Genomic DNA, 236,631 nt, shown 5'->3' on the forward strand with positions numbered 1-236,631 from the left:
ATAGGATTTATAATCATCTAGAAAAGATTAAATTGATTAGGGATAGTCAGCACGGTTTTGTGAAGGGAAGGTCGTGCCTCACAAACCTTATTGAGTTCTTTGAGAAGGTGACCAAACAGCTAGATGAGAGTAAACCGGTTGATGTGGTGTATATGGATTTCAGCAAGGCGTTCAATAAGATTCCCCACAATAGGCTATTGTACAAAATGCGGAGGAATGGGATTGTGGGAGATATAGCAGTTTGGATTGGAAATTGGCTTGCTGAAAGAAGACAGAGGGTGGTAGTTGATGGGAAATGTTCATCCTGGAGACCAGTTACTGGTGGTGTACCGCAAGGGTCGGTGTTGGGTCCGCTGCTGTTTGTTATTTTTATAAATGAACTGGATGAGGGCGTAGAAGGATGGCTTAGTAAATTTGCAGACGACACTAAGGTCAGTGGAGTTGTGGATAGTGACGAAGGATGCTGTAGGTTGCAGCAAGACATAGATAAGCTGCAGAGCTGTGCTGAGAGGCGGCAAATGGAGTTTAATGCAGACAAGTGTGAGGTGATGCACTTTGGTAGGAGTAACCGGAAGGCAAAGTACAGCGCTAATGGTAAGATTCTTGGTAGTGTAGATGAGCAGAGAGATCTTGGTGTCCATGTATACAGATCCTTGAAAGTTGCCACCCAGGTTGACAGGGTTGTTAAGAAGGCATACAGTGTTTTAGCTTTTATTAATAGAGGGATCGAGTTCCAGAACCAAGAGGTTGTGGTGAAGTTATACAAAACTCTGGTGCGGCCGCACTTGGAGTATTGTGTACAGTTCTGGTCACAGCATTATAAGAAGGATGTGGAAGCTTTGGAAAGGGTGCAGAGGAGATTTACTAGGATGTTGCCTGGTATGGAGGGAAGGTCTTACGAGGAAAGGCTGAGGGACTTGAGGCTGTTTTCATTAAAGAGAAGAAGGTTGAGAGGTGACTTAATTGAAACATATAAAATAATCAGAGGGTTAGATAGGGTGGATAGGGAGAGCCTTTTTCCTAGGATGGTGATGGCAAGCACAAGGGGGCATAGCTTTAAATTGAGGGGTGAAAGATATAGGACAGATGTCAGAGGTAGTTTCTTTACTCAGAGAGTAGTAAGGGAATGGAACGCTTTGCCTGCAACGGTAGTAATATTTGCCAACTTTAGGTACATTTAAGTCATCATTGGACAAGCATATGGATGTACATGGAATAGTGTAGGTTAGATGGGCTTCAGGTTGGTATGACAGTTGGCACAACATCGAGGGCCAAAGGGCCTGTTCTGTGCTGTAATGTTCCATGTTCTAGTTACTTTTCCATTTTTCTTTCTATTTTTACCTATTTGCAGCAGTTTTTCTTCACCCCCACCAACTTCTTAAAATAGTCTACTTTGCCTGCAGAATGAAGGCAAGATGAGTCATGGCCGGAGTCCAGGCGGGAATAGAATGCAGGTTCTGAATTAGAGTGGCAGCACAGCTCACAGGCCGAGTCCCAGAGCAGAAGCAGGGTGTGTGCACGGAGTCCCAGATCGACAGCAGTGTGTATGGTCTGAGTCCCAGAGCAACAGCAGTGTGAGTGTGGGCGGAGTCCCAGAGCAGAAGCAGGGTGACTGTGGGCGGAGTCCCGGAGCAGAAGCAGGGTGACTGCAGATGGATTCACTAGTTGATTCCCAGAGCAGGAGGAGAGCAAGTCCTGGGCAGAGGCCAGCACATAGAGGCAGTGCAGCCTCATGTTCTGAAGCCCGGCAAGCACAAACTCATGTTGGAGAAGGACTATAACTTGTGTACTTTATCAACACTTTTATTCTCATTCTGAACTTTTAACTCCAGTATTCCCTTTTGAAACTATTTTTAATTTTTTTTTACTATTTTAATTCTGTGACAACACTTAAAGTATCTGTACCTAGGTATCCTGTATCTATGATGGTGCCTGTACCTATAGAGCGGTGACATTATAAACTTTTCACTGCACTCACTCGAATGGGTGTGACAGTAAAGGCTATTCATTCATTAATTCATTCATTAGGTTTTTCAATCAGGACCAGTTGTGTGGGTTAGGAGTCATCAATTCTCTGAGTCCTGGACAGATGAACAGCTTATGTGTCAACAACACAGTGGCATAAAGCTTGTGATAATATTGATTATCACTTTGCAAAGAAGTAACAAAGACTTGGCAAATGCCTTACTATTCTCATCATTTGCCTATAAGCTGATGCTTTTAACTAGCCACTGGAGGCTGAGTATGCTAACTGCCCTGCGTTTGACATAAGGAACTGGAAAGAAGAGGAAGAGGGAAGGTCAGAAGGACTTGGAAAGACGAAAAGAATAGTTCATGGAAACCTGTGGACTTTTGCTAATGAACTGTGTTCCCCTTTTTTTTACATCCATAAAATCCACATGTATTTGTTTGTTCATATCTGTCTGCATTTTTGTATGGGAATTTAAACAAGAGTGGAATTTAAGTTAGAAATTTGTAAGTTGATCATTCATATTTCATTTTCCTGTGGTTAACGCTGATTTATTTGTCAAAAATGATAGTTTCTTCATAAGCATAGAAATTTGGGTCAGTATTTTCTATTAACCTAAGTTCATCAGGCAGGGAAAGTGGTGACTTTTCAAATTTTGTAGAAATCTTTACTCTTTGTGTTGACCCTTGCTATAGTTGGGATTGAGAATCAGCATGCATTTCCCCAGTAGGTTGTGACCATATCAGAGCAGTTGGTGAGTGAATGCAGATCTTTGATGAACTGAGATTTGAGACAATAATATATGTACAAAAATTTTTTATGTGAATCTGTCTCAGCTGTGTAACAGTAGATACTATTCTACCACCTCATTTTTGTTTCAATTTGGAGTATTGCTGACAGTTTTGGCTTGTGCATAGTGCATTTAAACATAAAAGATGAGCAATTAAATAAATAGAACAGTTGGTGTGCAATTTCCAAACTAACTAGCCAAGGAAATGGTTTCCTTTGTTCAAATGAAATTGTCAACATTGTCTACAAGGATTTGATTACAACCAGTGCACAGAATCATTTTTTCCCTAGTGATAGCTACTAGCCATTGATTATGGTGGAACACAAAAGCGGTTCCAGTAAATTATTTTACAAGTGCAGAGACAAATTGATTTTTAGAGAATTGTCAAGTTTTATTCAATGTAAAATCTACATTCTCTTGATTAGTAAGTTGGGACAAGTCTTTCTAATAGATCTTGTATTCCAAAATTACGCTGCTGTGTTTCCAAATGCAACCAAAGTTCTTTTGAAACACAATTACATCCCATGAGAGAATATTTTCAATGTAAATGGGAACCACAAATTGACAACTCAGTTTTGTCATCTTCCCATGTTTGTTTATGTGGTTTTCAAACAATCTGCTGTAATCTCCAATTAACTGAACCCTCAACTAGACCATTTGCCTTGTGTAACTCCAAGTGTCTTTTTAATGTAGCCTTTGAAAATCCATGTTAGAAATTTATTCAGATGGAGAAATAAGTTCATCTATTTATCACTGATAAGATCAAGCCAGGTTTGGCAGGAATTTTGAGTCTATTGATAAAAGAATGCATCTAGGATTGAATTTTCTGAAAACTATTTCAGTTATAGTTGCATTCTTGAGCATGAATAGGCAATATGTAAAGAGTTTCACATTTCAATGTGAGAGAATCATTGCCAGTTGAGAATCGGGGATGGGGTTCAGAGGGGGCGCGGGACGCGAGGAGAAGAATTTTGAACGACCAGATCTATAAATGGACTAAAAAAACTCCAATATATTTTGGACAGGAGAGGAGTTAAAAAGCATGAAATTGTGCATCATTGAGAAATTACTGGTGTGATTTTCTGGTCTAAATGAGGAAATCATGAGATTCACTAACTGAGCCCATTTGTTCCAGATGGTGAGGAGACAAACGTACAACTTTTATCGGGACTATTAGGCGAAAGGACCCAAACTTATTTTTCTTCCTTGAGATTTGAGTGGACAGAAGGAGCCAGTGTTTTGCTTGGCTCTATCAAAGTGCTGTGCCCACTGTTGGCTTGCACTTCTCACCATTCAAGAGCCACTTTTAACCTTCCCCCTCAGTAATGGCCTAATGCCTTAATCAGGGTGACCAAGTTCCACAAGAGTGCTAATGTTCATCAGGGCTCAATTTAGCATCTACAACTTGCTCATTGCTTTCAAATGAAACCCAGATTACTTGGTCTTCCCTACACCAAGTTTCGCTGTGCATTAAAGCTATTCTACTATGTTGTTCACAGGTTGAAAATTCACCAATAATGGCACTGGAAACACAGTGCAGAGGTGAAGGCCTAATAGTATTATTGGTAGGCTATTAATCCAGACACCAGCTAATATTCCTGGGATCTGGGTTCAAATGGTCCCATAGCAGTTGTTTGGCTCTCAATTTCCCCCTAGGTAATTATGGATGGCAACTATTGCTGATAAATGCTGATTTAGCCAGTAATGCCCACAGGTATATACACACATGCACTTCTACATATAGGTGTCTATGATTCCGCCAGACCCCAGGAATCAAAGTAAATCTGTGTTATTGTTAGAAGTGGCACCAGAAAAATTCTCCCCTGAAGTTTTATTTATCACAACCTAAAGTTGTAACTGGAAAAATTCCAGCAATCCTGTACTCCAGTGGGGGCAAAAGTTTAAGATGAATGTAAGTTAATGTACAGCAACATAGCATAGGTTATCAGGCTCATGCTGTGGCATGGCTCCTTGCTGAACACATTGGATTATTACATTTATCCATGTAAATAATTATGATAGATGTAGAGATTGTAAAGAGGTCAGGCAGGTGGATCTCATGGAATACAAGTTTCCTGATTGGGCCAGAATAACAAATCCAATCAGGGATCCCTGGCTGACAGATATAAACAGGAGTGTCAGATGTTCTGTTCACTCTGAGAGCTAGCTCAGTGTCAAGGACTCTCCATGTATAAATAAAGCGTGGCTTGGTGATGGGATATCGGCCTCTGTGGAATTATTTCTGTGGCAATGACAGTAAAGCATACTCCTGAAGAAATTCACTTACAATAATCATCCTTGAACCGGGGTAGGCTTTTCTGGCATCAGTCCGTTGTTTGTGATGTTTGACTCATTCAATCCTGCTGACATAGCTTAGACCCAGTATATGGAAGGAATGTATTACTTTTTCCCAGGCAAATGACGTTAGGGCAGATGAAAAGCAGCAAGTAAGTCTCCTGATAGCTTATGGGCCCATAGCTCTGTTGGTTATTTAGAGTCTTATTTTTCCCTAATGCACCAGATAGTAAAACCTTTCAAGAGGTGACAGATTTAGTTTGGGAATATTATGACTCTAAGCCTTCTCTAGTTGCCAGTTGAGATGCTATTGGTTTTTCCCAGCAATTTGAAAACCAGGGGAATCCAAACCAGGGCTTTTGACAGGGTTAACATGACCTGCTGAGGCAAGTGACTTTTGTTTAAACCTTAATGAGATACTGAGAGACTGTTTGTAGGATTAACGATGTAGCTATGCAAAAGAGCCTACTAACTAAAGGCCGACTGGACTTCAAACAGGCACTACAGCTGGCTTTGTTATTGGAGAATGCCACAAGTGGAACATTGGAGTTACAGGGTATTCTAACGGGAGTGAACACACTCTGCAGACCGACTGAGCTTGGGAAACAGCTCAGGGCAGCTGAACAGCTGAAGGCAGCTGCATAGCTTCACTCAAGATACATGCTGAGGAGATGGAGTTCTAGGTGAGCCCACAACAAAACCCCAAAACAAAGCCAAACCGTGGCCGAACAGTTAAAATTTTCTTTAGAACTCAGGCAGGCAAGTCATTGTTGATGTTGCTGATATATGGAACTGAGGCAGCAAAAGACTGCCACTAGTCATAAATTAAGTAAGACAACTCATAGGCTGGTAAACAGGAGATTAATTACCCTGGAAAATCTACCTGCATCTGGTTTGGAACAGTTAAATTGCTTAGCAATATCCAATTCAGAACCAATCAAAATAAACATCTGATTAAATGATCACCCAGTTCTCATGAAGGTTGATTCTGATGCAGCCATTTAAGCAATTGCAGTGTCAGTCTTTTTGAAAAAAACTGACCCTAGATTTCAAACCTTACGTTTGTGCAAAACCTCAGCTGGACTGAGAACCTATAGTGGGGAACCTTTACAGATTGAGTGTACAGCTTCGGGGTTCTAGTCACTTATGAGAAGCAGCTGGTTCAGTTACCTGTGATTGTAATAAAAGGCTGAGGCCCAAGCTTGATGGGACGGCATTTGTTGAGAAATATTCATCTAAATTGGCTTGACTTTATTCAGTTAGAAAACGGTTGCCTGAGTGAAGTCCTAATTAAATACCCAGAGGTTTTTCAGGAAGGTCCTGGGACCCTCAAAGGGATTCCCGGGATTCTCCACAAGCATGACTTGGTGGCAGGATACCGGCCTCGGTGGAGTTATTTTAGGAAGCACATGTTAAACTTGAAACGGTTCAGAAAAGATTTACAAGGATGTTACTAGAACCAGAGGGTTTGAGTTATAGGGAGAGATGAATAGGCTGGGATTATTTTCCCTTAAGTGTTGGAGGCTGAGGGGTAACTTTATAGAGGTTTGTAAAATCATTGGGGGCATAGATAAAGTGAATAGCCAAGGTCCTTTTCCCAAGGTAGGGGAGTCTGAAACTAGAGGGTGTAGGTTTAATGTGAGAGGGGAAACATTTAATAAAAGGACCTGAAAGGTAACTTCTTCATGCAAAGAGTGCTGCATGCATGGAATGTATTGCCAGAAGAAGTGACGGAGGCAGGTACAATTGCAACATCTAAAAGGCTTCTGGATGGTACATGAATAGGAAGGATTAAGGGGGATATGCGCCAAATGCTGGCAAATGGGACTAGGTCAGATTGGAATGTCTGGCTGACGTGGACGGGTTGGATCAAAGGGTCTGTTTCCATGCTGTATAACTCTATAATTTACAACCCATCTGTAAGGCAATATGATACAACCCGAGCACATTGAATAAATAAGAGGCTGAAAGGTTTTTGACCATCTAAATCATGCAGTGATTCTGGATTGCAGCAGAGAATAGACCTTGATTTTATTTCATTTTTTCATGTACGTTCCTGTTATATATGACTTAAATTTTCCTTTCAGTTTTGCAGTCAACCATGGAGTAGTCTGAGCAGAGTTTGAGGTTAATCTGGGACACATAACTGACTGTCGGCTTCAGGCACACATGTTGGGTCTCCTGCAGAAGATCCATGCATAACATTTGAAGTTGTACGAATCCCACATCTGAGCTGAGAGAGCTCATGCTCCTGTTAAACTTAGATTTTCATTATGGGCTATTTATATCCTGCCAGATTTTAAAATGGAATGGTAATTATTTTGACTAAAATAAATTTTGTACCTCTTTCTTAGTCTTAATCTCTGAGAACTTTAGCCATTCCAAATGTTTACTCTGCCATTGCAATTATAAACTCTCACGCTTACAAAGACCATCTTGCTATCATTGTACAACTGGCTGAATGCAGATCAGTGGCATTGTCAACTTTTTTACCACACTGACCCTCTTGATGTTGCTTTTCAGTGTTTCAACATTTCCCTGAAAGTTTTTCTGTACAAATTCTTGGAAATTCATCCAGGTCTCTTATGTGGTTCGTGGTCCAAAATATTTGGTATAGTATTTTTCCAGTACCAAATCTTGTTGTGAATCTATAAATACAACAAAATGACCTCATGTTGTTGAGGGGATCATATTGAAATAACACGCTTCATAAAATTACTCTCTTCTGTTTCCTTCATCCTTTTACATTTGAACATACTGTTCTAGTTATAAAAATATTCCTAAGCCATCAGAGAAAATTGCACACAAATACTTGTATATTGATCTAGCTCCCTCAGAGAGAAAAGAACCTCTGACATCCCTGTTTATATCTGTCAGCTAGGCCACCCTGATTGGGGTTGTTAATCTGGCCCAGTCAGGGAGCTCATATTCTATGATGTCCACTTGACTGACTTCACTACAATTACTATATCCCTCCCTATCGGAGTCTGAAGACATAGGTTGGTTTTTCCTTTGTAGCTCCTCCTGGGGCATTTTAGCGTTAGGTCAGCTTCCTCCAACTCTGCCTTTGATACGGGCAGTGTGTAATGCACAGTAGCTTGCCTTTTGCACCTGGAGCTTCTCAGAAAGACTTCATTTCCCTATTCAGGCAGAAAAAGCATCGAGGTAGTAACTTCCACCGTATCTATCTCAGGTTCTGGAGTGTCTTCAACATTTGTAGAGGGAGAAACCATGGGCTCCGGAAGAGCCAGAAGGGCTCTCAAGGAGCTGGGCACATATTTCCCCAGCACCGTTTGTGTGTTTTTCAGCTATCATGTGGTCCACCTTCTTGTTTAGGACTATTGCTTCTACCCAAACTTTACACATCACTGGACCTCACGTCAACCATGCATCTTACCCATGCAGGGCCATTCCTACGGTTCCTGCAGGAAACTGCATCCCCTGTCTCTCTCGTTTAGTACAGTCTTGTGTCTGACACTATCATTCCTGACACCACTTTACCATATCCCCCAGGTCTGAGCATATCCGATCGAACCTGGTATGAAGTCTCTTCATTAGCAACTATGCTGGAACTATCCTGCAGTTGTATGAGGGGTGGTCATTTTATCAAATAGGAAATGGGACAATTTAGTATCTAGTGAAGCTGTAAATTGTTTCTTTAAGCCTGCCTTCCATGTTTGGACTGCTCTTTTTTTTATCATTGGATGTTGGGTGTTATGGAGCTGTCCTTACATATCAAATACTTCAGGAAATATGCAAATTCCTGGCTGGTAAGTAATGGATTGTTATCAGTGAGCAACACTTCCAGGACTCTGTGTATTGCAAATATATGTGCAGTTTTTCCATCGTCACTCCGCATTTGACGACTGAATTCCATTCACTTCCAGCCACTTTGAATGAGCATGCACAAGGACTAAAAACATTGAGCCCATGAAAGGACTGGCATAGTTGACATTAAACCAAGTACAGGGTTTACTTTGCTATTCCCACAGATGTGAGAGCGCTGCTGGTGATAATTTTTGTTCTAATTGGTAATCTGGGCATTGCTCCAGCAACACAGCTATGTCTGGTCCATTTCAGGCCACCAGGCATAACTTCTCATCAACATCTTCATTTTGGAAACCACTGAATGACCCTGGTGGAGTTCAGCCATTATCTGGTGGCAGCCTTTGCTCAGGACAATTGCTCTTGCTGTCCGGGTCCAAAAAGGTTTCAACTCTCGTTGTGATGGTCCTTTGGTTTCTCTCATCTCCAATAGCTGTTTCGGTTTTGCCAGGCCCAGGTCTTTCTGCATCCAAAGTCTGTTTCAATGCGCTCACATTTGCTACTTGCCTTACCAGACAATGATCCAACTTGTAATTATACACACTACTAGAACCCACTGCTGAAATTTGCCTGAAGCTATGGGCAGCCCTGCCTTGTCCTCTTTAAGCAGACCTAGCAGGGGCTTGTGGTCCCCATTATTATTACAAATCTGCCTCCATAAAGGTTTTGGTGGAAGTTCCTAGCTCCAAGTATGACCACTGAATTTTCCTTCTCTCTCTGGACACATTTATGCTCTGCATTCACCAAAATCCTGGACGCATATGCTACTAGGTGTTCCTCTCCATTAGTCCACCTAACAGCTAATAATACCCCATTGCCAGAAGGGAAGGCGTCACTTGTCAATACCAGATCTTGCCTGGAGCCATAGTGTGCCATCACCTTAGATGATAATAGCTGTTTCTTCACGTCCTTGAAAGTGATTGCCTGGATTTGCAACCATTTTCAAGGCTGACTTGTTTTTGAGAATTGATGTAAGAGTGTCAAAATGAAGCTCAGGATATGTATGAACTTCCCACAATGACCAAAGGAAAGACCTCAACTCTGGTTGGGACAGAAGAGCCAGGGCACCTTTGATCACCCTCACTTTAGCTTCCCATGGCTGTAACTCAGTCTTGTCAACACTGTCATCGGTGTATGTCAATTGAGGTGCCTGGAACACATTTTTTTTTCCTTCTAATGCATACACCTGCCTTGTAGAAGCATCTAAGGACTGTGTCCACATTTTCTAAGTGCTCCTTCTTGGTCTTCCCTGTTATTAGCACATCTAGATAGATGGTGACCTGGGGTATACAGTGTAAAATGTTCTCCATCTGCTGAAAGACTGCATAGGTGGACGAGACCCGAAATAGCAGCCTTGTGTATTGGTAAAAACCCTTATGGGTATTAATTATTGCATATCTGGGAATCCATTTCCGTTCAGACAACCTTTTTCAAAATTTTGACCTTGTCGAGGTGAAAATTTCGCAACCGACTTCACCCCATCAAGCTTGGGCTCAAGCCTTTCAGTACAATCAATGGTAACTGAACCTGCTGCTTCTCTTAAGAGGCCAGAATTGAAGTTATATCCTTAATCTGTAAATATTTCCCGGTATCAGTTTCCACTCCAGCTGAAGTCTTGAGCAAAATTAAGGTTTTGGAATCCAGAGTGAATTTTGTTAAAGACTGGTTCTGCAAACAGTGACATGGCCACGCTAGTATCAATGTTTGTTCGAACTGGCTGATCATTTAACCAGACATTTATTTTGATTGGCTCTGATTTAGATGTTGCTGAGCGATTTAACTGTTCCAAGCCAGATGGAGGTGGGCTTTCCAGGATGCCCACTCTGCTGGAAACTGGTCTGTGAGTTCACTTATTCAATTTGGGTTGAAAGGCGCTCTTTTGCTGTTTGGAGTTCACGTACTAGCAACAACTACAATGGTTTGTCTGCCTGGATCCTGAAGAAAGTTTTAACTGTTTGGCTGAAGCTTGGCAGTGTTTTATGGTTTTGCTGTGGGTTGACCTGGAGACCCTCTGTTCAGGATATGTCCTGAGTGTGGTTATGCAAGTGCCTTCACTCAGGTGGTGCTCCCCAATCTCAGTTAGATTTGTGAGGGTGTTCACTTCCATTGGAATACACTGAAACTCAATGCTCCACTTGCTGCATTTTCCAACAATAAAACCAATTTTAGTGCCTGTTTGAAGTCCAGTTGGGCTTCAGCGAGTTGACACTTTTATATGGTTACATCATTAATACCACACACCAAACAAACAGTTCTCAGAATCGCATTAAGAGTTAAACAAAAATCACAGGCCTCTGCTCGTCATCTTAACCTAGTCAAAAATCCTGATATGGATTCCCCGACTTTTGAGTTGCCAAGTAAAACCAATAGCATCTCAGAATTAGAGGAGGCTTGGAGTCATAATATTCCTTAACTAAATCTGTCAACTCTTGGCAGGTTTTAGTATCTGTTGCTTCAGGGAAAGTTAGGCTCCTCATAACTAAAAACATTGCATGTCCACTAGCTGCCAGGAGGATTACTCATTGATTTTCATCTAACCCAATGTCAGTTGTCTGGGAAAAAAAAATCACTCATTCTTTCCACGTATGGAGCCCAGTCTTCAATAGCAGGATAGAAGAAGTCAAACTTCCCAAATAATGGCATGATGCCAGAAATACCTGCCTAACTCAAAAATGACTGTTGGGAGCAAATTTCTTTAGGACCATGTTTTTCTCATGTTGCTATTAAAATAATTCCACAGAAGCTGGTATCCCATCACCAAGTTACCCTTTGTTTACACATAGCATGTCCTTGACACTGAGCCAGCTCTGAGAGTGATCAGGGTACCTGACACTCCTGCTCTTATCTATCAGCCAGGGCTCCCTGACTGAAACAGATTAACAGCCCTAACGAGATTAACAACCTACACCTGGCTGGCCTTGATAGGATACTATACTTCCTATAGAAGGACAACCAGATTTATACACTTTCTAAAAGTGGCCTCACCAATGTCCTGTACATCCACAATATGACATCCCAACTCCTCTACTCAATGTTCTGACCAATGAAGGTAGGCATAACAAATGCCATTTTCACAACCTTGTCTACCTGCAACTCCATTTTCAAGGAGCTATGCGCCTCTACCCCAGTTCTTTTTTTTTGTCAATATTCCCCAGGGTCCTACCATTAACTGTATAAGTCCTGTTCTGGTTTGCCTTACCAAAATGTAACACCTCATATTTATCCAAATTAAACTCCATCTGCCACTCCTTTGCCCATTGGCCCAGATGATCAAGTTCGTGTTGCGATAATCTTCTTCACTACCTACTACATCGATTTTGGTGTTATCTGGAAACCTGCTAACCATAAGTCCTTATATTCACATTAAGAGTTAAACAAAAATCACTTGCCTCTGCTCATCATCTTAACCTAATCAAAAATCCTGATCTGGATTCCCTGGCTTTTGAATTGCCAAGTAAAATCGATAGCATCTCAGAATTAGAGGAATTAATAAGGCAAGGCTAGGTCACAAGGAGGGTGAAAATAAGTGATAATCTATTTGACTGAGCCTCTTGCCGCTTATCAGCCAGCATCTCATCTTGCTTGTACAACACATGATTGGAAAATGGTGCTTTTTGCTCTCAACCATTTATATAAATAACATAAAGCAGGGACCCAGCACTGTGCCTTGTAGCATAAGGATCCAGCCCAAAATGCAACCTTCAAACACCAACCTCTGTCTCCTTCAAACTAATTTTGCTTCCAATTAGCTAGTTCCCCCTGGATACCATGTGACCTAACCTTGCTAACCAATCTACAATGCAGATTGCTGTCAAACACTTTTGAAGTCCATTTGGACGAATTCTACCGCTCAGCCTTCATCAATCTTCTTTGTCATCTCTTCAAAAAACTCAATCAAGTTAGTGTGACATAATTTCCCATTCACAAAGCCATGTTGACTATCCCTAATCAGACCTTGCCTTTCCTAATGCATGTAAATCCAGTCCCTGGGAATCCCCTCCAACAACTTTCCCCCCACTAACATGAGGCTCACCAGTCTACAGTAGCCTGGCTTTTCCTTACAGCCTTTCTTAAACAATGGTACCACATGAGCAAACTTCCACTCTTCCAACACCTCACCTGTGGCTGTCTCTGGTATAAATATTACTAATATAAATTATTGGTGATTCACATATTATTACAAATTATTGAAAACAATTAGATCGGTTTGCTTTGATCTAACAATTCTGTTTCTGAATTTGCAGTTGACTTTAATCCAGATTAACTAATATTCTGAGGAAGTTAGAGAATTTTACACTGCAGCACCTGCCACATAAAGATTGCAAACTTCCAAAATTAGTTTCCGTAAAATAAAAACATAATGCAAACCATTATTTTCTAATTAAAAACTTGGGGAAAAGTGCTAAGTCATCAGTTTTCTAGTTAAGCAATGTTATGATCATTGATTAAATTCCTGAGAAAGAAACATTTTATCCAGTCAAGTGTAACTCATTTCAACATGACTCCTGATCTTTCTGATGGTAGTTTAATGAAATGAAATGTTAACTCAATGGCTTACTCCACAGATGCTGCTTATCTTCAGCTTCCAGCAGTGCTATTTCAGATTTACAATAATTTAATACTTTTGTGTCACCCAGATCTCCAAATGGGAGCAGGGAGCAGAGAATGGGCAGAATCTTCCCGGTCCCTGAACAACTTGGGATTTAGCAAGAAGTTTGAGAAAATCAGGTGAAGCGTCCAACAAAGGCCTTCTGGACATTGAGAGCAAAAAGTACCATTTTCCAATCATGTGTTTTACAAGCAAGATGAGATGCTGTCTGGTAAGCAGCAAGAGGCCCAGTCAAATGGATTTTCACTCATTTTCACCCTCATTATTACCTAACCTTGCCTCATTAATATACAGTTTCCCATTCTGCCATCCACTGCATGGAAAGTAAAAGCAATGAATTCTTAATCTGAAAGTCGGAATTGTTACCTGGTAATTCCAGCTTTCCACTCACTCCTCTGGACCACCATCTTGGACATCTAACACTAACATCTCAGGGTACACTCACTGAACAGCCACCACATGTGCCCCAGGCACTGGCATCTGACACATACCAGCCTCAATGTACTCTCACGGCACATCTGACACATACCAGCCTCAGTGTACTCTCATGGCACATCTCTGATCCACTTACAGTCCAGTTCTGCACTTTATCGGGAAATTTGGAGCACACTGGACAATACCATTGTAACATGGATGCAGGGGCATTTTGGATGCGGGGTTGGACACCCAGCTCAAGGATGGGACCAGACTGTATTTCATGGCATCTTTCTCACACTCTTAGTGCTCACTCACTTTGCATTTGCATCAAGACTCACAGCATCCATTCTCGCCTTACCATTTTGTGTTTTGCCCACTTGGCCCAAACTAGCAAGCTCAGAAAACTTCTTTCTGGCCTTGTCTTTTATTGCTGACATGATGCCAGGCAGCTTATCATGTCATCAGCAATCATCAGTCAGTGAGGTTGGCATATTGTTGTACAGCACTTTGATACATCAGTCTCAAGTATACACTATAAACCTACAGTATATGTGCAAGCACACGACATGATCTCCAACCAAATGATCATATCACAGAGAGTGTGATGAATAGTCCACAATCAAGTCAAAGGTCCTTGATCAATTGTCAAGGGCAGCATTATCAGTCTAGGGCAGCATTCCATCTAATTTTCTTCCTGGTTCTGTAGGCCTCCAAGACCTGTGCATGCCAATGGTCAGTGTGCCAATACCAATGGCCATGCACAGAACCTTGGAATGGCTGCATGTATGCAGTTTATGGGGAGCTTTGATCTGGGTCTTGAGCAAGGCCAGTTGGAAGCTGAAGGTTGTTATGGTCAAATTCCTCTCTGGGCGAGAAGGAGCTGAATGCCAGGCACCCCACAACCCATCTCGGCTCTTTCTGCCCTATTGTGGGCAGTTTCTTCCTGGAATAAGATACAATAAGGGATGGAATGAAATGAGCTGCCGCAACTTTTAGCACTTTTAGGTGGAGGAAAGGTGGTAAGGTTTTGTAACTGAGTCAGAAGAATGTACAGAAGCCAGGCAGAGCTATTATGAATGGGATGAGTGCTGTATATGAAAGTGAGACTGGCAGCATATGAGCCTCGGTGGGAAGTGGGTGCAGTAGCAGAGATAGAGCAAGTGTGAGGTAGCAAAGAGTGGATGTTGGTATTTACCCTGACAGTGCAGAGACCTTTTGCAGAAGGCCATGGCCTTCTTGCAGCATTCCCGTGGATGGTTGAGACTTCGCTGGCTCAGGTGGCAACCTTGGATCAGGTGGCAGTGTGCCATGCTGAGGAGCCCCCTATTGATCCTGAAGGAGAAGTACAGCCTTCCAGTGCATTATTACATTCTCCACAACCTTGTGAATTTGTGGCCACAGGATGGGATTCAGGGGTCGGTACCACTCTGGTAACTGCAAAACTAGCCCCCTTTCAATTTTGGTTTCTTTGCCTCTGGCATCTGTATCCCCTGGCTGCTCTCTGCTGATCTGCCTTTCAAATAACGACTCTAGTCCCTCAATCATCCTGCCACCTTGCCAAGGAGTGACAGACTTCCCTGTGTTTGGGGTTGTGAGGCATTGTATTTCGGCACTACATGTAGACTACACATAATGTTGCTATTGTGAGTACAGAACATTTGGTCAGGTTGGCCAGTAGCTTTAAGGTGGGACTTCTGCCCAAGTGAGAAGATATAGACCAGTCTCCAACCAACGTCTGTCGGAGATCCCTGATCAGTGGGTGTGTGTATCCCAACTACATTTCTACTGGTGAGGCAGAGAACTCCTCAATTGGAAAATCTCTGCCAGGATTTGTATGAATTACAGGGAATCTTGGTTTTCCCATGTACCTGTTACCCATTTTTCTTTCAGATGAGAATGGTCATGGATCTGAGAGATGCTTTTGAAAAAGCGCTATGGTGGTTCAGTGGTTAGCACTGCAGCCTCACAGCACCAGGGACTGGGTTCGATTCCAGCCTCGGGCAACTGCCTGTGTGGAGTTTGCACATTCTCCCCGTGTCTGCGTGGGTTTCCTCTGGGTGCTCCGGTTTCCTCGCACAGTCCCAAGATGAGCAGGCTAGGTGGATTGGCCATGCTAAATTGCCTGTAGTGTTCAGGGGTTGTGTGGGTTATAGGGGGATGGGTTTGGGTGGGATGTTCCAAAGGGCAGTGTGGAGTTGTTGGGCCGAAGGGCCTGTTTCCACACTGTAGAGAATCTAATCTTAAGAATGCCTTGGGGAGCAATGTTCCCTCTGAGCTGCATGTGCAAGCAGCCACTGCAAGGTTCTGTGCATGACAATTTCCATCAGCATGTTGATCACAGTATTGACTTCCAGTTCCCAAAGTTGCTGCTCCGCACGGATCTTGGAGGCCCACACAGCTGGCAAAAATCTGGGTAAACACTACTGGTTAATCACTGTAATCCATCTTTAAACAGTCCACATTAGTGTCACTGTGCACCAGTACAGGAACATGGCAACGTTTATGAAGTTGATGCTTTACAAATGGACTATTTTGTCATAGATGCTGTTGAGTTTCTTAAGCATTGTTAAAGCTACATTCATCCAGTGAATTGGAGAGCATTCCATCACACTCCTGATATTTGCTTTAACAATAGTGGACAGTCTTTGTGGAATCGAGCAGTGAGTAATTTCCCATTGTGGAAAAGAGAAGTTAGAGAGGGTGACTGAAAATATGACAGAAGTTGGATGTGTTGAATTTTTCCCCTGAATAAATTATAGAATGAACAAAGCCATAGTTTTTATTCCAAGCTCCATTCCTTAGTCATCAACACCATTACTGTCTCTGTGAATCCAGCAACCTATTAACAATCTTGCTATTATATTGGACCCAAGTTGAGATTCCAAATATATAATTACATCAACAGTCAGATTGTCAATTTCCACCTCTGCAACATGGCCAAATCAATCCTGTCTCAGCATGTCTGCTGCTAACATCCCCTTCATACTCTCATTATCACTAGGCATTTTAATTAGTTCGTGGAATGTGGGTTTCAAAATCTAGGCCAGCGTTTATTGCCCATCTCTAATTAGTTTTGAGAAGATAATGGTGAGATAGTTCCATGGACCAGTAAAGTCCACGGGGGATCAGTATAACCATAATGCTGTTAGGAAGTGAGTTCCAAGATTTTGACACAGAGACAGTGAAAGAACAGCAATTTTGCTCCAAGACAGGGCAGTGAGTGATTTGGAGGGGAATGTGCAAGTGGTGACTCTTCCATATATCAGCTGCCGCTATCCTTTTAAGTTGTAGATATTGTGGATTTAGAAGGTACTGCATAAGGTACCTTGATAAGTTGCAGACGTGTATTATTAAATTGGCACACACTGCTGCCACTCCGCATTGATGGCAAAAGCTATGAATGTTGAAGATAATGGATAAGATTTCAATACAAGCAGCTTCCCTAGCAGGTAACTTTGACGACAAGTTGATGGATTCAATAAGTGCTCCAAAATGACCAGTGCATTTTTCAAAATCAAATAATGTAATTTGGAATGAGGCTTGATTGCAGCAATAATGCTCAATAATGCTGATAGCATTCAAACGCCATCACAGCCCGTTCAATTCATGAGAGGGACCGTTGGCATTGTAAGGTGTCCCATCTTGTACAATTTATGGAGCAGGTGTAGGCATTAAAAATAGCTTCCAAAATGCTATGACATAAACAAAAGTAAACAAATCGTACCATGTATTTTCAAAATTTCTCCCAAGAGCTTCTCTTATTCCTTCTATTTCAGTTGGTATGTTACCCTTCCTTCTCATCACACACAAGTGCCTCTGTGCCAGCACTGCCAGAATTAACAGCTTGGGAAAAAACACGGGATGCTTTGCAAAAGGAGAAGGGTTAGAGGAGGGGAAGTGGTGATGAAGCCATAGGTAACAATGAAAATACAACAGCATTTGAAGAAAAAAGTGCAATGAAATTAAATTTAGAAGTGAATCATGAAATACAAATGCTAGCAACTCACGCTGGTAGATTCCCCAATGGCAGTATGGGTCAACCTACAGCATATGGACTGCAGCGGTTGAAGAAGGCAGCTCACCACTATGGATGGGCAATAAATGTTGGACAGGCAGCAACACCTGCATCCCACAAATGAGTAAAAAAGAAGCTCACTTACTCAGACGCCTTCAATAGCTCCTTCCAAGTTGATGACCTACATATCCAGAAGGACCTTAGGACAGCAAGTACATGAAACACTACCACCATCCACCAATGTTCCCTTTGAGCTATGCACCCTCCAGAATTGAAACTATATTATATCAAAACATATTATAATATTTATAATAGCTAATATAACTGATATTAAAAATGCTGTAATAATCACTGTGGATATTTGTATAATTAAAACATCATGGCACTGCAGCTGGCACTTAGGAAAATTCTCTGAGACTTTGTCATCCCTTACTTAAGGAGTTTCTTCTTTGATAGCTTGTAGACTGAGGAATGGCTTATAGCCCTTCGGAGCATTTAATTCAGCTTCATTCTTTGAACGTTGATTTAGAACATAGAACATAGAACAATACAGCGCAGAACAGGCCCTTCGGCCCTCGATGTTGCGCCGACCTGTGAACTCATCTAAGCCTCTGTCCCTACACTATCCCATCATCATCCATATGCTTATCCAAGGACCGTTTAAATGCCCCTAATGTGGCTGAGTTAACTACATTGGCAGGCAGGGCGTTCCATGCCCTTATCACTCTCTGAGTAAAGTACCTGCCTCTGGCATCTGTCTTAAATTTATCACCCCTCAATTTGTAGCTATGCCCCCTCAAACAAGCTGACGTCATCATCCTACGAAAAAGATTCTCACTGTCCACCCAACCACTTTAAAGGCTAGTCAATGTTTACCATTAGTGTGGTTTGACTGCTGTGCAATTTCATTGCAGGGTCATTGATTTCAATAGGACATTACTAGATTGACAAACAATGGCTGAATGAGCAGTTTGAAATGTGATTCATCACAAATGAGTGCAAACAAACACCTGACTACAGAATTATATCAACATTTTTCTGGTTTCTCCTGGATGGAGTTGAACTTTGTAAGACTTGGTAGAGCTGCACTTATCCAGTTCAGTGAAGAATATTCCATCCCGCTCCTAATTTGAAACTTGTAGATGGTGGACAGACTTGCGGGAGTCAGGATAACAAAGAGTGGAGCTGGATGAACACAGCAGGCCAAGCAGCATCTTAGGAGCACAAAAGCTGACGTTTCAGAGTTAGGAGTTGATTTACTCACCGTAGAATTCCTATCCTCTGACCTGCTCTAGCTGCTGGTCTCACTCACCTATCACACCTGTGCTTGCTGACTTACAACAGCTTCTCATCAAGCAAGGTTTTGATTTTTAAAATCTTTGTTTTCCAAATCTCTCCATAGTCCCACATCTCTCTGTACCCGCAATCGCCTCCTGCCCTACAGCCGTCCGAGATCTCTATGTTCCTCTATTTTTAGCCTGTTGAACAGCACAGATTTCACATCCTTTAGATTTAATGGGTGCACTTTAGTTGCCGAAAGAGCCATGGAATTCCCTCCCAAACCACCCTATCTCCCAATGTTTCTCTTCTTCCTTAACTCACTTTACTTCTTTAAGACAATCCTATCATCCTAACATTTTGTCTATGCATTTGGTTGTCTTATTTTATGTCTCCATATGTAGCTCAGTTTCATATTTTGTTTTGTAATGCTCCTGTGAAGCACCTCGGCACATTTTATCCTCTTTAAAGGTGCGATGCAAATATATTTTTTTGTAAAAACTGTAATTTTCTCAGAAAGACGATGGATTGGGATTACAAGACTAAAAGGAAGGAAAAGATATTTAAGACAGAATGCAAGAGTTGAGGGAATAAGCGATTGAGGCTGTAGTGAAGAAGGAGGTAGCGGAATGGAAGCTGTCTGCCAGCTGTAATGTTCAGGAAGATTGCAGAGCAGTCTGTGATAAGACAGAGGACGGAACCATTGGTACATGTGCAGGACTTTGTGGGTGATAATATCTGAGCCATAGAGCTCTGAAGAATTTGAAGTTTATCTTGGTGGAACTGCTCATTAGAATGTGGGAAAAGTAGAATCTTTAGGTGACAAATTAGCAAATGAGGTCATGGAGAGTTACCAGTGAGATAAACAGTGAAATAGAGAGAGAGTGTCTCTTCTGTTAGCCAGCTTTCTTACTTTGAGTTGTTATTGCACCAGAAAACCAAAAAAGCATGTATAAAGAAAATATGCCAAGGACGAACTTAAATCTTACAAATTTATGAACACTTTGGGGATTGTGTGCTGTTATATGTAAGTTTTACTCCAAAGTAAAGAAATTAGCTCACAGCTAACATTTTTTTGTGAATTTCAATGAAAGAGAAAATAAATCATGAGCTGACATCATTCAAAGTTCAGTGCTTTCAAATTTATATATGTAGCATGTTGCTTTTTGCTAATCCATCTCGTCCTAAACCTACGTGCTAATATTGTCCAGTCCATTCACCATTTCAAACATTTTGAATAAATCTCCCTAATATGCTTTTTGAGAGGAAAATACCTAGTTCTCTAAGAGTATTGTGGTAATTAAGGGCTTTCTTGCTAGACATCACCCAAGCATCCCACCTTGGGGCTAATCCAGGGTCTCAATATTATTCATAACAAGATCTAGTGGCACAATGGGTAACATCCTCCTGCTGAGCCAAAGCTTCGAGTTCAAGTCCCATACCAGGATGTGTCTTCACAATGAGACCAAGAATATTGACAATAAGACTGCAAATTGTTCCAATATAGTTTCATAGAGACATAGAGTAATATCGCACGGAAACAGAACTTTCAGTGCAAACTGGTCCATGCTGATCATGGTGCCCACTCAGCAATCCAATTGGCCACATTTAGTCCATATCCCTCTAAATGCTTCCCATCTATGCACCTATCCAAATGTTTTTTAAATGTTGATATTGTACCTGTCCCAACCACTTTCTGTGGCAGTCCATTGCATATACGTACCACTCCCTGCATGAAGAAGTTGTCCTTCTTAAATCTTCTCCCTCTCACCCTAAATCTATGCCGCCCGGTTTGCAATTCCCCATTTCTGAGAAAAAGACTATTTGCATTCATCCTATCCATGCCCCTCAGGATTTTATACTCCTCAATAATGTCACTCCTTCATTCTCCAACATTCCAAGGAATAAAGTCCTATCCTGGCCAACCTCTCCCAAGAACTCACACCTACTCGACCTGGCAACACCCTCATAAGTCTTCTTTGCACACTTTCCAATTTAACTATGTCTTTCCTATAACAGGGTGGCCAAAACTGTATACAATACTCCAAGCGCAGCCTCACCAACAACTTATGCGCTTCTAACATAACGTCACATCTCCTTCACTCAATGCCTCATCCGATGAAGACCAACATGCTAAATGACTTCATCATCACCTGTGACACCACTTTCAATGAACTATGTACTTGTACTGAGATAGTAGGAACTGCAGATGCTGTAGAATCTGAGATAACAAGGTGTAGAGTCAGATGAATACAGCAGGCCAAGCAGCAATACAGGAGCAGGAAAGCTTGATGTTTCAGGTCCCTCTTTTCCACAACACTCCTCAGGACCTTACCATTTATTTGATAGGTCCTACCTTGGTTTGACTTTCCAAAGTGCAACACCTCACACTTATCTGTATTGAATTGCATTTGCCAATCCTCAGCCCACTTCCCCATCTAATCAAGATCTCTCTGTAATTTTTGATAATCTTCTTCGGGATCAATAATACCTCCTGATTTTTTATCATCTACAAACTTTCTAATCATGCCGTGTACACTCACATCCAGATCAATTATGTAAATAACAAATAACAAAGGTCCCAAGCACCAGTGCCAGAGTCGCACCATTAGTCACAGGCCTCTAGTCTGAGAAACAAGCATCACCCTTTGCTTCCTACATCAAGCCAATTTTGAATCCAATTAGCCGGCTTTCCCTGGATCCTATGTGACCTAACTTTCATGATTAACCTGCCATGGAGACAACATGCACCATCCTACTCTCATCCATCCTTTTGGTTACCTCTTCAAAAAACTCTAAAAGATTTGGCAGAGATAATGGGAACTGCAGGTGCTGGAGAATCCAAAATAACAAAGTGTGTAGCTGGATGAACACAGCAGGCCACGCAGCATCTCAGGAGCAAGATTTCCCACGCACAAATCCACGCTGACTATCCCTAATCAGACCGTGACTATCCAAATGTTGGTTGACCCTGTCCCTCAGTATATCCTCTCCAATATGCCCACCCACCATGGACATCAGGCTCACTGGCCTGTAGTTCTCTGACTTGTCTTTGCTACATTTCTTAAATAATGGAACAACATTAGCCACCTTTGAGTCTTCCGTAACTTCATCAGTGGCAAAAGATGAAGCAAAAACCTCTGCAAGGGCCTCTGCAATTTCTTCCCTAGTGTCCCAGAATGTCCAAGGATGGACTTGATCAGGCCCAGGGGATACATCCACCTTACTGCACTTTAAGGCTGTAAACATCTTCTCTCTAGTAATGTATATGCAAACTAAAACATCCCCACTTGTTTCCCTTATTTCCTTAGCATCCATGATTCTCTCCTCAGTAAATACTGAGGAGAAGTATTCATTAAAAAACTCCCCCACCTCCTGTGGCTCCACACATAGAGAGGCATGCTACTGTCTCCCTAGTCACCCTTTTACTCTTAATATAGCCATAAAATCTCTTGGAATGATCTTTAACCTTATCTGCCAGATCCATCGCAGACCCTCTTTTTGCTGTTCTGATTCCCCTGTGAATTGTGCTCCTACACTTTTTAAAGTCATCTCAGGTTTCACTGGAAGCTGATTGCTTAAAGCCAATGTAAGTCTTCTTATGTTTCCTGATCAGAGCCTCAATGTCCCTCGTCAGCCAGGGATCCCTAAACCTGCCAGTTTTTTCCTTCTCCCTAATAGGGACATACTGTCCCTGGGTTCTTGAAATCACACTTTTAAAAGCCTCCCATTTGCCAGTCATTCCTTTTCCTTCAAACAGACTCACCCAATCGACCTGTGCTAGATCCTGCCTAATGGCCCCAAAATTGGCCCTGCTCCAGTTTAGCACCTGAACCTGTGGACCTGTCCTATCTTTTTCCATAACTATGTTAAAACTAAAGAGAGTTAGGGTCGCTGGACCCAAAGTGGTCCCTGGCTGACACTTCAGTCACTTGCCTAACCTTATTTCCTAAGAGGAGATACAATGTTGCACCCTCTCAAGTAAGGCCTTCTGCATATTGATTTAGGAAATTTTCTTGGATACATTTGACAAATTCCATCCCATCCAGGCCTTTTACGTTCTGGGTGACCCAGTCAATACAGGGGAAATTAAAATCTCCAACCAATACCACCTATTATTCCTACCGGTATCTGCGGTCTCTCTACACATCTGCTCCTCCAGTACCCGCTGGCTATTTGGGCAGGTCTATAATACAGTCCCAACAGATTGGCCATCCCCTTCTTGATTATATGCCAGTGATAACAATAGGAAAATATCTGTAGTAGCTGGAACCATGTGGTAACTGCATTGCTACAGCCTCCTGATGTTAAAAGGCTCTGTGGGCAGCCTCTTGTCATAAGTTGTACTGCAAGGCAAAGAATTGTCCTCACCTCACGAGACTCCCAAAAGAACATGTCAATCACATTCAGAGTTTGTGGGAATACTGTAAAGGAATTTTGGAGATATTGTACTGAGCTACTGCATTTTTCTCTGAGTGTAAATGCAATATCAAAGGAAGGGTAGAGGATTTGGTTGCCTATCTGCGCAAAGGCTACGACAGGCAGGCTTCTCTCCACTAAGGGAGAAGAAGGCAGAGAGGAAGCATTTAGGTTGCCTTTGGTTGGGGCAGGCAGTCCATAAGTGCCTATTCTGACTCTTCAGCCTGTACCGTCTCAACCTGGGCAGCACTAGCCTGGTCTGTATGGTTGAGAGACCACAGCAATGGAGTGGTAGATTGATAGTGGGGGCAGCAAGAATGCTATCCACTTGCTCCATAGTACCATTGCCAACCAGCAGTGTAACAAAGAGACTGGAATGTCAATACCAAAAATTCCTGCTGTTATGGACCAGACCAGACCCTATCAAAATATTTTAAGAACATAGCCTAGATCCTAACATTTTCTTATTATAAAGTAGATGTGAAGTGTATGTTCCAGATGCGATTCGACTGGTCACACTACACAAAATTACACAATTTATTTAAACACTATAGTTAAACTACAAATGAGAGAAAGAGGAATTTAGAATATCTTAATTATTAGAAAACTTAATCAAATAGTAGATACAGTACCTATTACTAATTAACTGTTTGAATATAGTAACATCCAATAAATGCACCCTTGGCAAAAAGGCAAACTTACAAAAACAAACACATTCTTACATGCAGTTCTCCAATCCAAGAGAAAATAACATCAAGAGAGATTTCAGAAAAAGTAGCAGCTAGGAATTATTTACTTTCAACCATTCTGAGACCCCAAACACCTTCTGACTACTACAGCTAAAATAACTAGAAAGCCTGGTCTGGACGAACTGGCCATTCCCCTTCCATTGTTCCAACTGTTTAAACAAAAACCTAAATGTCTCCTAAATTGTTGACTTTGGCCATCTGCAGTAGCAAGCTCTTCAACTCTGTCTTTATAAGCTCTCTTAAAAAAAAACCCAGGACAAAATAACCTTTTTAAAGTGACTGGAAAAGCTTAGGTCTGATAACATCTGAGGAGAAAAAGCAGATGTAACATTTCAGATCCAGTGACCCTTCCTCAGAACGGTAGCTGCAGTTCTCTTGTTTTTGTCCATAGTGTCAGTAATTGTGTTCCTCTGTGCTTGTGTAAAGTATCTACCATAACGAAGTAGCTTCTAGTTTGTGTTGAGTGTACAGGTTCTTTCAAGTTCAAAAGTGATCTTGTATGGTTTAGTCTAACCACCTTTCTGAGTTGACTAAACAATATGCAATATGAATATGACTTATATTTCTACAGAGGTTGTTAGAAACTCTTCTTTCCTACAAGCTCTGTCTTTATTCTTACCAAAACCCAATGACTCAATCATAGTTAATAAAGTGTGAAGCTGGATGAACACAGCAGGCCAAGCAGCATCTCAGGAGCACAAAAGCTGACGTTTCGGGCCTGGACCCTTCATCAGACCTCTGATGAAGGGTCTAGGCCCGAAACATCAGCTTTTGTGCTCCTGAGATGCTGCTTGGCCTGCTGTGTTCATCCAGCTTCACACTTTGTAATCTTGGATTCTCCAGCATCTGCAGTTCCCATGATTACTGACTCAATTGTAGTAGCTGGTCTATTCAATCAAGCATTGACTGCTTCAGACACTTTCAGACTGTTAGCTGTTTGTGAAAGTAATGGGAACTGGAGGTGAGGCTGACATGATTGGAAAGTTTATGATACTGTAAGAATTAGTCTCTATGCAGAACTGCTTCCAACTTAATAACATCGCTTTGCCGACAAACCACTCCTCTTCAAATCCAGGATCTGTCGGACTACCCCACAGATTTCACCCTTTTGTATGATATCTTGTCAAAAGTCTAAATAAATTGTTTTCAGAGTTACCTTCTATCACCAACCCAGTAACTGTCACAACAAACATTAACTTGCAATGACATGACTTTGATTTCCAAGAGCTGTAGTGGTGCTTACTCTGAAAAACCTAATGCATTTTCACTCATACAGTCATAGAGCCATTGAGATGTACAGCATGGAAACAACCCCTTTAGTCCAATTCATTCATGCCGACCAGATATCCTAATTAATCTTGTCCCATTTGCTAGCACTTGGCCCATATCCCTCTCAATGCTTCCTAAGCATATACCCATCCACATGTCTTTTAAATGTAATTGCTATAGCCTCCACCACTTCCTCTGACAGCTCATTCCATGCACACATCACCTACTGTGTAAAAAAGTTGCTTCTTAGGTCCATTTTACATATTTCCTCTCTCACCTTAAATCTATGCCCTCTAGTTTTAGGCTCTCCAACCTTGTCTATTTACCCTATCGGTGCCCGTCATGATTTTATAAAGCTCGAGAAGGTAAACTCTCAGCCTCTGAGGTTCCAGGGAAAAATAGCCCAGCCATTCAGCTTCTCCCCATAGCTCAAACTTTCCAACCCTGGCAACAACCTTGTAAATCCTTTCTGAACTCTTTCAAGTTTCACAACTTCCTTCCCATAGCAGGGAGACCAGAATTGAATGCAGGATTCCAAAAGTGGCCTAAACAATGTCCTGTGCAGCTGCTACATGACCTCCCAACTCCTGTATTCAATGTACTGACCAATAAAGGCAAGCATATCAAATCGAGATAGTAAGAACTGCTGATGCTGGAGTCTGAGATTTCTGAAGAAGAGTCCCCACCTGAAACATCAGCTTTCCTGCTCCTCTGATGCTTCCTGGCCTGCTGTGTTCCTCCAGCTCTACACTGTGTTATCTTAAGTATACCAAATGCCTTCTTCACTATCCTAAATACCTGTGACTCCACTTTCAAGGAACTATGAACCTGCACTCCAAGGTCTGTTTGTTCAGCAACACTCACATTAAAGAATCATTGCTTCTCTAATAAGAAACAAGAAGACGCTATGCATTTAGAACATATCAATCCGCTATAAATTTAAACTCTCTGCAATTTTTGAAAAAATATCCCATTTGCAAAAGTTAATCCTTATCAGAAATAGTTGGCAGCAGCAAACAGAGGAGACAAGTCAATAATTCCATCATAAGAAGGAAGACAAATCTCCTCTGGAATTTTCCACTGGACTGCATACAGCTTTTCATCTTAATCTAGTTTTATTCTCAGTAATTCCTTTTGAAAGGTGTTTATGTATTTTGTTCTTGCAAGACTGTCAATGCCTCTAGGAACTACAGAAAGTTCAAATAGTTCAACTACAAATAGGTGGCATGGTGGTTCTGGGGCTTGCAGTGCTGTGTCACAGTGCTAGGGGCCCAGGTTTGATCCCACACTTTGGTGACTGTCTGTGTGGATTTTGCACATTTTCTTTGTGTCTATGTAAGTTTCCTCCGGGTTTCCTCCCATAGTCCAAAGATATGCAGGTTAGATGGATAGGCTGTGCTAAATTGCCCAAAGTGTCCAGGGACGTGTAAGTTAGGTGGATTAGTCATGGGAAGTGCAGGCTTACAGAGATAGGGAAAGGTTTTGGGTCTGGGCGGGAAGCTGTTCAGAGAGGTAGTGTGGACTTGTTGGGCTGATTGGCCTGTCTTCACGCTGTGAGGATCCTATGAAATAATTAAGGAAATCAATGGTAAGGGAGAGTGTGGATTGAAGTTTTAAATTTCTCATCAACATATTCAAACTAGTAAAAATGAGACAAAGAAGGAAAAATAGAAAATGCTAGAGGAGCGCAGGAAGCATTGCAGTTTCTGAGGAGAGAACAACAGTTAGCATTTTGTATCAATGACCTTCCACAATATTAGAAACAATTAGAGATTTATCAGGTTTTAAACAGATACAGAGGTCAGGGTAATAAGATGGGGAACAGAACAAATTATTTCCAGGATGTGCTGTCTTTATTTCAGATTTTCATCATACATTGATTGTTTTGTTTTTGAAATGAATGAAAGGTTTGCTTGTGAATAGGATGTTTCTGGGAACATCTCTGAGCTTAAAAGATTCAACAGGCTTCATGTTTGCACCTGAGTTAATATTTCTGTGTTATGTTTGCAGGATTTTCTTTTGGTTTTGCAGAGTTAACTCAAAATTTTCAATTTCTACTAAAATTTGCTTATTCATATAAAAAAAACATGCAGAGCTACCTGTTGCCATGGATGACCTCATTACATTCAGAATCATTGCAATAGAAATAGAAATTCGCAGCATGGAGCAGCGCATTGTGCCTTCACCAGCTGACAAATAGGCATCTATTTAAGTTCTACTGCTGCATCCTTATAGTTTCTGGTACTTCAAGTGCATTACCAAGTGCTTGCTAAAGTTTTGAGGAGTTTCTGCCTCCATCACCCATTTGGGCAATGTTTTCCAAATCCTCTCCAGTTTCTCAGTGAAACAAATCTATTTAAATTTCCATTAAACTTCCCACTTCCTACCTTACATGCTTGCCTATTGGCTATGGAGCTCTCATCCAAGGGAAATAGAGGCTTCCTATCTACTCTGCCTGGACTCCATCATCTGATATACTTCAATTAATTCTCTTTTCACTCTCTTGTCTTCTTTCCAAAGAAAACAATACAAACTTGTTTAACTTGCCACCTCTGTCATGTTTCCTCTTAACCTTCACTGCCCAGCTCTTCCCTTCTGCACATTCATCACCCAGCTGCTCGAGCATTGTTGCGAAGAAGGCTGCAAATGGTACAATGTCTACAAGACCAAATCATAGGTTAGGAATCCTACAGCAAGTAACTTACTTCCTGACACCCCAAAGCCTGTTCGTCATCTTCAAGGCACAAGGCAGGAGTGTGATGGAATATTTCCCACTTGCCTGCATGAGTGCCCCTCCAACAACAGTCACAAAGCAAGAAACCTTCCAGGGCAAAGCAGATCACTTAATTGGCATCAATTCCACAAACACTGATCCCCTTCACACTGCATCAGCAATGTGTACCATCTTCAAGGTGCACTGCAACAATTCACCAAGTCTCCTCAGCCAGCACCTTCTAAGTTCATGACTATCATAACCAGGAAGGACAAGGACAGCAGATACATGGGGACACCTCTGCCTTCAGATTTCCCTCCAAGCCACTCACCATCCTGACTTAGAAATATGTCGCTGTTCCTTCAGTGTGACTGGGTCAAAATCTTGGAACTCCATTTTTAATGGCATTGTGGGTGTATCTACACCAAATGGTTTACACTGGTTCAAGAAAGCACCTCACCACCAGCTTCTCAAGGGCAACCATGGATTGGCAATACATGCTGGTGATGCCATTCCCCAAGAATTAATATAAAAATGCACAGTTATTCTAACTTGAACCAGAACAAAGCCTACAAGTTTGAGATTTTCACATGAACACATAGTACGGTGTCATCATGTCTGGCCTAGGGCATATGACATTCTAATAAGCAATGGTCAAGCCCTGAGAAGAAAAATATGACATATCCAAACTGCACATCATCAACCATGTAGGATGATAACTCGGATAATGATGAAATCATTTCAGATAACACCTGTGATAAATAATACATATTCATCCATGCTGTCAGATAGAACACTGCAGAGTGAAGCAGTGATAGTTATATAATTAAATCTCATCAAGTCATATATCCACCAAGGCATTATCTCTATATATTGGGACAATGTATATATGTATGCATCCTGACACATGGTATTGGAAAATGCTTCCCATTCTTTAATGGGAAAAGGGGTGATGCTGTGTTTCAGCATAGATTTCAGACCAGATAGACGCTGTAATGTTAAAACGGTTATATAGCATCAGGGCTGACAATGAGTTCTGATATAGTATATGCCTCACCTCAGTCTCTATCAGTGTTGTCAATCAGCTATGTGTATGCAATACACAGTGACACGGAACCCCGACAAAGTGTGTGGATCTGAGTCATTGCAGCCTTGTAATTCAGTAGTGTTGCGAATAAACTTTAGAATGACTGGCTCAACAAGAATGTGTGCTAAATGTTATGAGGGTAACATGTATTAAATCACAAAATGCACCAAGTTGGGCAAGCGGCTCTTAGGACTGGGCTGCCAGCGAAACTTATCAGCAGCCTGGGCAGCACCCTACCAGCCAGATGACCTGGCCTGTACATGGCCTCGTTGGCCAACCACAGCTCATTCAATAGCTGCATGGCTGCACAGCTCCTCAGGTTAAAGTTTGAAAGGATGGAAGGCCTTATTAAAAAGCATCAGTGAACTAAAGGGTTTTTAAATGGAATCCGGGAATTATTGGTTTAGCTTTCTATTCTGCAATTATTTAACTGTTGCATTAGTGTCTACATCTTTCTGGTTTTGTAAATTCCCAACCTTCTCAGTCAGCCTCTTTATCTCATCTTGAACCTTAGCTAGGTCTGTTCACAGCTTCGGCTCTCGTACTGCTTTTCTGCCCAATCTCCCAACATTCTGAAGAAGGGTCCCGACCCGAAATGTCACGCTTTCCTGCTCCTCTGATGCTGCTTGGCCTACTGTGTTCATCCTTCTAACATATAACCTATTTCTACAGCTTTCTGCACTTTCTCAATGTGCCCATTTCCCATATCATCTTTTTCCCATGTACCCCAGGGACTCCCTATGTGTTGCTGTTCCCAGACCAGTCTTATCAGTATACTCTCATACTTCAGCCATTTCCCAGCCACAAACTGTTGGAGAAATCCTCTCCAGTCAGAGTTCCCTGGACTCACCATTCCCTGCTATCACAAATTGTCTGAGTGCCGTCCACTGTTCTTTTTGTCTTCCTCACAACCAAATTTCCACCTCCTCCTTCCCGACACCCACTTAATCCTGGCCCTAACGTGGGGCAGCTGCCCTCTTAATTTCAGGCTCAGGCAGGGGTTTGGAAAATTCAGTGGTTACCCAGTCTGACGTCGGAGTAACTAAAAGTCACTTCTTGTTGAAGAAAGAGAGCATTCAAGCCACCATGTAAGATTTTTGATAAAATGATCCCAAAATAATACCACTACCCTGTTTCTCTAAATGTTGGAATTACATTCTAATCCATTTGGAATTTCCAGAATGCCAAAACAATTCCTGCGGAGCAACTGAAAACAGTCAAGTGGAAATTCGACAAGAAGTGAACAAGTATCAAACCATATTAACACGATTGATGACAGCACTGAAAATATATCAGCTGAGTGCATTAGCTGGTAGGCAGTGATGCACAGGAGTGTCAACCAGTTGAAGCATCAGCACAGATATCTACGAAAGGATAAACAATAATAGAAGAAACATAGACAACACCAGCATATTGATCACACGCATTGTGAGGGTTTTCTCCTTCATTTAATGCAACGTGAAGCAGTTCCACAATCAGACTGATTCAAATTCCAAAGAAAATTATCTTCAAGAATGCAGGTCTCTGTATATTGCAAAAATGCCTTCTTAGTGCTGTTACTTTCCAAAGTTTGTGCTGAGTTCACGCCTGCAGCATAAATTCAGGACCATGCTTGCTATTTTCACTGCCTCATCTGAAACATTACATCATTTTGTCAGCACCTATTCTCTTTTTCATTGGATGCTGAGTCATAAAATCATTAATTCATCTGTCAATTGAAACTGGTATAAAAAAGGTATTATAGTAATGTCAATGCCTATCAGACCAGAAATGAAACAACTAAGTAACATAAAATATTTGCCACAAAAAAATTGTATTTCAGAGGATGCCATTCCTCATTTTGATCTTTAAGTACTGCAGAAGGTAATCAGGGGGGACACATTTGAAGTAATTGCTGAAAGACTGAGAGAGGAGCTGAGGGAAATTGTTTTTACACAATGAGATGCTATAATCTTCGATGTGGGGATTAAAACAGTGGTTCACAGATTCTACAGTAACTTTCAAAGCAAAGCTGAATAAATACCTAAACTCCACTAAATTACAGGCCTGTAAGGAAAGAGCAAGAGAATGTGACTAAGTGAATAGATCTATCAAAAAACTAATACAGGTACAAAGGGTGGAATGTCCTCTCTGTGTTTCACAATTCTCTGATACAAATGAACCAATTTCAGATTGTCAAACAGATCTTCTCCAGTGTTCTCCCTCCAACTAGATCCCTCCCTCTGGCTTTATAACCTCTTTGATCGTTCCATTGAAAACTGCTGATGTGATATCAGCTGGCTTAAATCTCCCTCTAACCTGTATCTCTCTGTACTTGCTACATTCTGCGCTATCATGTCCAACTGCTGGTAAGGCCAGTGCTGTTTTTCTTTGCCAAGTTGATCCTGCAGACACGAACTGTCAATTCTCCAACACTTCCTCCACAATGGCACCACGCATCACCCAGCTGACTTTGACAGGACTGTCACTGACCACATTTCCTCTGGGGATCTCCCTCCATTGGTTCAAACCTCAAGGTTTCCCAACTCTAATCAGACAATTTCGGTGGCTCAGTGGTTACACTGCTGCCTCACAGCACCACAGACTCAGGTTGGATTCCACCCTCGGGCAATTGTCTGCGTAGAGTTTGCACATTCTCCTCGTGTCTGTCTGGGTTTCCTCCAGGTCCTCTGGTTTCCTCCCACTGTCCAAAGACGTGCAGGTTAGGTGGATTGGCCATGAAAAATTGCCCATAGTGTTCAGGGATGTGTAGATTAGGGGGATGGGTCTGGGTAAGATGCTCTGAGGGTAGGTGTGAACATATTGGGCCGAAGGGCCTGTTTCCAGACTGTAGGGATTCTATGAATTTCTACCTCCTTCTGAGGATGCATATATGACACTGTCCTCTTAAGCCTATGGTTCAGCCTGTTCTTTCCATTCTGAACAATTCCTTCCTACATTGATTCTATATTTTCTTCCATGTCAAATCTTTTACCACTGACATTTCCCAATTCTCAGTCCCAATACCCTCTGCTTCACCATGGACACCCAAATTCTCTACATCTCCATCTCCTGCCATAGCATCTTGAGGGTTATCCTCATCTTCCTTGAACAGAGGCATAATCAGGTTCCACCCTCTCAATAAACTTGTTTCCATATTGAACAGCCCCCGCTTTAAATCCATTCACTTTGTCCAAATAAAATCTGTAGCTACAGATACCCACATGGGTACTAGCTGTGTCTGCCATTATGTGCAATGTGCAGAACATTCTTTGGTTTAGTCATACTGCAGTCATCTCCCTCGTTTCCTTTTCCAGCACATTGATGACTTTACTGGTGCCATTTCTGCTTTTGATCTGAAAAGGAAAGTGTCATTGACATTGTTACCAATCCCTACCCCAATTGCACTTTCACTCTTCTCTTCCCTACTTTAGTTTCTATGTTTCCATTTCTGGGGATAGACTGTCCACAATATTCACTATCGAGCCATTGATTCTTTCAACTAATGACTATACTTCCTCACGATCTGCTTCATATGAATATTCCATGCCACTTACCCAGTTTCAGCAACTTCCTTTTGTTTAAGTGTTTCTTCTAGGCCTTCCTTTTCACTCAGAAGAGGATACTCGCTCTCACCCTGGTTAACTGACCCTGTACCATGTCCATCAATTTCTCTCACTTTAGCTCTCACTCCTTCCCCATCTTCCCAGAACCATAATAGGATTCCTCTTCCCTTCACTTTCCAGTTCACCAGTCTTCATATCCAACAGATCACCTTGCACTATTTCTGCAAAATTCGGACCAGCCCCATCACTAAACACAGCTCACTTTCTGCTTCCTTTCCAGCATTCTCAAAGCACCATTTGTTCTGCAGAATCCTGGACTAGTCTTCAATCATCTCTCACCTTCTAATGGCACCTTTCTAAGCCAGCATAGAAGATACAATACCTGCCCTTTTACCTCCTTTCCCCTTACCATTCAAGACCGTAAATACCAGTTACTAGTGGTGTACCACAAGGGTCGGTATTGGGTCCACGGCTGTTTGTCATTTTTGTAAATGAACTGGATGAGGGCGTAGAAGGATGGGTTAGTAAATTTGCAGACGACACTAAGGTCGGTGGAGTTGTGGACAGTGGCGAAGGATGCTGTAGGTTGCAGGGAGACATAGATAAGCTGCAGAGCTGGGCTGAGAGGTGGCAAATGGAGTTTAATGCAGACAAGTGTGAGGTGATGCACTTTGGTAGGAGTAACCGGAAGGCAAAGTACAGCGCTAATGGTAAGATTCTTGGTAGTGTAGATGAGCAGAGAGATCTTGGTGTCCATGTACACAGATCCTTGAAAGTTGCCACCCAGGTTGACAGGGCTGTTAAGAAGGTATACAGTGTTTTAGCTCTTATTAATAGAGGGATCGAGTTCCGGAACCAAGAGGTTATGGTGAAGCTGTACAAAACTCTGGTGCGGCCGCACTTGGAGTATTGTGTACAGTTCTGGTCACAGCATTATAAGAAGGGTGTGGAAGCTTTGGAAAGGGTGCAGAGGAGATATACTAGGATGTTGCCTGGTATGGAGGGAAGGTCTTACGAGGAAAGGCTGAGGGACTTGAGGCTGTTTTCATTAAAGAGAAGAAGGTTGAGAGGTGACTTAATTGAAACATATAAAATAATCAGAGGGTTAGGTAGGGTGGATAGGGAGACCCTTTTTCCTAGGATGGTGACGGTGAGCACAAGGGGGCATAGCTTTAAATTGAGGGCTGAAAGATATAGGACAGATGTCAGAAGTGGTTTCTTTACTCAGAGAGTAGTAAGGGAATGGAACGCTTTGCCTGCAACTGTAGTAGATTCGCCAACTTTAGGTACATTTAAGTCGTCATTGGATAAGCAATGGACGTACATGGAATAGTGTAGGTTAGATGGGCTTGAGATCGGTATGACAGGTCGGCACAACATCGAGGGCCGAAGGGCCTGTTCTGTGCTGTAACGTTCTATGTTCTATGTTCTATGTTCTATGTTCTATGTACTCCTTCCAGATAATATGTGCGTACTTGCTTCAGTCTAATATCTTACACTCACTCCTCATATTGTGATCCCTTCTATACTGGAGATGTCAAATGTAGCTTGGGCCACTGTTTGGTGAAACATCACCATTCAGGCTGCAAACAAGTGTCTGAGCTTCCAGTGATTTGTTATTTTAAATCCCCACCTTGCTCTAGGGTTAGCCTCACTGTCCTTGAACACCAACAGTATTCCATTAAATCGCAACCTTAGCTTCAGGTGAAATGCTTCAGTATTTTATTTAGGCACTCTACAGCCTTCTGGACACTTTTAAACTGTAAACTCTGACAACTTTACATTCTTTCACTTTGGAAATTTATGTTTTACTCTCACTTTCTATTTTTTTTTTGAATAGCAGCTATTTATACCTGCTTTATTCATGTTCTTCTGCCATTACCACTCTTGTTTGATTCTGCATTACTAACTCTTTTGGTATTTTAGGTCTCCTGTCTTCCATCAAATCACAGGCTGTCCTTTTGTTCTCTTTCCAGACTTCTGCCTTTACTTGCCTAAAACCTGTTATGTTTCTGAATATTCACATTTGCGATACAAGTTAATCAACCTGAAGCGTGATCTGTTTCTTTCTTCAAAGATACAGTATGACTTAGTGATTATATCTAGCATTTTCTTTTAATTTAGGAACACAGGAACCAGAGCATTCAATTCAGCCTGTCAAGCCTGCATTGAATTCAATATGGCCACAGCTAACTCTTTTTACCGCACTGTCCTCCTATGTCTTTATACCAGTGGTATTTCAAAATCTGTCGATCTTGTTTAAACATTTTCAATGACAGCAGGAACTGCAGATGCTGGAGCATCTGTGATAACAAGGTGTAGAGCTGGATGAACACAGCAGGCCAAGCAACATCAGAGGAGCAGGAAAGCAGATGTTTTGGGCCTCGACTCTTCTTCAGAAATTTTTCTTTCTGAAGAAGGGTCTAGGCCCGAAACATCAGCTTTCCTGTTCCTATTATGTTGCTTGGCCTGTGCGTTCATTCAGCTCTACACCTTGTTATCTTAAACATTTTCAATGACTGAGTTTCCACAGCTCTCTGGGACGGATAATTCCAAAGGTTCACACCTTCTGATTAAATCAAGTTCTCCTCAGCTCAAAGCTGCTCATTTTGAAATCAGAACCCTCATTCTAAATCTTATCTAATGCTAGTTTGTTAGATTATAAGGAATAAAACTTGAACGTTTGAAATTCTTGACTTTAATAAAATAGGCTTTTAAACATGAAAAAACAAATATGTATGTAGCTACCATTTTTAGGAAAAAATACCAGTGGACCTCTGAATTAGGTTTATTCTCTACTAACTGTGGCTTTGCATAGGGACCTGGATTAAAACTACTCATAGAAATTTTACCAGAGGTCAATTCAGTTGTGTGTTCCAGAATTATTAATGTTTGTGTTCATTGGTTTTCTTTTGATTACAATCTTTCCTCCCTTGTTCTATAATTGCAATGTGAAGATGAATAAATGGGATGGCGGGGTGGTAAGATGCATGATCGTGGTGAAGTCCTGATGGTTGGGATATAGCTCGGATGGGATAAATTAGTTATGTCATAGTTCAAAAATAAATTATGACGATGCATGTAATGCAAAATACCCATACTTTCTTTAATGCGGTGTCCTCTTAAATCCAAAATAGGCTCGGCAGTATTCTGAAAGTTGGCTAATTGAGTTCCTGTTTATGACACTATCACATTCCAAGAAATGTCCATGTGACCTGAGAAAACATAGTGTAAATACAAAACCTAATTGTAGTGGGGTCGGATCAATCTATGCTTTCTGTTTGGCAGTTCTAAATACCCTGAGAACTTGTGTGAATGAAAAACATGCAAGATTCCCTCAAAATGGAACAATTTTCTATTTGGAGCTGATTGGAACCAGGTTCTGAGAAGACAGCCAATATTGTGTTTCTGTGCATTATATGTCTGGAAAGGGCAGAGAGCTGAAGACAGGCAGCTGAAGGGATTATGGATTGGAAGTGACCCAGTGCTGTTATTTCAATGTTGTTGGAGCCCACCAGAATATTTACAGAGCTATAGGAAGGGGGTCTCTGGGGATTTTGGTACTAGGCATTGAAATAACTAGCAAGAGGAGGGGTCTCCACAAATATCCTCCTTTCTCAATGATAGAGGATCCAGCATATCAGTCCAACAGACAAAGCCAAGCGTTGAGTGGATGATTCATCTCAGCCTGCTGCTGAGGCTCCCAGCTTCAAAGATGACAATCTTCAACAATTCCATTTCACTCCACACGGTATCAAGAAATGGTTGAAGACACCCAGTAATGGAATAGCTATGGGTCTTGGCAGCATTACAGCAATAGTATTGAAGACATATGCTCAGAAATTAATGCACCCCTAATCAAGCTGCTCCAATAAAGCAACAACACTGGCGTTGAGCTAGAAAATTGCTTTGGTTGACAAATAGAAGGATAAATCCAACTGGCTGCATCAATGTACTCTTGAACATGAGCAAAGTGATGAAAGAGATCACTGACAGTGACATTAAGAACTAAGAGCAGGAGAAGACAATCCAGCCCCTTGCCCTGCTCTGCCATTCAATATGATCATGGCTGATCTCATCTCGGCCTCAACTCTACATTCCTGCCTGCTGTCCATAATCCTCTAATATGTTATTAATCAAAAATCCGCCTATCTCCTCTTCAGATTTACTCAATGTCCCAACATCCATCACACTCTCAGGTAGTGAATTCCACAGATTCATTATTAAATGGTATTTGCCCAGATATGACCTGTTCACTGACATTTCATGTTCACCCAGGCCAATCAGCACCTGACCTTTTTGCACTGCATTCCACAAGTGAAGAGAGATTGAATGCCATTGATATCAAGATAGCATTGAGTTTGATTAGATTAGATTAGATTAGATTCCCTACAGTGTGGAAACAGGCCCTTTGGCCCAACAAGCCCACACAGCCCCTTGGAGCATTCTACCCAGATCCATCCCCCATAACCCACACACCCCTGAACACTATGCGCAATTTAGCATGGCCAATCCACCTAACCTGCACATCTTTGGACTGTGGGAGGAAACCGGAGCACCTGGAGGAAACCCACGCAGACACGGGGAGAACTTGCAAACTCCACACACAGTCGCCCAAGGCTGGAATCGAACCCAGGTCCCTGGTGCTGTGAGGCTGCAGTGCTAACCACTGAGCCACCGTGCCGCCCCTTTGGCTTCAAGAAACGCCAGCAAAAACTGGAGTCAATGGAAATCAAGAGGAAAATACTGTTCTGAGGAAGGGTCACTGGATCCAAAACATTAACTCTGATTTCTCCTCACAGATGCTGCCAGACCTGCTGAGCTTTCCCAGAAATTTCTGTTTCTATGTGCATGTAATCAAATGAAGATTGTTGTGATTGTTGGAGTGTAAAGACCACATACTAATGCAATGCAAATGTTCTAAAAAAAGGATAAGAAATGGCTTTATACCAAAGAAAATGTGGAAGTAAAAGGTTGCAGCTTTATAAAAAGGTGCTAGTAAGTGTGTGTCTTTGTGTGTGTGTGTATGTGTGTGTGTGTGTGTGTGTGTGTGTGCGTGCGTGCGTGTGTTTATAAGTATACATGTTCAAAGAATGTAAATTGACTGTTTTTTTCAGTAGACCAATCCTGTGTCAGCAAAATGGTAAGTTGTAATTAGGGACAAATCTCCTTATGCTTAAGGATGAAACAAGAACAGAGAACAATACAGCACAGGACCATCAAGACTGCATCAACACTTGATGCTTTTCCAAACTAAAAACCTTTTGCCTCTCCATGGTTCTTACCCGTCTATTCCCTGACTATTCAAATATCTGTCAAGATGTCATTTCAACATTGCTATTGTATCTGCCTCCACCCCTTCCTCTAGCACCATAGGCACTTGCCACCCTGTGTGTAAAAAACGTACCTCTCACATTTTCTTTAACGTTTTGCCCTTTTTCATTAAGCTTACGACCGCTAGTGATTGATATTTCTAACCTTGGAAAAAGACTCCAACTATCCATTATATTCTCTCATTATTTCGTAAACTTCTATCAGATCGACTCATCCTTCAGCGTTGAAGTGAAACTTGACTTCAATAAGAGTGAGTTAGAAACAGCAGGCAGGCAGTGGATGCTTTATGCATAGGAGTAAGACACAGGGAAAAATTGATGACTGCAGTGTGAGTTATGTATAAGCACACTGGTCGTTGCCGTGGCATGGTGGAATTTATATATGCAGAGATTAAATTTGATCCAATTAACACTTAACACAGGCAGTGTAGTCTAATAGTGGAATTTCAACCTATGTTTTGATTGGAAGAAGCAGACAAGCTGTGCTGAAAGGCAGTGAATTTCTTGACTATGTTTCTGATAATTTTCTGCAACAGTACAGTTTTATGAAGCTGCAAACCCTGTTGTGCTTGAGAACACAACACATTGATTTGCATAAGAAGCATCACTAAAAACAAGTTAAATGTTCTTAGCATTACTCAATGGCGTTGCTAACAAAGCCACAAAAATTTTGAGAATTTTTCAGATGAATTTACTCCTACATCTTTATCCCCAGTTTTCTTCATATCTCATGCCATGAGCGTTGCATTAAGCTTATAAGTTGCATCAGAAGCCTTCTTTTCTGTATGTATCTACCTATGTGATGGGGCTATTGTTGCATACTTGGTACGACACGAACATCCCAAATTCTGTTGAGTTCCTATAGTTCAGCATCTTTTATTAACTTGTCTTCTGGTTTGTTCATAGCTACTAAGACTTCCTGATCAAAAGTGCTCTGCTCCTGGTAATAGTCCTGAATTGTCTTTTTTTTAATTAAATTACATCTTCTATCTTCCCTTCTACGTTTTTCTTGACAGCTACTGTTTGACCCCCGCCTCCTATTAGTAGGATTCCATTCAATGATTTAGGGTCTTCTTTGGGGGGGCATGTTTGCTCTCAGACCAATTCTTGAGCTTAGACAGCATTTTCTTGTCTTCCATCTTTGTACTTCATGTTTCCAATTTATGGCACCTCGCCCCCCCCCTCAGTCCATAGAGGTTTTGTATTTTACCGTGGTCTTCACTGCTCCACTTCTAATTGTCTAATTTCTACATTGACTATCCTCTTTTGGTAAAACAAAACTGACTTTAATACACACTTATGGCCAATGGTCCCATATTGACCATCAAAACTAATCTGTCAATCATTGGATAAATTGTCAATTGTAGCAATTTGATCCACATTGCTGCAAAACATTTTGATGTGCCTCCTTTGCAATTTGCACGTTTGTAATCCATTTCAAACAACCTAGAATAGTGTACACAAATAGACCGATTCCTATTCTTCACATAATTCTGTTTTCATCTCTACCAGTAACTTTTCCCAGGCCTCTGCACTCTTTAAGCTCTCTTCTTTAATAATAAACCATAACTCCCAGCTTGAAACTGGTTCTGGTAGCCTTACCTTATATTTTAATGCTCACCAAATCCTTTCTGAGTCTTCAGGTTTATTAAATGACTTGCTGCGTGCGTGCTGTGCATTGAAATGTTGTGGAAAATTAGAGTTAATTACTGCTCCTTTCAAGGTGTGGGCTGATTACTTATTCCTGATGGAACTTTTGTTGATACAGACTATATTCTCCTACCATCTGAAACACATTCGTAGTATGGGAGTGCTAAGCGCAGTGCAGACTGCTAGTGCAGTCATGCTAGTGCAGATAGTAATTCACAGATTGGCTGATCTGTCAATCTTTTATGACATGTTTTGTTTATGGCATATTTCCATTTTCAGCTTCTATTCCAAGAAGAGTTTTCTCTACTGCTATATTATCAACTGTTGTATTCTTATTCACATACATATCTCTAAGTTCATCATTAGCAAATTCACAGTCAACCCCTCTCCCATCCCTCGTTGTCAGGGAGAAAATGTATCATCTGCCCAAGTTTGGTCCTATTAAATGCATAGTAATGTCTTCTAATATTCCTTCAAAATCGCTTGTCTATTACTTTTGCCTTCTGTGAGTTTGTTGTACGCTCCATTCCTTATTTCTGCATCCTTTATTAAACATTTTAACCTTTTGAAGGGTGAACAAATTGCCTGCCAAATTTTGACATAATTGACTTATTTTAAATTTCTCACCTTTAATCATTGAATCTTGATGTCAGTAACAATTCTTTGATTTTTTAAAGAGGGCAGCTTATGTTCCATTAATGGGATAAAGTAGTATCCCAAATGCGTAAATTACAAATTGACAGATTTTCAAGTACAATAGCTATATCATTTTCTATATTCAGTTTTAAGTGTGAAAAGATTATTTGATATGAAGGATATTGTGCTGGATACTACACTTGCACGAGTAAAATACTTGATTCAGGCTATTTTGTAAGTAATAGCTACTGTCTTCAAATATTATTGCTTGTTATCATCCGCAAATCAAATTTTCTAGAACTCCCAAATTCCTGAACTAGGTTCTGCTCCTTATTACTCAGAGAGTGAAGATAGCATTTTAGCCAATCGATTCCACATATTGTATATGAGCATCTACTGTCCAATATAACACAATTAAATGATTCTGCCATCACACATTCATCACTGGGCTGCAATCTCTTGTGTCAAAAACAATGACCTCACTTTGACCTACATCTCTATTTTCTTCCACTGAATCTTCTATTTGGTGTTTTATTTGCATATTCTATTATACTATTTGCTACAGGTTATGGTATAATACTTTGAATCAGACCAAAAACACCGAATGCCTGCACCCTGGGCATTTCTGGCATTAATTTTCTTCTTGTAAATCCCAAATTCTCTTCTTTTCGCAAAATTAAAGAATGTATCATTCTTTATTTCATTTAGATACTACTTTCCTTTCATACTACAAACTGTATGCAAATGGTCTCTCCAAATTGTTAACATTGTGTCCTGCATTTTCTATTCTATCAAATCATTGCGCTACAAACATTGCTAGAAAGCAATGCTTTTCTCAGAACCTTTCTCAGTACTTCTGACATTTATTCTGGCTGTGTGTTTATCCACAAATTCACCTGCAGTCAGAACTAGAAGTCTAACAATATTTGATATTTTGACACAGTCTAAGTTAAATGCTGGCACGGATTGGGAAATTTCCAAATACGACTTCTGCAATCTTGCAAACAATCTACAAAATTTCATTATGCACTCTTACCTGGTATATTCTCAGTTTTACTAAATTTGTTAAAACCTAGCCATGCCTCTTAAACAGTCAATGAACTATCTTTTGTTCAATTTTATCCATAAATGTTAACAATCTACTCATCAGTTTTTCAACTATCAAGATCCAATTCTGAGAAACAATTTTGCTTCTTATCCTGCTTCTGTGCAGTAACAACAGTGCCAATGCCATACTTTGAGACGTCTTTGGTAAAGAAGTGATCCAGGTCCACATTGCGACATCATTCTTCAGGTGATTGTACAATTATGCAACCTCAAACTTTCCCTTTTGACTCAGCCCATCATCTATTACCAACGTTATGCACCAGGACATGATTATTTTTAAACTGAGCCTAAGTCCACATTTACAGCTTTATTTCAGTTAACCACACTCTGTAAGATCCACACACTAAAGTAGTCCGTAGCTCCCTATTTTTAGATACTTTCCAATCAACTTATTCAGGGATATTACTACCTAACTCTCGAACAGGTGGGACTTGAACCTACGTCTCCTGGGTCAGAGATAGGGACCTTACCACAGTGTCAAAGCATCTAGTTCCCATTTTTATATAACCACTTCACACCCTTTAACGTTTAGTTAACAGTGTACATCCACCAGTTCCATAATTCCCTTAGCCCTTGGGCATTCCATCAGATTACATTAAGTGGTAACAATCTACACCAGGTCTTGCTGCAAACGGACAAAGACAGTTTCAGTGTCTGAGGCGTCACAAATGGTATTGAGCATTGTGTAATCAGCAGGAAACTTCCTTACTGTCAACATTATGGAGGGAAAGTCATTGATATAATTTCTAAAGGTGTTTGGGCTGAAGGTAATGCAATTAGCAAATTCTACTGTAACGTCCAGGGTGTGAAGTTTTTGTTTTCAATTACCACAATTATCTTTTGCTGTGCTAGGTATGACTTCAGCCAGTAGACAGTTTTCCCCTGATTTCCATTGACTTCAATTTTGTGAAGACTTTTTGGTTCCTTACTTGGGCAAACCCTGCCTCAGTGTCAGGGGAGTTAGTCTCATCTCACCAACACAGCTCTTTCATCCATGCTTAGACCAAAGATATTGTTAAGCTTCACTGAGGTGCCACATTGGAAACCATCTCCTGATATTCCGAGTGTCATCACAGAAGTTAAAGTCTTTAAAAATAATATGCAAAATCCATAGCCTACCTGATTTTCACACACAAGTTGACAGAAACACAGACTAAATTTCTTTACTTGACAAAAATCATTATTTACTGCAGGTAATTGATTCTAGCTACAGATAAAAATTAAATAAGGTAACCCTTAAAAATTAATACTCTAAAATCCTTATAAATCCCTCCTTCCCACAGGCAAACATGGAGGTGCCAGTGTTGGACTGGGGTGGACAAGGTGAGAAATCACACGATCCAGGTCATTGTCCAACAGGTTTATTTGAAAACACAAGCTTTCAGAACCTCACTTAAAGAAGGAAAAAGGCTCCAAAAGCTTGTGTTTTCAAATAAACCTGCTAGTGTTGTGTGATTTCTGACCTTGTTGACAGGCAAATAAATAACCACAAATAGGAAAAAAGAACAGCAAGAGCACAGAGCAAGTGGATAAACAAGTCTCCAGTCTCCAGTTCTCAACCTCCGGATAGAACGCATCATCCTCCGACACTTCCGCCATCTACAATCCGACCCCACCACCCAAGACATTTTTCCATCCCCACCCCTGTCTGCTTTCCGGAGAGACCACTCTCTCCGTGACTCCCTTGTTCGCTCCACACTGCCCTCCAACCCCACCACACCCGGCACCTTCCCCTGCAACCGCAGGAAATGCTACACTTGCCCACACACCTCCTCCCTCACCCCTATTCCAGGCCCCAAGATGACATTCCACATTAAGCAGAGGTTCACCTGCACATCTGCCAATGTGGTATACTGCATCCACTGTACCCGGTGTGGCTTCCTCTACATTGGGGAAACCAAGCGGAGGCTTGGGGACCGCTTTGCAGAACACCTCCGCTCAGTCCGCAACAAACAACTGCACCTCCCAGTCGCAAACCATTTCCACTCCCCCTCCCATTCTTTAGATGACATGTCCATCATGGGCCTCCTGCAGTGCCACAATGATGCCACCCGAAGGTTGCAGGAACAGCAACTCATATTCCGCATGGGAACCCTGCAGCCTAATGGTATCAATGTGGACTTCACCAGTTTCAAAATCTCCCCTTCCCCCACCGCATCCCTAAACCAGCCCAGTTCGTCCCCTCCCCCCACTGCACCACACAACCAGCCCAGCTCTTCCCCTCCACCCACTGCATCCCAAAACCAGTCCAACCTGTTTCTGCCTCCCTAACCTGTTCTTCCTCCCACCCCCATCTACCTACTAACCTCATCCCACCTCCTTGACCTGTCCATCTTCCCTGGACTGACCTATCCCCTCCCTACCTCCCCACCTATACTCTCTCCACCTATCTTCTTTTCTCTCCATCTTCGGTCCGCCTCCCCCTCTCTCCCTATTTATTCCAGAACCCTCACCCCACCCCCCTCTCTGATGAAGGGTCTAGGCCCGAAATGTCAGCTTTTGTGCTCCTGAGATGCTGCTTGGCCTGCTGTGTTCATCCAGCCTCACATTTTATTATCTTCGATTCTCCAGCATCTGCAGTTCCCATTATCTCCAGTTCTTGTTCACAAAATCTAGTGTAATGGAATGTGCAAATAATGTTGCTTTGACATCAGTGGAGCAGGGCAAAAGAAGCGAGAGACCCAACAGGTAATAGAGAAAGACTTAGACAGGATTCTCGTAAGCTGTGTTCAGTTACATGCAAATAAGTATGTACTGAGAAGTCAGAGATTCTTACTCAAGGATAAAGATGAATTTCGGATGCTCAGGCTCAAGAGTGATATTCCAGTGGAAAGGAAGCATCCTCAAAGGTTTTATACGAGCATCCAACACTGAGAGAACACAAAAATACTTACCAAATCATAGCAGCAGTACATCAAGCCATAGTGAATGGGTATTAAAGCATGTGGGTACAACTAAAAGTAAGGACTACAAAATATAAAATTGATGTAACGAGAGACAAGACAACATTGGCAAGCAAAATGGGCCAATGTGTCAAGGGATGGCAGATGGATTTTAATTTAGATAAATGTGAGGTGATACATTTTGGTAATGCAAATAAGGACAGGATTTATCCAGTTAATAGTAGGGCCCGAGGGAGTGCTGCTGAACAGAGACATCTAGGGGTACAGGTGCATGGTTCCTCGAAAGCAGAGTCGTAGGTAAACAGGGTGGTGAAGGTGGCATTTGGTACACTTGCCTTCATTATTCATAGTCATAAGGTAGCCTGCCAGCTTTCAGAAACATTAATCAATTTTTGTATATTTTCTTTTATTACCATCATTTCCAAACATTCGCCTCCTCTTTTAGTGTACTCACTAAGAGTTCAGGTCACCACTTCAATAATGCACTTTAGATAATATGAAGTATGATGGTGGTTAAGAGTGATGGAATGGGCAATGGAGAGCTGTCTAGATGAGGGGGCGGTAAAGAATGTTGTTTGACAAAGACAGGCATCTGCAGTGCTTGGGAGTACAATGTCTACTCACCAGAACAGATGTAACAGAGATGGAGAAACTGGGGAAAACAGGATGGGTTTTTTGCAGGATAGAGGGTGGGAGGAGGTGTAGTCTAGGTAGCTATGGGAATCTGCGGCTTTGTAGTAAATGTCAGTTCGTGAGCTATTGCCAGAAATGGAAACAGAGATCAAGAAAGGGGAGGGAGGTGTCCAAGATAGACCAAGTGAACGTGTGGGCAGGGTGGAAGCTGTTAGCGAAGTCGATGGACTGCTCCAGTACAGCCTGGGTGCAGGATGCAGCACCCATGTGTACAGGAGTTGGGATGTCATGGTATGGTTGTACAGGACATTGGTTAGGCCACTTTTAGAATACTGCCTTCAGTTCAGGTCTCCCTGCTACAGGAAAAATGTTCTTAAACTTGAAAGAGCTCAGAAAAGAATGACAAAGATGTCACTGGGCTCAGAGTGTTTGAGTTGTTGGGAGATGCTGAACAGGTAGGGGCTTTTTTTTTTCATCCTAAAAAGTGTGATGGGTTCATAGGTAACCTCATTCAGGTTTATAAAAAGATGGGGAGCATTGATAGGGTGAATAGCCAAGGTCTTTTTCCCAGCGAGTTTTGAGAAGATTTGTAGCTCAGGTTGAGGTTCTGGATGTGAGTTTGCTCGCTGAGCTGGAAGGTTAGTTTTCAGACGTTTCATCACCATTCTAGGTAACATCATCAGTGAGCCTCCGATGAAGCTTTTTCCCAGGTTAGGGAGTCCAAAATTAGAAGGCATAAGTTTAAGAAGAGAGGGGAAAGATTTAAAGAGACCTAAGGAGTAACTTTTTCAGACAGAGGGTGGTGTGTGCATGCAACGAGCTTCCACAGGAAACGGTGCAGATGGGACATTACAACATTTAAAAGGCATCTCGCTAAGTACTTAAAAAGGAGGGATATAGGCCCCAAATGCTGGCAAATGGGACTAGTTCAGATGAGGATAGCTGGTTGGATTGAAGCTGCTGTTTAACTCTATGAATTAAATCAAATCTTAAAATGTTTCACAAATAGATAGCTAGGAAAAATTTTGACCCTCATACGGATGCAAAGAGGAACCTTCATACAAAGCTAAACCATTAATGTGCACTTTGTATTAGTCTTTATAAAAGAATCATTATCTGAACAGAACTCTAAATGAGTACAATGAGAGAGGAGGGGGATGTTATAGAAATGATTAGAATAAATAAAATATACAAAAATGATTTGCATTTCTGAAGTTGACAAGGTTACCTTTTTGAATGCAACGCACCTTATAATCGCTGAAAAAAACAAAGGATAGAAATAAAATGCCTCCAGCTTTATAATCCCCTTGCCTCACACTGCACGGTTCTACCTGCTCTCCATGATCCACAAGCCAACTACCACTGCCGACCCATCATCTCCATATGCTCTTGTCCCACTGCACTCATTTCTTCCTACCTTGGCTCCATTCACTCCACGTGGTCCAGTACTCATCCCACACCACGCCCTCCACCTCTCTGGTAACCTCCAGTTCCCTGGCCCGCAGCATTTCATCGTTACTATGGGTGCGCCATCCCCCTACATATCCATACAACACAAGGACAGCCTACAGGCCCTCAGCTTTTTATTCTTATTCGCCAACAGACCCACACAGATTGACCTCTCCATTTCCTTCTGGCAACAGCTTATGCACTGACATTTACCACAAACCCACAGATTCCGAGAGCTACCCAGATTACGCTACCTCCCACCGTGTATCCTGCAAAAACTCCATCCCATTTTCCCAAATTCCTCCATTTCTGCCACATCTGCTCTGACAAGATGTTCCACTCCCAAGCATCCCAGCTGTCTGCCTTTTTCAAACAACACTCTTTACTAGCCTCTGTTATCCAGACAGCCTTCTCCACAGCCCTTAATCACTAGTCACCCCAAACTTGCCATCCCACCAGCCTCGATATCCAGCGTATCATCCTGAAACACTTCCGCCAAGTCTAATTAGACCCCACCTCCTGGAACATCATTTTTTCCTCACCCCCCTCTGCCTTCTGCAAAGTAGCTAAGTTAGGGAACTTAATTATAAAGGGGGGGAGGAGGCAACTCAACATAAAAGCATGGGAAACAACACAGTAGGAGGCATATGACCTACTGTGAATGTTCATCAATGGTCACTAATACTCTGGCTTCAGTGGGGACAGGTTGTATATCACAATGGTTAATATAACGAAGCTGCAGCTTGGGGCTTAAAGGGTAAAGATTCAAATGGAACAGTTACACAGAAATGTGCAGGAGCTCAAACCTAATGCAATTGACATGGAATGCAAGGTACAAAGTAACATGAAATTTTGGAAGGGCAAGGTGTGGTGTTGACAGACCACATTTATGGCTTACTCTGTGAAGTGCTACCGTGTTGCCTTGCATCCTCAGCTGAGTCACAAATGTCCAATGGAAAAGAAAAACGGCTACCATCATCCCAGAAAGGGCAGAGAGAAAAGGCAAAGAAACTGCCTCTTTTTCTGTCTTAGGGCACAGTCTCTACTTACACTTGTATGCAACACTGTCTTACTTAGAACACTTTTGCAGGATGGAAGGTACTGGTAGACAAACTCTTGGTCATCTACCAAACCCAAAAACTCCTACTATATTTATGCAACACAGTTTGTGCTGCATTTCTTGATTTAAGGTCCACTATGTCAAAGGTTGATGTACGAGCATCCCAGTGACCCTCCTTGTTAGAGTCCTTTTTCTTCTGCATTGAGTTCTGTGGTAAACGGGAATTTGTGTGTGATGTTACAACCGACTGGTCAAATCACTAAGAAGTTGTTTTACATCTGACGTTGCCCACACGGGGTCGTGAGAACTGGGACCAATGGATTCAGCCTTAGCAGGTGATATCATCACTGTGGCCATTGCAGAGAGCAGCAGAGACTGAGTCACTGAATTTATATTTAAAGTTGACCCATGTAGACTTAACACCTGCAAGGAATTCAACAGTTAGCGGTTAGCCAGGAAAGAGAAGTTCAGGCCATAATTAGATCAGCCAGGATATTAATGAATTTTGGAGCAGGCTCAATGAACTGAATAGCCAAATTCCGTTTACATTTCATCAGGTAATTAAAAATTAGCTCCAAAGTTAGATTTTCAACAGGCATGTCTCATGAGCATAGCACTCATATGTACCCTCTGCCCATTTTAAAACAACAATTTAAATGAAACCAGTCTCAACTATACACCTATACATACTTGAAAACACAACGGAAAGTATTGGGAAATTAAAAATAAAAAGTAGATACATACATTGGTGTAAGAATATACACCTTAACATTTATGAGAAAAAGTGAAACTATCAAAAGAAAAGGGTTGGGTACATCAAATAATATGCAGAAACAAGGTGGAGGGATTAACTTTACTGTTAGAGAGCAAACTTAGTGACAACACAGTGGAAGTCTGAATTATAATTAATTTTACAATTATTTTATTATTTCAAAGAAGCTTGTAATATCCGTTTGATGAAAATTGACATGCAAAATAAAATTTTGCTGTCCATACTCAAAATCTCTATGTAACATTATGACTGATTTAACACAAGTCGTTGCAGAATATAAAAATTCTCCCAGTTTGCGCTTTTTTATTGTTGAGATACAAATCCATGATACACTTTTAACAAGGAAAAAATTAACTTCCCAAATTCTAATACCAGAACAAATTAAATGAGGATGTACAGAATTTAACTTTTCCTTTAGTCAGTGGTTCTGTATGAAACATAAGCCCTCATTTATTAGTATGTACTCTTTTACATATTGAAAAAAATGATTGTAAAACCAATTTAGCTAACATTTGCTTCAACACATATAGTAGTCCACACTTAGTAACACTACTAAGATACAGTTTCCTTCTGTTACAATATAGAATCCTTACAACCCATATTTCAACAGATAAAAAAATTATAACCTGCTGCCACCAAAAATTAAGCAGAACATTGTGAATATTTTTCAAGTAGGTTCTAAAAACAGGATTACTGAGAGGAACGGGCATATCAAACAAGACAGGAATAAAGCTAAACCGTAACACACATTAGACACTAAAGCAGCAGTTCCCAGTTCATCATGTAACATTGCTTTTTTTGATCAGAAAACAAGTAACATGCATCATAAATGCGTGTAACTCAAGACAGCCATTATCTATTTACTTAGGGTGGATTTGTTTATTCCTGTGCCAGCTGGAATGACAGTCGACCATTGGTATGGGCTATCTTTTAGGCTTGTCGGACTCATCAATAGCTGCTATCAGTTTCTGTCGCGCTTTTTTATTTATATGGGAGCCCAAACAAACATTCACGAGGTTGGTTAGCTGCTTGGTTGAATATTCCTGCACAAAGAAAACAGGTCAGCTTTTAGAATGGAAAAAAAGTCACTCAACTTTGCAAAACAAATTTGTGTAAAGTGAAAAGATAACATGCTTACAGAGAGTTCAGTTGGTTGATGCTTAAAATATTAACAGAATTAATTTATAGGACATGAAACTATCCATGTTTAACATCTAAAACTTTGCAGCTGCAAAAATATTTTTGCAGTCGTTCATGAAAATCTTCAGCCATTTTCCCTTCTTACCCTGTGTTCTTTAATCCATCTTTCCATGTCATTTTCAGTCAAATAATAGGCCTTAATGTAGGTTTCAACAAATTCTTTATCCGGAATTGGTCTGATGTCTGTCAGCTTCTCCAACTTCATTAAAAACTGTTGAAAGTCCAGCTGCATCAAGGCACGTCCCTCATTACTACATTTTTTTGCATTTGCGTAACTATAGTGGAAAGGGAATGAAGAAAATGACACCTCTGTAAATATACCTAGTCAAAGAAATTATGAAAATGATGAATAAAGTTTAATTATGTTTTGCAGCAAAATTGAAATTTTGCTCACACCTCTGCCATCATTAGAAAGGGTTATTTGAAAATATCCTCTAGTGCCAAGTAGAGATAATCTTCTAGTCCAATTTTAAAATTTAATTGGCATGTCAAACGAGAATGGTGTACAATTCTTCGAATAAAAACCTCAACTTCATGGACGTGCACTGCGAAATGTGGATGAATTGTTCAGCACTATTACAGACATACATTTTAATAGGAACTTAAGTGCAAATCACCTTCAAAGAATTTGTCCTGAAACACTTTCCCTGGTAAGTGACAGTTTGGTCTTACACAAACAAGTGATCAGAGAGGACTTATTTGACAGAAATAACTACTCTTGAATATTCAAAACTGCCTGTTCCTGCAATGACAGACAGACATGGCAATATCCTTAGCTACTGTGCATTAATATATTGTAACTTATGACTTGTAAATACATCAAACAGGATTTTTTTTCCCTCAACGTGAGTTGGCCAATGAGATAATGCAACATTTTCAATAAATAGATTCATCTCTTCAGAGGTAACTACACAGTGTTACCAAATCACTTCATTTCGATGTACAAACATGTGGATGCAAAGGCAAAATACAGCAAGTGAGAGGAACAAAGGTCGATAACTACATTGAAGGCATTTGAAGAAGCAGAGGTACAGGGATTGAACTTCATCCACCAAAATAAATAATTTAATGAAAGCTGTCCACAACCTGTTCCATTCACTGATCACCACCTCAAGTATCCTTTTTGTAGCTCTTGAAACCCCAACGCTACCTTACCAATGAGTGTTAGTTGTTTCTGTTGTAATAACGAACAAGATGAAATTTCCTCCAAGCAACTTTAAATTACTAACAGTTTCAATGAACTTCCTATAAATATGTTACGATTATAAACGCCTTGTATATCAGATTTCCGTGTCTTTGGAACTCAAGTTAATCATAAACTGCCTTGCAGCTTGAGATACAGAACATAGAACAGTATAGTACAGGCCCTTCGGCCTACGATGTTGTGCCAAACTTTTACCCTAATCCTAATGTCTATCCACCCCTACCTTATATTATTATCCATATGACTATCTAATAGCCACTTAAATGCTCCTAATGAGGGCAACTCCACTACCCTCTCCGACAATGCATTACACACCCCTACCACTCTGAGTAAAGAACTTATCTCTGATGTCTCCCCCATATCTACCTCCACTCATTTTAAAACCATGTCCCCTCGTAATAGCTACCCTCACCCTAGGAAAAAAGTCTTTGGCTATCTGCTCTGTTTATACCTCTGATCATTTTGTACACCTCTAACAAGTCACGTCTCATCCTTCACTGTTCTAAAGAGAAAAGCCCTAGATCTCTCAACCTTTCCTCGTAAGACCTTCCCTCCATTCCAGGCAACATCCTGGTAAATCTCCTCCACCTCTTTTGCAACACCTCCACATCTTTCCTGTAATGAGGCGACCAGAACTGGACACAATACTCCAGACGTGGCCAAACCAGGCTTTTGTACAGCTGGAGCATAACTTCATTGCTCTTGAACTCGATCCCTCTATTAAATGAAAGCTAACACACCATATGCCTTCTTAGCAACTCTATCCACCTGGGTGGCCGCTTTCAGGGAACTGTGAACATGAACCCCAAGATCTCTCTTCTCTTCCACACAGCCAAAAATCTTTGTTAACCCTATATTCTGCTTTCAAGTTTGTCCTTCAACAATAAACCACCTCTCACTTTTCAAGGTTAAACTCCATCTGCCACTTCTCAGCCCAGCTCTGCATCCTATCAATGTCCCTTTGTAACCCAGAGCAGCCCCTTGCACTGCCCACAACACAACAAACCTTCGTATTGTCCATGAACTTGCTAATCCACCCTTTCACTCCTTCATTCAAATCATTTACAAAATCCACAAATATAAGACGATCTTTTCATTTCCATGGAACCAGAACTGGGCCCCAATTGTGTAAGTCAGTTACTAACAAATCAATTAGAATTTTTTTATGCTCTAAATTTCTTCATTAAAATATTGCTGTAACTCTTAACAACTTCCGACGTGAAAAATCGTTAATTCAAAATATACTCCCAATTGCTTATCAAGTCAACCCAGGCCTTTCGTTCAACATTGGCAGTCTTGCCTGAGTCAGAGGTTACATTCAAGTCACATTCCAAGACTTGAACATGTGATCTTAAGTGATATTTCAGAGGAAGTTGCCACAACGATGTGTTCCTAAACAGAGTTTCTGACTACTTTCTCAAATCAACGTCAAGATTCCCCATCATTTTGTGAACAACAGTAATTCCTCTTGAACCATGAACAGCTTCATATGAAGTAACTTCATAACAAAAAGCACTTCAAAAGTACTTATTAGCTGTCTTGGATCCCCATGTTATACAAGATTCAAGTTTTTTTTCTGAAATTAGAGGCATACCTATGCTGTTATTTCACATTTTTTGTCATTGAGTCCAATACTGTTCAAACTTGATTTACTCAGAGGAGTCTCTCTTCTCGTAAATCTAGTTTGGATTCAAACCAGTGTCCCAAAGTTGAATGAATAGTGTTAAACCACTGAACAATGTATAAATTCAAATCTGAACTGGGGTTGGTTGGTGAGATTTGAATATAGCTTACTAACAGAGTGTATGTAATTGTATGTAACTATGTAAATATCAGCCAAATCAGCTGAACATGTAATTGGGGTTATCCAACCTTACACTGCTAGCAGGAAACACCAGCAGTAGTTGGAAATTCACACAGGACAAATTGTCCGATTTTTCTTTTTGTTTGAGAAATGACAGTGTGTGGATGTAACAATTTCTGATTTCTGCTAGTTTTGGTAGTATCAACTCAAAATGACCCTTAAAAATAACGTGCTGAAACTGATCCCAACATTATAATTACTTAATGAACGTAATCCACAAAAAAACCTTCTGTAAGTACTATAAAGTGCAAGTGAACATGCATTGACAAAATTGGAAGTTGAAAGACTTAAACCCATGAGCTCTGAATTCTGCAGAGGTTCCTGTCACCCACTGTAACCGTGGCATAACTTGTCTAGACATTGTCGGTATCATGCCATTTCTAAATACGGAATTTCAAAGATGTACTAATTAAGGGCAACTTACCCTTCAACAATGGTTCTGTTAGCCAGCCGAATACAATGCTCCCAGAGGACATTAGAAACCTGCAGTGGTATACGCACTCGTTTGGAAACATCAGATAACTTCTTATTGAACTGTTCAAACTCCTGCAGGGACAGATACCAATCATAAACATAAACATAGCCTAGTCTAAAGTATATACGCACTATTAACTTATATATTGTCCCATTTTTATTGTAGCAAAATATCCCAGGGCACTTGGAAGAGGTCCTTAGAGGAGCCAGGGTGTGGAAACTATAAAAAGAGACAGGAGAAAAAAACTTGGCAATTAAATAGGTTTTAAACCATGTCATTCAGGAAGATAGCACAAGTGAACAGGTGGAGATTTGCGCTCCTTAAGTAGTAATTGAACATATGGTTACCATTGGTGAGGCAAAGTGTACAAGCTTGGAGGAATGGAGAATTCAAAGTGGATTAGAGGGAAGGGGTAGAGGGAAGGGGTAGAGGGAAGGGGTAGAGGGAAGGGGTAGAGGGAAGGGGTAGAGGGAAGGGGTAGAGGGAAGGGGTAGAGGGAAGGGGTAGAGGGAAGGGGTAGAGGGAAGGGGTAGAGGGAAGGGGTAGAGGGAAGGGGTAGAGGGAAGGGGTAGAGGGAAGGGGTAGAGGGAAGGGGTAGAGGGAAGGGGTAGAGGGAAGGGGTAGAGGGAAGGGGTAGAGGGAAGGGGTAGAGGGAAGGGGTAGAGGGAAGGGGTAGAGGGAAGGGGTAGAGGGAAGGGGTAGAGGGAAGGGGTAGAGGGAAGGGGTAGAGGGAAGGGGTAGAGGGAAGGGGTAGAGGGAAGGGGTAGAGGGAAGGGGTAGAGGGAAGGGGTAGAGGGAAGGGGTAGAGGGAAGGGGTAGAGGGAAGGGGTAGAGGGAAGGGGTAGAGGGAAGGGGTAGAGGGAAGGGGTAGAGGGAAGGGGTAGAGGGAAGGGGTAGAGGGAAGGGGTAGAGGGAAGGGGTAGAGGGAAGGGGTAGAGGGAAGGGGTAGAGGGAAGGGGTAGAGGGAAGGGGTAGAGGGAAGGGGTAGAGGGAAGGGGTAGAGGGAAGGGGTAGAGGGAAGGGGTAGAGGGAAGGGGTAGAGGGAAGGGGTAGAGGGAAGGGGTAGAGGGAAGGGGTAGAGGGAAGGGGTAGAGGGAAGGGGTAGAGGGAAGGGGTAGAGGGAAGGGGTAGAGGGAAGGGGTAGAGGGAAGGGGTAGAGGGAAGGGGTAGAGGGAAGGGGTAGAGGGAAGGGGTAGAGGGAAGGGGTAGAGGGAAGGGGTAGAGGGAAGGGGTAGAGGGAAGGGGTAGAGGGAAGGGGTAGAGGGAAGGGGTAGAGGGAAGGGGTAGAGGGAAGGGGTAGAGGGAAGGGGTAGAGGGAAGGGGTAGAGGGAAGGGGTAGAGGGAAGGGGTAGAGGGAAGGGGTAGAGGGAAGGGGTAGAGGGAAGGGGTAGAGGGAAGGGGTAGAGGGAAGGGGTAGAGGGAAGGGGTAGAGGGAAGGGGTAGAGGGAAGGGGTAGAGGGAAGGGGTAGAGGGAAGGGGTAGAGGGAAGGGGTAGAGGGAAGGGGTAGAGGGAAGGGGTAGAGGGAAGGGGTAGAGGGAAGGGGTAGAGGGAAGGGGTAGAGGGAAGGGGTAGAGGGAAGGGGTAGAGGGAAGGGGTAGAGGGAAGGGGTAGAGGGAAGGGGTAGAGGGAAGGGGTAGAGGGAAGGGGTAGAGGGAAGGGGTAGAGGGAAGGGGTAGAGGGAAGGGGTAGAGGGAAGGGGTAGAGGGAAGGGGTAGAGGGAAGGGGTAGAGGGAAGGGGTAGAGGGAAGGGGTAGAGGGAAGGGGTAGAGGGAAGGGGTAGAGGGAAGGGGTAGAGGGAAGGGGTAGAGGGAAGGGGTAGAGGGAAGGGGTAGAGGGAAGGGGTAGAGGGAAGGGGTAGAGGGAAGGGGTAGAGGGAAGGGGTAGAGGGAAGGGGTAGAGGGAAGGGGTAGAGGGAAGGGGTAGAGGGAAGGGGTAGAGGGAAGGGGTAGAGGGAAGGGGTAGAGGGAAGGGGTAGAGGGAAGGGGTAGAGGGAAGGGGTAGAGGGAAGGGGTAGAGGGAAGGGGTAGAGGGAAGGGGTAGAGGGAAGGGGTAGAGGGAAGGGGTAGAGGGAAGGGGTAGAGGGAAGGGGTAGAGGGAAGGGGTAGAGGGAAGGGGTAGAGGGAAGGGGTAGAGGGAAGGGGTAGAGGGAAGGGGTAGAGGGAAGGGGTAGAGGGAAGGGGTAGAGGGAAGGGGTAGAGGGAAGGGGTAGAGGGAAGGGGTAGAGGGAAGGGGTAGAGGGAAGGGGTAGAGGGAAGGGGTAGAGGGAAGGGGTAGAGGGAAGGGGTAGAGGGAAGGGGTAGAGGGAAGGGGTAGAGGGAAGGGGTAGAGGGAAGGGGTAGAGGGAAGGGGTAGAGGGAAGGGGTAGAGGGAAGGGGTAGAGGGAAGGGGTAGAGGGAAGGGGTAGAGGGAAGGGGTAGAGGGAAGGGGTAGAGGGAAGGGGTAGAGGGAAGGGGTAGAGGGAAGGGGTAGAGGGAAGGGGTAGAGGGAAGGGGTAGAGGGAAGGGGTAGAGGGAAGGGGTAGAGGGAAGGGGTAGAGGGAAGGGGTAGAGGGAAGGGGTAGAGGGAAGGGGTAGAGGGAAGGGGTAGAGGGAAGGGGTAGAGGGAAGGGGTAGAGGGAAGGGGTAGAGGGAAGGGGTAGAGGGAAGGGGTAGAGGGAAGGGGTAGAGGGAAGGGGTAGAGGGAAGGGGTAGAGGGAAGGGGTAGAGGGAAGGGGTAGAGGGAAGGGGTAGAGGGAAGGGGTAGAGGGAAGGGGTAGAGGGAAGGGGTAGAGGGAAGGGGTAGAGGGAAGGGGTAGAGGGAAGGGGTAGAGGGAAGGGGTAGAGGGAAGGGGTAGAGGGAAGGGGTAGAGGGAAGGGGTAGAGGGAAGGGGTAGAGGGAAGGGGTAGAGGGAAGGGGTAGAGGGAAGGGGTAGAGGGAAGGGGTAGAGGGAAGGGGTAGAGGGAAGGGGTAGAGGGAAGGGGTAGAGGGAAGGGGTAGAGGGAAGGGGTAGAGGGAAGGGGTAGAGGGAAGGGGTAGAGGGAAGGGGTAGAGGGAAGGGGTAGAGGGAAGGGGTAGAGGGAAGGGGTAGAGGGAAGGGGTAGAGGGAAGGGGTAGAGGGAAGGGGTAGAGGGAAGGGGTAGAGGGAAGGGGTAGAGGGAAGGGGTAGAGGGAAGGGGTAGAGGGAAGGGGTAGAGGGAAGGGGTAGAGGGAAGGGGTAGAGGGAAGGGGTAGAGGGAAGGGGTAGAGGGAAGGGGTAGAGGGAAGGGGTAGAGGGAAGGGGTAGAGGGAAGGGGTAGAGGGAAGGGGTAGAGGGAAGGGGTAGAGGGAAGGGGTAGAGGGAAGGGGTAGAGGGAAGGGGTAGAGGGAAGGGGTAGAGGGAAGGGGTAGAGGGAAGGGGTAGAGGGAAGGGGTAGAGGGAAGGGGTAGAGGGAAGGGGTAGAGGGAAGGGGTAGAGGGAAGGGGTAGAGGGAAGGGGTAGAGGGAAGGGGTAGAGGGAAGGGGTAGAGGGAAGGGGTAGAGGGAAGGGTTAGAGGGAAGGGTTAGAGGGAAGGGTTAGAGGGAAGGGTTAGAGGGAAGGGGTAGAGGGAAGGGGTAGAGGGAAGGGGTAGAGGGAAGGGGTAGAGGGAAGGGGTAGAGGGAAGGGGTAGAGGGAAGGGGTAGAGGGAAGGGGTAGAGGGAAGGGGTAGAGGGAAGGGGTAAACAGCCACAGTGTTTACAGACGCGGACCACCTTGAAGGGCACAAGATTAAGATTTTGTAATTTGTCATTTTGAGAGAACAGGAAACAATGTAGCAATAAAAATTTCAGTTGCAGAAGAATACAGCAACAGATGCAGTCTTTCCATTAGAAAGGAAATAGATTTGCAGCTCATCTTGGGGTTGAGAAGGAAATTACAATTGTGATCAACCTATAACAAAAGCTATGGATTTGTGACGGGAGTTTTCAAATGTTAATCTGGTGGCAATGCTGGCTGATTCAAGAATGGATAGAAACAGTGGAAAGTGCTGAAATAGAAAGAGTCAATGAATGTAGACTCTGGTGTCATCTGCGCGGAACATATGTAAACTGACCCCCATGTCAGTGGATCATTTCACCAGGATCAATGCAGAGATGAAGAGTGCAAAGGATGAAACTTTGCAAGTCTTACACAGGAAGTGCAAGGATGGAAAAGTTGGTAGAGATGTCATAAGTAGAAAGATGAAAGCAGAACGCAGTGCAAGGAGAGGCATGGAGTCAGATGATGGTAAAACACAAAATATTAGTTGATTCTGTAAAACACAAAGTTTGCAGAATGGTCAAGAGTCAATCATGTGTTTCAGTTTACATTTAAAACTAATATTTATAATCTCAGTTAGGGCCATTTGGGGACTTTCGGGTGTTGAATATTTGATTAAAGTATTTCAACTAAGAAGTTGTGGATGTCGGAAGCAGAAGCACGTCATGCAATGAGCCTACAAGTAGTGACACAGGTGCCTGTGTTTATTTCACCAAGAGGACGACTAAGTTATTAAGTACTTGCCTTTGAATGGAGTACTTTCCTGAATTAAGTACTTGCCTACGAAAGCACTCAGCGAGTACTTTCAAAGCCGAGTTAGACAGATCTTCGATTGACGTAGAAGTGAAGGGTTATGGGAGCAGGCAGGGAAATGCAGTTAAGTTTAGTCATGAGGTAACCTATGAGCAGACTCAAAGGCCAAATGGCCTCCTCTTACTCCTATTTCTCATGCTATGATTTCAAAGGCTCAGCTAGGTCCCCGAGCTGGTCTCTTGGCCATTGAAGTGCTTTCCCCCTATCTTAAATGGCATCAGTCCTTTAGGATTAAGCAGAGGCTTCACAATTCTAAAACAATGGAGCTTTAAAATTAGACAGATCTGGTGTATAAAGGTATTGGTCTAACTTCCAGAAGAAGTTCCAAATGAGATACAGTCAGATTTCTGTAATTTGTTTACAATAATTAATTTCTATCGATCTTCTTTTTGTCAACTTAAGCCAGAAGTTGCTTATTTAGTTAATTCAGAAGTTTTGAATTTGTTACAGTCGTTACTGTGAAATTTATCTGGAAGTTTAAACTTACGGATAATTACCTGTCAGCCTGAATTCTGTGATAAAGTCTCCAACTTTCAGTTAGAGTGAAAGACTTCCAGGAGCTCTAACTCATTTGCCTGAACAGTTACACAGGAAACATCAGAGGGGCCAAAACCTGCTCCAACCCCAGGTAACTATAAAACCGATAACCACTGTTCTCACCACAACTCACTACTCATCGACCAGACTCTTATGCCCAATTTGACCTGTCCTAATTTAACATACCCCTTCACTTAACCTTCCAACTCCCACCAATACAATCTGCCCTTCATCCAGTTACATGCCTCAGACCCCTCAACACTAACAGAATAGTTGTCAATTTTATTACCACAAAGCACTGCCATCTCTCCATAGCTTTCCAATGAAGTTCTAGAACATTTAAATGCTTAATTTACAGGAATAGGGCAGTTAACTGCGTAAAAGGAGGTGTGGTTTGGCTTCTTTCAATGCTCTTACAGCATTAGGAGTCAGCTGGATTGAAATTAAGCCTCTAGCTGTAAAAATTAGGGCCAAAAACACAGGGTGCGGATGTCGGGAATTAGGTGCAGGGGCAGCAAACTGAAAATGATTACTGCAGTTGGAAGATTCAAGCTAGAGTGGAGTTAATGCAATCAAATCACTACACTACAGTAAATATTCTACTTCAGAATAATTGGAAACCAGCATATGCTGCAAAAATATTGCATTCGGCTTAAAACACACATGAAAAAGTATTCCACGTAGGCATTACAAGATTAAAGACGTGAACAGAAAATTCACCCTACAATAAATCTTTGGGAAATGGAATAAATGTAAGTTGAAGAAAAATAATAAATTATGTAATCAACAGCATAAATAAATTGAAAAAAACTATGGAAATTGAGATGAATAATTATGCAATGTAACATATTCCAATTCACAGTCAGCAGTAAGTCAGAAATCACACATCATCAGGTTATAGTCCAACAGGTTTATTTGAAAACATAAGCTTTCAAACTCTCAGTCCTCCTTCAGGTGATAGTGACAGACGTACTATCAAGAACAGAATTTGTAAATAAAATATCAAAGGTTCACATGAGTTTGTACTAAGCAAAACTAAGATGTTGTTAAATCTTTAATCAGCTAGAAGATTTTAGTTGGTTAATATGTGTGTGTGTATATATATATATATATTATATATATATATATATCCCTTAATTCCTTTCAAGTCACAGTTCTGACAGAACTAACTATTTTATCAGTGTTAAAAAAAGTGACACTTTAGGACAGACAATGCGTATTAGATGTGAGGCCTTGTTTAGAATCTGTTGGTGTTTTGGTTTGCAGTCAGGCTGGTTTATTTCCAAAGTAGGTATTTGTAAAATGTCACATTGACTGACTGTGTATAAATGGAGTGCTTTTTGAACAAAATAAAATGTAACTGCAAATATATATTCACTCCATAGATTTGTGCGCGCACACGCGCACTCCCTTCCCGCCCGTCGCTTGTGCGCTCTGCCTCTTCCCCACTCCCCCCGACACACATGTAACTATGGGATGAATTTATATTTGCAGATACACTTTGTTTTGTTCAAAAAGCACATAACTTTATAGACAATCAATATGGTGTTTTATAAATTCCTACTTTAGAAATAAACCAGTCTGACTCCAAACCAAAACATCAGATTCTAAACGGGGTCTCACACCTAACACACATTGTCTGACCTAAAGTGTCACCTCTTTTTTTACACTGGTAAAACAGTGAGTTCTCTCAGAACTGTGACTTGAAAGGAATTCAGGGATTTATATATACAGATTAATCAACTAAAACCTTCTGGCTGATTAAAGATTTAACAGAATTCTGCGTCTGACACTACCACTCTCACTCACACCTGAAGGAGGACTGAGGCTCTGAAAGCTTGTGTTTTCAAATAAACCTGTTGGACTATAACCTGATGTTGCGACATTCCTGACTTTGTCCACCCTAGTGCAACACTGACACCATCACATTGCAGTCAGTAGTAAATTAGACTTGCTGGGTACCTTATGCAAAAAAGGCAAGAGGTTACTGAGCTAATTATAATATTTTTAAAAACCTCTTGTGATGCTTGATTTGAATTCACTTGTAGTGTTATTTATTTAATTAACATACAGTTGAAATTAATTCATGAGATATAGCTACCTATAATTAATAAATATGGTATAAATTATTATTTGAGATCAAAGCGAGCAAATACCATGCCTCATTAATCAGCAGCTCAAAATTATTCAACTGTACTGCATATACTAGAAAGGCAAAACAGGCGTTCAAGAAAGATTCCTGTATTACTGCATAATAATTTAAATGCTTGTCTGATTAATGTATTGTAATACTTTGCCATTGCAATAATCTTCATGCTTTCAGTTACCTTAAGAAGAGTATCGATATACACATTGTGTTGTGACATAATTTCTTTGATATCCCATTTAACATTAGCCATAAGATGCAGCATCTGTTCGTAATCAATAGCTTTGGCAGCCACAATCCAGTAAATTGGTTTGCGCAGCTCACTTGCAGTTGATACAGTCTATTTGATGTCAGAGCAGAAGGGAAGAAAAAGGGTTAAACACAACAAGCCAATAACTGGATGTGATTTTATTTCAGAAATAGGCACTTTAAAATGAGCAAAATTCTTGCTATCACAACTGATCATGATATTACACTGGAAAACTTGAATCCTGACCTGTGAATAAAACTGCTGCAAAAAAGGCTTCTTGGCTGAAGGCATCATGGCATCAAGATGTGGCTGCAGACATTCAAATTGATCAGCTAGAAATACCCTGAAAAAAGATACAAGGTCATTTAATCATTAAGCACTTGTTGCAGCTTTGAGAAGGTATCCTGTCAATTATCATCTGGAATATCACAGGAAACTAAGGAAGAGGCCCTTCTATCTGAGAATTCTGAAGAGGTGCATCTATGAAATACAACTTCAAACTATGAATTCACCTTCAAATTTATTGTCAAAGCAAATCATTCATTCTATCCCATCCAAGAGAGGGATAGATTTCACATTGATGGTCAGGAGATTTGATAAGAATGGATAACAAGGGGCAAATAATCTGGCCAAGTAACAATGTATGATGCTTTGGTTACAGTCCTCCATCTCCACATTTGAAGCACTGATTTTAAACATAAGTTTTATAACATATTTCTTTAGTTTACTGCTTTCATCAATTCTCAATCATATTTCTAACAACTGCTATTCAAGATTTTTTTTACACAGTCAAAGTCCAAGAGATTGATATCTTGTCAAAGATAATTCTGAATGTAAAAATAAAGGGTTGGGAAGGATTCAAGTCACTGACTAAATGAAAATGACTGACTAATATCTCAGCTAATATGCTTACATAGTTTTTACATTTTATCCATTAGACTACCAGCAAGTCTTATGAACTTGCAACAATTTCCATGCAGAAATAGCTATAGATTTTATTGTTATGTGCACTCAAGAACATAAGTACATGTGTACAGTGAAAAAAAGTGTACAAATGTCATCGTTCCTGGCACCATCTTAAGCACAAAGGTACCTAGGTATAAAATCTCAGGTACAAAGTAGAAATATAAAGAAACAAGGTTAAAAGGTCAAACATTACAGTCCTCCTTAGTATTAAGTTGAAAAAAAAAGTTTAAAAAATTCAACAGTCTTTCTTAAGTGCTAAGCCATGCTGAGCTTGCACTCACTACAAGGGCTCGATCTCCTTTGCTTTGGTCTGCACTCCAGGGGACCTCAGGCTGCCTGCTCTCACCGCTGCCAGAAATGTCCGGGGTCCTCCCTCACTGCTGTGTTGGGTTCACTCTTACTGCATTTAAGTCTTGACCTCCAACCTGTTAAAGTACCAGCCCAGGCGTCCAGCTCCTGCCATGCTCCAGGCTGCAACAAGCCTCAATGCCATGGGCCGTCAACGTCCTGGCTTTAGGCCCCCAGCTGCTGCCACACTCTGGACCTGACGAAGCCACAATGCCATCAGCATCATCACAGCCAAGCTATCTCCGGGAGTTAAATAAGTAGCAAAAGAAACAAACTAAAGAAAACACTTTTAAAAAAAAAGCAAGTTGTCATTGGCGGAATGGACGAGCCTACTCCACCACCACCATCTAAGTCTTAACTACTAGAGATACCTGCACAGAAGATGGATTCTAAACAATGAAAAGGAGAAATTAACTAACCACCAACAGCTAAGTGATGACATTAATTGGAAGGATTAAGCAAGAGATTCCAGAAAGTAGGATTTCCTTAATCATTTAATGTAAATGTTTAGCCATCAGACGTTCATTACTGCTTTAATAGCTAACTTTTAGTTTAGATTTGTGTTTCATTTGGTGCTTATTTACAAAATGTCAGAATACGTAATTGCTATTTCTCATGACTCACTTTAAAAATGAAACCAAAGCACAAGTAGAAATTATCCTGAAAGCATCTTTCTTAATAGATACACTTCTGTCACAAATTCTTGGTGGATCACAGTCAAAGTGTTTTTTGCCTGACTGTTTATAAAAGAGGCACACTGAAGTACATCAGCAATGAGCAAGAAAGGAACTAAATTACCTGGTTCATGAGGGGAAAGTCACAGGTAGGCTTGATAATGGGCCAATTGACCTGACTGTGGTAAATACTCTATGAATCTGCGACAAGTATATACTGTTCCATGGTAAATAGCTTGTGTATTTCAAGCTTCCCTTACAAAGAAAACAAATAAGTGCTTTCAACCCTCCATCAAAATTTGCTGTGCAACTTACAAAGATTCTGTGGCGACAACCCTTTCTGCAAGGCCGTATAGTGTTTCAGCGGAATTTAAAACAACGAGGTGGCTCAGATGTGGGCTCGGAACCTTTTCCTTCCTCTCTTCTGTTGCTGGCAATGGACCAGTAGTTTCAGGTGGTGCCTCCTGCAAAGAGATCAAGTTGCATAATGATAAATACAACACTATATTCATAGAACATAGAAAAGTACAGCACAGTACAGGTCCTTTGGCCCACGATGTTGTGCCGTGGAATAATCCTAATCCAAAACTAAAATAACCTAACCTACATTCCCCTCAATTCACTGCTGTCCATGTGCATGTCCAGCAGTTGCTTAAATGTCACTAATGACTTCGCTTCTGCAACTATCACTGGTAAACTATTCCATGTGCTCACAACTCTCTGGGTGAAGAACGTCCCTCTGACGTCTCCTCTATACCTTCCTCCTAACACCTTAAAACTATGACCCCTCATGGCAGTCGATCCTGCCTTGGGGAAAAGTCTCTGGCTATTGACTCTATCCATGCCTCTCATTACCCTGTACACCTCAAATCAGGTCACCTCTCTTCCTCCTCTCCAGAGAGAAAATCCAAGCTCAGTCAACCTCTCCTCATAAGACAAGCTCTCCAGTCCAGGCAGCATCCTGGTAAATCTCCTTTGCACCCTCTCCAAAGCCTCCACATCATTCCTATAATAGGGCGACCAGAACTCGAAACAATATTCCAAGTGTGGTCTCACCAGGGTTTGGCAGAGCTGCAGCATAACCTCGCAGCTCTTAAACTCGATCCCCCTGTTATTGAAAGCCAAAACACCATATGTGTTCTTAACAACCTTATCCACCTGGGTGGCAACTTTGAGGGAGCCATGCACTTGAACACCAAGATCCCGCTGTTCCTCCACGCTGCCGAGAATCCTGCCTTTAATCCTATAGTCAGCATTTAAGTTCGACCTTCCAAAATGCATCACTTCGCATTTATCCAGGTTGAACTCCATCTGCCAATCCTCAGCCCAGCTCTGCATTCTGTCAATGTCAAATTCATCTAGTGGTTTGTTGCATGAAAAAAAAAAGTAACATTCAGACCTCTGGGTAAGCATATAAATTGATAATGGAAAAACGGAGGGATATTTGGGATGACTAACAGTAATAGGCAGGGAGACTAAAGACAATGAGCAGAACAATTTTTGCGTGGTTTTAAAATGGTGCTAACAAGGTACAGTGCTTTCCACGATTTTCAAAATCTCAAAAGTGTAGTAAATGAGTAGAACAAGAACAAGCTGTACTTTCTTGATGATGCTTTAGAGAGAAAAGCCAGTGATCTGTGATGATTCACTTGATGCAATGATGCAACATCATGGAAGAATTTGAAGGCGAGGGTGAGAATGATTTACAACACTAGACAGCAGCCAACAACAATTCAACTATAGGATAGGCGTTCGGTTTGTGGGAAAAGTCAGTCTACAAAATTCTTGACTAGCTGAGGTTTGTTAGGAGTGGAAGATATGAGAATAACCTCGAATTCATTGTGAAAGCAGCCAGAGTGTGTTATGTGTTGTTGCTGCACATCATGTGTTGAGGTTTTTTGGCACATTTAGAAAGTTCCCCACAAAACCCAAAGGTATCCAGGATAACATTTATTCAAACAAGGGTCAGACAGATGTGCGGTCATGGGCAACTGTGCAGTAACACAAGCTGGATGAGGACAGCCTAACCCAATGCTAGGTATCTTACATTGTTACAAATGCTGAGAGGAGGAAGGTGTGTTCACACGTGCCAGACAGATAATATGTGAGAGAAATTACAAACAACAGTTTGAGTAATCTGTGGTACATTTCACTAATTTAAGGTACATGTCAACGACTCACCCTTCTCCCATAATTTGCATAATTTATTTGCACTGGTTATTTAGTTTAGAGCAAGATATTCCCTAAACCGTTTAGCCCATCGAGTCTGCTCCACCATTCAATGAGATCATGACTGATTTGATAAACCTCACTAGCACTTCTGCCTTTACCATGTGATCTTCAATTCACTAATTAAAAATCTTATAGTCTTGAATATCACTAACAACACATACTGCCCTACATGGTAAAGAACTGCAGATTCACTGTGCACTAAGGGAAGAAATTCTTCCTCACCTCTGTTTTAAGTGAATGATCACTTATTGGGATTATGCTTAGTGGCACTAGAATTCTTTACAAGGGGAAAGGGCTTCTGAGCATCTATCCTATCAAGCTCTCAAGAATCTTATGTTTTATTAAGATCATCTCTCAGTCTTCTCAACTCAAATGAGTACATTCCAACTACTCAACCTCCCCTCCTAAGAAAATCCTTTCCCACTCAGGATCAAACTAGTGAACTTTCACTGGGCTGCCTCCAATGCTGGCATACTTTCCCTTGGATAAGGGGGCCAAAACTGATCATAATATTCTAGGTTTGAACTGTACAATGTCTTGCATGGTTCAAGCAAGACTTCCCTATTTGTATACTCAATTTCCTTCTAAATAAAGGGCTACAACACATTTGTCTTCCTTATTAGCTGATGAACTTGGATGCTGGCTTTTTGTGATTTATGCACAAGTACCAACAAAAGGCAGGAAGACCAAGGCAACGCTGGGAAGAACAATCCCTGAGTTGTGGCTTTCCGCAGCCTTTCTCTATTTAAATAATATTCAGTACTCCTTCCTTCCTGCCAAAGTGCAGACCCTCAAATTTTCCACAGAACGTTCATGTGTCAACTTTGTCTACCTACATGTCCGGTCTATATCCATTTGATGACTCTATCATCGTCGTCACAATGAGACCTCATTTATTTGTCATCTGCAAACTTAGCAAAAGCTAGTCAATTTAAATCTGTACATTCTCTTCTCCAGTGGGAACCGTTTCTCCCTGTTCACTTTGACCAAAGTCCATTTATTTTCAATTCCACTATCAAATCTCAGCCTTAGTTCTACTTATTTCTTGTAATTGAAATTCCTCAGCCTTGGAGGAATTCTCATGAATCTTTTCTCCACTCTCTCCAATGTCTTCACATCTTTCCTAAAGTGCAGTGGATGGAACTGATGCAATACTCTAGGTGAGGCTCAAATAACCAGTTTATTTCAACAAAGCAACTAACAAAAAATTGCTGCAGTAAAACTAAAACTACATGACTAAAGCTCCTACCATCCCATTTCTTATATAGACTTTATTCCATTTTCCAGCTACTTGGTCTCTGCTGCATCCGTTTGAATGATACAGCTTTCCATTCTACCAATTCTAATGCATTTTCCTTTTCTGTCTACATAGGACGGGATCACACATTGGTGGGCATGGTCCTGGGCCATATCTGCTCCATTTCATAACTGCATCTGTCATGGCCTGGTCTCAAAGGATTTCCTCTTCCATCTAATAATATGACTTTTCCAAAGTACACAATCTAACTTTTCATTTAGTTCAGGTGACATTGGGACAGATGGGGTTTTAAGGAGCAACTTAAGGGGGGGAAAAAAAGGTTTTGAAACAGAATACCAGAGTTTAGGGCCAAAACAGTAGTAATCAATGGTGAAGCAATTAGGAACGCCAGAAGTCAGAATTGGAGGAACTGGGTATCTCAGAGGGTTGTGTGACTGCAGGTTGTTACGGAGATAGGGAGGGGCAAGGCCACTAAGGGATTCTCATCCTTGGCAAGATTTTTAGATTGGCACATTGCTTACCAGGAACCAATGTACATCAACATGAGATGGGTCAAGAGAACTAGGGGAGAATTATGACATAGGAAGAAATTAAGATTGTGTGAAGGGTAAGGGTAATAAAGAAATGGAAGAGGGTATCAGAAAGTGAACTCAGGCTGAATCAGACAATATTACCAGGAGGGTACAAATAGGCAGTTTAACTGATGCATCAGTGTGTTTTTGGAAGTTCATCTCACACTCAAATATGATAAGAAAGTTATGAGCAGTCTTATTTAGCCTGATAATTGCTAGGACAGGGATGGGGGTGGTGTCTGGGAAAGGGAATTTGTGCTGTCAACCAAACAGAATAGCTTCAGTCTTCCGACTGTACGTTGAAGGATTCCAGTTTGCATGATATAGGAGCGGCGACAATTAGGTAGATGTTCCAGTTGCTCAGCAAATCTATTTAAGATAATGATGGCCAGAGTCCTGAAGTCAAAAAGGGTGGCTGTTCATTTTTGGGCCTTTTCTGTTGTTATATTGGACAGCCCAAGTGAAAATCTATTCAAAGTTTAATAGCATGATTTCTAGACATCTAAAATGATGATGTAAGGGGGAAAATCAATCATTGCTGAAGTGACCGTCCATAGCCAAGGTAACCAGAAACTTTGACAGGCCATTTAATTATGAAGTTATTGTGGAACAAATTTCTGTAATTCCTTTAATGCACATCACTTAAGCGTATTCAGAGAAGGCACTATGCATTGCATTTGCTTCTCATACTTAGTGTTTTCTTCCATGAGAATAATAGTTGATTTTGTAATTATGCTCATCATTTAAAATCCCCTCCTGATCTCTCAATTTAAAATAACATGGAGGGGGTATTTCCTGTCTACCAATATTTATTATCAAATTATGAGGCCATAATTTTCAAAGCAGAGACACATTAATTAACCAAGAAGGTGACCACAGTGAAGAACTTAAATTTAAGAATTTAAGAATAAAGAATTTGATTAAAAATAAATAAGTCAGATGCTGTTATTTCCTACTGCATGCTTGCAACGTCTCACAAAAAGGTGTGAAGATATTTTTGAATGTTTCAATTCCAAATCAAGCAGAAGTCAATGTACATAATCTTCAAATACAAACTGTGCTGTAAAGCTGTACTGCCAAAGTAGGAAATCTGAAACAGTGAATGCAATACAAAATGGTGCTAACCTGAATACGAATTTGAATTTGAATACATAAACTAGCTCCTGAAACGATGAACAAAAAACAGATTTGATCCCAATGGAAAATAAGTCTCCAGACAGTTGATTAGCAATATCATGTGTGAAAGCGGAGTTGATTAAGCACAAATCTTCACTCATTCCAGAATAATGCACGTAGCCTTTGCTTGTTAACACCTATGCTTAAGAGTACACTGTTCTCTACTGAAGGCTCATCAACAATATTGGACTTAAAATGATGAACACTTAGATAATGTGTAATAAAAACCAAAAGAAGGGTCACTTGGAACCAATACATTAAGTCTGATTTCCCTCCACAGATGCTGCCAGAGCTTTTCCAGCAATTTCTGTTTGTGATACTAAGATAATGTGGCCTTTACACTAAGAATTATCCCATGTTTGGTAGTGGTCCAGCAAGAATATAAATACCTTCTTTAAAAGAAAGAACAAAGTCAAATGTTATTATTTCCTACTGCGGGCTAGAAATATCTTGCAAATGATATGCAGAATTGTCCAAATCTCTGCATTCTGACCAACCAGAAAATTATGTTTGTAATTTTTAAATACAAATCAGACTGTACATCTGTAAAAATGTCCTATTGTTTCATTTTTGTTGTTCAACTAGTGACAGTGATTTAATGGTGAACAAATGCCACCTGTCAGCTACATCGATTGAGTGTCTAAACAAATGGTAAAACACTTCAACAGCAGCCCTTTCTTTGACAGTTATGTTCATTTACTGGTGCAAACCTGTCAAACACAATTTATGAACAATTTAAGGAGGATGTTCACTAGGCATATCCCAGAATATTAAAAAGTGAATAGGAAATAAATTTACAGGGCTACAAAGATAGAGCTGGGAATAATGTTGAATTGATTGCACTACAGTCAATGAGTTGAAAGGCCTCCTGCGTGTCATAATGACAAGTTATTTAAATTAAATCTGCTGTAAATTGTACGGATACAAAGACATGGTACTTACAATGCATATACACACACACACACACACACACACACACACACACAAATATGGACACACAGATACATTTGTGCCTTACAAGTGTTACCAAATGAAATTTGACACTGAACCACATATGAAATTCAACACAGGTGATGGAAACTTCACCCGCTGGCTGCCAATCTGACAACAGCTCTCTTACAAATAGTCCACATTATGTGCCTTTCAGGGTTAACTTTGAGAGTGAGGATCGAAGTCTTTGCAGGTAATTCATCGGGTGCAATTGGATAGATAAAGTTCTTTTGTGAATGACATTTGACACAGATATACAGCAGTTAGAGCTGAGGCAGAGCCAAGGAGAATGAAGTGAAAACATAAAATGCTGAAGTACTCAGCCGGTCTGGTAGCATCTGCGGAGAAAGGGAGAATCGGAATGTTTAGATCTGGCTTGTCACAGATTCTTTCAGATCTGCAAAATATGCCTCACATTTTATGCTATAATTTCAGATTTCCATCACCTGTAGTATCTTGGTTTGTCAGAAATATAATGAACTGAAGCAAAATATTCTACTGAATATCCAGGTATTAACCTATGAAAAAATTACAGCGCTATTTATTAACAATTTGAAAGGGATGTAAGGAGATGACCAGGATCTTGTTTGAAAACCACAGAACATTGCATACATTAATATCACTTACTATAGTTTGGATAGAAGTTATGTATTTTCACAGGCTAAGCAGTTGCTTAAGTTTTCTTTTCTGTAAATATTACTGAATTTAAACATTTTAATAAAATCTACAGTACAAAAATCAACATTTTTATCAAAGTAGAATTTAACGACTAAGTTTTCATTCAGTGAGACAGAGCACTTGTGCATCTGCAATGTATACCTAAGCATTGTGGATTAAGAAGGGGGAAATTGAAGATGTTATACTGATTTGCAATTACTACTGAAGCTTTCCTTGTCCCTCACATCATTCTCTACATAATAAAGAGTTTATTGTGACAAAGATGCCATACTTTCTAGTTCAATGCAACAACTACCTCAATGTAATGTACTTGCATGTTCTATTTTTAAAGCAACACAAGGAAGTAACTACGTAGATGCTTAGACAATTCATAAAGATCAGTAATTTTAGGACATATTAATCCATTCCAGTGTTCAGATGATCTGGTTCTTATTGGTGTATAAGAGAATGCCTGGTCCAGATTTCAGGAGTGTCGTCAACAGAGCTATAAATACCAAACAAAAATAAGGAGGATTGTGCACCATCAGAAAGCAATTTTCTATGACTTAATACTATTTTTGCATTGGCTTTGACATTTAATGGCCCAAAGCTGACAAATCACTTTTCTTGACTAACGTGAATAATCAACATCACTCAAGTTAGAAACATTGTGGTTTTCATGTTTACAGAGCATCCCCAACTGCTTTACAATCAGTGATTTACTTCCGTAGCTTAATAACTATTATCTCAGCGCATGTAATTTTGATTGAAATTTTCAAACAATGTCCCACGTGGAACAGTTAATCTATCTTAATGATGTCATTTGAGGGACTACTGTTACCGAGTACATTATGTGAACTGCCTGTTTGTCTTTGAATGTCTCCGAATCTTTAAGATCCATCCAACCAAACAGGTAGACAGATTTTTGTTTTAATACCTACTTTGAAATTTTGCTGGCAGCTTGGAAGTACACTATGTAAAAGATCCAAACTGGTTTGTTCAATTTCTGGCTTGAGCAAACCACCTTACTAGTGAACCAGGATAATAAAATGTGAGGCTGGATGAACACAGCAGGCCAAGCAGCATCCCAGGAGCACAAACGCTGACGTTTCGGGCCTAGACCCTTCATCAGAGAGGGGGATGGGGAGAGGGAACTGGAATAAATAGGGAGAGAGGGGGAGGCGGACCGAAGATGGAGAGTAAAGAAGATAGGTGGAGAAGGTGTAGGTGGGGAGGTAGGGAGGGGATAGGTCAGTCCAGGGAAGACGGACAGGTCAAGGAGGTGGGATGAGGTTAGTAGGTAGCTGGGGGTGCGGCTTGGGGTGGGAGGAAGGGATGGGTGAGAGGAAGAACCGGTTAGGGAGGCAGAGACAGGTTGGACTGGTTTTGGGATGCAGTGGGTGGGGGGGGAAGAGCTGGGCTGGTTGTGTGGTGCAGTGGGGGGAGGGGATGAACTGGGCTGGTTTAGGGATGCAGTGGGGGAAGGGGAGATTTTGAAACTGGTGAAGTCCACATTGATACCATTGGGCTGCAGGGTTCCCAAGCGGAATATGAGTTGCTGTTCCTGCAACCTTCGGGTGGCATCATTGTGGCACTGCAGGAGGCCCATGATGGACATGTCATCAAGAGAATGGGAGGGGGAGTGGAAATGGTTTGCGACTGGGAGGTGCAGTTGTTTATTGCGAACCGAGCGGAGGTGTTCTGCAAAGCGGTCCCCAAGCCTCCGCTTGGTTTCCCCAATGTAGAGGGAGCTACACCGGGCACAATGGATGCAGTATACCACATTGGCAGATGTGCAGGTGAACATCTGCTTAATATGGCAAGTCATCTTGGGGCCTGGGATAGGGGTGAGGGAGGAGTTGTGGGGGCAAGTGTAGCACTTCCTGCGGTTGCAGGGGAAGGTGCCGGGTGTGGTGGGGTTGGAGGGCAGTGTGGAGCGAAGAAGGGAGTCATGGACAGAGTGCTCTCTCCAGAAAGCAGACAAGGGTGGGGATGGAAAAATGTCTTGGGTGGTGGGGTCGGATTGTAGATGGTGGAAGTGTCAGAGGATGATGCGTTGTTTAAGTTAATTTTGTTTTACACTGTCACACTCAAGAAATTGCACACTGTATAGTCAGATCAATTCTGCAATCTGCCAAATATTGACCCAATTTAGCATATAGTTAGTTCTTGATTAACAAGGTAGCTTAATTTTGCAGAAATGAGGGAGAACATTAGGAAACTTAAAAAGTGTAATGTGAAGAATTACAAACAAAGACAGTGTTTGGAACTGTGGGATGGGAGGCAGGGTATCATCTGTGAGATTCCTGCCAGCCGTAGTGTGAAATGCTTCATGTGGAATTCAAGAGACAAAAACAGGATTTTTTGTTCTCTGAATTGTTAACTCAGGACGTAGAAACTGCGTGACAAAACAAAATCATCTTGTTCACTTTATACTATTTGAAGAGTCAGATGTGTTTTCCCACCTTACTCTGATCTTACCGCTGTTAATGTTACAGGCTTGAGATGATGAGCATCTCTCAGTATTTAGCCTTTTAAGCTCCTTAGGATACCTGTATACTTCAGTGAGATCACCTCACATTCTTGTAAATTCCAGTTTGCTCAAAAAAAAACCCCTTTTATACCAGGGGTCATCCTAGTGAACCTTCTACCCAAGATCTGGCTGCAAAGGGAAAAGACCAGAGGGTGCATGAGTGATCCAAACACTAACGAAAAAGTAGAATGAAGTAAATAAAGAAAACCTTCCTCATGCTGATGATTTGTAGAATACATAGGTCACACACAAAACAGAGTGAAAACACTGCCATCTTACAACATTTTACCTTGTGTTATAAGCTAAATTGCTAGTTTTTAAAAATTGAATTACAGCTGTTAGCAGAAGATCCATTTTCATCAAGTCATTGCGCTTCAATATTTAGGGTATCAACTGACCATCCATCCCAGGGTGTGGACACAGCATTAAATTCAGAACTATGAAACTAGATTTATTTTGAGACTGTGGAATCTTTTGCTTGTTTGTTGTCTGGATATTCAAGAATCCTGGCTTTCCAGGGCAAGAAGGGAGCAGCAAGGCTTGTTTCTCCTTTTTCTGTTAATGTCCTTTGACATCCTCATTCACTATGCATGGATTAATCTGCTCCACATTTCTAGAATTTCATCTCTGTTTTACTATCTTTATATCAGAGAAGGTAAGTAGTTGCATTAACCAAAGAACTAAAACCGCCTGGCAGAATTGTCTGCTCATGTCTTGCTCCATTCCTGCTGTTTCATATTTCACTCGCTCTGTTAAGCAGAACACCGAACTTCATAACACAAAAGCCAAATACTGTAAATATCAGAAATACAAGGAGTCTTGGGAATTGAATAATTAAAACAGAAAATGCTGGAAATGCTCAATGGGTTATGCAATTCCTGTGGAGACAGAAACAACTTTAACATTTCAGGTTAATGGTTTTATACCAAAAGGTGGGTTCACAGACCTCAAAAATGAAGTTCATTTTTCCAAAGATGCTGCCTGACTTGATCACTTTCAGTTTTAAGTAGCGAAGTCTTCAAGCCTAACTTATCATTCTACTGATTATCGTCAATCCCTTACAGTTCAACTCATTTATCCTTTTTTTTGGTTTCTTTTAATTAATGCCCTTATCTAATAAAAACTATAGAAAATTTTGGTGATCAGAAGTCCAGAATATCGTTACTGTCTGAGAAAACAATTCCTGATTGCATACCCAAACAATCTACATTTACGATAATGACCAATTTTACAAGATAACCAGGATCCAATTAACTAGAACTATATTTCAAGTACATTCTGTACACCTACATTAACTTTTAGCAATAATGTTTATTTACATTAATACTGAAATAACTTTGTTCCTTCAAGAGGTTGGAGTCTCACGTCTTTAAAGAAGAATTCTCATTCATCTTTGTTGGATACAGAGTTTGTGACTTCACAATCCCCCACATAGATCTTTCTATGCTACACTGTTGCGCGCCTTTTTAATTTGTCTAGTTTCCCCTGTAATGTTTTCTCCCTTTCAGAAATTACTGTGTCAACAAACTTATTGTGTGATATGGATGTATTATGCAAAGTCATTTGGAAGTTGAGTTTTAAAACAGTCAGAAGGGTTTTGGTTAGGTCTGAGAGTATTTTCTTTGAAGATCAGAAAATTATTTGAAGTAGTGACCTAAACACACCTTTTCTGAGAAGGTATGAGACATCACATTGAACACAAGAATTGTGAGCATAAGCAGCTACGCTATCAATTTTCGACAGAATTCACTCCTGAAAATACTTTGCACCTCTATCCAAGTCTCATGAAGGTCTCTGATTAGACTCCAGTGAAACAAAATTTACTACATTAAACGTGCAACACAAATTCATGTTGTTGACAAAGGCAGGGGCTTGCAACTCTATGTCCTTGAGACATACTATCAATCAAAAATAATCAAAGGTGTACCTTCAAAATGCCACATTTACTTCTAAATAGCAATTTGCACATTCCAATTTTGGTACTACCACTGGTATAATGTAAATTTCCAAAATGATTTACCTTTCCTTCTTTATATAAAAAAAATCTCTTTGGCCTGGTCATGCAGACACAGTGGCAAATGCAATAGCAGTGTTCATGTTTGTCTGCCTTTGTGGTCTGTCACATCATGCACATTTGCAGTGCTGAATGTGGACAGCAGCATTTGAAGAAGTAGGGGAGGTAAATGAGATGTGTCAGCAGGACAACAGCAATAAGGTTTGTCAGTATGTCTAAGTTCAGGTCAGGAGGAACCAGTGCTCATCACTGCCTGGTATCCAGCCCCTTGATCTACAAGTAAGTGGGAAAAAAATCATGCCAGGCATGAGTTCGTATAAGAATTATCATCAATGCAGGACGTAGACTACAATCTTTCTTAATACACAAATTGGCACTTTCAGTAATTCAAATGTTTAAACCAACATAAGTGACTCACTGCCATCATGAGGTTCACGTTATTTCATCATTTTATCTGCCTTACACAAGGTAGACGGGATTTTGGGATTTTTCTTTGTCTAGTATTATTTGAAGAGGGAAAGGATGATTGAGCCTGATCCTAATACTGGATGTGCAGAACCAAAAACACGATGTTTTAAAAACAGGTGAATGGCTAAACAAAACACAAGAATGAAGTAAACTCAGACTGCACCAGACTTAATGTTCACCAAAATGGAGATAAACGGAAAGAAGGGCACTCAGAGAGGTGAAAACAACAAAGAAATGAGAAAAATAAAACTTAAACTAGAAAAGTTAAAAGCAAGACAGGCACTCAGGAAGGGTAAATTTAAATTTAATAATTGAACTAAAACTTGTGAAAACTGTCTGTTGATTAAGGAGGTTAAAGATTAGCTTGAAGTTTAGAAAGCAGAAGCAACATAGAAAGCACAGGGGATTTTAAGGACAAGTATTAGGTGGAGACTCACTGGGCAGTGAAAAGCACTAGATATGACTAGCCCCTGAAAAAAAACTGATTGCAAGTGAGGAAAGCAACAAATCAGATTTCAGAAAAGTTTGCCATATAAGCAGAGAATATGGCTTGGAGTATTCATGTGATTGCAACCATAGAATTCAAGAACCACTGTGATTAATTAGTTCAGGGCAAGTGGATATCTATGCATGTTGGAAAGAATGTTTATTAGTGGATGAAATCTTCACTCGAAGTAGTACATGAAAGAGGGATGATTAAAAAGGACAGCAAAGGGCATAACAGTGGAACACCATAAAGGTGTAAATGATTTTTAAAAAATATTTAAAGTTTACTTGTACAAGATAGAGTGTAGAAAGTAACATTCTCTGCCATCGCAACAGGATTTAGGCAATTAAGTGAAGTTCTGAAAAATAAATTATCACGTCAACAAGTAATTGCAGTGTTACCTTCACAAACAATAGAAATACTAAGAAGAGTAGGGACTTGCACAGGAGATCATTGTCTCACCAGAATCAAACCAGAAGAACCAAAAGCCTGGATCACATTTAGACAGCAAATGAAAATAATTTATATGAAATAGGTGGGATATCTTTAAAGAAGGCAACAAAAAGAACAGTTTTCAAGTGAAGAGAGATTGCAGAAAAGAAGACAGTCAACAAATTAGTACCAACAGATATCCAGAGAAACGTATGTGAAGAGGAGATCACAAACAGGCATTACGGAGCTGAAGGAAGAGATTTCAAAGATAAATATACATAATGCTAGAACTATTAGAAGCCCCATTTAGTGCAGATGGAGAGAAATGGAGTTCACAGCAGTTACATTTAATTGTATGATTTTGTCCACCCTAGTGTTATACTCTCTAATGCTGGGTGGCATAGCAGGGTTAAATCTAGACTCCCATCTCTGTCACTACTCCAAGTGAAAATGCCTAACAACTGTGAAAATGGACAACAGACAGTTTGCTCTTAGCCTGCAGTTGGAACAGCTCAAATAAATGATTATGCAACTACCAATTGCTGGGAGTAACTTTTTCTTCCTGAATACCATCACTTCCTATATTATCAGGTCTGGTATTAATGTCTAGCAAGTCTGGAACAGCTTTATAATTAGCGATCATTTATCAAGCATTCAGTCTTGGCTTTTTGGGTCCCACAGCAACCTACATCACTGAAGATTTTTCGGCTTCAATCATGTTAAACCAAAGAGTACAATGAACCTGTCTTTTCCATCCAAAATTAACATTACAGCAGATAATTATTGTAGGAATTCAGCCATCTGGCTTACATTTTTGGCTGCACTATGTTTCCTTATTTCAACTGTCACTACGGTTGGCAAGTTCTTACACTGCACCTTGTGCATCATAAATACTGTGGACAAACATGCACAAGCAGGTGGACAGCAAATCATTGGAAGGAGTTGATTCAGTATAGGAAAATACTGCAAATCAGAAACAAAAACAGAAGTTGCGTGAAAAGCTCAGTAGGTCTGGCAGCATCTGTGGAGAGAAATTAGAGTTAACGTTTCAGGTCTGGTGAAAGGGCATTGGGCCTGAAACATGAACTCCAATTTCTCTTCATGGATGCTGCCAGACCTACTGAGCTTTTCCAGCTACCTCTGTTTTGTTTCTGATTTATCGCATCTGCAGTCCTCTTGGTTTTATTTAAAATATTGTGGATGTTGGAGATCTAAACCTAAAAGAGAACATAATGACTGAAATTTAGGGTTTTAATTCCAAAATAAGGGTTTCATACATGTTCAATATATCTTCAGGCTTTTCTGCCCATATAAAATTTAAAGCAGATGGAAACGGTTTGAGTAAGCAAGCCTCGGTAACATTTCTTCTAAACTAAAACTGCTTATAATTTGCACTAAATGTTGAATGCAAAGTCAGAAATTGCTGGTGAACCTCAGCAGATCTGGCATCATATGTGGGAAGAAAGCAGAGTTAGCGTTTCGAGTCCAGTGACTCATCAGAACTAATAGCAGCATGGGAAAACTGGTATTTATGCTGACGGGGAACTTGGCTGGATGGGGTGGTGGAAGGGAAAGGTGAGTTGACAGTTGTGGATGGAGCCCAGAGAATGATGAAAGAATGATAAGGAGATTATGGATGGCAAGCTAAGAGAAAAGAGAAGGTGAGTTAGTGATAATGAGATTGAGGGTAGCAGAGAGTGGGTAGCGTGTACTGAAAGCAAACTATAATGTGATAATAGCCCCGAGTGTGAGGCTGGTTAGAAAAAACCCCATGAATGGAATCAGGCTCCAAAGTTTTTGAACTCAATGTGGAGTCCCAGAGGCTGTAGGAGCCCCAAGTAGAAAATCAAATGTTGTCTTTTGAGTTTACGCTGAGGCTTCATGAAACATGGCAGCAGGCCTGTGACAGAAATGTTGGTGTGGCAACATAGTGGTGTGTTGAAATCGAAGGTAATTGGAAGCACACTGTCATTTTTGCAGACAGAATGCAGGTGTTCTGCAAAGTGGTCATCCAGTCTGTGTTTCACCTCCCCAATATAGAGGAGACCACATTGTGAACAGATTGAGTGAACAGCAGGTAAATTGTACTTTCACCTGGAAGGTGTGGCTGGTATATTGGACGGTGAGGAGGGAGGAAGTAAATGGGCAAGTGTTATGCCCTTCTGCAATTGCATGGGAAGGTGCCACGGGGGTGTGTGCGTAAGAGGGGGATGGAGGGGGGAGGGTGGCGATGGTTGGGAGTGGAGGATAAGTGGACCAGGGCATTCCAGAGGGAATGGCCCCTGCACAATGCTGAGAAAAGAGGGAGGGGAATATGTGTCTGATATTGAAATTCCTTTGGATGCGGAGGCTGGTAGTGTAAGTGAGGGCCAGCAGACCCTTTCACTGTTGTAGGAGGAAAAGGTGAGGGCAGAAAGGTGGAAGATGAGCCAGACAAGGACAAAAGACCTGTCAACAACAGTAATGAGGAATTCTTGTTTGAGGAAAAGGTGGACATTTCTGAAGTCACCCTACCAAAGGGGGCATCATCAGAACAGATGTGATGGAGGCAAAGGATGTGGGAGAATTTGTTTGTTTCTCTAAGTTAATATTGAATGCAGGAATGGGGTACGGGAATACAGCATTCTATTGCTGCCAGCTGTGCTTCACGTCGTTGAAAGCTTGCCTGAGTCAGAAGATTATGGTTCTCAGTGTGTTTGAGCATGCAAACAGGGCCTTTGGACCAATTCGATGTTGCCAACCAGATAACCTAAACTGAACCAGTCCCATGCACCTTCAGCCCATATCCCTCTAAACCTTTCCTATCCATGTACCCACCCAGATGCCTTTTAAATGTTGTAACTGTACTCATTTCTACTAATTTGGATGGCAGCTTGTTCCATACACACACCACCCTCTGTGAAAAAGTTGCCTCTCAGGTCTCTTTTAAATCTTTCCTCTCTCACCTTAAACCTATGCTCTCTAGTTTTGGACTCCCTCATCCAGACAAAAATACCTGGACTAGTCACCTTATCTATGCCCCTCATGACTTCATAAGCCTCTACAAGATCACCCCTCAGCTTCTGATCTTCTAGGGAAAGAAGTTGCAGCTTATCCAGCCTCTTCGTATAACTTAAGCCATCCAGTCTCGGTAACATTCTTCTAAATCTTCTTTGTACCCTTTCCAGCTTAATAACATTCTTCTGAGAGCAGGGTGACCAAAACTGTATGCAGTATCCAAATGTGGCCAACACATGCGTTGTACAGCTGTAAGATGATGTCCTAACTCCTGTTCTCCATGCTCTGACCAATGACAACGTGCAGTGCTATTTCAGAAATTTGAGCACCATGTCTAAATTGACACCAGCACATGACTAAAGGTGTGTTGCACTATCTGAGCTACAAGTATTCTGAGGAAATAGTAACGGGCATCCCATCTATACTCTTACATAGGAAGACCTGGGTAATTAAGAAGGCATTTAGCACACTTGCCTTCATTACTCAGGCAATCAAAGATAGGTGTTGAATGCCACATTGACATTGTACATGACATCAGTCAGGCCACTTTTAGAATACCATGTACAGTTCTGGTCATCCAGATATGTTATTAAATTGGAGACACGGATCAGAAAAGTTTCACCAGAATGTTGCCAGGACTGGAAGGTTTAAGTTTTGAAAAGAGGCTAGGACATTTTTCATGAGCGTGTAGGAGGTTGAGGGGTGACCTTAAAGAGGTTTATAAATTCATGAAAGGCACAGATAAGGTGAATAGCAAAGGTCTTTTCCCTACACTGGGGAGTGCAAAACTTGGGGGCATTTTTTAAGGTGACAGGAAAAAGATTTAAAAGGGACCTGATAGGCAACTTTTTCATGCAGAAGGTGGTTTAAATGTGGAATTAACTGCCAAAAGGAAGAGATAGTTGCAGATACAGTTACAATATTGAAAAAACATTTGTACAGGTGCACAAATAGAAAAGGTTTAGAATGGTATGGACTAAACAGAAGCAAGTGGGACTAGTTGAGTTTTTGGAAACTTGGTCTGAATGGATGAGTCGGACTGAAGGATCTGTTTTCATGCCGTATGACTCGATGTCACTACAGTAGATCATCTATTACTCATTTAAAGAAAAGCAAGGGAGTTCCTGATAGATTGACAGGTTATCAGGGGTCAGCTGGCAGCACATTACCAAAGTCACAACGTTTCAGGTTTCAAGTTCCATTCCAGTGACTGCAAAGAAAAATCATGACTGACACTCCAATGCAGTACTGAAGGGGTGCTGTACAGACTGAGGTGCTGTCTTTCAGACAAAACATTAAACACAGACCCCACCTGTCAGCTCTCGTGGACACAAATGATCCCTTGGCATTATACTGAAGAAAAGCAGAGAGCTCTTATTCCCTCAATCATCACAGAAACAGATTACCTGGGCATTATGTGCGTGTGTTTGTGGATGCTTGTTGTGAGCAAACTGACTGTCATATTTCCTACATTACAATACTGACTATAGTTGAAAATAATTTATTGGCTGTACAAGTGTTATATAAAGCAAGTCTTTCTTTTTCACTTTTAAGTCATTAGTGTCGCCTTAAAGTGTACAAATTGGCTGTGTTTCCAACATTTCAACAGTGCCCTTGCAAATACTTAATTGGCTACGTTTTGTTACATTCTGAGGTCACAATGAGTGCTACATAAATGAAACCCTCTCTTACTCTCATCACATCGCATGAGGGCTTTCTAATGATGGCAGGTATTCTGCTCAGCAAAGATCGTATTTCTTCAAATATTCCTTCTCAGTAGCATTTTTAAATGGGAGGATTTGCACTTCTGGCCTATTGCAAATATAGCCCATGTGCTACTTTTCTACTAATTTAATGTTTAAACAGAGCTTATTCTAGGTAAATACCAGTTGAGAACATTTATTCTCAACATCATTCTTTTTATGTCAGTCTGCCTAGTTATAACAGAGGTGCCAAAAAACTTTCCCCAAGATAAATGACCTTCCACAGCAGGGGCGCTATCAAATTCAGGTACATTTTGGAGCTTTGTTTTAGCAACTATTTCAACTAAAACAAGACTTCAGAGAATAATTTCCTTACCAGATCAATAAGACTCTCTTGTATTCTATTCAATGTGGTTCTTAATCTGCTGCTAATGAGTCCCAGTCCTGTGGATTCATACTGCAAGAAAGTAAAGCCTTGAATGTAGACTATATAAGACACTTCACCTGTGAATGAATTCACTTACACCATCCTCAAAATCTAAAGGGCCTTGCCCAAATAAAGAACAAGTTTGTCAGACTCCACCAAAGTATTCAAAATCCAAATGGAAAAAAGTCAAAACGTTACCAACGCATAAATGTTTCTTTGTACTCTTCTGCTGTTTGATTTTAGAAAATATTCGTAATTGACATAAGAAATTAAAAATGCTTTCCATGATCAGGAAAGGGCCGAATGGCCTACTCCAGCACCTATTGTCTATTGATTTAATGAAACTACCATTTTCAAACAGCTGAATGATTATCACTTTCTCATAAGAAAACGTGTACATTCCTGACTTGAGATTTTTGCACTGGAATTGGGGGCTTGAACCTAACAAGTATCTTCTCACTCTTAGTAACTGAACAACTGATAATAACATATTAACCCTCTATCTGCAGTTTGCCAGCTCGATTCTCTACTTAGCTCCCACTTGTCCCTTCACTCCTTGACACTCCTGCCCAAGACCTCTGTTGTTCTCCTCACTGATGCTTGTACTACACAGCCCACCATTTTTTCCCAATTGTCCTTGTATACACAGCCTTTGACATACTGGACTGCACTATCCCCCACTGGCTGACAGTTTTCAACCATCATCAAATGGGAGGAACTCTATCTGCTTCATTGCATTCATATCTAAATGAAACCAAAGCAGCACCTGCAATAAATTCTTTTCCAACTTCCATAACATCACCTCTGGTTTCATAGCTACCTCCTTCACCTCAATATTATCTGAAAACATAGCTTCAATTTCCACAATATTTAGCTCTATCTCACCACCTCTCACGTAACTAAGTATTATCTCTATCTCACCACCTCTCACGTAACTAAGTATTATCTCTATCTCACCACCTCTCACGTAACTAAGTATTATCTCTATCTCACCACCTCTCACGTAACTAAGTATTATCTCTAAAATTGTCAGATCACTTGTCTGAGATTCAGTGATCAACAGAAGCTTTCTCTTGAATGCATGAGAAGACTAAAGCCATTCATTATCTTTGATACCCACTGCAAACTCCATTGCCTAGCCACTGGCTCATCCCTCTCTTAACAACAATCTAAAACTGAACCAGACAACACTGGCATCATGTTTGTCCAAAATGAGCTACCAAGTACTTATGTGTATCATCATTCGGTTGGCCAATTTCTTATTTCATACTATTACCTGATGTTGTCCTACCTCAAACTCATTTGCTGCTTAAAATCTTAATTTGTGCTTTTGTCTTTTTTTTAAAACCTTAAGTCTATTCCAACACACCAATCAGGCTACTCACATACTAGCTTCCTTTAATTTGAGATGTCATTCAAAACTCTGCCAACTCTGTTCTAACTTGCATCAAGTCTGTCCAGCCAACACCCTACGGCTTGCTGACCTGTTATTGGTTCTCTGTTATGCAATGTTTCAATTTTAAAATTCTCATCCCGGATTACAAATCTGCCTTCAGCCAAGGCCCTCATTATTGTTTATGTTCTTGCCCAACTGTACAACACTCAGACTTTTCCATTCATACAAATTTAGCCTCTTGAACATTCCATATTAACTGCTCCATCCCTTGTGGCTATATTTTAAGCTGTCAAGACCCTAAGTTCTGGAATTCCCTCCCTAAACCTCTCCAACCTTGTGCTGTTTTTCCTTCATTGAAGTCTTTTAAAGCTTCTTTCTTCAACCAACTATTGCTTGATTATTCCCACAGCTCCTTATGTAGCTCAGCAAGAGACCTGGCTTTGTAATAAAAACTGAAAATACTCGAAATACTGAACAGGCCAGGCAAGCATCCGTGGAGGGCAAATGGAGTTGATACTTCACGTCATGGCTTTTCATGGGATTCATGATTGTAAACTGAAGGGTCAACTCCTTCTCACCCCACAGATACTGAGTATTTCCAGGTTAATTTCAGATTTTAAATTACATTTAATTTCGGATATCCAGCATCCATAGTACTTTCCTGCTTCTTCAGATTGCTCCCATGATGTGCCTTTGGATCTGCTAATACACCAAATGCATTATATGAAACCACATAGATGTTTGTTAGAATACTGATATCTGTGAGCGAACTTAAGAATTACTATAGACTTCAGAACTTACCATGTCCTCTCGTCCAAAAAACGTATATACAGCATACAAGTAATAGTCAAATAGTTGTGACATACAGTGGATAACATCAAAAGCAATTGGCTTCAGAATATTCATCATTTGCATGTATTTTCCTAGAAACAAAATGAAAGGAAATTACAAACAAAAATAATTGGGTATAAAGAAACGAACAATTTTTCAGAATTACTTCTCTCTTTTATTCAGTAACACTGACTTAATAGCAAAAAAAACTCATGAGAAACACAGATTTCCAAGAATAATTCCATGCATACTGTATTACAACCACACGAGTAGAGAGGAAAAATGGGCTTGCTCCTTACTGAACAGAGAACACCAAGTGGAGATATGGTAGAGGTATTTAAAATCACAAAAGATTTGAAGTGTTGGTGGTGGAGAGGTGGGCCAGGATCCAGAGGGCACAGAATTAAGGTCCTTCACAAAAGCAAAGATAACAGAGTTATAGAGTCATATAGCACAGAAACAGACCCTTCAGTCCAACCAGTCCATGCCAAACATAATCCCAAACTAAACTAGTCTTAAACCTGTCTGCTCCAGGCCCATATCCCTCCAAATCATTCCGGTTCGTGTATCCAACCAATTGCCTTTTAAACATTGTAATTGTACTCACATCTATCACTTCCTCAGGAAATTCGACTGACACAAGAACCACCCTCTGTATATTCTCCAAGAGTTCCCGACCTTCCTCTTCTGTTATGTGAATTGTTTTTAAAACATCAAAGTTCATTTCTCTACGTTCTCTAGACTCCATTTCTTTCTCCACAGTAAAAACTGACAAAATATTCATTTAGTATATCTCCCATCTCCTGGGGTTCAACACAAAGATGACCTCCTTGATCTTTAAGAGACCCTACCCACTGTCTCGTTACCTTCTTTGGGACCTGATCTAATGGGATTTGTAGAATCTCTTTGGATCATTCTTAGCATTGGCAGACAAGGTTCTCATACCCCCTCATTCCTTCCTGCTTTCTCTCTTAAGAATACGCCTACACTCTATATTGATTAAGAGATTCAACTAAATCAAGTTGTTGATATCCAAAATAAATGTTGTTTTCTTGACCAGAGCCTCAATATCTTTATGCATCCACTGTTCTTTACTCTTACCCGCCTTGCCCTTCTAAAAAGGAACAAAATGCCCCTGAACACACACACTCTTGAATGCCTCCCACTTGTGATGTCCTTTTACCTGTGAAAAAAATCTACTCTACTCAACTTTTGTTCAAGATTCCTGACTCATTCCATTAAAATTTGCCTTACTCCAATTAAAAACTAACTTTTACGGAAGACTTATCCATTTCCATAATCATATTGAAACTAATAAAATTATGATCACTACATCCAAAGTGTTCCCTTATTACTTAGTCACCTGCCCTTCCTTACTGCAAAAAAAGAGTCTAGTTTTGCTCCTCTTCTAGCATGAGCATCCATATTTTGAAAGAGAAAATTTTCTTGAGCACACTTGACAAATTCTTCACCATCCAAACCTTTAACACTATGCTTGTCCCAGTCAATGTTTGGAAAATGAATTATTACAATCTTATTATGCATACATATATCTGAGATCTCCCTACATATTTGTTTCTCAATTTCTCTTTTACTGGTGTGGGGTCTATAGTATAATCCCATCAAAGTGATTATTCGTTTCTTAATTATAATTTTTGTCCAAATATTTTCACTGGATGGTTTTTTTTTTTAAGAAATATCTTCCCTAGTTACAGCAGTAATGTATTCCTTAATCAAAAACGCCACCCCCTTTCTTGCCTCGTCTATCCTTCCTACGGCATCTGAAACCTAGAACACTGAGCTGCCAGTCTTGTCTACCTCTCAGCCAAGTTTCTGTAATAGCTATGACGTCGCAATCCCATGTCCTTAAAATGTGCCCGAGTTCATTAGCCTTACTTGCAATAAGTGCAATTTAGTTCTTCAGAGTTACTACACAGTTTGACTCTGTCTTTCTTTTTAATTGACATGCTCTCCTCACATTCAGAACCTATGTCATCAATCCTTCCATTTACATTGCTACTTAGAATTTGTCCTCTGTCAGTATAGAGTCTCCCTTAATCGAATGAGCTAATTTCCCTGCAAAGATATTGGTCCCTTTCCAGTTTAATTTAGGTCCAACCTTTTTGAACAGGTCTTTTCTATCCTAAAAGTCATTCTAATTGCCCAAAAGCATGAATCCCTGAACAATACACCAGCTCTTCAGCCATTGATTTATCTCCTTTAACCTTTTATTCCTTCCTTTGAGTTTGGCATTGGGAGTAAACCAGAAATGACTACTTTAAAGTTTTTTTTTTAAATCTTCTGCCTAACTTTTTAAATTCCATCTGTACTGCTTCATTCTTTTCCCTAAACGTGTCCTCCCTACAATGAGGCAAAACAAATGTTTATTTTCCAGTCTTCCATTTCAAAAGACAATGAATTAATACTGCGGTGGTCAACTTGTTAAGCATCACCTGAAGAGGCTCAGGTTTCAGGAGTCCCAGTCTGGCTTGGCAGTCTCTGCTACATTTGCTGTAGAAGACAGCAGTGGGCTGGCAAAGTCTATGATTCACTGTCCTCTGTACTGTCAAGACCCTCTTTGCAATCAGATAAGATTTTCGTCAGAGTGAATTAGTGCAGATGCTGGAATCTGTACTGAAACCAACAAAGGTTGGAGATCATAGTGGGTCAGGCAGCATCCTTGGTCAGAGAGCAAGCTAACATGTCAGGTCTAGATGATTCTTCAAAAGAGGATTTTTCTTCCTGCTCACCTCTTCTAATGCCCTGCCAAACATTCAGCCTTCCGAGGTTACTGCTGTAAGTGACTATTTCCCAGTTTCAGCATCAATTTACACTGACAAGTGTCCATGAAGCAACGGTATGGATACTCAATAAGTTATGATCCAGCGATAAGCTCACTGTGCAGAAGGGAAGGAGGATGAAAGGAGACTTGACAAAGATTATCAAAATTGTGTACTTTATGGACAATGCAGAAAGGGAGAAACAGTTTTCAGTTGTATACGTGGAGAGGTGACAGCACATGCATAAATGAACTGGTAAATTAAGCAAAAGTGACAGCAGAAAAATCTTTCACAACAACCCATATTCTTGGGGAGGCTCAGTGGTTAGCACTGCTGCCAGGGTCCTGGGTTCGATTCCACCCTCAGACAACTGCCTGTGAGAAGTTTGCACGTTTTCCCTGTGTCTGCATGCGTTTCTCTGGGTGCTCCACTTTCCTCCCCTAGCCCAAAGATGTGCAGATTAGGTGGATTGGCCATAGTAAGTTGCCCTTAGTGTTCAGGGATGGGTGGATTAGGTGGATTATGGGGGCATGGGTCTGGGTGGGATGCTCGGACGATCAATGTGAACTCATTGGGCAGAAAGGCCTGTTCCACACTGTCAGGGTTCTATGAAATAAGTGGGTAAAATCTGGTATTCCTGGCCCGAGTGTGGTGGAGGTAGGTTCATTTGAAGCATTTCATAAGACGATTAGACTTATCAAATAAGGAACATTGTGGGATAAAGAGTGAATGGTACGAAGTGAATTGCACATTCAAGGAATTGGGACGGACATCACAGGTAGAATATCTTCCTTGTGAATTCAACAATTCCACAATCCTGCAGTGAGGCTTTTAACAAGAAATTAATAGCCCAGTTAAGGACCTCAATCAGCCCATTACAGGCGGGCTACCTAAGGTTATCTTTGTAGCTGATCTAATTGTGGCGAGAGCTGGTGCAGGCAACTCAATCACAGGAGATCATACAAGCTTCCCGAGCGATTTAGAGTTACCATCCTTCAAATCTGCCAGAGAATAAAGTCCAGCCTGTCGTTCAGCCAAGAAATGCTGCAGATATATCCAAGGCAGAGAAGGCAGAAACCATTCAGTTTTTACTCATGCTGAGCACAGGTCACCCAGGTGTTATTAATATAGAGAAGCATGTACAGGGCACAGGCTTGGTGGACTCTCAGTCAGGTTGCTGCTGTCCCAAATACTCTTACTCATAACAACTGCAAATTTGTGACGCAGGTGTTGTTGTCAAGCGACAGATTGCTGGCGATTATACAGCCAAGATTTGTGAAGCTATCAACAACATCCAGAGTCATCTTGTTCATGCAACATCCTTGACCATCCCACTTGTCCTCTTGATCCTGAAAGTCAAACTCTCTATTGACATAAGACCATTCACCACTGCATGTGTTTTACAGGATGGTCTGCTACTGTTGTTAGCACCAATGTAGAGCAACTCTGATAAGGACTTGGTGCACCCTGGACTTGGTTCTGGTAAATAAATAGATACTCTCCATCAATCAGCAAGGGCATACTGCAACAAAGAAAAAATTATGTCAAACAGTGCCAGTGCCATGATCCAAACTGATCTGCAGACGGTCTCAAAGTGTTCTGCCATGAAAAAGCAGTAAGATTTGAAATTCACTGCTTGATGGGATGGCGAACACCAATTTAATTGAAACTTGCAAAACTGTTTAAGTATTTGAAGATGGAGGCCAAGTACAAATGAATGGTAATTACTCAGTTCTTTAATGGGTCGATTGATTTCCTCCTGGTAAATACTAATACAAACATGTCGCTGACATATGGAATAGCAAGGCATTGTTTTATTTCGGCCAATGAGGTTCAGAGCATGCGTATCAAATATTAACTCAGCTCTTCTGTCAGATAGCTGCATGCCCTGACCTGTAAGAATTGTTTTGGCCTCAAGCCCTAACACAGGACAGGGACTTGCAGCAAAATTACGAGTATCTTCTTTAAAGCTATGTAATGAGACATGTTTATAAAACACAGGGACATAAATAATCCAGAGCACTGCTTGAAAAACAATGGTTAATTAATGTCCAGCCAATGGTTTGTGTTCAATAACTACTAAACAGTGCATTAATTCATCATTTATGTCTGTTATTTGTGCAACATTGCTGGCGTAAACATGACTGTTTCATTTGCTAATAAAACTGTTCAAGGTAATAATAAACTAAACACCACATGCATTTTTAAAATCAATGTTTAAACAATCGTATAAGTTTCTGTAACTTCAGTTTGGTTTTACAGTAACTACACACTAAATAATAACAATGATGAAATAATAGTTAGTTAAAGCTCATTTCACAACCATTAAGATAACAGAATGACTAATGGTACAGAGTAAAAACATAACTGTATCACTAATTGTCAATTAAATCCCAATAAAGAAACAATGTTTCTTTTCTGCTGAACGGGCAAAAGGGAAGGAGTCTGGACAACCTTAGGACAATTCTGACTGACATAAGCAGTGCACAGTTTCACACTGAATTGAATTTCAAAGATATCCAACATCAAAACAAAAATGTAGTGTGGTATCCTTGAAGTTTGATTACTATGAATGGAAATTTAACATTTACACATCCGTTCTGGAAAGAGTGATGTACAGATTAGGAAAGAAAATATTCCTAGATTGCAGCTGAATGAACAGAGAATTAAAACAAAGAAATTATCCTGATATAAGGATTCAAATACACCCATAACATGTCATTATGTTGGACTCCATTTTACTTCACAGCAAAATGACATATTTACTTTCATAGGAATCAAATTTCTGAGATTAAGCTTTGCATCAAAAGTAGGAAGTCTTTGCTACATGTACAGTGGCACCAACATCACATATTAATGATTCAAGCAGTGCTGCCATCAATCCTCCTTTCTACGTATTTTTTTTAAAAAATCAACCTGCAGACATTTTGAGGCAACCGCATGGTAAATGGGACTTGAACCTAGATCTTCTAGCTGAGAGGTAGGAACACCACCCACCACAACAGCACCTTTTTTCCATAGAGGAGAAGGCCTATTTCACCGAAACACTAATCATAAAAAGAGGCCATTTGTCCCATTGTAGCTGCAAAGTCATAGTGACAATCTCCCGCATTTTCCCCCATATCCTTGGACATGATTATCTGGATAGAAATAATCCATTGTCCTTTTGAATTTAGTTTTGCTTAACTATAGTAAAGGATGAACCACTGAGTACTAATGAGAAGTAAGTGACTGCAAGAGGTAAAGTTGCACACAATTAGCTGTTCAGAAGACAATGACCTTTCTCCTCTTTTCCACCACCCAGGACTACATGACATAATTTGATTGGATGGAGTTAATGCAGTCTCTCAACTTCCCAGAACAATTGCCTAACAACATATTTTATATTTGAGGGGTTGAAGTTTGCCCTCACCCATCACTTCGCTACCACAAAATTGTGAAATCTACAACTGCTCCTGACCCCAAAAGCTGCCAAGCTCCTACTCCAAGGCTGGTTTTCAAATTGCATAGCCTCAGGATGAAGATTTGGACAGATCCTCAAGAAACTGAACGTCTACTCAATATTTTCATTAACGTAATTTGCAACTGTTTTAACATTTATTTTTGGAAATTTTCCTTAAGTGGTGTCTTGAGTTCTTGACCTGCTGCACAATAGTTTCTTGCTTGTGCAGTTTTAACAACTTTAAATTTCAGAAGATTAGTTATCTTGAAATGACAAAATGAATCTCTTGCAGCATTAATAAGTTGAGATAACTGTTGTAGAGCTTCTGTGTTGAACAAAAAATTACTTTTAAAAATAACTGGTTGTGAGAAGCTTCATTGCTCACGATCTTGGGGCCAATTCTCAAAGTATTTGGGGGGAAAAGTACTACCTTGCTTATTGTGTTAAGACTAATACATTCTCGTCAGTAAAATGTGAGTGAGGGGGAATTGGTAGTTTAGATGCTAATTAACTACTTTTGACATTTCATCATTAATTGCAAATAAGTGATTTGCTAGTTTCATGTAAGAATTACTAAATTACTCCATTATTGTGTTGGAAGTTTCTAAAATCTTTGGAGAGGAGCATGCAAAAAGGAAAAATGATTTACGGAAAGAAACATGCTACTGCACAGGCCGTTAGGCAGCAAAAGTCTGAACAAAGGAGCTTTCACTTTAAATGAGGTTGAAATCAGTCAAAATGGCCCAACAAAGTGGGTACCATGGTATAATGAGCCAAGTAATGTTTATATTATGACACAAAGACAGCATTTTACAAGTGGAACAAAAAGAATTTGATCGTAACTGTTTTTTTATTTTGATTCTATCTTTTTGCAAAGATTACAAAAACAAACGTGCATGTAAGATTAAGATCCTACCCAGACAACAAGTGATGTTCTTCAGTTAACATCTTCATTGTACTTACTTGTACAAATAGATTAAAAGGCAATGCAGTAACTTCCACCATTCTGGTGAAGACACAACTGATATGACCAACTCAAGAAACTATCAGCAGCAAAGATGAATTAACAAGTTTTAAGACTACTGGTTGCTGGTGCTATTTACTCACTTATTGGTATCTTTTACCCAAGTGAAGAAACTCCAAGTTCAAATTCCATGACAGAACTTGACTTTAAAATCTAAAATGGCACCTTACAGGACACACTGTATTTTTAAGGCTGCTTTTTTTTGTGTATGAGCAACTGAGCAATGTGTATGTCTCAATCTTTGAAACAGAATAGATTTTCTGGTAATCCATCTTTCAATGAACAGAACAAAATAGATAAAATTGTTGTTCGCTATCCTCTGCTCTTTAGACTGGGGAGTGGAACAGTTGCTGTACAAAATAATCTCCTTAGAAGATAGTGAAAGCTGAGACTGTACATTATAGCCTGGACCAATAGTAATGAATCAGCATTGTGCCCAACACTATCAAATTTAATTTTGGATTGGTGAACAAGTTTGTCCATTCATAATGTTTATCTCCTCAAATAGGTTAGAAAATGTTGTGGAAGACTTAATTTACTCAGAGCACTGTGAACATTCAGAATTCTCTGGTTCAAAAAGTCTGCAGAAGTTCTCTCGTTGCTAGATTTCTAAGCATGAAGAGAATCTGAGGGTGTGGGGATAAGGATAGGACACTAGAGTTGGTATGAAAGTTAAACCATGGACTAACTCAATAGCGCAGCAGGCTAAGTGGCTGTACGAGTCTACTCATAGAACTTCAGTTTTTTTAAAATGTCAAACATCTGAATTACTATGAGAAAAGCAAAACAGAAGTAGGTCATTCAGCCCATCGAGTCTGCTTCACCATTCAACAAAATCATGGCTGATCTAATACTCCCCAAATCCACTTTCCTGTATTTTCCCTATAAGCCCCAACTCCCCTATAGATTAAAAGTCTGTTTTCGCCTTGAATAATACATAATGACGTCCACAGCCCTCTGCAGTAAAGAATTCCACAGACTCGCTATATTTTACAAAGTTCTTCCTCATCTGAGTCTAAAAAGGGTAACCCCTTATTCTGAGATTATGCTCACTGTCCTAGAGTCTTCCATAAGGGGAAACAACTTTTCCAGATCTACTATCATATTCTCTAAGAATCTTCTATGTTCAAATAAGGTTGTGTCTCATTTTTTCTAAATTCCAATGAATCCAGGCCCAATCTAATCAACCTGTCGTTATAAGACAGTCCCGCCATACCTGGGGAATCAGGCTTGTTGAAACTCCTCTGGCCCAGACTCCAATGCATTATATCTTTATTTGGATAAGGGGCCCAAAATTGTTCATAGTATTGCAGCTGTGTTGTAACTGGTGCGTTGTGTACTTTTGGCAAAACTTCCCTAGTGTTATACTCAAATACCTCCAAAATAAAAGCCAACATTCCATTTGCCTTCCCTACTGCCTGCTAAGCTTGGATGTTAGTTTTTCATGCATGAGGACTCCCAAAGCCCTCTGTCCTATTGCGTTCTGTGGTCTTTCTCCATTTAAATAATTTTCAGCTCTGTTATTCTTCCTGCCAAAGTGCAACCTCGTATGTTCCAACATTGTATCTATCTGCAACATATTTACCTACTTACTCGACCTGTTTATTTCTCTGTGTTATCAACGCCACTTGCCTTCCTACTTCTTTGTGGCATTCATTAACTTGGCTACTATACATTCAGTTTTGTCATCCAAGTCATTAATAAATATTGTAAATAATTATGGCCCGCAACACTGTGCCTGGTGGCATGCTACTAGTTATTGGTTGACACCCCAGAGTCTGAAAATTCACACTAGACTTGAAACATTTCTTTCTCATAGATGCTGTTAAACACTGAACGCCTCCAGCATTCTGTTTGCTTTAAATTTACAACATCTGCAGTATTTTGATCTCAAATCTATGACGTTCCTGATAATAAGTGACTAATTTTAATGTCTACATAGAATTCTGATGACGACTCAACTTTTAGATCTTAAGATCTTTAACATTTTCAACAACTGGATGTTCTTAAAAAAACACAGCACCATATCAGAATTCATTATAAATAAAGCATCACTCCAAAAGAAATACAAGAAATAAATATTAGCAGATCATGTTAGAAAAAGGAAACTCATAACATGCAAGTTCAGCTTCCAGTTCCACCAAATTATTTCACTCCTAATTCGATTAATAGCACCCATCATTGTGTTAATTGCTTGTTTTATTTAGGACAGCAAACCCTGAATATTAGATGACAATTTACAACCTGCACGATGAAAACAGCCATGGAGACTTCACAAAGGAAGGACAGGTCAAATTTGCAAGAGCGTTCAAGAGGTTTAATTAGCAAATCAAAGACTTGACCTACCAGCTAGGTGTTGAGAAAACTTTCAGAAACAGAAGAGGAAGGGCTAGACAAGGATTCAGATGCCCCAGATAATTCAGGCTCTGCCATAAACTGTGAGGTTGGATGGGCAAGTATAGAAAGAAAGGCACAGAAAATTAGAGAGAGGGCTGGACAGCACAAAAACCCATGGCTAAGGCAACTTGCCGAGGCAGGCTGGACTGAGTTGTGTAGAGTGTTGGACAAGTGTAAGGTGCTGTGGGGGCAGGACACCATTGTATGTCAATGACATTCATTACTAATACAATTACTCTTATCTCAAAGTTTTCATACTCACCAACAAGCCTTATCACATTCAGAGTAGTGTTTGTTAAAATGAGTGTATTGCCCTTGTTCAGATAGTAGTCCGACTTCTTCCTACCTTTCAGGGTTTCTTTGGAGATGCTAATTAAAAAGAGAAATCTAATTACCGTAGGTCTAATGAAAAATTTAGTGGAAAATCTGAGTGAATGAGCTAGCTGAAAAATCAGCTGTTAGATATTGTGGTAATTTCAGGCTGATGGTGTACATCAGTACTTAGTGATAATTGTCTCCTAATTGAGAGTTAATACAAAAAATTTAAATAAGCTTGATTAATAGATAAATATTATAATGCTGTTGCAAACAGTTATGTTAGAACGTCATTAAATTTTTGAAGGATTCTGTATAAAATTTTCAAGCATCACTTCAGATAGACAAGTGTTTACAAGTTAAGTTTAGAACAATATTCCAACATTAATGTTAGAAGTGGAGACCAGAGCCAAATTCCTTCCACATTATTGGCAGATTCTATCATTTGCAATTTTAGAAGTTGGTTTCCAGGTGTCATGCAGATTACGTTTGAAGAATCCTTTGAAAAGCAACGGAGCGTATTTGGTTGTAAATAAAACCGTACCATTCTAATCAGACATTAAGGCACAATTTTTCAGTCCTGTGGTGGGTAATTTGAATCAGAAAGTTTCCCAACTCACCACAGCTGAGCAATCTTTACTCATTGGGGTAGGGACTTAAAAGAATCAGGGTCACCTTCCCGAGGCGAAAATCAGAGGTGGCCACAGGGTCATTTGAGTGCCAAGAGAGGTAGTTTAAGAGGGTCATCTTGATCTTCTGGAATCTTGCCTTAGTTGTCTCATTGAATTTTAGACTTGCATCCCTTAATATTGACATTCTATCTTGCATATCTCGCACTTCCAAACCAGATGCCAAGTTACTGCTAATCCATGACCCCAACGACACTACCACATACCATCAGCAGACTTCAGGAATGTTGTTGAGATAGAATACAGTTCAAAATACCTTTGGTAGCCACTGCTATATGAAAATAAAACCAGCTTTCATGAAAGACCACTCAAAACATTTAAATCTCATCTACTTAATCAAACAAAACAATTTTTGATTCATAACAGAGAGCAAAACAATCAGGAGATGATGAGTGCATGTAAAAAAAGCAGCAAGTTAATCATGACGTCTTTAATCATCATACAGATTGAGATAGTCACATTGGCTGAGATAGTCACAAGAAGAAATTCATTGAGGATATAGGGGAGAGTTTCCTCCAACAATAAAGTTGTAGATCCAACCAGGAATCAGGCTATTTTGGATTTGCTGATGTGTAACGAGGCAGATTTATTAAATGATCTCATAGTAAAAGATCCCCCAGGAAAGAGTGGATCATAACATGGCAGAATTTAGCATTCAGCTTGAAAGGGAGTAAACAACAGTGCGAAGCTTAAATGAGGATCATTACTAAGGAATACGGGCAGAGCTATCTGGAGTGGATGAAAAAGAAGTTTAGCATCAAAGGACAGTTGCAGAAAAATGGCAGATATTTTTAAAACATTTCAAGGCTCAAAGAAAACATATCGCCTCATGAGAAAGAAGGAATCTAGGAAGAGGATAAGCTAACAATGGTTAACCAGGGAATTTAGGACAGTGTCAAATTGAAAGAAAAACATACATGGCAAAGGTGACTGGAATGGAGAGGTAGTGGGTATGTTAGTGTTTCGAAAAATAAATAGAAATATCTTGCACAAACCAAACTGTTTGTCAATAATCTTTGCATCTTTATTTAAGTTAGTTTGTTTTTTGTAATAACCAGGATATTTGTTGTTGACTGAAGAAAGCTATTCTCGTTACTGAAACCTAACTGGAAATTGAATTTGTCAGGAAGTGAGGAGGAGTGGGATTAGAAAAGAAGCTCACTTAGAGCAATCTATCCTAAAAATTCACAATTTCCACACTGCAGGTTGAGCTATGTGAGTGACAGCGAGAGCAAGAGCATGACCATGCAAATGAGATTAGTTTGAGTTCAGTATTGAGTTAAGACTTCTCTCATATGTGACATGTCCTATCCCATTTCTCTTCCACAGCCTGCAAAATAGTTTCTACCAGAAAAGGAGGGAAGAGACTTGTAATTTTGGGTTTGTCTACGATTTTGAAAGCTTCACAGATTCTTCATGACTCAGCAAAAATCTGGGCCTGACACTTAGATTTATTGTAAGAAAGATGGGCAAGTTTGGGTTGGGTGTGGGATTAAATCTCAGGGATCTGTTTCCAGACCAAATCTACCCAACTGAAGTTTTAATGAAGACTGGAAGCCAGACAGGCAACAAACCTGATCCACAGAAGATTTTACAACTTTTAATACAATAGCAAGATGGCAAACCTTAAGGTTTTAAAACAGAGACTAAAATGCTGCAGCACTGCGGAGAGAAAAACAGAGTTAACATTTCAAGTCCTGTGACACTTCTTCACCGGACTTAAAATGTAAACTTAGTTTTTCTCGCCGGAGATACTGCCAGATGTGCTGAGTTTCTCCAGCACTTTGTTTATGTTTGCTTCAGCTCTCCAGCATCCATAATTCTTCATTTTATTTTGTTTTAGCATTTTATAACAGCTTAGTGCAAGAAAAAGTCCCATACTTTAGAACTGTAAAGTCTAGAGGTAACAAAGGAATGATGGAGGGTTTCAGTAGCAGAGAAGCTCAGTCAGGGTAATGTTACTACAGTGATAATAGACAAACTGTACTGTAAGGAAGCAGATAGGTTTAATTTTTGGGTTGTAACTGACACAGAAGTTGGTCTGCTATATGGCTAAAATGCTAGAAGAGTATTAATAATCTGCAATAAAGGACAGCCCCTCACCTACACCTTTTATATCCAATCCCCAATAAAGAGGATAATTCTCTTTCACCCTTGCCTTTCTACGAGTATAATAATCAAGTAGGGCACATTTTAGCAGTGGATCCTTCTACAAGCAAAGAGATTGTTACTTTGGGACTTAGTGACACCATTGAGTCATTGAATTAAGGAAAGAGTGCCTGAACATTAGTCCTCAGATTACTGCTGCTGCAGAATGCTGCATTGTAAATGCAGGAGAGCCAGGGACATCAAGAGTTTGCAAATGAGAAACATCTTAAGAAAGAGAACCAATGAGTTTGGCTAATACAGGATTAGGAGAGGAGGTTAGGTAGATAGCAGAGGGGAATAGTGTTGAAAAAGCAGGAAATGTGTTTCATGCACAAGAGGAACTTGAAAAGTGCATGACAGGGCGTAGGAGAGAAATTCGATGAAGATAGGCGTTCAAGGCCAGGAAAAGGGGAGGATCTAAAGGAATTTTAACCTGATAGGTAAGGGAAGGGATGGAGGCAGCTCATCAGTTGGTTTTGGTACTTGTGACAGATCCATGAGCAACTTGCTCTTATTGTTAGGGGGAGACTGGACAGAAAGTTTAGAAAACTGTTTGCGCTATGGCCACCCAAGTGGACAGGGTTGTTAAGAAAGCATATGGTGTTTTGGCTTTCATTAACAGGGGGATTGAGTTTAAGAGTCGTGAGATCTTGTTGCAGCTCTATAAAGCTTTGGTTAGACCGCACTTGGAATACTGCGTCCAGTTCTGGTTGCCGTATTATAGGAAAGATGTGGATGCTTTGGAGAGGGTTCAGAGGTGGTTTACCAGGATGCTGCCTGGACTGGAGGGCTTATCTTATGAAGAGAGGTTGACTGAGCTCAGACTCTTTTCATTGGAGAAAAGGAGGAGGAGAGGGGACCTAATTGAGGTATACAAGATAATGAGAGGCATAGATAGAGTTGATAGCCAGAGACTATTTCCCAGGGCAGAAATGGCTAGCACGAGGGGTCATAGTTTTAAGCTGGTTGGTGGAAAGTATAGAGGGGATGTCAGAGGCGGGTTCTTTACACAGAGAGTTGAGAGAGCATGGAATGCGTTGCCAGCAGCAGTTGTGGAAGCAAGGTCATTGGGGTCATTTAAGAGACTGCTGGACATGCATATGGTCACAGAAATTTGAGGGTGCATACATGAAGATCAATGGTCGGCACAACATTGTGGGCCGAAGGGCCTGTTCTGTGCTGTACTGTTCTATGTTCTATGATATACCAAAGAAGCTAGGCATTACCTTTGCATTCCAGGATGATCCGGAAATCATGAGCAGCTTTCGCAAATATACGAGCAAGACCCAATAACACTAAATGGTCAAGCTGGATTTGGCAGTTGATGTTAAACCTCTTGTCTGTTTTTCAAATGAGTCCCTTGATATTTCAAAACTAGAAATGAGAACTATACTAGTACAAAGGCAAGGGTGAGAGAGAATTATTCTTTTTATTTGGGATTCAACATAAAAGGTACAGGTGAGAGGCCGACCTTTATCATAGATTATTAATTAACCCTGTTTCAACATAGCACTAAATCAAAAATACTTTGCCCCTAGCTGATTTCTCAGTTAAATGTACGCATGTTATTTGGACTTGGCGATTTGGTTTCCAGTGGTAAAAAAATTTGACTTGTTTCAGGCCTTCCTTGGTTGGTTTAAAACTCACCCCCCAAACCTGACCCAAGAGACCATCCAGCAGTTGACAAAGAAATCTCGTGATCCATATACAACACCGTTTTGTTGAAAAGCCAGTGACTGGTTCGTCCTAAAGCTTTTTACTTTGTAAACCACTGGTGTTCAAACCCCTTTTTGCTGAAATGCCCCTTTTTAAATGGATTAATGTCATGAACTCAAAAATTACTGTACCTCAATCATCATTGGCTGTCCCTCAATTCACAGACAACATTTCCTCAGGCTTGCAATTTTCTACCATGGGTCTTAGTGTGACTCAACAAGCCAATTCTTTATACTCATATCTTTGGCATGTGGCAGTGTTTTCTTCCTTGTCTGTCCTTCTTGGTCACCAGTCTGCCTCATCATTATGGTGGTTGGACCCTAAGCTTGATTCAGTTTTATTGAAGTTTTCACCATAGTAAATGTTCAGTAGCAAACTCCAATCATTAACGTCAATGCTGCTGCACTTCAAGAAGAGCTTCAGCAAGTTTTGGAAACACTTTTTATCTTCCTGTGGACTGCTGGCCATTTCAAAGTTGAGAAAACACAACGTGGAGGTGGGGATGCTTTTCAGCCATCGAAACATCACTGCTGTTTACTCTGCAGGAATTTTAATTGAATGCTTGTGGAACCAGTTTCATGAAAGACACTTGTGTTTGTTTGACTGTCCTCCCATTAAATTCAGAGAATGTGGCAAAATGCAGCATTGGCATGATGGGAAAATGGGTTCCTTCTGCGCCATAATGATTGTGAATTTCGATATTGCTTTTGTGTGTTACTAATACACAGTTTGGTCTCATTGCAGTATAGAAGAGTGGTGCTGACAACTGGTCTGTACACTCCGTCACCTGCTGTGTCTCAAAGATCACCATTGTCTAACATGCAACGGCATCATTTGTACAATGCTGAGTTGGTGCACCTGATCCGGCGACTCTAAGTCAATGGTTGTCTTTTGATAGAGACAACTGCCCAGGTATGAACAGTGCTTGACAAGTTCCACATTTCCCCCCTTCAAGTATGGGAAGTTGAACTTTGGCTGATAAGGCTCCTTGACAACACAAACTTATGAAAACTCTGCTTGCAAAGAGTGCTTTACTAATGCTTGTAAGAAAACAGGTATTTCTTTATAAATATCAGTCAGCAGGCTACACTGGCTCCTCACTGCATTCTGTCTATTCATCATAACAGCATAATTGAGAGAACAGGAGGCTGCGGAGTGAACACAAGAGGTGCAAAGAGATAATAAAAAGCAAGAGGGAAGCACTGCACTCTTCTAGTTGCTGTTCACTCATTTAACCTTGAAAATGGCACTTTGAACTGTTGTTCATCTTTCCAATCATCAGTAGGCCCTGTATTATAGGCCTTATGGAAGGTCCCTCCAGGCCTCAGTTTGACAGCCACCAGTATAGACAGCTGACTATGAACTATATTCCCCAAATATTAATTTTGACTTAATCCATTACAAAATAATTTTGTAACTCCATAAGTATTTCTACTGTGAGAATCTTTTCGGATTTTACTCTGTGTTATATCCTACATCTAACTAAACCTGTCTTAACAAAATGACCTAACTGTGTGGATATAGAGAATATAGCGGTAAGTGCACGTGATCTCCCGTATAAATAAGGGGAATTGCGAGATCATGTCTTCTTATCTGACTGACAGCATGCATGGTGCACTGCCTATGCTTACCAGGTCATGTTAACAGATTAACCTAGTTATTTTGCCACCAGCATTTGACGCAAATATCTGAATTGTAACAACACCTATAAAAGAAGTGCAAGTGCAATAATGTAAATAATACAAACATTGAGTATGTTGGCAAACAACAGAAAAACATTTTCTAGTTCTTAGGTAAGGCTTGTGTGTGAAATTAACAATACCTATGCAACATGCAATTACGACATTTTCAGCATACTACCTTTTCACAGGAACGTCACCAGTCTGCTCGTCCACATAGTCTCTTTTAAGCTCTTCCGGAACATCACTGTCGCTATCGTAGTCTTGATAAACACTTTTCTCCAACTCATCAGATTCATACTGTCGAAAGAAATGATTCTCAGTTCAATTACTTAGAACTAAGAATTCAGCTAACAAACTAACAAGAATGTGCTGGTTAAATTAAAATTGCACATGCTGTACTTGAAAACTTTGAGGTGCATGAGATTTGAGCATTTCAAGACTGCCTTTTCAATCTAGGATAAACTGAAGGGCATCACATGACAAGTTCTGAAGATTTCTTGGCAGTAAGCTTCGATGACTCGATTGTTAGAATTAAAGATAGCTCAGATATTCCTGGGAAGAAAGCTGTAGTGGGCTTATACATGGAGATGATGGCAACAGCTTGAGTGCTAAATTCATACACTGTGAAGTCACAGGAAAATGTTGCAAATCTAAGACTGTAAATAGTTGTGCTTTAAACTGTTGTGTATTTGAAAGAAACTTGGGCTCTGAAGGTTAACTATTTGGCATTTCTACCTTGATAGAAGGCCTGTCTGATACAAATTTCCACAGAGATGGGCTTCGAACAAGTAGGATCTGTTTTTTTCTCCCCCCTGAAAATACTCAGACAAGATTAGTCTCCCAGAATCTGGGAGGCAAGAGCATCTATCAGCAGCAAGACATTGTGGTTTATAACGCATTACTGTGAATTAGAGCTCATGCTTGGATTGAAATCACAAAAATTCATGAGGAGTTAAAACAAGGCAGGATGATTTGCCTGGTCTGTACTGGAGGAAAAATCTAAAAAAGTGAAATACAGTTACGATCAAAAATTCAGAGGATCAAAAAGTAATAGAATAGAGATAACTCTGGAGCTGAAGTCACCTTGGACTGATTCTAGGAGAACTAAACGTTAACTTAAAAAGGAGAGTGTGAAGTATGCACAATGTGCTTCCAGTTGTACTGAAAAGACATGTGGAATGTTCTGTTATATGATTTAAATTTTATGTCGCTTCCAGAGATATTTAGTCAGTAGTGCTTTTTGTATGTTGCTACTATAAAAGCCTTAAAAAGGTAACATCTTGTCTAGTCACCTTTTCAGCTATTAACCACATGTTCAAATTTATTTTTCTGTTTTGAATATTATTGTTCCTTACAGAGATAGTAATGGAATCATTGTTATCCATGCAAGAGAAGGAAATGAAGCTAACTAAAATTCAAACAATGTTTCAATAGCTGTAGCTTAAATTTACCATTAGTTCAGCTGTGGGAACTGTGTTCAGCTCTAGACTGATTCATCAGATGAAAATACTCTCCTCGAAACAGGACAAGAATGGATTTGGTGATTCTGAGCATTGGCCACCCCAGTGCTGGGAACAAAATTGCTTGCATTCAATCACCAACGTGATCTTACCAAATAAACTGAAAACACTAATTATGTTCGAAATTGAAAATAAACCTTTACAGCAGCAAATGGACATGGTCATACCCCATTAGCAGCAAGAACATCTTCCGATTCATCATCTTTGATGTCTGCCTGGTGTTCAAATGGATTTCCACCATTTTGATACTGGTCAAATAGAGGTCCCGTTGTTGCTGATGTTGTATATTGCTTGCTGGGTGACATAGAAGGGGAACGTGACTGCCGCATAAATTTAAACTCCTACAAGCAATAGATTTGTATTAAAATCATTCAAATGAATAGGATTTAGGACTAATGATAGCAAAAGCACTGCATTTCAATCAAAGCAAATAGGTCAGGATACAATTCTACAGAGTGTATGATGAATGAAGCAAAACTTAGTAACTTGTTGCGCTGGTAGCCACATGAATTGCTTATGGAATATCTATTACACTCAGTACAGCACAGTCCTGAGCTGTTAATCTGTTATTTTCTTGACTTTGAAGCTCTGTGCTCTTAGATATTCCTCAAAAAAGGGCAATATCCCACTGCTCGATGACGTAGCATTTTAAAGCAGTCAAGACAATTATAATCAATGTGGATTACTGTATATTCGGAATCATCCACAAACCCAATGAATGACTGCAACTCACCTATACTGAAACAAGTTAATGCTAGCATTGTATTTGTGCAACTAAACAAGCAAGCAGATAACTATGGACCGAATTATATGCAGTAGGAGGCCAGCATCTTTGAAATGATTACAAATCGCTTTTTCACAAAAGTTATGGAAAACTCTGATCCTGTTTCTGCCTAGCTTATCAAGATGAGAGAACACTGATCATTACATAATGCTGTTTCACATCAGACTCTCCATGATGAAAAGTGAAAAATAATCAATACAGGTTTTCAGGTAATCCGAAGTACGTATCAACAATTAGACAATGAATGTACAGCTAGAGGATGTGAACTTGTTATATGACTGGACAAGGTAATCATGTGCATTAGTTTCAATGTGATTGGATAATATAGTCATGAGCGCTAAATTCAAATGCACACTACATGCACCTGGTGAGACAGAGGCGTGAATGAACAAATGTGGAACCTTTTGGATGGGAGCAATTTGTAAAATAGTTCATTGGAAGCTTGTTATCTGTAAAGTAGAAAAACTTGGTTCAATATATTGAACAGTACTGCATTTTCTGGATACGAACACCTCCAACGCACCTACGAATAAATTTTAAACAAAGGAACCGATGTCTCATCTGGTCTAAGAGGAATTAAGTATTAACAATCACAATTTCACTGGGATGAAGAGAGTACAACCATAATTGATATTTTAGAAAGACAGGCTTTCAAATAAAGAAGCAGCAGTGAATATACAAGTTATGTATTTTTAAATGCACTATCCAGGAATTCCTGGATAAAAGCACAAGAGCAAGAATAAACTCATAGAACAATAGAAGATTGAACATCATAAGAGTGCCCCCTCAAAGTCTGTTTATGGACAGGAAGATTGTTTGCCAAGTACACTGTTAATCAAGAATAAACACCGAGATAATGATTGTAATGTATTTTAAAACCATAACTACATCTAAACAAAAAGTTGCATGAATTTTCAGTGGTACAACAGTAGGACTATTTTCCAACTGAGGAGGAGGGAATCTTCAGGATAAGTGTAATTATTAATGAAGATGAAATCAATATTGAAGACAGTCAAAAGGAATAAAGCTTAGAGATCAAGTGGGCTGTAGACAACGAGGATCTTTGAACTAAGATCTAAATAGGCAGCAACAAAGGGCTTACATTACAATATGAATCACAAAACTTCACACCAAACACAAAGCTAGGAGCCAATCATAAATGAAATGTGGTGAAATAAATTAAAATTATGGAGTAATGTTCTGCCTTTACAGAGGAGACAGTTTCAGTCCAATCCAGGTAAAATTTCATAAGGAGAAGGGCAGCACACAATTAAATGCCGAGTTCCCCGAATTACGAATGTGTGTACACATGAGGCAGATGACAGATGTCAAATGCTAATATAATTGAAAACAGTCTTCATATCAAATGTTCAGGGACAAGTGGAAAACAAACCAGAGAAGCAAATAAAATTTTAGAAGAGACTTGTTAAGAGAAAACAGAACTCGAAGGTTTTATTGAGTCTGACAAACAGTAAAAAGTTAGTAAAAGGATAGATGGGACAACTGAAGGACATGAAGGAAATTGATAAAGGGAGAAAACAAGATACTAAATGGAGTCTTTAACATAGAAGATGACGTTTGCCAAGTTATAGTGAAGGAAGAGATAGTTGAAAGACTGCATGAGCTAAATATTGATATGAAGACAGTATTAGATAGGCTTGCTGCACCTAAAATTAATAAATCACCAGAGGTGATGCATCCAAGGATGATGAAGAATGTGATATTGAAAACTGCAGAGACACTTGGCATAATCTACCGACCTTCTTTTCATAAGGGACTGGTGCCATGAGACTGGAGATTTGAAAATGTTACCCCTTTGTCTTAAAAAGGGCACCAGAATTCTTATGAATACAGCTGACAGCAATACTGGACATGTCAGATCCCAGGGTAAAACCTGATTTGATGACGGTGGGTTTTTTTTTGCACCTTGATTACTGTGGTGGTCAATCATTGAACATTTTCGCACAAGACTACCAATACACTGTTAATAAAAGAACATTACGCAATAGGAAAAAAACTATACATGGACAAGTCAGAAAGGTTTCATCATAAATAGAAAAAACAAAGATTGAACCTTTTACCTCGTAAGATCCTTCACTGACATTAACCCCAGTTAAGTGTCACTCCTTCCAACCCTCTAATTTCTTGCTCAACAAGGCTGTAGGTGTCATCTTTAGGCAACTTTCTGCACATTTGCCAGATGATTAATTGAGACACAGGCAAATTCATTGCATTTTTCTGACGTGGACTATTTGGAGGCTGCTAAACCAGTTCATCTGATTCTATGGTTCTTTCTTCTAATCCGAACCTAGTTTTGACCTCTGGTCTCTATCTGTAAATTGTAAATGCTCAACTTCATAAAACTTCAGCAATTACTTCACCAGATGGCTTGCCAAGTCATTCAGCTTGAGTCATGTGACTTATAAGAAAGGCTATTTTGACCCAATGGTAAAAGCAATGAGTTTCTGACCCTTAAGAAGCCACCTTTACAGAACTAAGGACTTAAACCCAAAAACCTATCTACCGTTAGTTTAGAACCCAAGCTTCAAAATAAAAAATCACGTATTATATGCTTTTTATCACAGGGTATGCCTAGCAATTACTGACCAATTAGTTTAATAGCAGCAGCTGGAAAACATTCAGAAACTATAATTAAGGACAAACAATTTGCTTGGACGTAGGAAATCCAGCATGAATTTGTTAAGGGTAAATTTATTCAACTTGCTTGATTCAGTGTTTTTTGACAATGCAATGGAAAGGCTTGATGTGAGTGATGCAGTTGATATAATGTACAAGGATTTCCAAAAGATATTCAATAAATTGTCAGATGACATGCTTGTCAGCCAAAGTAGAACCTATGGAACCAAAGGAGATTTACAATATGGAGACAAATTTGCCAAGTTACAGGAAACAAGAGAATTGCAGTCATTTTAATTTTTTTTTAAATGAAAGCGGTGAGTTTCTCAGGGATTGATGTCAGCAGTAGTATGCAGTGGTACATAGTGGCATACAGAGACCAAGACTTGTGAGGGAGAGACAAATGTGGTGATGCGAGCAATGGAGATGCGACTACCAGAAAGAGGAAAGATTAAGACCAGAGGATTCAGTGGCAAAATAAAATCAAAACAAGACAAGACGAGTAGGTGACTGATAGGAGACAGAGATCAGCAATTAAATGGGAAATAAAATGGCAGAAGCTGAAAGAAGAATTCCTTTGAGGATTTAACAAAGTTTGACAAACTCCATTTCTAATCGATCACTTACGTGCAATTGCAAAATACTGAAGTTGGATTTCACAGGACATAGTTCCCAAGTTTCATTTTCTAAAAACATTCGTAGCTCTTCAAGGCGTATTCTACAAAAAGAAGTTAACTGTAAATCCTCCGTGTCTGTGAAATTACAAATTCTGAATTTGCCAATCTGCACCAAAAACACTCAAAAATAAACATCCATGGACATAAATTGTGCATCCATGATTTTTAATGGTTTTTCATCATTTATAGGGAGACTCAGGAACAGAACTCTCGCATGTACAGAGGAATGAATGTAATCCTTTAATTATAACAGTTCTATTTCATACAAAAAAACGGTTTAGAATGGTAAACACACTCTGGTTTATAAATTTCTCTCCTCCTTCTTTCCACGTAGCAATGTTAGTTTTAGAAAACTTTAAAGCAGTTTTGAAAGTAAACTTCATAGCAGCTTCAACTTTTCCCTTCACAAAATTATCATGCTTCATCACTTTAAAATTCACCAGCATTTACATTTCAAAACTGTACAAAATCATATCTGCATTCACAGAATGGGAACAATTAGGAACACAGTACAAAGTGCCTTTTTTTGGACCAAGCCCAAATGGAAGTTAAGGCCTGGACGTATCTTCACATTGGCACTCAAACATGAGCAACTATGGCACTAACGTGTTCAAAACATTCTAACCTTTTGAACACAAACAGGTTGTGCATGCCTTTTCATTATTTTAAATTTATCCACAGTCTTAGGTGAATAAGTTTCCACCCACAACACTGTCCACAATCAACTCCTAAATTCAAGAATCCCTAAAATGTATTTGGGAGCCTGCCAAACATTGGTAGCTAGATTTTCAAGTGCAGCAAGAAACACATTTTTTCCCCTCCTCAAGTTGAAGTGAAACGTTTTTGAGTCTTTGTTAAAGCAGAGGTGACCTACTTATGTGCTCTGTATTTTTTAAATGCATTTTTGTAGCAAAATTGAAAGCTCCCCAACACGGATTGCCTGATTTCCTGCTGGAGCTTCTGGCACTAATGATCACACATTTTGGGTACAGGGACAATTCAGGACTCAAAAACAGAATCACAATCTAAAAGATGGGTCCATGGAAAAAAGCCAGAAGATTTTTTAAAAGTGAAGAGCCGAGAATTTTGCTTGAACAGCATGAAATAATTCTATGGATGGTAGATACTATGATTTTGATGTAGATGTACTTCATGCTAATTTACAAGTCTGTTGTTTGAGTGGTTTCGTACTGCTATGGTTGTAGTACAAGAAGCAACCTGATGGTCACGCAGTCCATCTTGGAGGGTGCTAGTTTGACAAGTAATGGGCAGTTTAAATATTACAAAAAAGCAAAGAACTGGGGATGCTAGAAACCTGAAACAAAAATAGAAATTGCTGGAAAACCTCAGCAGGTCCTACAACAATCTGTGAAGAGAAAACAAAGTTAACTTTTCGGGTTCGGTGCCTCATCCCCTCAACTGATGGTAGCTGGATCTGAAACTTTAACTCTCTCTTCACAGATGGTGCTCGACCTGCTGAAATTTTCCCGCAATTTCTGTTTTTGTTTAAGTATTACATTTATTTCTGGGTATCTGACATCAATAAGAATACATTAGCTTGGAGAAGGAGTAGAACAAATTCATCAGAACAACTGTCAAGTCTAAAAGCATTAAATTAAGGACACATCACACAAACTAGTCAGATATCTCTTAAACTAGTTAAGGGAGTGATATAATTCACGTGTTTGAAACAATTAACCAAACTGATAGACTAGACAGAGTAACAATTGCCTCCAGGAGAGAATAACCTTAAAATTAAAACTAAGCCATTCAAAGATGATGTTAACAAGTAGTACTTTGCCCAAGTTAGTGAAAATCCCGCTTTTGTAAATAAAAACCTATGAAAGGCGAGATGAATTAAAAATTATAAAACTTTTCTGAAGTGATACAGAACCAAAGAGAGGAGGTAAGTAAATAGATCACCGTTTTATGGCTATTTTGCTGCAGACTGATCTCTGGGCAGAAGGTCCAGGTTCAAGTCCCGCCTGCCCTAGATGTCTGAACAGGTTGATTAATAATAATTATAGACCACCCATCATCGAGAAGATTAACAGACAGGCATCAGGCTTTGATGGGCAAACTTTTCTTGTGTATTCTTCATAGGTGAAGAAACATAGACAAGGGAGGTAGTATGAAAACTTACAGCATGCAAGCAGAAATAGTGTTGGCACAAAGATGAGAATGTATTTTAACTCAGGCAGGTGAGAGACCTGCTCTGTAGTAAAGAAACATTTCTTCCAGGTCGGTGGGGGTGGGGGTGCACTCTGGAATGACTTCAATAGCTGCCCTGAGGATTGAACTCCCAGGATTTTGACCTAACACCACATTTCAAGTAAAGCCAACATAGTAAAGGGCAATTAGGGTGAGGAAATTAAAGCTGGCCTAGCCAGCAACACCCACATTCACATTCAAGACCAAAGTAGAAAGCATTCTTATAGAAGTAAATAACCTTTACCTGTGATAGCTTTTAAAATAATTCACACTTTGTTTTCGAATAGACTCCTGCAGCACCTCTGACTTACTGCCACAAAATTCTTCACCAACTTGCATCAATCTGGTTTGCAAACAAATAACAGCGAGATTTTAAATGAATTTAGTACAAACCAATACACGGCATCAAAAAACAAGTGCTGGTTCCGTACAAGTATTGTCCAATACCTGCTAATAATGTCCAGTACAAAAATAAAATCGTCATACTTGAAACTGGATAAATCTGTTCCAAGCAAATATGTTTTTGCTTTTAATTGAACATCCTAGAGAACAAGAATACGATAATCAAAATCAGTACAAGAACTCAAAATTAAAATCATTAAGTGCATAATTTAACAAGTTAAAGTCAAAGTAGTAAAGCAAAATTAAATTTTATTGCTTGTACAAAGACTTGTAGATTTTGGGATGTTATTGGTCATATTCATGACAATATTAGACAGACACACCAATTTCCCAAATCCCATAGCTAAATCAAAAATGAACTGCATCGAATGAACATTACACTTCTATTCAAATCCATGCAATTGGTTCAGCACTTCATTTTTAGCTTTCAGTTACGACCAAGATCCATTTGTAGATCAAGAATTTGTTTCTCTCAGCTTGAAATATATTCAAGTTTCAGCATCCATTGCTATATTGAAAAGCGAATCCATCTTGTGAATGACCCTAAAATAAGAAATTTCTCATCTTTGCCTGAGATAGGTAATTCCTTATTCTGAAATTATGCTCTTTATTTCTAGATTTCCCCCAAGGGGAAAAACCATTTTAGTGCAAACCCTGTCAATTTTGCTCAGAATTTTATCTGTTGAAAAAAGTCATCTCTCAATGTTCGAAACCTCAATGAGCGTTGGCTTAATCGGCACTCTTCCCCATTATGCCCGAAGTCAATTTTACAAACCTTCAAAGCAAGCATACCATTCTTTAAAAGGAGGAGACAAAAACTGTATGTAGTACTCTAAGTGTGGTCTCACACATGCTCTGCACAGTATAATCAAAGTTTCTACTTCAATATTACCATCCCCTTGTGATAAAGGTCAACATTGCATTTGCCTTCCTGATTACTTGCTCCGCCAGCATATTAATTTGTTAGCCATAAATGACAACACCCAGATCCCTTTTACTGTACCTTTGTGGTCTCACTCTATTTAAATAATAATTTGGTTTCCTCATCATCTTATCCTCATGGACAATCTAAAATTTTGTCACATGATATTCCATCTGCCAACTTCTGCCCAGATTTCAACTGATCCTCTTCACAACTGGCCTTCTCACCAATCTATAGATCGTCATCAAATTAGTCTACGATACACGCTGCACTTCCAAATTCCTGATTTAGATCAGAAATAGTTAAAACCCCAGCAATGATTCCAGTGATATTCCACTAGTCATAATTTGCCAACTTGAAAATGATCCATTAATTGTAACTCTATTTCCAGTCAGCCAATTCCCTACACATGTTCATATACTAACCACAGCTCTTAAAATAGTAACGTAGTGGAGATACTTATTCAAAATTAGAGCAGTGATAAATATTAGCTCAGTTTCATTCTCTCCAAATGGTGTCAGAGCTGCTAAATTTCTCCTGCACCTTTTTTTCTAAAATTTCAGATGTTCAGCATGTTGCTTTTCAGATGCCAAGAGCTCTTGTCTTATATGGCACCTTACTGCCTTTTGTAAATTCACATACACTAGAACTAACAGTTCGGCTTTATCTACACTGCTCATTACATTCTCAAAGAACTAATAAATTTGTCAAACACAATTTTTTCCTGTTGTGCTGACTTCTGCATGTGCCTCTCACATGCATAGATGTGCAGTAACAGAGGCTCACTTGCACATTCTAGATCCAGTCATCTCAAATGACCATTTTTAACTATACAGCACAGTACAGAATCATGTTTAAGTTGAAATGGAGAACTACCAGCATCTCAGATGTTTGTAGATTAAGATCCAAATACAATCGAGATTATCTCGAAAAAAGCGCATTTACTTGCCGTATTTGGTAACGTTAAAGCTCTACTTTGCAATCTCACATTCAAGCTCTACACAAAAATTAATTTACAGAAATTATGTAGCAAAAAAGTGCTGAAGATTTCAAACCCACAAGACTTTGTGATGGAATGAACAGGAATCCTTTAATGAAGAACTGCAGTTCTAAAACAGCAAAATTCCTAGAGATATAAAATAGAAAATACCTGGTAGATTGAAAAATAAAGATCTTTCAACAAATGAGGAACAAACCTGCCAGATACGGGAAAGGCCATGTTCCAATTTCTTTTTCACATAACTTCGATTAAAGTTGGCATCGTCAGTGGAAATGTCAGTACGGCCATCTGAATAAATAAAAATTTCTGCTAAATTCAATTTTTTTTCTTATATTAGGTATACAGATCTTAATTCATTTCATTCTTTTCAATGCATATGGCTGCTGTCATTTGGCTTTTATTTCAACCAACCACCAACTTTGTCAGAGTTAGGCTTTTTTTCCTGTATTTACAGCACATGCCAGATTTTCGTCATGTTGTGAAACCATCCATTGTATCAACATCTTATCAAAGCTGCTAAGTAACTAAATGGATGGGAAATAAATGGTATAAGATTAAAGAATTATAATTCATGCAAGATACATATGTATCTAAGGATTAACATGAGATTTTAAAAGTCACATTTGATTCCAAAGGTAAGCAGCCTAATAAGTAATTCCATACTTCAGGCTGAACTTGGTGTACGATTAAAAAACATGTTATACTGCTCGAAGAGAGGAACTGAAAAGGTATATAACTTTAATACAAAGGTTATCTCAATTGACTTCTGTATCTTTGTTAAAGCATGGGGAAAGAAAAAAAAAAGGATTATTTGTGATGGCAGCCACCAGCAGTGACTCTGGTGGAAATGGAAATGTGCTATAGACCAAACTAAGTGGTTCCACTTCCATGAATGGGAGAATATTGCTCTTGCTCGATCACCACTTGTATGGGTGCATCATGACTTCAAGGAATGCCGTAGTTGAAACAAAAGACAGTAAATGCTATTTTGCCAACATTATACACATGCCAAGATCAAAAACTAATGTATCCCAAAATGTTCTGGGAAATTAGACAGGAAATTACAAGACTCCTTGCATAAATATCTACATCATTTGTAACTACAGGTGAGGAGCCTGATGACTGGGGGTTGGCTAATGTTGTACCTTTGTTTAAGAAAGGCTGTAAGGAGAAACCTGGGGAGCTACAGCCCTGTGAATCTGACTTCGGTTATGGATAAATTGTTAGAGGCGATTATAGAAGATAGGATTTATGGACATTTAGAGAGGCAAAAATTGATGTGGGATAGTCAGCATGTGTGAGGAAAATCTTGTCTCACAAACCTGATTGGGATTTTTGAGGAAGTTACCAAAAAGCTTGATGGCAGAGCAGTAGATGCAGTTTATTTGGATTACAGTAAAGACTTTGACAGGGTTCCGCATGGGCAACTAATTAGTAAAGTTAGGTCGGATGGGATTCAAGGTGAGCTTGTCAATTGGATACATAATTGGCTTGATGGCAGGTGACAGAGAGAAACAGTAGAGGGTTGTTTTACGGACTGGAGGCTTATAACCAGTGGTGTTCCACAGTGATCAGGCTGGTCCTATTTTGTCATTTATAGGAATGATTTGGATGAAAAATACAGACAGCATGGTGAGTAAGTTTGCAGATGGCACTAAAATTGGGGGTATAGTCAACAGTGAAGATGATTTTCTAAGATTGCAAAGGAGTCTTGATCAAATGGGTCAATGGGCTGGAAAATGGCAGATGAAGTTTAATGCGAGGTATTGCATTTTGGTACAAGGATCAGGCTTATACAATCAATGGTAAGGCCTTGGGTAGTGTTGTAGAACAGGCGGACCAAGGGGTACAAGTACATAGTTCTTGACAGTTTGTGTCACAAAGACAGGATGGGTAAGAAGGCATTTGGTGTGCTCGCCTTCATTGCTCAGTCATCTGAGTATAGGAGTTGGGATGTAATGCTAAGGTTGCACAGGATATTGATGAGGCCTCTTCTGGAATACAGTGTCCAGTTCTGGTTGCCCAGTTATAGGAAGAATATTATCAAGCTGGAGAGGATTCAGAAGAGATTTAGTATGATGTTACCATGTATGTAAAGTTTGCATTATAAAGAAAGGCTGGATAGGCTGGGACCTTTCTCTCAGGAGTGCAGGAGGTTGAGAGATGACCTGAAAGAAGTCTATAAAATAATGAAAGGTGTAGGTAGAATTAATGTTAGTTGTCTTTCCCTAGGATGGGGGGTTTCAAGACTAGGCACATTTTTAAAGGTGAGTGGAGAGAGATTTAAAAAAGACACGAGGGATTTTTTGTTTTTGTACAGACATGGTTCACGTGTGGAATGAACATCCTGAGAAAGTGGTGGATGCAGGTACAATTACAACATTTAAAAGGCATTTGCATAAGTATACTAATAGGAAAAAAGTTTGAAGGGATATGGGTCAGGGCTAGGCAGGTGGGACCAGTTTAGTTTGGGGTTATGTTCAGCATGGGCTTGTTGGACCAAAAGGTCTGTGTCTGCGCTCTATGACTTGGATGTTACTCCCTAAATCATGTGTTCACCCTGTCCTCTTTTTCCCTTTTCACCTCAATACTTTCCAACTTTATTAGCATGTCGGTTATTGCTCAGTCTTCATTCTACTGAAGACTTAAAAAATTTAAATGCCTCATTTTCCCTTTGCAGAAACTTTTAATAGCTTGTTTTACTTGTTTTTCATTTTGCTTATTCACAAAACTCTGCAAAAATTCCGTCACTGGACATGAGCGTGTTTGCCAACATTAGCAACACTGGATACATGTATTGTTGTGCAATTTAATCTTAGAATTCAGAGTTGACAGTATTTACAACCGAGGTAAGCTGACAGTCCAACAGAGCATATGTAATTCAGGTTTCTTCCCACATGATTAGGAAAGATAAAGACCCGACCTGACACTGAATGAAGTGCGCCTGAAAGTACTTGGCGAATGACAATGTTGAAATGGATCATGGAACAATGGTTTTGAAGATGAGTACAGTCAAGACTGACCTTTGTCAATATAATTTACATAGTGCTATACTTGCAATTTAGAGCTACAGCTTACATTTGTCCTAACACAATTAGGTCTGTTCCCTCTATATAAAAAAGAACTTATTTTTATATGATGACCTTGATTACCTCAGTTTCTCCAAAACTAATTTCTCATGCAGTTACCTGGCTATGGAGGGTCACCACTTTTGCAATGTTGGAAACAAACCTACAAACTAATGTGGATTAAAATTGCACCAAACAACAATGATAATGTGCAGTCAGATAACTGCCTGGAGTTCCCAATTGGTAGAATCATTTCTGCAACATCAACCAGAGTTGCATGTCAGGACTATTTAGAAACCCTGAGGTAGAAACTGAGGAAACCGACCAGGAAATTAAAATTTATGATGGCCAATTCCCTTGTATTTGAAAAATGCCAAGACAGACCCTCAAATTCGTGAATTTCCAAGGGTTTTGACTCACTTACTTACATGATATCCAACTCCCTCACCGACCCATCTGCCACCCTGTCCGCCTCAATTACCTTGCATACATGCCTTTCTTTAGTAGTTGCAAAAGTGGTTTTGAGGCCTATAAAAAAAATTGATTCCTAAAATACAGCAGCCAGTGCCATAAAAATACAGCATGTCTTGGCAGCGCTGCTCTGGCGCAGAGTAGATTTTGACTCCATTTTCTCTGGCACAGTCTAAACTCGGAAGTCTGGCTGAGAAATGACTGATATATAACTGGGCAATCTTAAAAAGAGGATTGCATTTGATCAAATTCATTCAAACAGTAATTTGAAAATCTGGGATAATCAGTTTTAGCTATGATGATTGGCAATGTCACACTGGATAATGGGAGAATTACCCTGACCATCTTCATATATCACTACAGGATCTTTTTGATCTGAAAGACAATCAATCAATACATCACTCCCTCTTTAACATTAAACTCAGGCAAGCTATCACTAAAAAGTTAAATTGACAGACATGGAATCAAAGTAAGTGAATCTTTTTAACCTTGATCATGTTGTATTATTACAAAGGATTAATCAAATATTGTGAAAACCACAATGTTAAGTGTGTTTTCAGGAAAAATGAATCTTTATACATGAAAATTAGCAATAATGCCATCACTTGCTACAGAGGTGATTTTAGGAGTTAAGTGCCATTGGAGGTGAATATTAATAGGATGAAAGTCACTTTTTCAAAGGCCTTTTACTATTTTGCCATACAGCTTTCACTAAACAACATAACTGCAATTAGAAGTTAACAGTTCTTGTACTTTTAACGTTTTTAGCACAAATGTAAATTCTTAAAGTCACATGCCAAAATATCTATTTTCCAGACCATGAAGAGACTACTGATTAAAACAGGTTAAGAAATTTTCTGCATCCTGGCAACTGCATACCCACAATTCCTAGAACTTGGATGAAAGTTACCTGCCTCTCTATTGACTTCATGCCACAGATTTCTGTGGAGCTAGGAAACCAGAATGAAAAAATAGCATTGAAAAAAAAATCAATTTTTGCTTTCCTCTACTGCTTTTGTTATGCTTTTCCAACACCTAAGTGGAAACTGCCTTGCTCAGACAGAGTAACAACTTGAGTTTTGATAACGGTATTTCTATTTGAGCATTAGCAAACCTCTGCTCACTACAAGAAGAAATTTCACAGACTACTTTGTGGTTATTTCACTTCAAAATATAATGCACCATATTCTGTTGACATAACAATTCAAAACTTAAAACATCAGTTGATCAAAGTAAGCTGTTTGATGTGTTGCATTATAAACTTATATATTTGCTGTTTCATTCCACTCCCTACCAGCAGCTGGGACAGACTCTTCATTGTCATATTCATCATGCCACGACATGGTCCGATAGTAGCTTAGCATGACTTCCCATAGGGCTTTGCAGAGGTCGGATAGGCATGGGATGTAGCTGTCCGGAGTAATATGCTGTCAGAAACAGAGTTGGGAAACAATAAAGTTGAGAAACATTGCACAGAACTAGTTGGATATTATAAATATATAAGTATGGTCTCATATTTAGCAGCCGAGCATACACTTAGAGTGTTTCTCTCTACCCTTCTGTTCAAGCTTATTTGCATATCAAACAAAATCTGCAACAGTAGAAAGTGGAGGCTTTTACCCCAGCACACACAGCTCTATTTTAACACAACGTCTCAAGAATTACGAGCAATATTTATAGCCATGGCATTCCCAGATTTTCAGTACTAAGTGACCGATTAAAAGCCTTGCAACAAAGGTCAATACTTGACCTACAACAGGATTAAATGCAACCAGCATCAGAACATCTGGTGCATAAATGTGACAATATTGGTTTTGTGGTCTTGCGGCTTGCAAACTGGATGGAGATAGATTTTTCACAACTTCCAGTCTAAGACTGAGTGAGGTACAGGAAATCAAAACAGTAGTAAAATGTTGGATTTGAAATCAAAGGAAGAAATAACACGAGTGTAGAAATGTTAAGGCAATATGACCACAGGGGCTGTACTTTACAGGAATATACAAAAACAAAGTACACACAAAATGATAGGCTAGACAGGTGACCTAATGCAAAGATCTAAGCCCTTTGGAAGCTATAAAAGAAGAGAATGAGGTGAAGGGACACAGCTTTAACAAGTTAATTCTTTTATTTGGGATTCATATTCATCTATTCTAACTTAAAGGGGAATGCACTCAAGACCATAGTCGCAGGGAACAGAGATTTTGGAAAGCTGTAAGAAATTACCAAGATAAAGAGATCAGGACCAATGAAAGAATCACAACACAAGGATGGGAATTTTATATATTGAGGTTTCAGTGTGCTAGGAGCGAGGTAATATAATCAGCAAGGGCCAGAATAATGGTTGAGTGGTATTATGTGTGCATTAAAAAAGCCACAATTCCATACGTGCTCAAGTTTATGGATGGTGGGCGATGAAAATTCATCCAAGTGAACACTGAAGTGGTCAGGTCTAGAGATAACAAAATCCTGCATGGATGGGTTTGGTGGGGAGGAGTCAGCAGCAGATAACTGATGCAATGGTAAATGTGGCGGTGTGGGATATGGGTTGGAAGTTTAACTCAGTATGCCAAGCTAGGCAACAGACAATAGCCAGTGAAAGGAACGAAATCAATAGCAAGTAAATACCACACAAAGGATCATTGGACTTGAAACATCAACTGTTTTTCCCTCCACGGATGTCACCAGACCTACTGAGTTTTCCAACAGTGTCTCTTTTCAAGTGAGCATTTGAGTGGAAGTGAAGACAATGTCATCAGTCTTCCCTAAATTAACTGCAGGAAATTGTGACTCATTCAAGGATGGAAACGGGATAAGCCATCAACCACGCTGAGGCAGCGAAGGGAAGCGAGAGAGACAGTGGTGAAATAGCTCTCTCAGGATATTATTTACTGTAGAATATCTTAATAAGTTAAGTCATTATGCAAGGATCATAACTGAATGCCATCTACTGAGCTCGATCATGATACTTCATATGAATCTCACATTTATGGGGAAAACATAAATCAACTTTCATAGAAACAGCTCCAAATTATCATCTGGTTGATGTCACAAAGTGCATGAACAGTTGTCCCAGAAAAAACAATAAATTTTCTAACATTTCTCAGTTTTACACAAATTAATTGCATTCACCTTCACTTAATGCTTCAAATTTAGTTCACTCAAACTGAAAGACGCAGATATCTCACACCCCCATTTTAAGTCTCTGAGATGGAGGGGTCAGGCATTTTTAATCACTGTTGCAAGCTTGAGGTGAACAGGTTGCCATTAGCTCTCACATGTTCGCCCCAACCTAAAGCAGTATAAACTAAAACAAGTGAAACCTGGAATCTTTGGTGCTTACAAAAAGTGAGCTACTTTCGTGCAGCTAATTAACGCAAAATATTATTGTGATCTCAAGTTAACCTTCAAGAGCCTGGCTTTTTGTTGCAAAGAAATGTCTTCATGTAATTTCTAGTTACAAATTCAAAATGGACAGAAGTTGTGAAAATCCAAAAATATAATGCTTTGACTCAAAAGCATTACACGCATACAGACATAATTCTAGTGCGCTGCATATTTTACACAGAATTATGATATTGCAGTACCATGTTTCCATGCCCCTTAGTCTCAACAGGGCAATAGGACGATAAGAAATCACAACAGGAGTAGGCTGTTCAGCGCCTATGGGATTCAACAGCATATTGACTGACTTGAAATTCCTCACATCACTTTCCTATGCTTGCCCCTAACCCTCAACTTCCCCCATTGATCCAGAACTTCTCTCACTCTCGGAGCAAAGCGCATAAAAGTAAGGTGTCACTCATAGAAGACAGAGACAAGGGGGAATTTCTTCTGAGGGTAGTGAATTTGTGGAACTCATTCTCTATGCCCTCTGCAGTAAAGAGTCATGAAGTACATTCAAGGCGGAGATAGATTTTTTTTTAATTCTGTAAGGGAATCAAGGGCTATGGAGAAAAGGCAAGAAAATGGAATTGAGGATTATGAAAGCAGCCTTTATCCTACTGAATGAAGAAGCAGGCTTCAGGGGCTGAATGGCCTACTTCTGCTCATTCCATGTGTTCTATGTTTTAATGATTAAATAAAAAACTGAAGACTGTGCTTGCGGAGACATTGGTGGATTCATTCAACAGTCAAGGCTATTTTGAGTAGATTCCCAAACAATCCAAAGATGACCCCAAGTAAATTACATCATAAAATCTTTAGCTACAGAGGGAACAGTCTTCTGAACATTACAGAGTTTAATCATGAAATACATGGGGTTGACATCCAGCATTCTGATCAAAGTACTCGTTAAGGTAAAACAGGAGTCAGAGATATACAGAATGAAAACAGGCCCTTCAGTCCAACTCTTCTGCGCCAACCAGATATTCCAAACTGGCCAAGTCCCATTTGCTAGCATTTGGTCCATTTATCCCGAATTGTTTCCTATTTTGGTACTCATCCAGATGCCTTTCAAATGTTGTAATTGTACCTGCCTCCACCACCAACTGTGGAAACTCATTCTATATGTGCACCATCCTCTACATGAAAATGTTGCCTCGCAGGTCCCTTTTAAATCTTTCCCCTCACCTTAAACCTGCATCCTCCTGTTTTGGACTCCCATACCCAGGGAAAAAGACTTGGGCTATTCACCCTGTCCATGCCCCTCAAGATTTTGTAACCCCATCATCTAATTTAAGTAATCGACTAATAATCTCAGTCACCAAGGATACATTTCATTCGTCCAGTAACTTTTGGTCCCAATTAATTTCAAGCCCTTAATCGCACTCGCAGCAACAGCACCCGAGAAGACCAATAAATCTTTGGTATTGGTCTCGATGGAGCAATTGGTCAGTGTTTTCAGCTGCTAACTAAAAGGCTAATGGTTCAAGACCACTCAGGAGCAAAACCCTGAATGTTTTTGCCCTGCCAGCATTCTCCTTTACTGTCAGATCTTGAGGCACCCTCTTGTGACGCAGCGGTGGTGTCTCTACCCATAAACTGAGGGGCCCGGGTTCAAATTCCACCTGCCTCAGGGATGTGTAATAACATCTCTGAACAGACTAATTAGAAAAATAAGTTAAATTTAAAAAACCCATTGATTTCATTATCTTTCTGTATCTATCAATCATAGAGACCCAAAGTGCACTTGTCCAACACTGACAACAAACTTATTTATATGCTGGCGATAGTGCTGAGCTTCTAAGGGGACTCACAACTTGGTTCTTGTCAGACAATTTTCATGAAAAACAGCTTGGCAAATGCTTCCTTTTTAGACTAAGAGCTACTATTCGCATGTTATTTATTAGTTGAGGATTGTTTCAATTCCCCATAAAGATCCACATAATGTATGCAGTTAGAATAAAATAGTTCATTTTTTAAGGACGAATGAACTGACATGATGTATAAATTTCAACAACGAGTATGGCGTTGATGAAGTACCCTCTTTATCTGCTGCAGTCCATGCAGTGAAGGCACACCCGCTATGCTGTTGGAAAGAAAATTCTAGTATCTTGACTGAGTCTTGTCAGTGTATGACTTAAGTCTACCGTCTTTGGCCTTCAAAATGCCGAAGGTTACACTAAGGTATCCTTTCAAGACACCAACTCTGACAAAATGACCGCTTTGTGCTAAATATTAAAAAGGCGTCATCCTTGGATCAGGTTTGAGAACAAAATGAAGTCTGTCATCTCTGGTTGCAATTCAATGCCTCAGCCTAGCACTAATGAAGGCCAAAATTCACTTTGATTAAATAATCAAGGCTTGCCTTAGTGGCAAGTATGACTCAAAAGTTAGAAATGATTTTATATAAGAAAACAATTGTGATGTATTTCTGATTACGTTGGTAGAACTGGTTTTCAGAACAATATTTGTTTCAAACATATGTAAAGGTTACAAAAGCCCAAATTTTACAAACGAAGTCTGGGCTAAAATTGTCATCTTTTGCACTGGTCTTGCTGGTTTCAAGTCAGTAGTGTTGAAAAATTCTGAAGACAATGGTATCACCTGGTCATTGGTCTGCCATAATGGACTGAATTGAGTGACTGAAGGTGCAATAACCTTGTGCTTCGGTCTTCTTTGTTTATGGAAAATACCAATTTCCAGTGACTCAAATTTCCATCGTATGCACAGTCTGCAAAATGTTGAGGCTTATGCTGTTTTGTCAACATCCTCTGTGTTGTGCAACGAGGGATGGGCAAGAAGTGTCAGCTTAGGCAGCAATGGTCACATGCCATGAACGAATGTTCAAAATAAATCTGATGGTCCTTCCATGTTTTTCAACATCTGCCCCATTTTCAACTGAATCAACCCATATGTTAGAAGACTAAAACTGGTTTGTTTCAAAGAACACATTCCTTTGGAAGCTCGACCACATATTTGTCAACTAATTTTGGTCTCCGTAGAAATTCCAGTCCCCTCCAAAATCAAGTTACAAGAAAACCTGTGTAATAGACAATAATCCAAGGCCTCATTAAATAAAGGATATCCCCAGAGAAGGGGGACAGCAACACTAAACAAGAGGGCTAATATTTAACATTTGCTGGCATTCTTGAAAACAACTTCTGCAGCTCTTAACATCACTTCTGAGTTTGTAAAGTAAAAAATAACATGTGGAAATGGAACAAGGTTCTTTTTGGGGAGCACTTCAACAATGTAAAATAATTTGTTTCAAGCCTGTCACAAGTACTAATAAGTTTCCTTTCCTTATATTTTCCTTTTTCAGACCACCCATTCTACTGCTCAAACTAAGATTGCCTGGTTTGCCTTTGGAATCAGGCTGAGGAAGCAGGAGATGCTGAATTTCAACTTCTCCCAAGACTGAAATTTCCTTAATACAAAACATTATCCTATTCTGAATTGTAAGACACTTTGTGGAAAATGCTTCAGGTAATACTCTTTCAAAGGTTGGCAGTTTGTCACCATGGCTATAAACCAACTGAATTCAAGTGCTTATGTTATCAAACAGAATCAGCCAATATTTTTATTACTATAATGTTGCAGATGAACAGCTTGATCACTATATTTAATCATTAAAAAGTATATTTTAGAACAATTTACAAAGACCACATGAAGTTGCAGTGAAACTAACCATATTGTGTGCATTGATATTAATCCTATCTTAAAGTAAACTACTATTCCAGTTTTTTATCAGCCTGATGCCAATTTCAGACTCATCTCTTATGGCACATTTGAATACTTCAATGTGCCTATTCAATCAATTGAGTTACTTATACCACACAATAATTCTTGAAATGCCGTTAATATGTTAATGAAGAGGTTGGTTTAGCTGTTCTACTTAGAATAGTGAAGCATGTATTACTGTATCTATTTCTACATCATACTTCAACAATAATACATCACTGTGAAATAGAGAAAAAAGTGTTACTCCATATTAAACTGTTCAGAGTTGATATTGATATCAATACAGACTACAAGTTTGTTTGGAACACGCAAGGAGTACACATTTTAGAGTTTGAAAAGCTCAAAACAAATTAATCATTGAACCATACATGCAATTAGCAGGTTAGTTAACCAATGGAAAAGACATGGTGGCCATACATAAGAAAATGAAATTTTCACAGTTTATCTGCACTCAACAAAAGCCTCAGCTTTATTCCTCTGTGTCCACACCTTGATAAATTTCAGGTATGACATGATGTCAAACTCGACTTCTGCCATCCTCATCTTCGTGCCCATTTCTTTGGGCAAAAAGTCCTCTCCCCATCCCATAGACCATTTTGCCTAGTTCCAGCACACACTCCACCTGGACCCCTTCCTCTGGCCTTTAACCTGCACTCAATCTGTTCATTAAGAACTGTTGGCATGATATTAATCACCTCAATATCTTTGTCCCCCATCCCCACCACCAAATCCAACGTATCTCCCTCCGAACTGGCAGCACTCTGTGCGCTTAGATCTAACCCTGACTTTGTTATTAAGCCTGCTGAGAAGGGTGGTGGCTATTGTAATTTGAAGTACTGACCTCTACCTTAAGTGGCTGAGTGCCAGCTCTCTGACATCTCCTCCTGTCTTTCCCTGGACCATGACCCTACCATGACACATCAAAACCATTGTATCAATTACGGTGAATGATCTCATTTAATGTAGCGACCTCGCCCCACACCCCCTAACCCTCCCCAACATCCCCCACTCTGCCTCCAATCTCTTACTCCCCCACCCACACACAGCTCACTTCTACCTCCTTCCAAAAATCCACCAACACGACTGTCCGGACAGACCCAATGTTTCAGCCTGCTCCTGCCCCACAGAACTCATCTCTTCCTACCGTGACTCAGTCTTCTGTCCTCTGGTCCAATCTTTGCTTAGGTACATCCTTGATTCCTCTGACACGTAACACACAGTTTCAAAATTTCCAGTTTGCAGGCTCCAGCTGCCTCCTCTTTACCATGGACATGCAATCATTTTACACATCCATTCCCCACCAGGAGGGTCTTCAGGATCTCCACTTTTTTCTGGAGCAAAGTCCTGAACCGGCCCCACCTACCACCACCCTCCTCCCATTTGTGTGAGCTCATCCTCACCCTCAACAACTTCTCTTTCAGCTCCTCTAATTTTCTTCAGGTTAAGAGGGGTTGCCATGGGTACCCGGATGGGCCCCAGTTGTGTTTGTCTCTTCGTGGGATACGTGGAACATTCCTTGTTCCAGTCCTATTCCAGCTCTCCCTCTGATATATCAATGATATCATCACTGCTGCTTCCCTCTCTCATCAGGAACCGGAAAAGTTCATCAATTTGGGACGGCACGGTGGCTCAGTGGTTAGCACTGCTGCCTCACAGCACCAGGGATCCGGGGTTTGATTCCAGCCTCAGGCAACTGTCTGTGTGGAGTTTGCACATTCTCCGTGTCTGCATGGGTTTCCTCTGGATGCTCCGGTTTCCTCCCACAGTTCAAAGATGCGCAGGCTAGGTGGATTGGCCATGCTAAATTGCCAATAGTGTTCAGGGTGTGTGGGTTGTAGGGGGATGGGTCTGGGTGGGATGCTCCAACGCAGTGTGGACTTGTTGGGCCGAAGGGCCTGTTTCCACACTGTAGGGAATCTAATCTAATCTAATTTCACTTCTAATTTCCTCCCTGCCCTCACTTTCACCTGGCCCATCTGACTCCTCCCTTCCCTACCGTGACATCTGTTTCCATTTCTGGGGATAGGCTGGCCACTAATATCCACAATAAACCAACTGACTCTCACAGCTACCTGGACAAAACATCCTCACACCCTGCTTCCTGTAAAGGCTCCATCCCATTCTCTCAGTTCTTCCGTCTCCTTCACATAGTTGGCCTCATCTGAACCTTTGACAAGGAAGACTCCGAACTGTCCACCTTCTTCTTCAACCAAGGATTTCCCAGCACCACTGTCGACTGGGTCGGACTTATCTTCTGCCCTCACCCCCTCCCACAGCAACGGTAGGGTTCCCCTTGTCCTTACCTACCATCCCACCAGTATCCACTTCCAGAAGATCATCAAACACCATTTCCGGCACCTCCAGCAAAAGTGCCACCACCAGACACATATTCCCCTCTCCTCCCTTGTCCACCTTGTGCAGGGACCGTCCCTTCCAGGACACCCTGGACCACTTTTCCTTCACTCCCAATGCCCATTCACAGCCCCATGGCACCTTGCACTGTAACCGGCGAACGGCCCAACATATCTTCCAGGTGAACCAACAATTCACCTGCACTTCTCAGAATCTAGTCTACTGCACTTGCTGCTCACAATGTGGTCTCCTCTACTTCAGGGAAACAAACCTGGTAGATTAGGTGACCGCTTCACAGAACATCTACTGTCTGCTTGCAAAAAAAGAAGAGAGAGACCCTGAGCTGCCAGCTGCCTCCCACTTTGACACACCTTTTGCCGAGGCAACATCTCTGTCTCAGCCTGCTGCAATGTTCCAGCGAAACTCAAGGCAAGCTGGAAGAACAGCACCTCATTTTCCACTTGGGGACCCTGCAGCCTTCCAGATTCAATATCGAGTTCCATAATTTTAGGGGCTAAACTCTCCCATGCCTAGACCCCTAGCCCACACACCAAGCCTTGTTATCACATAGCCTGCCATTACACACTACCTATTGCTCATCACAAACAGTCACCATTAACAGCTATTCAATCTCCTAGCCAGATTGTTATCGACTCCTTTGTCTATCCAACTGCTCTTCTTTCTCCAGGCTCTATCCTTTATTCTATCATTTACTCCCTTCCCCATCCCCCTAATTTTCTGTGTACAAACCAGTGTTTTCCCAGCTACCATCAGTTCTGAGGAAGGGTCACCAGACCTAAAACGTTAACTCAGAATTTTTCCTCACAGATGCTGCCAGGCCTGTTGAGCTTTTCCAGCAACTTTTGGTTTTATTCTTGATTTACACATCGACAGTTCTTGCAGTTTTTTTTCCCTCAACTATTGTATATCCTGGGTTAATTGTAGAAGTGATATTTTAGCGATATATTTTTCTTCAGTGTTATTAAGTAAAGTTAAACAATAGATTTGAAGGGATAAAATGGATGAGCATTAACAATTGGTGGCATTGTTATTCTACCAGAAACATTGCAATCAAAAAGCAAGTCAAAACATATCGTTTCTTACAACAGAAGCTTTCTGAGCACCCAAAGCGCGTAACTCTTATGTTCCCAGCAAAGGGAATGAAGTTGAGTGACTAACACTGCCGGTTGACACGCTCATCGCACACAAGATGGGAAAAGCTCCTCCAGCAAGTATAATACTCCACTTGTCTCTCTTGTCCTAAGTCAGAAATCCTTGCATTCTTTCATTTCAATGAAATTTTATAATCACAATGTTTTTATTCCTAGCTTGTCCCTTCTCCCTGAGCAATGCCACAGGGCTTCAAATTCACATAATTTATTCAGTAAAATTCAGTAGGTTTAGTGAGTCCTGAACTCAATGCCAGAACAGACACTCTCGTATTTAAAAACTCTCTGAATTTATACAATCAAAATACCATAGTTACAATTTGTTAGTTAGACAAATTTTTTTTGTTAGATTGAAGTGTAATAGAATTAAGCCCTTACAAGCCTTAATAGAAGTATGGTATAATGCCAAAAAAAAATGCTCTGAACTTGAAACATGGTGTAAAAGGTTTTTAAATGGAACTCCTAAAACTGTTACTATTAACCCAGGTATGCATTGTTATTGGCAAGTATCAGTGGTTGCATAATCAGACAGCACACAAAGCAAAGCACATATTTAAACCATCTGCCATTTACAACCAACTCCCTGCCAATACCAACTATCGCCTACTTTATATTTCTTGGGAATGAATGAAAAATGAACACTACAGCATAGCTGAGGGTCTTTAGCATTTTTAGCATTGCAACTGAATGTAGACTTGAATCAGAAAGAAAACAATATTTTGGACGTCGGTCGATGCTTCAAACCTTCCTCAGAATTTATTTTTGAATGTACAATATGTTAACTGGGAATATTTTTCTTGAAAGATTAGTTGAATGAGTACACAAACTTAAGAATGAATTGAAATTATTCTGATGAAAAGAAGTGCTATTGCTGAGAAACTGGCATGATGTTGATAACTTGAGCTGATCTATACGATAGGCTAAAACCTGAAATGGCACGACACACATTTGAAACATTAAGAAGCATATAACTTAAGGTCTAGAAGGTCATGCAATTCCTCCGCTTTGCGCAAGAAATCATCCATCCTAATCTTATTCTAGACATAGTGTTAGTAATTATAACACTTCAAGTCGACATTGAAATATTAGTCAAAAGACCATATAACAGAGGTGCAGAAGTACACCATTTGGCACATTAAGTCTGCTCCACCATTCAATGAGGTATGCAATCATCAGCAAACATCCCCACTTCTGATAATACAATGGAGGGAATGTCATTGATAAAGCAACTGAAGATGGTTCAGCCTAGGGCATTAACCCAAGTAACTCCCAAATATTTAACTTCCAGTTTAAGATCAAACCTCCGTAAATGATCAGGATTTCTAGGGCTTCTGCTTCTAATATTCTATGAGGCAGTGAAGTCCAAAATCCCACAAACTTCCAGGTGAAAAACCTGCTTTAAACTGATACCACCTCACAACTAACCTTGCCGCTAAAAGGAATTGATTCTTCCCACCCAGGCCTTGCACTTTTATACAATCTCCCTTTGCCATGTTATTTTCAAGGAAAATGTCTCAACCTAACAAATGTTTCCTTATAACTACATTCCTAATTCCTGACAATATCCTCATTAAATCTTCTCTCTAGGCTCTATAGTGCAATCACATCCTTCCTATAATGCTGTGGAGGAAATTTACTACGACTGAATTCAACTTACCATCAGTTTTCCTCCAATCTTGGTTATGTCTATGGATTACAGTAATTTTATCATGACAAGTTGCTGTGCGACGATGTTAAGAGATGAAGTTACCAAAAAGCTATGAAAACACTAAAAATACTGACATCTACATTGATCTGAAAACATCATTTGTATATTCAAATCAATCAACATTAATTTTGTTGTTCTAAGACTTGAAAGTCATCTTCAAAAGTAATATTTAAAATTAACTATAGACAGAGAAATTGCTCTCCAAGGAAAGTCACACTACATAACAATAAAATTCATACCGTGCAAAGGTCTTTATACTGAAGCTTCTGAAACTTGGTGTCAGAATTTCCTGCACACAATTCCACGTATCCAAGGACAACCTGAAACACTGTGTTATGGATCGCCTGAGTGAAGTGCATGTGTAGCTGGTCCATTGCAGTCTACAGAATATTTAAAAAATAAATGTTAATTGTAATAATAATCCATGAATTGCTATATCAGGAATCCACTGTTTAGGGTTTTTTTAAAAATTCTTTTCATCTCATTAAGAAAACTCTAGTTGAAGCCCGGTGCATTGTGAACAGCAAGTTATCCCATGAATTCTAAAGTAGTAGCAGAACCAATATTCTTTTCAATAAACAGTTTATATAAAGTCGCTCCCAACTTAAAAAAATTCCAACTACCAAGTTTTGAGAAGATTTGTACCTCAGGTTGAGGTTCTGGATGTGAGTTTGCTCGCTGAGCTGGAAGGTTCGTTTTCAGACGTTTCGTCACCATTCTAGGTAACATCATCAGTGAGCCTCCGATGAAGCACTGGTGTTATGTCCCGCTTTCTATTTATCTGGTTAGGTTTCCTTGGGTTGGTGATGTCATTTCCTGCATTGGTGATGTCATTTCCTGTTCTTTTTCTCAGAGGATGGTAGATTGGCTCCAAATCAATGTGTTTGTTGATGGAGTTCCGGTTGGAATGCCATGCTTCTAGGAATTCTCATGCGTGTCTCTGTTTGGCTTGTCCTAGGATGGCTGTGTTGTCCCAATCAAAGTGGTGTCCTTCCTCATCTGTATCTAAGGATACGAGTGATAGTGGATCATGTCGTTTTGTGGCTAGTTGATGTTCATGTATCCTGGTGGCTAGCTTTCTGCCTGTTTGTAAAATGTAGAAAGCGAGCCACCAGGATACATGAACATCAACTAGCCACAAAACGACATGACCCACTATCACTCGTATCCTTAGATACAGATGAGGAAGGACACCACTTTGATTGGGACAACACAGCCATCCTAGGACAAGCCAAACAGAGACACGCATGAGAATTCCTAGAAGCATGGCATTCCAACCGGAACTCCATCAACAAACACATTGATTTGGAGCCAATCTACCATCCTCTGAGAAAAAGAACAGGAAATGACATCACCAATGCAGGAAATGACATCACCAACCCAAGGAAACCTAACCAGATAAATAGAAAGCGGGACATAACACCAGTGCTTCGTCGGAGGCTCACTGATGATGTTACCTAGAATGGTGACAAAACATCTCGGAACAAACCTTCAAGCTCAGTGAACCAGCTTACATCTGGAACAAAGACCCACTCTCTTGCGGACCGAGAGGAGGAGAGTGCTGTGTTGGAGGTGAAAGGAAGACGTCGGGTTGGCTGTGCACCCTTGCAACCAGTGGATCTTAATGCTGGCTTCGGCCTAACGCTGGTTCAGGGGAGCAGCCAACCTGCAACGATGGCTGTGGCAAGTGCTCGTGCCCCAGGTCGGGGGTCCAGAAAACCATCCGTGTTTCCGAAAAGAAGGTGGATGAAGGTGCACCTGTGGACCGCACCTTCTTCATGAAGAGGGTCCTGTTGGACTGTTGCGGGTTCGCTGCTGCGGACATTTACTGCCTGCAGGATTTCCCCGGAGGAGTTTTTTTACAATGTGACCTTCAGGAGTGCCAAGCTTTGCGAGCGCTTCCTGGAGGTTTACAAGGAGAAAGGAGGTGAGGGCCCCCTCTCTGTATTGACCGCTGTCCCGCTGTTTGTGATGCCAGCGCAGAGGAGCCATACGGTGACTGTACACATGTACAACCCGCATCTGCCAGCAGTTGATGTCCTGACCTTCCTTGGAAGGTACATGAAGGTGGAAAGGGACCTAACTGACATCATGGACCCCTTTGGCATCTGGACCAGTAAGAGGCGGGTCAAGGTGACGCTGAGGATGGGTGCGGACAGGAACGTCGTATATCCAACGTCCAGCTTCGCGATCGGCGGGAGCAAGGGCTACCTGACCTATGCAGGGCAACCGAAAGTCTGCCATGCCTGTGGTAGGTCAGGTCACGTGGCGGCCGACTGCAAAGCCACCATCTGCAGGGAGGAGGGAGACCTTGCAAAGGATTGCCCACAAGAGAAACGCTGCAACCTTAGCGGGGAAGCGGGCCACCTCTATAGGGCATGCCCACAGCGGGGGACCACCTACGTGCAGGTCGCCGGCAGGGGCAATGCAGGGCCAGCGCCCCTGGAGGAGAGGAAGGAACCAGGGCCCAGCAAGGACCCCACTAATGTGCAGGAGGGCCAGGTCGTGCAGGAGGGCCCAGCCCCGCAGGATGGGCCCCGAGGCCAGCAAAGCATCCCTGCAGGCTCCGCTCCCCCCGCCCCCCAACAACCTGGAGTTGATGGAGGCGGCAACAGGCGACCCAGGGGAGTGGACAACGGTCCGGAAAGCGAGGAGGAAGGCGCGTCGGCGGGCCCAGGAACCGCAACCATCAGACGGGAAGAGGCAGCTACAGGGGGGCTATAAGAGCTCCTCTGACAAGGGGGATTCGGAGAGGGCCCACCCGAAGCACAAGTTAAAGATCTCGAGGGAGAAACAAAGCAGCACCACGCTTCCAGGTGACGGGAGGCGTCCTGAGGCTCCCTCCGACACCCAGCCACATGCAGCTGGGGCCCTGGAGGGCCCCCCAGAACTTCCAGGCGGGAAGGAGGAAACAGCGCGTCCCCAGCCTGACCCAGAGCCGGACTCTCCTGCCTCTGTACCCCTGACGGGGGGATGCCACCCAGAAGGCAGCACGGACGGTTTCTTGAGCCCGGAGAGCGTCCAGCAGATAGCCCGAGCAATGGGCATGAAGGGACAGATAGAGGGGCTGGACCTTGGACTTGGGGAGGGTACTGCGGTCACTGCCCACAATGGGGGTACGGGTTGTGAGCATTAATGTGCGCAGTGTCAAGTCCACCACAAGATGCGTATCCACGTTGGCCTACCTGACCACCGTCAGGGCGGACCTCCTGTTTCTGCAGGAGTGTGGGATACCGCACCTCAGCAGGTACGGGAATGGACCTGATCTGGTCCGGGGGTGGGGGGGGTAACGACTGTCGCTCCTCGGGCCTGGCTATTCTGCTGCGGGGGCGCAACTTCACCATCTCTCAAGTTCAGGTGGTGGTGGGGGGGGCTCCTCCTAGTGGCTGACGTCACCTACAGGAACGGTCCCCTGAGGCTGATCAACGTGTGCGCCCCAGCGGTACGGAGTGAGCGGTTGGTCATCCTACAGCAGCTTCCATCCCTGCTGGCTACGTCCAGGCTGGTCATCCTAGGCGGAGACTTCAACTGCATCATCTATGCAGATGGAAGATCCGGCGTGGGGACAGCGGGTGGGGGGAGTCAACTGGACGTCACGTCCAGATTCCTGATGGGCACGGTGAAGTACGCCAAGCTGCTCGACGTCTTCAGCACCCCTGCAGACGGACTGCAGCAGAGGGACACCTGGTCGCGGCCAGACGGGTCTATCCGCTCAAGGATAGACTTCCTGTTTGTATCATGGGCGTTCTTGGTCAGGTCCACCGGCATCGAGCCGGTGATCTTCTCTGACCACTGCCTCCTACTGGCCAATTGTCACTTACAGAACGACCAGCCGGCCGGCAAGGGGACGTGGAAGCTCAACACGACTCTGTTGACCCCAGAGAATGTCGAGGAGCTTAAGAGGGAGTACGCCGGTTGGAGAACCGTGAAACCCCTCTGAGTCTCCGGGAGACTGGTGGGAGACGGTGAAGGAGAACATCAAGAGGTCCTTTGTCCTCAAGGTTGTTCGGAAGGCAAGAGAGAGGCAGGGAAAGCTGTCGCGACCCCAGAAAAGGGTGCAGAACCTGCTCCTACTGCAGTTGATGGAGTTCAATGTCACGGAGGACCTCCGCGAGGTGAGGGGCCAGCAAGCCTCGCTCTTCGCCGCAGAAGCCTCCAGGATAATCTTCCGGGCCAGGGTCCGCTCCGTGGAGCAGGACGAGATGTGCTCGCGTTTCTTCTTTCAGAAGGTGCACAAAGAGAGCTCTGTGCTTAGCCGGCTGAAGGAGGACAACGGCTCGGTGACGTCGTCTCGGCCCGACATTTTGAGGATCAGCAGATTCTTCTATGCTGGACTGTACGACATGAAGCCCACGGACAGCACGGCCTCCGAGTCGTTCCTGTCGTCTATCACGGAGGTCTTAGACGATGGCACGAGGGAGTGGCTGGTCCGGCCGATATCCCTGGACGAGCTGACCAGAGCCCTCAAGTCCTTGGAGAGGAATAGGACTCCCAGGAGCGACGGCTTACCGGTCAAGCTGTATTCCGCTCTATGGGACCTGGTCTGCCAAGACCTGCTGGAGGTGTACGATAGTGCGCTTCGGGCAGGGGAAATGTGCAAGTCCATGAGGAAGGGCATCATCACCCTCATTTACAAGAGGAAGGGGGAGAGGGAAGAAATTAAGATTTGGCGTCCCATTTTACTATTGAACGCAGACTACAAAATCCTGGCCAAGGTCATAGCCAACTGGGTCAGGTCTGTCCTGGAGTCGGTGATTCACCCTGACCAAACCTGTGCTGTGCTGGGCAGGAAGATCGCTGAGAGCCTTGCGCTCATCAGGGATATGGTCGCCTACGTACAGGTCAGGTGGGTGGACACCTGCCTCGTCAGGTTGGGCCAGGAGAAGGCCTTCGACAGGGTCTCTCATGCTTACATGAGGGACGTCCTCTCCAAATTGGGGTTCGGGGAGGGCATCCGCAATTGGTTCCGGCTGCTCTACAACAACATCGTTAGCGCAATCTCGATCAACGGGTGGGTATCGGACAGTTTTCCCGTCAGATCTGGAGTCAGGCAGGGCTGCCCGCTCTCTCCTACCTTGTTCGTGTGCTGTGTGGAGCCCTTCGCCGCATCCACCAGGAAGGACATGAGCCTGAAGGGCGTGACTATCCCAGGTAGCGGAGGCCTTCAGGTCAAGACCTCCCTGTACGTGGATGATGTCGCCGTCTTCTGCACCAATCGTCGGTCGGCGACTAGACTGTTGGACATCTGCGGCCAGTTTGAACTGGCCTCGGGTGCCAAAGTCAATAGGGGTAAGAGCGAGGTCATGTTCTTCGGGAACTGGGACGACTGCTCCTTCATCCCCTTCACTGTCAGGACAGACTACCTGAAGGTGCTCGGTGTTTGGTTGGTGGAGCTGGGGCATGCACTAAGACTTGGGAGGAGCGTATCGCCAAATTGAAGCAGAAGCTGGGCAGGTGGACACTCCGGTCCCTCTCCATCGCGGGTAAGAACCTGGTTGTCAGGTGCGAGGGGCTTTCGGTACTGTTGTATGTGGCGCAGGCCTGGCCTATTCCCTGGACCTGCGCCGCTGCGGTCACCCGGGCCATCTTCCACTTCATTTGGGGGTAGAGGATGGACCGGGTCCGCAGGGACACCATGTACAAAGACCTGGAAAATGGGGGAAAGGGCGTTCCGAACGCCACCCTCTCCCTTACGGCTACCTTTGTGTGCAGCTGCATCAAGCTGTGCGTAGATCCTCAGTACGCAAACACCAACTGTCACTACTTTACTGAGGTTCTACCTGTCCCCGGTGTTGCGAAGGATGGGCCTGGCCTCGTTGCCGCGGAACGCTCCGAGTAGTTGGACCGTTCCGTACCACCTGTCCTTCGTGGAGAAATTTTTGAAAGGAAACACCTTTGACCACAAGGCCGTCAGGCAGTGGTCAGCACGTAGTATCCTCGGGAAAAGGAGAGGGTGGATCCTGTCATGTGGTTCCCCATGCAGACTGCCAAAGTCGTTTGGTAGAATGCCTCATCGCCAGAACTTTCAAACAAGCACAAGGACATTGCTTGGCTGGCGGTGAGAGGGGCTCTGTCAGTGAGATCCTTTATGCATGCCCGGAATCTCTGTGCCACCGCACGCTGCCCTCGAGGTGGCTGCGGGGGGGACGAGACTGTCGATCACCTCCTTCTGGAGTGTGCCTATGCGCAGGAGGTCTGGACCGCAATGCAGTGGCATTTGTCGAGGTTCGTCCCGAGCAGGTCCGTGACGCGGGATTCCGTGCTCTCCGGGCTGTTTCCCGGGACGCACACTGAAACCAACATCAACTGCGCCTGGAGGACCATCAATGCTGTGAAAGACGCTCTTTGGTCTGCCCGCAACTTGCTGGTCTGCCAGCTGAAAGAACTGACCCCGACCGAGTGTTGCAGACTGGCGCACTCCAAGGTCCAGGACTACGTGCTGAGGGACGCGCTAAAGCGTGGTGGGGAAAGACCACGGTATGAAACCCCTCGTCCAGAAAAGAAAAAAGGGCCCTATCTGGTAACTGGGCCCAGCTGGCGCCTTCCCCAACTGGTCAAGGGGCCAACTGGGACTGTGCGGTGTGACGACTGCCGGGGTATTTTCTTTGCTTTGTTTCTTTTTCTTCTTTGTTTGTTTTTTTTTCCCTTTAGTTGGTGTACGTCCCCCCGGGTAACCCGGAGCGGCTTGCATGACTGGGTAGGTGTATAAATGTTTTATTTTTTATTCATAAGATGTACAAAGTATATTTTTTCAAATAAAAACAAGTGACGAAACGTCTGAAAACTAACCTTCCAGCTGAGCGAGCAAACTCATATCCAATTTCAACTAAAGCAATACATTTCACATATTAGAGAACCACACATCCCGAGTTGCTCTCATGTGCATGTTATCACGGTGCTGCAGCTTTTTTTCCTCAACAAATAACTTGTATACCCTATTCCTTACAGCAAGTTTGGGGAGGGGGGGTGGGGAGGGGGGGTGAACGGGAGGATGGTGAGGAGTGGTGTCAGTTGACTAGATGGTTGGTTCGCAAGGCAGAAATGATGCCAACAGTGAGGATTCAATTTCTACACCAGGTGAGGTTGCTAGGAAAGATTCTCCTTCTCAACGTATGTCACCTGAGGCATGGTGACCCTCATTTGAAACCACAAACAGTCATACCTCTCTCTCTATATCTATCTAATGACAGTGCAGTCCTATGGTCCCCTTGAACTATGATGGCTTTATCTTACGTGGACCTGTCACTGTGGATTAGGATCCTTTGCATTTGTCGTCATATAATATGACTTTGAAGAGTTCAAAATATGAATGAGAATTATTGAAGCTTGTCACACGCTCAAATCATCAAAACTTCCATGCAACCAAATGACAATGGCAAAATCTGTAAACATTTAACTCAATATTTAATTGCCATAAATAGAAGATAAAGAAATGCTGGAGAAATGTCTTGTGGTGACTTTTAAGGGCATCACCAGTTTCTCAGGTCTGACGGAATTCACATGAGGTGGGATTATTAAAGTACAAGGTTCCACTAATAACTGCAAGGCTTTTGAGATAATTAATTCACTTCTATTCACTGAAGTTACAAGCAAGCATAAAATCTACCGTGCAAAACCAATCATAAATCATTGATAATTGACAGAGTTGCAAATGAGGTCAAAAGGAGATTGATAATGGTGAACGTTGTGGCTCTGTTAGTGCTGGGGTTGCATTTTAGGAGATGTGGAAGGTCTTGAAGTGGTCTACGTATCTTGCCTGGCAACAGAGCATTTGATTTCTAGGAAACATCCTTCATGCTAGCATCCAGCTGAATTGTTTTTCTCCTTCGTTTTTAGAAGGAAGCAATATTCTTCCTTAAATAGCAATCCATTTTATCTATTACTTGAAATGGCAAATTGTAATTTATTGAGAAGGCAACAAATTTGAGAAATTTGAACGTTCTTACTGCTGGCTGGACCATCCTTTTCTAACTATTCTTCACTGTCATCCTGCTGGGTGGAACTGCTTTCATTTGGCTCCAATGTCAAATAACCACAGCATCATTGTAACAGGTTCTTTCACAGCACCACTACCTCAGTATCACAGAATCAATCATACAGCACGGAAACAGACTCTACAGTTCAAGTGACTGATGAAGGGTCTAGGCCCGAAACATCAGCTTTTGTGCTCCTGAGATGCTGCTGGGCCTGCTGTGTTCATCCAACCTCACATTTTATTATCTACAGTTCAAGTGACCAAGTTTCCAAACGAAACTAGCCCTCTGCCTTGGGCCTAGATCTCTCAAAATGTTTCCTATTCATCTAACTATATTGTAACTGTACCTGCATCTACCTCTTCCTCTGGCAGTTCATTGCACATATGAACCACACTCTGTATGAAAACGTTGCCCATCAAGTCCGATTTAAATCTTTCTTCACTCACCTTAAAAATATGCCCCCGAGTTTTAAACTCCCCGAACACTGCAGGAAGACCTTTGCTATTCATCTTATCTATGCCCCTCATGATTTCATAAACCTCTAAGGTCACCCTTCATTTCCTACACACCAGTGATAAAGTCCAGCCTCTTTTTAAAACTCAAGTCCCCCCCAGTCCTGGCAACGTTCTGGTGAAACTTTTCTGAACCATCTCCAATGTAGTAATATCCTTCCTGTAGCTAGACCAGAACTGTGAACACAACTCCAAAGTGATCTCTCAGATGTCTGTACATCTGCAATAGGACATCCCAATTCCTACAATCACAGGACTGATCCCTGCAGAACACCGCTGGTCAGAGGCCTCTCAGGCTAATTTTGTATCCAGTTGGAAAGCTCACCCTGAATCCCACGTGATCTAACTTTACTAATTAGTCTACGATGCAGAAGCTTGTCAAAGGCTTTGCCAAAGTCCAGGTAGACAATGTCTACCTGTTCTGCCCTCGATCTTTCTGGTCATGTCCTCAAAAAACTCATTCAAATTTGTGAGACACGACTTACAACTCACAAAACCATGTTTACTATCCCTAATTAGTCCTTGCCTCTCCAAATGCACGTATATCCTCTCTCTTAGAATCACCAGTCTATAATTCCCACGCATCTCCTTACACTCTTTCTTCAATAAAGGGACAACGTTAGGCACTTGCGAATCCTCTGGCACCTCACCCGTACCTGTAGATGATACAAATACTTCTACAAGAGTCCCAACAATTTTTTCCCACAACATTCTGGGATACACTTGATCAGGTCCTGGAGATTTATCCTCATGATTTTTAAAGACATCCAGCACCACCTCTTCGGTGATGTGTACTGTTTTCAAGATGTCAATATTAATTTTTCAGAGTTCCCTAACCTTCACTTCTTTCTCCTAAGGAGTAAAAACTGACACAAAGTATTCATCTTGTATCTCTTGCATCTCCTGTGTTCCACACATAGACAACCATGTTGATCTTTAAGGGACCTAATTCTCTTTGCTCTTAATATACTTGCAGAATTTCTTTGTATTATCCTTAACCTGATCTGCCAAGGCTTATGTCCTCTTTTTGACCTCCTGATTTCCCTCGTAAGAATGCCCCTGCACCACTTATACTCTTTCAGATGTTCACTTGATCCCAGTTATCTATACAAGTATTTCTGTTATAACGCATCTTTTGTTAACATGAATTGGATGCAACACAATTGTTGAATAGTGGCCGCTGTTTGGATAACGTAACTTTTTACTATACAGTCGAAATTTTCCATAGCAATTTCCCTATAAGGCAATTTTCTATCGCGCGAATTCACACAAGAACGTAATTTCATATTACAGGAGAAATACCAGTACCTAACATACAACTCCTCTTTGTTCTTGACCAGAGACTCAATATCTTTATTTATTCATTGTTCCCTATTCTTACCAGTCTCATCCTTCACTCTACTAGGAACATACTGCCTCTAACTCTCGCTATCTCACTTTTGAAAGTCTCTCACTTGCCACTTGTTCCTCGACTTGTCAACAGTCTACTCCTACAAACTTTTGAAAGTTCCTGTCTCATACTGTCAAAATCTGCCTCACTCCAGCAGAGAACTTTAACTCTTATACAAGGCCTATCCTTTTTCTGTAACTATTTTACAACTAATAGAATTACGATTGCTGGTCCCAAAGTGTTCCCCAACTAACACTTCAGTCACTTATCCCGCCTTATTTCCCAGGCGAAGGTCAAGTTTTGCTCCTTCTCAAGTAGGTATATCTACATATTGATAAAGAAGATTTTCTCGAATGCATTTAACAAATTTCTCACCAACCAAGCCCTTAATACAATGGCAGTCCGAGTTACATTTGGAAACTTCAAATTCCTTACAATTACAACCCTATTATTCTTACATGTATCCGAGATCTCTCTACATATTTGATCCTCAGTTTTCCAACTGACAATTGGAAGGCCTATGGTACAATCCCTTTAGGGTGATCAGCCCCTTCTTATTTATGAGTTTCACCCATATAGCTTCACTGGATGATTCCTCAGAAGTATCCTAAGTGTAGCAGTAACGTCTTCCTCAATCAAATCACCTCTTCCTTTCAATCCTTCTTATAGCTTCTAAACCTTCAAACATGAGGCTGTCAGTCCTATCTCTCAGCCATATTTCTGTCACAGCTATGATATCACAGTCCCATGTTTCCATACATATCCTGAGTTCATCCGCTATACTTGGGAGACACCCTTGCATTGAAACAAATGTAGTTTAATTCTTCAGAGTTATCTTGCTCTCTGACTTGCTCTGACCTGCCTTTCCTAATTAAATTGCTCTTTTTAAATTCAGAACCATCCTCATCTAGTTTCGCTACTACTTAAAATCCATCATCTTTATGGGAACACGTTAGGCCTGCTCTCATAAGGCTTTTGAACATCTCCCAATACTCTAATGTGGATTTTCCGACAAGTAGTTGTTCCCGGTTTACTTCAGCCAGATCCTGTCTTCTGTTATTAAAATTGGCACTGCCCCAATTCGGAGCCTTTATTTCTGATCCACCAATGCCTTTCTCCAAAAGTTACTTTAAGAACTACTGAATTATGGCTGCTATCACTGAAATGTTTCCCCACTGACACACCTATCACTTGCCCAGTTTTGTTCTTGACAATTATGTTCAACATCACCCCTTCTCTTGTAGAGTTTTCCACAATGTGGTTTACATAACTGAGCTGGACACATTAAGAATTCTGCCCCCTATAAGCTTTTCATACTTTGGTTATCCCAGCAAATATTGGCCAAGTTGAAATCCCCAACTCTTCTTAAGCTGTTATTTTTCTATTTCTCGCTAAGATTTGCCCATGTGTCTGTCTTATCTATCTCTCCATGACTGTTTAGGGGTCTGTAGCACACCCTCTGCAAATTGAATGCCCTATTTTTGCTTTTAGGTTCACCCATACGGCATTGTTTGTGGAATGCAAGATGTCTCCCATACTTAATATTGTAATTGACTCCTCGATCAATATTACAAAATCAGCTCCTCTTATACACCATCATATGTAAAGGTTATATGCCCTGGAATATTGAGCTAACAGCCCTGTTCCCTTTTCAATCATAAATCCATGATAGTAATGATATTACATCTCCATGCATTAGTCAGGACTGTCAACTGATCTTCCTTAGTTGCAAGACTCCCTGCATTAAAATAAATACCATCCAGCACTAGTATGCTCCCTTGGGCCTTCGCCTGGCTATATTTATACTTCCTCCTCAACAACGTTGATTGTTATTTTCTTGTCTGTGCATTACCCCCTTACTGTAATTCCACTCTGCATCCAATCCTGTCAAATTAGTTTAATCGCCGCAACCACACGAGCAAAACTTCCCAAATAAGGATGTTGATCCTACTCCAATTCAGGCGCAACACATCAGATTGCACAGGTCCCATTGTCCCCAGAAATAAACCCAGTGATGGAGGGATCTAAAGCCCTGCACCCATTCCATCTCTTCAAACACGCATTCAACTGTTATGTTCACCTATTCCTAAACTCACCAGCACTTGGTAACAGGAGTAATTCAGACATTACAACCCTTGAGGTCCTACATTTTAATCTGCTGTCCAGCTCCCAAAATTCTTGCTGCATGGCCTCATCCCTCCTCCTACTTATATCATTGATTCCAAACTGAATCATGTCCTCGGACTGTTTGAACTCTTCCCCTCAAAATGTCCTACAGCCAGTGATATCCAATACCCTGGTCCCAGAGATGCAAATTTACCATTCCACAGTAACATCTGCAAGGGCAGAGTGTGTTCTGGCTGAATGTTCCAGACTCAAACTCAACATTTTCAATAACAGAAAAACTGTTCTTGAGAGAAATGCAGTCTAAACAGTTCCTGAGCACTTGTCTGCCACTCTTCTTTTCAATGAACAGTACACTCCCTCTCTGACTTCAATTCCTTGACGTACTAATGCCCATTGCTAAAAATATGCTATCCAAATAACGATCAGCTTCATGGATGCAGTTGTGCCTCCAGCCAATACTCAAAGTCCAAAACTCAGCATTCGAGTTGAACAAAAAGACAGAAGTTCCTGCAGAGAGAGTCATCCAGACTGCCAGAGGCATTTACGATTTCCCGCATATTGCAGGCCATGTAATAGAATGGGCTGAGCTCCCTTGCGATACTATGGCTCAGCCCTAAACATACTTCCCTTATGTTAACATTTCTCTCCTTCCCTTGCCCTTCTTTTGGTTACTTGTTATTTTATTATTTTGCTCCTGACTTTGACTTATTTCTGCGGCTTATTAATGCTTTTCTAACTTATAGCAATTTACAGATCGTCCGTAACAGAAATCTTCAATCAGACAAAGAGGTCATTGACATGCTATGATGTTACTCTTGCTGTTTTCGACCCCAGAAAGAACTGATGGCAGGACACTTCATGGACAGCTCCACTTTGAAGCTGATGGTACGACATATCTCCTAGACTCGCAAGAATCACCTCTTATTTCACCTACATGCCTCTCCCTGTCACATTATCCGAAACCAGTACTTTTCACATGTACAGTGATGACACACAGTTTAACCTCAATAGCATTTATCAATTCCTGCAACATTTTCAGATTGCTCATGTACCAACCGATCCTTGATAAGCTGAAATTCCAATTATTAGGAAGACTGAGGCCATTCTTTTTGTTTAATCCTCCATTGTTGAACTACTAAATCCAACTTTCTCCTTACCAACTGTCTTAAAAAAAACCAACATATTTATAATCTTAGTACAGATATACCTCAGGGATTAGATTCAGATTTATAAAAGCAACTTCATCACATCAGCTTATCTGCTGCTGAAACCCTTGTCCTTGCCTTTGTCACCTCTAGACTTGGCTAAAATTAATGTATTCATTGGTCTCTGCATTCTACCTTGTGTAAACGTGAGGTCACGCAAAGCTCTGCTACCCAAGTTTGTTGTCCTGCTGTACAGGTGTAATTAGATAATTCTCACCTTTTAGAGTTGGGGATGCAGACAACTGGAGGTGAAAATTTGTCAAATTTGATGAGAGGGCTTGAGTGCACTTTATAATGTCTAAAATTGTGCAATCTTTTAGTTGCCTAATTAGTTTGCAACATGATTGCACAGGTCTTTGGGAGAAAATGCAGGTGAAATACAAGACCTTTATTTAGAACAATTACAGAAAGCAGGCAGCCAGTACAACAGAGATGATGGGAACTGCAGATGCTGGAGAATCCAAGATAACAAAGTGTGGAGCTGGATGAACACAGCAGGCCAAGCAGCATCTCAGGAGCACAAAAGCTGACGTTTCGGGCCTAGACCCTTCAGAGAGGGAACTGGAATAAATAGGGAGAGAGGGGGAGGCGGACCGAAGATGGAGAGAACAGAAGATAGGTAGAGAGGACAGTAGAGGTGGGGAGGTAGGGAGGGGATAGGTCAGTCCAGGGAAGACGGACAGGTCAAGGAGGCGGGATGAGGTGGTAGCTAGGAAATGGAGGTGCGGCTTCCTCCCACTTCAGGTAACACACAAAACATCCAATCCATTCAACTCAGCAGTCTGCAGCCATTAGAGATGACCACTAATTTCAATGCTTCCCAAAAAAACTAAACAAAAGAACAGCCCAGATTTCAAAAACTGTACTATTTGCAAAATCATGCTAAAATGCACAAAGCATCAGGCATTTCTAAACATTCAAGTCCAGAAAATAAATTAATGCCACTAGGTAAATCAAATGACTAAGGCTTTTTCTAAAACATAAATACCACAATACTAAATTATATTTACCTGCGTTTTTCCCAGCAATCTGTAAGCAAGTTGTACCTTGGTATAATGACCGACTTCAAAGTGCTTGCAGGTTTTTGACAGTGCAACATCTAATTGTTCCTAGATTTTAAAAAAGTCATAATGAAGTACAATGAAATAACAATCAACCAAATGTAGATCAATGACTATTTTCACTTTTAGTTAATTGGATGAAAATCAAATTTAAGCTTTGAAATGGCTGAAAAAATGATTGAACTTTATATTTAACTCAGCTTTCGGTTATATTCTCCAAAAGAACTGAAAAGACAAATAGGTGCGACAATACTGCAATCATTTATCCTCCACCCATACATATTTCTGAATTCCAAATCACAGTCAAAAAACAACAGCAACTGATTTCTGTCCAAGAATAGTTTCAAAAAGTAAGCGACTCTTTGAAACATTACTTTTAAATGCTCGTTTCAGAAAGTTAACAATAAAAATACCAACGAGCAAATTTACCAAGAACACAGGTGAAATCGTAAGCATGGGCCATGTTACAGTCATTTCTCAAATGTGGGTCAATGGCATGTACTAGACAACCAATTATGAATGTGAATGTAACAGAAAATGATTCCTTCTGCTAAAACCATATCAAATTTCTTCTCCTGATTTTTTTGATGAAAACCATTCAGGTACTTTTACTGGTGAAGTAACAGAAACAATTAATAATTGCCAAATTTGAGCAATACCAGACAGGCAGTGCTTCATTTTCAAAGTGGAATAGGGGAATGGGAGCAGCAAAACCATTTGCCAACATAACATTGTGATACCAAGTTCCAAGAGTGATGCGTTTACCAACACTAACATTTTTTTTGTTTAAATTAAGCTTTGATGATGTCTGGTTAACAAAATTAATTTTAAACATATAAACGATCAACATGAATTCATGCATATGTGCAACATTTGGGAAATAGCTTGCTTTTCCACATTGTCATTTAATAAGCCATAATTAGAAATATTTTATTTAAAATCCCTACCTCTATTTGTTCCAATGTATCCTGTAATTTTGAATTCAGTTCACTAAAAAAAAACAAAAAATATTAGCTCTTCTTTAAGTACTAATAAAATCACAAATGCCAATGTCATCTCATTCTGATGAATAAATGGAATTACAAAGACTGTAACCTAGATAATTAGCCATAGTCCATAAGGTACCATAGGCATCTTTTCTAATAGAAAGATGCAATTGGTTATGGAGCTTAAGGGGCAGAACTCAGCATCAAATGTGGAGCAGGGTGAGGAGATCACACGCCAATATAGGAACTGAATCAATGTTTTTAAGCTATGGGCACAGGAATGGGGAATTAAACTCACAAATTGATGCTGGAATGTTCTCTCATTCAGCTTATTCCCACTTTACCTCATCTAAATTATCATCCAAACCCTCCATGCCCTTATCTCTCAGAGGCTCAATTAGCTTCCCTGAAAACACTAACACTATCAAATTCAACCATTTCCTGTGATAATGACTTTGCACATTCTCACTCCACTTTGCATAGCCAACTGCTTTGAAATTCTGAGATGCTGCTTGGCCTGCTGTGTTCATCCAGATTCACACTTTGTTAGCTTTGAAATTCTCAATTGGATTTCCCAGATACATGGCCTCCAGATATGTTCTTTTCCCAGATGAGCAAACATTTTCTTTGTACCTACTCTCAAAATTGCTCAGTTTAAAGATATCTAGGATGTCACTCCTGAGCATGCTTTCCTCCCACGCCACCCCCAAAATGACCCAGTTTATAAATTATTCCATGATATGTATACATTTTCATTTCTGGCATCTTCTTTGTAAATCTTTCCTCAGCTTTGTCAACTGTTTTCTTATCACTTTCATAGTATGGTAATCAGAACTGCAAACAGTATTCTTAAGTGTGGTCTAACTAAGGTTCAATACAGATACAACTTAACTTCTTTTTAATTCCATTCCTCTAGAAAGAAATCCTCAACCCAGACTTGCTTTTAACAACCTTGCCAACTTGTGGTGCAACTTATGGATATTTCTACTCTCAAACCCCCACTGGTCTTTTACTCCACCAACACTTGCACCTTCCAAGCAATAAGTGAGCACTCTATTGTTTTGTACCAGGGTTGGTCAATGTTAGATTTCGTTTACCAATTATTTGTCGTTTCTGCAAACTTGTCAATGTCCTCCAGCAATTTGTTGCACTTCTAGGTATAGGCTATCCTCTTCAAATTGGCACCAACTGCAAACTTAGAAATTGTGTTTTCATTCCAAAGTTCAAATTACTCCTGTAAGTTAAGCACGGCAGTCCTAGCACTCATGCTTGTGGAGTACAATTTCCTCCTCCCGCCATTCCAAATAACGAAACACTACTGCATTCCAATTCCTTCTGTCTTAAAACAAGGGAACAATCTATTCTGCTATTTGCACCTTCATGCCAAATTATCTAAGTTTATTCAGTAACCTGTGGGAAAACTTAATAAATGACTTTTGAAAATCCATACAAATTATTTATACTGTCTTAATATACTGTTGCAACTTCCAAAAATGGAAGATCAAGTAAGATTTTCCCCTTCTCAAATTCATCCTGACTGTTCATTATATTTTTCATTGAGGTGCTCCTCTATTCTCTCCTTTCATAAAGGTTCCTTATTTCCCTATCACAAACATTCAATTGACTAATTTAAAGTTTGACACCCCCGTTCAGCATGCCTCCCAACACATTCCTTAATACAAGAATATTAGAAGTCAGTCTTCTGATTCTACACTGTTATCCAACAAAGGACTATCTAACAAAGGCAATCGTGCCTTTGCTATTTCTTCACTGTTTTCTTTGAAACTATGTGGATGCAATCCATTTGGGTCAGAGATCTTATCCTGTCAAAGCTTGATTAGTGTTTTCAATACATCATCTTTATCAAGTGTCCTCGTTACTTATGTAACTCAATGCTGATACATCTACCTGCCCCATTATTCCACACAATACCAACGTATAAGAATTACTCCTTGATATGATCTATCCCTTAATGGCCCTATTCCAATCACAGCTTTTTTATCATAATGTGATGTGCCTATGAAATTTTTTATTGTTAGTATAAGACCTTGACAATTTACTTTTTTGGCTCTTCTTTCCTTTTTCAAACTTCTTCCCTACATTATTTATATTGTCCTATTTATTTTCCCAAATTCTATGCCCAGTCCTTAAAAAAAAAATCAGCTTTTCCTTCACCCATATCCTGGTCTTTGTCATATTAATATCCTTCTCTATCAACTTCAGGCATATTATGCAGCCTGGATGTTACCATGCTTTTACTTCCCTTGTATGCTCTGTTTTGTACTCCATTACGAGATCCAAAAGCACATCTTTCCTTGTTCAGAATTTTACATATTAGGTTAAAAAGGGACCAAAAGTAGTACTCATTGCAGGAAATCTTTTGCCGATAAACTTCTGTTCAGGTCACATTCAGATAGTTGAACTTCCACTTGCTTATCTGGTTTATGTTTAGATTGCTTCCAATTCTTGTGACTCCTTCCCCTCAATACATCTGTACATATTAGCCCTCCCTCATCTGCGATGCTGGAAGACTGACGTAAGCTTCTAAAATGTTTAGCCTCGATTTCAGGGTAGGCAATGAAATGGTCGTGCCTGCTGCTGGCCTCAAAGAACATTTCTATTCCAAAATATCCAGCACAGAACCAAAGCGCTCTTGGAGCAACATGGTTGTCAAGATGGCCAAGTAAATAGTCATATGATTCTCACTGCTAACAAATGTGGAAGCAAGAAGCTTCAGGGATAGTAGGAACTACAGACACTGGAGAATCTAAGATAACAAGGTGTAGAGTTGGATGAACACAGCAGGTCAAACAGCATCAGAGGAACAGGAAGGCTGACGTTTTGGGCCTGGACCATTCTTCAGAAATGGGGGAGGGGAAGGGGGTTCTGAAATAAATAGGGAGAGAGGGGCAAGCAGATAGAAGACGCATAGAGGAGAAGAAAGGTGGAGAGGAGACAGACAGGCCAAAGAGGCGGGGATGGAGCCAGTAAAGGTGAGTGTAGGTAGGGAGTTAGGAAGGGGATAGGTCAGTCCTGGGAAGACGGACAGGTCGGGAGGATGGGATGAGGTGAGTCGGTAGGAGATGGGGGTGGGGCTTGAGGTGGGAGGAGGGGATAGGTGGGGACAAGCTGGGCTGGTTTTGGGATGCAGTCAGGGAAAGGGAGATTTTGAAGCTTGTGAAGTCCCCATTGATACCATTAGGCTGCAGGGTTCCCAAGTGGAATATCAGTTACTGTTCCTGCAACCTTCAGGTGGCATTGTTGTGGCACTGCAGGGGGCCCAGGATGGACATGTCGTCTCAGGAATGGGAGGGTGAGTTGAAGTGGTTCGTGACTGCAAGGTGCAGTTGTTTAGTGTGAACCGAGTGTAGGTGTTCCGCAAAGCAGATCTGCAAAACATTTTACACTTATTTAATCTCTAAGGCAAAACACAAAGGTTAGGTCCCTCGAATATGTTCCAACAATTTAAGCATTTGTTCATGTAGCTAAGCTAATGGTCGGTCATTCTTCTTCAATTCACTAAATTTATTACAAAATGATTTTACCAAAACTGGTTGCTCTAAGTAGTATTAAAAGGGATTGTGTTTTTACAAGCTTGAAAATAAAGCTAGAAAAATAAATTCCCTCATCTACAATCTTTTCAAAGTCATAATGGGATATTAATTAATCAACTGATTTTTAATTTATTTGCTCATGGCACATCGGCATCACTGTAATTACTAACTGAACTTGAGAAGCTTGTGGTAATCGTTTACTTTAACCATTTGCAATCCATATGACACAAGTACACCCATTGTTCTGTTATGAAGAGGGCTCAGGCCTGACCCAGCAACAGTAAAAGAACAGAAACACAGTTTCCAGTTAGGATAGTGTGTGGCATGAAGGGGAAGGTGCTCCCTTCTATCCACTGCTCTTTGTACTTCTAGATGGGAAAGTTTGCAGGGTTAGAAGATGCTGCCAAAGGTGCCTGATACAAATGTCTCTCCAGTTAAACTCAAGTTAAATTGAGTCTTCTGAGTAATATGATTGATGAACACATGTTTAGAAAATGACAAATTCCTTTTGCATAAAGATTCAAACATTAGCAACTTCTTCAGCACATTTTACATGTCACAGATTGTCTTAAGATAAAATTTGATATGTGAAGAATATCATAAAAACCCAAATGTTCGAGAAAAAAACCATAATCATGTTCATTTTAGGATGCTTCTTAAATTAGCTAATTAAGTTGTTTCATAAATTCAGGTTCATTGCTACAAACTGGTGAGTCCTCTGTCTTCAGTATTAAAAAACAATCAAATCTCTGCTCAATTTTGAGCAGGTTATTCATAAACAATGAGACACTGATGATGATAAATCTTAACACTATACAAACACAGGAACATCCAGCAGAAACCAATTTGGTTCAGTAAGCCCACTTGTTATTGCATGATTCCATATAATTTGAGCCTTTTAATCTCATAACAAATCCTGAGGTAACTGAAGAACAAATACACATTTAAATGTGACTCTGAAATGTCTCCCTTGACAATGCAAATATTGAGCAAAACAAAATAAATATCAGACAACTATGATCCATAATCCAACTTCTGTTGAACTTCTGTTGCTTCTATTTATGGAGCTTCTGATCCCATGTGATTTGCTAATTACCCTGACATTTGTCATGTCACATTCAACGATTTATACAAATGCTTGCCCAGGTTCCTCCATCCCTATGCAACTTTGCCCATGAAACTGTCCTTCCATGGCTGCGGGCAACAATATCTCCAAAATGAAAATTTGAACCTAAGGAAATAACAAGACCAATTGGAGATGGAGGAAGCCAGTACCTTAAGTTTTAAAAGGAAGGTCTTTCCAAGAAAAGTGTTTTGACAACTTTTGTTTTTGATGAGGGAGAAACATCTGACTAACTTGTATTCGTAAGTCCACTTAATAACAGATAAAACATTTAGCTGATGACAATGTATGTTACTCTGATCTGTGTTTTCTTTTGCATGGGCCTATGAGATATGTAGACCCTCAGAGCAGCCGTGCAGCTTCGAGGGAACATTTGATGACAGCTTGCAAGGATCAAGACTGTTTGTAAAACAGTCCTAAGCATCCAGTTGCCTGCCACTTCAATAAACCACTATGTCCCCATGTCGACATCTGTCTCCCAGGAAGTGTTCCAGGAAGACGCGATGTAAGAAGCTGGAGGATCTTCTCCCCAGGTACCTTACAGCATTCAGGACTCATTGTTAAGTTTAACAAGTTCACAGCATGAACACTTCCTTTCACATCTACTACTAACCCCCACACACCAGGTCCTGTTATGAGTTGGGAGAGATAATGGAAACTGCAGATGCTGGAGAATCCAAGATAATAAAGTGTGAAGCTGGATGAACACAGCAGGCCAAGCAGCATCTCAGGAGCACAAAAGCTGACGTCTGTTGAAGGGTCTAGGCCCAAAACGTCAGTTTTTGTGCTCCTGAGATGCTGCTTGGCCTGCTGTGTTCATCTAGCTTCACACTATTATCCTGTTATGAGATGGGTTGCTTTTACCACAGCCAACCCATTTTCAACTACTCATAGTCCCCATCAGAACATATCCAACTTCTCTTCTATCCTGGCTTACAATCCCTTTGTCTGCCTGCCTATCTTTTCTCTTTGTCTCTCTTTGGGCTCTGTCTTCACTTATCTACTCATTTACTCTCTTCACCATCACAAATACTATCATTTCCTAACTACTGTTAGTTTTGAAATAGAATCACTGGACTCAAATGTTAACTGTTTTCTCTCCATAAATGCTGCCAGATCTGGTGAGTTTCACCAGCAATCTCTGTTTTTGTTATTTTCAGATTTCCAGTTCTTAGTATAATTCAACAGTCTACCCCAACAATACATACAATGAAATAGAATGATATTACATTAATTTCATGAATTGCTTTTTTGGACTTTTATGGCATTTTGTATAACAATTGTTACAGAGTAAAAGTCCATTGGTAATACATATCTATACATATCCAGAAATTATTTTAAATACACAGTAAATAGCCCAAAGATGGCTTCAACAATTATGAGACAAGGCTTGTCAATAACTTTCCCCAAAATTCTCAAGTCAAGAACAACCAGACAATTAGCACCCAGATAACATTCCAGACCTTTTAGACAGGAAAAATTGTTATCACCTCTAGTGACCATATTGTCAAGAAAAAAAAAATTGCAAGCTACACCCATCCCATAAGATGAATTACTGACTTTCTATTTAGCTGATTGCCTGATCTATTCCAGGTGTTACCTCCACGCAAGACTGTAGCCTAAAGGTAATTAATTCTCCTTCCCTGGAAGGTTTGGGCACATGACTCTCACAGAACTGAACCCAACTGCCTTTTGGCCTAAACAAATTTGAAATAACCCAGATATTTTAAGGACCAGTGCTTCTCCATACAACATCTACTGACAATAATTGAGATCCCTAATCGTGGGGTGCAAAGCAAAAGCCTCTGGCTTGTCAAAAGCATGCAGCAAGATATAGGTGTGCTCTTGCAAACAAAAATTTCCCTTCATCAAAATGGCAAAGTAGAAGTCACATTTCAAAGAAAAAAATCTGCAGGACTTAAAAGATATTTCAAAATAAGAAACAGCTTGTAATTCACTAGCTAGCTTCCCAGCCAACCCACCCTCATGAAAGAGATTCAAGTCTGCTAACTCCAACTTTGGACTTTTTACTTCACTTTAAAGCAAAGATATTGATAAATTAGCATCCCTCAGTCACTGCAAACACAATTATCATTTTACCTGTTCTGATTCTGTATCTCCCTGCATGTTTATAAAAGTGCACTCATGTTGTGAGATTTCCACCATGTCTGAGAGAGGCAGAAAGTGAAATAAATCCCAATTCTTTTATCAGTGTTGTATCCGTCTTTGAAAAGTCAGTCCATTAAACTGTAATTATGGGAGTTATATGTCACATTCTTTTAAAGGAAAAAGTAAATCACAACTTCCTTAGACAAATGGTGAGAAGAGGAAGACAGATTTGTTTTAAATCTCAATCTGTCCATACTATTTGCTTACAAATCTAGACTCAATATATCATTGTATCTTCTGTCAAACAAATTGCTGCCCATCTCAAGTTCACTGAATTAGTCAGTGTGATTTATGGCACAAATGGAGACAGTTCAGCACATTATGCCAATGCTAGTCAGTACCCTGTGGAAGACACAATCAAGTCTCATTCCTCTGTTCTGCAGACGTAACCTAACAAATTTTTTTCTGTTTAAGTACCTATCCAATTTTTGGAATCGCTTGTCACGTCTGCTTCCACTACCTTTGTGGGCATCAAGCTACATGAAAAAGCTCTTCCACACACACATTCTGTATATATTGCCCAAAATCTTAAACATACCCCTTAGATCTTCTCCCATTGGCTAATGGAAACAACATTTCTTGGCTCACATTTATCTAAACCGGTCACAATCTTGTGCACCTTTACCAAATCTCCCCTCAAAATCATTCGTTTCAAGGTGAACAACCTTGTCCACTTGTAATTAAAACTCATCAATCCCTAGAAACATTGCAGAAAATCCTCGCTGCACCCTTTTAGGGACTCTTGCATTTTGGTGAGTAAAACAGGACAAAATACTCTACTTATGGGCTGACTGGAGCTTTATAACAATTCAGAATAACACCCCTGCTTTTGCAATTTTTCTTCTGTTAACAAAACTGACAAGCCCATATGCTTTGCTAAATATGAATCTTTAGGTCTTGACACATTCAAAGCTAGTGAGTTTTGAGAAGATTTGTAGCTCAGGTTGAGGTTCTGGATGTGAGTTTGCTCGCTGCGCTGGAAGGTTAGTTTTCAGATGTTTCATCACCATTCTAGGTAACATCATCAGTGAGCCTTCGATGAAGCGCTGGGGTTATGTCCCGCTTTCTATTTATCTGTTTAGGTTTCCTTGGGTTGATGTCATTTCCTGCATTGGTGATGTCATTTCTTGTTCTTTTTCTCAGAGTAAAAGAACAAGAAATGACATCACCAATGCAGGAAATGACATCACCAACCCAAGGAAACCTAAACAGATAAATAGAAAGCGGGACATAACCCCAGCGCTTCATCGAAGGCTCACTGATGATGTTACCTAGAATGGTGACAAAACGTCTGAAAACTAACCTTCCAGCGCAGCGAGCAAACTCACATCCAGAACATTCAAAGCTCGATGAATATGTACCCCCAGGTTTCACCTTCCCCAAACCAGTGTTCCACAAACATTTTTCTCCAATGTGGGTGCATTTTGAGGCTTGAACATAGTCCTTACTGAGGAGTTAAAACAGAAGGAATGGGTGAGGTACCACGAAAACTAACAGTGACAAAGGCCTGAAAGAGTAGGCATCTCCTTGATCAAAGCTCATTGGCAGCCATTACTGTTACAGAACTGGCAAGCCCAAAATTAAAACTCATTATCTCAACTGTAGGTCTGGCAGCATGTGAAGGAAAAACAGAGTTAACGTTTCAGGTCCGGTGACCATTCCTCAGAACTGTTCAAGTTCTGAGGAAGGGTCACCGGACCCGAAATGTTAACTGTTTTATCCTTCACAGATGCTGACAGACCCGCTGAGCTTCTTCAGCAATTTTATTTTTGTTCCTGATTTACAGCATCTGCAGTTCTTTCAGATTTTACATCAACTGTAGTCACAGTCCTAGTTTGGGATTCCTGCCCACACATCCCTCCATTGTTTGTACGTCCTCTGCCTTTTGCGACAAAAGCTTTCACCTCAAACATTTCTTTATTAAATTTCATGTTATTTGTCCGCCCATTGTGGTATCTTAGCTATTCTCTAATGTAGTTTTAGCACCATCCTCACTGTTTGTTATTTATTCTCTATATTTAAAAAAAAGTGATCCTAGTATTGACATTTCAGAACACCAATGCCTACCACCCTTCAGTCTGAAATGCAGCCATTTAACATAACTCACTGCTTTCGAGCCTTAAGCCATTTATCCATATTGATTCTGATACTCCAATTCCATGAATTACAATGATGTTTATCAGCTTTTCTGAGAGATACTTTTGTCACTTATTTAAAATCCATACATATTGTATTCAACACATTCTCTTCAACTTGTTTCTTGATCAAAAAATGCAATCTGTAATCAAGCACTATCTAATTTTCCTGAATCCATGTTGACTCCCATTAATTAACTCAAATGATTCCGAAAGTCTGTCAATTTTCTCCCGGATTATTATTTCTAAAACCTTTCCTAGTACTGACGTTGAACTAGTTGATCTGTAGTTGATGGAACAGCCTTTGCATCCTCTGTTGAATAAGGATATGCTATTCTTTTTCATGTTTGCTTCATCTCATTTGACTTTTCTTTCCCTCTCCCTCCAGAGTTATTCCATAATAGATGGGGTATTTAGGGTCTTGACCTTGAACACTCAATACACTGGTGCCACTGACAACTTATTTTCACTGAAGTAGAGGCCTCGATATCAACAAGTGGCAATGGTTGAAGAGAACATTAGACTGCACTAACTAAACTGAAGAACGGTAAATGTCAGTTTTTCAAAGCCTCAGGTTTTATGCATTCTGAAGTTCAATTAAGGATTCAAATTGTTTTACCAGAACTGAATTTGCTCAGCTCAAAATATGAGCCAAGACTGAAGAGTCTAAGATTTTTAATAATAAGTTGTTTAATCTAAAATATTATCCATGAAACACAATTGAAAAGGATTAGAGAACAAGTATTGAACATTCAGCGATCGTATAGTGATTGCTCCAGAATGTACAGCTTTTCCCCAGTTTTTCTACATTTCCCCTGTTCTTGATGCTGCTGCTGGGCTATAGCACCCCATTACAGTCCACTTGCCAAATCAAGCTGTACCCACAAATCTTGCCAATGATTGTGGCTGATCCATTGACTAATATCAGCAGTCAGCAAGTACACAGAACAAAGCTAAACAAAAGTCAAGAAGTCTGTTTATAAAGCAAATTCTGAAGCTGTTACACCAGATACTAAAATTGCATGAAACCTGAATGACATATGGAAGTTTTTTTTTCTACAAAGAAAGACTGTAACTGCTCTGATATGATCCAAATGACAAGATAAAGAGAATGTGTCAGTTTGGAGATCTTGGTTAACGTTTAGTATGTCTTGCTCTTATCTAGAATTAGTGTCAAATATATCAATCATTTTTCCATCTGTAATATAAATACAGCCCACCAACTGATATTTTTCAAAGCATCTTGCTATTTTCTGCATTCTATGCTTAAAGCTTTCAGGACATGTTTTGACCCTGTGAACTCCAGTACTGCTTTCCTTTAAAATGATAGCATCAACATTTCAATGTTAGGCCTAGGAGTTAACAGAAGTATTGCAAATACTTATTTGACCACACAAAGAATTGAAAGCCACCCAACAGGTTGTCTCAGGGGGTCAGGATGCATTTTTATGCACCAAAACATGCTTACCAGATTTACTAGTAGTTTCTCTCTTCATTTAAAAGAGTTCAAAGTTTGGCAAAACAAAACCTTGAACGACAAACAGAAATTTCTTATTTGACTTGTTTTTTATAGATCAATGTTACCTTATGCAGCTGTAGTGTTTGAATGTGCTAGCTGCCTTTTGACATTCCAAACAGAGTTGTATTGCTCCAGGATAATCTTCTTCCTTAAACAAAACAATCACAAAAGGATTCAGACCTCAACAAAACCAATAGAACAAATTTTCAGTTGTAAAAAATTCGAAAATTGTTAATAAATATAAGCCCAGACTTCACAGCATAAATACAAAACAAATAAATAGGATGACAATGAGGCCATATGGTACAACAGAACACTGTCCTTTTACTACGATAAGCCAAACCCAGCATCCATGTCCTGATCATTCAGGTAGACGAAAACCATGATCTGGGTCTCAGTGGAGCTCTGAAGTGTGAGGTTTTGTATTTGCAACAAAGCATGGGAATACACAACCAACAGGAGGGTATATGAGGAGCAGATGAAGTGAAACACCTCAGAGTGGATGTCCATAGGCTCCTGAAAATGACAGGACAGGTTGACAAGATGGAAAAGGAATATGGGGATACTCTTCTCTCAATGGGTGAGGAATTGAATACAAATACTTGGATGTAATTTTCAAAATGTATAGCAAAGCAAGGGTGATGTGAGGAAATAATTTGTTACACATCAATGGTTATGGTGCGAAATGCACTGCCCAAAAATGTGGTTGAGGCGGGTTCAGTTGAAGCATTCAAGAGGGCACTGGATGATTTTTTTCAACAGAAACTGTCAACAGGGGCTTGGGGAAAAAGGAAAGAGATTGGCAGTAGGTAATGGGACTGCTGCAGAAACAATGGGCTAGTTGACCTCCTTCTAAACCATAACAATTCTGAGAGTCTGTTCAACATGCTGGTTCAATCACAGCTGGAACTGTGTGCAGAGTTCTGATCATCAAATTACAGGAAGGAGATAATTGCTCTAGACAGAGTACAGCGGAGACTTACAATAATGTTGCGAGAAATTAAGAATTGCAAGTAGGAGAAAAAATTGGATAGGCTTGGGCTGTTGTCCTAGGAATAAAGAAGGCTGAGGGGATACATAATTGAGGTATACAAAATAATGTGGGGTCTTGGATAGAGTGGACAGGGAAGACCTGCTTCCCCCAGTGGAGAGGTCAATTACCAACAGGTACAGATTTAATGCAACCTGTAGGGGGAATAGAGGGGTCAAAAAGGAAAATATTTTTCATGCAAAGGGCAGTGGAAAGGAATTCACTGTCCAGTTTGGCAGCAAAGGCAGAAATCCTTAACTCAGTTAAAATCAACTCGGATCTGCATCTCTGTAATCTACAAGGCTGTGGCCCAGGTGCCAGAACGTGGGATTAAAACAGGCAACTCATTTATTCAGCTGACACAGACATGATACGCTGCATGGTCTCTTTCTGTGCTGTAACTATTCTATTGCTGTTGCTATGCCTCAGTCAACATCTTTCTTTAATTATGGATTAATGGTGACCAAAAAGAACTGAGCTGCCAATTTACTATGATCTAAGTGAGCCATGGAGCCATTTTAAGAAATTAATGATCTAATTCTGTTTCTTTGGAACTGATACTATCATAATTGGCTTTATCTTTTATCTGGTGACTTCCTACAGAACTTAATGATGTGCACAGGACAGAATAGTCTGCTTGACTGGTGCCTCATTCACAAAATTAAGAATTCATGCATTCAATTATCAACATCTGTGCCTACAGTGTATGCCACTTACAAGGTACATTCTACTGACTTATTCAGGCTTTTTCAACAGCACATAAACCCAAGATTTCTACCATGTAGTTGAACAAGAGCAGTAGATGCATGGCAATACCTCCATTTTCAGGATTCCCACAATCTGAATTGTAAAAAATATTGTCACTTATTCAATGTCACCAGGTCAATATCTTGGAACAGTCAAGTGTGGGAATTCCTCTACCGTCTGGACTGCAGCGGTTTAACATGCATGAATTCCTAAGTGCATTGATTTTTTTTTGTTATAAAAATTAAGTCATGGAATGAGGTCACAAGGTAGCCTAACCAAGTAAGGATGCAGATTTCCTTCCCTAAACGGTGTTAATGAACCAGGTGGGTTTTTTTCATGACAATCAACATGGTTGCCACCAGATGAGAATTTAATTCTAGATTTTTTTTTTAAAATTATTTCAAACTTCAGCATCTGTCAAGGTACTTTTGAACCTATGCTCCGCAGAGCATTAGCCTAGGATTACACATTTAGTGACATTACTATTATGTCACCACATTCCCCCTTCAAAATGCAGAAACACTTGAAAACTTTCCAAAAGGACAATTATGATGGGTAATAACCACTGGCCCAGCAGCAACACACATCTCCTGAATGAACAAAGGAAATAGTTATATCATGGTAGTAAATGTAAATGTATATTTCCAGTTTCCACATACTATTTCTTCCAATTCGTTGTAGGTGTCATTTCAGCTCAAATATCCAGAAACAACATCAGTACTCCAGAGCATCATACTGCTTCTTAAATGATTCCAAGAATTTAACATGCATTTTTGTTGAATAATCAACACAGCAGAATGCTTTCTTTATAAGGAGTCCTTAATCGGTCAGTTACACAATTGGACCAGTGTCCTTTAATTACTGCAAATTTTCTGAAATAAAAACCATTCTTTCCCTGTAGTACCCCTCCCCTCCATCATAGTACAGCGATTGTGGATACAGGCAACAGAAACAGAGGTGGTACAAATAAATTTATTCCAGTTCCCTCCCCCCATCCCCCTCTCTGATGAAGGGTCTAGGCCCGAAACGTCAGCTTTTGTGCTCCTGGGATGCTGCTTGGCCTGCTGTGTTCATCCAGCCTCACATTTTATTATCTTGGAATCTCCAGCATCTGCAGTTCCCATTATCTCTGATACTATTTTAACCTCACTGCGAAGCCTCTTCCAGGGATGCCTAACCTGAAGAAGTTACCCTCCTCCCTCCGGACCAACCTCAGGGAATCTCTCTCCCATTGCAACTCTACTGACCTATCCCCTCCCTACCTCCCCACCTACACTCTCTCCACCTATCTTCTTTACTCTCCATCTTCGGTCCGCCTCCCCCTCTCTCCCTATTTATTCCAGTTCCCTCCCCCCATCCCCCTCTCTGAAGGGTCTAGGCCCGAAACGTCAGCTTTTGTGCTCCTGGGATGCTGCTTGGCCTGCTGTGTTCATCCAGCCTCACATTTTATTATCTTGGAATCTCCAGCATCTGCAGTTCCCATTATCTCTGGTACAAATAAACTCTTTTTTATTATTGTTATTTCAATTCGGAATGCACAACCTGAAAAGCTGGAGGAAGCAGGCGCAATAGTAACATTCAAAAGTAAAACATATAAATACTTGAAGAAAAAATACTTTACTGCTTTGTGAGTCGAGAACAGAAAGGTGGGAGGCACTAGGCAGCTCGATCAAAGAGCCGGAGCATGCACAATGGGCCATTCTGTATCATTCTACGAATCAAGTCTCAACCAAAGAATCTAAATTCTGCTGCCTACACTGACAAGAGAAAAAAGAGTAAGGTAAATAAACCCAACTGCTATCCATAGCAACATCTCATAATAATATTAACTACCCATGATAAGCATGGTCCGATCTGCAGCTTGTTAAAATTGTAAAGTAGAAAGAACTTTTAGTTGGGTGATGGGATTCATCACTTTAAAATGAGACTGTTGCAGTTGTCCTTTGGTTTGGACACCCGACCAGTCCCCCTCCACCGACAGTCTCATCTGCCTAGCCGAACTAGTCCTCACCCTCAACAACTTCTCTTTCGATTCCTCCCACTTCCTACAGACTAAGGGGGTGGCCATGGGCACCCGCATGGGCCCCAGCTATGCCTGCTTCCTTGTAGGTTACGTGGAACAGTCCCTCTTCCGCACCTAGACAGGCCCCAAACCCCACCTCTTCCTCCGTTACATTGATGACTGTGTCGGCGCCGCCTCTTGCTCCCCAGAGGAGCTCGAACAGTTCATCCACTTCACCAACACCTTCCACCCCAACCTTCAGTTCAACTGGGCCATCTCCAGCACATCCCTCACCTTCCTGGACCTCTCAGTCTCCATCTCTGGCAACCAGCTTGTAACTGATGTCTATTTCAAGCCCACCGTCTCACACAGCTACCTAGAATACACCTCCTCCCACCCACCCTCCTGCAAAAATTCCATCCCCTATTCCCAATTCCTCCGCCTCCGCTGCATCTGCTCCCACGATGAGGCATTCCACTCCCGCACATCCCAGATGTCCAAGTTCTTCAAGGACCACAACTTTCCCCCCACAGTGGTCAAGAACGCCCTTGACTGCATCTCCCGCATTTCCCACAACACATCGCTCACACCCCGCCCCCGCCACAACCACCCAAAGAGGATCCCCCTCGTTCTCACACACCACCCCGGATACAACGCATCATCCTCCGACACGTCCGTCATCTACAATCCGACCCCACCACCCAAGACATTTTTCCATCCCCACCCCTGTCCGCCTTCCGGAGACCACTCTCTCCGTTACTCCCTTGTTCGCTCCACACTGCCCTCCAACCCCACCACACCCGGCACCTTCCCCTGCAACCGCAGAAAATGCTACACTTGCCCCCACACCTCCTCCCTCACCCCTATCCCAGGCCCCAAGATGACTTTCCACATTAAGTGGAGGTTCACCTGCACATCTGCCAATGTGGTATACTGCATCCACTGTACCCGGTGTGGCTTCCTCTACATTGGGGAAACCAAGCAGCAGCTTGGGGACCACTTTGCAGAACACCTCCGCTCGGTTCGCAATAAACAACTGCACCTCCCAGTCGCAAACCATTTCCACTCCCCCTCCCATTCTTTAGACGACATGTCCATCATGGGCCTCCTGCAGTGCCACCATGATGCCACCCGAAGGTTGCAGGAACAGCAACTCATATTCCGCTTGGGAACCCTGCAGCCCAATGGTATCAATGTGGACTTCACCAGCTTCAAAATCTCCCCTTCCCCGACCACATCCCAAAACCAGCCCAGCTCTTCCCCTCCACCCACTGCATCCCAAAACCAGTCCAACCTGTCTCTGCCTCCCTAACCTGTTCTTCCTCTCACCCATCCCTTTCTCCCACCTCAAGCCACACCTCCATCTCCTACCTACTAACCTCATCCCACCTCCTTGACCTGTCCGTCTTCCCTGGACTGACCTATCCCCTCCCTACCTCCCCACCTATACTCTCCTCTCCACCTATCTTCTTTTCTATCCATCTTCGGTCCGCCTCCCCCCCTCTCCCTATTTATTCCTGAACCCTCACCCAATCCCCCTCTCTGATGAAGGGTCTAGGCCCAAAACGTCAGCTTTTGTGCTCCTGAGATGCTGCTGGGCCTGCTGTGTTCATCCAGCCTCACATTTCATTATCTTGGGAAAACATGCAGTTGTCTCTCTCGCAAAAAAAGAATAAATATCGAACTCTTCTAAAACTTTTAATTCCCCAAATAACTCTTCAACTGTAGTTGACAAAAATCGGAATCCTCAGACTATGAGCATGCCAAAAACCAATGTCCAAAAGTATCTACTTAAGACTTTAAAAATACATTAAAACAGACAAACGAAAATCACTTCTTTAATGATGTGACTGGACTTTGCAGTGACCCTTACACCAGTTTTTTACAAATCAAAGTCAGTCAGATGCTCAACACCTCCTGTAGCTCCTGACTGAATTGGAATGCCAACTATTGCTTAACGAAATGCCACCAGGATAGATTGTCTCCAGGGAAAGAAAACAACCCTACACAACAGAATTACAAGTCACGCCATCCTGTAAAATGTTTAATGACTTTCCATTTAACCTCTGGGACGAGGCATAGACAGTTCTTCATCAGCAATGCAAGCCTTGCTCTTGACAGAAAATGGATAAATTGGTTTCAGTGAATTTGACAAGCTTGTGTTAGGCCAAGTGGGGGACTCTTCTGTTGTAAAATGACATGAGGTATAAATTTCTTCGACCAGTAATTTAAAATGCATTAAAACAAATCAGTAGCTTTTTTCCAGATTTTCTTTTCCACTGACCCTCAATCCAATTGGTGAACTCAAACATTTTTCATCTTCTGGAGGCAAGAAAATATACTGGAAAGTTAAGAGAGGAAAGAAGAACACAAAGCAGTAGTCAAAGTACAAAGGACAACCCAAAAGAGAAAAGCAATTTGGTGCCATAATGGGCAAGGTGGCCAAAAAGGAATGAAAAACAGAAAGGAATGTGTGTTTCTCTCAAGTCACATTGTAAGAATTCAAGAACTTCTCAAACTGTGCATACAATATAATGCGGCATATATTAGGATCACAATTATTAATTAGATCTATCAACAGAGCAACATCATAGTAGTTAAACATAGAAAACATATAATTCAACATACAAATGTTGATACTTGACAAAATTAATGTTCAAGCAAAAAAACAAATTATAAGACAATTGTTAGGAGAGTTGCTTTGCAAGAGATCTCCATGATTCTTCCAAAGTAGGCAGGCAGTCAGTCAGTCTGGCCCGAGTACCAACATCCCCACTGACCGTTACAGCAAGTTATAGAGGATCACAGCTTCCAAATGCTGCAACAGTTGCAATCTGAAGGTGTTCTCAAAGCTGCCTGTTGCAAAATATTTGATCCTTTTTATTCAAATCAACTTAACTACAGCCTGAGCTGAACTTGTCCAAATTCTATACGGTAATAAACTTAGCCAAAATTAGCTCGAAGCCAAGGCAACAAAACTGAAAACAGATCAAACAGCTATGACGTGTGACAATGACGAATGGAAGTCAAAATACTGCTTCTTCGATCTCCATTTATGATATTGCAAAGTTTAACATACTATATTAGTTCAATAGGTTGCAACTTTCCAAATATGATACTGATCCAAAAAATTGTGAAGGAAAATAATCTTTCACATTTTACTTCACACTTAAAATTTATAATCTGAAAATACAGTGACCAGTCACCACTGTTTTATTAGTGTTATGAGAATTTAAATCATGATTGCTTACCTCCAACATCTCACTTAATCGCACATCCGTCCGTTGCTGTAAAGAACAAAATAAACACTTTGTGAGAAATATTTCGCACAAACTAAAATAAAAATAAGTTTAAATGTGTAAAAATTATATACCAGTGTTTTAATTGTGCGTAAAGACTTCAGTAGTCCAATCAACAGCTGTCTCTTTCTTTGATTCGCAAGTAACCCCAGGCTAGCTTGTGTAAAGCCTTCCTTGGCAATATTTAGCTGCCTGACAAAATAAAAGATCAACAAACCTATTTCAAGCAATTAAATATGGTAATGAAATGCAATCAAAAATGTTAGTTGTCTTTATAATAAAAGGTTCACTTTCATATGACATTCAACGTTTATCTTTAACATGGTAAAATATCCAACAATGCTGTAGAGAGACATTAGATAAAGGAATCTTGGGCCAGAAAAGGAAGGATGTGGACCAAAAAAAAACTGCTTCTTTGATCAATCATAAGATCGGGTTTGAAAAGGAGATCAAAGGCAACAGGGAGAAGGTTTAGCAATAAAATTCCACAGAAACCTAAGTGGCTGAAAAAGCAACTACAAGAGGTGCGGAGGTGAAAGACCACACATCAGAAGTGGGTGCATTCATAAACCAAAAAAATCACATGAAAAATACACAGCACTCTCTGCACCCGGGAAGCCACACCAAAAAGCAGATGGGCAGCATCCATTCAACAGAGTTAGACAGTTTGATTAAATAGTAAGTGATCAGCTTTTGTTACAGGTAAATGAAATTAGTTGTTTTCCTAACTCTGCAAATACCTTTTCATTCTTGCTGTCAATAAATCATCTCCAATATCAAGATGCTTTTGCAAGAAACAAAACAGCACAGCAACAGGGCATTCAAGCCAACTTATCCGTCGTCTCAATAAGGATGCTCATCCCCTCATGCTCCACACTTCTTGTTCCCAGCAGATACTTTTATCCTTCTCATCCTTCACTGAAATCAATTTACTTAATTCACCGCTATGTTCCTTCTTGCATTCATGAGTGACTCATATGTTTATGGCCCTTAGTCCTCATCTCATCGTCTCTATCTATCTTCATCATCTTAGATCATCTGATTGGTTTCTAGTTTTCAAAATGAAAACCAACATGTTCTATCTTTTCTTATTTGTTGTAACATCTAGAGTGGGGCAGCCAGAGACTTTTTCCCTAGGCTGGAGGTAGCTATTACGAGGGGGAATAATTTTAAAGTGAATGGAGGTAGATACAGGGGAGACGTCAGAGGTACATTCTTTACTCAAGAGTGTCGTGGGGGCGTGGAATGCATTGCCGGACAGGGTAGTGGAGTCAGCCTCATTAGGAGCTATTAGATTGGCATATGGATGATAGTATAAGGTTTGGGTGGAGGTGAGATAGGCCTTAGGATTAGGGTAAAAGTTCGGCCCCACATCGTGGGCCGAAGGGCCTGTACTGTTCTACGTTCTATCTCTGTACTATCAAATCTCTATGCTTTTACATCTTCTCCAGCACTACTGCATGTTGTTTCAAACATTGACCAAAACTGCACAAAGCCACAAGTGTAGCTTAATCAAAATTCCATACAAATCATACATAACTTATCTACTTCAACAATACTATCCATCAAGAAAGCTTTTCTTTCTCATTTTTGTGGCCTTGTTAAGCTGATTTGCACAACCAATGATCCACAAATCCAAATCTAAGATATCTTGAAACGAAGATGTCATGTGGACTTTAATTTTCCAACATGCATGTCACCTTGTTCTTTCAACAAAAATTCACTTTCTCACTTGTAACAAGTACTGACTATCATGCAACATGCGGGCATGCAGTTTTAACACTAACCATTCTGTTCAAGGCTCTTAGACCATCTCACCAAGATGTTCGGCATCGAATTATCAGATTATGACTTGGGTGTAGAGCAGCCATATTTGGAAACACTTAAGGTGTTTCACCTGAAGTTATTTAATCTATCCATATGCAAAGAATAAACTCTATGCAGCTATACCAAAATATTATCTTCTTTCTTTACTCTTAAGTTTACTTTCCAATGCAAACAAGAATAATGGCATTCCTTCTGAATACTTTTCCATTGTAAATAGACTTTGTACACAAGACTACTACAGTAAAAAGCAATGAAAGTGATTAGTGAATGTTTGCATCAATGTTCAAACTGAAATATGCTAAGTTTTAACTTATAATCCAATTTATTAATAATTTCCACTAAGTCAGCAGCAAATTTTTTTTTTTCAAGAGTCAAAATTTTAGCACAACTACAAAGCAAATTGTGTAAAATAATATTGAGGAAAACCCTTGCAAAGACTCAGATAATGGGAACTGATAAAGTGTGGAGCTGGATGAACACAGCAGGCCAAGCAGCATCTTAGGAGCACAAAAGCTGACGTTTCGGGCCTAGAACCTTCTTCAGAAAAGGAGGAGGGAAGAGGGTTCTGAAATAAACAGGGAGAGACGGGGAGGCGGATCGGAAGCGCAGAGGAGACAGACAAGTTAAAGGGGCCAGGATGAAGGGTCTAGGCCCAAAATGTCACCTTTTGTGCTAAGATGCTGCTTGGCCTGCTGTGTTCATCCAGCTCCACACTTTTTTACCTTGCAAAGACTCAACAGTGTGGGCAGCATCTGCAAGGAGGAAGAGTTCAAGTTTGAGCGAGTTGATGACTTTTCAATTGCACAAAATCTATTATTCCTACAAGAACAAAACTTTTTTGCCGGCTTTTATTTTTGAAAAACTATTCAATCAGAATTGCCAACATGGAATACTGCATTTCTGAAATACAACCTGTTTAAGAAAAACCTTTGCCCTAAAACATTTGGCTTCACACAATGATGCCGCATGACCACATATTCCAGAATTTGGGAATTACATTTGCTACTTGTTACGAAAGCATAAATTATTGATTTATTTTGTGAATGGGTACGAAGTGAGGAACATAAGGTTCAGAACAAATTTACCAGATTGATACCAGGAACGAGTTGGTTGTTATATGAGTCAAGGTTGGAAAGACTGGCTTGTCTCCATTCGACTTTCTAACAGTGAGGGGTGACGACTCAAATATAAAAGATCTTTAATGGACTTACTACATTGGATTTGGAAAGGATGCTTCCTTGTATGAAGACGTCCAGAACCAGGGCACACTGTTTAAAGATTAGGAGTCACCTGGGCAGGGCAGAAACATGGTGTTTTTTGTCACCTCTGAGGGTGTGCAACTTTAGAAATCACTGCCTAAGGCATTAAATATTGATTAATTCCATTGACAGGGATGACTGGTTTATGATACAGACTGAAGCCAACAACCTAAGTTCAAACCCTGTACCAGGCATGGGCAAATCTTAAAAGCTTCAATAGTGATCTTCAAGTTAAACTCACCATGAGTCATCTCGCTCTCAATTTAATGAAAGAATAGCCTATGCAACTATGTTCGCTTTTACTGTGTGCAGGTGTGCAGATGAGGACAATTAGTTCAACATGGCTGGCTGAGACATCCATTTCATTTACCACCAGATAAATGAGATGATGCATTTGGGCAGGCCAAACAAGGCAAGGGAATACATGACTAACAGGAGGAAGCACCAAGGATCAGAGAGATCTTGCTGTGCATAAACACCGGTGCCTTAATGTAACACGACAGATCACCTCGCCACCTCAGAAACTTTGTCAAACAAATTCAATGAGGTTTGTCAAGTGTGACCTACAGGACATGAATCAAAAGGTGGCATTTGGGATACTTGCCTGAATCGACTAAGGCATAAGGTTTAAGAGCAGGGAGGTTATGCTGGAACAGTATAACAAGTAGGCCACAGCTATGCGGTTCTGGAATCAACATTACAGGAGAGATGTGATTGCACCTGAGAGGTTGCAGAGAAGATTTACCATATTATTGTTCTGGACTGGAGAGCTGTGGGAACATAGGGATAGATGTAGACCATTCAGCCCCTCAAGACTGTTCTAATCATCCAATGAAGTAATGGCTGCTTTGTGGTCTAACTCCATATATCTGCCTTTAGATCATATCCCTTAATACCTTTGCTGAATTCAAATTTATCTCAGATGTAAAATTAGCAACTGACACAGCATCCACTGTTGTTTGGACAAGAGAGTTCCAAACGTCGACCGCCCTTTGTGGGTAGAAGTGTTTCCTCACATCTCTCCTGAACATTCTGATCCTAATTCTGAGTCTATGCCCTCTGAGCTCTCAGATTTTTATCTGCCCTATCTTTGCCCAATAATAGCTTAAAGACTTTAATCAGATCACCGCTTAACCTTCTAAATTGTAGATTAAACGGGCTTAATTTATGTAATTTCTCCTGAAGTCCAGGTATCATTCCTGTAAACCTACATTGTACTCCTTTCAACTTCAATATATCCCGAAGGAATGATGCCCATATCTGTCTGCAGTACTCCAAGTAGGGTCCAACCAAGATTTTGTATAACTGTAGCATAACTTCTGCATCCATGTAATCCAGTTCCCAAGATGTAAAGGCTGGTCTTCTGTTAGCTTTCTTGATTATTTTCTGCACCTGATCATGGAATCTTCAAGAGCTATGAACCTGAACTCCCCCAAGTCTCTTTGGACATCCACTAAATTGAACTGCATACTATCTAGAAAGTAGTCTGATCTATCCTTTTTCAGATCAAACTGGATAACTTCATAATTGCTTACAACGAACTCCATCTGCCACTGTTTTTCTCATTCACTCAATCTATCAATGTCCCTTTGTAACATTGTCTTATAATGCCACCTAAAATTCTGTCAACAACAAATTTGAATACACGGATTTCAATGCTATCATCTAAGTTGTTAATGAATGAGTACTTCAGACCCTAACACAGATCCTTGTGGGATACCACTAGTCGTATCCTGCCAATTTAAGTACATGTCCATTATCCCTACTTTCTATTAGCCGCCACTCAACCAATTTCGAAGCCATATCAGTAATTTGCCCTCATTTCCGTGGGCTTCTATCTTAGTCAACAGTTTCTTTAAATAAAGAGAATGCCTTCTAGAAGTCCATATAAACAACACCCATGGACATTTCCCAGTCCACTATATCAGTCACCTCATCAAACAAATTCAATGCGATTTGTCAAGTACGACCTACATGACATGAATCCATGCTACCTCTGCCCAGATACTGAAATCTTTCAGCTATGAACAGAGGTTAGACAGACTGGGATTTCTGTGAAACAGAGGAAACAGAGAGCAGACATGCTTGAGTTGTATAAAATTGATGGGCATAGATAAAGGTGGACAAGAAGAAATATTTTTTTCTGGATGGAAGGATTAACGATGACAGGGTGTAGATTGAATGTGGAGGGGAAATAATTTAGAAGTGGCTTGAGGAAAAAAAAGTGTTTTTCATCCAGAGTGCAATGGGAATCTGAAACTCACTGTCCCTAAGGGTGGTGAAGGAAGAAACCCTCATAACATTTTAGTGTGCACTTGCAATGCCAAGAAAAATAAGGCTATTAGCCGAGTGCTAGAAAATTGATTAGAATAGTTCTGTAGTTGTTTGTGATCGGCACAAATGGGATGGGCTAAAAGGTCACTTTTTCTGTACTGTAGATCTCTATTGCTTCATGACTAATTACCTAGCTACACGTAATCTATAGACCAGCTAACGGAAGGGATTGGAAGAACAAATCTTTAGGCAAATTACAGAGATGTCAACATTATGGTGTAGTCACAATGGAGAATTTCAATTGCCCAAACATAGACTAGGAAACTGGCAGCGCAGGAAGCAAAGGTAACTGCTCAACAAACACATTCAAGAGAGTTTCTTACAAGAGTATGGATCCAGTCCATCAAGAAAGGATGCACTGTTGGACCTCTTCTTGGAAATAATGTGGGTCAAGTTGAACAAGATTCAGCGGGGGCAGATACATCTCAAAGGCTGTGATCATTGTACTGTGAAGTTCAAGATTACAGTAGAGAATGACAAAAGAGACAACCCACTAGAAGGGTTCAAAATAAATAAGGATGCAGTGATGGAAATACGGTTGGTACTTAAAGTTGACAAGGTACCAATTCTGGATAAGATGAATTCAAGGATATTGAATGCAGTGAGTGTGCAAAGTGCAGGAGCACTGGCCATAATTGTGCAGTCTTTCAGAAGAATGGAGAATTGCTAACATTGTGGCCAAGGTTGTTAGAAAAAGCCCAGCAGTCAACCCAATCAGTTGAAAATCAGTGGTGGAGAGCTTCTGGAAACAATTTTACAAGATAGAATTAGTAGTCTTGTAGAAAAGAAAGGCTGGTTAGCAAGAATCAGCATGGACTACCGAAGGAGAAATCGTCTTGGACTGACTTGGAGTTACTTTGAGGAAGTAACAGAGAGGTTCAACAGGCATAGGACAGTTGATGTATACATGAACTTAGCAATGTTCGATACAGTGCCGCACAGACTTCTAAGGAAAGTTACAGACCGTGGAATAAAGAGACGCAGCAGCATAGACATAACATTGTCTCGTATCACTTAGTCAGAGACCAACAGTCAATGGATATTTTTCGGGCTGCAGTAAGGTTTATAGTCATGTCACTCAAAAAATGATATTAGGACACTTGCTTTTCATTATTGATTTGAATCTGAGTGTGCAGGAGACAATTTCCAAGTTTGCAGATTAATAAAAAGAGTATAGGGGCAGAGAGGAGGATGTGGACAATTTGGTAGAATGGGCTGTTAAGTGGCAGATGAGTTCCAATGCAGAGAAGTTATGAGGTGATACATTTGGTCAGGAAGAACATAGAAAAGCAAATAAAATGGATGGTATAATTCTACAGGGAATGGAGGAGCAGAAAGAGACCTGCATATATATGTATACTGTTCATTGAACTGGCAAGACAAGTTAACAAAAGATATAGTATCCTCAGATTTGTTAATAGGAACATGGAATTTAAGAGCAAAGGTCGGGGGGGGGGTGGTTGTTGAATTTATATAAGATGTCAGCTAGAATACTGTACACTGAACACCACTTTATAAGAAAAATGTGGATATGTTGGATAGAGTGCAGAAGTGACTTACGTGATTGGTTCCAGTGATGAAAAATTTCAGTTGTGGAGATAGATTGAAGAAGTTGAGATTGTACTCTTTGAAGAGACGATGGCCAAGAGGAGACTTAGAGGTTTTCAAAATCATGAGCTGGTTAGGTACTGTGGATAGGGAGAATCTGTTCCCACTCACAAAAGAAACAAGAATGAGGGGCATAGATTTAAATTGATTCATAGAAGTTCATAAGATGTGTGAAGAACTTTTTCTCACAGCAAGTTGTTAGGGTATGGAATGAAAACTGAAAAGAACTGCAGATGCTGTAAATCAGGAACAAAAATAAAGTTGTTGGAAAAGCTCAGCAGGTCTGGCAGCATCTGTGAAGGAAAGAACAGTGTTAATGTTTTGAGTCTGGTGATCCTTCCTCAGAAGAAGATTCGCCAGACCTGAAAGGTTAACACTGTTTTTTCCTTCACAGGTGCTGCCAGACCTGCTGAGCTTTTCCAGCAACTTTGTTTTGGTCTAGGGTATGGAATGCCCTGACTGGAAGTGTGGTGGAGGCAGGTCCAATTGAAGCACTCAAAAGAGCAGGAATAATTGTTTGGACAGAAATGATGCAAAATACTGGGAGATGATCAGAGGATTAGATAGGGTGGACAGTGAGAGTCTTTTCCTGAGGATGATGACTTCAGCTTGTACAAGGTGGCATAGCTACAAATTGAGAGGTGATAGATTTAAGACAGATGTCAGAGGCAGGTTCGTTACTCAGAGAGTGGTAAGGGTGTGGAACGCCCTGCCTGTCAATGTAGTTAACTCAGCCACATTAGGAGCATTTAAACAATCCTTGGATAACCACATGGATGATACTGGGATAGTTTAGGGGGAAGGGCTTAGATTAGTTCACAGGTTGGTGCAACATCGAGGGCCGAAGGGCCTGTTCTGCGCTGTATTGTTCTATGTTCTAAAAGCAGGAGAATGGCACGTGGTAATGATGTTCACTTTGAACATACATAATAGCAACAATGGACTAAGTGGGCTCCTTATCACTTTTGTGATAACTCTACTGGCTCCCTTTATCTGTTCTAATAGTCATATACTCAAACAAACCGGATCATATTGTCAGAATTGTTCTTTTGTAAAACTACTTAAGTTAACATGTTCCAATTTTTTGTGCCAAGCTTTTCTAACAGCTTTGCTAAGATTTACTAAACACTAAGTCACTGATGATTGAAACCAAGCAGTCTAATCAGTTGTTCCCTCTGTTCTTGAATAGCAATGTAATGTGACAAATTGAGAATCTCAAAAATTTGGAAAAATGTTTCCAGTGCCTTCACTTTCTCAGCTCTTTAGACCTAGAGCATATAGACATGGAAAACGGGAATTTGTCAAAGTTTGATCCCCTGAATTTCTGCAATAATTGTTCAGTTTTGAAATGATCTTAATTAACCTCAGTTTCTCACTATTCTTACCTACTGGTTACCCTCTATCTATGGCATATAAGTTGTGCTATCTACTATGAAGACAGGCATTGAATAAAAAATTCTATGCCTGTGTGTCATTTCATAATTTTCGACAATGCATTCTCTTGTTTCTGTCTCAAAGGATCCAATGTTTACTTCAGCTACTGTTTTCTGCAGATAATTGTAAAATCTACTTGGTATTCCTATCGAGCTTCCTCTCATACACTTTTTTCACCAATAAACTTGATCATGGCCCTTTCCTTGTTAGTAAAACATTCCCAATCCTTAAACTGATGACATTCTTTTCAACATTATAAACCTGGACTTGCCCTGTTAAATTTTTGTTTGTTAATGTATTTTTTTGGGAATGTATTTTTTTTAACATTTTGAATCGGTTCTTGAAATGTTTTCTACTTCTTATCTAGCTTTTATTTAACCTTTTCTATTCAGCCGATCAACTTCGTCCAGACCTATCATTCCTACTTAGGCAATGTCAAAGTTTAAGATTCTTGTTTGGGACTGCAGTATGTCACTTTCAAACAACGTATGTACACCATTTCACAGTAAAATTGTGCTAAGGTTGCGAATTAACTGTGTCTCATTGCACAATACGTTATTCAAAGTAGCATTATCCCCAAGTTTGTTCACAACATATTATTCCCAGAGACGAACAAATTCATTCTGCAAACTCTTCCAGACTGCCAGTGTCAATTTGTCCAGTCTATGAATACTTAAGCCGCCAACAATTGCATTGCCTCCCACCACGACTTGCGACCTTGGCTATTCCACCCATAGCAATTGTACCTTCCTGATATCCAAGCCAAGGCCCTTGATCTACAACAACTTTCTCCTTTGCCATCTGTCTTTAAAAAAAATCCTATTTGCCATGTTAGATTGCATCAAATTGTGGAAACTTTTCCAAACAAAATACAAAAGCACGTCATTTTCACACCTGAAGTCATTTCTGTACTCCTTTAAACAATTTACCTTTCAAAGGCAAAAGATTTGTTGACGTGATTATAAAGGCCCTACAAAACTACTTGCCATATCTATTTCCATCTTTATAATAGATGTTAAACTTTTCTCAGTACAGCTAACAAGATCACATATAGAGAGAAAACAGAGGAGCACTACCACTCCATGATGCACGAGGCAAAATTAGCATGTAATATTCCTTCAAAAGAGGGACACTTCAACAAGTAAATGTAAATACTGCAAAAATATCCACCCCATTCCAAAACCCAGCTGAAAACCACACCTGGCTTTTATTCCTCTCAAGTTATCAAATTAAGCCTTTGCAGTGCTAATGAGGTACCTAGCCTTGGAGTACTTGATCTTCTACTTTTAACCATTTCACTACAATACCAGGAACACACCAATAAGTAGATTCTCACTGAGAGGAAAAGCAGCAGGAAGAGAAATAAACTTACAAAATAATGGTCCCATTTCCGTTAGAATGGGTATATTGCTAAGTGTCACCTTTGTGAATTTTTCTCCATGCCTTTCAGCCAGAAAAATTGATGACTTGCAAGTCAGCAAAAATAACTAACAGGCACACGGGAAAATCCACAGAGTATCTGGGATAGTGTTGAATGTCAAGTCCATTCCGGATTTAAAATTTGAGGAAAAACACAACAAGAGGAAATAAGGTAAACCTAAGTTAAATTCAGTAAGACAGAAAGGAGGGTGAAAAAAGATTTAGTAGAAAATGAAGCAAAAATAATGTTACTTAAAATATTAAATTTCAAATATCTTTAACAAATAAAAATATGCAATACTAGATGAGCAGAAATTTCCTTCAATTAAATATTGGCAACAGTAAAGCAAACGTGCTTTGGCATTGTTTTGGAACCTACATTCCTTCCAGACGGCGGGGGGGGGGGGGCACGACTTCTTTACAGCACACTTCAATTCTATCTGCAGAAAAGATCCCGAGCTTCCGGTCGCTTGTCACTTCAAAACACCACCATGTTCCCTGGGCAACTTCTTCTCTGGGCTGCTCGAGTGCTCCAGAAAGCTCAGCACAAGTTGGAAGAACAGTACCATATTTTACAACTGGGGACCCTGAGGAGCCTTCAGTACTCAATATCAAGTTCAATAATTTTAGGGCCTGGGCACCTTCGCACATTCTTATCCAAAACCCTACACATACAGGACTTGTCGACACATGGGCTGCTACCCCAACCAAACTATTTTCAGCCATTAATGGCCCCCATCAGCAACTGTTCATTCTCCCAGGGAGACGTTTACTGGTTTCTTTGTCTGCCTAACTAACAAGATCTGTGATGAAAACAAAACTGCTCCATTTCACCTGCACTTGTTGCTCCTCCAATTAGAAGTCTCCAGTCAGTTCCTGCATCACAGTGACAGACAGATTTGATATCGCTTTCCAAACTTTCTTAGCAGCTCTGAATATTAAAACATATAAATTTACATAGCTAATTTTGACAACTTTTTCAATCCTCGAAGGCCTCACCAGTCCCTACATCTTTTCTCCACCAGCCCACAACCCTTTGACACATCTGTGCTGAGCTTGTCCTGGCCTCTGGAACAGCCTTAATTTCAGTTGCTACAGAATCTTCAAGGGTTCACACCTCCCCACTTTGCTCTCTTCTGTGAGTAACAGAATGTAAAAGTGAGCAAAACACCCCTGACTTTTATTTTAAAATAAATCGGTTGAGCCTCAACTGAAGAACTGTGCTCACTCAATTCTGGGCAGCACACTTTACTAAGAATGCTTGAACTGCGTACAAGATACATTTACAGAAATTGCTACCAAGGCTAAATAATTTCAGCTCTGGCAAGAGACCAAAATAGTTAGTCATCTCTGTAGAGCAGTAGAAGTTTTCGTAGAGAAATCCAAAACTGTAAATAGTTTTGGCTAAGTTAAGGAGAAATTGTTCTGGTTCAGAATGCTCTATAATCAGAAGATATAAATTTAAGGTCATTGGAAAAAGAACCAGAGACAGAGACAATGAGAGGACTTTTTACCTCCATACTTAAATTCAAGGTCACCCTGCCTGAAAAGAAAGTAAAGGGCACAAATACCATAGTAAAATACATAAGAAAATTGGATAAATATGTGAAGGAAAAACATTTACAGGGTTATGGAATTAACTGGATCACTCTAGCAAAAAGCCAAAGGAACAACAAACCTAATGAACCTCTTCTGTGCTTTATCATTGTGTTCTCACTGTTTATGATCCTACATAAACCAAATTGTCTACATATAAAAGCCCATTTCTTCAGTTTTTTTCAGAATGAACAAACTAAAAGCAGATTATCATTATGCTTTCATTTGTATCACTTCCATGTCTCAAGTACATTTCTCACTTCTCCATGAGCAGAAGAGGTGGATATGGTATTCAGGGAGCAGGGAAAGCACTTCAAATTTTGATCACAACTTTCCTTTAATTTTTCCCCCCCCCCCCTCATTCACCAGTTCAGAACGTTTTTGTGCCATTTTAAACCCGAGGTCTGCTTAAGCTATCAAATCTGTTTTCTCAATAAAAGTTAAATGTTGTAGATGCTCCAAGTCTGAAACACAAGCATAAATTGCTGTAGAAACTCAGCAGATCTGACATCATCTTTGGAGAAAGAAAAAGCGTTAACATTTCAGGGCAGCTCAGTGGTTAGCACTGCTGCCTCATAGCACCAGTGACCGGAGTTCGATCCCAGCCTCAAGCAACCGTCTATGTGGAGTTTTGCACATTCTCCCCATGTCTGCATGGGTTTCCTCCGAGTGTTCCAATTTCCTCCCACTGTCCAAAGATGTGCAGGTTAGGTTGATTGGTTATGTTAAACTGCCTATCGTGTCTAGAGTGGGGAATGCAGGGATAGGGTATGGGGTGAGATACTCTTCAAAGGGCTGGTGTGGACTCAAAGGGCCAAATGGCCTGTTTCCACACTGTAGGGATTCTATGAATCTAATGACTCTTGATTGAAACTGGAGCTTTTTTCAGCTTGATCCTCAGCTGGGAGGCTTCAGCCTTGGCTCAGTAATTTCTACAAGCGCCATTCATTTAAAGGCTCTTTTATAATAAAATGCATCTCTTAATGCACTTTACGTTCTGACACATAAAAGGTGCCCTTTGGCAATACAATGTTGAATTAACCTCATACCCACAGAGTTGGTCAGTGCCCATAGTTTGTGAATGCAACATAGATTTGTTGCAATTCAGAAAAAAAGCTATTCAACACATTGTGCCTGCACTAGCTCTCCAAAGGAACAATTTATTCTGTGCCATTTTCCTGTCTTTTCCCCGTAACCCTTCACATTCTTCCTTTTCTAAAAATCTAATTCCCTTTTAAATGTTTCAGTTGAATCTGCCATGACCACACACTCGGGCATACCAGATATTAATCATTTGCTGCAAAAAAGAATTTTTACTCATGTCACTTATGCTTCTTTTACCAACTACCTTAAAAATCAATGTCCTCTTGGTGTGAACACTTATGAATAGGAATATTTTCTCCCTTTTGACTCAGACCAGGCACCTCATGATTTTAAACACCTCTACCAAATATACAGCTAATTGACAAGACAAAATGCAGTTTCAAAAATGTTCAACTGCTGTGGAACGCTCAGTAAACATTAGTTTTGGGAAAATCAAGTCTCTTACCTTCTTGCATTTGTACATATGACAGCAGCCAGTTGAAGATTGGCCTGCAATGATGTAACTCTTTCAAGTTCCTGCAACAAATATTTTTCAAATGACCAAGATTTAGGTGTTTTTTTGCTAAACAAGTTTGTTGCCTTTTCTATGGATGCATTGTTCTTAAAGGTATATGTGGGTATGCTAAAACATGTACACTAAAGGTGGTAATGATATTCTCTCTACATTTTGTATCCAAGAAATAAACTCCTAGGAACTCTCACCGCAGAAATGTTATCAGTCTTATCTTTTGAAAGCACAACTTACAACTAGCCTTAATATTTAAAGTGATTAAATACTTACACAATTGGCTAATACAACCAAGCTCTGCTATTATATCATGCTGTTTAGCAGAAATATAAACACAAATATACCCATATCAAGCATTCTAAGACTGCAATATTGAAGCACACATATTTAAGTGCCCTCCAACACTAATGTTTTCATTTTCAGAATAAGATATCATATCAATTATAATGTAAGAAATTGATTGGAACTTCTGTAATAAAACACAACTGCCATATTTAGGAGTTTTACTGCAGTAGTGGAAACTTGATGCATCCAATCAACTATCTGACTTTGAAATGGAAAATGCAGCCTTTTTGTATCAAGACTATTTGAAAAGATAGTTTCTTAATGACAAACCAAACCTTAATATTTATACTCATCACAACAAACGATAATAGCAGTATTTGATGTCCTGAAATGATCTAGTTAATTTAATCCTCAAATTACAAATAACTACACCTGCCAACGTATTGATGGCCAATAAATGAAAACAAATTCTTTCACCAAAATATTTGAATTCCTTCTTCATTTGAAGAGGTGAAACCAAAATAAATATTCTTCCCGACAACGCCTGGATTACAAAAGCACACAACCATCAATTGTTTAAAATCTATTAAAGCCATTCACGAAAGTTCGTGATTTTGTGGTCACGTGATGTCTGATCTCCAGGATTGTTACAGAAACAGACAGTGTTGTAAGGGAATAAGTTCCAGGATTTTGACCCAGCAAAAGTGAAGAAATTATAATATATTTCGAAGTCAGAATGGAATGTGACTTGGAAGGAAACTGGTTGGTGGATCTGCGCCCACATATCTGCTCCTCTTGTTTCAAGTGGTGGTGATCATTGGTTTAGAAAGTGCTACCTCAGGGACCTTAAATTTCTGCAGTACCTCAAAGATGGCATGTACTATGTTAAGGGCAGTCACTCTCATCTCAATTCTGAAATTCAACTCTTGTCCATATTTGGATCAAGGCTGGAATAAGGTCAGGAACTGAGTGGCCATGGCAGAGCGCACACAGTCAGTGAGCAAACTGTTGCAAATCAATTGCTGCTTGATTGCACTGTTGATGATATCTTTCATTACCTTACTGATGATTAAGAGTAGACAGATACAGTACTAATTTCCTGGACTGGCTTTGACCTACTCCTGCTTTTTATATATAGGACATATGTGGACATCATTCCACATTTTTGTATAGATGCCACTGTTGTAACTACCAGAACTGCTTGATGAGATTTGCAGCAAATCTTGGAGCATGTCTTCGAGGCTTTCACGAAATATAGTCAGAAGTCAGGCCTCGCAAATTCCAGTTTCTGCCATGTGATCATAGAGTGAAATTAATTGGCTGAAGACCAGCATATGCAATGCTAGGACCGCTAAAGGTGGCCAAATGGGATCATCCACTTAGCACTTGTATTTATAGACTGGTGCAGATCTTCAGCCTCATCTTCTGCACTAATGTGCTGGCTCCTACGCCATTATGCATGAGGACACATTTAGAACCACCTCTTTCAGACAATTGTTTAAAGTCCATCTCCATTGATGAGTGAAATTGGCAGAACTGTACATCTCAGACCTGAAAGTCTCATGGTATGGAGTAAACAGATTAACAGAAACAGAAGATTACCTTGCCGGCAGTAAACAGTCTGTTTAATTTGGCCTTTGTCTGATTGGAAGGATGCGACAAATGGAGTCTGACAGGGATCTGTACTGCAGCCTTCTCTTTTCACAATTTACATTAATGACTTGGCCTAGCACAGCAAATGTAAACTTATTAAACTTGCAGATAATTCCAAGACAGGTAGAAAAGTATATTCTGAAGAAGGCATAAGGATGTTGCAGATGGATATAGATAGGTTCTGTGAATGGGCAAAAAGGTGGCAGATACACTATAATCTAGGAAAATATAAAAGTTGTTTCCTTTGGCAGGAAGGATAACAAAGCAGTGCATTATTTAAATGATTATTGACTGCAAAATTCTGAGTTGCATAGGGATTTAAGTGTTCCAGTGCATGGGTCACAAACATTAGGTTGCAGAAACAACACTGAAGAAAGCTGATGGGATGCTATCCTTTATCTTGAACGCAATTGAACATAACATTAAGGATATCAGGCTTCAGTGTTTCAAGGGCATTAATGAGACATTATGTCAAGAATAGTGTGCATTTTAGGTCTCCACTTTTGGAGGAAGGATATCAATTCAGTGGAGGTTGTTCAGAAAGGTTCACTACATTGATACCTAGAATGAATGGGCTGTCTTATGAGGATAAGCTGAAGTGGTTGGGCTTGACTCCTCCGCAGCCTTGGAGATACAGTCATGACTTGACTGTTTTGTACAACGTTCTGAATAGGCTTCATAAGGTGAACTTGAAAAGCATGATTCCTTTTGGGGCTAGCCTAGGCGATGTAGTTTTAAAATTAGGAGTGACCCTTCCAGTGCAGATATTAGAAAAATATTTTCTCTCCATTGCTCATAAAAATCACTTAGCCCTGTATATCATTTGATATGTACGCTGTTTGGCATCCTAATAGTCTGTGTTGCAGCTTGACACCTCCTTTATTTAAAAAAAAAGTTAACCCTAGCCTGCATAATCCTGTTGACAAATCTTACTTTAGAGATAAACATCAGTACCTGACTTGTCTGTAAAACAGCTCTCAATTTTGGACACAGCCCCTCAGATATTAGCAAGGAGGATTGTGCAAGATCGACAGGGCTCAGCATGCTGTTGTCATTTCTGACATGTGAGCCCATCCCAAGATGTCCATCTGGTTTTATTCCTACTTTGGAGCTGTTTAATCATTACATACAATTAAGTGGTTTGGTAGGCCATTTCAGAGGGCAGTTAACAATCAGCCATACTGCTGTGGGTCTGGAGTCACAACAAGGCCAGACCAGTAAAGAACAATAGATTTCCTTCCCTAAAACAAGGATGAGTGTGTACTAAGTGATGGGTACTAAACGCTGGCCTCGACAGGCAATGTGTAGATCCGATGAACAAGTAAAGTCATGATCTTAACAAATGGAGGAGGCAGCTGCAGGAGCCAACTGGCCTACTTCCACTCTTAATTCATAGATTAATATTGGGGGGGTAGAACTAGGTATTATCAACAGATATGGGAAACCTGAACGTGCACGTGGAAATGGTATCAACAAGAACCTGCACTTACCTCACAGGTGAACAACACCCTGGGCTGCAGGTGAACATCAGCAAAATATTCAGTTGTGGAGAAAATAACAAACAATACGGATTAACACCACTACAGTACCATGTCTTAGCAAAGGGTCAGTTTCTTCAGAAGAACAAAGAATGGGCAGGAAGAGAAATATTTGGGGAAAAAATACAACAGTTCAAAAATATATTTCCACCTGAAAATGTTCTGGTGACCCCTCTTATGGGCATCACAAACAAAAACAGAAATTGCTGGAAAAGTTCAGCATGTCTGGACAGAAATCACAGTTAAGGTTTCAGGTCCAGTGACCAATCCTCAGAACTGCGGACCATCTTTTAAAGGGCATGACTCATACTCAGATTATGGTTCTGAGTTCTCACAGCTCACCCAAACAACCATTTTACATGTGAGCTTGAACTGACAGTAAGTTATCATTAATATCCTCCAAAGTTGAAAATGAGATTTATGTTAGTCAACCAACACAAGTGCAACTTTACAACAGTAGGATAAGATGATAACATTCCAGAACCAGAACATTCAAAAACAAGCTGTTCTCTGAAGTTCACCATGGTGCTGAGGTCACCAAGTTGGCTGAGTTGAGCTCAAGTTATTTACAAACACAGTCTGACTTCTAATGAAAGGTTATTGATTTGGAACATTTACTTCATGTTTCCAATTCTTATTTGCTACTTGACCTGTTGAGGATTTTCAGTATTATTTTGGATTATAAAGAAGTTAGCTTTTGGGAAGATAAAATTACCGTTGCGTTTGTATTCCAGGTTGCATATTTACTTCTTGATCCGTTCTCAAAATTTTCCAAAAAGGTGCAGAAACCAACTGCTATATGTTGTTTAAGTTCAGTCCAACAATACTAGTCATTGTCTTTCTGAAAATGTGAGTCTTTCCACTTCCAATGCGTCTGGTTTAGCAATAAACAATGTTTCCCCATATTCCATATTAATAAATACTGGAATGCAAGTGATTTTGTGCAACACAGTACCTGTATTTTTTTTATTCCAGCACACAATATATCTCCAATGTACTGAAATCCTCCATACCATTGTACCAGAACCAGAGGAAAATGCTTCCAAGTGATATTTTATAGTTCAAAGCAGTTGCGTGTAGCCATGTTCACACAAGGTTTTTTTTTCACCTCAAACAAGATTTGAGCGAATTAAAAGTGATTATGCACTGATTAGCACGTGGTCCCTTACCTTCACATATGCAGCTTGTTTCTCAAGGATTAAATCTGCTACTTTCTTTGATACCTTTTAAGAAATACAAACGTCTAGTTTAATAGAGTTCTCATGCCTATAGAAATATAATAATGATTCATTAATGAGTACACAGTGCTATTGCACAACTTAATTGCTTTTAATTTTAAGGAATTTTTTTTTAAAAAGTAAGCCTCCATGCTCCAATTCTGTTTCTGTCTACTACACACAAGTATACATTAGAGGACCTAACCATAACGTAGATTGGAAGGTAGTAAGATAGAAAATCCAGCCCAAAACCTACTTAACAGATTTTAGTAGGTAATTAAATAGAAAGCTATGAAACTGCATAACCTATTTTCTACTCATGCTGATTGGAGTCACAGCTTTAAATTGAGATAAATGTAAACAGACGATGGGTTGGTCTATGCACTAAACCGTACTAAATACAATAAAATGAAGATAAAGCGAAGATCCAAGCTACATTCTTTTGTAACCATCTCTTACTGATATTTCACTTCCAAATAAGTTGCAGGCCACCCTAGGATGCACACAAGCCACTTTCATAAATACCAGGGATGTTCTAGGTATAAACTCTAACCCAAAACAGCAGGTCGTGCAGGACAAAAACAGCTTTGCCAGAGAGCTGGCAAAGCTCTGCAGGTCTGGCAGCATTTGTGGAGAGAAGTCAGAGTTAACCTTTTGGCTCAAGTGACCCTTCCTCAGAACACTAAGGGAGGATTCTGAGGAAGAGTCACTCGACCCAAAACATCAAGTCTGATTTCTCTCCACAAATGCTGACAGACCTGTTGAGCCTTTCCAGCAATTTCTGTTTTTGTCTTTGATTTACAGCATCCACAGTTCTTTCAGGTCTTTAGGTTGTGCGGGATGTTTACTAAAATGAGCCCTCACCTTGAAAATGCAGTTGGTTTATTCTAACTTTTGAAAAAGCATGTCGCATTAGAAGGATGCTTTCCAGACTTCACCTATGAGTCAGTTTATCCATTTGCGAGATGTGACTCCCATAACCTTTGAACTCAAACTTGCACTTTCACTCTAATTTGTCGTCGATTTGGTGCATGGTGCCATTTCGGTTCAACAAAAGGGTCGGGAATATTGTAGAATGTTCTAGATAAAAGCAATCATCTTATCCAAAGAAATCTTACAGATGACTCTAGATCATAATTTACAGTCTGGTGGAATGTAGTAGAATAATATCTGGAATTATATCTGAAAAGGATATTTGAAATTAACAATCAACTGATGACCATGAAACCATTGTCAATTTTCAGAAAAACCTATCTGGTTTAGTAATGCCCTTTAGGGAAGTACAATCTGCCATCCACCTTCGTCTGGCCTAAGTGTGACTCCAGACCCACAACAATATGGTTTACACTCTCAACTGCCCTGCAAGCCATTCATTTATATCAATCGCTGCAAAATGTCAAAGAAATAAAACTTGACAGGCCATCAGGCATCGACTTAGGCACCAGAAAAAACAGCAGAAACAGCCATGTCCATCCTAAAAATTCCTCCTCACTAGTATCTGGGGGCTAGTACCAAAATTGGGAGAGATGTTTCACAATCTAGTCATCAACAACCTGTGGTAGTCATGTCCTGAGACAGAAACTTCCAAACCCACAACCCCTTCTATCTGGAAAGGTAAAGGTAGCAGATACATGGGAACACCTCCACCATCTGAGAGTTCCTGTCTATGCCATTCACCAACTTGACTTGGAAATACATTGCTGTGCCTTCACTGGCACTGGATCAATCCACAGCAGGTGGGCTGCAGTGGTTCAAGGCGGTAGCTCACTACTGCTTTCCCGAGGTCTACTAGGAACAGGCAGTAAAAGCTTCTCACACCCATGAATGAGTTGAAAAAAAAAGTAATTGGCGTGGTGAGAATATGGATCACAAAGTTGATGTTTGTGTGGGGTTCTTCCAATCAGAAATTGGACGAAGGAGTATGCTATCTGCTCCCCACTTCTCACTTCGCTGACTTTTCATCTGTGACATTCTTCCATATTCTTTGACTCTTCCACCACAAGCCCAAATAATTATTTGCAGATTCTTTTGTAATCGTGATGTCTTTGCATCTCCTGGCTAATCTTTCGTCCAATGCATTACTTCTCCCTACATTTCGCTTTATTTTATCTGATCTTACAGAGGTAAATCGTTTAGTTCCACAGTTCTGTTTAACATGTCAAAGCTCACTGGGGTAGCAAGCTTGATATCAAGCCTCATTATTCCTGGGGTCTTCATAAAACTTAAAGATGTTTAAAAATTTGCAGAATTTCCCAATTTACCCATTTTATTAGACAAGATTTCCATACTTAAGAAGGATTACTAATAATTACCAGTAATTAAGTTGCAGCTATATGTCAACAACAATGAATCATTAACTTATCATTACTAATTAAAACTCTAATCCCTTTATACACTGGCCCACACATACACACACGGAAAAGAAAAAGAAAAATAGGTGTTATGTATAGGGAGGAATACTGGGAAGGCAATTCAAAAATTCTGTTCACAGTGGCTACCGAGATGATTCTTATGTTTCTCGTGCTGGTCAGAATGCAGTTTCTCGGCTTTCCTTCGGCTTGTAGGAAACATGGGACGAGTTTATATTTATTAAAGGTCCAGAACTTACTAACTAAAAGTCACAGTTTACAGTAACTGGTGTTTGTTAGGCTTCAAACTGTACAGAAAAGACGGGGGGGGAGGGGAGAGAAGCGCGAGAGCGCGAGGGACACACAAGGGGGACACACAAGGGGGACACACAAGGGGGACACACAAGGGGGACACACAAGGGGGACACAGCTCCTGAGCCGGTAGTCGTCCCAAAACTTCTTAGCATTTTGTGCCCAGCCTAATCAGCTACATGAGAACCAGTCACAGTTGTTGGCCAAACAGCCTTTGTCATCAATAACTAGTCATTAGCCCACAGACACAACCTTTTAGTTCTAGCGCATCTACAAACTACACTTCAATTACACCCTGGTTAAACAAGCAACTGTGTAAACAATACTTGCAATGAGTATTTGGTTATTTGTTTTCAAAACATGCAGGAATCTTCAGCTTTTAAACAGTTCTTTTCTCATTTCAGTCCAAAAGACAGGAAAAATAACAAGATACATTATTTACAAAATTTACACTTTTTTTGTAAAAGGCATCAAACCTGTTTTCTTCCCTTCAGAGATGCTGAGCAACACGCTGTGTGTATCTAGAAATTTGAATTTTTTCAACACACATCCACCTTGTTAAAATATTGTCCGAGTAGCAATATTCCACAGAACATAACTGCCAAATTTGAAGTAAAAGAAGATCTAAGCTTGCAAGAGTCTTCCAATGTCAGTGAGCAACTTTTGTTTATCTTCCAAATTCTTAAATTGCCCAAGTAAATTACTTAAAAATTTAGGTTAAAACAAGGTGTTTATCAACAAACCAGTTTCAGTGGAGAGACAAAGAGAGTCAACATTTCAAGTCTGGTACAATTCTTCTTTCGAACTTAAGAGTTATATCAGACTTTAAGCATTGTTATCTCCATTCGTCCCTTCACAGATGCTGTCAGACCTGCTGAGTCTCTCTAACATTCTCAGCATTCCTCACAGATTTCCCACATCTCCAGAATTTTGCCTTTATACTTTTAGTTTCTATAGCTATCTTCCAAAGTCTAAGCACAAATTCTTATCAGCAAAGACATTCAAATGAGGAAGTAATAAAGGCCTCTCTGGCTCGACAGCATGTGTCACATGAAAATTAAACATGCTGCCAAGGAATTCTAAGCATTGATTCAGTTGGGTTAACTGTAGCCAAACAAGAATATATTTAAACCATAACCACAGTACTTCCAGGCTTTCATTTTAGTAGAATACAGGACCAGAGGGAAGGCATGTCACGAATCAAGGTGTTGCTTAGATCAAGTGTTTTAGCAACTCATCTTAATTTCTACTACTAATTAATAACAAAATACTTACAGCAGCTTGCTGCTGTTTCAGTTTATCTCTGTATTCTTCTAGGTCTTGTAGACTGAGAACAGAGGGCAGTTTCTGCAGACCAGCAGGGAATAAACAAAATCAATTGCTCACCAAAGTAAATACATGAATTAACAACCATTCTGACCTTTAGCAAAATAAAGCACATCAAAATCATCAATACACACTTGCCAAAGCAATCTTCCAGTGCTGCAGATTATCAAAAGAGAATGATTTCTCAGCAGAAATAATTTCAAGGAAATTTAGTTTAATAATCACAGCATTATTTTTTTTCATTGTTGTCATTCTGTTTGAAACATTGAACAGCATTCTAGAAGACTTGAAAAATATGTGAAATATCAGTGAACGGAAAGAAACAAGGGGTGCATGCATCACTTATTTGAAGTTGAACTAGAGGTTCGTAAGGTACGTGGCATCCTAGGTTTTGTTCACAAGGATGTGGAGTGCAGGAAAAGAGAGGATATATTGAAGTTGCATGGAACACTGGTTCAGCCAGAGTTCTGGGGGCTGCATTTAGGAAAGGATGTATGTACTTTGGAGGAGGATCATCGATGATTTGCAGGAGTGGTTCCAGGTCTGAGAAACTTACATCATAATGATCAATTGGAAACTTTTTCCAGGTTGAGGGGTTGGCTGATAATGGGAAGCTATATTCTGTCTAATGTTACTTGCTACTATACTGATGTCCAAAGTCCGTGTTTTACAGTGGTTTCTGCAACTGGGAGGATCGATATGTCCACACACTAGTTAGCAGCTGTTGAGCATGGTGGGTGGGAGCAGGGGAAGCATCAGTTCTCCTATTTCTAATCCCTTCTGTCGTTTGCAACAAATATTTTCTATTTGTTTTAGGCATACAGATATTACATGTAATTAAAATATAGCTTGTTTAAAAAATTGAAGGCACTAACAAGCAAGATTTTCTTTAACTAAAGAAAAACAAAACTCATTACCTGCTAACACAGAGAAAAATTTAAAAAAATGACATCAAGCACACAGATGCTAAATTTAAAATAATTTAAGCATAGACAGGGAGAAATAAGGCTACACTGTTTCAGAGTCCTTAGAGTGTTTGAAGTGTCAACATTTTAAACCCAGGGACATGGTGATTAATTGTTGACTCATATCTGCAGCAGCAGTAGAATCTCTAAGTGTCTTAGAATCACAATGAGTGGTCCCCTTCACAAGCTATGTTTTTTCACCAGGAGCTATTTTCCAACATAACGGTATAAACAATCCAGTAGAAAGACTTGTCCAGTTCTTGCAAACAAATCCAGTTTTATATAGATAATGGGAGCTGCAGACGCTGGAGAATCTGAGATAACAAGGCATACAGCTGGATGAATACAGCAGGCCAAGCAGCATCAGAGGAGCAGGAAAGCCGACGTTTTGGGCCATTTTGTTGATGTTTTTTGCCATGTACTTATCAGTCCAATTGGCAAGGTGTGCCAAAGTCAAGGGTAAACAATATTGGTTATTCTATGAGAATCTTGTCACTGGTTGGCAAGTAGATTGATTGGTAGAAGCATAGCAATAGAGAATGCACCAGTTAATAACAACACAGTACACCTGTTTCAACATAGCAAAATACATGTCGGTCACACTCTGGTTCGTTTCTCAAGGCAATGCCTTGACTAGAGTCAATCTGTCCTAAAATTGAAACAAAGCTTGACATTTCGTTGTCAGTCATCACCTAACTGGTGCATTTTCCATGGCAACATCACGACCAACCACAGTCCTTGCGAACCTGTCAGTACTCCTCTCTCATAACATATTAACGTTGTTTTCCTTCACATTGATATTTCTTGTGAATTTGGAGTGCAAAATGAAATGCTTCAGCAAAATATGTCTTTTTTCATGAATACTCAAATCCATTCTTTCTTCTTAGATCTACTGCCAGGAATGGCGCTGTTGAAATAAAGCTTGTATATTGGGTACATTCTAGGTCTATCGTTTTTCCAAGCTGGTAAACTGGTTAGCCACCCTATACATGAAATCATACACAATTGAATTTAACAGATGCAAATATTTATATTGAAGGCACTGTGTGGAAAAATTGGAAGATTGGAAGAGTTTGGATATTTAAACAAGATTGTCAAGGATGAGGTCAACAGGTTTATGTTAATGTATATTTTAAGTCATTTCTGTTCACAGAAAAATTAGACTTTGCAGAATTCAGCCATCCAAGGCTTTCAAGGAGATAAGAGATGGGGTTTATTGCCTTCACTACTGGAAAGCTTGGCTTTGAAAAGTCTCGGCAAACCCAATGCTAATATTTGCCTGGCAACCTTCTCTGGACTTAGAATACTATTTTTCAAAACCAGGAAGCAATAACAAAGACATTCCAGACGTTGCAAGAAAATCTCCTGAAATTTGTTCTCAGTAAAAGCTCTTGGGAACCTGATAGAGTTTCTACGTATTAGATTTTGTGACAAACTTGTGAAACCAGTAAATTCAGAGAGTGACCATGTTCTCAACACTAATGCAGTTTTATGTAGAACTACAGTTCTCATTACTGTCAACAGCTGCCATAATTGGATTTCACTGCCAGGAAATCCAGTGGATTGGAGATGTCATCACTTCATGTGTTTAGGTTCCAGACTCTCAGACGACCAGGATTGTTTTTGCCCTTGCATTTATTTTAAAAATGCATCATCACTACAGAGACTTGTCTTTTTGTGATGTGGCGATGTGGCTATGTGCCTGTGCTTGAGATAGTGAGGATTCCATTTAAATCCAGATCACAGTTTAGATTTTGACCAGTGCTGGCCACGTGCTTTAAGAATAAGGTTGGTTTATAATAAACAGATTTTGTGTTTACTAAAGAAGTCTGCTAAATATCATTTTTATTCTGAATAGTAGCAAGAAAAATTGGCCATTTTGGTTTCTGAATCAACACATGGCACGACTTGTGGAGCGGTGGAATTTATCCAATCCTCCCATCACAGTCATAACACTTGAATTGACTGGTTTTGGTCTTCTGATAAAAATGTTAATTTAAATGCAAATGGTTTTGCCTATTTCACACGGAACTCATGTAAGTTTCTTCAATGTGGTCACATGACCACAGCCATTTTAGGTCCACGTATCTTCCTGTCTGACACGTACTTTAGTCGATGAAAAGTCTCGGATATGACAATCAGATGATAGAAGCTAAAATTCCATAATCTGCACTTTCTACAATCAAATTAAGTGCACTGCCTGAAAGTGTAGTGGAAATCAGTTCGATTGTGGTTTTCAAAAGTGAGTTAGATTGGTATTCGAAATAGAACATGGCGCAGGTTATGGAGAGAAGGCAGGATAGTGGGGCGTGACTGAAAAGCTCATTTGGAGAGCTGCTGCTGCACTGTCTTAATTCAGTGATTCAAAAGCATTTGAAGTATTCTCAACTCACTCATCACGTTCTTAGTCAGACCATGCAACAGACATACAGAAAATCTAACGAGATTTTGTACTGACAGCAACCAGTGCAACTATCAATTTAGTCCACACAAAAAGAATATATTGGTTAAAAATTGAACTTAAATTAGCCAACATTTATAGCACAGTAGCACCCCAAAGACAAATGATTACAATCTAAAAATGAATCTCAACTACCAAGTGCTCTTAAATGATTGAAGTTAAGATTGAAAATTAACCCCAATGAGGAGTAATAAGGCAGGATATAAAATGAACACTGTACTTAGACCCATTAATTGTCAGGTAGGTGGGCCTGGTTATATTGACTACCTTAGACCATAAGACTATAAAACGTAGGAGTGGAAGTCAGGCCATTCGGCCCATCCAGTCCACTCCACCATTTAATGATGGCTGATGGGCATTTCAACTCCACTTCACTGCAGTGTCCCCATAGCCCTTGATTCCTTGTGAGATCAAGAATTTATCAATCTCTGCCTTGAAGACATTTAATGTCCCGGCCTCCACTACACTCCATGGCAACGAATTTCACAGGCCCACCACTCTCTGGCTGAAGAAATGTCTCATTTCCATTTTAAATTTACCCCCTCTAATTCTAAGGCTGTGCCCATGGGTCCTAGTCTCCCTGCCTAACAGAAACAACTTCCCAGCATCCACTCTTTCTAAGCCATACATTATCTTGTAAGTTTCTATTAGATCTCCCCTCAACCTTCTAAACTCTAATGAATACAATCCCAGGATCCTCAGCCATTCATCGTACGTTAAACCTACCATTCCAGGGATCATTTGTGTCAATCTCCGCTGGACACGCTCCAGGGCTAATATGTCCTTCCTAAGGTGTGGGGCCCAAAATTGGACACAGTATTCTAAATGGGGCCTAACTAGAGCTTTGTAAAGTCTCAGAAGCACATCACTGCTTTTACATTCCAACCCTCTTGAGATAAACGACAACATTACATTCGCTTTCTTAATCACGGACCCTACCTGCACGTTAACTTTTAGAGAATCCTGGACCAACACTCCCAGATCCCTTTGTACTTCTGCTTTATGAATTTTCTCACCGTTTAGAAAATAGTCCATGCCTGTATTCTTTTTTCCAAAGTGCAATACCTCACATTTGCTCACGTTGAATTTCATCAGCTATTTCCTCGACTGCTGTCCTAAACTGTCTAAATCTTTCTGCAGCATTTCCACCTGCTCAGTACTACTGCTGGTCCACCTATCTATCTTCGTATCATCAGCAAACTTCACCAGAATTCCCCCAGTCCCTTCATCCAGATCATTAATATATAAAGTGAACAGCTGTGGCCCCAACACTGAACCGTGCGGGACACTACTTGTCACTGGTTGCCATTCCGAAAAAGACCCTTTCATCCCAGCTCTCTGCCTTTTGTCAGACAGCCAACCCTTAATCCAAGCCAGCAACTCACCTCGAACACCATGGCACCTCACCTTACTCAGCAACCTCCCGTGATGCACCTTCTCAAAGGCCTTTTGGAAGTCTAGACAGATCACATCCACTGGGTTTCCCTGGTCTAACCTACTTGTTACCTCTTCAAAGAATTCTAACAGGTTTGTCAGACACTACCTCCCCTTACTAAATCCATGCTGACTTGTTCTAATCTGACCCTGCACTTCCAAGAATTTAGAAATCTCATCCTTAACAATGGATTCTAGAATTTTACCAGCCTTACGTCATGTTCAGACAATTGAAAAGCTACTTGTACATCTTCAAGATTTTTCAAAAAACAAACAGAAAGTAAACATGTTGCAGTTACCTCCAGCTCATAGTTCACAACATCAAATGAGTCATTGTTGAAATAAATTTCTTCAATGCTGTTAATTATTTCTTGCTCTGCTTGAGGGTCACTGGGAATTTCCCTTAATTCTCTTAGTTCTTCCTGAATTAAAGAAAGTAAGAACACATTGTACAAGGTGATACAAGTATAGCACAAATTCAAGCAATTCCAGTAATTCAAGAATTCAAGAATTCCTTGAATCGCCCATTTAAAACTAAGCAATAAGATTAAATTCTGCTGCTCATAAAGATGAGAATAATTAACTGAGTTATTTTTTGTGCTAATTAAATTTGAATTTCACTCAATAGCAATTTAGGAATGTTCCCACAATAGAATTCATAAGAATGGTTTCTATGCCACTCTAATCAACTTTCACAGAAAGGAAACAGCAGGTATATCTCAGTTGGACAAACATTAGCATACAAATAGTGAAGACAGTTAAACAGCATTAAATCAACCATAAAACTATCATTACGCCAACAGTGATCTATACAAATAGTCATGAACACCTTTCTTGTAGTTATAAAGTATTTGACTTAATTGAATTCAAAGTTTCTTATATGCATCTCCTGTTCCACAGTCAAGTATTAATGCTAAAAACCATTACTGCTCAATCACAAGAATTAAATATTTGACTAATGAGATAATGAGTGATCAATTCATTCAGCCATACAATTGTTTCTCAAATAGAAAATAATGCAATAATGATACAACTATTTTGTCAAGTAAAGTGCAATATTTTTAAACCATTAGTAGCATTCAAAGTAATTCAAAGTGAGACTGAAACTCCAAGGTATCAAGTACCCCCTCCCGACATACTCCTGGCAAACATCCAAGCCATTGAAAAACAAGGAGATAACGTTAAAGTTAGACTCACCTTCCAAACAAAATTGAGGGACTGTTGTTTTACAGAAACATGGCTCACCCCTGCCACATGTGACTGTGAGTTACAACCGGAGGGCTTCTCAATTCACCAAATGGTGGCAAGGCAAGGGATGGTGGGATCTCCCTCATCATCAAAACATCCCATTGCTCAGACTCAGTGACTCTGGTGAGTCACTACTCGCCAGACCTGGAATATTTAACAGTGAAATGCCGTCCATTCTACCTGCCGCGCGAGTTCACCTCCGCTATCATGACAGCGGTCTATATCCCATCCCATGCGGAAGTGAAGCGTGCATTTGATGAAATGTTGAACGCTACAAACAGTCTTGAGATTGAACATGCCAAAGCCTTGATCATCATAGCAGATGACTTCAACTTAATGTGCTTAGAATGTGCTACCAAAATACAACCAACACATCTCCTGTCCCAACAGAGATCCGAGTATCTTTGACCATTGCCACACAAAAATCAAAGATCCCTAACTGCTCCATTCCCAATCTGCATTTTGGAAAATCAAACCACGACACTGCACTCCTCCTCCCTGTTTAAGCAGTAACTGAAGTGTGAGGCATCAGTACAGAAATGAATACAGTGTTGGTCTGAAGAAACAGAAGGGCTTCTACAGGACTACATGGGGTCTATGGACAAGTCTGTACTCGAGAACTCAGCAGCCAACTTAAATGAGTATGCCACTGCCATCACAGACTTCATTACTAAGCGTGTAGATGACTGCGTACTGAACAAGTTAATCCAAACGTTTCCACCTAGAAACCATGGATCAACCAGAAGATCCATTCCCTACTGAGGTTCAGATCTGAAGCATTCAAGTCAGAACCATAAAGGAAATCCAGTTATGACCTTCAAGGCCAGCAGGGATGCCATGAGGCAATACCAAACTAAGCTCAAGGGCAGACTAACCACAAACATCATCTGTGGCAAAGACTAGACAACATAACCAGAAGGCAAAGTCAAACAGAATCAAGGGCAATGAGTTCAATGCATTCTACGCTCACTTTGAGCAGACGGACAGTGAACAATGTCTTCTATCCTAACAGCCTCAAATGCATCTGTACCCCTGGTCACCGCCACAGATGTCAGATCAGCCTTCTCAAGAGTGAACCCAAGGAAAGCAACTGGCCCAAATAGAGTCTCCAGCTGTGCAGTCAGATCCCGCATGGACCAACTGGCAGGAATATTTACAGATTACAATCTTTACTATGATCTGAAGTCCCCAACTGCTTCAAGAAGATGGCCATCATCCCAGTGCCAAAGAAAAATCATGCAGTGTGCCTCAATCACTTCCACCCAGGAGCTTTGGCTCAATAATTTTGAAGTGCTTTGAGAGGTTAGTCTTGGATCATACCAACTCCAGCCTACCAAACTGCCTTAATCCTTTGCAATTCACCCACAGCAGACGCCATCTGCCAATAGTCATCCCTGGAACACCTCGACAACACGGATACCTACGTCAGGCTGCTATGGACTACACCTCTACCTTCAACACCATAATTCCAAACAAACTTATCTCCAAACTTCAGGACTTAGACCTCTGCTACCCCCTCTGCAACTGGATTCTTGATTTCCTGACCAACGGGCCATATTCAGTAAGCAATAATCCTCCGCCATGCTTATCCACAACAATGGTGTCCCACACTGCTGTGTTCTTAACCCTCTACAATACTTCTTTGACACACGCAAATGTGGGACCAAATTCCACACCAACCAAATTTACAACTTTGCTGACAACACCACCATTGTACTCGGATCTCAAACAATGACAAGATGGGGCACAGAAAAGAAAGAGTGGCATGGTGTTAAGACAACAATCTCTCCATCAACGTCAGCAAAACGAAGGAGTTGATCATTGACTTTAAGAAGTGGAGTGGAGGGCACGCACCTGTCTGCATCAATGGTGCTGAGGTCTATATCGTCGACACCATCAAGTTCTTGGTAGTGTTGATCACCAACAATATGACCTGGTCTAGCCACTTGGACATTATAGTGAAGATCGCACAACAACACATCGACTTCCTCAGGAGGCTAAGGAAATTCAGCCTGTTCATAAAGACTCTTGCCAATTTTTATGGATGCACCACAGAAAGCATCCTGTCTGGATGCATTACAGCTTGGTTTGGCAACTGCTCTTCCGAAGACCACAAGAAACTATAGAGTTGTGAACACCATACAAACCAGCCTCTCATCCACTGACTTCATCTATACTTCCCGCTGCATCAGGAAAGCAACCAACATAATCAAAGACCCCTCCCAATGCAGTTCCATTGTCTTCCACCCTCTCCCATCAGGCAGAAGATATAAAAGTCCGAATACACGTACAAACAGATTCAAGAACAGTCTTTTCCCAGTTGTTATCAGAGTTTTGAGTGGACCTCTTTAATGTTCGTGTCTATCTCTCTGCACTTTTTCGACAGCTGGAACGTTGTATCCTGTGCGCTGTTCTCTTACCCTGATGCACTGTATAGTACAATCTGCTTGTCAAGCACATAAGCCAACACTTTTCACTGTACCTCATTACACATGACAGTAAGAAGTCAAATCAAATTTGGACAAAACAAATTATAGAATAGAGACGTCCAACATCTATACACCATTTCTCTCTGGAGTCACTTGTGAGCTGCAAATCCAATGCGAAGATGACTCTTTTTTTAAACCCCACAAGCTGAAATCTTGAGATAGGAGCAGCAGACCGGACAGTCTCTTCAGCCTGCTCTGCTATCAATAATAAACAGGCTGATCGTCAACTTCTTTATGGAAAAATGACATCAACAAACTTAAGACATATTTCACACTCATTACTTTGATGAAGAATGAGTGAACAATATTGATTGCCATAGCTTGTCAATATAGATTGCCAAGACCCCTGTATTGCGCTACGAGATACAGTCTGCCAACATGGAAGTGCATCATTTATTTGTATCTTCCATTTCCTTCTATTGGTTATTACACCGCTCATGCTAATATACCCATCTTCTGGCATCCTAACATTAAATATTAATCTGCAGTGACATCCTTATCAAATACCTTTTGGAAATCCAATTATATTACATTGCTTTGTCTTCCTTCAGGCACTCTGAGCTGCATATTCAAAAAATCCCTAGTAGTAGTTTTTAAAGGTTATTTCCCTTGGATAAAACCTTGCAAATGTCTGATCAAACTTTGATTTTCTAAATGCAACATTAAGAATTTCTTAACAACAGCATTCAGTACTTTCCTGATGACTGATGATAGCCTACCTGGCAACTATTGAGCTTTTATTTTCTCTCCCTCCTTTCTTGAATACCAATGTTACATTTGTTTTTGTTTAATTCTCTGGTTCTGTTCCAAAATTCCCAAGATACTGGAAAATCATAACCAGCACTTCTATCATTGCTTGCCCAAGCCTAGAATGAAGACCATCAAATGCTAGGAATTTGTCATAATTCAAACCTATGAGCATTTCCAATACCTGTTCTTTGAGAATTACTTCAAGTTCCTATTCTTCATAGTCTTTTGGCTAACACTTATTTCTAGTATGGAATTTGCACCTGCTGTTGTGAAGTTCGAGACAAAATAATTGTTCAATGTCTCAGTGTTTATTTTTTACGTCTCTGCTCTTGACAGAACCAATGTTTTGTTCAACAATTCTCATTTTTATACTCTTGTAAAAGTTCTTAAAATCTGTGGTTATATTCCTGGCAAATTACTCATATTCTAAATTATACATTTTCAAACAATTTTTTTTTGTTTTTTTCCTGGTTTCTAAAACACTTTCAATCTTCAGGGTTACCTTTCCAACAGATACTTATAATAGTCAATTTTTAACTTCCATAGAAAGCTCAAGATGGATCCTGCTCAGCTTTGGTTTTTTAATAGAATGCATTTTTGTTGGACATTTTTGAACTGATTCTTTCAATGTGTTTGCTGCTTATTTTGTCATCCTTGTAATCCAACTATTTCCTAGTAGGTCTTTTTTCTGTGGTAGTACTAATTAGCCTGCCTTATTGCATATGTTCACATCTAAAATAGCATTTTTCTTTGCCAGCTGCACGATTTATTGTTTTAAGAAACAGTCACAAAACCATTTTACGACTTATTTTGCACACTAATTTTGACACTTTGATTACTTCAAAATAGGAAGTCATCCACAATTACTACAAGACCTTTGTTTATTTATTTAATGCTCAATTTCCAGTCCAACAATATAATTATCACAAGGGGGCCCACAAATAACTCTTGCCAGCCCATTCCAACCCTTGTTATTCCACACATACTGATTCTACTTTCAGCTTCTGAGCCAAAATTCTTACTCATTACTGTCTTTACATCATCATTTCTTTCAGAGCTCCTTTTCTATCTCATTTCCAATGTGGTTCACTTCAGTAACTTGGACCATCCGGTCACTCTGTCTCTATAATTGTGATTATCTTTAAATCACATGCTGCTTTTTGTGCTACTACATCATCTGCATGCTCTTTGTTCGGATCTAGTCTTCAGTTTTACTTATTCATTTTCTTGAGCTTTATTCACTGATGCCATATTGCCACTAACTTCTCTGTACCTACCCGAGCAAATCTGCTCACCTTTGCCCAAATTCTGCACTCGACTTCTCTCCTTAAAATTTCTAAGTTTCTCTTCAACGGGACAACACTACCACCTCCTACTTTTGGCCAATGGGCCCAACACTGGCTTAAAATTGCAGCACTCCAAACTACCAGTTGAAATCCCTGAAGAGCAACAAATGTAAGTTACTAGGTTCAATCTCCATTTCTTCATATAGTCATTTCATTGTAGAAATCACTGATGAGCAACAAATACAGCGTTACGTTTTTCTGAAGAAGGGTGTCGACCTGAAACGTCAACTTTCCTGCTTCTCTGATGCTGCTTGGCTTGCTGTGTTCATCCAGCTCTACACCTTGTTATCCTCGTGTTGTTACATAGACCTCTTTTTGTAGGATTAGCATCCAGACATCACAGATAAATGTACTTCACAGGCCTTAACATCACACAAAGTACCGCATACGCTGAATGTCATCTATCTGCAGTTCTCAATTTACAGCAATGCAGTTACACTTTATGCTGTAGTACCAAACTACTGCATAAAAGTGCTAAATCCTTACACTTTTCAATTCTCTTGGTCAGAATGATACCGTGGCAAGACATTCTAAGCTATAAGCAGTTGCTTCTTTGGATGAATCAAAGCAAAACAAGTGCTGGACAAGTTACTTTCTCTTAGCTGACTTCATGCTTTTTATAAAGGCTGTTTCTGGCCGACATTGCTAAAGAATTACTAGATTAATAGTTCTCCATCTCACCTGCTTTCATGGTGTGAACAGGGAAAGAAAGGAGTAAAGAGAAGAGATTGTCAAAGAAGGGAAAATGTATTTATTCTTTTACCAAATACCTGTGCCATTAAGTAGCTCCATGCGCATTTAGAAACGCACGCCTTTCTAAATGGGAGCTAGCAGAAAGGTGTTGAAGTGCAAGTCTATGAGCTGTCTTATCATCAGGAAAGCCCGAAAAAAAAGCTACAGATCCTTAAATGAGGAACAAAACAAAAGTTGCTGGAAAAGCTCAGCAGGTCTGGCAGCACCTGTGAAGAAAAAAATCAGAGTTAAACTTTTCGGTCCAGTGACCCTTCCTCAGGCCCATCTTATCATTGCCTGTTACAAAACACTGAACGCTTGCATGTAGATCTGAGTGTGTTTCACCTGCTTCAACTTGGAAGCAGAAAAGAGGTCAAAGATATTGCAACAGACTCACTGAGATGCTTCTCAATTACCAAGACAGCTGTCAACTTTTTTTTGTTTTATTGTCAACACAGAGCAGTTAAACATTTGGAACACTGTGGTTTAAAGCACATTTTGAAGAAAGCATTTTCTTCTCCAAAATTCTCTACGGAAAGTGGTCAGAAGATCCCAAGATTTGACTTTTGAACTGAAGAGAGGTTGGAAGTGGGTCGTCAAGTGTTCACACTATTCTCAGCAGACAGCTCATGTTTCCAACTCTACAATACATCCAACTCCACCCAACTTTGCAACATGTCTGTTGCTGAAGTCACTAATATCTTTAACTCCAGACTCTACTGTTCCTGTGTTTGCTTGGTCAGCTTTCCATCATGCCTTGCCGTTTACTTCGGCTCATCCAAATGCCTCATCAGTCCCATTTCTCCCAAATTTGTTGAACCACACAAGTTCTTAATCTTGCACAGATTTAATTTTAAACAGAGATAGTAGGAACTGTCGATGCTGGAGTCTGAGATAACAAGGTGTGTTTTAAATAGTTCCCTTAGTTTTCATATCGCTCCAAAGCATACCTGTCCCTTCCTTCAACTTTCTCCAATCTCAAACCGTCTGAGATATTTCTAACTGGCCTTTTCCACATGCCTACTTTTAAATACTCTACAACTGCCAGTCAATTCTGTAGCTGCCTAGATCCTAAGCTCTAGTGGTCCTTCTTTATCTCTTTTCCTCTCGACTCCTTTACCACATGGCTTAAAAATCTCATTAATCATTGTGCAGTCACCGGTCATAACAGCTCCTCATCTGATTCAGCATAAATTTTTGCTTTCATGGTGCTCCTATGAAGTACTCTGGGATGTTTCTCCTTATCAGGTGCTCCGGTTTCCTCCCACAGACCAAAGATGCGCAGGCTAGGTGGATTGGCCATGCTAAATTGCCTGAAGTGTTCAGGGGTGTGTGGGTTATAGAGGGATGGGTCTGAGTGGGATGATTCAAGGGGCGGATTGGACTTGTTGGGCCAAAAGGCCTGTTTCCACACTGTAGGGAATCTAATCTAATCAAATAATCTCGTGCTATATAATGTAACTGTTTTTGTATCTGGTGAAGTGTATGAATGGACATTCCAACTGAGAAATCACTGACTAAATTCTGACAGCAAAATATTACTGATTACTACACCAAGTGCCCCAACCTACGACAATAAAGTCAATGATAATCCAGCATATCAGCAATCAACCAAGCACACATTTATGGAAATTCCTGCATTTCAAGAAGTCTTTTCTTTCCCCCCGCCCCCGATATCCAACATCCAAATACCTCATCTCCACCAAAACCACAGCATCTGCATATGGAAGCCAGAAGCGTGGTACCAAAAAAGCAGTTGGGAAAAAAAAACACTGTCCGATGAAAAAACTGGACAGCTTTTCAGAGTGGCAAGAAAATTTACTTCATGTACAAATTTCTCCCAATCTAGCCAGCACTTGAGAGAATACTGAAATAATTATCGTAAACACCAAGAGAAGCATCAACGTACTAAATGCCATTGGGGCACTGCAGTCAACCAATCTGTTTAGCACCGTACAGTTTAAAATCAACAGAACAGAATCTATATTGAAATTATTGAAGTCTTGAAGTTGATCATGCTTCGATTGCTTATATTACACTGCCATCTAGAGTCAAAGCAATCTTAGCACTATGAAAAGTTTACAACAGAACATACGTTTCCAAGCTCTTGCAGTGACCACAACAGGAACTAAACAATCCCAAAGCAAGAAAATGGCCAACGGTGCCAAAAATTATTTGGTAAACAACCCATGTACTTCACTCAGTCACTGAATGACTAATCGATTTTGTGTACACATTCAGCCTAAAATATCAGCAGCATTATTCATCAACTGATTGCATTAGCAGGACATGACATCATGTTTAGCTTTGGCTTGCCTGGCATAATTTAAGAAAAAGAGATAATGGGAACTGCAGATGCTGGAGAATCCAAGACAACAAAATGTAAGGCTGGATGAACACAGCAGGCCAAGCAACATCTCAGGAGCACAAAAGCTGACGTTTCGGGCCTAGACCCTTCATCAGAGAGGGGGACGGGGTGAGGGTTCTGGAATAAATAGGGAGAGGGGGGGAGGCGGACCGAAGATGGAGAGAAAAGAAGATAGGTGGAGAGAGTATAGGTGGGGAGGTAGGGAGGGGATAGGTCAGTCCAGGGAAGACGGACAGATCAAGGAGGTTCACCTGCACATCTGCCAATGTGGTATACTGCATCCACTGTACCCGGTGTGGCTTCCTCTACATTGGGGAAACCAAGCGGAGGCTTGGAGACCGCTTTGCAGAACACCTCCGCTCAGTTCGCAACAAACTACTGCACCTCCCAGTCGCAAACCATTTCCACTCCCCCTCCCATTCTTTAGATGACATGTCCATCATGGGCCTCCTGCAGTGCCACAATGATGCCACCCGAAGGTTGCAGGAACAGCAACTCATATTCCGCCTGGGAACCCTGCAGCCTAATGGTATCAATGGGGACTTCACCAGTTTCAAAATCTCCCCTTCCCCTACTGCATCCCTAAACCAGCCCAGTTCATCCCCTCCCCCCACTGCACCACACAACCAGCCCAGCTCCTCCACTCCACCCACTGCATCGCAAAACCAGTCCAACCTGTCTCCGCCTCCCTAACCTGTTCTACCTCTCACCCATCCCTTCCTCCCACCCCAAGCCGCACCCTCATCTACCTACTAACCTCATCCCACCTCCTTGACCTGTCCGTCTTCCCTGGACTGACCTATCCCCTCCCTACCTCCCTACCTATGCTCTCCTCTCCACCTATCTTCTTTTCTCTCCATCTTCGGTCCGCCTCCCCCTCTCTCCCTATTTATTCCAGAACCCTCCCCCCATCCCCCTCTCTGATGAAGGGTCTAGGCCCGAAACGTCAGCTTTTGTGCTCCTGAGATGCTGCTTGGCCTGCTGTGTTCATCCAGCCTCACATTTGGTTGTCTATAATTTAAGGAAATGTTAGGTCCAGATGGCAAATCTCCAATTGCTCTTACATTGAGGAATGAAAGTAAATGTATTAAGAATTCACCGTTTATTAAAATTCATTGTAACCACACAAGGTTTGTAGACTCAAAATTAGCCTCGTTACAACAGGTAGGAAGGGATTCAAAGGGTGGTGGCCTGCAGGTGAACCACATGAGGGTCAAGTCATTGATCTCAAACATCAGAAAAATTCAACAGCATGAGGAGAACAGTATTTCACACTCAGCTGCAAAAGCAGAATTAAATTTGATCTTCATCAGCTCCCAGAGGTACGACAGGATTAGAGCGGCACAGTCGTTAGCACTGCAGCCTCACAGCACCAGGGACCCGGGTTCGATTCCAGCCTCGGGCAACTGTCTGTGTGGAGTTTGTACATTCTCCCTGTGTCTGCGTGGGCTTCCTCCCACGCTCCAAACATGTGCAGGCTTAGGCGGATTGGCCATGCAAAATTGCCCGTAGTGTTCAGGGTGGCGTCGATTGGGGAATGGGTCTAGGTGGGATGCTCTGAGGATCAGTGTGGACTTGTTGGGCTGAAGGGCCTGTTCCCACACTGTAGGGATTCTAGGGATTGCATCCAACCAATGTGAACCTTAAATAATGGGGGAAATCTAGAACATTATGCAAAGGACAGGCCTTTCAGCCACGAAGACTGGACTGACAAACACTGACTTTTTAAACTAAAGACCTTTTGCCTTTACATGGTCCACATCCCTCTCCTGCTTGCCTATATCTGTCAAGATGCCTCTATATCCACCTCCACCTGCAGCACATTCCAGGCACTTGCCACTCTCCAGTCTAAAAAATTGCCTCACATCACCTTTAAACTTATTTCCTTTGACCTTAAAGGCATGTCTCCTAGTAATTGACATTTCTACCCCAAAGAAAGAACTTTCAAAGATCCAGTCAATCAATGCTTCGCAATATTCTAAAATTCCATCAGGTCACCTCTCATCCTTCAGCATTCAATTGAAAACCAAGTTCATCCCATCTGTCCTCAGAAACCAGGCAACATCCTGGTAAATCTTTTCTGTACCATCTCCAAAGCCTCTAAATCTTTCTGGTAGTATAATGACCAGAACTGTATATAATATTTCAAACGCAGCTTCCTAAAAGTTCCAGGAGCTGCAACACGAGTTGCCAACTTTTATCTTCTATACCCAAACGATAACAGCAAGTAAGCCATCTGCAGTTTTGACTACCTTATCCATTTGTCATGCTACTTTCAGAGAACCTGTGAACCTGTATACCTAGATCCCTCTCTATGTTGATGCTACTAAAGGTTCTGCCATTTACTATATACTTCATCCCTACATTAGATCTTCTGAAATGCATCACCTCGCAGTTGTCCAGATTAAATTCCATTTGCCAATTCTCCATCAAAGTCTACAGTCTATCTGAATAAATGTGAAGCTGGAAAAGCATAGCAAGTTCGACAGCATCCAAGGAGCAGCAAAGTCAACTTTTCAGGTCAAAGCCCCTTATCAGGACTGAGGAAGGAGAGGTGAGCCCAGAAACAAAGAGAGGGAGGAGGTAGGTGAGATGGAGATTGTGGATGCAGGTAGTGAGTCATTGCGGTTGGTCAGTGGGAAGGGTAGAGCGGATAGGTGAGTAAGAAGATGGACAGGTCGAGGGAAAGAAAATTTTTAAACAGGTGAGGTCAATGTTCAGACCACTGGCCTGTAAATTCCCAACTTAGTTCCCAAATATCTGGTGTTGTTCCTCCAGTTTGTGTTTGTCCTCACTCTGACAGTGGAGGCGGCCAAGGATGGACATGTCACCAGGGGGTGGGACGGTTAGTTAAAGTGGATGGCAACCAGAAGATCGGGTTGTTCGGCGCATGCAGAGTGCAGATGCTCAGCAAACCTGTTTCCAAGTTCGCATTTGGTGTCACTGATAGAGAGAACACATCGGGAGCAATAGATACAGTTGATGAGGTTGGATGAGGTAAGGTGAATCTCTGCCAGATTCGGAAGGACTGTTTGGGGTCTTGGGCAGAAGTGAGATGGGAGGTGTAGCAGCAGGAGGGAAATATCTTATTGGTGGTGGGGTCTGACTGTAGGTGGTGGAAGTATCACAGGATGATGCATTGTATAAAGAGGTGGGATGGTATGTGAGGACTAAGGGGACTCTACCCTCATTTTTGTTCAGAAAGAGGGTTTGAAGGAAGTAGTGCAGGAAATGAGGAAGATATGGTTAATGGCATCCTTAATAACAGAGGAAGGGAAATTAGAGATTGTGAAGTGGGAGGATATCTGCGAAGTCCTAGAGTAAAACTCCTCATCCTGGGAACAGATGCAGCAGAGGAATTGAGAGTATGGGTCTGAACTTTTGCAGGAAGTTGAATGAGAAGAGGTATAGTCAAGATAATTGTGGGAGTCAATGGGTTTCAAATAGATGTCTGTGGTGAGTCAGTCATCAGAGATGGAGACAGAGGTGTCCAGGAAGGTGGTGGTGGTGGTGGTGGTTGGAGAGGTGTCAGAAATGGTCCAGGTGAACTTGAGGGTGAGGTGGAAGGTATTAGCAAAGTTGATGAGCTGTTCGAATTCCTTGCAGGAGCATAAGGCAGCACCGATTCAGTCATCAACAAAGGACAAAAAGAGGTGGGGGATGGTACCGGTGTAGTTGTTGAAAAAGGACTGTTCCACGAATTGTACAAAGAGGCAGTCATAGCTCAGACCCATGCGGGTGCCCACCTCTTTGGTTTGTTGGAAGTGGGAGGAATCAAAGGAACAATTGTTGAAGGTGAGAAGGTCAGCCAAGCAAATGAGTGTGGTGGAGGGGGCGCTGGATGGGCCTATGGGAGAGGAAGAGGCAGTGGGCTTTTAGACCATTCTCATAGTGAATGCAGGTGAATAAGGACTCAAAGTCCATGGTGAAGATGAGGTGTTGGGAGCTGGGGAACTCGAAATGATAGGAGGTGGAGTGGGAGGAGATGGTGTTCAGGGAGCTGGGATCTGGCCTCTGGCCTCAGTAACATAGAGGTCTGTACACCCTACTACCACCACTTCCCCACCCTTGTGAAGCTTGTAAAGTGTTGAGGGTTCAAAATCTCCTCACCCGTAACTTCATCCCAAGACCAGCCCCTCTCATCCCCGCCTCCTTGACCTGTCCGTCTTTTTTCCCACCTGTCCACTCCTCCCTCCTCGCTGACCAACCCCCAACCCAACTCCCAACCTACACACTTGTACTGGCTTCATCCCTGCCTCCTGTCTGTCTTCTCTCTACCTATCTGCTCTTCTATCAACACTCGATCATCACCTCCCCCTCTATTTTTTTCAGAGCGCCCTTCCCCTCCCCTATTTCTGAAGAAGGGCCCCGACCCGAAATGTCAAGCTTTCCTGCTCGGCCTGATGTGTTCATCCAGCTTCACACTGTGTTATCTCACCTCCTTGCCTTCCTGATTTCCTTGAAAAATGCCCCCGCACTCTCTATATTGATTAAGAGGTTTAATTGAACTAAAGTGTCTATAGCTAAATAAAAGATTCTCCTTTATTCTTAACTAGAACCTCAATATCCCTATTCATCCTTCGTTCCTTAAACTGACCAGCCTTATCCTTCATTCTAAAAAGTAATAAAATGCCTCTGAACTCTCGTCATCACTCTTGAATACCTTCAACTTATAAGACATCATTTTACCTGCGAACAGTCTATCCAAACAACTTCTGAAAGTTCTTGTCTCGAACCATTAAAATTTGCCTTCCTCCAATTAAAAACTTTAACTTTTGTGGCAGGCTTATCCTTTTTTTTCCACAATTCTATTAATTTCAATATGGTTATGACGACTAGGCCCAAAGTATTCCCCTTTTACTTCAGTCACTTGCCCTGCCTGATTGCACAAAAGGAGGTCTAGTTTTGCTCCTCTTCTAGCAGGAGCATTCACATACTCAAAGAGAAAATTTTGAGAAGATTTGTACCTCAGGTTGAGGTTCTGGATGTGAGTTTGCTCGCTGAGCTGGAAGGTTAGTTTTCAGATGTTTCGTCACCTTTTTTTTATTTGAAAAAATATACTTTATTCATAGAATGTACCAAAAAATAAAACATTTATACACCTACCCAGTCATGCAAGCCACTCCGGGTCACCCGGGGGTACGTACACCAACTAAAGGAAAAAACAAAAGAGAGAAAAAAAGACAAAGCAAAGAAACCACCCCGGCAGTCGTCACCCCGCACAGTCCCAGTTGGCCCCCTGACCAGTTGGGGAAGGTGCCAGCTGGGCCCAGTTAACAGATAGGGTTCTTTTCCCTTTTCTGGACGAGAGGCCTCATACGGTGGTCTTTCCCCACCGCGCCTTGGCGGCGGCTGCCCCAAGCTTTAGCGTGTCCCTCAGCACGTAGTCCTGGACCTCGGAGTGCGCCAGTCTGCAACACTCAGTCGGGGTCAGTTCTTTCAGCTGGCAGACCAGCAAGTTGGGGGCAGACCAAAGAGCGTCTTTCACCGCATTGATGGTCCTCCAGGCGCAGTTGATGTTGGTCTCGGTGTGCGTCCCCGGAAACAGCCCGTAGAGCATGGAGTCCCGCGTCACGGAGCTGCTCGGGACGAACCTCGACAAATACCAATGCATCCCCCTCCAGACCTCCTGCGCATAGGCACACTCCAGAAGGAGGTGATCGACAGTCTCGTCGCCCCGCAGCCACCGAGGGCAGCGTGCGGTGGTGCAGAGATTCCGGGCATGCATAAAGGATCTCACTGGCAGAGCCCCTCTCACCGCCAGCCAAGCAATGTCCTTGTGCTTGTTTGAAAGCTCTGGCGATGAGGCATTCTGCCAAACGACTTTGGCAGTCTGCGTGGGGAACCACACAACGGGATCAACCCTCTCCTTTTCCCGAAGGGTCCCGAGGATACTACGTGCTGACCACTGCCTGACGGCCCTGTGGTCAAAGGTGTTTCCTTTCAAAAATTTCTCCACGAAGGACAGGTGGTACGGAACGGTCCAACTACTCGGAGCGTTCCGCGGCAACGAGGCCAGGCCCATCATTCGCAACACCGGGGACAGGTAGAACCTCAGTAAGTAGTGACACTTGGTGTTTGCATACTGAGGATCTACGCACAGCTTGATACAGCCGCACACAAAGGTAGCCGTCAGGGCGAGGGTGGCGTTCGGTACGCCCTTTCCCCCATTTTCCAGGTCTTTGTACATGGTGTCCCTGCGGACCCGGTCCATCCTCGACCCCCAAATGAAGTGGAAGATGGCCCGGGTGACCGCAGCGGTGCAGGTCCAGGGAATAGGCCAGGCCTGCGCCACATACAACAGTACCGAAAGCCCTTCGCACCTGACAACCAGGTTCTTACCCGCGATGGAAGGGGACCGGAGCGTCCACCTGCCCAGCTTCTGCTTCAATTTGGCGATACGCTCCTCCCAAGTCTTAGTGCATGCCCCAGCTCCACCAACCAAACACCGAGCACCTTCAGGTAGTCTGTCCTGACGGTGAAGGGGATGAAGGAGCGGTCGTCCCAGTTCCCGAAGAACATGACCTCGCTCTTACCCCTATTGACTTTGGCACCCGAGGCCAGTTCAAACTGGCCGCAGATGTCCAATAGTCTACTCACCGACCGACGATCGGTGCAGAAGACGGCGACATTGTCCATGTACAGGGAGGTCTTGACCTGAAGGCCTCCGCTGCCTGGGATAGTCACACCCTTCAGGCTCATGTCCTTCCTGATGGAGGCGGCAAAGGGCTCCACACAGCACACGAACAAGGTAGGAGAGAGCAGGCAGCCCTGCCTGACTCCAGATCTAACAGGAAAACTGTCTGATTCCCACCCGTTGATCGAGACTGCGCTAACGATGTCGGCGTAGAGCAGCCGGATCCAATTGCGGATGCCCTCCCCAAACCCCAATTTGGAGAGGACGTCCCTCATGTAAGCATGAGAGACCCTGTCGAAGGCCTTCTCCTGGCCCAGGCTGACGAGGCAGGTGTCCACCCGCCTATCCTGTACGTAGGCGACCGTATCCCTGATGAGCGCGAGGCTCTCAGCGATCTTCCTGGCCGGCACAGCACAGGTTTGGTCAGGGTGAATCACTGACTCCAGGACAGACCTGACCCGGTTGGCAATGACCTTGGCCAGGATTTTGTAGTCCACGTTCAAAAGTGAAATGGGACGCCAATTCTTAATTTCTTCCCTCTCCCCCTTCCTCTTGTAAATGAGGGTGATGATGCCCTTCCTCGTGGACTTGCACATTTCCCCTGCCCGAACCGCACTAACGTACACCTCCAGCAGGTCCTGGCCGACCAGGCCCCACAGAGCGGAATACAGCTCGACCGGTAAGCCGTCGCTTCTGGGAGTCCTATTCCTCTCCAAGGACTTGAGGGCTCTGGCCAGCTCGTCCAGGGATATCGGCCGGTCCAGCCACTCCCTCGTGCCGTCGTCTAAGACCTCCGTGATAGACGACAGGAACGACTCGGAGGCCGTGCTGTCCGTGGGCTTCGTGTCGTACAGTCCGGCAAAGAAGGATCTGCTGATCCTCAAAATGTCAGGCCGAGATGACGTCACCGAGCCGTCGTCCTCCTTCAGCCGGCTAAGCACAGAGCTCTCTTTGTGCACCTTCTGAAAGAAGAAACGCGAGCACGTCTCGTCCTGCTCCACGGAGCGGACCCTGGACCGGAAGATTATCCGGGAGGCCTCTGCGGCGAAGAGCGAGGCTTGCTAGCCCCTCACCTCGCGGAGGTCCTCCGTGACATCGACCCCCATCAACTGCAGAAAGAGCAGGTTCTACACCCTTTCCTGGAGTCGCGACAGCTTTCCCCGCCTCTCTCTTGCCTTCTGAACACCCTTGAGGACAAAGAACCTCTTGATGTTCTCCTTCACAGTCTCCCGCCAGTCGCCTGGAGACTCAAAGAGGGGTTTCACGGTTCTCCAACCGGCGTACTCCCTCTTAAGCTCCTCGACGTTCTCTGGGGTCAACAGAGTCGTGTTGAGCTTCCACGTCCCCTTGCCGGCCGGCTGGTCGTCCTGTAAGTGACAGTCGGCCAGCAGGAGGCAGTGGTCAGAGAAGAACACCGGCTCGACGCCGGTGGACCTGACCGAGAACGTCCGTGACACAAACAGGAAGTCTATCCTTGAGCGGATAGACCCGTCTGGCCGCGACCAGGTGTACCTCTGCTGCGCTCCGTCTGCAGGGGTGCTGAAGACGTCGAGCAGCTTGGCGTCCTTCACTGTGCCCATCAGGAATCTGGATGTGACGTCCAGTTGACTCCCCCCACTCGCTGTCCCCACGCCGGATCTTCCATCTGCAATGATGCAGTTGAAGTCTCCGCCTAGGATGACCGGCCTGGACGTAGCCAGCAGGGGTGGAAGCCGCTGCAGGACGGCCAACCGCTCACTCCGTACCGCTGGGGCGTACACGTTCATCAGCCTCAGGGGAGCGTTCCTGTAGGTGCTGTCAGCCACTAGGAGCCGCCCCCCCCACTACCTCCTGAACTTGAGAGATGGTGAAGTTGTGCCCCCGCAGCAGAATAGCCAGGCCCGAGGAGCGACAGTCGTTACCCACCCGACCAGATCCAAGGCCCACAGGTCCAGGCACCAGACCATTTCCCGTACCTGCCGAGGTGCGGTATCCCGCACTCCTGCAGAAACAGGAGGTCCGCCTTGATGGAAGTCGGGTAGGCCAACGTGGACACACATCTCGCGGTTGACTTGATGCTGCGCACATTAACGCTCGCAACTCGTACCCCCATTGTGGGCAGTGACCGCAGTACCCTTCCCAAGTCCAAGGTCCAGCCCCTCCATCTGTCCCTTCATGCCCATTGCCCCGGCTAACTGCTGGAAGCTCTCCGGGCTCAGGAAACCGTCCGTGCTGCCTTCCGGATGGCATCCCCCCATCAGGGGTGCGGAGGCAGGAGGGTCCAGCTCCGGGTCAGGCTGGGGACGCGCTGTTTCCTCCTTCCCGCCTGGAAGTTCCGGGGGGCCCTCCAGTGCTCCAGCGGCACTTGACTGGGTGTCGGAGGGAGCCTCAGGACGCCTCCCGTCACCTGGAAGCGGGGTGCTGCTTTCCTTCCCCCTCGAGACCTTTAACTTCTGCTTCGGGTGGGCCCTCTCCGAATCCTCCTCGTCAGAGGAGCTCTTATAGCACCCCTGTAGCTGCCTCTTCCCGCCGGATGGTTGCGGTTCCTGGGCCCGTCGACGCACCTTCCTCCTCGCCTTCCGCACTGTTGTCCACTCCCCTGGGTCGCCTGTCGCCGCCTCCATTGGCTCCGGGTTGTCCGTGGGGATCGGAACCTGCAGGGGCGCTTTGCTGGCCTCGGGCCCATCCTGCAGGGCTGGGCCCTCCTGCACAGCCTGGCCCTCCTGGACATTAGTGGGGTCCTTGCTGGGCCCTGGTGCCTTCCTCTCCTCCGGAGGGGCTGGCCCCGCATTTCCCCCGCCGGCGACCTGGGCGTAGGTGGTACCCCACCGCGGGCATGCCCTATAGAAGTGGCCCGCTTCCCCGCAAAGGTTGCAGCTTCTCTCTCGTGGGCAATCCTTTGCAAGGTGTCCCTCCTCCCTGCAGTTCCTGCAGATGGTGGCTTTGCAGTCGGCCGCCATGTGACCTGACCTACCACAGGCATGGCAGACTTTAGGTTGCCCTGCATAGGTCAGGTAGCCCCTGCTCCCGTCGATCGCGAAGCTGGACGGTGGGTGTGCGACATTCCCATCTGCGCCCATCCTCAGCGTCACCTTGACCTGCCTCTCACTCGTCCAGATGCCAAAGGGGTCCACGATGTCAGTTAGGCCCCCTTCCACCTTCACGTACCTTCCGAGGAAGGTCAGGACATCAACTGCTGGCACATGCGGGTTGTACATGTGTACAGTCACCATACGGCTCCTCTGCGCTGGCATCACAAACAGCAGGACAGCGGTCAATACAGAGAGTGGGCCCTCACCTCCTTTCTCCTTGAAAACCTCCAGGAAGCGCTCACAAAGCTTGGCACTCCTGAAGGTCACGTCGTAAAAACCTCCTCCGGGGAAATCCTGCAGGCAGTAAATGTCCGCAGCAGCGAACCCACAACAGTCCAACAGGACCCTCTTCACGAAGAAGGTGCGGTCCACAGGTGCACCTTCATCCACCTTCTTTACAGAAACACGGATGGTGTTCCGGACCCCCTGACCTGGGGCACGAGCACTTGCCGCAGCCATCGTTGCAGGTTGGCTGCTCCCCTGAACCAGCGTTAGGCCGAAGCCAGCATTAAGATCCACTGGTCGCAAGGGTGCACAGCCAACCCGACGTCCTCCTTTCACCTCCAAGACAGCACTCTCCTCCTCCCGGCCCACAAGAGAGTGGGTCTTTATTGTGTTCCAGATGTAAGCTGGTTCACTGAGCTGTAAGGTTTGTTCCCAGATGTTTTGTCACCATTCTAGGTAACATCATCAGTGAGCCTCCGACGAAGCGCTGGTGTTATGTCCCGCTTTCTATTTATCTGGTTAGGTTTCCTTGGGTTGGTGATGTCATTTCCTATTCTTTTTCTCAGGGGATGGTAGATTGGCTCCAAATCAATGTGTTTGTTGATGGAGTTCCGGTTGGAATGCCATGCTTCTAGGAATTCTCGTGCGTGTCTCTGTTTGGCTTGTCCTAGGATGGCTGTGTTGTCCCAATCAAAGTGGTGTCCTTCCTCAGCTGTATGTAAGGATACGAGTGATAGTGGGTCATGCCGTTTTGTGGCTAGTTGATGTTCATGTATCCTGGTGGCTAGCTTTCTGCCAGTTTGTCCAATGTAGTGTTTGTCACAGTTCTTGCAAGGTATTTCGTAGATGACGTTTGTTTTGTTTATCGTCTGTATAGGGTCTTGTAAGAAAATTTTCTTGAGCACATTTGACAAATTCTTCACCATCCAAACCTTTAATAATTTGGTAGTCCCAGTCAATGCTTGGAAAACTAAATTATTACAACCTTTACATGCTTACACATATCTAATATCTCCCTCCACATTTGTTTCTTAATTTCTCTCTCACTGTGGTGGGGCCTACAGTATAATCCCATCAAAGTGAGCTTTCCTTTCTGATTCATAGTTTCTACCCATATATTAATTTACGACAATAATGTATTCCTCAATCAAAAATGCCACCGCCCCCTACCCCCCGCTCCTTTCGTGTCTCCTTTTCTATCCTTCCTACCACATCTAAAACCAGGAACATTGACCTGCCAGTCTTGCCCATCTCTCAGCCAAGTTTCAGTCATAGCTACGTCATCTCAATCCCATCTTCTTAAAATTGCCAAGTTCGTCAGGCTTACATGTAAGGCCCCTTGCAATGAAATAAATGCAATTTCATTTTTCAGACTAACTACTAAGTCTGACTCTCTCTTGCCTTTGTTTTTTAATTGGCATGCTCTCCTTACATTCAGAACGTATCCCATCAACCCTTCCATTTAGACTGCAACTTGGAATTCTGCCACTCACCTTCTCTATCAGTCTACAGTCTCCCGTAATAGAATGAGTCTTATCATGTTCAGTTACCTCTCCCTGTGTATTCGCTCCCTCAATCTTACTGATCTTAACCCCTGACTCCTCCTTGGCCTTTTTTAATTGTTGACCTTCTGCTCTGCTTCCCACCCCACTGCCACACTAGTCTAAACCCACCTGAGTAGCACGAGCAAACCTTTCCTGCCAGGATGCTTGTGCCCCCTCCAGTTTCAGTGAAACCCATCCTTCTTGTACAAGTCCCACATGAACAAAAACATTTTTCTGCTTACCCTCAAATATAGCCAATTACACATATTCTAATATTAGGAAAGTCTTGGGCACACGAACAGGAAGTATTTTTGTAAAGGAAGAGGAAATTAAGATCAGCAAAAGAATATTACTTAATTTATATCTAATTGCCAAATAATAAATGGTCCCCTACTTACTTTATACCGAAAACTGTAAATACAAAACTGTTTCACTAAGGACAGACTGAATGGAAACACTCATCTCCTAACGCAAGTACTCAGCAAAATAATTTAGCCAGAAAATTTATGTACAATTTGATAAAACTAATTTGTGACAATATGAAATTTATTTTGTAAAATGTGAGGGTCAACTCATTAGTGAACAAAATTACAATTTCAGAAATCCTCAACATCACAAACTATTTACTAATATAACACATTATTCACATCTAAATTAGCTTCTCATAATTCCCCATCACAGACTCTCTCAGGAATTTGGTAGATTACCACAATTTCAATCATAAACAGGTACTTGGAATATCATAGGCGCTCAATTTGGCAAATAAGAATGAAACATATTTCAATTTATGTACATTTCTACTATACATTAAGGACAATGTGTTTTTAATTTCACCCCTCCCACATTTCAATTGGCTATTCACCCTTGGACTCACTCTCAGTGCACGTCTGCTTGCTTGAATACAAATTACATTCAATTCTTTGTCAATGTGCCAAATCCCAAATCTCAAAGTACCAATGCATTTGCATTAAATTACTGAGTGATAAAACATTTTGTATTATAAATCTCTTGATAAATTTTGGAACCAATGATTCTTAAAACTTTACAACACATTGGAAACCTCAACTAAACACTCAAAAATGGTTTTTCTACTCCCTTGTTCAATAACAAGTTCATCTTCTTGGAGCATAAACCAAAGAGAGAATCTTTGGTGCAGGTGCTTAATATCATGAAAGTTTTAGGTAGACCAAATGAAAAGAATTTTTCCCCCCAATATCTGGAGGGTCAATAATCACGGTGCACAGATTTAAAGCAGAGATGTTGACGAATAATATTTCAATTGGTTCAGATTTGGAACATAGTGCCTGTTCCACTGTTAGATAAACATTAAACAAGTTTTCAAAAAAAGAAATGGATCCATATTTAAAGAAATTAAATTCTTACAAATATGAGGGATTAGCCAGAAGACAGATTAACTGAATTGTTCTTTACAAGAAAGAAAACAATGATGTAAACTATAGGAGGACTGGCCAATTTATCTGCTGTACTACTCAGTCACAGAGACATACAGCACAGAAACAGACGCTTCAGTCCATCTCGTCCATGCCGACTATGTTGCGTATATAAATCTAATCCCATTTGTCAGCATTGGCCAATATACTTCTAAATCCTTCCTATTCATATACCCATCCCGATGACTTTTACATGTTGTAATCGTACCAGCCTCTACCACTTCCTCCAGCAGATCATTCCATACACGCATCACCCGCTGCGTAAAAAAGTTGCTCCTTGGGTCCCTTTTATACCTTTTCACTCTCACCTTAAATCTACGTTTTGGCCACTATATGATTTTATTATTTGTGAACAACTTTATAATATTATAATAAATTCTCTTTATCAGACTTCCCAGTGCTTTCAATCTTATACACGAAATAATCTTTTTCTGCGGGTAGGTTGGAGAAAAGGAAGGGGAATGTTAACATTTTGCTAGGATTGCTCTGAAATGGTTAATCAACTTCAACAGTTTACTGTTCCAGAAAGTAAGGCTTGCGCTTGCAGGTGAAATGGTATTGTTAAAAAAGATTTGGTATAAAATGTAATCAGACAAGAACCAAATAGATACAAAAACACAGAATATTAGGCAGCATTATAAACTTTGACATAATACCTTGCTCGGTATTCGAAAGTTTTCAACTGGAGATTTAGCCTCTGGCACACTTTCTTGGGGGCTTTTCAGGCCCTGTAATTAAAAGGAAAGACAAGTTTCATATTTGAAAAAAATCCATGGCAATTATAAACTGAAGTAGTTATAAACCTTTGAACATGCCAATCTTTACTTTGCAATTTCATATAAAACTATTAAGTCAAAATATACCAGGTTCAAGGCTAAGTTTCAAGAGTTTGTTAAGCCAATAACAGGGTGAAAAGTGTTAGTTGGAGCATGGTTGGTACAGAGGTGCAGCAGAACTGTTGCCAACCATAATCCAAGTAATCAGCACCTGTTTTGCATGCTATATAAATTTGTGCGTTTTTTCTCAGGTTCATTTCTTGTGTGTCAGCCTTGATGAGCTCAGAATAAAGAGCTTCAATTTCACATCTCTTTTTAACAATGTCTCTATTTTGCTCTATTAAACGTTATTTGTAATCCCACAACTTAATCATAATATAGAAATCATACAATAATTCTGAGTTGTCATTTATGGCTAACTTCGTAAATTATATTTACATTTGCATTTCAGAAATACAACATGAACCCTGGCCTTTAAATGTACCTGCATTCCATGCTTGAAATGATTAGTGTGTTGCCCAATTATTTTGCCATTGCATTGTTTATACTGGATTCAAAAAAGAACTTTGAGAAAAAAAGTGTCCCAACATTTAATTCCTGAAATTCTGAAAGAAGAACTGCCCTAATATTGATCCGAAAAAAGTACCATGCAACTGGGTAACGCAATGGGTTAGATTCTGGTCCTTCATCTCTGGAACACAAGTTAAAATTCAACACAAATTGACAACACAAATGTCTCCTCTACTCATTTCAAATTACATGGGCCTGCAGGACTGTAAAAGACTGCAACAAAACAATTCAGCATTAGTAGGGACTTTCGCAGAATGTCTGTATGTGGAATGGAAACAAACATTCTAATGTACACTCAGGACTATTGATATCAGGACTAAGGAATGCAAATGGGAGATTTGTCCATGTCTGTGCTAAATCTAATCTGTGAATGCTTGGTGGTAATGCCTTGTGCCCAAATTACAAGACTTTCAATCACTAAAACTACAATCAGTTGACAAGTTTAGAATCAACAGTCTTCCCCTCTTGTTGTGTTTTTATATTTACTCATTACGTCTGTTGAGCATAACAATACATGACACAGGAGCAGACGGAGGCCATTCAGTCCATCAAATCTGTTCTAACATTCAATGAGATCATGGTTGATCTGATCATCCTTAACTCCACATTTCTGCTTTTCCCTGTAATGCTTGATACCCTTACTGATCAAAAATCTAATGGTGCTAAGGTGTGCAATAACATCTTTGAACAGAATGATTAGGGAAAAAAAAACTACAAGTCCATTTATCTCAGTTTTGAATGTACTTAACAAGCCAACCTCAACAGCTCCGGCGTGAGGAATTCCACACGTTCACTACCCAAAATAAGAAATTCCTCCCCATCTCTGTGCAACTCCTTACTCTGAGACATGAACTAAAATCAAGCAAGGTTCTTGGTAGTAATCTACCGGTTACAAAATCCCAATTTATTCAGTTACCTTCTTCAAGGATAGGAAACGGTCACTCCGATTTCAATGGTGCATGATGTCTCCAATCCCGTACCATACTGAATTAAGCCAAACATAGTTACAGGAAAAGCATAGTTACAAGGAGGAGTGCTAGCCGGTGATGTTCAACTATCTTCTCAGAGAAATAAATGTCACCTTACCACCATTGGCTGCATTCGGAAAACATTTCACTGACAGCACGTAGATCTACAAGTTCATGGCAGCATATCCATCAATTGTCAGCACAATGTAACAATTCTTTAAATACTTTAAGAAACAAATTTGTGCATAAATGATTTGTACCACACCCATTCTCAAATACTGGGCACATTTTTCTTGAGGGAACAGAATGCATAGCGTAAAGCAAATAGAGAATGCTAGCAAAGGTACATTGAAAAACCCTAAAAATAGAAAATGTAGAATTATTTCAGGGCAAACTCAATTCAAATTTCAATAATATTGCACACAAATTCACAGTTCCCAATGGGGGCAAAGATGCATCTTGTACAAGGAAAACACTTAGTCATAGCATCTGTGATATACTAAGACCAAAAATACATTTATCACTATCACTTCAAATGGCAAGATTTGCAATTGAAACACTTGAATATATAAGTACACATAAATTATTGTTTCACATTTTGAACCGTAAGCCAGAGTTTTATCAAACAGAAATGTTACGCTCCAAACCATTTCCCCCTTCCCAAACACACACATCTGCACTAAAACAAAGACAGTGACTCAGTGATAATAAAATGTGAGGCTGGATGAACACAGCAGGCCCAGCAGCATCTCAGGAGCACCGAGTGCTCCTGAGATGCTGCTGGGCCTGCTGTGTTCATCCAGGCCCACATTTTATTATCTTGGATTCTCCAGCATCTGCAGTTCCCATTATCACAGTGGCTCAGTAGTTAGCACTGCTGCCTCACAGCGCCAAGGACCCAGGTTCGATTCCACCCTTGGATAATTGTCTATGTGGAGGTTGCGCACTCTCCCCATGTCTGCATGGGTTTCCTCCACGTGCTCTGGTTTCCTCCCACAGTCCAAAAATATGCAGGTAGGTGAATAGGCCATGCTAAATTGCGCGTTGTGTTCAGGGATGCGTATCTTAGGTGGGTTATGGGGGATAGGTGAGAGACTCCAAGTGTCAGTGTGAACTTGTTAAGCCAAAGGGCCTGTTTCCACACGGTAGGGATTCTACGATTCAGTCTATGAAATTGTTTTTACAAAAGCCATCACCACCCAAGTTACACATGCAGCCGCTCAGCCACCCTGGCTTGGAAATATATGGCTGTTGTTTTGCATTCCTAAGGAAAGAATTCTAGGATTTCGATCCTAAGTGCATTGTGGGTCAATCTACAGTACGTGGACTGCAGTGGTTCAAAAAGGCAGCTGACAACCACCTTTTCAAGGGCAATTGGGGATGGGCGATAAATGCTGGCCAGCCAGCGATGCCTAGGTCCCACAAATGAATTTTTTTTTTTAAGAAGTCCACAAGCTTCTGAGCCACCTGACCTGTGCTCTTGGACACAGATATAGGCTGAGCCCCTTGCCCCAGGGCACAGATACATCCTAAGCCTTGCATGGTCAGGAAGGAGAAATCACATCTAGATTGTTTGGAGAATTTGGAGGCAACATGGGAATTCAGTGCAAAGGAGACAAAGTGCTTTTTGCCTGTTTTTGTTTTCGTTCATTGTAAGGTGATTTTTTTTTAAACTGATCACGTGAAGCCCTAGATCAGGGTCCCAACACAAAACAAAGAGTAATATCACATAAATTCTGTGATGGCTACTAAATTCACTATCAATTATGGGTTACTTTCAGATTGACAGAAAATAGGAGAAACATGTACTGGTTAGGCACAAAGAAGAAGAAGGTTCTACTGAGGGAATATGGAAGCTACGGGTGAAATTCAAAAGCAGAATCCAAAAAGGTAATAATCTCCAGATGACTAACACAACACAAGCAAATTGTGACGTGGAGGTGCCAGTGTTGGGGCTGGACTGGGGTGGACAAGGTCAAAAGTCACACGGCTTCAGGTTAAAGACCAACAGGTTTATTTGAAATCACAAGCTTTGGAAGCACTGCCCCTTCATCAAATAAAGTACAGAACGGATCCAGGCACAGACGTTATAACCAAAGAGATCATAGGATCATTCAAATGATGTTAGTCGAGTGTCAAAAGGCCCAATAACAGGTCTCTACAAATGATCAAGAGTGTCAGACAGTGTGAGTAAAGTATCAACACCTGAATAACAAGTGAAAGGGATAGCCTTTAATCTGATTAATTGAAGCAGACAGATAATTAGAAAAAAAGAATAAAGTGGTGCTGGAGACAAACCAAATGACTGAAATAACATAGACCAAAAAGAGAAGTTGCTGGGCAAGCTCAGCAGGTCTGGCAGAACTGAGGGAGGGTCACTGGACCCAAAATGTTAACTCTTGATTATTTTTCTTCACAGATGTTGCCAGACCTGCTGAGCTTTTCCAACAACTTCTGCTTTTGTTCCCAGTTTCCCACACCTGCAATTCCTTTGGATTTTATTTGACTGGAATATCTTGCTAAGGAAAAGCAAATTAGCACAGGATCAGCAAGTTTAAAGAGGTAAACGCTCGTCTCAAAGATTGCCGAGAGAGCAACGGGTTCAAATTCTTCAGACATTGGCACCAGTTCTGGAGGAGAAGGAAACTGTTCCAATGGGATGGACTCTACTTGAATCATGCTGGAACCAAAGTCCTGGCAAGTAAAATAGCAATGGCTTCAAAATAAATAGTGGTGAAGTAAGTTCAATTGCATGGAAAATTAGAGGAAAAATTCAAGCAGTGGGGGAGGGTTCAGCAGATGAGATTTAAGTTTCCAGAACAAGTACTCGGACAGAGTACGGACAAGGGTCAAATATCTAACTTCAAATACTGCAAATAAAGGGAACAACTACAAGGAGGGGGTCAGTCAATGCAGGACTGACAGTGCAATACAAAAATGCACGTAGTATACGGAACAAGGTTTAAAAAAAAGTATATATAAATGAAGAGAATAGAGAAAGTAAATTTTGGCCTCCTATAAGACCAAGATGATGAGGTAATAATGGGAAACTCAAATGGCAGAGGCACAAAACCAATATTTTGTCTCCGTTTTCACAGCAGAAGATAATAATTTTTTCTCTAAAAATCCATTTACTACGGAGAAACTTGGTGAAATTACTATAACTAGGAGAAGGTACTAAGCAAGCTGATGGGATGAAAGGCAGATAAGTCCCCAGGACATGATGACCTGCACCCTCAGGGGTGGGAGCAAAGATAGTAGATGCATTAGTTATGATTTTCCAAAACTCCCTGAATTTGGGAAAGGTACCAGTGGATTGAAAAGATGCTAGTGTGATATCCTCATTCAAAAAAAAGTAATGGGGAGAATGTGGCAAGGAAAATAGGCCTGAATCTGGCCGATGGAGTTTTATGTGGATAAGTGCAACGTTGTCCACTTTGGCCAGAAAAAGAGAATGGTATTTTATAATTTAAATGGGAAGCAGATTCAAAGTGTGTCAGCGCGTAGGGATCTGGGCATCTTTGTACCTAAATTTCAGAAAATAGATATGCAGGTGCAGTATATCACAAGAAGGGGAAAAGGAATCCTGGCAAAAGGGCTCGAATATAAAAGAAAAGTAGTCTTGTTTCATTATATAAGGCATTGGTGAGTCCATATCTGGAGTATTGAATCCAGTTCTGGCATCCTTGAGGAAGGATGTCATGACACTGGAAGCAATTCAGAGGAGTATTACAAAGTTAATTCCAGTGATGAAAGAGCTGTCATACATGGGGCAGTTGAATAGCTTGGGCTTGGACTCGGACTTACTGGAATTCAGAATAATAAGGGGGGAAATCTAACTGAGGTATATAAAATGCTAAAAGGATTGTTAACGTGAATGTGGATCAAACATTCTCCCTTGTTGTACAGCTTCAAATAAAACAGCACAGATAATAGAGTGACAGGGATAGATTCAAAACTGAGATGAGGAGAAACCATTTCTCTCAAAGGGTTTTGAATCAACAGATCTCATTGTTCCAGAGTGCAGTGGTGGCAGGTCTCAATCAACAGCTTCAAGAAAGAAATAGATATGTTTCTCATATAAAGTGGAATAAAGGGCTATGGGGAGCAAGCAGAAGACCAGTGTAAGATTAGGCACGATTATGAAATATTTCAAAGTGGGCTTGAAAACCCATTTGCCTATTCCTGCTCCTAGTTCCTATGCACCAATGCAAACGAGCTGGTCACGCAGTTTGAAATGAGCAGGTACAATTTTGTGGGTATCATAAAGACGGGGCAGTAAAAGGTTCTGGGCTGGGAACCAATTGTCTAAGGGTGCATATAAAATTGAAAGAACCGGCAAATGGACAAAACAGGTAGGATTATGAAACAGCTTCCCCACCATAGATCACAGATACAGATGCAAAGCACCAAACCACTGTCCCGGGGCCACAGAGGCAGGCGGGGCGCCCCCCACTACCGCCCCGTGGGCGCAGGGGCAGGTAGGTCACGCCCAACACCCCAGGGCACAAGGACAGGCAGGACACCCCCACTGCCCCGGGGAACAGGGACAGTCGGAGACTTGCAATGCCCCAGGTTCTTGTTCATTTAAACCTGTCGTCAGGCGCTCCTTCATCCTTAGGCCCTGTAATAACCTCACACTGTAATATCCATAGAGACAATCCGGAACATTTGCACTGTTACCTGGCGGGCCATCAGAGATTTTATCTTCTGCATGTCTCAGTCTGTATCCCGGCTCCAGGCCCAGCCTCAATGCCCAAACTCCAAAAACCTCCTGTCAGCTCCAGCCATCTCCAGGTCACGTGATGTCACGCACGCACTGCACCCTGGGACATGGAGTCCTGAAACGGCCGCGCCGCCGCATTGTTCTCGCCAGCTGAACTACATTTCCCAGAGTTCGCACGGTGGGTTCACCCTTCCTCTGGGTGGCTTCAAGCCTTGCATTCCTTAAAGAAATAATTATTCCGAATGTTTACTGCCTCATAGTTTGGACTAATTGAAATTTAATGGTTGTTTCCAAATTGTCACTGTAGAGAACTCTCTTAGTGTTCCCAGGCAGCTATCAGAGAAAGAGATGATCTGGAACATGAACCAGAGCTGCAGCTGTCTGCTTCTGAATGTATCAGAGATAATGGAAACTGCAGATGCTGGAGAATCGAAGATAACAAAGTGTGGGGCTGGATGAACACAGCAGGCCAAGCGGATGTAGGGTCTAGGCTCGAAATGTCAGCTTTTGAATTCCTAAGATGCTGCTTGGCGTGCTGTGTTCATCCAGCCCCACACTTTGCTTCTTAATGTTGGTTGGATTTCAATCCTGTGCTCCTGGTCGATTTTGTACCGTGTGGTTGGAGTTCGAGTTGAGGAGAAATCAAGGTCAAAATGTGTCTTTAGGCTTAGACTTCAAAGTAACACGATTTATTATCCATCTATACTAAGTATTTAAAACTGTGATGTGTAATCATCTATCTGATTAATCTGATCTTCTATCTACTTTCAAATACTAATCTATCACCTTAGTGTGTTCATGTTATTCAAAAAGGGACAGACGCATAAAAAGGTAACTAAGCCAGTTAGCTTAACACCTGTTATTGGGCAAATATCAAAATCTTGTAAAGGTATAATCGCAGAACATTTGGAAATACATATCATAACCAGACAAAGTCAACATGACTGTATGAAGCAGAAATCACGCCTTGCAATTTTCGTAGAATTCTTCGAGGAGTCTAGAAGCAGAATAGGCCGACATGAACCCGTAGGTGTCATAGAGATCTCTAACACAGTAAAACATCCTTCAGCCCATTAAGTCTACACCTTTCAAAAGCAGCCACTTAATTATTCTAATCCAATTGTCCAGCACTTAGAACTAAAATTAGGTTTTGAATTAACTGCACAGAGGCCAATATCCCATCACCAAGTCACCCTTTATAAACATGAGCACAGTACATGCTCTGACCAGCCAGCTCAGAGCCTGTTCCTCGAATGAGGAGACTCTCAGAATCTCCTGCCCATATTGGTCAGCCAGGGCTTCCTGACTGGCCCAATCAAGGATCTCATAGTCAATGAGATCCTCCTGGCCCTCATCCTAATCACTACAGGTTTATTGTCACATGTACTGTCATGACTGCAATGAAAAGTTTACAAAATTGGGTCTTACAGCGCCATCTTGGTTACAAAGGTACCTAGGTACAGGATCTTAGGAATAAATTAGAAAAAAAATGAAGAAATAAAATGTCCAGCATTACAATCCCCCAGACCAAGGGATCTTGCCTTCAGACTAGCTTGGGCTTTGCCTCCAGTCCACGCCAGACTTAGCCTGGAGCTGCTTGTTCCCTCTGCTGCCTCAGATACTGGGGGTCCTCGCTTTCTGCTACATTGAGATCACTCGCACTGCGATGACTCGACTCCACCGCGCTGGGCTCACTATCCTCCATGCAGATCTCCCCTGCAGTTCACAAATTCACTCTCCACAAAATGAAAGTAGATTAAAGTAAGAAAGAAACCAGTGAAAGAAGAGTAAAAAAATTAAAAGTGGACGGAGCCACACACTGCGCTGTTATTTTGCCACCATCTGACACGTTCCATACCTTTTGTTACATATGAAAGTGGGGGTGCTGTCCCTTTAAGGGAGCTGGTTAAGTGACTTGAAGGGTCAGAGCGTAGCTCCAGTCTGCTACCAGCTGTGGAAATGTGAGCATTGTCAATAAAATGTACCTGTTCAGATTTAGCATTTATCCACCTGGTATTTTAATCCTGGCTCCAAAGGAAGCATTAAGCATTAAGGGAGGAGGTGTGGGGGCAAGTGTAGCATCTTCAGATGAGGTGGTAGGTAGGAAATGGAGGTGCAGCTTGGGGTGGGAGGAAGGGATGGGTGAGAGGAAGAACAGGTTAGGGAAGCAGAGACAGGCTGGGCTGGTTTTGTGATGCAGTCGGGGGAGGGGAAGAACTGGGCTGGTTTTGGGATGCAGTGGGGGAAGGGGAGATTTTGAAGCTTGTGAAGTCCACATTGATACCATTGGACTGCAGGGTTCCCAAGTGGAATATGAGTTGCTGTTCCTGTAACCTTCGGGTGGCATCATTGTGGCACTGCAGGAGGCCCATGATGGACATGTCGTCTGAGGAATGGGAGGGGGAGTTGCTTGTTGCGAATCAAGTGGAGGTGTTCTGCAGAGCGGTCCCCAAGCCTCTGCTTGGTTTCCCCAATGTAGAGGAAGCCACAGCGGGTGCAATGGATACAATATACCACATTGGCAGATGTGCAGGTGAACCTCTGCTTAATATGGAAGGTCATCTTGGGGCCTGGGATAGGGGTGAGGGAGGAGGTGTGAGGGCAAGTGTAGCACTTCCTACGGTTGCAGGGGAAGGTGTCGGGTGTGGTGGGGTTGGAGGGGAGTGTGGACCAGACAAGGGAGTCGCGGAGAGAGTGGTCTCTCTGGGAGGCAGACAAGGGTGGGGATGGAAAAATAGCTTGGGTGATGGGGTCGGATTGTAGATGGCGGAAGTGTCGGAGGATGATACGTTATATCCGGAGGTTGGTGGGGTGGTATGTGATGACTCAGGCTGATGGCTAAAGGAGACAGTACACAGTCAGGAGATATGGAGTCATCGCAATCACAGGGAACTTGTACTGAGGGTGACACCAGGGAGGAATGGTATGCTATCATAGCCGGTGAGGGAGTGGCCAACATGGGAGTGTTCACTGCGGGTACTCAGGCTCCAAACTACTAGACTATTTCCACTGGCGGGGAAACAAAATGGTGGGTCAATCTGGAGTGATGGAACCATTTACTCGAGAGTCAAAAAATTGGATTTATACACAGAATACTTTAATTCGTTCATAAAGGTGAACAAAGTGGCTGAAGACATCGTGATACCAGTTTTCTTAAGTACCATTAGGAGCAAGAGTTTTGCCATTCTTAGGAGCCTGGTGCAGTTGGTGAAACCACAGAGGAGACATTCCAAGAACTGTGCCAAGTGTTAGGAAATTAACGCACACCCAAGCCTCTGATGATTGTGGAACTTTTCCACTTTTACAAACTTGTACAGCATGAAAAAGAGTCCATAGCCCAATTTGTGGCCACTTGGGGGTTAGCAGAACACAGCAAATTTGGAGGATTCCTCCAACCTGCCTTATGGGACTGCGATAGTAGGAACTGCAGATGCTGGAGAATCTGAGGTAACAAGGTGTAGAGCTGGATGAACACAGCAGGCCAAGAAGCATCAGAAGAGCAGAAAAGCTGTTACAGAGTTAGTAGGAACTGCCGATGCTGGAAAATCCAGGATAACAAGGTATAGAGCTGGATGAACACAGCAGGCCAAGCAGCATCCAAGGACCAGGAAAGCTGACATTTCGGGTCTAGACCCAAAACATCAGCTTTCCTGCTTCTCTGATGCTGCTTGGCCTACTGTGTTCATCCAGCTCTACACCTTGTTATCTCTTCTGCCTTATGGGATCATTTTGTTTGTGACCTCCAATATAAAGCTATCGACGGAAGCTACTAACAAGGAGAGACCTGGATTTCAAGGCAGTTTTCAAAATTGCTTCTTCAATGGAGTTAGCTGGCAACGAAACAAACCAATTAGCTCACAATGTCCAGGTGCATTAAGTAGTGGAAAGTCAGCAGAGGGTAGTACCAAACATAGAATTTCACCGATGTGGCAAGAGTGACTACAAGTAGTCAAAATGTTGCACTCAGGAAGCTCAGAGTCTTAGATGTAAGTGAGTAGATTATATTGCCTGAAATTGCCAGGTACTGGATGTGAGGTTGCTCGCTGAGCTGGAAGGTTAGTTTTCAGACATTTCGTCACCATTCTAGGTAACATCATCAGTGAGCCTCCGACGAAGCACTGGTGTTATGTCCCGCTTTCTATTTAATAGAATAGAGTAGAAAGCGGGACATAACACCAGTGCTTCGTCGGAGGCTCACTGATGATGTCACCTAGAATGGTGACGAAACATCTGAAAACTAACCTTCCAGCTCAGCGAGCAATCTCACATCCAGAACCTGGCAATTCAAAGCAATATAATCCACTCACTTACCTGAGCTACAAGTCTTCTCAAAACACACTATTGCCAGGTACAGACCATACAAAAGAAGGGGTGTCAGAAAGAAACAACCCTGAGGACAAGGCATAAGGTGCACCCAGCCAGATTGGGAGTAGACAGAAGTCGGCCAGGCCTGTGGAAGCAGCGGAAGGCCTAGAGTCAGCAGAGTTTCAGTTAAACATACTGTCAGGGTGAAAATGATAGTTTCTGGGTTCTTCCCAAAGTAGAAGAAGACAGAGAGGACAGTGAAGATGGAACTGGATACTGGTGCAGCAGTGTCTCTGATTCCTAAATCAGTCTATAGAGAAATTTAAAAGCGCTACCACTGAAGCCTGCCACTATGGGCACACATGAAACAGTTGGCGCCACTGAAGGGCTATATAGTGATCAGAGTACAGTTAAGGGACTACAGTGCAGAATTACCATTTTAAATAGTAAAAGGCTAATAACTCTCCATTACTCGGACGGTCCTGATTACAAAACTTAAGGTTGAATTGCAGTGTGGTTAATAGACTTAGACATGAGTTTGCACTCCTGGCCAAGTGCAAAGATATCTTCACAGAAACTCTGGGGGAAGTGAAAGGAGTCAAATTAAATTACAGCTCAAGCTAGAGGCTTATCCTCGGAGTCTGAAGGCACATCTGGTATCATACACCATTCAGCCTGAAGTGGAAGCGGAACTGGATTCGATGGTGAGTCTGGGAGCATTGGAATGAGTAACCACCAGTGAATTGGCCATTCCCATTGTGCCAGTCTTCAAAACAGATGACACAGTGAGGACTTGTAGTGACTATAAGGTCACAGTCAACCCAGCCCTGAGGGTGGATCAAAACCCACTTACACTCATAGAAGATCTATTCAGTAGACTGGCAGCAGGAGAGAAATGTTCAAACATGGATCTGTTGCAGGACAACATATAGATGGGGTCATGAAGAGTCTCAGCCACTGCTGAAGAGAGTGACACACAGGACTGTTCCGCTACAAACAGCTTCCTGTCAGCATCATGTCAGCATCGACTCTGTTCCAGAGTGCCAAGGCTCATATACTAAATGGATCGCCAGGAGACTAGTGTTATCTGGACAATATTTTGATTATTGGATCCTCTGAAGAAGAGCATTTGAAAAATATCGAAGAACCCTAAAAATATTGCAGCAGCATGACCTACAAATAAAAAGAGAGAAACGTGAGTTTTTTTTAAAGATTCCATAGAGTACTCGGGTCGTGTAATCCAAGGAAAGGGATGGTACAAGGTGCCAAAGATAATGGAGGTTATCACGAAGACCCCTAGACTGGAGAATGTGTCTCAAATGAGATTGTTCTTGGGACTTTAAATTACTATGGCAAGATGGTGTGTGATCTAGTAACTGTGCTAAATCCCCTGCATCGGTTGCTGGGAGAAGAGTGGCCATGGAACTGGACCCTCTCAGTGCAGGGACGCTTACTGGCAGGCGAAGCAAGTCCAACAAGTGTCAAAAGTGTTAACGCATTTCAACTGAAAGTTGCCACTAGAGTTGCTGTGTGGTGCCTTGCCTTATGAGGTTCATTCTATACAGTCACACATCTTAGTGAATGGAAAGGCCCATCGCAATTGCATCAAAATCACTAACAAAGCCGGAGAAAAGGATTGACATCATATTCGACTTTAGGGAGTTCACCAATTTTCTTTACAACAGACACTTCATGCAACTGACTGACCAGAGAACTCTAACCTCCTTTTTGCCCCTAGACGCGGATAATATCAATGAGGCAGCACACCTGCAGAGATGGGCACTGGCTCTGTCAGCCTACTTACACGAGATCAAATACCAACAAATGGGCAAATACTGCAATGCACATGCCCTGTCAAGGCGGCCACTATCGGGGAATAAAAATCTTTTCGACTAAAACCTTAAAATGATGTACTTTTCCCAGGATGATAAAGTGCCACTGATGGCGAGTCAGGTGTGGAACGCAACCTGCGATGGCCTAGTTTTGAGCTGATTGATGGACTTAGTCCTGACAGGGAGGACCAGTCATGGAAACGGCCCAGAATTATGACCTTACCCGGGAGGTGTCGGTGTTGGATGGATGTCTAATGTGAGAAGTTAGAGATTTTATTCATTCCCTGTTCAGAGGAAAGGTGCTGGAACAAGTGTACCAAAGGCACCCTGGCATAGTACGTGAAGTCCACAGTTCTGGTTGCCACATGTGGACTTCCAGATTGAGGAGAAAGCAAGATCTTGCAAATCCTGTGCGCTAGTAAGGAAGGCCCCACATTATCGCCCCCTCACCCACAGGAATAGCCTCAAACACAATGGCACTGAATTCACGTCAATTTTGCAGGACCAGTGAAGAGATGGACGTGACTAATGTTTTGGATGCCCACTCCAAGTGGCCCAAGGTAGCTGATATGAAGTTGGTATTGACAGAAACAATAATATCCTGACTGGATGAAATATTTACCAGGTTTGGAAACCCTGAAAAAATTATGAGTGACATGGATCCATAAAATGTGGTGCAAGAGTTGGAGGAGTACCTGGAAAATCATGGTGTCAGTCATGTGACATCGGTTCTGTATCACCTGGTGACAATTGGCCAGGCGGAGAGATTTGTTCAAACTTTGGGGCGGGCCTTAAAGGTCTCACAAGGGGAGGGTTCACTAGGACGGCAAATCAACACATTTCTCAGCAAGGATAGGAACACACCACACGCGACAAAATGATGCTTGCTGGTGTCCCTACTGAGAACCATGTTTGGCTTATTGTAGCCGGAAAAGACCAAAGCAGTGTTAGAGCAAAATCAAGAAGGACAGATGGTCAGAAGGGCAGCATCCATAGTTGACATGAGCGTATTGCCACTTTCATGTGAGTTGATCAGCATTTCTTTATTTTCCACTTTCCTTCATTTTACTTACCCAATGCATCTGTACATTTACTTTGTGCCCCTTTTGGTGGCTTGTTCCACATTCTAACTATCGTTTGGATGAAGAAGCTTCTACTGAATTCACCATTAGAGATGTGCTCGAGACAGACAGAAACCCATTTGTATGCAAGAGATTACAAATCCTACAGGATACTTAGGAATTATGTTTATGTCGAATATGACGATCACTGTAAGCTTATATCGTATGTTCCTTATTTTGCTTTATTAGGCAAACATAATAGAATTCAACTGAATTGGTTGAGGCTGGAGAAAAATATAAAACTATATTTTACAAGAAGGTGAGCATACAATACATTCGATATCCTTTGCCCTTTCCAAAGGGAAAATTTAATGCACTCAAAACCCATTTGCTTAGTTACTTGAAAGAAAAAGACTGAAAAAAGGGATAGGAAGAGACAAGAAGAGAAATGATTAAAAAAAAGAGAAAGAAAGAAAATGCCTTGACATAATAGCCAATGGCTACTAAGAGCTGCATCAAACAGATCAGCCAAACTGAAGTCTGAGCGACTCTCCATTGGCTCCATATTACATTGGCTCCAAATTCCATGGGCTGGAATCATATGCAATACATTCTTGCAGGTGTTCCTGAGAAGAGAGTGCCCTTGTCACAACCATCTTCAGTTGCATCAATGACCTTCACTTCGTCATAGCCTCAGAAGTGCAGATGTTCACTGATGACTCTACCATGTGTCAAGCAGTCTGTGTTTTATATGCAGCAAAACCTGGACCACGTTCAGACTTAGGCTAATGTTGGTCAGGAGCAAGAATAACAGACATTTTTCAGTTCTCACAAGATAGAGAGAGAAAAACAAGCACGCGCGCACACACACACACACACTCGCTCTCTCTCACCGACACACACACACAAAGAAGCTGGAGGTTCTCTATGTAATCCAGGATGATCCGGAATAAATTAACAGCTTTTTAGATAAGCGTAAAACCTGTTAGTCTTTTATGTGGTTCAGCCAGATCTTGCGGTGACTATTTAAACCAACTGTCCACCAAATTCAGAGATAATAGGAACTGCAAATGCTGGAGAATCGAAGGTAACAAAGTGTGGGGCTGGATGAACACAGTGGGTTACACACACACACACACACACACACACACACTTGAGCCATCACCCCTTGATAATCAATTGCATAACCATGACTGAATCCCACACCATCAACAACCTAAAGACTACAATTGGTCAAACACTGAAATAGTGTTTTAATCATAAGCCAAATAAATATTGTGGCTACAAGAGCACACACCTGGCTGAGTGTAGTTTCAATAACTCTCGAGAATTAGTTGAAAAAATCCTTTCTAGGGCAGCTGATGTTTAACGTTTCAGGACATGCAAAATAGTGAAATTTGAACTCAAAGACCTGGAATAAAAATAGCTCACCACATGATAACAATATAACCACTGTCAATTGTTGTAAACACCTAGCTGGTTCTCCAATATTATTCAGAAAACAAATATACCATGGTCTGGTTTACATCTGATTCCACACCCACAATAATAGTGGTCATCTCTTTACTTCTCTCTGGACATCTAGGAATAGACAATAAATGCCAACCAAGCCAGCAATGCTCATATTCCAGAAATGAAGTTTTTAAAAAAATCAAGTAATGTAGATATGAGAATAAAACAAGAATCTGTTTGTTGAATTGCCATAACGATATGATGGTTTGCTTCACAACTAAGTGGACCTCGTAACATTTGTTGAAGTTGTAATATCCCTGCCGAGATCAAGTTTACGGTAGAATCATGCTTCAGGTTTCCTCCTAGATTTTCAGGTTGTTTTCTAATTTACTTCTCACATTCCAATAAATTTCATGCAATTGCTGTAAGTGGAGTGTATTTATAGGTACCTTCATTGTATTGCAAACATAAATAATAAAAATATTGTCAGTGAACTTCTCTTTGACACCCTAATCTCCAATAATACTACTAATTCCTCTTTCTCTGTTCCCTTGGTGATGCCCTCTTCTTCAATTACTTCAGTTCAAGTGATGCAAACATGAGTGAATTTGGTGGACAAGATAACAAAGTGTGGAGCTGGATGAACACAGCAGGCCAAGCAGCATCTCAGGAGCACAAAAGCTGATGTTTCAGGCCTAGACCTTTTCCGATGAAGGGTCTAGGCCCAAAATGCCAGCTTTTGTGCTCCTCAGATGCTGCTTGGCCTGCTGTGTTCATCTAGCTCCACACTTTGTCATCTTGGATTCTCCAGCATCTGCAGTTCCTATTATCTCTGAATTTGGTGGACAGTTGGTTTAAATAGTCACTGCAAGATCTGGCTGAACCACGTAAAAGACTAACAGGTTTTATGCTTATCTAAAAAGCTGTTAATTTATTCTGGATCATCCTGGATTACATAGAGAATCTCCAGCTTCTTTTCTCTAACGTAAATAGACTTCTGAAACTCCTCTGTCTCATTCACATTCAGTTGCAACAATAAGAGCAAGGAGCTCTTTTTTTTAAGTTACCAAGGTTGATCCTCGGTTATCCCTCTCCTACTGTATCCCCTACTTCCAATAGTCCACACACCAGACATCCTCAGCCCCTTACCATTCTCACCTTGAACTTGTTTCTTTTTCTAGATTTTTTCTGATATTCCCTCAGGCCTTCCGAAGCTCATCTTGTTCCTGAGACCAATCTCCTGCTTTTTAAACCCTGTATCCAATAAACTACCCCAGATGGAAGGAATTGGATAAGTGTACTATAGCATTTGGGACCAGTACGGTGGTCACTGTACCAGTAATATTAGTATTGGAGTCAGTAATACTGTCACTGTATCAATTATACTAATCTAGGTGCCAGTCTGCAACACTAACCTACCAGTTCCTATGTTACCTAATACTATTAATGGTTCTCACTGCTCTAGTTCTGCCCCATTCTCTTTCAAATCTGATATCATCAACCCTCTTCTCAAAGAGTCAGCCCTCCAGTTCTGCAAACTGTCACCCCATCTTCATGTTTCACTCCTAAATCCAAAAATAAGTTGATGCCTTGCAAATCTTTGTCCATCTTTCCCACAACTTTACATTTAAATCCCTGCATTCAGGTTTCTGTCCTTGCCACAGTACTGAAACAGTTCTTTTCAATTTCATAAATCATACCCTGTGCAAATGTGACAAAGACAGGCTGACCTTTCTCAATCTTTGTATCCCATCTTTCTTCAGCCTTTGACACACAGTTGACCATACCATCATCCTCCAATGCCTCTCCAGTGGTCATCCAGCTGGATAGATTTGCAATTATCTGTTTCCACTCCAAGCTAATTATAATCAAAGAATTATCATTGCTGTCTTCCCATTCTGGCCCAGTTTTGACTGGTGTTTCCAAGGGTGTATTCTGGGACCCCCTTCTATTTCCTATCTACATACAGACCCTCCAATATTATCCAAAAGCACAGGACTGGTTTCCACCAGTCATGCTGATAGAACCCAGGTTTACCTCGCCACCACTTGTCTCAAACTTCCATGGCCTCTTACTTATCAAACTGTTTAACTTGTATTGAATGCAATTCAAATATTGAACAGAAATTCTGTCCAATTAAATATCAGAAGACCGTCTTTGGCCTAGATTAAAAGGCAGCATTTTAAGGTAGCATATCGCACCCCCAGAAAATAGTCAACCCTGTGCCAACAAACTTGTGGAAGTCAGCCCTGAGCTTGATTGTGGGCCTTCTGCGCCTTAAGGATAGGAAGCCCTGAGCTGGGGAGAAGGGGGTGACAAATGGTGATATAGGGCAAAAAGGAGGAGGGTTATTGGTTCTGCCCCTAATGGACACAGCACTGCCCAAATGAGGTATCCTGCTTCTTCTCCGTCTTTGCCGAAGGTTGTGAAAAAAAGATAGAGCTGGCTTCTTTTATTCCATTTTCCCCCGTTTTCAATATTATGGCGTCGGAGGCAGAATGTGGTCATTACCTGGCTAGTAATTCCACTATTTCACAACTGATATCATCTTGCTTCCTAAGATCTCAAACTGAACAAAACCAGATTTTACCCTAAAATGAAACAAAGAACTGCGGATGACAGAAACCCAAAGAAGGATCACTGGGCTCAAGAACATTGAAAACAGAAATTGCTGGAGAAACTCAACAGATATTTGCTGACCAGAGTCACAATCCCACCTGCTACCTTCATCTGAACAGCAAACACCTACACTGGCTCGTGATTGGCCAGCTATTCAGAAATTGTATATGGCCTTGGGGTTGATATTTTGTCAGGCCTGAACCCAGAGATAATCCTGAACAGAAACAAAAATCCTGATCTATTTATTTCTATCAGGAACAAACTCTTATGCCGCGCTGCCAATTTCACACTGTCTGTGCACTTTCCAGATGTGCTTTCAGAGTATCCCATAGTCTCAGTAACAGCTAAGGCACACCAGGTTCATAACTGGCCCTCAGTCAACCTTTCGCAAGTGAACTTAGTTATGTCTGTGATCTACAAGAGTCATTCTTAATAAAAACAAATATTAAGAGAGACCAAAGTACAATATGTACTCATTGAAATAAAGCGATAGTATTTACCACATGAGAGATAATGGGAACTGCAGATGCTGGAGATTCCAAGATGATAAAATGTGAGGCTGGATGAACACAGCAGGCCAAGCAGCATCTCAGGAGCACAAAAGCTGACGTTTCGGGCCTAGACCCTTCATCAGAGAGGGGGATGGGGGGAGGGAACTGGAATAAATAGGGAGAGAGGGGGAGGCGGACCGAAGATGGAGAGTAAAGAAGATAGGTGGAGAGAGTGTAGGTGGGGAGGTAGGGAGGGGATAGGTCAGTCCAGGGAAGACGGACAGGTCAAGGAGGTGGGATGAGGTTAGTAGGTAGCTGGGGGTACGGCTTGGGGTGGGAGGAAGGGATGGGTGAGAGGAAGAACCGGTTAGGGAGGCAGAGACAGGTTGGACTGGTTTTGAGATGCAGTGGGTGGGGGGGGAAGAGCTGGGCTGGTTGTGTGGTGCAGTGGGGGGAGGGGATGAACTGGGCTGGTTTAGGGATGCAGTAGGGGAAGGGGAGATTTTGAAACTGGTGAAGTCCACATTGATACCATGTGGCTGCAGGGTTCCCAGGCGGAATATGAGTTGCTGTTCCTGCAACCTTCGGGTGGCATCATTGTGGCAGTGCAGGAGGCCCATGATGGACATGTCATCAAGAGAATGGGAGGGGGAGTGGAAATGGTTTGCGACTGGGAGGTGCAGTTGTTTGTTGCGAACTGAGCGGAGGTGTTCTGCAAAGCGGTCCCCAAGCCTCCGCTTGGTTTCCCCAATGTAGAGGAAGCCGCACCGGGTACAGTGGATGCAGTATACCACATTGGCAGATGTGCAGGTGAACCTCTGCTTAATGTGGAATGTCATCTTGGGGCCTGGGATGGGGGTGAGGGAGGAGGTGTGGGGACAAGTGTAGCATTTCCTGCGGTTGCAGGGGAAGGTGCCGGGTGTGTTGGGGTTGGAGGGCAGTGTGGAGCGAACAAGGGAGTCACGGAGAGAGTGGTCTCTCCGGAAAGCAGACAGGGGAGGGGATGGAAAAATGTCTTGGGTGGTGGGGTCGGATTGTAAATGGCGGAAGTGTCGGAGGATAATGCGTTGTATCCGGAGGTTGGGAGGGTGGTGTGTGAGAACGAGGGGGATCCTCTTGGGGCGGTTGTGGCGGGGGCGGGGTGTGAGGGATGTGTCGCGGGGCGGGGTATGAGGGATGTGTCGCGACACATCCCTCACACCCCGCCCCCGCCACAACCGCCCCAAGAGGATCCCCCTCGTTCTCACACACCACCCTCCCAACCTCCGGATACAACGCATTATCCTCCGACACTTCCGCCATTTACAATCCGACCCCACCACCCAAGACATTTTTCCATCCCCTCCCCTGTCTGCTTTCCGGAGAGACCACTCTCTCCGTGACTCCCTTGTTCGCTCCACACTGCCCTCCAACCCCAACACACCCGGCACCTTCCCCTGCAACCGCAGGAAATGCTACACTTGTCCCCACACCTCCTCCCTCACCCCCATCCCAGGCCCCAAGATGACATTCCACATTAAGCAGAGGTTCACCTGCACATCTGCCAATGTGGTATACTGCATCCACTGTACCCGGTGCGGCTTCCTCTACATTGGGGAAACCAAGCGGAGGCTTGGGGACCGCTTTGCAGAACACCTCCGCTCAGTTCGCAACAAACAACTGCACCTCCCAGTCGCAAACCATTTCCACTCCCCCTCCCATTCTCTTGATGACATGTCCATCATGGGCCTCCTGCACTACCACAATGATGCCACCCGAAGGTTGCAGGAACAGCAACTCATATTCCGCCTGGGAACCCTGCAGCCACATGGTATCAATGTGGACTTCACCAGTTTCAAAATCTCCCCTTCCCCTACTGCATCCCTAAACCAGCCCAGTTCATCCCCTCCCCCCACTGCACCACACAACCAGCCCAGCTCTTCCCCCCCCACCCACTGCATCTCAAAACCAGTCCAACCTGTCTCTGCCTCCCTAACCGGTTCTTCCTCTCACCCATCCCTTCCTCCCACCCCAAGCCGCACCCCCAGCTACCTACTAACCTCATCCCACCTCCTTGACCTGTCCGTCTTCCCTGGACTGACCTATCCCCTCCCTACCTCCCCACCTACACTCTCTCCACCTATCTTCTTTACTCTCCATCTTCGGTCCGCCTCCCCCTCTCTCCCTATTTATTCCAGTTCCCTCCCCCCATCCCCCTCTCTGATGAAGGGTCTAGGCCCGAAACGTCAGCTTTTGTGCTCCTGAGATGCTGCTTGGCCTGCTGTGTTCATCCAGCCTCACATTTTATCATCTCAGTATTTACCACATAATTGCTTAAAGCCTAAACCCTGGTGACACTTGTATTTAAACCAATGACACTTATTTTGTGCAGTCTATACATGTAAGGATTTTAAACATTCCAGTCTAAATTGGTCCAATCATCACACGTATCAACATGTACTTATTTTGCCACATTATTTGAAGCTGCCAGTGTATGGAGAAGAAATTTGAATAAGAATTTAAATATATCCTAGCAATGAGTGGTAGACTATGTTGAAACAATTCCCTTATTTTATATTCAAAACTGTCATGTCTTGCTGAAAGATCTACTCTGTGAAAAATGTAGCATTTAGAGGTCATCATTCCTTTAAGCTTAAACTTAAGTAACATGAGTCTAGAAATTGCCACTGCAAACTGTGCAAAATGCTTGATTTCTGAATGAGTTGGTCCAAAACCAGACTAACCCTGAGTCTCAAGGCCCAGTTAAATCAGACTGACAAGTTGTAGCTACTCACTTGCTGGGCACTCCCAGGTAACTCATCAGTAGTGAGTTGTGGGCTGCTGCTGCCGTTGTGTGTTGTTCTTGAAAAAAACGTTGGATGATCAGAACAAAGAAGGCAACCAGGAGAAGAAGGGAGAGGGACAACCAGTTAGGAGATGGTGAGAAGGGCAGTGTTGAGGTGGCGATTGCAACAGGCTTTAGAAAGTAATCAAGGGAGGCCAAGGGTCAATAGTTGTGACCCATTGCTTCGATGTTGAGTTGTGCAAAGGACTCCTGTACCACAGGCAGTTAGCTGTAGTCCTCAAGGGACCATCAGCATTCCTCTCCATTCAAGGCAGGCAGTTATATACCTTGTTGGGCTCCACCCCACATCAAGCATAGGGCTCTATCAAAGACATGGCCTTCCATAACCAAACACAGCTAGGACAGGAATTGAAGTCACACTGATGATGATGTTGTTATGTACCACACACTATCCATCTAAGCTCATTGATTTCCATACTCCTGTAACTTTGAGCCCCACTTGTTTTCATTTTCTCATGGGACATAGGCATTGCTAGCTGGACTAGTTTTAATTGCTCATCCCTAGTTACTCTGGCAAAAGTGGTGGCGAGCTTTCTTCTTGAATTGCTGTACCCCCTTGAGACGAATTTCAGTCCTAGCAATAGTGAAGAAACAGCAATTAAATACCCAAGCCAGGATGATGTGTGACTTGAAAGGGAACTTGCATGCTAGGAACACTAACACCTGCGTATGTTGTCCTCAGTTCTTAAGGTGGTAGAAATGGCAGATTTGGAAGTGCTATGAAGGGATCCTTACTGATTGCAATGCACATTGTATATTCAGCACACAGCTGCCATTGCATTAATTGCAAAAGTAATGCATATTGAAGGTGGTGAATACAGTCTCAATCAAACATACTGTTGTCACAGATGATATCAAGCTTTTTGAGTATTGCTGGAGCTGCACCTTTTCAAGCAGGTGGAGAATATTCCATCTCGCTCCTGAAATATACCTTGGAGATGGTGGATGGGTTCTGGAGAATCAGGAGGGAGGTACTTGCTGCAGAATTCCTAGCCTCTGACCTGTGGAGGATTCAAATAAAGCATTAAACAACTGTGGTCTTGGCTTAAAAAGCTAACACCTCAGGATTTGTATACTGTGGAGGCTTTATCCTTTTTCCCTCCCTGTATCAGACAGCCCTTCTTTATGAAGCATATTACTCATGTGTGTGTTTTCAGTTAGAAATCCATGCTGGGCCTCCCTGATCAACAAACGTTTTTCCATGTAACAAATAATTCTATACATTTCTGGAATTTCCAGACCACTGAAGTTAAACTACCTGGCCTGTCAGATTCGTCCAAATATAGTTACTAAGCATACATAAAAGGATCAAGTCATAAGAGTCATCAGATAACATGGAACTGAAGTCTGAGGGTGTAAGGCTCTAGATGTGGTGTTCTCTAGTCTCATCTGCAATAAATATTTATGTTCAATAAAGCCTTTCGCTGTTTGTTCAAATGGATCTCATAATTATAATGTGATGCTGCGTGTGCATTAACATGTGAACAATTCAGAGAAAAAAATAGTTCCACATTCTAAATAGGAATTTCTTTTACAATATTTTGTATTGCAATAACTACCCTATAAATTTCACTTCAAATGGTATATTTATAACTTTCATAAGATGATGTTATAGTTTACAGAATTATCTTTAAAATTTAACTTGTTGTTCAGAACGTATTGATATATCCAGTATCCACTGCGGAGCATTTTTTTTCTCGGTAATTTGTGCTTTTGAAGTTTATTTTATAGTTTACAGCACATTATACTCCCAAATTTTGAATTTCTTGATACAATAGCTGAATGGCTGAAAAACAGAAGGTTCATTGCAACAAAAGTTGTGCCAGATTTTGTTGTGGGAATAACAGTGAAGCTCTTAGTCCTCACCATCATTACTTTTGTCACAAGGCTATACCCCTGTATTTTGAAGATATCATTTTTTAAAAATTTCAACTAGTTACAACAGCAACAAATTTGACTGAGAAAGATTCACCAAAAAATCTCATGGAAACATATACTTGAGCCATTGTTTCAAGGGAAATTTTGAGAGTTTCTGGTAAATTATTGTGAGGAAGCCTTTGTTTACCTAATCTTTTGTCAAAAATAGACACCTAGTTCCCACAGAAACAACTCCACAGATGAAGTATCAGGGAGCCAGGAACTTTAAAATTGAACACAGCATTCAAAATTGCTGGCTGTATCCAAGAAACCAGCTAGAATTAAGATAACACAGTGTGGAGCTGAAGGAACACAGCAGCCCAGGCAGCATTAGAAGAGCAGGGAAGCTGATGTTTTTGGTCGGGACTGTTCCATAGAAAAATCACCAAGAAACCAGCCAACAAACTTTGACCTTAAGATAAAACTTTACACCTCAAAGGCAACCAAAGGATCTTAAACTGCATATTGAGTGCTGCTGAAGAAAGACACGTTTGTCAAAGCAATGATGTGGAAGTGCTGGTGTTGGACTAGGGTGAACAAAGTCAGAAGTCACATCACACCAAGTTATATATTAACAGGTTTATTTGAAATCACAAGCTTTCGGACTGTAGCCCCTTTATTGGGTGAATTCACTCTTGTGATTTCAAATAAACCCGTTGGACTATAACCTGGTGTCATATGACTTCAGACTTCTTTCAGTTTATGTACTATGAATCAGTTTATATACTACCCAATGACTAAACTGCCATTTTTTTTACCTTCTTTTGTAGCAGATGCTATCCCCTTTAAATCTATATGAGTGTATGTGTGTAGGCCCAAGTGACTGCACACAGGCGATATGCTCAGTGACACATTTTTAGTTTTTTCCTCAGATTTGGCTAGTAATAAGTTAGCTCTTTCTGTAACTTGAACTTTTGATCTGACCAACTGGGGAGACTGAAAGGAGAACCAGTTCATACCTTATGATCTGGTTAAATACCTCTTTGAAACTAAAACAGCTTCTGGCGTTTGCACATGCATTTAATGCAGATATCCAGAAGTCACTGTTAGCGATCATCCATTCTTACATGGGGTGTCCAATTGAACTCTCAGTAGATGACAATCAAATAGAAATAACCATACCAACAGAACCCTTGTCTCTTACACTGTAATATCACCATTAAAACTTCCCTAAAAGGTTATACCTCATTAATAAGGCATATGGTTCTTCACAACATACTGAGTCAGTACAGTTTTTTTAAACATTCTGTGAAAAATTCCAAGTGTTTAAATAAAATATTCTAAATGTTTGTTGATAATATTTCAGCTTCAATTTAAATGTCCAATTTTATTTTCTCAATTTCTGTAAAATTGAAAGTACGTTTTAGTTCCTGCTTATTATCTGAGCGTTAACTTCAATGAAATTGGCTGTCAATCCTGGTTGGTGTTCTGTTGATGTTGAAAATCTACCGGACACAAGTTAACTTCATGTCAGATTCAAATTAATGTTGAGAAAGAGGAAATACAAAACAAAAAGACTGTTAGATCTTCGTGTGTATTTCTTTTTAGGAAAAAACGTCAACCATCTTCACAGATGCTGACAGACCTGCTGAGCTTTTCCAGCACCTTCAGATTTTGTTCCTGATTTACAGCATCTGCAGTTCTTTCAGTTTTTCCTCACTCATTTTTTTTCGCTGCTGATTGAAAATTTATGTTCTTTGTTCCCCAGCATGCACTATTTCTAGCTATGTTGGAAACTCTTGGTATGATCCCATTTTAATTTTTCCCTCCTTTCCTCCAGAAAATATGCAGTATTGATCATGTAGATAGTTATGAGATTAGCCACTGAGATGAAGAATGGACTGCAGGTGCAAGCTCACATCTCACCATTCGATGTCATTGTGAAAAGTTTACATTTGTGGTGCTGCTGAGACTCGAGGTCAGCAGAGATAATTTGAATTCCAAGTACATGAACAAAATAAAAATCGAAAGAACTGCAGATGCTGTCAATCAAGAACAAAAACAGGAGATGATGGAAATGCTCTGCAGGTCTGGCAGCATCTATGACGAAAAAAATCAGAGTTAACGTTTTGGGTCTGGTGACCCTTCCTCCAAGGATCACCAGACCCAGAACATTAACTGCTTTTTTTTCTTTATGTGAACAAATAATATTGGTTCTTTATCACACAATGCCCTTGTGCTTTCATTTCTTCTTCTTACAGTTCCATCTACTGATGCTATCCTGTATGGCTGCTTCAATGAAACAATATACCTATATATAAGTTGTGGTCATGAAATACTGCAACGCTGCACCATTCCTACAGGGGGACCAGTTCACTCAACACTGCTGGGTATTTCAACTGCAAGAAATATTTGCAACAGAACACATGTCTATATTACTATTAATTTTAGAATCACCTTTAGATGTCTAAATATTGTCTCTAAACTCATTTACATGATCCAAAATAGACTGATTCATTCATTAAGAAACTTCCTGGTAAACGCTTGCACAGGATTCTACATTTGCAATGATCATGTGACACCAGTGATGTAACATTAATCTAACCACTGGATAATTTATGATAACCTTAAAACACACTTGGCAGAACATACATTGTCATGTCCATTCTCTCTCAAATCTATCTGCATGATTCAAGGTTGTGAGGACTGGCGCTCAATAAATCTGAGACAGTTCTCCCAATTTGGTATTAGACTCCAGACATTAGCAAGCAGGGTGTTGCAGGGCTGACAGAGCTGAGTTTGCCAATGTTATTTTACATTTTATTTAGTTTAAAAAGCACACAATTCATAGGCATTCAGTCAATATGGCATTTTATAAATGCCTACTTTAGAAATAAAACCAGTCTGACTCCAAACTAAAGCACAAACAGATTCTAAACAAGGTCTTACACCTAACATGCATTGTCTGACCCAACATGTCACCTCTTTTTTACTCGATAAAACCTTCAGTTCTCTCAGGAATGTGACTTGAAAGGAACTTTTGGGATTTACATGTACATATTCATCAATTAAAACCTTCTAACTGATTAAAAATTTAACAACATCTTAAGTTTGTCTCGTACATACTCATCATTGGTGTGAACCTTGATCCTTTACTTATAAATTCTGTGTCTGACACTACCCCACTCACTAACACCTAAAGAAGGGCTGAGGCTCTGAAAGCTTATGTTTTCAAATAAGACTCTTGGACTATGACCTGGTGTCATGTGATTTCTGAGCTTTTCCAACTGAGTCCGAAACCAGCACCTCCACATCATCCTTATTTCCAGTGACTGAATTGATGAGATCTGTTGTGTCCAATTTCATTCTTTTTGATATCATTCCTTCAGTTTTATGGGTCAAAATCCTGGAATGCCCTCACTAATAATACAGTGAGCATGGGCTGTTGCAACTCATGAAGACAGCACATTACCACCATCTCAAAGGCAACTAGAGTTAGGAGTGTTTGTCCAGCCAGAGATGCCCATATTCTAAAAACAAAAGACAAAGCCAGGCTGCTACTTCCTTGCACCTGTTCTCGACAACCTGCTCCACAACTCATACAAAATCCAAATGTATTTCTCAGGCTACTGCACTTCTTTAGTGACCAAAAATTAAGACTTAAATCAAAGGTATATGCAAATAATGTAAATAGTTTAGCTTCTATTCACAAGTACAAGTAAAGACGAGAATCATTCAGCCCATATATATCCAGAAATGGATGAAATTATGGTTCCTTGCACATCAATCTTTGACTGCAAGCTCTTTGTCTCCTGGGAAAGCATGAAGTAATTATTTCTGTGGAAACATTCCACCTGACGTTTGTCATAAATTGACTCTTCAGAATTTTGCACACATTCCCCATCCTACTGTCGCAGTTTACCTTCAAATGATAGTCCACAATCGTTGTCTTCAGTTCTCTTGAGATGAAAGAGTACAATGTTCCCTCATATCTCACTCCTTTGAAGCTGAGGAAGGCTTTCATGCTTGTACTAAGACCATTTCAGTAGGTTGAATGTTGCTCTGGATTCTTGGTAGCCAAAATGGGACTCTGTACCAAAATTGTTGACCAGGATTTTCCATTGACCGGACGGACAGTCATTACTTCAGCTTAGATGGAAGTTGTTCCCGTTGTAGCAGACTTAAACCTACTCGAGCCCTAACCTTTTACCATCTGGCTTCTTATACTTGGCATTATACTCCTTCCCAGCTGGCAAACTACCTACCTCGCATCCTACCCTCTCTGCACTCTAACAACATACTTGCCTTATGTTACAGCTGTTGTCAAAGAGGCTGTGAAAGGGGTGTATGGTTTGCATTCCCTCGACAGTTCGCACTAAAAATAAGTTTAGAATGAAAGTATAGCTCTGCATTTCTGAAAGAGTCCGATTGGAACTTTCTCTCAGAAATGCAAGGCTCCTTTTTCTCATAAAATGAAGGGCTGGAGTGACAATCTGTGTGAGATTGCCACTCATTGGAAACTACAAACAGTTATCTGACCATACCTTGGAGAGACAGCTTTTTACTAACAGAGGTAGTAGGAATTGTCGATGCTGGAAAATCTGAGGTAACCAGGTGGAGAGCTGGATGAACAGCAGGCCAAGCAGCATCAGAGGAGCAGGAAAGGTGATGTTTCAGAACTGGATTCTTCTTCAGAAAATGAAGGTACACTGAAAACTGGTCCAGACCTAAAACATTAGCTTTCCTGCTCCTCTGATGCTGCTTGGCCTGCTGTGTTTTAGATTAGATTAGATTACCTACAGTGTGAAAACAGACCCTTCGGCCCAACAAGTCCAAACTGCCCATTGCAGCATCCCACCCAGACCTATTCCCCTATAACCCACACACCCCTGAACACTCCAGGCAATTTAGATGGCCAATCCACCTAGCCTGCACATCTTTAGACCGTGGGAGGAAACCGGAGCACCCGGAGAAAACCCACGCAGACAAAAGGAGAACATCCAAACTCCGCACAGACAGCTACCAGAGGCTGGAATTGAACCCGGGTCCCTGGTGCTGTGAGGCTGCAGTGCTAACTACTGAGCCACCGTGCTGCATGTTCATCCAGCTCTACACCCTGTTATCCCTTTTGTTACTAAAATACAACTTCATTACTAATTTCCTCAGACTTGTAAAAGCTTCCTCCCGTTTTCCAGAACTAACTCCTTGCAAAGTATCATTTTCTGCTAGAAGCAGCAGGTTGCATTGTCACCACCATATTGCTTTAACAATATCATTTTAACAGTTCTTTTCACAATGTTGATTCCTGTTCCTGTCACTTGGAAAGTCAGTTATACAGTCTATGAACTTCTCAGATTCTTTACAATGTCCCATTTAAGTAGCTCTGTACTATTCATGAAATATTCAATTTTGCCTGTTTTTTCTTCCAATATGCAATATGTTACACTGCTATCCAGCTGCACTAAATTTCATCACCAATCCTTTTATCACAGATTTTGCTCAACTCCTTCCTTCCCTGCAACTCTCTGCTTTGCCTTTCTCGTTTAAAGACATTCCTTAAAATCTAACTGTTTTCAAAGTTAGACCATAAGACCATAAGACATAGGAGTGGAAGTAAGGCCTTTCGGCCCATCGAGTCCACTCCACCATTTAAATCATGGCTGATGGGCATTTCAACTCCACTTCCCTGCACTCTCCCCGTAGACCTTGATTCCTTGTGAGATCAAGAATTTATCAATCTCTGCCTTGAAGGCATTTAACCTCACAGCCTCCACTACACTCCATGGCAATGAATCCACAAGCCCACCACTCTCTGGCTGAAGAAATGTTGTCACATTTCAGTTTTAAATTTACCCCCTCTAATTCTAAGGCTGTGCCCACGGGTCCTAGTCTCCCTGCCTAACGGAAACAACTTCCCAGCGTCCACTCTTTCTAAACCATACATTATCTGGTAAGTTTCTATTAGATCTCCCCTCAACCTTCTAAACTCTAATGAATACAATCCCAGGATCCTTAGCCATTCATCGTACGTTAAACCTACCATTCCAGGGATCATCCATGTGAATCTCCACTGGACACGCTCCAGCTTCAGTATGTCCTTCCTGAGGTGTGGGGCCCAAAATTGGATACAGTATTCTAAATGGGGCCTAACTAGAGCTTTATAAAGCCTCAGAAGCACATCACTGCTTATATACTCCAACCCTCTTGAGATAAACGATAACATTACATTCGCTTTCTTAATCACGGACTCTACCTGCAAGTTAACTTTTAGAGAAACCTGGACCAACACTCCCAGATTCCTTTGTACTTCTGCTTTACAAATTTTCTGCTATACGAAAATAGTCCATGCCTGTATTCTTTTTTCCAAAGTGCAAAACATCGCAGTTGTCAAAGTTGTCAGCCATCTGACCTAATTTCCAACTCCGTGCTGTATTCTGTTTTCTACTGCTACTGTGAAGAGCCTTGGGTCATTTTATTGCCTAAAGGTCACTGCATAAACATAAGTTGTTTGTTTTGTTTTGTAAGTCTCTGTCTGACTTCCATGGCTTATATTCTTTCCCCTCCTTTCTTCTTTATTTCAATTGAATTGAATTTCTGAAGCCAAGTTTTCATTTACGTATGGAACAGTCATGCACCTAACA

The 236,631-nt window shown here is 41.4% G+C and overlaps 1 protein-coding gene across 1 annotated transcript; it reads right to left on the minus strand.

Moving 5' to 3' along the window:
• Positions 1-48,656: 48,656 nt before the first annotated feature.
• Positions 48,657-213,619, minus strand: vps50 (VPS50 EARP/GARPII complex subunit). The gene is made up of 28 exons (XM_048557646.2): positions 213,486-213,619; positions 207,145-207,216; positions 184,927-185,049; positions 179,717-179,788; positions 175,734-175,787; positions 171,026-171,096; positions 158,074-158,191; positions 157,952-157,987; positions 150,987-151,069; positions 140,383-140,425; positions 139,385-139,483; positions 125,404-125,544; positions 114,108-114,240; positions 109,471-109,562; positions 107,398-107,492; positions 107,195-107,293; positions 104,690-104,780; positions 100,809-100,982; positions 99,300-99,418; positions 92,834-92,940; positions 82,899-83,020; positions 80,651-80,731; positions 63,071-63,219; positions 61,014-61,110; positions 60,699-60,857; positions 53,216-53,337; positions 49,809-49,998; positions 48,657-49,566 (listed from the first exon to the last, which is right to left on the minus strand). Exons 1-28 carry the CDS (start codon positions 213,516-213,518, stop codon positions 49,447-49,449), a joined length of 2,895 nt encoding a protein of 964 aa, XP_048413603.2. The 5' UTR covers positions 213,519-213,619; the 3' UTR covers positions 48,657-49,446.
• Between the last annotated feature and the right edge of the window lie 23,012 nt (positions 213,620-236,631).

Source organism: Stegostoma tigrinum, chromosome 2, assembly GCF_030684315.1.
Source record: "Stegostoma tigrinum isolate sSteTig4 chromosome 2, sSteTig4.hap1, whole genome shotgun sequence".
In the NCBI taxonomy this organism is placed as follows: Eukaryota; Metazoa; Chordata; class Chondrichthyes; order Orectolobiformes; family Stegostomatidae; genus Stegostoma; species Stegostoma tigrinum.

Coding starts and splice junctions, on each gene's coding strand:
- vps50 (XM_048557646.2), bottom strand. CDS start 213,518: ATGCAGAAGATAAAATCTCTGATGGCCCGCCAG. Junction 175,788..179,716: donor TGAAACAGCAGCAAGCTGCT/GTAAGTATTTTG, acceptor ATTTCTTAAAAG/GTATCAAAGAAAGTAGCAGA. Junction 63,220..80,650: donor AAGAGAGTCTTATTGATCTG/GTAAGGAAATTA, acceptor ATCTCTTTGCAG/GAGGCACCACCTGAAACTAC.